The sequence below is a fragment of the Podarcis cretensis genome, assembly GCF_951804945.1.
Source record: "Podarcis cretensis genome assembly, chromosome: 6".
NCBI lineage: Eukaryota > Metazoa > Chordata > Lepidosauria > Squamata > Lacertidae > Podarcis > Podarcis cretensis.
Window position 1 is genome coordinate 5,630,483 of NC_137175.1, and position 286,980 is coordinate 5,917,462.

General features: G+C 45.6%; 6 protein-coding genes, 1 long non-coding RNA gene and 1 pseudogene across 20 annotated transcripts; 4 read left to right on the forward strand and 4 right to left on the reverse strand.

Moving 5' to 3' along the window:
* Positions 1 to 1,363: 1,363 nt before the first annotated feature.
* FNDC11 (fibronectin type III domain containing 11) lies at positions 1,364 to 7,323 on the forward strand (the record flags this gene model as incomplete). The annotated part of the gene is given in 3 exon segments (XM_079982539.1): positions 1,364 to 1,450; positions 1,452 to 1,486; positions 6,309 to 7,323. Coding segments are annotated over 3 exon segments (1,074 nt in total). The 3' UTR covers positions 7,261 to 7,323.
* A 4,383-nt stretch (positions 7,324 to 11,706) lies between these two features.
* HELZ2 (helicase with zinc finger 2) lies at positions 11,707 to 49,090 on the reverse strand. Its single transcript, XM_079978691.1, has 19 exons — positions 48,024 to 49,090; positions 46,364 to 46,547; positions 45,418 to 45,525; positions 43,763 to 44,289; positions 40,871 to 41,503; positions 38,066 to 38,852; positions 35,546 to 35,621; positions 31,364 to 34,880; positions 29,681 to 29,766; positions 28,536 to 28,670; positions 28,027 to 28,182; positions 26,090 to 26,234; positions 25,134 to 25,250; positions 22,351 to 22,546; positions 21,275 to 21,409; positions 18,848 to 19,069; positions 17,433 to 17,589; positions 16,088 to 16,255; positions 11,707 to 15,484 (listed from the first exon to the last, which is right to left on the reverse strand). The coding sequence occupies exons 1-19, from the start codon at positions 49,022 to 49,024 to the stop codon at positions 15,360 to 15,362; spliced, it is 8,475 nt and encodes a 2,824-aa protein (XP_079834817.1). The 5' UTR covers positions 49,025 to 49,090; the 3' UTR covers positions 11,707 to 15,359.
* Positions 49,091 to 76,275: 27,185 nt separating this feature from the next.
* GMEB2 (glucocorticoid modulatory element binding protein 2) lies at positions 76,276 to 98,003 on the reverse strand. 3 transcript variants are annotated; one of them, XM_079979453.1, is made up of 10 exons: positions 97,867 to 98,003; positions 95,343 to 95,544; positions 89,144 to 89,241; positions 86,501 to 86,628; positions 86,140 to 86,243; positions 85,669 to 85,826; positions 83,420 to 83,491; positions 82,377 to 82,514; positions 80,213 to 80,335; positions 76,276 to 78,063 (listed from the first exon to the last, which is right to left on the reverse strand). In XM_079979453.1, exons 2-10 carry the CDS (start codon positions 95,471 to 95,473, stop codon positions 77,417 to 77,419), a joined length of 1,599 nt encoding a protein of 532 aa, XP_079835579.1. In that variant the 5' UTR covers positions 95,474 to 95,544; positions 97,867 to 98,003; the 3' UTR covers positions 76,276 to 77,416. The 3 variants fall into 3 exon arrangements, with proteins under 3 accessions (XP_079835579.1, XP_079835580.1, XP_079835581.1); XM_079979454.1 differs by lacking the exon at positions 97,867 to 98,003 and having other exon boundaries at positions 95,343 to 95,778; XM_079979455.1 differs by lacking the exons at positions 95,343 to 95,544; positions 97,867 to 98,003 and having other exon boundaries at positions 86,501 to 86,623.
* LOC307218006 (ATPase inhibitor, mitochondrial pseudogene) lies at positions 87,768 to 88,274 on the reverse strand (annotated as a pseudogene). Its single transcript has one exon. The product of its transcript is annotated as an ATPase inhibitor, mitochondrial pseudogene (transcript).
* Positions 98,004 to 99,677: 1,674 nt separating the features above from the next.
* On the forward strand, positions 99,678 to 104,207 carry LOC307218160. Its single transcript, XR_013839837.1, has 2 exons — positions 99,678 to 99,707; positions 100,064 to 104,207. It is a non-coding gene; the product is annotated as an uncharacterized lncRNA (long non-coding RNA).
* A 7,800-nt stretch (positions 104,208 to 112,007) lies between these two features.
* On the reverse strand, positions 112,008 to 131,054 carry STMN3 (stathmin 3). The gene is made up of 5 exons (XM_079980073.1): positions 130,677 to 131,054; positions 117,908 to 118,003; positions 115,297 to 115,472; positions 113,281 to 113,472; positions 112,008 to 112,310 (listed from the first exon to the last, which is right to left on the reverse strand). The coding sequence occupies exons 1-5, from the start codon at positions 130,693 to 130,695 to the stop codon at positions 112,251 to 112,253; spliced, it is 543 nt and encodes a 180-aa protein (XP_079836199.1). The 5' UTR covers positions 130,696 to 131,054; the 3' UTR covers positions 112,008 to 112,250.
* A 12,506-nt stretch (positions 131,055 to 143,560) lies between these two features.
* Positions 143,561 to 222,532, forward strand: RTEL1 (regulator of telomere elongation helicase 1). Of its 8 annotated transcripts, none has more exons than XM_079978895.1 (36): positions 143,561 to 143,701; positions 147,335 to 147,466; positions 150,792 to 150,990; positions 152,802 to 152,895; positions 153,248 to 153,329; positions 154,252 to 154,312; positions 157,789 to 157,864; positions 160,101 to 160,185; positions 161,652 to 161,717; positions 162,011 to 162,164; positions 162,823 to 162,861; positions 163,689 to 163,767; positions 165,567 to 165,664; positions 166,472 to 166,527; positions 170,388 to 170,462; positions 171,532 to 171,613; positions 175,161 to 175,293; positions 179,779 to 179,892; positions 181,619 to 181,659; positions 182,188 to 182,273; positions 183,438 to 183,515; positions 188,321 to 188,398; positions 190,888 to 191,034; positions 191,791 to 191,906; positions 194,964 to 195,087; positions 201,358 to 201,508; positions 203,710 to 203,918; positions 205,542 to 205,637; positions 206,646 to 206,856; positions 208,722 to 208,859; positions 211,569 to 211,682; positions 212,907 to 213,152; positions 214,142 to 214,339; positions 216,238 to 216,381; positions 217,730 to 217,833; positions 221,527 to 222,532. In XM_079978895.1, the coding sequence occupies exons 2-36, from the start codon at positions 147,365 to 147,367 to the stop codon at positions 221,605 to 221,607; spliced, it is 3,957 nt and encodes a 1,318-aa protein (XP_079835021.1). In that variant the 5' UTR covers positions 143,561 to 143,701; positions 147,335 to 147,364; the 3' UTR covers positions 221,608 to 222,532. The 8 variants fall into 8 exon arrangements, with proteins under 8 accessions (XP_079835021.1, XP_079835020.1, XP_079835023.1 ...); XM_079978894.1 differs by lacking the exon at positions 143,561 to 143,701 and adding an exon at positions 143,708 to 143,960; XM_079978897.1 differs by lacking the exon at positions 143,561 to 143,701 and adding an exon at positions 143,708 to 143,960 and having other exon boundaries at positions 206,649 to 206,856.
* A 40,954-nt stretch (positions 222,533 to 263,486) lies between these two features.
* Positions 263,487 to 278,685, forward strand: TNFRSF6B (TNF receptor superfamily member 6b). Of its 4 annotated transcripts, none has more exons than XM_079979879.1 (5): positions 263,487 to 263,620; positions 268,314 to 268,473; positions 271,481 to 271,856; positions 274,908 to 275,120; positions 276,846 to 278,685. In XM_079979879.1, exons 2-5 carry the CDS (start codon positions 268,429 to 268,431, stop codon positions 277,130 to 277,132), a joined length of 921 nt encoding a protein of 306 aa, XP_079836005.1. In that variant the 5' UTR covers positions 263,487 to 263,620; positions 268,314 to 268,428; the 3' UTR covers positions 277,133 to 278,685. The 4 variants fall into 4 exon arrangements, with proteins under 4 accessions (XP_079836005.1, XP_079836004.1, XP_079836007.1 ...); XM_079979878.1 differs by lacking the exon at positions 263,487 to 263,620 and adding an exon at positions 263,667 to 263,838; XM_079979881.1 differs by lacking the exon at positions 263,487 to 263,620 and adding an exon at positions 263,913 to 263,934.
* The last annotated feature ends 8,295 nt before the right edge of the window (positions 278,686 to 286,980 follow it).

Sequence of the window (286,980 nt, forward strand, 5' to 3'; positions counted from 1 at the left end):
AATAATAATAATAATAATAATAACTGAGTTTTCCAGTGAGGCACAAGTCAAGCGACCTGCATAATAATAATAATAACAACAACAACAACTGAGTTTTCCAGTGGGTCGCAAGTCAAGCAACCTGCACAACAACAACAACAACGTTGATCTATAAGGTGCTACAGGACAGCATCACATCATGGAAAGCACCACAGTGAGCTGCATGCTGCTTCAGTGTATCTGAAGAAGTGTGCATGCACACAAAAGCTTATACCAGAACAAACATAGCTGGTCTGTAAGGTGCTACTGGACAATTTTTAATTCTTTTTATTTTTAATAATGTTAATAATAATAATAAGAGTTTTCCAGTGAGTCGCAAGCCAAGCGACCTGCATAATAATAATAATAATAATAACTGATTTTCCAGTGAGTCGCAAGCCAAGCGACCTGCATAATAATAATAATAACTGATTTTCCAGTGAGTTGCAAGTCAAGCGACCTGCATAATAATAATAATAATAATAATAACTGATTTTCTAGTGAGTCACAAGTCAAGCGACCTGCATAATAATAATAATAATAACTGATTTTCCAGTGAGTCGCAAGTCAAGCGACCTGCATAATAATAATAATAATAATAACAACTGATTTTCCAGTGAGTTGCAAGTCAAGCGACCTGCATAATAATAATAATAATAATAACTGATTTTCCAGTGAGTCGCAAGTCAAGCGACCTGCATAATAATAATAATAATAATAATAACTGATTTTCCAGTGAGTCGCAAGTCAAGCGACCCGCATAATCATAATAATAATAATAACTGATTTTCCAGTGAGTCGCAAGTCAAGCGACCTGCATAATAATAATAATAATAACTGATTTTCCAGTGAGTCGCAAGTCAAGCGACCCGCATAATAATAATAATAATAATAACTGATTTTCCAGTGAGTCGCAAGTCAAGCGACCCGCATAATAATAATAATAATAACTGATTTTCCAGTGAGTTGCAAGTCAAGCGACCCGCATAATCATAATAATAATAATAACTGATTTTCCAGTGAGTCGCAAGTCAAGGGACCTGCATAATAATAATAATAATAATAATAATAATAATAATAATAACAACAACAACTGAGTTTTCCAGTGAGTCGCAAGTCAAGGGACCTGCATAATAATAATAATAATAATAATAATAATAATAACAACAACTGAGTTTTCCAGTGAGTTGCAAGTCAAGGGCGCTGCAACGACACAGACTGAGGGACCCCTTCCTCATCTCGCCCCCTCTGAAGCCCCCCGCCGGCCCCGGGTTCAAGCGCGGGCCTCCCTCCTGGGCGCGGCCTCGCGAGGCCTGCGGGCTCCAGAACGCGGCCGCGCGGAACAATGGGTTGCCATGGCGACGGGCGAGGCCTGCGCGCAGCCCCGAGCCTGGCTCCGGCCCCGGGCCCGGCAGATGGGGGGTGTCGGGTGAGCGGCTGCCCCGGGAGCAACCATGCTAAGCCACAGGTAAGGCTCCCGGGGGGGGAGGGACCCGGAGGGGGGGCTGCATAGGTGGAAGGGAGGGGAAAGGGGCGCCTCCCCCCCCCACCCTCATCCCTGGGGCATTGGCCATAGGGGAGGTTGCTCCGTGGCTTCCCCAACGTGGGTCTCCAGCTGTGGTTTTGGCCTACGACTCCCATCATCCCTAGCTAGCAGGACCAGTGGTCAGGGACTATGGGAATTGTAGTCCCAAAACAACAGCTGGAGACCCAGGTTTGGGAAACACTGCTTTATGGGGGTGGGTGGGAGCCTTTGCAGGTGTCCCACCTCAAAAAATTATTATTATTATTATTATTATTATTATTATTATCATATTATTATTATTATTATCATCATCATATTATTATTATCATATTATCACATCATCATCATCATTATATTATTATTATCATTATATTATTATTATTATTATTATTATAATCATCATCATATTATTATTATTATTATCATCATATTATTATTATCATATTATATCATCATCATCATTATTATATTATTATTATCATTATATTATTATTATTATTATTATCATCATTATATTATTATTATTATCATTATATTATTATTATTATTATCATATTATTATTATTATTATCATCATCATCATCATCATATTATTATCATCATATTATTATTATCATCATATTATCACATCATCATCATTATTATATTATTATTATCATATTATTATTATTATTATTATCATCATCATCATTATATTATTATTATTATTATCATCATTATATTATTATTATTATTATTATCATATTATTATTATTATTATTATTATTATCATTATCATCATCATCATCATCATATTATTATTATTATTATTATTATTATTATTATTATTATTAATACCCGCGCCCATCCGGCTGGGTTTCCCCAGCCACTCTAGGTGGCTTGCATTACAGCAAAATATTAAAATACAATAATTCAGCAGATATTAAAAGCTTCCCTAAACACGGCTCCGGGCGACAGAAGTGGAAGTAAGGCCGCCTTTTGCAGAAAGGAACTCACCTGTCTCACAGGTAGGGAAGGAGTCAGCTGAGGGAGAATATCTCTTGCCACCTCCACCCAAATCCATCGAGGGGTTCAGGGGGTGCAAAGTGAGGTACCCACTGAGCCGAAAGCACAGCGGGGCTACAGAAAATGAGGATGAGCCCCAGGCTGAAATGTTTTGTTCGTTTAATTTCATAAATTGATATGCCGCTTGGTTGTACTGGAGGGGCAGACGGCGGACCTCAAAGCGGTTTGTTAAGAAAGAGGAAGCTTCTTTTTTTTTTTTTAATCACCCACACAAAAATTGCAAGCATAATTTAAAATGTACCAAAAGGTTAAAGCCACAAATGGCACGGACTAAAACAAATTAAAACTCATGCATGGAATGGTAGATAGAGCTGGAAGAGGAATCCCAGGGTCCTTTAGTACAACATTGCAGGAACTGTAATTACCGTATTTTTTGCTCTATAAGACTCACTTTTTCCCTCCTAAAAAGTAAGGGGAAATGTGTGTGCGTCTTATGGAGCGAATGCAGGCTGCGCCGCTATCCCAGAAGCCAGAACAGCAAGAGGGATTGCTGCTTTCACTGCGCAACGATCCCTCTTGCTGTTCTGGCTTCTGAGATTCAGAATATTTTTTTTTCTTGTTTTCCTCCTCCAAAATCTAGGTGCGTCTTGTGATCTGGTGCGTCTTATAGAGCGAAAAATGCGGTAAATCATGCATGACACCTGGGCAGGCTTGTCTAAATGAGAAGGCCTTCAGCCCATGCCAAAAATATATATTGAAGGTGACTGCCTATTATCAATAGGCAGGGAGTTCCAAAGTGTCCATGCTGCCACGCTAACAATACCACACACCAATATACGGGTAAAAGGAGGGAGGCTCAGGTCCTAGGAGCTGGTTCATGCAGTCATTTTGCCCGCTGTACTCATACAAACACCTTGCATCCATTCTTAATGGGGAAATGTGCCGTGTGAACAAGGTGTGCAGCAGACAGCGGCAGCGAGTACACCTTGGGTATGATTTTCACATTTCACAGTTTTGCCAAGGTTTGGCTGCCGGGCAACCAGCTGTCCAGTTGTGCTTTTGCACACTACAGTACTTTCTCCCCCTATGGCTGTGGTTTTGATGCACAGAGGAGCCAGGCTGAGAAAGTTCAAGGGTAAAAAAAAAAAGACTGCAGGCAGGCCCTGGGCGCTCTCTGGTTAAATGGCCATTGATAAACCAGCAGGTTCCAGTCTGGTTGTTGCAACAGATCACAAGCTGAAGTGTTTGTGAGCATCTTTAATTGGCCTCCTCCCCTTGCCCTGAAGGTTGAGGAATGAGAATATGGGACATCCTGGGGGATGAGAAGAAGGGGTTCATAGAAGTCCAAGGAACAGGAAGGTTCATGGTTAAGTCAGCTTTCAAGTTCTTAGGATTTTAAAGGCTCAGGATATAGCCAAAGGCAAATACAGCATTGAAATTAAAGTTATTTTGGGGGACCCTCAAGCTGCCTACTATATGTCCCCTTGGCTTTCGCAGCTCTTTATTAGTGCTGTATAGTTGGCACTGGACACATTTAGCCTTAATTTATCTCTTAAGGCAGATGATATTTTAAGTAGGTTTTGGGATCCTTAGCTAAGGAGCTGAGCTATTTACCATTCGAGTTTTACTGAATGGTGGTAGTCATTGCATATGCCATCTTACAAAAAAAAATTACTGCCTTTGATTTTATTTTTTTAAAGGAAATACAGTATGTCTCTAGAGATCATGGCTGTGGAGATGAGTAAAAAGCTGAAAATAGTGAGAATTGAGAAGGCCTGAAAGAAAGTCACAGAGTGCCCATGCAGATGATCCTTGTTGATCTCCCTAGGCTAGCTGTTCTCTACATACCCAGACTTCATCATCTTGTTTATTTATATGCCACTTTCCTGCACAATTGTGCCCAAAGTGGCTTACAAAATATCAAATGAACAATAGCAATTCAAATACATGAATAAGTTAATGCAAAAGAAAACCCCACATGCAGCGTTCCATAAAACAATCTAAATAACTTAACCTAATTTATTTGCACAGTTTAGCCTTTAAGAGAGAGCACTTTCCACAGGCCCAGGTAAACAGCTGCCACAGAACGCCTCTAGCTTCAAGGACATGGTACATCTTTGCATGATATGCTCATATTATTGGAAAACCTGCAGAGTGTTTCATTCAGGGTCATGACATCTGTCAGGCTTGCAGAAAACTACTAGTGCCTGTGTTTCAACTGAGCTAAGTGCTTAAGTGTGTGTGCCCCTAGCACTGCCAAGAGAAGGAAACATGCTGTCACAAGAAGGTACATTAGAAACATCTTGCAGCCATTCAGGGATGTCTCATGGCAGGGCTCCCTGTCCTTACGCACGCTTCAGATTTTCTGAGAGTTCTGCTGTACAACAAAAACACGAGTCCATCCACCATTTTCAGGCTTTGGGTCACACTGACATATGCCCACTCCCAAGCACCTATGTGTTTGCCTTGATATTGCACTCCCTGACAGGCACTCAGAAAGGCCAACATAAGTGGATTCCGCCCCCGCCCCGAAAATGGAATAATATAAAGAGGAGATGTCATAAGCATAACCCCTGCTTGGTAAAGGTAAAAGGACCCCTGACTATTAGGTCCAGTCGTGACCGACTCTGGGGTTGCGGCGCTCATCTTGCTTTATTGGCCGAGAGAGCCAGTGTACAGCGTCCGGGTCGTGTGGCCAGCATGATTAAGCCGCTTCTGGCGAACCAGTGCAGCACACGGAAACGCCGTTTACCTTCCTGCCAGAGAGGTACCTATTTATCTACTTGCACTTTGACGTGCTTTCGAACTGCTAGGTTGGCAGGAGCAGGGACCGAGCAACGGGAGCTCACTCCGTCGTGGGGATTCGAACCGCCGACCTTCTGATCAGCAAGTCCTAGGCTCTGTGGTTTAACCCGCAGCGCCACCCGCATCCCAGCTTAGCCATACCTTTTAAATAAAGCAGAGTATAGCGCCACAAAAGTGTGCCAGGGAAATACCTTGTTCCAGGATGAGCAGCAGACATTATTGTAGCCTTGAAGGATTGTTGCATCTTGTCTTTCCTCCTGCTGCTTTCCACACATACACTATAAATGCACTAAGGGATTGTCTGATGGTGGTAAAGTAGCCTCCGGGAGGAATTAGCTTAGTTGCCTACTGGTCACTGCAGAGCTACATAGCCAGAAGGCCTCTAGCTCCCATTGGTGCAGATTCTCTGTTTCCTAAGCATGTCTGGCTGGACTATCGACTGGAAGTATGCATTGGCAGAACTGCTCAGATCCTAGAACAAGGCATGTGTGGCTTTCCATGTATATTGTTTTACTCTGGCTCCCATCAACCACAGCCAGGATGGCTCAGTGGTCAGAGATTATGGGAACGGCAGTCCAACAACCTGTGGACAGCCACAGGCTCCCTATCCCTGCCCTAGGCGTATAGACTAAGCAAGAGCCCTGGAAAGGAGAGCAGCAGCCAGCCAAGGAACCCAGAGGCGTCTAGGAAAGTAGGGTTCCCATAGGGAGTGATCCAGATGAATAAAAAGGTCAGTGGGAGGAGTTTGAGAGGCAGAGGGAAACCAGGAGAGGAATGGCAAAGGGTCCAGGAGCTTCAGAACAGAGGAAGACCCTTATCACATTTGTAACTGGACAAACTTTGGGTTACAAGCCTCTGAGAACCAAAATTAAGAGGGGTTCAGAAGCCACCGCGATGGCAGTCTTTCAGCTGACCTGCTCTTCCTTTGTGTGCCTGTTTTGTTCTTGTGTTCCAGCCCAGGCATGATGAACATTGGAACTATTGATGTCTATTTGAACAAGTTAGGGGCCAACCTCCAGACGGTGGTGTACAGCGAAGAGGAGCAGGAGAATGAAGCCTGGAGGATGTACATGGAGAGGAAGAATGTCGTGCTGGAGTTCCTGCACTCAGACCTCAGCCTCCACCTGCTCAAGCGCCATCACAAGAGGATTGAGCTTCTGAAAAAGTGCTCCTACTACATTGAAATCCTGCCTAAGCACTTGGCACTGGGAGATCAGAACCACCTGATGCTCCCCACCACCATGTTCCAACTGATAGACCCCTGGAGGTTCCAGAGGATGAAGAAAGTGGGGACCATCCAAACCAAAATCCAGCTGCTGCTCCTGTCTGACCTGTTGGAAGAGCTGGAGAAAGGTCGGGAGGAGCTGGTCCACTTCCTGGAGACCTACGACATGATGACTTTCCTCTCCAGATGGGACGCTGTCAAACCAAGGCTGTCGAGTCTCTCTGAGCAGATGGATTATTTCCTTGCTATGCTGGTACCTGGGAGGTTGTACGTCAAGCACCGCCTGGTATCGGACGTCGGGATTACCAAGATCCCTCACATCAGGCTTGTCCTGAGCACAAAGATGCCCGTGATGTTTGACCGGAGGGAGTCGGTGGCTCACGCGGACTGGGTGAGTCTCAAGTGGTTTGTTACCAGCCAGCAGCCGCAGCTCGAACAGTACGAACTCAGCTTTAAGCTGCTGGAGCCCAGAACTCCCCAAGAGCGAGTCCACTGCGGAATCATGCCGGTCACGTCGCACACCTGCGAAATCCACAACCTGTTGCCCGACCGTTTGTACAGGTTCACTGTCAAAAGGGCAGAGACTTACACACTTGTCTATGAACAGTGGCACGATTCCATCCTGCTTAAGACAAAACCGTACCTTGAGGAAGAAATGGAGACTTCTATGTCTGAACCCTGACTTTCCCATCATAGCAATTCACAAGGAATGTAAAATAAGTCAAATTAAAAACTTATTTTTAAAGGTTTTGCATCAAACCACCAGCTTTTTCTGGTCATGGGTGGAAATTTGGCAAGCCTTCAGCTGCCAAAACAGTAGTCTGTAGACCACTGAGGTGCCCACAGCAGTGGGGGAGAATGTCACCCAGTCCAGATTTACCGCCAGACCCACATCCAAACACCAGCCACCCACAGGCAAGAAAGGAGTCACTAACAGTGCGCCTATGAAGGTAATTTTTGGTAATCTCATGGTGCTGACTGGTGATTCTTAAGGTTTTAAGGGGGACAGAGAGAAATGAAATGAACTTCTGACATTTCCCCAAAACTTTCAAAACTTTACTTTCAGTTTAGGTCCAGATATCATCCTCATTTCTATTAGGAACTGGCAAAGATGTAATTGGCAAAAACAAGCTTCACGGTGCATTTCTAACATTTCCTTCTGGACTTCCTGAAATTGTACCAATTCACTTTTTTCTTTTTTTTACTAGAACATGTAGATAGCAGGGAAGACCTGGTTTTGGCTTCTCCAGTTGGATGGTTGGCCAAGGAAATGCTATCCAAAGGGCTTTCAAGTTAGGGTCCTATAGATTGGGTTGGGGGGAAAGAGTTGATAGTAGCCCTGGTGGATTTCACTTGTGGGCCATATGAAGACATGCAGCTCTTGGTCACATAAAGAGATATTCTTGGTCTCACCTAGTGTAAACGGAACTCAGCAAAAGCCAGTGTCTTTTGTTCTGCGAACCCACCACTGCCCCCAAGATACAGCAGTGGTCTTTAAGGTGGCTACTAGTGGTTAGTTTGATGCTCAGAGGCAAAAAGCCACTGAAACGACAGATGAGGAGGCTTATTGTTTTCACAACCCATTCTGAGACTTTCCACAGACATCTCAGTTCTTGGCAACCATGACATTTTTTAGCCATGAGGGTATTTGATTGTTTTCAATTTATTTTAAAAATATTTTGTTTGGTGACACCTTGGGCTCCTTTGGGCAAAAGGGCTGAATAAAAATCCAAACAAATCAATAATCTAGTTTGCCATAGTGAGAAACGGACTTGATCTAAACCATCAAGGCTCATCTTGGGCCACTGCAAGCCTCCTTTAAACTAGCGGCCCAGTGTTTCTCAGAGAGATGCTGGAACTCAAACTGATAGCCTGGCTTGCCTCAGGGCCACTGCTCTTTTCTCCCAGGCATGGGGAACATCCTCCTGACATGCTGTAATGCAGGGATGGGAGAGCTGTGGACCCTCTGATGTTATTGGAGTCCAGCTCATCACACCAGCCGACATTGCTTATGGTCTGATGATGGCAGCGACATCTGCCTTTTCCTTGCTGTCCAGGAAACATGATGATGGCTTGTGTTCCCTCTGTCAGCCATATTTAGACACGTGGTTCTGTTTATTCTGCCTTCTCTTGGGTCTCCTCCAAAATTCGCGCCAGCTTTATATGCAACTATAATTTGGAGCCTGGACAGCTCAGTTGGTTAAAGTATTGTGCTGATAATGCTAAGGATGAAGGTTCGCTTCCCGTATGGGACAGCTGCATATTCCTGCATCATGGGGTTGGACTGATGATCCTTCCAACTGCAGTTCTATGATTGTTGGGTCCTTCCACCCACTGTGGAGTGTCAGGCGTTTCTTTTATTTCTGAGCTTCTCTAGGCTCCAGACTGCAGCAAAAGAGGAAAGTTTTACTTGAAACACCTCTCTCTTTCACTGGCTTCCTACAAATCACTCTTGTTGTTGTTACTACCCCGAAGAGCAGGCAGGTCACTAGTTCTAAATAAAAGGTAAAGGTAAAGGTACCCCTGCCCGTACGGGCCAGTCTTGACAGACTCTGGGGTTGTGCGCCCATCTCACTTAAGAGGCCAGGGGCCAGCGCTGTCCGGAGACACTTCCGGGTCACGTGGCCAGCGTGACATCGCTGCTCTGGCCAGAGCCAGAGCCAGAGCCGCACACGGAAACGCCGTTTACCTTCCCGCTGGTAAGCGGTCCCTATTTATCTACTTGCACCCGGAGGTGCTTTCGAACTGCTAGGTTGGCAGGCGCTGGGACCGAGCAGCGGGAGCGCACCCCGCCACAGGGATTCGAACCGCCGACCTTTCGATCGGCAAGCCCTAGGCGCTGAGGCTTTAACCCACAGCGCCACCTGCGTCCCTTGCACCACCTGCGTTATAAATACTGAGAGCCAAATTCTTAATACAGATCTGGTTATATCTCCAGTCCCCAAAAGCCTCCATGGGGCTACAGGGGTTAAGTAATTCCGTTCCAACTAAACACCAGGAAGAACTTGCTGGCAGTAAGAGCTGTTTGACACCCCCCACGAAACCCACACCGTGTTTCTATTGTTCATGATTTTGCTGTCAAATCACTTGGCAATGTTTCATGGGAAGGTAAATGAATAAGAAAGAGCTGTTTCACAGTGGAATGGACTCCCTCAGGAGGTGGACGACTGTCTCCTTCACTGGAGGTTTTTAAGCAGAGGTTGGATGGCTGGCTGTCATGGATGCTTTAGCTGAGATTCCTGCAATGCGGGGGGGGGGGGTCCCTTACAACTGTAGGATAGGATTATTATTATTATTATTATTATTATTATTATTATTATTATAAAAATTATTTATACCCTGCCCTCCCTGGCCAGAGCCAGGCTCAGGGTGGCTAACACCAGTAAAATTACAGTAAAAACTTAATGGGGGGGGACCCCAATTTAAAATACAGGTTAAAATGCAATTTAAAATGCAGCCTCATTTTAAAAGTAGCCCATAGATCAAAACCATAAGGGGAGGGAAAATGTAAGCGTCAGACTGAGTCCAAACCAAAGGCCAGGCAGAACAGCTCTGTCTTGCATGCCCTGTGGAAAGATGTCAAGTCTCTTGTGACAGAGCGTTCCACCAAGTCGGGGCCAGTACTGAAAAGGCCCTGGCCTTAGTCGAGACCAAGCTAACCTCCTTGTGACCTGGGACCTCCAAAATGTTGTCATTTGTGGACCTTAAGGTCCTCCGCAGGGCATATCAGGAGAGACGGTCCCTCTAGAGACTAGAGGAGGGGGAGATCAGCCCTTTCACCCAGCATCATTTTGCCCCTGAAGATGCTCATAATTGTATGTGTAAATTTCCCCTAACTGGGCCAACAGCAGTTTGGGCGACAAGGGGATCACTGGGAATATGGTGGGAGGGATTCTCTCATCCTCCCCCAGGGCCATAGTCCCAGTCCACATGCCCCAGTCTAGCTGCTTTTTGCAAACATCCAGGGAGGGCAAAGCTATCATAAGGCTATGCCCTCCATCCATCCATTATGCTTCTGAATCACAAGTGGGCAAAGTGCATGCCCAGCTTGCAGGCTTCCCTCGGGCATCAGGTTGGTCACTGCGAGAACAAGATGCTGGACTAGATGCCCAATGGCCGGATCCAGCAGGCTCATGTTCTTGACATGTACAAGAGCTCCCAAAACCCAATCACAAATATCTATTGTATTGTGGGGCTCTTGTGTAGTTGTCTGTCGATGAACAAATAAGCCTGTGTGTGCTAAGGGCATAAATTCCGTAGCTTGGAGTTCTATAGTTTAACTATGAACTTTGTAAAGAAGTATTCTTTTATCCTGGTTCTTCCAACATTCAGTATCATTGGATGCCCATGAATTCTAATTTTACTTTCTCTGCTCCATGCATGATTTTATAGACTAGTGTCACGTTCTCTCTTACTTGCCTTTTCTCTAAACTAAAAAATTTCCCCAAAAGCTGCAGTTTTTCCTCATAAGGGAGTTGCTCCACCCCTTGGATTATTTTTGTTGCTGTTTTCTGAACCTTTTCCAACTGCAATACCCTTTGATGCTTTTGAATGTTGCTGGAGGAGACTCTTGAGAGTCCCATGGACTGCAAGAAGATCAAACCTCTCCATTCTGAAGGAAATCAGCCCTGAGTGCTCACTAAACAACAACAACAACAAATACCCTTTTAGAGGTGGGGCAACCATTAGCTTTCACCTTGTGGGGGTTTATTTAGTTGGGAGCATTTTTTAAAAAATGTGATCCCTCAAGTGAGGGGGCCATAACTCAGAGGTAGAGAGAACGCTCCTACCTTTGTATAAGGAAGGTCTCAGGTTCAGTCTCTCAGCTCTCCAGAGTTTGCTGGGAAGGACTCCTCTAAAACACCCCCCCAAAATAATTCATCACCCCAATCAGAATTCAGAAAAGTTTTATTTCGCATAATACAATCAGCATCATTTAAAATGTTAAGGTTCATATAAACATCACAGAAATATTTTAATCAGCCTGTAAATTGAAACAAAACAAAACAAAATAGTATAAGGAGCCATAATTTATAGACATTAAAGCTTCAAATCTATTAAACTTAATTTCAGGCCCTCAAAAAGGGTGCTTAAGAAATTGTAAATGCAAATCCAGTTTTTTTAAAAAAAAAAATTACAGTGCATCCTAAAAATGGAATCCAACAGATACAATCAAAACCAACAAGTAAAGATAGCAGTATATGTATAAAAACAGCGTGTAACTTGGTTCCTGTATTTCAGGGCGTTGGGCTAGTGACCCTTTGGGTCTCTTCCAACGCTTACAATCCTGATTCTATGGTTACGGCTCATCTGTCTTTCAGTCCATTTCACAGAAAAGCAACATTTCATGCGTTGGAAACTCATTCAGCTGGAAACTCATGAAATGCATGGGGGCTGTGCAAGAGCTAGGCCCCGCTCAGTTCATTAGTGGGGCAGGGCTGAACCGTGCACTTCATTTGTGTTTAAACGACATTATTGCACTAAGTTTTTTGTTTTGTTTTCAAATTGCCTCTGCATTTATACTGATTGTCTTAAGTAGAAATGTATTGGGACGATACACGGCACAAACCTCTAAATACTTTAAAAAAATACTCAGTGTTGAACATTTTCTTGAAGCCACATACGTTGCAGCTATTTGAAGATAAAATTCTACTGACGAAAAGCAAGTGGATCACTTGCAGTCGCTGAATGCTGAGGCTAGGACGCAGCCAATTACTGCAGCGTTCGCTCCTCATGATAGACTCCAGGAGGAGGTTCTCCTTCGCGAGCCCCACTGAAATGAATCAGACTTGGAATCACAGAAATGTGGAGTTGGAAGGGACCCTGATGGTCATCTAGTCCAACCCGCTGCAATGCGGACCTGTGCACAGGTCCACTTGCATACATCCCATTCATTTCAGCAAGTATGTGTAGTAGAAGAGCCCAGGGGTTTGCGCCTAGCAGTACCTCTCCAACAATCACCAAACACAGCCACGTAGAACTGTAAAAGGTCCCGACTACAGACTTCCAGCAGGGGAACAAAGATTTTACCTTGTATTTCCTTGCTATAACCTAGCTTGTGCCCTCTGGAGAAATATATTGGTCAGATAGGGGAAAGCGGGAGTCAACAGCTTGCTAACCTAGCAGAAGGGTGAGGGAAAGGTGAGGCAATTGTGGTTCGGGAAGGAGCAACAGTGCAGGTTGCAGATTTCTGCCAGGTATGCAGCAGCTACTGTATAAGGCACAAAGTTGGAAGTGGAAGAAAGGAACAGAGTTGGCCAGGAGCAGAGTAGCTAATGTAGAATGGGCAGAAAGAACACAACCTGGTGTCTCCCATAAGAACAGCCCTGCTGGATCAGGCCAATGGCCGATTTAGTCCAGTATCCTGTTCTCACAGTGGTCAAACAGATACCTTTGGGAAATCCAGAAGCAGGATTCGAAAACAAGAGCCCTCTCCTTTCCTGTGGGTTACAGCAACCAATCTTACTGCCTTCCCAAGAACTCCACCTTTGGGGCCGCAACTCTCATTGGCCATGTTGGCCAGAGTTGCCAAAGCACAAGATTGTGGAAGGGAGACAGGATGTGGGCGGGGAAGATATCAAGTCAGGGCACAGAGGTGGGAGAGCTTAAAATGAAAATGTAAACAGCCATATGCCTAGTCACCTGTGGCGAGTAAGGATCGCCCTCTGGGTAGACTGCAATGGAAGCTTTATTATTCTATGTAATAAAATGTGGAGCTTATTTTCTTTTTATGCCACTTGCTACCCATGTAGTAAGCATGAAGGCTAGTGAAAATGGGCTGGCAGCTTTAATTTCCAAGGCTGGCTTAAAAGCTTCCATCACCGTTGCACAAAGAAAGGGCGAGTGAGTGCCAGGATATGATTATGTCTGTATACTGACTTGCTCTTTCTTTATACATCCGCTGCTGTTATTATAAGATCAGCACTCCTGTCCAAAACTTCCTTCCCGTTCCAGAGCAAAGTGATTCACGAAGCTGCATTTGCACTAACAAAGTTCAAACATTCACATTTAAAACAGTCGAGGTAGAACTAAGGGGAAAAGAGGTCCCCCCCCTTTTTTTTATTGCTATTAAGACTCCTGACAATAAGTAAACATTTCTAGAGGGGAAACCCTCATGCTAAGAGAAAGGGGATTCCAAAGGTTTGCACAATAATTAGGTTTGCTGCTTGCAGAATTCTAAGACCCTCATCCCACCACACCTGCTGTTAAAAAGCAGCCCCATATATACATCACGACAATATAAAGACAGTGGAGAGGTGCCGGAACAGAAAAACAGTCCCCACAACCCTCATTATTAAAGAAAAAGTAGTCTAGCTTCAGCAAATTACTACAAACACGGCTCAGTTCACCTCCATGGGTTTTGCAGAGCTGGATGAGGCCAGGCCAGAACAGCTGAGTCCAGCAAAAGCTGGCTGGCAACTCATTTTGAGAATCAAGGTCCCTGTGCATCAAGCCTCATGCAGACTTTCTGTTTTAAGGCAGGCACTTAATGGAATGATAAAAGGTAAGCCTTATCTCCTCTCTGGTGCAGTGCACACAACTCGTGTGGAAACAGTGCAATGCACACGGATCTGCTGAACTAGGTTCTCAAAGCCATGCGATATTGGGAGACGGTACCCAGCAAAGCTGGGCAGCTACATTCAGTTATCCTTGCCTGACCAGGCACTGGATTGGAAACAACATCATCAAGGCCCATACAGAGATCGTGGGCGGTGTCTATGTGTCGAGAAAAAGCTACTTTGCAACACCTGGTCATTCTTGGCTCGCCAGGTTATTTTCTGGAGACTTGCACTGCATGTCCAGAACTGCTGATGGATCGAAAAGCACAAAGCGTCACAGGGTTTGCGGTTCTGCAGTAGGTGCAACTTTTAAAAAGCAAGCTACAAAAAGTATACATTATATTCTTGCCAGGAGGAAACACTTTTCAAGTAAAAAATTTAAAATGGCCACTTTAAAAACATTTGTACAAAAAAGTTCCCCAGGAGAGAGGCCACCTTGAGTAAGCGATTTGGGTTTAATGGCTGCGATGGCCTCATTATTAAAAAAACAAAAACTTAACTTGGGCTTGGTCCTCTGTATGTTGCGGTGTCTCTCTTCCCCAAATGCACTAAGCTGGTCTGCTCGTTTTGAGCAAGGAATTGGTGCGGCAATTGCAGCTTGGTTGGTGCAGTTTCCTTTGGCAGGATCCTGAACATTGCGTTTTGGATCTCCTTTTGGTTTTCTACAGCATCCATTTGGACCCCAAAGCAAAAAGCTAAGATGCACATCCCAAACTGTCCACAGAGCCACCCAACATTTTGCCCACCCCCATTCTAAGAGATTCTCTACACATATACACAAAATCAAAAGGAATGCATTCAGAAAACAGCACAGTGTGGCAAGTGGTGCCATCTAGAGAAGTCCAGCTTCTAAGACAGCACCACTCACGCAGTCCCCGTGTCCCTTGGTTTACGAGAAGGCAGCATGGCAGAGTCAGGCCCTCCCAGGCACATCACAAGCTCATGCTGCCTGAGCCATGCGGTGCTGTGCTGGCCACAGTCTAGTGCAATCACCAAAATAAAGTTGGAGGTCGTTTGTTGTGCTTTCTTCCTGGCTGAATGGCCTTGCATATCAGCACAGAGGCGTGTTCTTTACACAGTAGCTTCTGAGTAGCTATTCCCATGAGCTAGGCAGGCCGCTGGTTCTGCCTCCGGCCAGCAATTATCGTGTCTGTTAAAAAGGCGCCTGCGAAACAGGTGCCTTAAAAACGCAGAGGGGTTCTCCCCCAAAAGCCGTTGGTTCTCATCGGCGAATTGCCTGCACCTTCATGACCTGGATCTCAGTGGCATCCGTGAAGCATCTGCGGCTCCTGTAGTGTTCGAGGAGTCTACGCCACAAAGGGTTGCTCTCCAGGAGGTAACGGTTTCCTGTAAGCAAAGCCAGGGGGGGTTGGGGGAAAGAGAGAAGAGTTAAGCAACAATGAAAAGCAGTCCATCCCTCTCCTCGCAGCTTCCTTCTCTGAAGAAGGCATTTTTTCCAGCAAGAACGAGGCTCCACAGCAACGGACTTGCCCACCTCTCACTGTTTCCCTTAAGCCACGTACCTTTAATAATAATAACAATAAATTTTATTTATACCCCACCCTCCCCAGCCAAGGCCAGGCTTAGGGCGGCTAACAAACAATAATAAAAACAAGTTGAATGAATACAACTTAAAAACAAGATTAAAATACAACATTAAAAAGCAGCCTCATCAACAGGAGGAGAACGGAAAAAGAAAGAGGGGAAGGGAATCAAATTGACTCCAAGCCAAAGGCCAGGCGGAACAACTGTCTTACAGGCCCTGCTGAAAGAAATCAGATCCCGCAGGGTCCTGGTCTCATGAGACAGAGCGTTCCACCAGGCCAGAGCCAGTGTTGAAAAGGCCCTGGCTCTGGTTGAAGCTAATCTAACTTCCTTAGGGCCCAGGACCTCTAGGGTGTTGCTATTTATGGACCTTAAGGTCCTCCGTGGGGCATATAGGTCACCTACCTATAATGCAGAGGCCTTCCTGCGCCCGAGTGATGCAGACGTTGATCTGGTTCGGGTCGGTCACGAAACCCAGGTGTTTCTTCTGCCAGCTTTTGGTAGGCTTCCGGTCGACCTCGGAACGGGAGCAAGACCGCACGGTGGACACAAGGACATACTTCCATTCACTTCCTGGAGGCCAGAAATTGCAACACGGTTAGCCCTGCTCCACCCAGGAACCTTGTAGGAACACGAGAAGAAAAGCCCTCTCAAGATTCAGACCAAAGTGCCTTCTAGCCCAGCATCCTGGTCTTTCAGTGGCCAAGCAGGTGCACATTATGGGGAGTGCATATGAGTGCAACAGCATCCTCCTCACTTGTGGTTCACTTGGTATTCAGAGGAGAACGGATGTTAGGTTTCTGTTTGTGCCACTGTGCGATGCTTGGAGTCACAAGACTCTGTTTACATTCCAGAGATTCCAGACTGTTGGAAGTCTCACAGGAGATCATAGAATCATAGAGTTGGAAGAGACCACAAGGGCCATCGAGTCCAACCCCCTGCCAAGCAGGAAACACCATCAGAGCACTCCTGACATATGGTTGTCAAGCCTCTGCTTAAAGACCTCCAAAGAAGGAGACTCCACCACACTCCTTGGCAGCAAATTCCACTGTCAAACAGCTCTTACTGTCAGGAAGTTCGTCCTAATGTTTAGGTGGAATCTTCTTTCTTGTGTGGCCCAGTATACCTGAAGGAGCGTCTCCACCCCCATCGTTCTGCCCGGATGCTGAAGTCCAGCGCCGAGGGCCTTCTGGCGGTTCCCTCATTGCTAGAAGCAAAGCTACAGGGAACCAGGCAGAGGGCCTTCTCGGTAGTGGCGCCCGCCCTGTGGAACGCCCTCCCATCAGACGTCAAAGCGATAAATAACTACCTGACATTCAGAAGACATCTTAAGGCAGCCCTGTTCAGGGAAGCTTTTAATCTGTGATGTTTTAGTGTATTTTTGGTTTCTATGGAAGCCGCCCAGAGTGGCTGGGGAAACCCAGCCAGATGGGCGGGGTACAAATAATAAATTATTATTATTATTATTATTACTTGTGCGAAACCTGCAAGCAGAACCTAAGCACAAGAGCCCTCTCTCCCCTCCTGTGGCTTCCAGAAACTGGTATTAATAAGTATTGCTGCCTCCAACAGTCATCACGGCTAGTTGAATTTGTCTAATCCTCTTTGAAAGCCACCTAGGCTAGTGGCCATTGCTGCTTCCTGTGTCAGAGAGTTCCACAGTTAACTCTGCACTGCGTGAAGGCCACCAACGCCCGGCAGGTCATGCTGGCTAAAACGCTGCGCCCTGTGTCACACGGGTGGGACTTACCTTGGCTTTTCATGATGGTGCAAACGGTGACATCTCGCAGCCCTGCCTGGAGAAGAAGTTTCTTGATTTCGACCACCTGAGCATTGTAAGGAGTCAGGATGGCAATCTCGGCAGGTTTGGTGGTTCTGTCGAGTGTCAGCTGCTTTGCTATCCTCACCTGAAAGGCAGCGAAAAGACAGCATCTTTGTTTATTTCACCCACAGTAGCGTGACTCAGAAACAGAACCCAAGATGCACCGGGCAGATGGAGTCTCCAATTTAGGGCTGGCTCTCCAGATGATGTTGGGACTACAAAGCCCATCATCCCTGACTGCTGACTAGGGTTGATAGGCAATGCAAGTCCATCAACATCTGGTTGCCCCTGCAAAGCTATCCCAAAGCTCACTTTATTTTTATTCATTTATTTTGACAGCTTATATACTGGCTAATTGTAATACTCTCTAAGTGGTGTACAAGGAACTTGATGAAGATAAAAATGAGTCAAAACTGTAACAGTGGAGAGCCTGCTGCAACAACAAAAATCAAATCACGCAAAGAAATAAACTGTGATCTTAAAAATCTGGGTTCTAGCTGTAACTAGCTTTTTCTTTGCAGGCTGAAAAGGGTTTATGGTGGTATATACTTCTTTGGTTCTTCTATTTTAATATCTTATTTCTTGTGAGTCACAGAAATAGCATGTTACTAGACGACCTGTATAAATACAGTGGTACCTCGGTTTAAGAACAGCCCTGTTTACGAACGATTCGGTTTAAGAACTCCGCAAAACCAGAAGCAGTGTCCCAGTTTTCAAACTTTACCTTGGAATCTAAGAATGGAATCTGAACAGTGGAAGGGCACTGGTGGCGGGAGACCTCATTAGGGAAAGTGCGCCTCAGTTTAAGAATGGTTTCGGTTTAAGAACGGACTTCCGGAATGGATTAAGTTTGTAAACCAAGGTACCACGGTATTAATAACTGCTGGATGGCGGATAGATGCTGGCATTCAAAGGTGCAGTCAAACCGCTGGAGAATCACAGCGCCTGCTGTGGCTGTAGAGGAAGGTAACTTGTAACTGCCGCCTTCTGTGCTGTTTTTGCTGCAATTGGCAGCACCAAGGATACCTCCCTGGGGTGCAAGGTCCTAGGCTGTCCAGATAACAAGACCTCCCTTCTCAGCCTGGCTGATGGGGTCCAAAGGAAAGCAGAGCAAGACGTTTGGCACCAGCTTGGCTGCAGGAGTTGCTGGAAGGAGGCGGACAAGACGCCATCCAACCACCTTAGGGACTTCACTCCGGATCTGTGCAGGGTTTATTCCTTAGCCTTATCTTCTCCCGAAGATGTCCCATAAGGGAGGGTAGATTCCCCCCCCCGGGGTTTACTCTCAGTGCGTTCCTCACGAGGGGCAACTGAAGGGAGCCAAACCTTTACTCCTTACTCACCACTTGCTCCGCTTCTTCCAAGTTGGCCCGAGAGTTCTCATTGCCGTCCTCTGTGGAGACCACAAGACTCTTCTCTCTCCCCTCTATGTGGCCAAAGACGATGGCGCAGCAGCCGGCCCTGTCCTTGTGGAAGAGGGTGCTGTGGCCGCGGGCAGGGTTGGCACAGGTCTTTAGCCTCCTGTTGTAAAACTCCTCCGAGGGGAACTGGCAGATGTCCTGGTGCTGATGGGGTGAAAAAAGGGAGGCATTTGTTGTTACAGTGGTGCCCCGCAAGACGAACGCCTCGCAAGACGGAAAACCCGCTAGACGAAAGGGTTTTCCGTTTTGGAGGTGCTTCGCAAAACGAATTTCCTATGGGCTTGCTTCGCAAGACGAAAATGTCTTGCGAGTTCCTGCGGGTTTTTTTCCCTTTTCCCCCCCTTTTTCTAAGCCGCTAAGCCGCTGAACAGCTGATCCGCTAAGCCGCTTATCAGTATTGCGAGTTCCTGCGGGGTTTTTTTCCTCCCCCCCTTTTTCTAAGCCGCTAAGCCGCTTATCAGCTGATCCGCTAAGCCGCTTATCAGTATTGCGAGTTCCTGCGGGGTTTTTTTCCTCCCCCCCTTTTTCTAAGCCGCTAAGCCGCTTATCAGCTGATCCGCTAAGCCCCTAAGCCCTAATAGCGCTAAGCCGCTAAGCCGCTAATGGGCTTGCTTCGCAAGACGAAAAAACCGCAAGACGAAGAGACTTGCGGAACGGATTCTTTTCGTCTTGCGAGGCACCACTGTAGTAACAACAGCAGCAGCAAATTTATAAACCGCTTGTGTGCCAAAATGGCTTCTAAGCAGTTTACAAGTCTAAAAATCAGTTATAAAATATCCACATTGTAAAACAAGCATGTTGGGGGGGAAACAAACACACATAACCACCAGTACAGTTAAAGGAACAATTAAAAGTATTATGTGGGAAAATCCGGTGTAGATTTACCACAGGCCTGTATAAAGGCATCAGTACTTTTATTTCCAAGCTCTTTCCTGAGGATCCCAACATGGAACCTGCCCTTTCCACAATGCCGAGCATCTCTTAGCCATGACTGCTAAATGGAACTGCTATATATAGTGGCATTCTACCTCTGAATACCAAATGTTGGGGAGAGTGGTAGCAAAGGACTGCAATAATTCATTTACCGTATTCGCCCAAATATAAGCCGCACCCGCAAATAAGCCGCACCTTTAAAATTCAGCAGCTTGGGGGAGGTTTGGGAGTAGTGGGCAAGCTAGGTGCCATTGCCCCGCGCTCCCAGGCTGCTTCGGGGGGGGGGGCAGAGCCATATTGCTTTGCCAGCAGCATAAGGTTGAGAACATAAGCCGTACTTTAACTTTTCACAATCAGAATTTGGGGGGGGGGGAGTGTGGTGTGGAGGACTCCCTGATCCTGAATGGGGCAACTGTGCCCCTGAAGGATCAGGTGCGCAGCCTGGGAGTCATTTTGGACTCACAGCTGTCTATGGAGGCGCAACTCAATTCTGTGTCCAGGGCAGCTGTTTATCAGCTCCATCTGGTACGCGGGATAAGACGCTACCTGCCCACGGACTGTCTCGCCAGAGTGGTGCATGCTCTGGTTATCTCCCGCTTGGACTATTGCAATGGGCTCTATGTGGAGCTACCTTTGAAGGTGACCTGGAAACTACAACTAATCCAGAATGCGGCAGCTAGACTGGTGACTGGGAGCAGCCGCCGAGACCACATAGCACCAGTCTTGAAAGACCTACATTGGCTCCCAGTACGTTTCTGAGCACAATTCAAAGTGTTGGTGCTGACCTTTAAAGCCCTAAACAGCCTCGGCCCAGTATACCTGAAGGAGTGTCTCCACCCCCATCCTTCTGCCCAGACACTGAGGTCCAGCTCCGAGGGCCTTCTGGCGGTTCCCTCATTGCGAGAAGCAAAGCTACAGGGAACCAGGCAGAGGGCCTTCTTGGTAGTGGCGCCTGCCCTGTGGAACACCCTCCCATCAGATGTCAAAGAGAACAACAACTACCAGACATTCAGAAGACATATTCAGGGAAATTTTTAAATTATTATTATTATATTATTATATTCGGGCCAATGTGGTATTTACTGGTGTTCACCTGCCTCCCCCCCCCAAAAAAAAAAAATGTGCCCAGGGCAGCTATCAGCACTAAAACTCATGCAGAATAAAGAACCATATTGGAGATAATGTGAAAAACAGATTTAAAAAAAAAAAAAAACCCACACCAATGATCTAGCACAGTATCCCGCAATAAACCAGCACAAGGGGGACAGATCCAGCAGGAAACAAAAGGCAGAACAGGTGAACAAACTATTGTGTATCCTGCTGCAATTCCTCCTTTCCTCCAAAGAACTCAGGAGGCGGCACGCCATGTTTTGCCAGCCTCGCCTCAACTTCGCAACAAGCAGCTGTGTTCCTTACCATGCGGTACTGGATATCCAGCATCAAAGCCCAGTCTTTGTAGCGTTCAAAGAGCGATGTCTCCATCCCAAGGGTCTTGCAGAAGTCATTGTGGACCACGGGTCTCAGCTGCTTATGATCCCCCAGTAGGACCACCTAGAAGGAAATAATTGTGGTGATGACCGCAAAGCTGAGGAGGAGCAACCGGGTCAGCTGCAAAGCGGGCGAAACTTATTGGTGTGATGTGAATGGTTTTTGGACTAGGGGGGAGGTTGAGGTTTTGTTAGTGAGCCAGAGTATCGCTTTGTTTATTATTTGAGTGCTGCTAATGTTGTTCGTTACTATTTATATAGCTGCTATGGGGTCGTCCCCCCGCCATGGAGTTATGTGAAAATGGATTATATATAAATTCTATTAATAATAATAATAATAATAATTCCCTTCAACATGTCCCAGCACAAAACTGGCCCGTGCGAGTCACGTGAACCATTTCGGAGCCCCGTTCGCATCCTGAAGCGAACGCAACCCACGTCTGCATGTGTGCAGGTCACGATTCGCCACTTCTGCGCATGACGTCATTTTGACCCTCTGCGCATGCGCGAGCGGCGAAACCTAGAAGTAACATGTTCCTTTACTTCCGGGTCGCCATGGAGCGCAACCCGAAAATGTTCAACCTGAAAAAAATTCAACCTGAGGTATGACATGGATCCCTGTGGTCTGCAGACCACCAACTGAGGACCACTGTATTATATGATTCCCTCCCCGTCGTATTATGTATTGTGCCTTTTTATTTGCTGAAAGTCAGCTGGATACCTTTGGGTGACAAGTTTAATAAATTGAACAAATGAATGAGTAAATAAATTGGCGGTTGGCAGCGTGCCGCCCGTGCCCCCCCCCCCCAATTCTGCTGGACTCCAACTCCCAAGCAGCCTGGTCAGTAGTCAGTTGCAGGAGCTGCAGTCCAGCACCAATCTACAGGGGACGCTGGCAGCAACCTCATGAAATAAAACAGGAACCCGTCTGGGCGTTGAGGGATATCTAAATAAACGAGCCATCAGCATAACCACCATGGCTGTAATCGCAAGCGGCCGGCTCACCTTCTCCATCTTCTTGTAGCTCACCAGGGGGATGAGGGTCTCTGGCTCGGTGGACATGGCGCACTCGTCAATCAGCACCTGCTTCACCTGCAGGTGGTCGATCAGGGATGCGGCGGAGGCAGTGGTGCATGTGCACAGGATGACGTCGTGGCGCTGCAGCTCATGCGACCGGGCTTTGGTTAGCAACTGCTTATAACTGCAAGACCGCAATGGAGACAGCTCAGTACCTTGATGTCAGGGAACTGACATCAGAGCGAGAGGCGGAGGCAGGGCTCCAGAGCGATGCCAGAGAGGGGACCAGCAGGGGGGAAGGAATTCAGCGTAACACCAGTAGAGAAGAGAGGGAGATGGAGGAAGTGGAGACAGCTCTCCAAGACCCTTCACCAGAGACTAGTGGAGAGAGCGCTGACACGCCCCTGCCTTCCCTGTACTTGCGCAGACGAGTTCCGCGCAGGGAAAGTAGGAGGAGACTAGGCGTCAAACAGCTCTTATGCTGGAAGAGGTTCAAGAAACGCCCACTGACGGATTCTGCAAGTGACTGACCGGTCACGGAGTTTGAGCTGTCAGCCAAAGCATGGTTGGCCAGGCAATATAACTAAAACTGAAGGCAACTTACGCACAAGTAACCCCCTTACAACCATTACACTTGACATGACCCAAAACCTTACAGGGAGGCAGAAGCCTCTACATCCCCTTTAAATCCATTAATAAATGGTAATAGTAATACAATTCTGCACTCTGGCAGTCTAGCTTCCCCTACCCCAAAAACCTCTCATAACTGATTCCGCTCATTTTGACCATCTTGCCCAACTTTTTCTAGACTGGTGACTGGAAGTGGCTGCTGGGACCATATAAACACCGGTCCTGAAAGACCTGCATTGGCTCCCAGTACGTTTCCGAGGAGTGTTGGTGCTGACCTTTAAAGCCCTAAACAGCCTCGGCCCAGTATACCTGAAGGAGCATCTCCAGCCCCATCGTTCAGCCTGAGGTCCAGCTCCGAGGGCCTTCTGCTGGTTCCCTCACTGCGATAAGCGAAGATACAGGGAACCAGGCAGAGGGCCTTCTCGGTAGTGGCACCCGCCCTGTGGAACGCCCTCCCACCAGATGTCAAGGAAATAAACAACTATCCGACTTTCAGAAGACATCTGAAGTCAGCCCTGTTTAGGGAAGTTTTCAATGTTTGGTTTTATTCTATTTTTAGTGTTCTGATGGAAGCCGCCCAGAGTGGCTGGGGAAACCCAGCCAGATGGGTGGGTTATAAATAATAAATTTATTGTTATTGTTATTTTTCTGGCCAATGGGGCTTCAGCAGGCTTCACTCACACACTTTGAAGCCTATCTTCGTAAGGCTTAGAGACTTGAATTTAAAAAGGGGGAGGGGAGAGATCCAGAAAGTGGGAAAAGGGAAGCTGAGAATCTCAAGAGTAGGATTCTGCATCTAGACCCTGCTTTAGCTTTGCAAATGTGCTAGCAGTTTTATTGCTGCGCCACTAGGAGGGGAGCAAAGTCTGCACATTTTGTACTTTGGCATGTTTCTGCCAGATGGGAGCATAGGTACTGTTTGGAGAGCAGATTAAGAGCCCAGCTCCATGAGAATGCACTTAGCTTTCCTTACAGCTGCCCACTGCATGAGAGCCCTGGAAGGAAGCAGGTGAAGTAATATGTTACGTCACCAAGATACAAGGCCACCATGTTTGTGGGAAAGGGAGTATATTTTTGACTGTGGCAAGCCACAGATAAGCGGCTGCTGGTTCACGTATTATTTCTTTTATGAGGTTGTAGCAACAGGCCCCGTCCAATAGTGGAATTTTGAACATATGAACCAGGGGTACGGAGAGGCTGAACAGAATGAGGTCCCCAAATCCAAACCCCCATAAAATCCAGCCTGGTGTGCCATTTCCTCTCTGAGACTTCAGCAAACTAAGCGTCAGAGCCTTTCCTGTACCTCTTGAGGGTTTTAAAAAGTTTGACGTTTTTGAAAGAAAATGAAAACTCAGGGGACTTCATCATAGTCAGCTGAGAGCAACTTAAGAATCCCGTTGAATTACACCAAAGTCCATCTAGCCCAGGGGTCACCAACCTAAGGCCCATGGGCCGGAAGCAGCTCGCAGAGGTCGTTTGACCGGCCCATGAGCCGCCCCCCAACTGAGAAGCCCACTCGCACGCTGCGCTAAACTGGTGCAGCACAGCGCTTGGACTTGGTTTCGCGGGTGCGCATGCACAGACGCTGAAAGTCCAGCCCACAGAGAGATCTCCGCAGGACCAATCCGGCCCAGGCAAGATCAAACTTGCCGACCCCTGATCTAGCCCATTATCCTGCTTTCCCACAGGACCACAGTTCTTTGTGATGTGCATGCTTGGGAAATGGTGGTTTGTTGAAACTGGTTAGTGAGAACAAACCAGAATCAAACCGAGGTTTAATAACCTGGCTTGTTCTCTAACCACAGTTCAAGCAAACCATAGTTCAAGCAAACTGTACTTCTCCGAGTGAAGACATCACAGGCTACTGTGGTTTGTTACAAATCAAAAGCAGGAGCTTTCAATCTCCTATTCTGACACATATTAGAAAGGGAGCCAGGAGGGTGCAAGGCCCCCAGGGCTCGTTCACATACCATTTACCATTTTTACCATTACATTTGAACTGGGCCCATGAGACTGCCTATCACCAAAGGACTGTCTGAAGGACTGATTCTGAAATCTCAGAATGCAAATCAAAGCAGTAATAAGATAAAAGGTTTCTCCATCGAAGGTTTGGCAGAAAACTAGATCTGTACTGCACTCACTCGTTAATTTCATCCTCTGTTATCTCCTCTCCTCTGTTCACACGTGCATCGAATTCACAGATTTGTCTCGCAAAAGGGTTCGATGGACGACGGATCACGTAGTGTAGAGTTATATCCCTGTGCAGAAAGTATTACCTTTTAAGTTAAAGACTAAACACAATGCACAAGCAATAAGTTTTCTCCCAAATCATTTGAAGTTACTAGGGCTACAGGCTTTAAGATCATTTAATCACTCAATTAAAGCTTTAGTCAATCAACAGGACCGTTTTATTGACAAAACTGAGAATTCAGGCTCCCTTTTCATTTTGTTTAGAGCCGTTTTGGATTCTGATGTGTTGCTGCTAGACAAAATGGAAAGATATATGAAGAGGTCCATTGCCTGTAAGACGTTGGGAGCTTGGGCTCATTAAGTTTCCTCCAACCCACTTCTCAAAAAGCACCTCCATTTACCTTTGCTAAAATGTCAACACTCTCTTTCCATGCTCCCCTCTCTCTTCCCCACCCAATGTTCTTTGTTTCCTTGGCTCCTTCCTCGTTTGCACCAAAGTAGTTTGCCACAACATCCAGATCTGCAGACTATTGTTTGGGCTTGCTGCATCAAACCAACTTCAAATTGCAGTTGCAATCCTAGGTTTCAGGGTAGGCACACACAAACCAGAGTTTGTCTCTTCAGACGCAATGGGAAACCATGGTTTGCCAGAAACCAGGAAGGAACTAATTCAACACAGGGCTAAGGAAAAGAAAAGGGGAAGTGCACAAGCCAAATATTGCATCCAGGATTATCCTTGTAGCACCAAACTATGGTTTGGTATCCCATCTGTTTTATATATATTATTCCCACTAGAAAAGAAACAACATTCAGCTGTATCAAATCATATAAATAAGCAGGTTTAACTTTATGCACTGTTAGAAAAATGTCTACATATCTGATTGTGTGAAGAAATTGAAGTTCGAACCTGATCTCCGGCTTGGATTTCGCGTCCCGCTGGGATTTCCGGGACACATGTAGGCTGCTTCCTGGATAGGGGAAATCCATGGTCTCTATAGTTTCTCCATACACCCTCAAGGGCCTCAGAGAATTCTTCATCTTCAACAGCATCTCTGCAGAGGCAGCAAAACAGCTAGGCTGAAAAATGAACTCTGCGGCCTATTAATAGCGACCCAAAACTTAAGATGCTACAGACACTAGGCTGTTCCTATGCAACAAATTAAACTCGGCTGTCAATTGAGAGGCCCTGCCCGTACAATTTGCTACGAAGTCACGGAATATTCACAAACATTCCAACAGTGCAGTCCAAACCCACCAGCATGAGAGTGTTGGGAATTGGTGGATCTTGGGCTGTTGGGGATAAACTGGGGCCCAGCCAGGGCTACATTAGCACAAGTCCCTCATTCCAGCTCCGTCAGGGAAATACCTGTATACCTCCCTCAACCTGGCTCAGGCATAGCTTTGCTGGCTCAGCTGGTGCTACTAAAGTGGGCTAAATTTAAGTCACTATAAATTCTGGCAGCTTCTTATACTGAGGATTGCTCTGCCTGTGTTGGAGGAGGTGGGGAAGAGTCATGGGAAGTTGATAGCCAGCTTACTGTTGCAGGAAAACCAGAAGGCTGGCTTGACTGAGGAGTGGGGATCCATTTAGGGCATAGGGTTAATTTCATTGTACACAGGTTGTACATATTGTTATTATTAGGAGCAGGACAGGGGGCAAACTACTGCTCCACCCCGGAGTTCAGGGAGTGTGTCTTATGCAGAGCGGACACCAGACAATTTTTTTAAGGAATCTCCCTCCTTGCTGTCTTTCTGCTGGCAGGTGAAGATTGTAGTTTTAAGGAATCTCCTTTTAACAGTGCTCTGCCGTTTTTATTGTTTCTATTATCTGTAACCTAATAGATTTGCTTTTAAATGTTTTTATTTTATTACAGTTTAATAATTTTTTAATGATTCTCTTTTATTTGTTTTTGGCTTATTGTATTTTATCTGTATTGTTCGAAGTTGTGTAAGCCCCTTTTGAGTCTCAGCGGGACCTATTATTGTTAACAACAACAATCCAAGTTTATTAAACTTCGCATTATTTGTTTTAAACACTTTTTTCTTTCTTTTTGCTATTCCCTGCTTGTTCAATAACGTTTATTTGGGATTGACTATCGGGTCAACACTCTTCAAGAAGTTCCATCTCACCGCAGGTCACATCCTGAAAAGTGACGTTTCAGACAGGTAGAGAGAATTATAGGGGATTTAAAGGCATTCAGGAAGTAGCAGAAGGGTGTCAGTTAGTACAGAAAGTACTGATCTGATGTGAAGAGATCTTTCCAATTCTATTTAATTCAAGAGGGTTCTGGAAGCTTCTATGTGTGAAAGAAACAAGCAGAAGATTCATGATGTTTGGGTTATTCCTTCAGAGAAGCTGAGTATAGCTGGTGTAAAATGATTCTGTTATCTCTTCTGTCAATAAGAGATGACTATAATAATGCTGACTATAGTAAGAGGCCAGAAGGAGCCTGGGTTTCTCTTTCTCTTTCTTTCTGTCTCTCTTCCTTCTGGTGTGGTGTTCTGTATATAGTGTTAAGGTTTAGTCTTATTATAAGTTATTTTAAGTTCAAGTCTGCTGCAACTGGATTTCTTATGGACAGTGCCAATCCTGAATGTATTGGATTTGTGACCATTATGCTCATTTACCTTCAGTAACAGCAAAGCTACTCTGCTAACTATACATTGGAATCTACCCTGGATCAATTTTGAGTAGACTTTCAATGACAGAGGAGTCTTAGCAGAGGGGTGGAGCACAGCTGTGATGGAAACAGCCCAACCAATTTTACACCCCAGACAATCTCCACTTTGACTGCTTCTCCATGATGTAGGAATGGATCCTCTGCACTCAACAAAGACAATTACCAGCAACAACATCGACGGATTTGTTTGATGGCCCACAGTACATGATGTGGCTCATTGCTTTTCCAGCATCCATAGTTGGATCCTTCTCTTTTTCTTCCAGATTCAGCTGATGGAACCAGTAGACGATATGGACACCAACCACGGTCTTGCCAGTCCCTGGACAAGGATGAGGGGAAATAGCAGTGAGGGGACTGCCGTTACAGAATCATAGAGTTGGAAGGGAAAACAAGGGTCATCTAGTCTAACCTCCTGCAATGATGAAATCTTTTGCCCAACATGGAGCTGGAACGCACCACTCTTTCAGATGAAGAGTCTCACGCTTTACCGACTGAGCTACCAGCGCAGATATCCCTGACTTGGCACTGGTTTTACTGAACTTCCAATGGGATTTTTAATGAGATATGTATAAATAAAGTCATGGAACAGTTGGGGCAGATTTAATATCAGCGACACCCCAACCCCCATCCCACCAAGAATCAACTACGCACCCCCCCATGCTGTCAACTCACCTGGCGGGCCTTGGATGAGTGTGAAAGGCTTTCTCAAGGCCTCTGAAATGGCACGGTTCTGGCTCGGGTTGAGTTTCCGGACGCTTCCAGGAAGATCAAAGCTTTTGAGTGCCCAGAACTTAGACTGCCTCACTGCTGTGTATTTTTAAAACAACAACAACAAAAATGTAAAACACACATCCAATCACCAAAACATCAATTGCATCATTTTCGCCTGTGCTCAGTCATATATCTGCTAAACCCTGCTTTTCGTTTTCTGATTTTTAAAATGTGTGAAAATTTCACATTTAAATGGTATTACTCCTCCCTAAAATATCACTCAACACTAAAGTTTGCATCTAGAGGATTTTGCATGTTATTCAATGCATTATTACATTATATTACAACAGCCCCCACTGTTTAAGGTGGTGGAAGGGGTTAACTGCAAAAAGTCACCAAGTAGGCATAGAGCAGGGATTCCCAAACTTGGCCCTCCTGCTGTTTTTGGACTACAGCTCCCATCATCCCTAGTTAGCAGGACCAGTGGTCTGTGATGGTGGGAATTGTAGTCCAAAAACAGCGGGAGACCCTGGTATAGAGCTGGAGTGGGCTCTTCAGACCCTCTGGACTTTGTCCTGTAATGCGTTACTGAATAAAGTCTGACCAGCTGAGAAATGGGTGTAAGCCTCTGTACTTGAATCCCCAGGAAAAATTTCTCCCACGCTGAGCAAATTTGTCCCCCACCCCTAGTTCCGAGTTGGTGTCTCAAATTGACAGCAAAATCCTGATCAGCGTGCATGCAATTGCACCTTGAATCTTGCAAGCCCTAACAAAAACGTTAAAGATTATTATTATTTTGAGTATCTCAAAATAACAACCAATATGAAGGTTCTGGTGATATGCAAACTCATTTGTGTAGATAATCAACTGGTCAATCGGTTAAAAGGCACGTGACTCAATCAACCCTAGTTAATTATTGGAAAATATAGACAGTGACAATATTGGATTAGATTTCTTATGCAAACTTCAACATAAAAATCCCAGGGCAGGTTAGAAGAATGTAAATATACAATGTTGAAATAATGTACAATCCAAATCATGGTTGCTTTTGGAGCATCAGAACCTGTTATGGTTATTACTAAACACTACAGTTTGCTTCCACTTACGTTTTTCAGAGATTTCCTTGCCGAGGGCAATTTGCTGAGCAAGCTCAGTCGCGTGCTCCAGTTTCCAAATGGCGGTCTCCTTCCGGCTGCAGGAAAAGGAATAAATGTTGTGTGAGGTTGAAGCCAATGAGAAGCAGGATGGAAGAAAAAAAGGAAGGGGAGAGCCTGGAGAGGTTCAGAATGTGCTGATTTCTCGGTTTCTCATTTTTCTAATCTTGTACTGTATTTGGTTCCTCGCATTCCCTGAGTCAGTGTGTGATTTTAAAAGAGCTCTTCGTGAAAATTCACCAGCAATTTAGTGTGAATTTCTTCAGATATACACATTTGTGTGTGCAATTTTTGCATAAAAGGCACCTTTCTGCAAACTTATTTTCTCTAAGAGCATGTATTCGAGAATGCTACCTTCACCAATGTATGGCCTTTTCATGCATGCGCTACTTTGCTGGACAACAGCATTGCACAATTAGGAGAAGTGCAAATTTTGAAAGTTGGCAGTACTCAAATTGTTTTGGAAACTGCTGATTTGTTAGGTCTGGCTTTAAGTGCCAATAAAACGGAGATCCTCCCTTGTGCCAAACTCTCCCTGTGTTAAAATAGCCATAGAATGGCCTTGGAAGTAAAGCAGGAGAGGGCCAATGTTGCTTTTGCATAAAGAGAAAGAAGGAACAATCACCATATGTGGTGGAAATGTCTCAAAAGTGGAGAGATTTTGCTTCATGGTCATTGGTGCCCACTCCTGATATGTGAGGTGGGGCCCTGCTGTTCTGCTGGACTCCCAGCTGTGACAGCACCACGGCTCACCATGGCAGTGAAGGCAAGGGAGCGCCACCATGGAAACTGCACTCTCCCAACTTTGCTGCAAACCAGTTGTGCCCTGTACTGGCAAGTTGTACCCTTTGCTGGCCTGGTGCCCACCCCACATTTTGGACTACAACTCCCATCAGCTTGGCTGGGGCTGACAGGAGTTGTAAACAACTGGACGGCACCAGGTTAGCAAAGACTGCTGCAGCGAGGCTCCTCACGGGGTCTCTGCCATGGCAGCATATTCACCCAGTGCTTTTCCAGCTGCACTGACTCCCAGTGGAGTACAGGGTCAGATTTAAGGTGCTGGTTTTGACCTTTAAAGCCCTTCACGGCCTAGGACCCTCGTACCTAGGGGACCGCCTCTCCCGGTATGCCCTGCGGAGGACCATAAATAGCAACACCCTAGAGGTCCCGGGCCCTAAGGAAGTTAGATTAGCCTCAACCAGAGCCAGGGCCTTTTCAACACTGGCTCCGGCCTGGTGGAACGCTCTGCCTCATGAGACCAGGGCCCTGTAGGATCTGATTTCTTTCCGCAGGGCCTGTAAGACAGAGCTATTCCGCCTGGCCTTTGGCTTGGAATCAATTTGATTCCCTCCCCCTCTTTCTTCTGTCCTTTCTCCTCCTGTGATGAGGCTGCATTTTAATGTTTTAATGTTGTATTTTAATCTTGTTTTTTAAGTTGTATTTCAATCAACTTGTTTTTATTATTGATTGTTAGCTGCCCTGTGCCCGGTCTTGGCTGGGGAGGGTGGGGTATAATTTTTATTTTATTATTATTATTGCTTTGTGAACTGTTGCCTATCCATATGATCCGCAATGATAAAAGTTCTTGAAACTCAACCGTAGAACAACCAAAATGGTTCAGAGCAATGCACTTACATATCAGGCAGCAACTTTGGAATCAGCTCCACGGTGAACCTTGACGTCTCCTGGGTGACCTCCACGGGGATCTTTTCCATGGACATAAAGTGGATGCTGAAACGCACCATCGTTGCACCTCGCTGGTCAGATTTCTCGTTGTCATCAAACTCATTGGTCCGCCCGTGGGCCACCCAGGTGTACGTAGCAGGGTCGATCGTGAATTTGCCAGCTTCGGCGCTTCCCTTAGTCAAGCTGAGCTGCTGGAGGCCACGGCTGAGGGCTTCTGCGTCATCCTGGACCCCATCAGCTTTCAGGCCCGAGAGGCGGAGGCAGAGGTAGCATTGGCTCAGGTGCACTTCAATGGCACACTCCTTCATGAACTCCTTCGTCAAGGAGAACGTCCCCAGGAGGTGTCCTTTCTTTGACCTCTGCTTATCCCAGGAGATCTTGACGTCGTGCAAGACGATGGAGTCGTTTTCTGCCACGGCGCACGAGGCGGCTTCCATGTCGGAGATGGGCAGCCACACCTTGCGATAATCGGAGGCATCCTTGTATATCTCCTTGGATGCCAGGGTGGCGTATTTGGAGAAGCAGTCGATGGGCCTCTCGGAGTGCTGCAGACATACGTCAAAGCCTGGGGCCACAGTCCACAGTTGCAAAGACGGCACCAGGAAGCCCCGCTGGACATCTGTGGTGAGCTGGAGGCACAAAACATCTCCGGCGCTGAGCTCCAGGGACAGTTCTACGTAGTGTGAGCACTTGCTTCTCTCCATCCGGCCCATAGTCCTCAGCTGCGTGCTGTGGCCCTTCTCAACAAGGGAGATCATCTCCTCATAATCTTTGCTCCTGACAGCTGCGAGGATGTTGCGCCAGGCCTGCAGGTTGAAGAGGGAGACACTCTTGTCCCACAGCACTGGTGACTTTGGAGTGCACTCCTTTGAGGTCACCACGGAGTAGATCCTCTTCTTCCACATCAGCCTCACGCTGCCCCGTTCTTCAATGAAGGCCGGTTGCGCCACCAGCTGAAGAGCTCTGTAGTTGACGAGTTGAGGGTCTCGAAGGGTCTCCTTGTTCAGAGGAAACATGATTCTGAAGTTCTTGCCCATCCCTTCCACACACATCACAAAGGAAACCTTCTGTTGGGCTTGTTGCTTTAACTGAGTTGCCATCTCCAACGAGTGGGCCTTCTTCTCATAGGCATTCGCCATGCTGTTTTTCCTGTTGAAATCGTGGCAGAGGAACTCGATGTCCTCTGAGGAGTACTGCACTGGCTTCTTTAAAATCACAGACAGGATGTGACGCTGGAGGATCAGGTCCATGTAGCGTCGGATGGGGGAAGTTGCCCAGGTGTAAGAGTCCACGTGCAAGGAATAGTGGCCCGCTTTGGACTGAGGAGACGAATTGGAGCGAAGGAAATAGGAGCGGGACAGAAGCTTACGGAACTCCATGTTCGCCGGGGCCAGCTTGGGATGGATGTCGTCCGTTGTAATAAGGTCGAGCATCTTGGGGACATCGCAAGCATCGGCAGCTGACTTGAGGTGGTCCCACAATGAGGTCAGGAGGGTAAACTTCCCGCTGGTCCCCACGTGGACCCCTGTGGCTGCAGCTCCCAGATGATGGGAGAGGTGGGTGGACAGAGGAATTATATCACAGTATTTGTCCCTCATGTGAGCCATCTGTTGTGGGTTGGGCTCCACCTGGCAGCGCAGAGGGGTTCGATCTCTGGTGGAAGCCTTGTTGGTGAGGAACTCGCCCACGGAACTGTTGAACATGATCATGAACTCCTCAACCATCTGGTGGGAGCACCTCTGGCCCAGAGGGCATTCCTCGTCCAATTGATCATAATAACAGTCTTCATGAAGCCGGGACAGCCGATGTACGCGGGAGAAGTGGTACGCAACCGCAACACAATCCTCCAGGGTATCAAAGCGTAGGGATGGCGCCTCCGCCTTGTAGCAGTTCTTGATGATACCCTCTGCCTCCTCATAGGTCAGCTGCCGGTCTGAGCAGATTGTGGACACAGCAAAGGAGACATTCGCCATCTGGTCCGTCTTCTTATCCACCGTGACGAAGAGAGAGATCACAGGCCTATCTTTCTGCGGTAGGAGACTACAGAGGTCTTGGCTTAGCTGAGGCGGGAGCATGCAAACCGGCTCCTTTCCGGGAGCATAATAGGTGGCTCCCCGGTTCTTCGCTTCCGTATCGAGAGCGCAGCCTTTGGGGATCACAGAAGCAACGTCAGCAATGTGGACCCCTATCTCATATTTGTCACCCAGGTCTCGGACACTGATGGCATCGTCCAGATCCCTTGCACCTGGGGGGTCAACGGTGAAGGTGAGGTAAGCCCGAAGGTCTTTCCGGTTACCCTTTGTAAGAGAGAGCTTGCTAGAGGAGAATGTGGCCACCTCTTTGTCCACTGAGGGTGGGTGTTTGCTCCTGAGGCAGTATTCTGTGTCAAGGATACGCAACCCTTCCTCTAGGGTCTTGGCCAGAGGAAGAACCTCCGTAATAATCCCTAAGGGGAAGTAAAAGCCGTTCCGCCAATTCAGGACTTGGACCACAAAGAGGCAGTTCCTCCTCAGTTCTTGGGTTATCTTCTTGCAGGTCTTCAGCTTGATCTTGCCCCCTTGATCCACCCTGCGGATGGGAATGACATTGGGCTCATCTCTCAACCCCGGGACGAAGATTTTGGTGACGGTCTGGTCAATGGGGACCATGACGCGGGGATCGAACTCGTCCATCATGCAGGTGAAGATGCGGTCCCGGTCAGCCTTCTTCAGAACCCCCACCACTTTCCCACGGAGACTTCCCTCGCCCGTGGCCTTCCCTGGGCCGGGCTGTAGGATCTCCACCAAGACCTGGTCCCCAGTGAAGCCCATCCCACAGTGAACCCGGCCTTTGATGTGGATGTTCAAGGGAGGGACGTCGTCCAGAGTGAAGGCAGACGCTCGGTCGTATTTCTCCTTGATGAGCTCGCATCGCTTGTACATGTTCGGGTTCATGCGCAGACACTCCTTCATGGTTTGCAGGTGGAAGCTGACGTACTCCTGCCTGCTGCTTTGGACGGTAGCCACCTCAGACTTCACGTTCATCAGTCCTTCGTCGGAGACCGTCACCACCATGTCTTTGCTCTCATCCAGGAGCTCCTGCAGTATGGGGTCGTCGACGTTCAAGCTCTCTGCATCCGACAGCCAGGATTCGGTGTCGCTGCCCTCTTCCTCGAGCTGGGGGCTCCCCCTGTTCCAGCTGGCCCGGTCGCACACTGCCTGCCTTATCTCCTCCAGCGTCAAGGTCTCAGGAGTCACAGTCTTCTTGTCAATGCACTCCTTGAGAAAGCCTTTCCAGACTTTGCTGCACTGCCCAAAGGAACACAAAGCCACTGCGTCCCCCACGACAACGACCTGGGACTGGGCCCTCGTCATGATGGTGTTCAGCACCCGAGCATCGCTGAAGAACTCCAGGTTGGAGCAGTTGACGTGGCAAAGGCTCTCCCTGGTGTGAACGGTGCTGATGATGATAACACGGAACTCCCTCCCTGTTTTAAAAACAAGACAGAATTGCAAGGAAATGGAAAGGGGTGCGGCTTCCAAATGGAGACCATGAAGCAGAGGTAGATACAGTCAAGAGTCCCTCAAACGGGATCCAGATTTTCCACAATCTGATCATGGAGGGAAAGGCTAAAGGTGGGAACTGAGAGGTGGTCTGAAACATATAATTCGATCCAACCAAGTCCAATGCAACCTAGACTTGTATCGCAAGTAAGCCCTACTCACAGGATTTCCATTGATTTCAGCAGGACTTAGCTGGATCGAGAACATTGGGTTCACATAGCTCAGTGATGCCTACTCTGACTGGCAGTGGCTCTCCAGGGTTTCTGGCGGGGGACGGAAGCTGCTCCAGCCCTACTTGAAGGCACCAACCAGGGTTTTAATCTGGGACATGCAAAATGGGATGCTCTGTAACCAAGCTAAGACCTAGGAGAACAGGAAGTTGCCTTAGACCAAGTCAGGTCAATGGTCCATTTAGCTGAGCATTGTCTACACTGACAGGCAGTGGTGAAAGGGTGCTCTGTCACTGAGCTCTGGCCCTGTGACAGGGAGTGGCTGCTTGGAAAGGGTTATGGGATAGCATCCTTATTTCTCATAAGCTGTGGTTCCTTCTTTGGCTTCAAGCACACCTGGCAGCTGGGCAAGTACCAACCTGGCAGATTCTCGTAGCCCTCCACCATCACTTCCCCCAGGCGCTTCTTCCTCAGCTCCTGCCTTATTGCTTTCACCTGGTGAAAATAAAGAAGAGCTGGTCAGTTCACCAACAGGCAGGCGGCTTTAACAAGGCTGGTTGCTTCCTTCTGCAGCAAGGCTCCCTTGCTGTATGTTTTTTGCCATTACGGGTCCTGCTGCATTTCTGCTTCTCATGTAGCTGCTGGAAGCATGCGAATCGTGTCAGAGTGGGGAGTTGGCAATGTTTGCTACTGATTTACTGCTTCAAAGGAGTTCTAAACTGATCGCACAGTAAAATATCAGAGCAGTGCACAGGGAACCAAAAATAAACATGCAACACTGAACATAATCACAGTTAAAATAACAGGACAGTGCTCAAAGAGGATCAGTGGGCATTAATTAAAAATGTTGTTGAGAACAGTAAAGGTACCCCTGAAGTTAGGTCTAGTCATGGACAACTCTGGGGTTGCAGCATTCATCTCGCTTTACTGGCCGAGGGAGCTGGAGTTTGTCCGCAGACAGCTTCCGGGTCATGTGACCAGCATGACTAAGCCACTTCTGGCGAACCAGAGCAGCGTACAGAAACACCGTTTACCTTCCCGCTGGAGTGGTACCTATTTATCTACTTGCACTTTGACGTTCTTTCGAACTGCTAGGTTGGCAGAAGCTGGGACCGAGCAATGGGAGCTCACCCCGCCGCGGGGATTCAAACCGCCAACCTTTTGATCAGCAAGTCCTAGGCTCTGTGGTTTAACCCACAACGCCACCCGCGTCTGTTGTTGAGAATAGACCTGGGCAAATAAAAAGGTCTTAACAGTAGCATTTGTAATTAGCAGTCTCCATATCGATACACAAAGCCATTTGTTTGGGATAGTTATCCTCATCTTGCTGGCTACTGTTGGGTAGGATGGAACTTTGCTCTCACCTGCAATATTTTCCCAATTTATTTTGCATGTGGTTATTTTGCATGCTTGCAAGATTTGGCTTTGAAGAGCTCTAGCTTTGGTCTTGCTGCATACAAACCTCCTGGCTTATAAAGCAAGCATTTTTTAAATGTCTTGGTGACCAGGCAATAAAGTTTCCATAAAATGGAGAACATTATACCTTGCAGGTGGGAAAAGATTAACAATGGAATCCTTGGAGGGAAGTCCAAGGAAGTTCAGGGAATCCTACATTTCTATGATTTTGATGATGATTTATGTACGAGTGTAAATCAAGCATCCCCAGCCTTCGGCCCTCCAGATGTTTTGGACTACAATTCCCATCATCCCTGACCACTGGTCCTCATAGCTAGGGATCATGGGAGTTGTAGGCCAAAACATCTGGAGGGCCAAAGGCTGGGATGTCTGGTGTAAATAGTTAAATGTAAAACTAAATAAAAAAATTATAATAATAAAAAATGTCGCCCCTCCTGTCACTGAGCACACAAAAATGTTGCCCCTCCTTTCACTGAGCACATAATAAATAATAATAATAATAATACTGTCAATGTACAACCTGTGTACAATGAGGTCCAGCTCCAAGGGTCTTCTGGTGGTTTCCTCGCTGTGAGAAGCCAAATTACATGGAATCAGGCAGAGGGCCTTCTCGGTAGTGGCGCCCTCCCTGTGGAACACCCTCCCAACAGATGTCAAGGAGAACAACAACTACCAGACTTTTAGAAGACATCTGAAGTCAGCCCTGTTTAGGGAAGCTGTTAATGTTTAATAGGTTATTGTATTTTAGTGTTCTCTTGGAAGCTGCCCAGAGTGGCTGGGGTATAAATTATTATTATTATTATTATTATTATTATTATTATTATTATTATTATTATACCATTATTTAATTATTTAATTATTTAATTAACTAATTAAACTAATTAATTAATTAACACTGATATGAGATCCACACCATGCAGCTCTTTCAATAGGTAAAGTCTAAAGGGCTGTCTAAAGGGACGCGGGTGGCGCTGTGGGTAAAAGCCTCAGCGCCTAGGGCTTGCCGATCGAAAGGTCGGCGGTTTGAATCCCTGCGGCGGGGTGCGCTCCCGCTGCTCGGTCCCAGCGCCTGCCAACCTAGCAGTTCGAAAGCACCTCCGGGTGCAAGTAGATAAATAGGGACCGCTTACCAGCGGGAAGGTAAACGGCGTTTCCGTGTGCGGCTCTGGCTCGCCAGAGCAGCGATGTCACGCTGGCCACGTGACCCGGAAGTGTCTCCGGACAGCGCTGGCCCCTGGCCTCTTAAGTGAGATGGGCGCACAACCCCAGAGTCTGTCAAGACTGGCCCCTACGGGCAGGGGTACCTTTACCTTTACCTAACCAAGCCTCCCTCCACCCCCCAAACACTCAATCTCATTGCACTCTGGGTGCTTGTTGCACAACACGCCAACCCTGAAAGTCAGTTGCACTATATTATTTTCCGTTCAGCAGCCTAACAGCCCACGGATAGAAACTGTTTTTTAGCCTGTTGGTACGACTGATTACGCACAGTCCCAACCGCACAGTAACCCTCTCTGACGCACCTGGATCCCATAAGAGACCACGCATATCCTCCTGAAGTCCCGCTCTCCCCATTGATCCGGCCACCTCTGGGCCATCTCCTCCACCTTCTCCACCACCTGCCCGATCTCTGAGGCGTTGCGCCAGGAGCTGCTGGCGGCATCCCACTCGGCGGAACCGGCGACATGGCAGAACATGAGCGGGTGGAACTCGGGGTGCGGAGGGATGTTCCCCATGGCGCGGATGGCGTCCCCTTTCCCAACGTAGAAGTGCCTGGAGACGAAGTCAATGATGCTCGCCGCGGAGCGGTAGTTCTCGTTGAAGATGATCCTGCTCTTCAAGGCCACCTCATGCTTCTCCTTCTGGTAGTACTGGAAGAGGCGGTTCAGCAGTGTGTGGTCAGCCGACTGCTCCCCGACCTGCAGGCAGAACAGCTTGGGGGTCGTCTGCATGTGGTCCCCCGCGAGGATGATGCGGGTCTCAAAGGTGGCCAGGGAGAGGGGGACCAGGGCCTCGCACTCCAGCATCTGGGCAGCTTCATCGATCAGGATGTGGCTGAAATAGCCAGGGGTCAGCCCAAGCTCCCGGGACTGCATGGCCGTGGTGATGAGAATCCTGTGCCGACCCAGTTCTTCCTTTGTGGGGAGGCGGAAGGAGTCTCGGTTCTGGGAGAAGCAGCAGTAGAGCATCACGGTGGGGTCTATCCAATTGATATTACGTTTGATGTACACGGCCCTTAACGGGACGGCCTCGGGGTGCCCGGATGTCACGTAATCGTGGAAATACTCGCGGATGTATATATCGGCGGCACTGGGAAAATAAGATGGGTTTACTGCAACCATTTAAAAACACAGAGCTTGTAACAAATCAGACCGTTGGTCCATGCAGCTCCATGCTGTCTACACGGACTGGCAGCAGCACTGCAGGATTTCGAGCAGGAGTAACTCCTCACGGAGATGCCAGCAGGGACTGAACCTTTTGCTTCCAAGGCAGACACTCTCCATGTGACAGCCCTTTAGGTAAAGGTAAAGGGACCCCTGACCATTAGGTCCAGTTGTGGCCGACTCTGGGGTTGTGGCGCTCATCTCGCTTTATTGGCTGAGGGAGCCAGCATACAGCTTCCGGGTCATGTGGCCAGCATGACTAAGCCGCTTCTGGCGAAACAGAGCAGCACACGGAAACGCCGTTTACCTTCCCGCCGGAGCGGTACCTATTTATCTACTTGCACTTTGATGTGCTTTCGATCTGCTAGGTTGGCAGGAGCAGGGACCGAGCAATGGGAGCTCACCCTGTTGTGGGGATTCAAACTGCCAACCTTTTGATCAGCAAGTCCTAGGCTCTGTGGTTTAACCCACAGCGCCACCCACGTCCCTTTAGACAGCACTTTAGACTTTACCTATTGAAAGGGCTGCATGGTGTGGATCTCATATCAGTGTTACGAGAGTGTAAGCAACACATTTCTCTCTCCCCTTTCTCCACACCATGCAGAACTGCAATGGTAACCAGGAGGATGGAGTTTGGAGCCCAGCCAGGGCTGGCTGTGGGCAGGATGCTTGCATTGTTGGGGGTTTGACTAGATGACCCTTGGGATCCCTTCCATCTCTGCCATGCTATGATTATATCAAGCAGCTAAAGGAACAAAAAAATGCTTCTGAAACATTGTCACATGGAGGATGGAGAAAGCTTGTTTTCTCCTGCTCCAGAGGCCCTTAGGGCCTGAAGCAGTGACTCCCCTTCCTTGGACGTTTTTAAGCAGGGCTTGGATGGCCATCGGCCATGGATCATCTAGTTGAGATTCCTGCACTGCAGAGGGTTGGACTAGATGACCCTCAGGGTCCCTTCCAACTCTACAATTCTATGATGCTATGTTTTAAAGAGCTTCCAATGTGCCTTTAAAGCACATTAAAAAGTAAAGGGGCCCATGACCGTTAGGTCCAGTCGCAAACGACTCTGGGGTTGCGGCGCTCATCTCGCTTTACAGGCCGAGAAAGCCTGCGTACAGCTTCTGGGTCATGTGGCCAGCGTGACTAAGCCGCTTCTGGCGAACCAGACCACAGCGCCACCCGCATCCCCTTAAAGCACACTACTTCTTCCAAAATGATTCGTGCCATTGTGGCAGATACGACACACACCCCTGGGAAAATTTTCCTGTGCAAAAATCTCACTTGTGTTGTGGCAGAACAAAAACTTTCCTGTAAAAAGGTTTTGCCCAAGAGGTATGATACACAGGAATTCATTAAGGGGGAGGTGTGTGAGGGCTGTTCTATGCAATAAAGTTCCAGAGATTTTTAGCAGATTATTCAAAACACTGCACTGTTTCCAAAGTGCTTCTGCAGGGGTGAGAGTAAAAAAAAACATGTTTACAAAGCAACACCACACTGTATGAAAGTTGTGTATAAAAACTACTTAACGGTACGCAAAAAAGCAAGTGAAAATGTCAGTTTTGTGAAACATTAGTGCGGCATTTTGGTGGGAGTGTAAAAGTTGTACACATTTTCAAACGCACAAAAATCCCTTCTGAGCTGTGTAGTGGCCCTACTGAAACGGCAGCTGACTGCGGAACACCAGGCCAACATTAAAACTGCCATTTTATTTATTTTCATACTTTTTTTTTATTGATTTTCATTTCCTCAAACTACAGAAATGATTGGGTCTTCTGGTTGTTCTCTGTGAATTATTGATAAGTGAACTGCTTGGTAAGAACTTTTATCGTTTCCCTGATTCTGGGCTGCCACCAGGGGAGGGATTTGATTCCCTGAATTCTCCTGTGGTTTCCACCCCCTGGTGTTCAGAAGCAGAGCCCTCTCCTCTCCAAGGACCCAACTCACCTGTTGGTGTGGGTGCAAATCAGGACACGGGTCTTTGGCTGTTTGATGATCTCCAAGGTGGCCATGGCTAAGGTGTAGGTCTTCCCGGTCCCAAACGGCCCGTAGATCAAGAGAGGCGGCACCTGCCGTACTCCAGCCGCCTGCCCAGTGATGAAGGAGATGGCTTGGCTCTGTTTCTTGTTGGCCCTCTGCAGGAGAACCTGACCGAGGGGTCTTGGGATGGAGCAGGCCGCAACGTCGGGGAAGACAAGCTTCTCGTCCTTCAGCTGATCCACGGCCCAGTGCCACTGTCGGAACTGGAACTGGTCGATCTGGAACTGGACCTCCACCTTGAGGGACATGTCCGCACGGAGACCCAGCTCGACGCAGCAGCGCTTGGGCAGGAGAAGCCAGATGCTCTTCTCGGCCTTCATCTCGACAGAGACCTCAAAGACGCGGTTGTTGGCCGGAGGGTCTGGGGCCAGGAAGGCAGTTTTGACCAAGCGGTAGAGGAGGTAGCCTTCGTCGGAGTCCGGGGTCAGGGAGTAAGGGGTGGGGAGGTGGGCAAATAGCTCCCCTGGGGGTGCACACTTCATCCCCATGGAAAGGGTCTCCATCATCTGCTGAATGGAGATGGTCACTTGGAAGTTGAGCCTGTATATCAGAACAAGAGGGGGGGTCAAAGAGTAGGGAAAGAGGTTGGGAAGAAGGGGAGGAGGCAAGATGGGCAAAGAGGCATGAATTTAAAATCTTGAATGATCAAAGCTAAATGCATGCTAAATAGTAATAATAATAAACAGATAGACTGCGATCGACAGGTTGACCCCCGGTTTTCAGAAGTCGATCACAGGCTCATTTTTGTCCACGGGTAAAACGGGACACGGGTGGCGCTGTGGGTTAAACCACAGAGCCTAGGGGACTTCCTGTTTCCGGTGGTGGAAAATGGCTGATCCCACACAATTGGACCTCAGCCGTTCCGATAATTCAGGGCTGATATGGGGGTAATTAGCCCTGGCAGCCTCCCCAGGGCAGGGGAGGACTGTCTCAACGACCCGCAGTCTGCCCCAGATTGCCAATGTGGCAGACGGCAGGGGCACTGGGTCACGGAGCTAGGGACGGCTGACACTCCTGCGACGCCACCCCATAGCCGGATGCATCTGTTTGGGAAAATATAAAGATTTGGAAAACAAACAGACACACTCTGAATTGAAGAAGCTGGAAAAAACCTGCAGTATGTACAGTCTCTGGTGCAAAAGATCGAACTTCAAAGAGATCCTAATCATGACGTTTGGAATCTGGAGGGGCTTGGTATGTAAAAAAACATTCTTTTATCCTTAAAATCAACAATCCGTAATGCATGCCAAGCCTCATTAAGAACTTAAATTGCTCTTCAAAAAGTGAGTTCAGATGGACTTTCATATATAATTGGGATCTACTCACAGCCACTTCTCTTCTAAGACCAGAAATGTCTGTTAAAGACGAAAACAAAGGAGGACAAAATGGCTTCTACCACCACGTCGTTATTGAATATCTGAAATACTTCCCTGATTAAGAGAAACAGGAGCCAACGGATGGTTGGTTATAAAGATTGGAAACAATATTACATATACAACTGTTTGCAAAAAGATGTTTTTTTGATTACGAGCGAGAGAGAGGGCTAAATGGATGTCTGGCAGCCCCCATCTAGGGCCCGGAGGGGGGACTGGGAAGATTCCAAAGGCCAATTGCTAACTGTCTGATATATGGCTACACTGCAAACAGTCCGTTTAAGATAAATCAACAAGGAGGTTACAGAAGGAAATTTCTCTCTGTTTCTTTGATAACACCTGGACGGGAAAGATTAACGATCTGGGAGCTGCCAAAATAACAACTCTCAAAGAGCTGGACAGAACTTTGAAATTGGATGCAACTAAATGAAGCGGTGCGATGAAAAAACAGCTGAAGGAGTACAATATACGGACAAATCTGCACTCCATAGGGAAAAAAAAGTATCTGTTTTCTGACATGAATGAGGATCGTAGAACCAGAGTCAAAATGTGGAAGGGAAAAATCGGACATGGAATTATGAATAACATTGAGGATGATGAGAGGCAGGACTATGATGTTGAATGCGCTTCGAAATTCAGACCGTGAGAAGTCAAAACAAAATTATTACAATTTGGAAGACAATTGGACCTTTTTTATTTTAGTTTTTTATTTTTATTGGATTTGATTTGATATGTTAATTGGATGTTTTTATTGGAAAATTAATAAACGCTTAAAAAAAAACAAACCACAGAGCCTAGGGCTTGCCAATCAGAAGGTTGGCGGTTCGAATCCCCACGACGGGGTGAGCTCCCGTTCCTCGGTCCCTGCTCCTGCCAACCTAGCAGTTCGAAAGCACGTCAAAGTGCAAGTAGATAAATAGGTACTGCTCCGGCGGGAAGGTAAACGGCATTTCCGTGTGCTGCTCTGGTTCGCCAGGAGCGGCTTAGTCATGCTGGCCACATGACCCAGAATCTGTACGCCGGCTCCCTCGGCCAGTAAAACGAGATGAGCGCCGCAACCCCAGAGCTGGTCACGACTGGACCTAATGGTCAGGGGTCCCTTTACCTTTACCTAAAAAAGAGCCTTTGAACCCCCCCTTTCCTTTATCTGCGTACAATTTGAAGAGCGGAAGACGGAGTCTGCACTGGTGGGATGACTTATTATTTATCTATTTCCTCCCCACACACACCCCCGCAAAAAAATGGGTAGATCACTCCCACTTTTTTTATTCTTTGAGTAGATCACAGTCTCTTGGGAGTTGGACATCCCTGTATTACATTATCTCCTAGAGACAACAACCCTGTATTATTACCCCCATAATGCAGAAGGGAAAGCTGAGGCTAAAAAAGCAAGCCGCATGCCTCAGGCCACCTTGGCCTCACTCACTTGGTGATCAGCGCCTCCTGCGCCTCTTCCTCCTTGTACAGGAAGTTGTGCATCTGCTCGCGGTAGTTGAGGCGGGCGATGGGCTTGCCCTGGGCGCCACGCTGGAAGTCCAGGGAGAGCGACGGGGCCTTGTACTTGGCAAACAGCTCCAGCTCCTGTCCGGTTCGCTCCACGCTGGGCACCACCACCCGGTTGCCACTGTGCCACCGCTCAAAGTCCACGAAGCGGCTGCTCTGCCCCGCGGACGACGGGTCCACTTGCCAGGGGGCGTCCTTCTGCCCCACCCGGGCCTGCAGCTTCCGGAGCAGGACCGGGCGCGCGCCAAAGTCGAACACCAGCCACTGCTCGTAGACGCCGAAGGTCTGGCACTCCAGGCACACCTCCACCTCCGTCGCTGGTGGAGACGCCCGTACGGCCTTGAATCTTTCTCCCGAGGCGTACGTGAGACCTCGCTTGAGCCCGCCCCCTGCCAGGTAGAAGGCAGCGCCAGGAACGCGCTTCAGCAGGGCCACATGCACCAGCGGCTTCTGAAATTGGAAGACGGCCATGTTATCTCACGTCACATAATAATAATAATAATAATAATAATAATAATAATAATAATAATTTCTACCCCGCCCATATGGCCGGGCCTCCCCAGCCACTCTGGGCTGCTTCCAACCAAATATTAAAATACAGTAATACATCAAACATTAAAAGCTTCCCTAAACAGGGCTGCCTTCAGATGTCTTCTAAAAGTCAGATAGTTGTTTATTTCCTTGACATCTGATGGGAGGGCGTTCCACAGGGTGGGTGTCACCACCGAGAAGGCCCTCTGCCTGGTTCCCTGTAACTTGGCTTTTCGTAGTGAGGGAACCACCAGAAGGCCCTCGGCACTGGATCTCAGTGTCCGGGCAGAACGATGGGGGTGGAGACGCTCCTTCAGGTATACTGGACTGAGGCTGTTTAGGGCTTTCAAGGTCAGCACCAACACTTTGAATTGTGCTTGGAAATGTACTGGGAGCCAGTGTAGGTTTTTCAAGACCGGTGTTATGCAGTCTCAGTGGCCTCTCCCAGTCACCAGTCTAGCTGCCACATTCTGGATTAGTTGTAGTTTCTGGGTCACCTTCAAAGGTAGCCCCACGTAGAGCGCATTGCAGTAGTCCAAGTGGGAGATAACCAGAACATGCACCACTGTATGCCTGGCCTTTAATTTGAATTCAGCCTGATCTTTTATTTCCTTTCTCTTCCCTTCCCCTCCCCTTTTTATGAAGCTCACTCTCTCCGAGACCCCACAGCTAATTCTCCCCTGGCCTCCTCGCTGGCCCAAGTAGGACCAATTCAGCCAGCTAGCCCCTTGGGATTATCTAATGCTTATTTCCCCTAAATTGATTTCTGAATTTTGAATTTTATTGTTATTCATGCTTTTACATTGTATTTCATGCTGCTTTTACAATTAAGTGTTTTAAATTTGTTGTTAGCCTCCCTGCGCCTGGTATTTGAACCGGGAAGGGCGCAGTATAAATAAAAATATTATTATTATTATTATTATTATTATTATTATTATTATTATTATCACTCTGGCACTGACTCCCACCTGCAGAATGGGGTGGTTTAATCCAGCCCTATCTTCCTAAAATAAATCTCTAGGATTTATTTTGCCTTCTCAAGCTTACCTTGGAATGAACAGTGAAAACCCATCGATAGCGCATCTTCTTGTCCTCCGACTGCACGCGCAGAGGTTGCGGACAGGTGACCTTAACGCTGTCAACCTCCTCAGAAATCTGGTGAGAGAGGTAACCAGATAAGCCAAGCAGCCAGTAGCCAACGACCTGGCCAGGGGAGATGGGAGCCTTCCCCCTTTTGTCAGCGTTCAGAAAGAAGATCCCTCTGGGACTACTTATAGAAATTTATTAAAACAAGAGGCAGGAGAGCATGAATTAAAAGAATTTAAGGAATTATCAGGGAAATAAACAACACGGTTACAATATCATCATTTGAACGAGGTATTTAAGAAAGGTAGGATATGAGGGTTTGGGGAACCAATATCTCAACTGGAGAGAGAACTGTTGGAATGTAATGTAAAAGTGCTGTCTAAAATGTATAAAATATTACTGGAACGGGAGACAAAGGATGAGCAAGTAAAATCCTCAGTGATACATTGGGCAAAAGATATTGGTCACAATATAGACATGGAGGCATGGGAGCGATTGTGGATTACGGATATATAAAATTTACAGCATGTTATCGTCTAAGAGACAATGATATGAAAATAATATATCGTTGGTATCTAACACCAAGTAAACTGGCAAAAAATGTATAAATCTAAATCAAATAAGTGTTGAAAATGTAAAGAGAAAGGAGGTTCTTTTTATCATATGTGGTGGTCTTGTAGTAAGGTTAAAGCTTACTGGGAAATGAATTAAAAGGATGTTTAAAATAACCTTTGCAAAAAACAAACAAACCCAGAAGCTTTTCTTTTGGGAATTATAGGGACAGAACTACCTAAATTGGACTCCAGCGGCAAGAATGTTACTTGCTCAAAAATGGAAAAGCAGAAGTCCCAGCAAAGGAGGAAAGGATACCAAAACTTATGGAATATGCAGAAATGGTGAAACTTACGATTAAGACTTCGTTGTGGCTTTCCTGGTATTCAGCAAGAAGCCGGTCCTGATACGAAAGGAGGCCATACTGCTTGGCGGTCCGCTTGTTCTTCTCAGAGACCTTTGCCCGCTGAATCCATTCTTCTAGCTCCTGGGCAGAATGGGCGTAGATGCAGTCTTCCCCATATTCACAGACATCAACTCTGCAGGAAGACACCAACCCAGAGTTGACTTATGTAGGATAAAAGAATCAAGACAGGTGCTTTTGGCACAGCCATGCCCTTCAATTTGTATAGCCACACCCAGGGGCACCAAAAAATCATAGGTGGCTGGGTCACCTTTTGAGTGATGCAAAGAACTAATCTGCACTGTTCTGGGTAATCTGAGTTAAATCCATCATTCAGTCCGGACGCTGAGGTCCAGCTCTGAGGGCCTTCTGGTAGTTCCCTCCCTGCGAGAAGTGAGGTTACAGGGAACCAGGCAGAGGGCCTTCTCAGTGGTGGCACCCTCCCTGTGGAACTCCCTCCCATCAGATGTCAAGGAAATAAACAACTATCTGACCTTTAGAAGAAGGCAGCCCTGCTTAGGGAAGTTTTTAAAGTCTGAAGTTTTATTCTGTTTTTAGTGTTCTGTTGGGAGATGCCCAGAGTGGCTGGGTGTAGTATAAATAAATTATTATTAGTATTATTATTAGTAGTATTATTATTATTATTTACACTCTGGCTTTTTCCCTCACAGAGCATCAAGGTGGTTTACAGTTAAAATACAGTGGTGCCCCGCAAGACGAATGCCTCGCAAGACGGAAAACCCGCTAGACGAAAGCGTTTTCCGTTTTGGAGGTGCTTCGCAAAACGAATTTCCTATGGGCTTGCTTCGCAAGACGAAAATGTCTTGCGAGTTCCTGCGGTTTTTTCCCCTCCCCCCCTTTTTCTAAGCCGCTTATCAGCTGATCCGCTAAGCCGCTTATCAGCTGATCCGCTAAGCCGCTTATCAGCTGATCCGCTAAGCCGCTTATCAGCTGATCCGCTAAGCCGCTTATCAGCTGATCCGCTAAGCCGCTTATCAGCTGATCCGCTAAGCCGCTTATCAGCTGATCCGCTAAGCCGCTTATCAGCTGATCCGCTAAGCCGCTAATAGCGCTAAGCCGCTAATGGGCTTGCTTCGCAAGACGAAAAAAACGCAAGACGAAGAGATTCGCGGAACGGATTCTTTTCGTCTTGCGAGGCACCACTGTAATTACCACTAAAAACAAAAAACCCATCATTAATAAACAATTAAATATGTATGCATGCTGAGATTCCTGCATTACAGGGGCTTGGACTATATAAGGACCCTTGGGGTCCTCTCCAGCTCAACAATTCTATGGTTCTACGCATGTCATACATATAAGTGCAATAACACCAGTCATTTTATTAAAAGCAGTCAGACCCCCCCCCAAGCCGCTTAGAACAAGAAAGTTATCACCTGCCATCGGAAGGACAAGGAGGGAGCCAGTCTGGTTTCTCAGGGTGGGAGGAGTTCCAAAGTTTGGGAGCAGCCACTGAGAAGGCCCTGTCCTCCATCTCCACCAAACATGCCTTATTGCAGTAATCTAATTGGGGTGTAACTTTTAACCACGCAAATGCACTCCTGGCCGCCAGAGAGACCCGGGCCCAGGAAAGAATAACTGCAGCGCTTACCTTTTGCAAAGGGCGAAAGCCGTCAGGCCGTAGGGAGGGGCGCGGTGAGCCCACTCAGTCACGGGGTCCGTGGCAATCAGCTGGGTGTGCTCCACAGAGGAGCAGTGGTTCTCAAAGGACTCCTGGGAGCTGCAAGTCACCAGGCAGACCCTGCAGTAGAACTGCACGCTGGGTTGCAAGACCTCCTCGCCCGGCTTGCTCTCCACCCCTGGCAGATGGAGGAGATCTCTGCGCACCAAGCCTCGGTTCGCCTCCGCCTCCCAGATGGCCCGCTCCACGTCGCTGTGGCAGTAGTTGCACCGGTGAACAGTGTGGCGGCAAGGTTTGCCAGCGGAGACGTATCTGCAGTAGCTGAACTTCTTCAAGCCTCCTGGGCAGGGGCGGACCTCCGTGTACTGCTCCTTCTTCTTGCCATCAGAGATCACGTGGACCAAAAGGGTTCCCCAGTGCCCCTGGCAAGCTGGCGCCGAGTCCTTAACCGAGATCCTCTGTGGGGTCTGGTAAAAGCAGACCCTGCAGATCTCCTGGAAACGGCCCCCAAACTCGCTCTGGATTTCCTCTGAGATGCTGAGAGCCGGAGGTCTGGAAAGGCCGTTGGCAGAGCTGCCGACCTGTGCCTGCTGCACCAGCCTCTTCAGGGCCCGCCTTTCCATGTTGTTGGCACGCTCAAACGTCCACACTAACACCTCCTCCCAGCTCCAAGCAAAGGTACAGCGGTTGCGGTGCTTGGTGCAACCCAAGCCGGCGATGTAATACCTGCAGACGTCGTAGTGCGTGGGGTTTGGGAAGCTGGGCCGCCTGTTTACCTTTCGCCACAGCTTCCCCCGTTTGCCTCTGCGCCTGCCCAGGAGAATCTCCATCATGCAGCGGTGCGCCACCTCCTTCAACCTGTAGGTGCTCTCGTTCTCCTGCTGGGCACATTTTGAGCAGGCCAGGTGCAAGGTCAGTTGCTGCTGGAGACCGTCCAGGGGTGTCGCAACCGCCCCGTTCAACAGGGGCATCTTTTGAAAAGGTCCTATGAGCTCAGTCAGCAGAGAACAATCAGCGCCGTGAGATGTCGATCCAAGGCAGCTCCCGTCGCAGCTCTCAAAACTCCTAAGAATTAACAACAAGAAGAGAATAAGGAATCTGCCTTGCAAGTCAGCCCTTCTTTTTAATAAGCAATTAGTGTTTTATTCAGAACTGTTTTTAAAAGTCCACACTTTTAAGAAGTCCTAAACAGACTCAGGGATAGAGCGTCTCCACCCCCATTGTTCAGCCCGGACACTGAGGTCCAGCTCCAAGGGCCTTCTGGCAATTCTCTCACTGGGGAAGTGAAGCTACAGGGAACCAGGCAGAGGGCCTTCTCAGTGGTGGCACCTGCCCTGAGTAATGCTCTCCTGTCAGATGTCAAGGAAATAAACAATCAGATGGGTGGGGTATAAGTATGTTGTTGTTCATAGAATCATAGAACGGTAGAGCTGGAAGGAACCCTGGGGGACCACCTCTCCTGGTCTGCCCCGCAGAGGACCTTAAGGTCCATGAGTAACCATAGTTTAGAGGTTCCGGGCCCTAAGGAAGTCAGACTATCCTCCACCAGGGCCAGGGCCTTCTCAGTGATGGCTCCAACCTGGTGGAATGCTCTGTCCCAGGAGATTAGGGCCCTTCAAGATTTAACCTCCTTCCGTTGGGCCTGTAAGACAGAGCTATTCTGCCTGGCCTTTAATTTGAATTCAGCCTGATCTTTTATTTCCTTTCTCTTCCCTCCCCCTCCCCTTTTTATGAAGATCACTCTCTCTGAGACCCCACAGCTAATTCTCCCCTGGCCTCCTCGCTGGCCCAAGTAGGACCAATTCAGCCAGCTAGCCCTGGGGATTACCTAATGCTTATTAGAGGGATTTCCCCTAAATTGATTTCTGAACTTTGAATTTTATTGTTATTCATGTTTTTATACTGCTTTTACAATTAAGTGTTTAATTTGTTGTTAGCTGCCCCGAGCCTGGTTTTTGAACCGGGAAGGGCAGGGTATAAATAAAAAATTATTATTATTATCCAGTCCTACCCCCTTCAATGCAGGAATCTCAACAAAAGCATCCATGGCAGATCCACCCTCTGCTTAAAAGCTTCCAAGGAGAGTCCACCACCTCTCAAGGAAGTCCATTCCACTGTCAAACAGCTCTTACTGTCAAAAAGTTCTTCCTGGTCTTCAGTCAGAATCTCTTTTGTTGTTACTTGAAGCCATCGGTTCGAGTCCCCCAGAGGAGGAGAACAGAAGGCCAGACAAGATGGGCTGTCTTTGGCCTAATCCAGAAGTCAGGCCTTTATGCCCTTATCTGTTCTCCTTCTGTTTTGCAAGCAACTTTAATTTCCCTAGATAGCAAAGCAGGGTAGCAGTCCTTGAAATATAGTGGACGCTCAGGTTGCGAACATGATCCGTGTGGGATGCACGTTCGCAACCCATATCTGCACACGCTGCGATTCGGTGCTTCTGCGCATGCACAAAGCACAATTTAGTGTTTCTGCTCATGCGCAACCGCCGAAACCCAGAAGTAACCCGTTCCAGTACTTCCAGGTTTCAGTGGTCCGTAACCCAAAAAAAACACAACCTGAAGCAGCTGTAACCTGAGGTATGACTGTATTTTAATGGATGTACTGAGAATGGCCAGCAGTGGATTGGAGGGGTAGAATTTAACAAACCTTGTTTATGGACTACAAATTCATCCAGAGGCACCTTTAAGGGGTAGGCAGCACACAATACGACGCAGTACCTTCTCTCTCTCTCTCTCTCTCTCTCTCTCGTCTTGCCAAGTACAATATCGGGATCACTGCTGTGACCGAAAATCCTCTCCTAAACCTTCCTTGCCCCCAAACCTGGCTGACTTCCATGGGCTTCTCAGAACCTTGCTCCACCAGGCACTGGTTTCTCTGCCAACTGCGTTGCACCAGCTCATCAGAGCCATGTTCTGCTTGCAGCAAAACAGGAAGCAGCTCTCTTCCTCCCTATACATCGCCCTAAGCCAGCAATGTAGATTTGCTCCATTGTGCTAACAGACTAGTGTTAGAAGCTCAGATATAGAAACCGGGTGCCAAATGGCTCCTTAAACCAAGGTTACAGTCGCCAAAACAGAATGTCTAGTGGCCATTTTGGGGCACGGTGGCGCTAAAAGTCTTATTTTTCAAAGGATGGACTGGCTGTGAATGATTATCAGTTAAACATCTGGCTAGTTCAGGTGACAACCGTGAGCCATCTTAAGAACTTTGAGAACTCAAAGAAGAAAGGGCATTTGATCCAGGGATAGTCCACATGTATATCGGCCTATTCCGACCTCTTTTCCTTAATGGTGGCCTGTTCCTGCTCAGGCTGAACAGAAAAGACATTTTGGTACCTGAAATTCAACAGGATGGGGTCTTGGTGTATGAAACCAGTCCAGATCTAATGATCCCCAGATGGTGGAGATGTCAGGCACAATCCTGGCGCCAGGCATCTTCACTTGGTGGCAAGTGCTTGACGGCTAGATGCAAAATGGGCCTGGCGCCCGGCTAATTTCGAATACTGCAACGGAGATATTTGCGCTGGAGGGACCAAGGACTTCATTTGGACTTTCTGCGTGCCAAACACATGGTTCTGCCCTCTCCAGATGTTACAGACTACAGCTCTCATGAGCCTCAGCCAGCACAGCTAAATAAACTTTCCACTTCTCCTCCAGCAAACCATGGGATGTAAGGCAAGAACAAGCCATGATCCCCAATTCAGACATAACGCTAAGCTCTGCCAGGGAAAGCAAAATGTCACTTAGAGAAATATCTGAGATATTTTCCTTGAAGGTTGGATATGTTTTCTTTGATGTTTCAAACCGCTTTGAGGTTTTCTCTTTAAAATCTAAAACAGTATAGAAACAACAACAACAAACAACAACTTATGAGGGGAACGGCACCTAAAAACTCTTGTTGTAGCGACCGTAACTTGGCTTAAGGTGCCATTTGGCAATTCGCTTATACAGTGGACGTTCGGGTTGCGAACATGATCCATGCGGGATGCACGCGGATTGCAATTCGGCACTTCTGTGCATGTGCAAAGCGCGATTTAGCGCTTCTGCACATGCGCAACCACTGAAACCCGGAAGTAACCCGTTCCCGTACTTCTGGGTTTCGGCGGTCCGTAACCTGAAAAAACGCAACCTGATGTGTCTTTAACCTGAGGTCTGACTGTACAGTAATACCTCCAGAACGTCCGCCTTGTCTAGCGTCCATTCCGGCAAACGTCCGTGGCAAACCCGGAAATACCAGAACGGGTTACTTCAGGGATTGCTGCTTACGCATGCGCAGAAGTGAGAACCGTTCCATGTGCGGAGACGGCGCTTTGCTCTACGTCTGTTTCAGCTAGTGGCCAGGGCTCCGGAACGGATCCCGGTCGCAAAACAAGGTACGACTATATACCCGAGTTTCTAACACCGTTTGCACTCAAAGTAACTAGAATAGGACTAACATCGTACGCAGCCCTGAGAGTGGCTGGCATTCCCCTTGGCCCAGCCCCAGGGAGAAGGATGGCTGGTTGGGGAGAAGGAGGAACGAAGTCAAGGAGACCAAGCAGCGTGGGTGTCAGTGCTGCATCAGCAGATGTGAGCCTGAAGCAATGACTATCCGTCGAGTCATTCTCAAAACCGAAAGGGAAATGTCTCCAGCAAACAAAACAAAACAATTTAAACAAATAGGGAGTCCCAAGAGAAGCCCTCCAAAGTTAAAATGCAAGATCTGTGAGTCACTGGCAGCTTGACCCAGAAACTGGGTGGGGCAAGACCACAACATCATTTGTTTGCAGAGATACGGTGCCGATGCGAGATGAGATTTGCTCTCCAGCTGGGCAAACAGTCACTCCCAGCATCGCTCTGACAAATGCAAAGCACTCTTTTGAGGGCCTCTGAGAACTGCACAAAAACTAAAAACAAAGGTGGACATCCGCATCTGCTTGGCACTGGGCCACCCCCAATGCAAAGGAAACACACACACACACCATGCTAGAACCACAAAACCATGGATTGCCAACGTGGCACTGGTGGCTGTTCATGCGCTTTCACGGGCAGTGCTAGAAACTCAGATAAAAGGTAATTGCCAAATGGCACCTTATAATAATTGTTTTTCGGTTCATTTCTATACCGCTTTATATTTTAAAGAGGGGGGGGTCTCAAAGTGGTTTGCAACACATTAAAACATCACATAAAACAATCCAGAATAACACAAATTCAAGGAAAATATTTCAGATCTTTCTCTAAGTGACATTTTGCTTTCCCCATGTTTATTTACCTACTCAGTTTATAGAGTTGCCCCTTATCAGGAGTACTCTAGCAGTGTGGTTAGGGTGTTGGACTAGGGCCTGGGAGATCTGGATTCAAATCCCCACTCATTTAGGAAGCTGACTGCGTGACCTTGGAGTCTGATGCAGCCCCTTAACCTATCACACAAGGTCGTTGCTGCTGTAGTACAAAACATCTCCAGGGCACCTGGTTGGGGGAAGGCAGGTTTAGTGCCTCGGTGGTTCTGGTCTGTATACTGGGCACAATACAGAAAGACCTAGCCTCTGCAACTCTGAAAATGTGGGCTTCTTTGTTTTTCATAGACTGAAGGGGCCTAATCGTGCACTAAAAGAGAGCAGCCAATGTAAACTGAATCCTGGTTGATAAGTATCGGGCAGTGACATTTCAACCCAAAATGTCACAGTTCACCAGGCAAGCTGCCCTTTTGGAAAGCAGCCTTTTACCAAGTCAACTCTGCCAGTTTAAACTAGTTTAAGGGACACCTCTTTCCCCGCCAAGTCCAAAGGAACCACCAGCTTGCCCTTCGCCACTTTCAGAATACATGCAGGGACTGTCATTTTTTTACAGAAAGACTCGTTCTTGCTGGTATAATCTTAACATTTACAACCAGATGAAGGTTTCGTTTTTGGAATAATAAATTTTCAGAGTAATTTTTACAATTATATCAAAAATTACTGATTTGGTTCTACTATTAGAAATACATAGACAGATAACGATGAAATTATTGTGAGGTTTATTAAGTTAACTGTTTATGTTTGGACAACGTTTCTGATGTACCTTATTGGAAGGAGAAAAAGAATAATATCCTTAATAACAATTTATTTAACTAAAACAGTAATATTATAGCATATGTATCCATGTTTGTTAATGTGGTTAAACGATTAAAAAAAACCCTTAAGACAGTTTTAGCACACATGAAAAACTTAAAACAAATCCTTATTTCCTGATGAATAGCCTTTCTAAGTCAAAATATGTGGACTCCTAATTATGGTGCTGGAGGAGACTCTTGAGAGTCCCATGGACTGCAAGAAGATCTACCTCTCCATTCTGAAGGAAATCAGCCCTGAGTGCTCACTGGAAGGACAGATCCTGAAGCCGAGGCTCCAATACTTTGGCCACCTCATGAGAAGAGAAGACTCCCTGGAAAAGACCCTGCTGTTGGGAAAGATGGAGGGCACAAGGAGAAGGGGACGACAGAGGACGAGGTGGTTGGACAGTGTTCTTGAAGCTACTAACATGAGTTTGACCAAACTGCGGGAGGGAGTGGAAGACAGGAGTGCCTGGCCTGCTCTGGTCCATGGGGTCACAAAGAGTCGGACACGACTAAACGACAACAACAACAAGGTAGCAGCTGGTACGCGGGTGGCACTGTGGTCTAAACCACAGAGCCTAGGACTTGCCGATCAGAAGGTTGGCAGTTCGAATCCCCGCAACGGGGTGAGCTCCCGTTGCTCGGTCCCTGCTCCTGCCAACCTAGCAGTTCAAAAGCACATCAGAGTGCAAGTAGATAAATAGGTACCACTCCGGCGGAAAGGTAAACGGCGTTTCCGTGCGCTGCTCTGGTTCGCCAGAAGCGGCTTAGTTATGCTGGCCACCCGACCTGGAAACTGTCTGCGGACAAATGCCGGCTTCCTCGGCCTATAGAGCCCTGCTTGGCAGGGGGTTGGACTTGATGGCCCTTGTGGTCTCTTCCAACTCTATGATTCTATGAGATGAGCGCCGCAACCCCAGAGTTGTTCACGAGTGGACCTAACCGTCAGGGGTACCTTTACCTTTAAGGTAGCAGCTGCAGAAAGAATCTCACCAGTTGCACTGTGCTCTCTATGGACCCTTTTGCTACATTCACATCTTCCCCTGTGCCACTCAGATTCCACCTGGAGCACTGCTGCCCAGACACAAGCACTCCTCTCATCTCACAAGGTGATAAATGCCACTTAATTTTCACTTCCTGATTCTGAGTGCTTTGCCTGGGAGCAGCCAAAGATGCAAATCGTTTTTTGTGTGATTGTCAGAGGGGAGGGGACAAGCACTAATAAACGCTCTTTTGTTTCCAAGGCAAACTTGGATAATAAACCACAGCAAACCTGCGGTAACATAGCAGAGAGAAGCAGCAGGCGGCATTTGAGGACACTTGAGGAGGTGTCTTATGGACTGTAAGCAAGGTGTTGCCGAAATCCCAACTCCCATCAGTCCTAAAGCCACGCTGGCTGAGGCTGATGGGAACTGGAGTCCTTCAACATCTGGAAGGGCAAAGTTCCCCAGCGTTGCTTTACAACAAACCTGTAATGCCAGACAACATTTTTAACCTTATCTTGCAGAATGCGGGCAGATTGCTTAAGGTCACATTCTGAGCTCACAGCACAAGCAAGATCTGAAACAGAGACTTCCCGATTCAGAGCTTACACACTTTTGCCGCTATTTCACATGAGGTTCCATCCCACCTTTGTCACAAGACCAAGGACAAATATACGAAGCCACGCCTCTGTGCAATGGTGCAATAACGGAGCCTGGGCAAAGACCCACAAAGAGCCACAGCATGCAAGCTAGGAATAAAATGCTGCCTGGTTTGCAAATATTAACAGCTCCTGTTGCATCAGGGAGAGCACACCTGGAACTGAGCTGGCAGTCGCTGTGTTTCCAAAGAACCCTGCCCTCCGAGTTGCCAACACATGCCTCTCCCCCAGTTCCATCCCACCTCACTCACCCTCTCCCTTCAAAGCTGCTTTGACTGTTATCAGTCCTGCACCAGGACAGGGTTTGAGGATGGCTGTCACATAGTCTGAACAGATGCAGGGGAACAGATCTGAGTGGCTTCTGTTTGTCAAGGCAAGAGGTGCCTGGAACCTGGACTAAATCATAGAATTGGACAGCTGGCAGGGACCCTGAGGGTCATCTAGTCCAACCCCCTGCAAATCAGAAATGTGCAGCTGTTCCTTACAGGGATTGAACCTTATCTGTCCACAAGCATCAGTCAGACACAAAGCTTTGTCTTCATCACTGATGATTCTATCCAGTGTTGGAAATTAGCCAGGCACCAGGCATGTTTTACAGCTGGCGCAGGTCCAACTGCAATCACGCGGAGATCCCTGGATGCCTGGTTGGCAACAGACATCTCCATCTGGCTGGCCCCTCCAGCTTTCTTAAGCAGCAAAGCAGATGAAGAAGAAGAAGAAGAAGAAGGAGAAGAAGAAGAAGAAGAAGAAGAAGAAGAAGAAGAAGAAGAAGAAGAAGAAGAGGAGGAGGAGGAGGAGGAGGAGGAGGAGGAGGAGGAGGAGGAGGAGTTTGGATTTGATATCCCACCTTTCACTCCCTTTAAGGAGTCTCAAAGCGGCTAACATTCTCCTTTTCCCTTCCTCTCCCACAACAAACCCTCTGTGAGGTGAGTGGGGCTGAGAGACTTCAGAGAAGTGTGACTAGCCCAAGGTCACCCAGCAGCTGCATGTGGAGGAGCAGGGAAGCAAACCCGGTTCCCCAGATTACAAGACTACCGCTCTTAACCACTACACCATAGGGAAATAATAATAATAATAATTTTTTATTTATACCCCGCCCTTCCTGGTTCAAAAACCGGGCTCAGGGCGGCTAACAACATTGCATTCATATCCCACCTTTTCCTCCAAAGAATACAGTGGTACCTTGGGTTAAGAACTTAATTCGTTCCGGAGGTCCATTCTTAACCTGAAACTGTTCTTAACCTGAAGCACCACTTTAGCTAATGGGGCCTCCTGCTGCCGCCGCACCGCCGGAGCACGATTTCTGTTCTTATCCTGAAGCAAAGTTCTTAATCCGAGGTACTACTTCTGGGTTAGCGGAGTCTGTAACCTGAAGCATCTGTAACCCAAGATACCACTGTACATGCTTCACCTCCCATCTTCAGTTAATCCCTACGACGACCCTGTGAGGTAGGTTAAGAAGCTGTGACTGACACCAAGGTCACCCAGTGAGCTTCATGACTCGAGTGGGGAGCCATGCAATCTCCTGGCTCCTAGTCCGGTGCTCTAACCACTATACCACACTGTTTGCCTAGAGTAATTTGGCCATGGGGCAGCTCTATAAATTAAGTAGGTAAATAAATACAGGGGATGCAAAATGCCACTTTCAAGAAGGATCTGAAATATTTTCCTGGAAGCTTGAATTTCTTTTATTCTAGATCGTTTTTATTTGATGCTTTTACGTGCTGTAAACTGCATTGAGATTTTATCTTTAAAATATGAAGCAGTATAGAAATGACATGAATAATAATAATAATAATAATAATAATAATAATACAGTGGTACCTCGGGTTACAGACGCTTCAGACTACAGATGCTTCAGGTTACAGACTCCGCTAACCCAGAAGTAGTACCTCAGGTTAAGAACTTTACCTCAGGATGAGAACAGAAATTGTGCGGTGGCGGCATGGCGGCAGCAGGAGGCCCCATTAGCTAAAGTGGTGCTTCAGGTTAAGAACAGTTTCAGGTTAAGAACGGACCTCCGGAACGAATTAAGTTCTTAACCCGAGGTGCCACTGTAACTCTACGATTCTATCTTAGTTTCTAACACTTCTTCCCTCCCCTATGGTCTCTGAATTCAAATCGTTGTCTAAGTGGCTTCTCTTTGCTACGATACGGAGGATTCCCAGCGCCTCCTTCCTAACTTATCACCCTCTGGCACTCACATTTGTGCTGCTGAGCCCCGCTGGGCCCAAGAGTGGTGCATAAATAATCAATAAGAAGTAGCTTATAATAAAATCTCTGCAACACTCTTCACTCTCCCCAGGGTGTCTCTCTGTCCAGCACACAGAGAACGGCTCCTTTAGCTCTGGAGAGCAGATAACAGAAATATTGGGTGTGGAAACACAACCGTATTTAGGGAGCTGGCTTTGAGCATGAAATATCAGGATACAATTTCTTAGCTCCTGGTCATCTAGCGGAAGTAACTTAAGGAACAATGGGTGTTGTGCAGGAGGGGGAATAATAGGATCCTGAACCTTATCTTCTGGAGCTTTGAAACTTAATTGCGCACTGATAACTGGTAGGTGTGAACAAGCGCTCACTGTTTGGGACACCCCAAAGCAGAACTTATCAGCACAACCACAACTCTTCCCAAAGCCGCAGCTGGGCATCCCAAAAACAGAAGCTGCAATTTTGCACAGGTTCCCACGTTACACGATGTCAACATTCAGAGCCATGAGTGACACCTTTTGCTCCGCTCGCCTTTGCCTCTGGCACTGCCTACCCCTGGGATTTGCCCTTAGGGCTGAAATAGTTTCCCACACCCTGGTCTAGCGAGCCCCTCATTCTGGCATTCCCCACCCCCAGGCTAAATGCCCCCCCTCTCCACACACTCAAAGGCCTGCACATGGAATGCAAACAGCCGAAAAAAATGAACACCCTACATCCTAGTAATGCAAGGCAGGAAAATGCCCAGGGCTTCATTTTTCTGCAGAACGTTTTCCCGTTCCTTAACTTCACCAGTCAGCGATACTGAGGATCGGATAATAATAATAATAATAATAATAATAATAATAATAATAATTTATTATTTGTACCCCGCCCATCTGGCTGGGTTTCCCCAGCCACTCTGGGCGGCTTCCAACAAAGATGAAAAATACACTAAAATGTCACATATTAAAAACTTCCCTGAACAGGGCTGCCTTCAGATGTCTTCTGAATGTCAGGTAGTTGTTTATCGCTTTGACATCTGATGGGAGGGCGTTCCACAGGGCGGGCGACACTACCGAGAATGGCTTTGCAAACTGCAAATACAGCGTTGTGCAATCCTAAGCAGTCTCCGGGTTATTAGCTTCACTTGGGGGAAGACAAAGTAAAATAAACATGCTGTCATTTTCTGATGCAACCGTCTGTCTTTGAAACGGGGGAAAGAGGAGCAAAATGGCAGGGAAAGTCACTGCTGCGCGATTGCACCAGCGGAAGCATATATTCTACCTTAGATCAAAATCTATAAATTAGCTTTGTTGGGTTTCCATATTGCTATCTGTATCTCTCTCCCCCCCCCATGATTGTGGGGGGGGGGTTTCCTCCCCCCCCCTTGCATCCACAAGCAAAACCAGGACTAAGTTCATAGTGAAGTTACAGCTTACGTGTCTTGTTAGTTCTCATGCAATTTTTGTTTAATTGAAAAACCTCCGCTGCTGGTGGGGTTAGGTGGACAAAGGCACTCGATTCCTGCAATGCAGAGGGTTGGACTAGATGATCCTCAGGTATCCCTTCCAATTCTACAATTCCATGATTCCCCACTGAATCACTACTACTGCCAGCAGTTCAGCCTCCCTCCTGCTTCAACACATCTGTCTGCGCATTACATGCGAGTAATGCACACACAGAAATTATTGTGTGGAGTGGGGGGGTACGTTTGCAATTAATTTCAGACGCTTCAACCTGCTTTGCAAACAGCTTTTGAGCTTTGTTCAAATACAAGCAGTATTAAAAAAACCAACAACTTTCCGCATAGTGTTTAAAAATAGGATGAGCCCTTTTGTGATCACTGTCTAGCAACCACGTCAACTGGCAACTCAAAAGTCTGAAAACTAAGAAATTCATTGTGGATTTCAGGAAAGGGGGAAGAGTCAAGGGGTTGTGGGGCAATTACTATTGTGCTTTCCAGCCCTCCAGACCCACGGCGGAAATGTTGAAAATAAAGTTTTTGTCTGTTCCAGCAAAGCTAACAACTGGACACCACAGTAAATATATAAACCTGTTGCCTTCATGATTTCTTATGGCAGCTTGAAGACTGATATAATTATTGTGGCATCTGGGTCTGTGGACTAAAAAGCCCACTTTGCCAGATGAAAGGAGAGAGAGACAGGATGGCTTCGCAGCTGGCATGCCGGTCTAGACTTGGGAAGACCCCGATTCGAATTCCCACCTTCCTGAAAAGCTCCTTAGAAACAGCCTAACCTACCTCTCAGGGCTGTTTCTAAGAATAAAATGCAGAGGGGAGTGAAGAGGATGACCCAAAGTCACAAAGCTGAGTGACCTACCTCACAGGGATGCTGTGAAGGTAACACAGACAAGGGAAGAACCATGAATGCTACCCTAAAATCCTTGAAAGAAAAGGAGATTGCAAATATATTCATATTATTGGGGGGGAAGCATGCTTTTACACAATTTTGTGAGAGGCAGTGTTGTGTAGTGGTTAGAGCAGCGCTTTCCAAACTTGGTTCTCCAGCTGTTGTTGTGTTTTTTTTTGGACTACAACTCCCATCATCCCTGACCATTGGCCCTGGTAGATAGGGATGATGGGAGTTGTAGTCCCAAAACAGCTGGAGATCCCAATTTGGAAATGGCTGGGTTAGAGTGCCAGGACTATGACCTGGGGGACCAGGGTTCAAATCTGCACTCGCCCATGAAGCTGGCTGGGCAACCTTGAGCCTGTCACTCCCTCTCCACCTAACCTACCTCACAGGGCTGTTGTGCGGATAAATGGGATGGAGGAGAATTACGTAAGCCACTTTGTGCTCCTTAGAGGAGAGGTGGGGTAGAAATGTAACAAAACCACAAACCAAAAAAATAAGCTCAGGCAGCAGTTGGGTGGGTGGGGAATACATGAAAACCCTTCCTGCCGCAATGTGCAAGCTTTCGGGTGCCACAGAAGTCCTTGTTGCTGATGCAGCAGCAGCCCAGCCAGACTCTGCTACGTCACCCTGTTGTTGTTCAGCCTTCAGAATAAACACTGAGCCTTGGGAGGAAGGACAGCCCTGAACAGACGCGGGCAAGTCTTGCCTGGCAACCTGAGCCACCTTGAAACCTGGAGGCAGGCGAAGTTCCAGAGGGGGGGGGGAGCAAAAACAAACCCACAGATTGGGGGAGGAGGGGGGGAGTGACCTTGCAAGGCTCAGAATGGATGGGGCTGGAGCGATTTCCTCAGCTGCACGCAGAGAAGACCAATGTCTGGCAAAGTCCACAGGGGCAGAAGCACACCTGGCAGGTTTACAGCCCCCCTGCCCCCCCCAGCTGCTCTGGACTCTGCCCTCCAGATGTTTGGGCCATGCCCTGGGGGCGACTGGGGGGAGTTGTGTTCCAAAACATCTGGAGGGTGCCAGCTTGGGGGAGGCTGCAGGTCGCAGGAACATGTATCTACATGAATAGAGACCAGTATACATCTTTTCTATCTTATTTTTTTTTAAAAAAAAATTAAGGACGGCAAAAGGTGAAGGGAAGAGAGAGACAGTGCTGAGAAACACCTCTCCCTCCGCGGAAAGATGAGAGAGAGGCTGTCTCGGGGAGTTCCGCCGGCTAATCTCATCACCCGCACGGAGACTAACACAGAGACGCGATGGGAGCTCTGCGCGCCCCGAGGGCGCACCAGCCTCCCTTCCTCCGCGCCATCCTCGGGATTGGATCGGCGCAAGCAAACCCGCTTTGCCGGATCGCGCCTGGCGCTCTCAACTCTCCCTTCCTTTGTCTCTCCTTTTCTCTCTTGTGAAGAGGCAGGGAAGGGAAGCAGAGACGCGGCGGATCCCCGATCCCTGGCGTGGGGATGGAGAGCGCATCCCGGCACCAGGCTAGAAGCGCACCGTCCATTCCCACGTTAATGCCTTCTCTCTCTGCGTCCGCAGCAAGCCCGTCCCAGCCTGCGCTCGCCACGTGGGGAGTCCCGACTTTCCCCCTCCCCATCCCCGAAACAAAAGCTCCCCGATCCGCAACCCCGGCTCCGAGTAGCCTTCCGATCCGCGTTCCAAGCTCCCCACGGGAGGGTTGGATTCAGACGATCGGCGGACACGGGTCGTGCCGCCGCTCCGGTTCCCACGCGAGATCCAAGCTCCCTAGGGGCAGGAGGGTGGCGGGGGAGAGATAGGGGCGGCCGAGATCATGCCCCCCCCCTTGAAAACGCCGGCGGAGGAAGCGCCCGCTCAACCTGCCCCGCGCAGAACCTTACCGTGGGAACGCGTTCGAATCGCGATGCGCGTCCGATGCCCGCGACCAGCCGTGGGATGAAGTTGAGGGCGGACGGAAAGATGCGCCGGTGGAGGGGGAGGCAGCCGGAGAGTTATTTAAAGCCCGGCCACGGTTTCGTTTTCTGGGGCCTCGCCGCCGCCAAACCTATGGCAGCGCTTCTCGGAAATTACATCAGGCGGTGCTCCGGCCCCGGGGCGGGGCAGCCCGGCAAGCCGCGCCCGCCCCTGCTCGGCCCCGACGGCGGCGCATCCAGATCCGCGCAGCCGGCTGCCTCTGCGCGCGCCTCCGCCTTTCGGGAGCAAGTCGGGGCATTGCGCGGACGCGATGGCTTCCCGGCGCCAGGGTGACCCGGGAGGCCTTGCATCGTGCTTGGCGCGGGGCCCTTGCCTCTCCATCCTATGTCTTCTTTTAAATGGATAGATAGCAAATTTGCAGTGCAATAATAAGAAGTTAATAATAAGAAGTTGCAGGTCTTCCTGAAGAAGTGTGCAAGCACACGAAAGCTCATACCAATAACAAACTTAGTTGGTCTCTAAGGTGGCGCTGTGGGTTAAAGCCTCATACCAATAACAAACTTAGTTGGTCTCTAAGGTGGCGCTGTGGGTTAAAGCCTCAGCGCCTAGGGCTTGCCGATCGAAAGGTCGGCGGTTCGAATCCCTGCGGCGGGGTGCGCTCCCGCTGCTCGGTCCCAGCGCCTGCCAACCTAGCAGTTCGAAAGCACCTCCGGGTGCAAGTAGATAAATAGGGACCGCTTACCAGCGGGAAGGTAAACGGCGTTTCCGTGTGCGACTCTGGCTCGCCAGAGCAGCGATGTCACGCTGGCCACGTGACCCGGAAGTGTCTCCGGACAGCGCTGGCCCCTGGCCTCTTAAGTGAGATGGGCGCACAACCCCAGAGTCTGTCAAGACTGGCCCGTACGGGCAGGGGTACCTTTTCCTTTACCTTTTTAAGGTGCTACTGGAAGGAATTTTTTTTACAGTGGTTCCTCAGGTTACATACGCTTCAGGTTACAGACTCCCCTAACCCAGAAATAGTGCTTCAGATTAAGAACTTTGCTTCAGGATGAGAACAGAAATCGTGCTCCGGCGACGCAACAACAGTGGGAGACCCCATTAGCTAAAGTGGTGCTTCAGGTTAAGAACAGTTTCAGGTTAAGAACGGACCTCCGGAACGAATTAAGTACTTAACCCAAGGTACCACTGTATTTTGTTTCGACTACGGCAGACCAACACGGCTGCCTACCTGTAACTAGGTCTCTCCTGGGTCATTGTTCCAGTATAGGGTGAGGTGGGGTAGGGGGAATGATCAGCATTAAAATCAAATAAGGAATAAGCAAAATGACCACATGATATGTTCACAGTGGCCATAAGAGCCAACTCCTAGGGGCTGAGGTCCCTTCGCCCCCCCCATAAAATATTTGAGGGAAAGTTGATGGGCATTGCCATTCAAATAGCATGTGCGCATTGCATCATGTGATCAATTGTGCGGGGGGGGGATATTTTATTCAAGTTGGCTCCCCACATTGGGAAAAAGATTCCTACAATACAGGGGTTGGACTAGATGACTCAAGAGATTCCCTTCCAACTCTTGTTTAGTCGTTTAGTCGTGTCCGACTCTTCGTGACCCCATGGACCAGAACACGCCAGGCACTCCTGTCTTCCACTGCCTCCCGCAGTTTGGTCAAACTCATGCTGGTAGCTTTGAGAACACTGTCCCACCATCCCGTCCTCTGTCGTCCCCTTCTCCTTGTGCCCTCCATCTTTCCCAACATCAGAGTCTTTTCCAGGGAGTCTTCTCTTCTCATGAGGTGGCCAAAGTCTTGGAGCCTCAGCTTCAGGATCTGTCCTTCCAGTGAGCACTCAGGGCTGATTTCCTTCAGAATGGAGAGGTTGGATCTTCTTGCAGTCCATGGGACTCTCAAGAGTCTCCTCCAACACCACAATTCAAAAGCATCAATTCTTCGGCGATCAGCCTTCTTTATGGTCCTGCTCTCACTTCCATACATCACTACTGGGAAAACCATAGCTTTAACTATACGGACCTTTGTTGGCAAGGTGATGTCTCTGCCTTTTAAGATGCTGAGGAAAGGCATAAGCAGGGGCAAAAGCCAGTGTGGGGTAGTGCTTAGAGTGTTGAACTAGGGCCTGGGAGAAAGTGACCCATAGCGAACTGTAAGTGGGTTTGCTGCTATTTTCCACATTAGAATGGAGGTGATAGGCAGAGCCAATTAATTCTGCTCTTGTTCCCATTCCAAGTTCTCTCCCTACTGAGCTCTACAAGGGCAACACTGTCTCTAAAGGGTATCATAGAATCATAGAACTGCAGAGTTGGGAGGGACCCTGGGAGTCATCCCGTCCAACGCCCTGCAATGCAAGAATCTCAACTAGATCATACATGACAGATGACCATCCAACCTCTGCTTAAAAACCTCCAAGGAAGGATGGCCCATGTTCAATACAGTGTTACCTCTGGATGCGAACGGGATCTGTTTCGGAGCCCTGTTCACATCCTGAGTAGAACGTAACACGCGATTGTGCGTCTGCGCATACGCGGGTCACGATTCACCACTTCTGCACATGCGCATGACGTCATTTTGAGCATCTGCACATGTGCAAGCGGTGAAACCCGAAAGTAACGTGTTCCGTTACTTCTGGGTCGCTGCGGAGTGTATCCTGAAAACGCTCAACCTGAAGCATATTTAACCCGAGGTATGACTGTACCAAGAAGGCAGATCGCCGAAGAATTGATTCCTTTGAATTATGGTGCTGGAGGAGACTCTTGAGAGTCCCATGGACTGCAAGAAGATCAAACCTCTCCATTCTGAAGGAAATCAGCCCTGAGTGCTCACTGGAAGGACAGATCGTGAAGCTGAGGCTCCAAGACTTTGGCCACCTCATGAGAAGAGGAGACTCCCTGGAAAAGACCCTGATGTTGGGAAAGATGGAGGGCACAAGGAGAAGGGGACGACAGAGGATGGGATGGTTGGATAGTGTCTTCGAAGCTACCAGCACGAAGAGTCGGACACGACTAAACGACTAAACAACAACAACAACAACATGACTGTACCACAATGGGGAATAGCTCAGAATACTATGTGCATCTATCGGGGCAACAAGAATGGCTTAGTTTAGTGAAAAGTCCTTTCGCTTGAGAGAATTGGCAAGATAATTATAACCACGGTTAAATACACACACACACAACATACGTTGAAGAGCAATCACGCAAGGCGTAAGAGAGGAAGGGTGAGCCTATGACACAGGAGGCAAAGTGGGTTTTCCGAAGGGAAGCCCCCTCACCTCTTCTCTGAGCTGACATTGCAGGCCAGGCCTCAGTCAGTCATGCATGGCTGGCATAATAAACTCAGCGGAAAGCTGAGTTTCAGGAAGACCAGAATGCTTGTCTAGTAACAGGTTCAAAATCCTGCAACCACTCTCAAAGATAGGAAACCAAAAACTGTATGTAAAGCGCAGCCACACACAGTTAAAAATAGGAAGAGGGAGCAAGACGTGAAACCTACAATTAGTAGGAAATCACCTCCAGTAAGTTGAAATGTGTGGGTCAGGTGGGCAGCAATAGCGGCAAGGAAAGGAGGAGGGAAAGGAGCCCTGAGAAGAACTTTGTGAAGGAAGCAGGAACAGGCAGAGAGCCCTGGAAGGGACTGTAGCAAGGATCTCTGCTTCACTGGGCAGGTACCCAGAGAGGCAGGAAGACGATGAAGGCAAAACAGGAGAAATAATGGAGTCAGGACCCTCAATAGCTGGATAGCTGATAATGCCAAGGTTGCAAGTTTGATCCCCGTATGGGACAGCTGTGTATTGCTGCATTGCGGGGCGTGGGGGTGGACTGGATGATCCTGAGGGACCCTTCACTCTGTGATTCGATGATTCTAATTGTGTTCTCAAACTTCAGGCAGCAAAGCAATTCTCAGCAAGGAATGCTTCAGCCGAGCAAATGGTATCGCAGTCAGAATGGGGATGGGCTTCAAAGAATAGAAGCATTGCATTGTATAAATATAAGTTTGTAGGGAGGTAAAAAGAAATTATATAAGAAATATGTAACTGTGCGGTATAAAGTAATAGATGGACAAAGTACAGTGAGATTAATTGGAAGTCAGTTTTAAATTTCTTTTCTATAAATTTTATAATTGTGTTCAATACCAGGAGTATATATGATGATAATTATATTAATCTTTTTATATCTTATAGTGTGGTGGTTTGTTTGATTCTTCTGTTATTTGTTTGTTTGATTGTATGTTCGTTTACTTGTATGTACGTCTGTTTTTCATAAACGTATTTATTTTAAATTAATAGATATATATTTAAAAAAAAGAATAGAAGCATTGGTACCCATTTCCCACCCCACTTCACCATTCCCCCCCCTTTTCTTCCTAGCCTAACATTGTATGCAACACTAATGTCTTGCAACAAATGAAACTGATCTGTAGAAAACGCAGCTTGAAAAGAGAGACAACACATGTATTTTTGTAAACTAAGAAATCTTTAATAATTTTTTTAGAAATCCATGCCCTTCCTTTAGGCTAGCATCCTTTGGCAGAATGGAGAGCCTCTCCCCTCCCCTTGGTTGGGCTACTCTTTTGTTTCTTTATGGAGATGAGTGGTCTTAACAATCCTTTCCCCAGTGTGATTGAATTTCGGCTCTAGGTTAATGGGCCCATCACTGGGAGGGGCACCCTATTGTTATGTTGGCTTGATGGGATTACCTTTGAACCAAGGTGACCTGGAATGGCCACATCAACTTCCATTTAACTATATCTATCTCTCTCGGGACTTGTTTCCTCCCTGCTTTGACTGTAGATTGGAAGCCAAACCAAAGCCCTTTAAACTAGTATCTGGATGGAGTTTCCCCCCAGGCTCTTGTAGCCAGCAACCAGCCAATAATCTGCATCGCAGCAAATAAATAAATAAAAAGGGAATAAAAAGCATGCTGTTTTTAAAAGCTAGTTTGCCTTGCTTTGCTTCAAAGGAAGAAATGCAGTGGGGGGCACCTTGTGATGGTCAGCTGCTTATTGATAGGGTGGGGGTACAACCAGGGATACCGCATGTGAGGATCAAGAAGGTGATCCTGCAGAAATAAACTGTTGCCTTTACAAGGAAAAAGGAGGAGAGATAAGCAGTTGAAAGAGAAACACCACCCAAAAGAAGTTTGGGAGTTGCATCTACTGAAGGCACCCACACCTAGTTGGATAGAATCATAGAATCCTAGAGTTGGAAGAGACCACAAGGGCCATCGAGTCCAACCCCCTGCCAAGCAGGAAACACCATCAGAGCACTCCTGAGATATGGTTGTCAAGCCTCTGCTTAAAGACCTCCAAAGAAGGAGACTCCACCACACTCCTTGGCAGCAAATTCCACTATCAAACAGCTCTTACTGTCAGGAAGTTCTTCCTAATGTTTAGGTGGAATCTTCTTTCTTGTAGTTTGGATCCATTGCTCCGTGTCCGCTTCTCTGGAGCAGCAGAAAACAACCTTTCTCCCTCCTCTATGTGACATTCTTTTATATATTTGAACATGGCTATCATATCACCCCTTAACCTCCTCTTCTCCAGGCTAAACATGCCCAGCTCCCTTAGCCGTTCCTCATAAGGCATCGTTTCCAGGCCTTTGACCATTTTGGTTGCCTTCCTCTGGACACGTTCCAGTTTGTCAGTGTCCTTCTTGAACTGTGGTGCCCAGAACTGGACACAGTACTCCAGGTGAGGTCTGACCAGAGCAGAATACAGTGGCACTATTACTTCTCTTGATCTAGATGCTATACTCCTATTGATGCAGCCTATTGATGTGAGAATTTTTATGCCGTTATTTTTTACGCTTGAACATCAAAACCGCCAAGTACTTTACATAAAATATAAAACATTAAAATTATCCTGCTCAGTAGTTTGGGGCTGTGATCCTCACTGACCTAGGACTGAGCCCCATTCAAATCTACAGGACTCCTGAGTGGACACAATCAGAATTAAAATGTGGTATCATCTGAAGGGTGGCAAAACAAGAAGGGTTATTTTCTGCAATGACTCCCCGTTTGTAGAATTCTCTCCTTCATTACATATCTTCAGTTACATTACATATCTTCCTCTATAACCAGGCCTTTGGCTAATTAAACAATCAATGACCTTTTAAATTGGGGGTGGGGTTCTTTTTTGTTGTGTATTTTTCTGTTTTTATACTGTAAACCGCCCTGCGATCTAAATTTAATAATAATGTATTTAGTTCATTCCGATCTTTAGTTGCATTACTTTGCTTTACTCTGATTTTATAATTTCCGTAAGCCGCTTAGGGATTCTTGCTGAAACTGTTAAGCACAATTAAAATTCTGAATTAATAACTGAAATATAACATGAACAGTGTTCCAAGTCATTGTATCTAGTATAACCCCCCCCCAAAAAAAAAAAATAGCTCACAGTCCGCATTAGATGAAAGAAAAGTGGGGGAGTGAGGGGGTTTGCAAATGAATAATAGAATTGTAGAATTGTAGAAATCTTTTGCCTAATGTGGGGCTCAAACCCCTGACCTTGTGGTTAAGAGCCTCCTGTTCTACTGACTGAGCTACCCCTTGGATTGTCATTCTGAATGTTTATTATTCAATTATTCTGAATTGTGTTTCTGTTTAGGGAAGCTTTTGATGCTGTATTGTTTTTAACACTTGATTGAAAGCCGCCCAGCGTGGCCGGGGAGACTCAACCAGATGGGCGGGGTATAAATAAATTATTATCATCATCATCATCACAACATTTGCGTGGATCTGAGTGGTCACTTGGGTCCTAGATGCTGAGATGCAGTTGTTGTTGTTATTTATTCCGGTTCACGGAATAAAATACAGGATAAAAACAAGTAAATGAGTAAAAGGAAACAGCAAAACAATACCCCTTCCCTTTCCACACATTTAAAAGACTGTAGAATATTAGTCAGCCAAGTCATCATTGACACATCCAAACTGCTTTAATCCATTCCTTTTCTTCCTGCAGGGCTGAGTTCTATTTTCCCTTTCCATTTAGTAAGGCAAACCACTACAGCCCTAGTCCATTTCGCTTTGTAATTGTCCTGAACATTCCTTTCTCCCAGGCATTTTCAAACTGTTGCAAGGAATTTCCCGCAGAGGAAAATGTCTGATGCAAGAAACCTTGAAAGTGAATTGAAGACGCTCAAAAGAAAAGCAAAAACAATCCAGTCCTGTAACGTGCAAATTTATTTTATGCCCATTTCGTTTTATGCCCAACATCGTTCTTCCTTTCCCCTTCTATCCTGAAAAGGGCTGTGTACACACTCTCACTGATGTTTTGGGAAGCAGGGAGACCATATGGCCAATGCTAGCTGCCCTCTGCGTAGTAGCAGAAGGAAACAGATGTTCAACCTGTTACGTTACCTGGGAGTAAGCCCCGTTGGATTCAGTGGGCTTGCATTCTTGAGTTTGCAAAAAAGAACAGATACACAAAATGTCCACGACTCACTCCTCCCCGGAGGAATGGGGAAGGGAGGGGAATAAGCTTTTCTGTGAAAAGGATCCTTTCTCAGGTATGATCTTAACAGAGGAACCCAGGTGAAAACGGCACCTTTGATAAGGCTCAAGAGGCACTCTGCACATGTTCAAAGCAACTTAAGATTCCTGCATCGCAAATCTACAATTCTATGAACTCTGCATCAATGGTTATTCCTGGCTGAGTCTTGGCATTTAAGAGAGATTTTGGATGAACCCCAGCTCTCAAGCGAAGCTCCATCCTTATCCCCCCCCCTTTTTATCTTGCCTCCTCCTTCTCCAGGTGTACTGATAAAGTCCCCCTGGATAGCCACTGCCAGGTGATACTGGTCTGGAGAGATGGACAGAGTTTCACCCTGTAATTATCTGGCACCCTGCAGTGTTTTTGCAATAACGAGCCCGTCCTTCTGAATGGGATAGCTGCTCCTATGGGAGGGAGCCAGGATCGATGTGCAGAGGAGCAAAGGGCACTAGGACTTTAAGCTAGACGTAGCTGTAAAGCAGTTAAGTTTCGGTTTCCATTTCCCCTTTGTGGTTCTGCCTGTCACGGGTTTCCAGTGACGTCTCTCCGCCTTGCAGCTCCGAGTAATGACACGCAGGCTCCTTGCTTTAGCTTTCCTGCCTGTCTGTTGCAACCAATTGCAAGAGAGAGAGAAACAAGCTGTACAGTATACTGTTATTTCGGACGAGAAACGATTTCCTGCTTACCACAGTTTCAGAGCGATTAAAGAAATACATGCCAAAAGCAGAGGATTTGGGTGAAAGATGCTGGCTTTTTGTAGAGCAGGGGTCTTCAAATTTTCAAACCCAAGACCTGCTTCTTATAACCCATTTCGAGACCCCTTTCTTCATCTTTTGCCATATATTTGCATGCTGGTAGTGCTCCTGTTGTGTGACCCGCCTCGGATCAGGTCAGGATCCACCAGCTGAAGACCAGTGTTTCTGGCAGAGCTCCTGCAGGACAGGCAGAAAGCCAAAAGGAAAAGCTTCCCCAACCTGTACATAAGGAGAAATTTCACCTGTTGGATTTCAGATTACTGCACCTGTTGGATTTCAAGAGTGATGCATTGTGGAAAAACATCAACCACCCATCCTTTTTTCCTTTCTTTTCATTTTTGCGTGGTAAGGCACAACTCAGCACATACAGTGGTACCTCGAGTTACAGACGCTTCAGGTTACATACACTTCAGGTTACAGACTCCACTAACCCAGAAATAGTACCTCGGGTTAAGAACTTTGCTTCAGGATGAGAACAGAAATTGTGCTCCGGCTGTGCAGCGGCAGCAGGAGGCCCCATTAGCTAAAGTGGTACCTCAGGTTAAGAACAGTTACAGGTTAAGAACGGACCTCCAGAACGAATTAAGTTCTTAACCTGATGTACCACTGTAATTTCTGTAGAGGGAAGCTGATGGACAGCTGAGGCAGAAAACAATGCATTTCCACCCCATCTTTCCTCTGATAACCCCAACGTGGAATACATCATGGGAGTAGCTGGGGGGGCAGGGAGGGGCAGCTGCCCCCCCCCCAAATAAATAAAAATATATAGCAAACTGATGTCCTGTCCCCCTCCCCAACAAAAGCCCTGCCCCCACCCACAAAAATCCTGGCTACGCACATGGAGCACATTGTTTCCCCGCTTCTGTATTTTCCTCATAGCAACCCTGTGAAGTAGGTCAGCTTGGGAGATGGTGCCTGGCCCAAGTGACCATCTCCCAGTGAGAGTCATGGTGGGGTTGCATTGCAGGCTGAGTGAGAAGCTGAAATCAGATCTCATTTCACAAGCAACACAACAAACGCATCTTAATTCTGAAAGTGTATTACGGTACATTTCTGTGCTGAATTTCCTCCCAGGAAGTTCATGGGCCAATTCACTGGCTCTCTTCAGAGGGCAGCTCCATTAGGCTCATCTGAAATATACTCGAAGTCGAGTGTGGATTTCATGCTCTTTATTCAGCTCATAGTAGTGAGGAATGTCAGTTCCCCCTGCTTTATATACATTATTTAAACAATGGGCCCCACGTGATTGGCTAATTCTGGGATTCTTCTGTAGGGCCAATCAGGTTGCGGATTCACTTCCACCTGGAGCTGGATTGGGTGGCTCCTGCAGACCAACAGACTGCTGCATTTTGGTTCCTATTGTTCTAGGACCAATCAGACTGCTGCATTTTGGATCCTATTCAACTCAGTACATAACATCATCCATCCAGAAGCCAACAGCAGCCATTCCATCAGGCTGCAGTAGAGAGAAGACAGAAGCAGGGCCACTCCATCGCCCAGCAACTTTCAGTTCACCCTCTCCTTGGGCTGTTTCCAGCCTTGCTGGTTGTTCTAAGAAGTAGCGGCCGTGTTTGTCCCCTCTCCCAATCACTTCTATTTCATTTTGCATAATGGTTTTTAGATTATAATCTTGAAGACACAGGGACTGCCTTTTTTATTGATCCTTGCAAACCACTCTGGGAGCCCTTTTGGCGGATGAGCAGGGCAAAAATGCTCTAAATAAATATGCTTAGGTTTGCAACCCAAGCAGGGATTAGTTACCCTTTAACAACCCAACCGCAGTCTGACTCGCAATGTTTGGACAGCGGTCAAGGGTCAGCTATAACACCATTTTGTTTGTGGCCCGGAGAGGTCATTCTAATCCAATTCGTTGGTTGCATTCCTTTTGAGAAAAGGACCATCTTTTGACTTTACCAGAGAGTACACAAGGTAGCTCAGAGTATCGGATCCAGCTCAGACATATCACTTTACCTGCATTGATCAAGAGAATTTGATTTGGAGCTGTTCACCAGACAACTTGCCCTGAACACACCAAGCTATCCTGAGGACATAAGATGCTGTCTCCTTGCCAGGGTTAAAGTAAGATCCAAGTACTTGTTCACTTGGCACCTGTACGTTAAATGGTGGTAAGGTGGCATCATCCTGTCCTCTGGGCACCTGGGCAGGCCCTAATTAGTAAAATAGCCCAATGCTATATACTACTGTGAAGGGACATGGGTGGCGCTGTGGGTTAAACCACAGAGCCTAGGACTTGCCGATCAGGTCGGCGGTTTGAATCCCCATGACGGGGTGAGCTTCCGTTGCTCGGTCCCTGCTCCTGCCAACCTAGCAGTTTGAAAGCACGTCAAAGTGCAAGTAGATAAATAGGTACCGCTCTGGCGGGAAGGTAAACGGCGTTTCTGTGCACTGCTCTGGTTCGCCAGAAGCGGCTTAGTCATGCTGGCCACATGACCCAGAAGCTGTACGCCGGTTCCCTCGGCAAATAAAGCAAGATGAGTGCCGCAACCCCAGAGTCGGCCACGACTGGACCTAATGGTCAGGGGTCCCTTTACCTTTATATATTACCATAGGAAACACCCTCTAGCAATTGCTAGCCCTGAGTGCTCACTGGAAGGACAGATCCTGAAACTGAGGCTCCAATACTTTGGCCACCTCATGAGAAGAGAAGACTCCCTGGAAAAGACCCTGATGTTGGGAAAGATGGAGGGCACAAGGAGAAGTGGACGACAGAGGACGAGATGGTTGGACAGTGTTCTCGAAGCTACCAACATGAGTTTGACCAAACTGTGGGAGGCAGTGGAAGACAGGAGTGCCTGGCGTGCTCTGGTCCAGGGGGTCACGAAGAGTCAGACACGACTAAACAACAACAACATGTTTATATTTCACTTTTCCTCCCAAGATCTCTAGGTGTCATATTAGGATCTCTCCCCCCCCCCCCTTCCCATTTTATTCTCACAACAATCCTGCTTAGGCTGAGAGGCAGCGACTGATCCAAGTTCACCAAGCCATTAATAAAGGAATATCAGGTTCTGGGCAACACACCTAAAATTAAAATGGATATTGTGTTAGTAATTTCTCAATCAGGAGAGAAGCCTCCTTTGGAGGGGTAGAACCAGTATGAGCATCAACTGCTCACTTCTCTGTATCCCGTGTCATCTTTCCACAGGGGAAAAGTATTATTTGAGGGCATAATTTCTGTTTAAAATCAGCAGACAACATAGTAACATCAGGGCAGGGAATTACTCTGTGTTCAGTTCTGTCAAACAGAAAAAGAAATTAACAACCATTTTAACATTTTCAGTTTCTGAAAGGTAGTGGGGAAAATGAAACCTTTGTCGTCGTCCCCTGTCCCCTCAGTGAACTCCGATCTTGAGATGAATCAGCCTCCCAAGTTATTCAGCCAAGGTGAGTTTCCCCCAGGGTTGAATCAGGATTGATGCTGAAACTTGTGGTCAATGCACACCCCTGATAGTTATGGCATTGCATCAGAAAAAAATGCAAGCGTCATAGTAGTCTGTGTTGTTGGGTATTAATGTTTGTGCTCCAGCCATTATCTCTTTCCTTGTTTCGCTTAGCAGTGATCTGAAGTATTGTTTTGGGAGAACTCGAAAGCTTGCTCTTTAAACATCCGTCCTACTGAAAAACAAAACCCTCCCTAATTTTAAGATTCATTCTGAATCTACTTTTAGTTCTTTTTGCCAAAAAGCTTCTCTCCAGCTACACCCAGTGGCTGCAAAAGAAAGAGTTTCTCTTTCAAATCAAGTCTCTTACACATCAACTTGGGACATGTCTACACAATGTATGCCCCCTCTCCTAGTCTACATGACTTTTTTTCAGATTTCAGAGCATGTTGCTTTATGGATCTTTCTTTTTTTTTAAAAAAAAAAAAGGCCTTTGATTTTGCATTGCAAACCACCGCGGGTATTCTAAAAAATAAGCATAGGATATTCCCAAAAAAATGGAAGACAGACACAGAAATCTGGAGAAAGCTGGCAAAGATGTCTGCAGAAGACCGCAGAGCCTGGAGACAAGGCAGTCAAGTTGTGCATCCACAGCAATGACCAGAGGAGAAATGACCGCTGGGAGATGCGCAGGGAGAAGAAAGCAGCAGAACCAGACACCTTCACCTGTCCCAGCTGTAACAAAACATGTCTCTCTCGTATAGGTCTCTACAGCCATGGCAGGCGCTGTAACCTTCCAAAAGTTTGACTTCATCCCTAAAGGCGCACTCCTCTATTTGTCTCCTGAGACAGATGGATGCCAACCAACCGATGGCTTGCTCACAGAAACAGGGCATGCCACAAGAAATTGTCTTTAATTATACTGACTAGCCAAGGAAACCAGACAGCCCATCTCCACTTTTTATTTGTGTTACTGTCACCTACTTTCAGCTCAGTTCATAAGTTTATTGTTCTACCCAACAGCCATGACAGACTTGTAGCAATAATATTAATAAAATAATACTGAACATCCTTAATATAAATGATAAGAGAGAAGAGATACCATGATAAGAGAGAAGAGATACCAGAGATGCCAGTCTAGCTTAATTTCAGATTAATTGACTTAAAGTGATTTTATTCAACTCCCTTTTCTTTACCTCCTTTTTTAAAAATTGCAGCCAGGGCATATAGGGCCACTTTGTGTGTTATGAAGCTATTACTCAAACGAAACTGAACCATTTCTGCTGGGATGCACCTGCTTTCTTGAGAGAACAATGGTTTCAGAAAGCAATCTCTTGGGTCTCTACATAAGGAGCAGGTTAACAGACAGAGTGACGTTTTCCATCTTGGGTTGACCAAAAATACAAAGTCTGCGTATTGTTATAGCAGTGGGCATCTCTGCAGCTCTCTGAGGACATTTCTTAAGGAAACTGGAATAGGTTTGATCAGGTAACTAGCTCTAAAACGCTGTTTTCAGGAGTGGGTTCCAAGGGGGAAGGTACGAAGGTGGGGCTGTGATCTAAACCATGGAGCCGATTCGAATCTGCGTAACGGAGTGAGCTCTCGTTGCTCTGTCCCAGCTCCTGCCAACCTGGCAGTTTGAAAGCATATTCGTGCAAGTAGATAAATAGGTACCGATGTGGTGGAAAGGTAAACGGCGTTTCCGTGCACTCTGGCTTCTGTCAGTGTCCAGTTGCACCAGAAGCGGTTTAGACATGCTGGCCACATGACCTGGAAAGCTGTCTGTGGACAAACGCCAGCTCCCTCGGCCTTAAAGTGAGATGAGTGCTGCAACCCCATAGACACCTTTGATTGGACTTAACCGTTCAGGGGTCCTTTACCTTTTTCCCTTTACCTACCAAAGGGGGAAACTGGTGGTCGTCTCCTACTTCCTGTGGTGTCAAACCACCAGCTACCTTACATGGCAAACGTGAGTAACCAGAGTCCGAACGCACATGAAGGACGCAGTTCCTGCAGCATCTCCTTTGTTCTGATCTGCAGGGTAAAACGTCTCATGCCCAATAGCAAGTGATGGAAAACCAGCTTTCAAACAATATTGAGTGATCCTTGTTCCTTACAAGTCTGAGATTTCTTTTAAAGACTTGCCTAGGCTAGCTAGAGCTTTGAGCTGCTTTACTGCTCACCTTTTATTTTACTGTTGACTTCATTTGCCTGCAATGAAGATTAAAGCCTTGGAATAATCTAACTGGTTTCACACACACAAAAACCCTCTTGCCTGACTTTATAAACGGAGCAAAAATCTGACAACTTGCTCTCAAGCCCATTTGCAGGAACCGGCAAGGCTTCCTTCCAGATGCAGGTGTAAGACAAAGACAGCCAATAAACCACAGGGTATGCTTTCAAAAATATTTAATAGGTTATTCAAGAACTCTGCATTTGCTGCTCTCAACAAAGCCTCAGTACAAGAACCCATTACCTTGGCAGCAGCATGTCTCCCTCACAAGCACTTCTTTGCTGGTTCTTTTTTAAAAATACTGCCTTGTTATCAGTCCCTCAAGCCAGTTGGAGCAATCCAAAGCTGGCTCAGGAGCTAAACATTTTTGTTCTCCTTTCCCGCTGCACACCCTTTTGGCTAAAATGCCCTTTTCAAGGACGATACAGCGGCCTGAGGTGCTTGTGCACAGGGGATAAGGCTCACTGGAAGCAGCAGCCGGCAGGGCAAGTGGACATGGAATCAGCCCTCCGCTGACATGGAAGCAGCTCAGGCATTCAACATTCAGCAGAATGACAGCCCCTGTGCACCTGCCTCATAGCAGGAAGGACTGGAAGGTGTGGTGTTCGAATGAAGTATACAAAGAGGCCCATACGCCTTGGAGGTTGTGGGCTTTCCTATGCAAATGGATTTCTGCCGGCTCTGCATGCAAACCCTCCTGCTGAATACCCCAGGTCCTGAGGCTCACCTTGCAATTTTATCCCAACCAGTAATATGGGCAGATCAGGGCTGTGCCCGCCACTGCATTTAGAAATGAGCAAATGCAAGCAAGCCCGAGTCCACCTGCCAGAGCCCTGGTCTTCTCAGCCGCTCTCCCCCACATGACAGAGAAGCAGCCAGTCACGAGCATGACGCAACACACAGCCCAGCCTGAACCCAGAAAAGGTCCTTCTGGCTGCGTGCCCTGTAATTTCTGGAAAGCTTTCCTCCTCCTTGTCTCGCCTACCTCCATCTCTCTGAACATGCTCCTTGTTCCAGCTGGGGGTGGCCAGATATGGTACAGCGCTAACAAGCCGAGGATGGAAGGGCTGTAGCTTTTAATGGTTCCCGTGGAACAGTGATCTCTCTCTCGCCTGGTGTCCACCCATCCACACCTCTCTTTGTTCTAGGATCCCAACCTCACTATCCTCCCATTAGCCGATCTTGCCTCCGTTTCTCTACGCCCAGTGCCCCCTTCCCTTCATCCTCCTCCTCCTCCTCCTCAGAGGGACAGCCGTGTGAGCCCAGAGCACACCTCGGAAGGTGGGTCAAAGTCTCCACTTCATTTCTGCTCAGGCTCCTCCCCCACTGTGGTGACCTCGATGGTTGTGTGGTCTTCATTGGCTGTGGTGCCCTCAACAATGCTGGATGGCACAGTCATGATGGTGCTCCCGCTGGGAGACATTTGCGTAACGTTCTGAATGGCCGTGCCCAGTCCTGGCAGGGTGAGCAGCTGGAAGGGGCTCACCACCTTCAACACAGTGCTGCCATCCTGTATGGCCGCGGTGCTCAGGACCGTGAGGTTGGAAGCATCTGGGTGTATTTCAACGGCGTTGGGAAAAGTCGAGCCCGCAGAGGCCAGGACAGTGTATCCGCCCAGCAGTGGAGAAGCCGGGGAGCCAGCAGAGGTCACCTGTGCCGTGGTCTTCCCAAGAGCAGATGCTGGGAGGGCGGAGACCACTTTGCCTATGGGCAGGTTCGCCAGTTGCGTGACCGGCATCCCTGGCGCAAGGGCGATCTGTGCCGACTGAGTCAGGAGCTGGGAGGTGATGGCGGGAGGCCCCGAGGTGGCTCGGGTCAGTCTGGGGCGTTTCAGAGGGGACGGGATGGAGACTGGCGTCAGGGTCATCAGCACGTTGTTGAGGTGCTGCGATTTGTGCTTCAGCTCCTTCGCTCTCTTCCGATGCTCATCGCACTGCTGCTCCAAAGCTGGAGGAAGAGAGAGAGAGAGAGAGAGAGAGAGAGAGAGAGAAAGGGCAGCAGATAAGCAAGGGCACCCACCAAGTCCAAACAGCCAGGAACAGAGGCTGGCCTCTTCTTCTTAAATGACACAGCAACTGTGGTATGGCATGGCAAGGATTGCTTTAAAATACAGTGGTACCTTGGGTTACAGACGCTTCAGGTTACAGACTCCGCTAACCCAGAAATAGTACCTCGGGTTAAGAACTTTGCTTCAAGATGAGAACAGAAATCGTGTGGTGGCAGCGGGAGGCCCCATTAGCTAAAGTGGTGCTTCAGGTTAAGAACGGACCTCTGGAACGAATTAAGTTCTTAACCTGAGGTACCACTGTACAGTGTACAGTGGTACCTCTGGTTGCGAACGGGATCCATTCCAGAGGCCCGTTTGCAACATGAAAAGAATGCAACCCACAGCGGCGTGCCTGCGCGGGTTGTGATTTGCCACTTCTGCGCATGTGTGTGACGTCATTTTGCGCTACTGCGCATGCGTGAGTGGCGAAACCTGGAAGTAACCCTTTCCAGCACTTCCAGGTCGCTGCTGGACGTAACCTGAAAGAACGTAACCTGAAGCAGACGTAACATGAGGCATGACTGTAAGGTGGCTTTGATGTGAAAAATGTTTTAAGCAGAACATGCTGCAGCAGCACCTATGGTGAAGTATACCCCCCCTCCACCCCGATCTACAGCTGCCAGTTCAAGAACTAGAAAGCTGAAGTGTTTTCTCTTCAAGTTGGGGTAAAAAAGTATTGCTGAACAAATGTGGTGCCTAAACTAGAGTCACACTTGTCTCAACGCTCTGAGTTTTCTACAGGCTTATCCAAGCAATTTATGAATTAACTGCCATTGTTTTTCAACACCCCTCCATTAATATGCAGTTGTATTTCACCGTTCCTCCTCCATCCTCTTCTCCAGTTTATCCTCATAACAACCATATGAGGCAGGACAGGCAGAATGCATGTGAATGGCCCAGTGAGCTTCACTGCTGAGAGGGGATTTGAACCTGGAACTCCATGGTCTGAATTGAACCATAATAATTTATTATTATTTATACCCTGCCCATCTGGCTGGGCCTCCCCATCTCACCACAACCCAGCCGTACCTGAAACACACAGGCCACACTAAATGGAAAACAGAAGGGAAGGTAGCCCTGCCGTGGGAAGAAATAGCTGTGTTGCTATTTCTCTCTCTATCCTTGCAATCATCATTGTTTTAGGAGGGGTGATGTGTGCTTCAGCTCAGGAGACAAAATGGACAAGTCTCCAGGTAAGGTCTAGAGAAGCCCCTGCTTAGTGAGTCAAGCTGAGGTTAACAGGAAAAACCTGAATTGAAGAATTCCCCTGCAAGAGTCCTCTCTGCAGGCCAAGTACTGGTGTGATAATTGCAACAGGGTACAGCAGTGGAGGGGAAACGGAGCCGACTTTTCACCAATGACATCACAGGCACCCGGTAAGCTAGCGACACATGTGCATTCTAGGTAACACTTAAGGAGGGGCACATCTGGAGCCTGCACAACAAACCAGTGACAACTGTATGTTTGTTGTGCCATCATCGGGCTGTGCAGGAGGAGATTCCTAGGTGACCAACAAACACGTTCTGAAGGGCAACTGGCATTCAGGGCTGTGCTTTTTTTTTTAACCTTGCTGTTCAAAAGGGGCCGAGACGTTAGTACAGGTCACACTAGATTGAGCTGTGAAATACCGCAGTGGGGGACATGTGCAGAAGAGAAAGTATCACATCCATGCATTTCAGACAAGATGAAAGGGAATGCTTTTCTGCGCAATGGGACTGCCTCTACGACAAGGAAATGGCAATAGCCAGTTTATAGCATTTCTCAGGACATGAGTGCTACTTTCCCCTCAGTTCCTACAAGCCATGTGGAACCTGTGCATAACCCCAAGGAGGACGTGGCTGCCGCTCTTCCCATGTAGATGGCAGATGTAGGGAATCAGATGCTGACACAACTTATGGATGCCGATGCTGGCATGTGCAAACCCTCAATACCATGTTGTCTTTTCACTAGTACTGTACTACATTCCACGATTCTGGCAACAGAAAGTCCTGTGGCGGTTTCAATAGAGTTGATAATGGAACTGCAGCATCTGGGACTAAGGAACTGTACCTGCCAAATCTCGCGTATACTGCTCTCGGGAACGGTCCATTTGGCACTTGTGACTGGCTAAAACTTTCTTCACCAGGTCCAGCATACCAAAGTTCTGGACTGTATTGTTGAGCAAGACAGCATCTGAAAAAAAAAAAAAAGCTACAGGTTAAAAACATCATGGCTGATGACACTGGAGAAAAGCACATTAATGGGTTTTTTTTTAAAAGAAACCCATTGTTTTTCTTATTGTAGAGATGGGAGAGGGAAGGAAGAAGTGGATCACAATGCTGGAATTTTTATTTATCAAGATTTAAACTCCCATTTCCTCAACCCATTGAAGACTAAGTAATTGTCACTCCATTTGCCTTTAAGTTGCAAGCTCTATGGAGCAGGGACCCGAATCATTTTCTTCTGCTTATGATGTTCTATAAAGTGTCATACACACTCATTATTATTGTTAATTGTGTTTCTCATTCATCCTTCATGTAAAGGTCCCAGGGTGAGCAGCAACATATTAAAACTCAATTAGGTAAAGGTAAAGGGACCCCTGATGGTTAGGTCCAGTTGTGGATGACTCTGGGGTTGCAGCGCTCATCTCGCTTTATTGGCCGAGGGAGCCAGCGTACAGCTTCCGGGTCATGTGGTCAGCATGAGTAAGCCGCTGGCGAAACCACAGCAGCGCATGGAAATGCTGTTTACCTTCCCGCCGGAGGGGTACGTATTTATCTACTTGCTCTCTGACGTGCTTTCATACTGCTAGGTTGGCAGGAGCAGGGACTGAGCAACGGGAGCTCACCCCGTTGCAGGGATTCGAACCGCAGCCCTTCTGATCAGCAAGTCCTAGGCTCTGTGGTTTAGACCACAGCGCCACCCGCGTTCCAATAAAACTCAATTAAAACAGCATAAAACAGCAACCCCAGCCCACCCATAATTCCCAGATCCCTAATGGCATGATATAATACTTTCCAGTGGTGCTTATGTTATTTAAAGCTATTTCCTCCAGTATCAGCAATGAATGTTTAGTAAAGTAAAAGGAGGTACGATTTTTATGATGCACCTCCATCTGGTGATATATACAGCTGTTTGTACTCTGCCACCAAACCATGCAAATTCTGAGCTTTGCACACAGAGTAAGTTGCACTAACTGCATTGATACATCACCATCATCATGATACATTTTGCATCCCAGAATCAGGTTACGAACGAATTTGGAATACTGTAGTTTTGGTTATTGACTAAGGAGGCAGGAAATTGCAGCAAAAGGCATGGACTGGTGGGAAAATAATAGCAATTACTGTATAGAAAAAAGAACAAGACACAGGGCAGGTCACTAAAGCTCTGTATCCCACCTACCTGGAGCCATATGCAAGACGCCCCTGTTATTTCAATTTATAGAAGATATCGTTCTTTGGAACCATGAGAACTAGTAGATTTATTGTTAAGTGAAAGCTGAGAAAAATCAGCATGCCAAATCCTGCACCACTCACCAGCTACAGAAGCAGGTAACACACAAACCCTTAAACGCTGTGAGTAGAATCTTCTTCCATCAACTTCCTAATACCTGTATTATTAAGTCAGAAAGTGCATAGCAAATGCTAAAATAAAAAAGAAACACCTCAAAGCCCAAAACGCTGGTTACAAACCAAGCTTCCCAATACTGCCAGCACTACCTTTAACTCCCTGCGCTCCTTAGATGTGCTAGCAATGCAAGTGATCTATAAACAAGGAGACTTAAAAAGACAAAACCATTTATTTGCAAGCCAGTGAAAGCTGGACCATAAAGAAGGCTGATCGCCGAAGAATTGATGCTTTTGAATTATGGTGCTGAAGGAGACTCTTGAGAGTCCCATGGACTGCAAGAAGATCAAACCTCTCCATTCTGAAGGAAATCAGCCCTGAGTGCTCACTGGAAGGACAGATAGTGAAGCTGAGGCTCCAAGACTTTGGCCACCTCATGAGAAGAGAAGACTCCCTGGAAAAGACCCTGATGTTGGGAAAGATGGAGGGCACAAGGAGAAGGGGACGACAGAGGACGAGGTGGTTGGATAGTGTTCTCGAAGCTACCAGCATGAGTTTGACCAAACTGCGGGAAGCAGTGGAAGACAGAAGTGCCTGGCGTGCTCTGGTCCGGGGGGTCATGAAGAGGCGGACACGACTAAACGACTAAACAACAACAACTTACCGCTGAGTTGCAAGGGGGGCTCCTGAATCCTCTGCTGCAGGCCCTTCATGGTCTCCATGAGCTCCGCGTGGAACTCGGTAATCACCTCTTCCAAAAGACCAGCTTCCTTTAGACCTCGCCAAAATGTAAATGTATCATCTGGAAGAAAGTGAGAGAATCCTGAAAAACCTGCAAAGCGGCAGGGGAAATGAAGCTGACTGACTGTTTGATAGACTCACCCGGGAACATAACATTTGCCAAAGAGCAGCCTTGCAGTGATACCACACAAGCAAGAGGTCACATAGTAAAACAGTTCTTGGAGTCTACCACTTCAGATTAAAGGAGGAGTGTCATGTTTTAATTCCTCTCCCCATTCCCTACGAATAGAAAACTTGCATGCCAAACAGAACTCTTCTTTCTGAGTTCTGCAGGTGTTATTTCACATGCAGGGAAGTTTTAAATTATGCAACTGCTCACCTGCGGTCTGAAGTGGTAGATTCCAAGAACAGTTTTTACAGCAGAATCTGCTACAAAAACAAGCTGCCATTAATGCAGGACAGGTAATGTGGTAACTCTGACTGAGCCAACGTCGAACGGTTTAAGAATACGCAAGTTCCCAAGTTATGCAGCCTCTTTCATCGGCAAAAGTTGGACCAGTAAAACAAGTTATTCCTAAGTATGTTACTACCAGCACGCCAAAGGCAAGACAGTGTTACACGAATAGATGAATGGAATCACGGATAAAGCATCAGAATCAGTGGCTTACACTGAATCAGACCACTGCCCCAGTTGCAGTCTAGAGTTTCAGACAGGGGTCTTTTCCAACCCTGTCTGGAGATGCCAGGGACAGAATCTGGGGCCTTTTGTGCGCGAGGTGTGTGCTCTGCCACTGAGGCATGGCCTTATGCATAGAGATGGCAGTGCCACACAGCTGGCAACCTACATGCAACTTCCTTCGCACAAGCCTTTCAGATTTAGGCAGCCAATACGGAACAGAAGTGGTGGCACAGAAGATGTAGTGGGCTGAGGCCAGGCCACAGGAACGCTCTGCATGTGAAAATCACCTCCAATAGCAGTGGTCCAGTCCATGGAGTCATCACACGTTTCTATGGTGATTGTGGCAGGAGACCCATTTACTGTGATTGAAACAAAATCAACATTCAGAAATCATCAACAAAACCACTTTTTGGTCGGCATGCTGGCAAAACAAGTCAAGACGTGCCCTTCCAAGATACAGCCATTTTTCTATTGCTTTATCTTGGTTTGTAGTTGTGTTAGGTTTTTCTACAAATTCGGTACAATTGCCAGACAAAACCAAAGAGACATCTCTCCTGCATTTCTAAACCTAGCACAAATTTCAAACAAAATTCTCAAGATCTTAGCATTCTGTTTGTAGGGGCTGGATTTTTATTATTGCTATTGTTATTTATTAATTCATATGCCATCTAATGCCAAATAGGCTTCAAAGTTGTTTATTTGATAAACCACCCTGGAATCACAAATCACGACGAGATTCCATTTTTTCATCATGACAACCCCAAGCTAGGGAACCATGACTAGCATCAGATCAGTCAGCAAGTTTCAAGGCTGGGCACCATGGAGTTGGGTCCCAATATTGGTGTTTTTGTTGTTCAATAGAGCTTGGTTGATCCCCATACTTAGAATCAGAAATAAACTATCAACATAGGAAGACACCCTTTGGAGCTTCACCAAGTGTCTGGTGGCTGTTTATACTTCTATGGAAGTATTAAAATTAAACACACATACATGTGTACACAGGCAAATTCACATAACTGCTTGTACTCAGCCCAGAGGTCCACCTGCTACTCTATTACAATGAGTTCACCAAGGTCTCGGGCAGAAATCTTTCCCAGCACTCATGCCAGGGATGGAAACTTGGACCTCACGTATTCAAAGCATGTGTTCTACAGAGCTATGGCCCCACTGGTGTAGGAAAATACGGAACTGCCTTATACCAGGTCAGACCATTGGTTCATTTAGCCTAGAACTGGTTACTTCAGCTGGCACACCTCCTTGAATGGAGGGGTTGGTGAATTGAACCCACATGCAAAGCATGTATACTGCCAGCTTCCAAGTGAGTACCAACCTGCCCCTAGGAAGACTGGCTACCAATGCCAAGGTCTTTCTGGCTTTCCCCATACAATCATACCTCAGAAGTCGAATGGAATCTGTTCCGGACGTCCGTTTGACTTCTGAAATGTTCAGAAACCAAAGAACGGCTTCTGATTGGCTGCAGGAAGCGCCTGCAGTCAATCGGAAGCCCCATTGGACGTTCGGCTTCCAAAAGAATGTTTGAAAACTGGAACACTCACTTCCAGTTTTCGATTGTTTGGGAGCCGGAATGTTCTGACTCCCAAGGTGTTCGGGAGCCGAAGTATGACTGTACTCCCTTGGCTGAGTTGAAAGCCAGTGTGATGTAGTGGGGTAGCATGCAACACTCGAATAAAGGAGACCTGGGTTCAACAGCTTGCTCTGCAGGGAGGCTTACTAAGTGGTCTTGGGAAAGTTACTGTCTCTCAGCCTAACAAACCTGTAGGGTGTTCAAAGAGGGATACCGTATTTTTCGCTCTATAAGACGCAGCAGACCATAAGATGCACTTTATCCCCTGAAGAGCCGCACACACGCACCACACGGCTCTTTAAAGGGAGCGCTGAGCAGAGCCTCCCGCCTGCATTCGCTCCATAAGACGCACACTCATCCCCCCTTACTTTTTAGGAGGGGGAAAGTGCGTCTTATAGAGCAAAAAATACGGTATATTCTTTGGGAGATAGGATAGGACACACACACACACACACACACAAATGAGTAATGATCAGAGATGTTTGCTCTGCAGGCAGCCTTCTGTGAAACATCTGTCCTCTTAAGTATGATATCCCAGAAGCTGAAAAGCATGGGTTGCTCAGCAGGGACAATGGAATGAATGGGTTGCTGACTGTATTGATGACCACAGAAATATTTGAGTCTCTTCCAGTTCTAGTAGAAGATTGCAACCAAGAACCAGCCGGTTAATTCAAAACAGCACAGGGAAACAGCCTCATCACCCACCCTCTACTGGGCTGTTATTGCTCCCCCCCCCCAGCAAGGCTGGCAAGATCACAACAGTGCAACCGTGACAAAAGGAGACACAACAAGGATATTCCTCTTCTGTATCATTCTAACATAGGTACAGCAAGCCTTATCAGGGTCTCAATTGGTGGACCACCAGATGCTCCCAGACAACAACCCCCATCAGCTCCAGCCAACATAACCAGTGGTAGAATTTGTGGCCTAGTGGAATGCAGTTCACATTACCATCTGCAGAGGCTGGCGTGAGAGGTATGTATTCTGTTGACGTCTGGCTTGTTAGGGGCACTCTGGCTCCGGTCAGGTCGATTTTAGTGCTTCGGCAGGTATTGGAACAAACTTTCGTATGCTCGTAAAAATCCAGCTTCCCTGAATCCATGATCTTCCTAAAACACACAAAACCAACGTGAACGTCCATCTCAGCTTTATTATTATTTAAAACACCCTGAAAACTCACAACAGTTGCATGTTCGTGCTTCATAGCTGTACCGAAATGCATTTCAATAAAGCCAACCTAGGAGACACACCCAATGGACACCTCATTTAGATACCAGATGGCATAGGTTAGGGCCTTGTGAATTCTGCCTCCCTAAGGCAAGAGGCGGTGGAACACACACATGCCCCAAAGATACGTTTCAGTTCTGCGTCTGCAGGCAGGCACACACACACACACACAGGCACTCTCACAAACAGGCTAACCTTAGCATGATCCCATTCATCCGGATTGCCCTCTTCCAGTCCTTCAAAGTGGACTTGCCAGCCAAATGGACAAATTCCTTGGGACTTATCAAATGGTTGTCATACTGGAGGGAAGAGAGACATGTTGTGGTATAGGTTAATTATTCTAAAGGTATTTTGCTGTAATTCCTTTTATAAACCTTTTTGTGCCACCTAGACACGTGCAATCTTTTTCTTCTCCCAATTTCTCTTCCCTTCCCATCTCATTTTTTAAAAATTTAGATGATGTTACCACGTGGCTGGGATCTGTGTGCTTTTACAAGAAATACGTAAGATTAGAGAAAGGAAATCTTACACATTACAGGATATAAAACCATCTCACCTGGACACATTTCACGTTGATACCGGGGCAAACAAACTTCCTCCATATTAGATTGGCTTTGCTATCTCCACAGGTGATGGGATAAACGATCTCAGCTTCCACACAATCATCACCTTCAGCCATCTTCACTTCAGGGAGAGGGATCATGAAAGATAAAATTTTTGAAAAGGTTACAACCACGGATTGCTGGTTGGCAAATGAAGTTTGGAATACAGTTGAAAGGAAAACTGAAAACAGGATGAAAAAGTATTTATTACTGAGCACCAGCCTGATTAACTGCTTCTGTAAATGAGATACATTACAATTATCAAGTTATTTACATAGAATCATAGGGTACAACCAATGAACGTGGAGATACTTTTCTATGTCCTGAGCAGCTAACAATCTAAATTTCACCAGTGGTGAAAGTAGTAATTGTAAAGACATAGATAGGTAAAAAGGTAAAGGTACCCCTGCCCGTACGGGCCAGTCTTGCCAGACTCTGGGGTTGTGCGCCCATCTCACTCAAGAGGCCAGGGGCCAGCGCTGTCCGGAGACACTTCCGGGTCACGTGGCCAGCGTGACATCGCTGCTCTGGCCAGAGCCAGAGCCGCACACGGAAACGCCGTTTACCTTCCCGCTGGTAAGCGGTCCCTATTTATCTACTTGTACCCGGAGGTGCTTTCGAACTGCTAGGTTGGCAGGCGCTGGGACCGAGCAGCGGGAGCGCACCCCGCCGCAGGGATTCGAACCGCCGACCTTTCGATCGGCAAGTCCTAGGCGCTGAGGCTTTAACCCACAGCGCCACATAGATACCTGAATTAAAAACACACACACACACACACTGCTTTTTTCCTAATAGGCCTCTCTATTTTTAGCATTCTACCTGTCCTGCAACAGGAAAAGTGGTAACTCTGACTGAGCCAACTTTGATTGGTTTAAGAATACGCAAGCTCTCAAGCCAGAGAGATATGGGGCATAAACCTCTGAGGCGGCAAGGGGGTCAAAGGGTGGCATTCAACCACTGCACTCCATCAGCACAGGGATTTCCACTTGCATGATGGGACATCATTGCCATTGCTGCCACCGTGGCCTCCCCAAACCTGATGGAGAGGGTTGGGGGAACCCCTACTGTTTAGGGGTTTGCATGGGGCACCTGGGAAAAAGTTGGACCATTCTGCACTTTTGCAGAATAAAGGAGTAGTGAGGGAAAACAGGCAGTGAGGTGTAACAATATAAGAGGAGGAAGGGAGCCGTGGAATAGGAAGGAAAACTACTGGTGAATATCTTTTTTTTTTTTTTGAGAGTGAGTTGTTTATTTCACACTGTGATAAGAGCAAGACCTTGGATGTCGGCAGACACCATTTTTAAAGCAATGCCAGATACATCTCACACCAATAAGGACGGAATTTACTTAATCATCATCAGTAAGCTTCTTGAGCTTGTACTTATGACGTTCAATTTCCTTCTGCAGGCGCTCTATTTCTTTCTTCTGATGTTGTATTTCATCTTCATGATGTTTTTTCAATTCTGCCAATTGTTCTCTCTCTTTCTCCCTGAAGTAGTGCTCCTCCATGGCGGCTTCCCGCTTCCCAAAGGCCCCGCCAGCTTCACGGACGGCGCCGCCTCCGCCGCCGCCCTTCCCAGCACCTTTGCCCAGCTCGCCCAGCTGGTCGGCGCCAGAGCTCCAGGCCCGCTCTTGCTGGGGCAACGCCAGGGCTCCTCGAAAACCGCACCTCAGGACGGAACCCACCGCAGCCATCTCAAGTCTGCCCTTGTCCTACTGGTGAATATCTTGAGCCAGGGTTGCTGGTCTTCAGCACCTGGACACAACACTGGCTCCTTAATTCCCCCCTCCCCCTGAATGCATACCTATAAAATAGGCAAATGGTGACAGACAGTGGCCAGGAACAAAGTTACTGCCTCCATCAAGGCTGGGGAGATCCCTCTAGATGTTGTTAGGCTACAGTTCCCATCATCCCTGAATATGCTGGCTGGAGCTGATGGGATCTGGAGTCCAAGATCTGGGGAGCCACAGGCTCCCTGTCCTGTTCTTGACCTATGTGACTTTCCCATACATTAAAGGTAAAGGGACCCCTGACCATTAGGTCCAGTCGTGGCCGACTCTGGAGTTGCGGCGCTCTTCTCGCTTTATTGGCCGAGGGAGCCGGTGTACAGCTTCCGGGTCAGGTGGCCGGCATAACTAAGCCGCTTCTGGCAAACCAGAGCAGCGCACGTAACCGCTGTTTACCTTCCCGCCAGAGTGGTACCTATTTATCTACTTGCACTTTGACGTGCTTTCGAACTGCTAGGTTGGCAGGAGCTGGGACCAGGCAATGGGAACTCATCCCGTCACGGGGATTCGAACCGCCGACCTTCCAATCGGCAAGTCCTAGGCTCTGTGGTTTAGCCCACAGCACCACCCGCGTCCCTCCCATACATTAGTGGTCTTCTATTTAAGAACACTGAAGCCCACTGTCCTTCGGGAAAGGACAGATTCCCAGCAGTTTCCCCAACCTCAGAATGCTCATTCTAGGAGCTGGAAACAAGAGCTGGAAACCCCTCAGCCTAAGTGCTCTTGAGCCTTTCCCCTGGCAATGCTACCTGCTAATGCAAGTGTCTGTGATACAAAAGAGGCAAGCCTCTGTTACTCACCCCACTTACCTAACAAGGCTTCTTTCAAATGTGCAGAGGCTGTAAAAGCAGCAGCGGCTGCAGAGGCTGCATTTTCCGTCTCCAGGGTGTCTTCATTTAGGTCATTGCTAGCAAGAAATAAAGACACAAACAGTTAAAAAGAAATGGGGAAGCTGCCCGTGCTATGGTAAGGTTTGCTCTGGAGAATGACTCCAGAGCAATTCCAGCTGTAATACACAAAAATGCAGCTCTTCCCCTTAAGTAGGAAGTTGTTTTCCCCTGGAAAAACAAAGTTGTACACAGTGCAGCAATTTCAAGACTGCAACCCACTGATTCATATGGTTAAAACTGTCAGAATTCAGGCTCGGTCAGAGGTATGTGCCTATCTCTCGAGGCACCGGCTGAATTCTTTTGACCTCCCTCCGGCGACTCCCGGCAGTAAAAACACACGAGGTCCGTTCCGGCGATTTTTCTCAGGCTGTGAGAAAAACACACCAACTGCTTCTCTTCTCCCTGCTCCCTGCATATCCCCAGGGAGGGGAATCAGACTCAGACAGAAATGAATCTACATTGTCTTTATTCCTGTCTTTCACTTCAGTACAGAGAAAACATGTCTGCTCTGTTCAACAAACAGAGAGAAACTCCAAACTCCACCCATGTACATCCTGTACAGGTCATATGACACACACACTGAGCTAACATCCGGTGCTCAGTACAGAATGGACTGCCCCTTTGTTTCCATGGCAACAGTCACATACTTCCTGTTTGGCTTTGCAGCCACAAGCAGCTGTCTGAGCTGCTGTAGCCTTTGCTTGCTGCAGCATTGCTGCTTTAGAATAACATACTCCCCCTAAAGTATCAATGCGTGCTGCGAGCAAAGCGTCATCCAGAGAAGAAAACAAACAGTTGTTATACTTATAACACTCCCCTGTTGTTTCAGTTCCATCCTTGGAACTACCCGCCACTGGTTTTACCAATGTACCTCTCTGGTTGTGTGACTTCCAAGGAATGAGTGCTTCTGCATTACCTTGGTTAACAACTCTCTGTTGTGCCTTTGTCTCTGACTCAGACACAGCTTCAATTTGACCTTGGTCGTTTACAACAGCAACACATGCAATAGCTTGGTTGGCAAACTCCTTTGAATACCTCTTGGGTGGTACACCCTTCGTTGCTCTCTCAGACCTACGTAAGAGGTGCTGCTCTCCCTTGCTTTCTGGTTCAGCCTCTGAACTCTCTGAAGAACCAGTACTAAGCTTAATCAGTGGTTCATCCTCCTCTTCTGAGGGTCTAGTCATTGTGTGAGATTTCTTCTCAATGACTGTGACAACTGAGCTGTCTGAGCTATCGCTGTCATCATCAGTACTACTGAACTCAATAAGATCAAACTCATCATCATCATCATCATCATCAGAATCATCATCATCACCTGTGGGAAATGTGTGAACAATCACTCGCTCCTGTTCAGGAGCACTCTCTAGAAATTTTGTGAGAATCACCTTACCAGATTCAGACAAAATTACTCTGTAGAGACCCTTTTCATAACCCACAAAAATGCCTCTGGCATTCTTTACTCCACCTGGAGCTTCTGTCCTCACATGAGACCCAAAAACCTTGAAATGGGCAACAGAAGGTTTTCTGTGGAACAGTTTCTCAAAAGGAGAACATCCCAAGTCTTTTGAAACCTTTCTCAACCACGTGTAACAATATGACATTAGCGACTCAGCCCAGTACTCATGTGGCAGATGTGAACTAAGCAATTGCGCTTCCATTCCCTTTTGCAATTCTTTGTTCACTCTAACACAGACACATCTGTTCCAAGCTTCTTCGGAAGCTGCAATTTTGTGTCTTATCCCTTTCTTCTTCAGGAACCTCTGGAAATCCTGTAAAAGAAAAATTGGCTTCTCATCTGTGCAAAGACAATCTATGTCAGCATCATGCATATTTTTAACCTTGTCACAAAACTCTTTAAACCTTTCTAAGGCTTCTTTCGGTCTCTCCAAAAGATAAATCCAGACAAAACCTGTAAAAGAATCAACACATATTAGGTAATACTTTGCATTGCCTCTAGATGGTGCTAAAGGACCAATCACATCAGCATACACCCGCTGAAACGCCCTGTCGACCCTTGAGGTGACCTGCTTGGCGTTCTTTTCAGCTACACCTGCAAAAGAAATCATGTTAGAATCACAAGAATTACATTCCATGTAATCACTTTGATCAAAAGTCAACAAATACAGTCCATCTTTCTCTTTGGCAGAAAGATACAACTCTCCATCTTTGTAGATCTCGCAGTGTTGATCATCATAGGACAGTTTTAGTCCCTTCTTGGCAATCTGCGAAACGCTGAGCAGATTGTACTTCAACTCTGGAACCAAATAAACATTGTTTATAGTCAAGTTCAGACTTTTAAGATACACAGTCCCAATTCCGGTGGCTTCCAGCTCTTGACCGTTGGCTTGTTGTACAACGAAGCTTTGCTTCTTAAATGACGAAAACAAATCCCTGCGATGGGTCATGTGAACCGTCGCTCCCGTGTCTAAAACGAAGGAATTCCCCACTTGTGGTGTGGCTTTTAGGGACATCAAAGCCTTTGCAGGCTTCGCCTGTGACTTGGCATGACTTCTGCCTGACGCCTCAGACTTCGTGGAGCTTCCCTTGGCTCCTTTGTTCTGACGTGGCTTCCTGCAGTACCGCTGAGGATGCCCAGTCTGTCCACAATTGTGGCATCGGACAACGTTCAAAGCTACGGCGTCTCCTCCAGTAGCTACAGCAGTGGGGGTGTTAGAACTCCGTTCTTCCCTCCCCCTGTCCTTGACTTCCAGGGCGGCAAGTCTGTCATGTTCGTTCAGAACCACGGCAAAGACCCTGTCCGACGTTAGATCTTGCGCTGGGAGGGACCCCAGCTGACTGGCAACCGTTTTGTAAGTCCGATTCAGGCTGTTGATCACCATGAAGCAAAACACTTCCTCCTGCAGATGGAAATTGCGTTCCACCATCTGCTGACGCAGAAATTTCATTTCCGTCAGGTGCGCTTGAACATCTCCATCAGGCGCAAGCCTCAGGTTAGTCAGCTTTTCAAAATACAGCAACGCTGAAGAACCTGCATCTCTCTGATGTGTCCTTCTCAGCGTGTCCCAAACATCTTTCGCGTGCGGTAAAACTTGTATATGAATAAGCTGAGAGTCTGACACGCACAGAATCATAGCGGTTCTGGCCTTCACATCCTGTGACTCCCAAGCACGCGTTGGTGCTGCAGGGATGGGGTTCTCAATCACCCTAAACAGTCTCTGATTCTGCAGCAAGGCCTTCATCTTAATAGACCAAGATGCATAATTGTCACTGGTCAAAAGGGGTGGAGAAGGCAGGCCTTCCTTCTTGACATCCATTTTGAGTCCTTGCATTGACTCTCAAACACAAGCCTCTAAAATCCAATAGCTGGCTTGTTTACACTCTGTGCACCTGGCAGCAATAACACTGGCGGCTTGGAAAGTCCCTTTTCACAATTCCTTTGTAAGGGCTAGTCAAAACACGAGCTGTTTGTGCCTATCTGGGCATAGCCTGACTTCCAGCCCTTATCTTGCGTTGCTAAGCAACCACATTCCTTTCCTTGGACAGGAAAAACCACAGGAATGTTTGGAATGCAGACTCTTCTCTCTCGGAGCTGTTTTTCCCAAACGTTGCTCCCATGAAGCAGAGAATTAATCCATCTGCATTCACACTCTTAAGCCCGAAAATCTCATACCTGGGCTCCGTAGCTTGGCTTTCAGCTTCTTCTGGTCAGCTTCTAGCTGCAGAGAATCAGCATCCATCTCAGGCTTCCATGGAGAGGGATGAATACAGTCTCCTTGATGCAGACTCCCATGGATCGTAGCAACCATCCTCTGCTACCAATGTCAGAATTCAGGCTCGGTCAGAGGTATGTGCCTATCTCTCGAGGCACCGGCTGAATTCTTTTGACCTCCCTCCGGCGACTCCCGGCAGTAAAAACACACGAGGTCCGTTCCGGCGATTTTTCTCAGGCTGTGAGAAAAACACACCAACTGCTTCTCTTCTCCCTGCTCCCTGCATATCCCCAGGGAGGGGAATCAGACTCAGACAGAAATGAATCTACATTGTCTTTATTCCTGTCTTTCACTTCAGTACAGAGAAAACATGTCTGCTCTGTTCAACAAACAGAGAGAAACTCCAAACTCCACCCATGTACATCCTGTACAGGTCATATGACACACACACTGAGCTAACATCCGGTGCTCAGTACAGAATGGACTGCCCCTTTGTTTCCATGGCAACAGTCACATACTTCCTGTTTGGCTTTGCAGCCACAAGCAGCTGTCTGAGCTGCTGTAGCCTTTGCTTGCTGCAGCATTGCTGCTTTAGAATAACAAAAACAATATTAAGCACAAAGGAAAAGCAGTTGTAAGGGATTAAAGCACTCCTGCAAAGCTTAGAAATGCAGAACTGGAAGTAGCTTCTGAAACCTGAGGACCCAATCTTTAAGTATTTAACAACAATTTCATAGTTGTCACCTTTTTAAAAGATGTGTGTTCTGTTTCTGCTAAACATCCTAGAATCTAGAGGCATCTCAGTAGAGTTTATAGATCCAGGCAGAGGAACGGATCTTAATTCATTTAGCACATCTCAAGCTCTCCACATGACACCCAATAATATCATTTCTTCTAGCATAGGCAGTGCTGCTCTGTTCTTCCAGGGAGTTGGCAATTACTCAGGCAGATCCACCTAATCCTACCATCAAAAAACTGTTTGCACAGCTGGTTTCCATGACAAAACTCGTGGGTGGAAGCACTGCTCAGATTTTTTTTGCATGGGAGTCATGCTCCAAAAGTTTCCCCCCACAGGAGGTTTCATCAAGCAGGCAGGATGATGGAAACAAGCACCACGGAAGCAGCAGGCTTGCCTCCACTCCTGAAATTACTTTTACTGATCACTAGAAACGTTTCTTTCCCAAGCAAAGGACAACATAGAAGGAATTACAGTAAGAACTACAGGTTAAATGGTATGTAGCCTAGTAAACTACTGTGGCTTCAGAGCCCTCCTCAAACAGAAAGGAAAAACGGTGTACAGCATTAGTTCCTGTGATTGGCAGGCAGGATGAAGCCTTTGGATTAACCAAGCCTGATCTAAGGACTAGTAGCCTGACTAACAGAGCAGACCCTTCTTCTACTTGTTTCACTTTCACTACCAAGAGGTGTGGGGTTGGAGAACACAAACCCTCCACTCTTGGATTTGGGTATAGCTGTCATCAGCCTTAACTTGACATATATTGCTGACCTCAAGAGTGTTCCTTCCCATTTCACAATGGTAAATTCAGCACGCTAGAAATGGCCATGGTTGACCATGGCCATGGTTCAATTTCTTTCCGTTTTCAAACATTAGATGCACATGCCTGCTAAAAGCCTTCTCTAAAGCGAGGGTGGGGAACTTCCAGTCCATGGAGGAGGCCACTTCAGGCAAGTCACCCCCACATGCCCTTTGACCTCAGGTGTGGGGCAGGTAAAAGACCTGGCTCAGCAGAAAGAGTGCTTCAAGCACCGTCAATCAGCAGTGCCTGCAAAAACCCCTTGCAAAGTGCTCCGCAAGACCCGTTCAGGCACCTGAGAGCATGAGACTCCGAATCTCACGAGTTGTGGGTTCAAGCCCCACATTGGGTGAAAGATTCCTGCACTGCAGGGAGTTGGACCAGATGGCCCTTGTGGTCCTTCCAACTCTACAATTCTATGCTTTTAAGTCACTGTGACATCGGGTAATCACAGGTTGGAGGCAGAGGGAGTGAAGGAAACTGTCCAGCTCTCTAGCCAGATTAGGTGCCACACCCTGATGCTAGAGGTTTCATGAAGAGGTTCTCCTTGCTCCCTTTAGTAACAAAAATCAATTCACTGTGATATGTACAGCATGCAGAGATCTATCCACCCCCCCCCCAATTTTATGTTGTTGGGTGATTTTTGTGAATGAACTATATTTGTTTAGTTTTAATGCGTTTTTATTACATGTTGTTGTCCCTATAAATTGCTTTCGAACTCCTTTTTTGTGAAGCTGTACATAAACTGAGCAAATCTTATCTGAGGCTGCTTTGGGTTTCCTTTAAATGCAGTTATACGTTCTGAACTGTGTTTCCTCCATCCAAACTGTAGTGAAATGAACAGGGTGTGTGCAGCAGCTTACAACGCTAACGTTAGCCATCCCAGAGGCTAAATAATGACCGTTTGCTTACCTGTGCTGGGAGAGATTGGTGGTAACTAGCACCGTTTTCACCTCCTCCATGTTACTGCTGTCAGCCATGTTGTCTGGAGTTGTTACCACCACCACCTCCTCCATGTGAACACTCACATCTGGGGTTGCCATCCGCAGGAAGACACGTATGGCAAGCAAGCACCAACAATGCGGGGAAAGCCCCTCCTGGAATCTTCACTCTGCTGTTACAGAACCAAAGAGTGAAGAGGTTATTGCTCTGCCGATCTGGCCAGCGGAATATTTGGTTTTCTACATCTGAATGTAAAAGGAATCAGAAGCGCACACACATACTACACACTTGGAAACGAGATCCAGTGCAATTTCAGAAGGACAGGGTACTTAAGAGGAAGATGGCTCAACAGAACAAGCACATAGTGGCTCTTTCTGTGAAAGCCCACATCTTAGATGAGTTCCATCTGCTTGGGATCCAGTTCTCCGGCATTTAACTGAACGGTCTAAAACTCCATTCCCTGGAGTAGATATTAACATACCCCAGGCAACGCACAGAAAAGCTCTGCTGGATAGCTACTGAAGGATGCAATGGAGGCAGAGAAGCAAGGTACACTGGTTGTCGGATGAGTTAAGACATTGAAGCTGAATACATGAAACTATCCTACACCAAGTCAGAGCCTCGGTCTGAACTATGTAGTTCAGTACTGCCTACTTTGGCAGTGACTCTCCAAAGCCCTTTTAATCCTTTAATGCAGGAATGGAGAACTCCAGATGTTGTAGACTGTAACTTCTGTCATCCCTGACCATTGGCTATACACACAGACACCATGGCTCCTGCTACTAACCAACATCCAGTTTCAGGCCCTTACACAATCCTGGATTTTTCATAGACCATGCACATCCCCATATAGTTTTGGCAAGCACTTTTAGGAAATTAATTTGATTCACTGTTTGTCATTTGCTCTGCTCTACAATATTTTAATGACTTTATTATACACCGCTTACTTTTTAAATGAGACAGCATTTTAGAAATCCTCTTACAATAAACCACTATATAGCCATGTATCCGGCAATGTTTGTGTGTCCATGTGAGATTTATATGCAAGGCTGAAATAAAGCAAAACGAGTAAACTGTAAGCGGCCAATGAACAAAGTTGAAAATCAGCAATGTGTTCCCAAGTCATAAGAGGTTCTTGTCCCCTGTAAAAGTAAGGAGGATGTTTTCTTTTTTAAAAAATATTTTTTATTAAAGATTTTTTGGGGGTACTAAAAGCCACAATTGCAGCACTATAGCACTGAGCCAAGATGGGGTGCATTTGAAGACGGGAAAGAGACTGTATACAACATTTAGATATGCTGCAGACTCACCATATCATGCTATGAGGCTATAAGCAGAAGAAGGAAAAAAAGAAGGAGGAAAAACAGTACCAACAGTTTCCTCATTTTTTTTCCCTTAATTTTTTTCTCAAAACAATTATTACAAAACAATTAACATATAACACAAACAGGACAAAAAACCCATACAAACACAGACAATAACAACATATCATTAACTTCTGATTCACCTCACTGTACTTTTTACAGCTTATTAATCTATATGCACTTTATTATTATTATTATTCTTTTCTGTTACTTATCAAAAGAAATTTTACTTTGATAGTTTCCTTCTACTTCAAGATTCAATCTAAATCTGTCAGGAGATCTGCATTATCATAATACTTTCTAGGGTATTCTTTAAATATTATCCAATCTTTCCCGCGTTTCTCCCCCCCCCCCCAGGCCTTCCCATCTCTACTCCTGACACAGCTGAGTGCCAGCAACAGGCTACTGTATCACTGTTGCAAACCAACCACATTGAGAGGACCATGAAGCGGCATACAAATTCCGTTAAAGAAATAATTGCCATTGAGAAAAGCGCGGTATAAGTTTTCTGGTTGGTTTGTTTTAAAGAAAGAAAAGCGTAAACAAAAAAGAACTTATATTTGGGCTCCAGGCAAGTAAGCAAAAAAAAAAAAAAAAAGAGGCGAGCCTCCCGCGCACCACGCGCGCATATGCAAACCGTGCACGCGCGTGTATATATATGCAACAGCGCGCGCGCGCGCACGAGCCTCCCTCGAGCCTTCCCCCTGGAGTGAGGAGAAACTCGAAGCCCTCCTCCTCCTCCTCTTTCCGCGGAAGGCTCCGCGACGACGAAACCCTCCCCGTCCAGCCCTTCAATGCCGGCTCGCGACGCCGACTGCAGGCACGCGCGCGGGACCGCGTGTTTCCTCCCCGCCCCCCCTCCTCTCTCTCTCTCTCTCTCTCTCTCTCTGCGCAGCGCGAGAGGCGCGTGGGGGGGGGGGCGCCGCCGCCGCCGAGCGCGAGGAGGAGGAGGGCGGCCGGCGCGCGCGCGCGCGCTTGGCGCCACTGGCTGCGCGAGGGAAATGCGGGGCGGATAAGGGGGGGGGGAGGGTGACGGCCGAGCGTTCCTGCCGCCGCCGCCGCCGTCACGTCCTGACGCTCCGCAGGGACCTGACGGACTGGACGGAAGGCGGGGGTCGGGGCTGCCTTACCTCAGCCGCTTGCCGTCCGACGCCCGGCCTCGGGTTCCGTCCGAGCGGGTGAGGAGAAGGAGGAGGTGGGTTTTGTTTGTTTTTCCCCGGGGGGGGGGTTGTCTGAAGGGAAATGGCTGCCTTGGCTTGTCTATATATATATATATCTCTCTCTCTGAGGGAAGCTTGGGCTGCGGCGCGCGCGCAGGGCGCCTCGGGTCCCTTCTGCGCAGGCGCAGGCCTCCTTCCCCCCCCCCTCCTCCTCCAGCTACCTAGCCGAGACTTATTTGACACGGCGAGGGCGGGGGTGGGTTTGGGAGGCCGCCGCTGCTCTCGCCGGGGTGAAATAAGTCCCGCGGGGAGCGTACCGCGCCTGCGCGAGATGGAACGCGGAGAAGGAGAGAGCTGGCTTCCCGCGCGTTGGCGAGAGAGAGAGAGATCGAAAGCGCACTTGTGTTTCGGGAGCGCGCCCTGTGAATACTCGGGGCGGCGTGCTTTTGCTTTGCTTTGCTTTGCTTTATTGCCAACAGTGTGACGCGGCAGCTAAAAAAGCCAATGCAATTCTGGGCTGCATCAATAGGAGTATAGCATCTAGATCAAGGGAAGTAATAGTGCCACTGTATTCTGCTCTGGTCAGACCTCACCTGGAGGACTGTGTCCAGTTCTGGGCACCACAGTTCAAGAAGGACACTGACAAACTGGAACGTGTCCAGAGGAGGGCAACCAAAATGGTCAAAGGCCTGGAAACGATGCCTTATGAGGAACGGCTAAGGGAGCTGGGCATGTTTAGCCTGGAGAAGAGGAGGTTAAGGGGTGATATGATAGCCATGTTCAAATATATAAAAGGATGTCACATAGAGGAGGGAGAAAGGTTGTTTTCTGCTGCTCCAGAGAAGCGGACACGGAGCAATGGTTCCAAACTACAAGAAAGAAGATTCCACCTAAACATTAGGAAGAACTTCCTGACAGTAAGAGCTGTTCAACAGTGGAATTTGCTGCCCAGGAGTGTGGTGGAGTCTCCTTCTTTGGAGGTCTTTAAGCAGAGGCTTGACAACCATATGTCAGGAGTGCTCTGATGGTGTTTCCTGCTTGGCAGGGGGTTGGACTCGATGGCCCTTGTGGTCTCTTCCAACTCTATGATTTCTTTAGGCGGGTTTCTGCGCTGCCCAATGAGCAGCGTCCTCCGCCTCTGGGGATTCACGATTCAAAAGCAAATTTGATACGCAAGTGCATGTTTTGTAAATAACGTCGAGCGCGGCTTCCGCAGGGTGCGCGTTGCAAAAAAATTATATATGGAAAAAAGCTAGTAAGGAATTGGTTTATTTATTTAGGGTATTTACACATTATGCAATTTTTCCCTCAGTGTTATTACAGGGTTCGGCCACCAGTTCCCGCCCTCCCTCCTCAAAGGTTTAGGGTAGGTAGCAAAGGGGGGGGGGGGGAACCCACGTGAAGCACAACAAATGCTCGATTAAAATGTGGGGAATGAGAAAAATTAAAAACTGCACATCTTGTGTAACTTAAACACCAAGCCAAACAGGAAATAATTTTTATATTCACATATGTATTCAAATGAAATCAAGGTGTAGTGTTCCATGAGCTATGCATTACTTAATCCAGCTGTTAAAGGCTTTACCAAAGGTGTCATGGGCTTTGAAGACACTCGAACTCAGGATGCAAGGGAGAAACTGCTAAAAGGAAGGCACTCTTGGCAAATCCATACCGTGATCAACTCCCGTCTGGTAACCAATGTCCCTACTGTGGAAGGACGCACGGATCCAGAATTGGACTCATTGTTAAAACCGTGTTTATGGAAGGTAATCGCCAAAGAAAGATTACTTAATCCAGATATGGTCAAGCATGTTACAAAGTACAGTGGTACCTCGCAAGACGAATGCCTCGAAAGACGAAAAACTCGCAAAACGAAAGAGTTTTTCATTTTTTGAGTTGCTTCGCAAGACGGATTTCCCTATGGGCTTGCTTCGCAAGACGGAAACGTCTTGCAAGTTTGTTTCCTTTGTCTTGCAAGTTTGTTTCCTTTTTCTTAAAACCGTGCATTCACTTTGAGGAGCAACTCATAGCACGTGGTGTGGTAGCCTTTTTTGAGGTTTTTGAAGACTTTGGTGATTTTTGAAGCTTTCCCAAAGTCCGTGCTTCACAAGACGAAAAAATTGCAAGACGAAAAAACTCGTGGAACGAATTAATTTCGTCTTGCGAGGCACCACTGTAATCATGGTATTGCTGCTTTTGTTGATGATTTCAAAGCCTTAACACCTCAGGCAAGGCTTTAAATCTTGGTGATGCAGCAGGTAATAATGATAATCTTGGTGGGTGATGAATCACCCATGTATTTCAGTCCTCTTCTTGAGAAAAAACATCCTCTCATGCTGCCCTGTTATTGCCAAGGACAAGGGTTCTGAAACAGCTGTGTTTTCTGTTCCAAATTGTGAAAAAACACAAGAACAAGAAATGAAAATTAATCTGTCATGAAATAGAATTTCACAGGGATTGTGAAGGCCTATGTGAAAATTCCAGAGGCTGAAGCCATGTTTACAAGAATCGGTGGCAATGTTATCCTATCATAGGCTGTCAGTAGTGGAAGCAAACTGAACAGCTTCAGCTCAGGTGCCATGCAACCTAGTTGAAAAAGAGAAAATACTATGAGTGTGAGATCAGGGTGGTTCATTTGGAAACATCTTTTTATTGGAGAGCACCCTTCAATCCTTGTGTAATGAATCTGTTAATTCACAGTCTCCCACGAATTTTGCCTTTTCTGATTGTGAATATGTTACTATTACTAATACATTATTTAAGTAAAAAAAAAATCAAGTGGAGCTCAGAAGAAGCAAGCCTTCAGGGCAGTTGAATTGGTGTTCTGAGTGACAGTAGTACTCTGTTTATGCCTATGTTGGAGTGACTGTGGGCTAATAAACATTTGTTTGCATCTCCCTTGAATAGTGTATAGCAATGGCACACTGGGTATGTAATACAGAAGAATGTGGACTTTTCAAGATACTGGTAGGTAAATTTTCGGCAAGTGTTCCATGAATGTAGTTTTGCTGCAGAGAAAAACATCATGTGCAATGACATAACAAACACAGAGATACTCTCTTTTTCAGATAGCATGCCTTTGGCAGTGTTCTTCAGGGACAGGCTGCTTCAGGATTACTGAAGTCATTTTTATCCTTATTGTTACAGGACCTGATCCAAGGAGAACAAAAAACTAGGATACATAAAGGTCAGGGGGCTGGTGATATACAGTATCCTTAGTACTCAGCTCAGTATCATAACCCACAGTGATTTTGAGGAGTCAGGTCCTTTTGGGTTTTTGTAGCTTGTTGGACTCATGTCTTCTTTGATGGAAAGAGTGACATATGCCATTCCCTGCCTTTCCTATAGAGTTTGTATTCCAGAAATCAGTGCCTCACTGGTTTCCCTCCATGTTATTTTTGAAATGTAGGGACTGCACCTGGTATCTTCTGCATGCAAAATATATGCTCTACCACTTGCCCAGGCAGAGGAGCTGGGCTCTATTAGGCAACAATTTTAATCCAGGCTACATTGAATTTACTGGATTTATTACATCTTAATAGGCATGCACAGGATCACACTGTTGGGGCAGCATTTGTCATGAACCAGCAGTGCACAGAGGAGTTGCGGGAGGCACTAGCTGGAGAATCCTCGTGAGAAGACGTCTCAGAGCCAGGGGATTAGTAATGGGATGATGATGAGTTAAAGAGGGAACAGACTGGGAGAAGGGCGAGTTGGAAGCTGAAGAGGTAACAGGCTTCATGAGCAGGAAGAGTGTGACAGAGAGCAGTAGAGACTCAGAGCAGAAGAGGAGGCTGGAGAGGAGGAGGGGCCAAGATGCAATGATGTCAGGCTGCTGAAGAAGCCAAGGGCTCTCCACCTTCTGCTGCAACAAGCTCCCCTCCCCCTTAGTCTCCCAGAACCTGAAGAGGGTGGAGCAAAGACAGGTAAGATGAAGGAGCCTCCAGATTGTTTTGGTAGGACCCAGGGAGGAGGAGACTTAGGGAGCTGTGGGAAGGCCGCTCAAATATGCCTCATTGGAGCAAGATCTACTGGGAGGAGTTGCTGTGCTCATTAGGCCTGGCCTCCTGCGCGGTATTGTTTCTTTGCATAAAGAGAGTTAACTTCACTGACGCACTGAGTTACTGTTGATCTACTCCCGACATCCATTCTGACAGTGTTCTAGGCTGTCTAGCAAAAGCTTTGACCTGTATGGGGATGTGGTTGCAACTTCTTAGTGTGAGATTTTTTCCATAAGCTGATTAAGGAGTTTGGTTAATATTTCTTCAAACCTGCATATGTCAGTTGCTGCTATTTTTGGATGTACAGTGGGGCTTTGCTGTCACTACAGTGAGCAGAGGACATGCTCGAATAGGAGAAAATTGATAATTGTGCTGTCTTGCAAGGCAGCTGAAGAGCTTCCCAGAAAGAACTGCTGTGCTGGAAAACTAATTGTATTAAATGAATTAATAAAAACAGAGAGTTGTGGTTTCATACCAAGTTTATTTCTTTTTTTTCCTCATTAATCACTTCTTTGCACAACAACAACCTCAATTTGACAATGAAATGCACGTGGTAGATTTAAAGGAATCGGACGAGGCTTATCTTAAGAGTGAGAAAAGTCCATTCATGGCACTATTACACATTCTTTTTTCCTGTCTATTTGGAAAGGACAAAGACAGCACATGCTGCATCCTAAGAAGTGAATCTTGTGCAAGGCCAACAACATTCAAACAGACTATCAGGAGGGAATAGGAGGGCAGTTCTGGGGGGGGGGTACAGGAACTGAAACACCATCTAATTTTGGACAGCTACCTAGGTGTTTTGAAGTCCGCTTTTGTAGACTGAGCCTCCTTTTGCATGAACAGGAGCCTACTTTTAGGGTCATATTTTTACATAATGCTTATCAAACAGCAACCTTTACAGTTCACTTGTGAAGGTGTCTCCATTTTATATATGAAAGGTGCTCACCAGCCTTTTAGCTCAGTCATAACCATGTTTGCCCAGGTAGTAAGCTTGTTTGGTTTGACTGGACTTCCTTCCAAGGAAGTGTAGCCATAATACCGGTAGTTGTAGAGAAAGTTGATCCACTCATCTGCTAACTAGAATAAGAAATCCAGCAAGCTTGCATCCTTTCTTCACACATCTTACGCACCTCTAGCATCCAGTGGTCACTACTCTCTTTCCATTACAGTAAGCTTATGGATTGTAGAAACCCAAATGCTGAGATGTGCCTATGTTGTCATTGCTCAAGAGAGACAAGACCACAGAAATAGCTTTATTAGTGATCCTTAATATGAAATCTGCTATACAGTAACATCAACAGGGCCATAAACAGTCATTCCTTGCCACTTACTTCCAACTGTCTCTTGTATCTGTGTTTGTGTGTGAATTTTGCCACGTGCGTTTAGTGATGTAGTACTTGCTGGCTATAAGTGTACCTGAATGGAGCCATTTGAGCCAGGCAATCAATAAAATACCTAGAGCTACTATAAGGATGTTCATGGAGCAGCAGGAAACTTCCTTTATGCTGTGATTGCAGTTCTTGGGCAATAACCACTTTGCAAGAGGACATTTAGGGAAGTGGTTCCCAATTAGCTAAGTACTGCAGGACACTCACCCCCCCACCCCCGTTTTTCAAAAGCCAAGTCACGGACCACCTACTTTTGAATTTTTTCTTAATAATAATAGTACCCCACCCATCTGACTGGGTTGTCCCAGCCACTGGGTGCATTTTATTATGTGAATGGTGCCACAGACCCCCCTGGGCGGGTGATGCAGACGACCAATTAGGAACCACTGATTTAGAGTAAGTCTCCCCCAACAAGAACACTGGCTTTGTTCAACAACACAGCAACCAAATAGTGCTTGAAATGAAGATTTCCTAAGTATGCATGTACAAAGACCATTAAGTCCTTACAACCCCTCTCTCCCCCTTTAAAGGCAGGTCTGTGGCTCTCTTAAAATAAGTGGAATATTTAGTGCTTGGAATATGATACAGAACTGTTGTAGCCCTTCTTTGGATTTACTAATGATAAATTGCAAAATTTATCTTCTCTTGCACTGAGCAGGGTCCACCAATATGCATATGGAAATGTGGCAACTCAGCTTTGAAAAATGTGTAAAGCCACTCTGGGACTCCTAAGCATTGCTTAGTTCCTCTCAGCTGATTCCCTCCCTCCCCCAGCCTTAATTTTAGTTGCTGTGGCAGTTAATTTGGTTCATAATCTCTCAAAGCAGCATGCATTTCAGTAGCACACCTAAATGTTATTAAGACTGAACTGTATCTAGGCACGGATACATAATGAAGAATTTCCAGTTCCATTATAAAAGTAGGATCTGCAACAAAATGCAGTGTAGAACACTCCTGTTCAGGATACTTTTCCATGCACATGCTGGTCTTTGGTCCCCTCAACTGTTAGCCGGTGTTCTACAAGCACTGAGCATGCCAAGTCCTCATTGCAGACTGTTTTTAGGATTTTTTGCTTACTCCTTTAGAATCTCCCAATTTCTTTTTTTTGGGGTTCTAGGAATCAAACAGACATGAATTTAATTTGTGGATATATGCACCACAGTTAAGAATTCTCCACAATCAATTCAAGTGGGTACCTGCCCATTTTATTAGCCCCCTCCTGATTTGTTTGCACCATGAGTAAAATATCCTTATAAGCACCCATTGTAATTCAAGTTATATCCAGTTCTATAGAAAAAGTACTTTCTTGGATGCATCGATTGACACTGGATAAACTCATCCCCTGGCTTTCCTGATACATCCAAATGTAGAGATCCTGATACATTTGATATCATTTTCTTTTCACAACATAATGCATCTGTGCTGATAACACCTGATGCAAATTTCCACCTGACAACATGCCTGATAACATCAGCGTACCCTTGGATATGCAGGCTATATCTCAAGGCACTGAAAGAGTTAAAAGTGAGGGAAATAAAGATCCCATTCTTCATATCTAAGTGAGCACTACGGGCAGAATTCATTGACTGCCTAAGGCAGCCTTCCCTGGTCTGGTGCCCCCCCCAGATGTCTGGAAGACACAAGGTTGGGAAAGCCTGGCCCTAAGGGCTAAGCTCTTTTGTGTGTGTGCATTGGCCATTTGGATCTAATACCGCAGAACTTCCAGAGACAGCCTTCCAGATATTAGATTCTCACTTCCATCAGCCCTGGCCAAGTCAGGGATGATGGGAGCTGTAGTCCTACAACAGCTGGAGAGCACCAGACTGGCTGTCCCTGGTATAGTGGATGCACACATTTGTAAATCAACCCTAAGACTTCCAATGATTGCACATATTAAGAGTCTCCAGAACACAAGTTATTCTTCAAGAACAGCATCACAAAATTAGGGCTGGTTGTGCATCATTTGCTATGTAGATCTGAAATGGTGAATGGGACCCAAGGAGCAGCCACAGAACACACTGAGCTCCGTGACTGTAGGGTCAGAAAGTGGAAGGAAGCACCTACAGAGAATATGACACCTCTGTCTAGTTGAAAGTTGCCTTTACCTGAAAAGGTAGGCTGGGTCATTTCGACCTCAACAGACGAAAACTAAAGTGGACCCAGACCTTTCAGAATGTCAAGACTTCATTGAATTGGCAGGGGGTTGGACTCGATGGCCCTCGTGGTCTCTTCCAACTCTATGATTCTACGATTCTACGATTCTATGAATTTCCCCCCACTCTGCCCTTTTCCTCCTACCAACTTCAGAACAGTTTATTCCAGTACCTGCTCAACTTACTATTGAATTCTCACACTTTCCCCCCTTGTTTTGATCTGTGTTTCTTTCCCAAATCTATAGATTTCTTCATATGTGAAACAGCCCATCTGTTCCAGTAAGCAAAAAAGACTGCGCTGATATTAACTCTTCCTGCTATTACTCTAGCCTAGTTCTCACCAAGGCAGTAAGCTGCACAACTTCAGACTGTAGGTTGGACTTCATGATGGAATGCTCAGACGTTCTTTACTATAAAAATACCCCTGCACATACAAATCTAGGTATCAGAGAAGAGCTTTAACCTCCCTTTATTCCTTAAATGATAGCTTTCCATATTCATCAGATTCTGTTTTTATAGGGAGGAGCATTCAATCATGTGAGCCCCCAATTGCAGCCTGAAGTGGTACAGCTCAGGTAGAGGTTGTTGTCCAGTGACAAACTAGGTTCCATGCTTGACTCTAAATGCTTTTGATGCAAAATGGATAACTACCAGAGTGAATGCTGCTTTTGAGCTTGTGCTCATGACTATGACATTTCTAGTTGTTGTCACCATTATTATCAATATCAGCCATCATAACCATAGTACTAAAAACAGTATTTACAGCAAGTCAGAAGTACACACCAAGCAAACACCCAGCACCACAGCAAATAAGACATCGTTAACATCTTGCAGACATTTTCCCAGGTCCCACCAGAGGACATGGGCACTGAGGACTGCAACCACTTCTTACACACAAACTCTATTTTTCCTTAAAATTTATTTAACATTTTAAACTATCATCACTATAGCATGGATGAGATGATTCTGCATTATACGCAGGTGCTTTTCTAGGATGGCTGCTATTTGGAAACTGATGCAATAGCTCAGACATTCAAGCCCAATTCTTTCCTGGCTCCAAGCACCTGTCTTGCCACCCCTGGGATGATGCTTCTATTTTCTTTCTGAGCCTCTGAACAGACATTTCATTGTGACATGGCCCCTTTCTTTGGAAACAAAGCTTTTATGCTAATGCCCTGGTACTCCCAAGTGGAAGGCAGGATGTATGCTGGGGAAGGGGCACAGCTCCACCTGACTTCCAGCCAATTTTTGTCTGTGCCTTGACTGGATCAGTTGGTCTGAATGCTCACCTGCCCCGACCCAACATATGGCTTCCCTAATGGTTCCATGGACCTTGGGGGTCTATCCAGTCTAGATTTTTCTTCTAATGAATCTAGGAGGCACACAGTAGTCATGCTTGAGAACTATGGCTCCAATATGGCTGTAAAGGCCTTTTCTACTAGAATAGAAATTGTCTTACCCCATTTCTGAATTTCAAAGAGAAGCAGTTCCCATAAGAACCCTTACCACCAAAGACAACCTAGACAAGAGAGACACTGGGAGGAGGGGGAAGCATCTACAACATGATGTCACTGACAACATTGGTGCCCCCAAAGTGGCACATGGGTCATCAAACCACTTACCTGATGTCTGAAAAGGCACAACTGAGTTCTGACCAGAAACCACAAAGAATGGAATCATTGCAGATCCAGGAAAACAAAAAGAAAGGAATAGTCAGAGGGAGAGATACTAGGCTAGTATGTAGCAATACCTACTCAAGGACAAAATACTTATTTGTCACTGTTGGGGCTGGCATTGGAGTAAGTTTTGGTGCTCCACAATTCAGGCCCTACGACTTGGATGATGGACTCAAGGGCATCCTGATCAAATTTGCAGATGACACCAAACTGGGAGGGGTGGCTAACACCCCAGAGGACAGGATCACACTTCAAAACGACCTTGACAGATTAGAGAACTGGGCCAAAACAAACAAGATGAATTTTAACAGGGAGAAATGTAAAGTATTGCACTTGGGCAAAAAAAATGAGAGGCACAAATACAAGATGGGGGACACCTGGCTTGAGAGCAGTACATGTGAAAAGGATCTAGGAGTCTTGGTTGACCACAAACTTGACATGAGCCAACAGTGTGACGCGGCAGCTAAAAAAGCCAATGCAATTCTGGGCTGCATCAATAGGAGTATAGCATCTAGATCAAGGGAAGTAATAGTGCCACTGTATTCTGCTCTGGTCAGACCTCACCTGGAGTACTGTGTCCAGTTCTGGGCACCACAGTTCAAGAAGGACACTGACAAACTGGAACGTGTCCAGAGGAGGGCAAACAAAATGGTCAAAGGCCTGGAAATGATACCTTATGAGGAACGGCTAAGGGAGCTGGGCATGTTTAGCCTGGAGAAGAGGAGGTTAAGGGGTGATATGATAGCCATGTTCAAATATATAAAAGGATGTCACATAGAGGCGGGAGAAAGGTTTTTTTCTGCTGCTCCGGAGAAGCGGACACGAAGCAATGGCTCCAAACTACAAGAAAGAAGATTCCACCTAAACATTAGGAAGAACTTCCTGACAGTAAGAGCTGTTTGACAGTGGAATTTGCTGCCCAGGAGTGTGGTGGAGTCTCCTTCTTTGGAGGTCTTTAAGCAGAGGCTTGACAACCATATGTCAGGAGTGCTCTGATGGTGTTTCCTGCTTGGCAGGGGGTTGGACTCGATGGCCCTTGTGGTCTCTTCCAACTCTATGATTCTATGATTCTATGATTCAGTGGGAACTCTTTAAGATTTTGGAACCAATGTGGATCTATGGCCAATGCAGGTTGAACTTAGTTTGATGTAGGCTGAATTGTATGTTTGATTGTGGACAGTCATTGTCTCTCAGCCTTAGTTTTCATCTTAAAAACTGGAATAAGGATTAATTTTTTACAGGGCGCAAAAAATTGCATTGCAATGCCCTTTGTACTAAAAGTGCTATCTAAGAAGTACTTAAGAGTAGCCAAAGAAACAGCCTTGCATACAGGTAGGATCATTCTAGCCCACACAGTAACTACTTAAATAACTGGAGTGTCATGAGATTAACTAGGGTGACTCTGCTGGAACTGGCAGGAGGCAGATCCTCAATCTGAACTAGATTATATTACTTAAAGAGATTAAAGGCCTACCCCCACTTTCCATGCTTCTGGTGCACTGAAGAGGACTGTCTTAGTGGTTAACAAAGCACCTTTTGGCTTATGGGACATGAAGGATTCATCATGTGACAGATGAACAACTCCCAAGCTACCAAATGGTCTCAGTGACATATCAATAGGTTAGAAAGAGTTGTTAGAAAGGGAATGTTGATAATCCTAGTATTTTGAAATACCACTTGTATTTGTAAACAGTTTTCTTCTGCAGGCTTCCCAAGTCTGTTTTAGAATTAAAATCCGTCTAGCACATCCTGATTCCTTTGCACTACTCTCTAGTTTTGGTCCCATCTTTTCCCTGTATGCATGCACTATACAATATGCCAGAAATGTATAATGGAGAGCTCTCTAGATGTAACAGCAGATTGACATCATACTCTGCCCCAAATTGTGCCAATTCCTTTCCTTCCTACAGAGCACTGCCTCCCTACACTGTTCCTTTTGATCTCATCTGTGAAAACTCACTCCACAGGACGTACTTTTGAAGGAACAGACTTGGGCGCCGGCTTACCCCCAAAAAATGCTTTAAAAACACAACATGTTTAGCTGTGGGCACTGCAACCTTTTGCACACAAAACTAAGATACAATCCTCATGGAACTCAGTAGGCCTTGCTTTTGAGCAAATATGTATACAGCTGGCCCTACCTTAAAGCTCTGCCTACAATAAATCTCTTCCTGTCAGACCAGATGTTGCATTAGAACCAGCATTCATCCAACCATGTCTGTGATGGGCCACAGGGCCTTCTTAGACCTTTGCCAGCACTTTAAGAAGGACCCAGTCCCCACCACCAAGCGCCAACCGTGCAATGGCTGCTGAGGAGGCAATAGTTGGACATTGCCAGGAGGTTCCACCTGTGCTGGAAGGAGCTAGGCAAGGCTCTTAATCATCTGCTTGAGGGAGGCAAAGCAGTGCAGCTGTTTGGCCTCAGCTGGAATGAAAGGCGGGGGAATCTGGAGGATATTTAAAAGCCTCAGAGATGGGGAAGTGGGGCAGTGGAAGTTCAGCAGACAGACTGCCCTTGTTTCCTTGCCGGTGGCCATCTTCAGACTTTCCTTAAGCCCCATTGAGTGAATCCAAAGAGGGAATAGTTTACCTGGCCTCCCTTCCTCTACACGAACACATTGAAGTCCTGGGCTTAAGTCTGCCAAGGCCAACAGCATAGAAGCCAGGCACCCAAGGAGAGGAGGTCTACAGAAGGGCTGCACTTGCTGTTGAGAGCAACCTGGGGCATGGCAGAGGCTGGCCTGCTGAAGGAGAAGACCTGAAATAAAGTCATTCTTGCAGCAGACTAGAGGGGAGTCAGTGCCTTCTTTGACCCCTTAGCTATGGGTCCAGGGGAAATAGGGAGCACCCCCCTTCCCTGGGGTATGGCACAATGTGCCAAGAGGCACATCATTTCTATAGTGGTTGACTTTTTCTTAACCCTCACAGCAACCAAGTGGCATTCTTTAGGCTGAGAGACAATAACCTGAAAAGGCCACCCACTGAACTGCAGAGTGGGAGGTTGACTACACATACCTCACCCCCAAGCCAATGCCATGTCCAGCCTAATGGGTGAGGCATGCTTTATTTTTTAAATTCCACTATAAAAAAGAAAAGTTATCTGGATTTAAATGTCAAAACACATGCACTTGGAATGGCATATGCATATTTGAATGGCTGGCTTTCCCTGAAATTAATATAAAAGCAAAAGCTAGGAATTTATAAAACTGCCTTATACTAAGTCAAACCATTGACCCATTGAGCTTAGTATTCTGGAAACAGACTGGCAGCTGCTCTCCAGGAGTTCAGACAAGGCAAAGGGATGCCAGGGATTGAACCTGGGACCTTCTGCATGCAAAGCAGATGCTCTAAACACTGAGTGACTGCCCTTTCCTTACACCTTTTCTCAATTGTGGCGGCTTCTGTTTTATTGAGAAAGGGGGCTGGATCCAGCTATTTAAACATGCATGTGCTATAAAACCTTTATTTTAAATTTATTTACTCTTTTAACTTTTGAAAAAGGCAGGATAGAGCCCTTTTCTCCCATCAGGCATTTGGTTTTTGGTTTTTCTGGTTGCTGTTTTTTTGAATTTCATTACAAGTTTGAAAGCATAACACTGCCTTAATTTCTGCATCTTGATTGTTTTAATACCATGAGCAAGAAGGAGGGTTATCAATTAAGTGAATAATATTGACAACTGATGGTGCCAAGCATCTATTTTGCTGTTTAAAGTTGGGTAGTTTTTGGACCCAATTGTTTTAGGGAAATGTGTATATTGGCTCCAACAGACCTTTGAACTGCTGATGATTGTATTTGAACATTTCTACTAGCTATGCAGAATCATACACTCTACTTTTGGTGGGGAGGCACTATTGAAATAAAAATATTCAGTTGCTTTCACGTTTGTATCTCTGAAACGTCACAATTAATACAGATGCACATGTTCTACTATACCTCCCTGTTACTTTTCCTAGGCAGTCTCCCCTCCTTACTTATAGGAAGTTACAACGATCAGAGATGGTGACAGAGGGTTTTATGTCCTTTACAATATAGTACCTGAAAAAAACAAAGGTGTGTGATCTGTACTCCAGTTCTGCCTCCTGTAATGCTAATGACAAGATGCTTCCATCCTTAGGGGGAGGTGTGGCTTACTACCATATTTAGCTAAAGTCTTGCACATTGTATCTTTTCTGATGATGTGAATAGTCAACGTGAAATACTGGTATCCGAAATACTCCAGATTTCAAGATACATCTTGTTTACCACAGAACTTTTGATCATTCAGTGGCCTTGCCTAGCCAGTTTCTTTGCCCTGAAGAGAAATCTTGTGAAAATAAAAGCATAGTTCAGTTCATAGGCATGATTAGGTCAGAGACTAAACAGGCTCTGAACTACTAAGTTAATTTACCAACAGCTCCAAATCAGACAACAGAAAGCAAGGAATAAGCTGCAAGAGGCTCTTTCTAACCAAATCCCTCAATCATCCAGTTCCTGCTTCAGCCACACAGAAAGCTAAGGGCTTAGTAGGTCCTTTTCACACATTGCAGAGTGACAGACACATATTGCCACTGAAGCAATGCCCAGCAAGAAGCCATAGCCAATACTGGTTCAACTGTGTTGTCCTCACTTTACATTTCAAGTGTACTTTTAAAAGCTAGATTTATGTCTTTAAAAAACGCTGTAACATGTGAAATTGCCCATTACCCTACTTGTCAAGGACAGGCTTCTCTTTGTCCAACTGCACACTGTTGCTTCACTTGAGACAACTACCAAGAGCAGCCCATGCTTCATAGAGAACAGTCCTCACCTTCACAACATTGCCAAATATGTTCAGCGTGTCATCTTAATTTTTGTGCATTAGTTTAAGGTTTATCCTTTTTTTCCTGAAGAAAAGCCCAAAGAGAAGCTGGTTTATGGATTCTATATTTAATGTTTGTGGACTAGTTGCTATTCTGCTGAGAGGCCCCTATGAACCCCCACGAGGATACAGAGAGGAGAGAGATATGAAGCTTGGTACACCAGAGGGAAGGGTGGGTGGGGGGAGGGAAATGGAAATGGAGAAATCAGATGTTGCCTCATCTAGACAAAAAAAAAGTGTTGAGTTTTGTTTGTTAGTTATTAGGAAGCAGGTGCTAGTTGTGTAGAAAAGCCCTTTATCCAGAAATCTCTTCCCGCTGCTCCTTGTTTCTGCGCACCTCAGCTGCGTGCAATTCCTGAAAGAGACAGAAATGAGATGCGGTATGAAAAGTATCCATGACAGCTGACGCTTCCTTGCTGGTCTCAAGCAAATTTCAGTGGGACAAACTTGCTAGTCCGCTGCAGAAGAAACAGGGGTCTTTAGGCATCTTAAAGACTAAGGGTTATCTCCAACTAAGACCTGCTCAGAGTAGACACACTGAAATCAATGGATTCCAGTAACTTGAGTCCTTTGACTTTAATGAGTCTACTCTGAGTAAGACTGGCGATCACACTAAAGACCAAACTAGATCTTCTAGTGTGTGCTGTGATCAGTTCTCCTTTGGTTTTTAAAAAGGCGAATGCACTGGGAAATGGGGTGGTGGATCAGGGCGGTGGTACTAAGGGAAATGGGCTTGACCCTTTCTCATGTGTATTTTCCCCATCAAAATCACTCATTGTCAAGGAGCTGCTCTGTGTTCCATCATAGTACCTGAATATTTTTCTCCATGGGAAGCAGCTTGGGGGATGGGGGTGGTCTGTGTATTTGGATCAGGGAAATGGGGCTGGGGGTTGTAGCCTGGGAAAAGGACACAAGGGAGGCCCATCTACATCTAACCATTCCGTCATAGTACTGTAGTTGCATTTGCCCTTTAAACCTCCCCAGATCATTTATTTCATTTGTTTTGATTTCCCAAAGTTTATATATGATTTGATTATAATATAACCTCAGAGTGGTCATGGGTCTCTAGCTGTCTCATTCTACTTGCACCCTCAATCTAATGTATGAAACTATTTAATTTTTTCTCAACATGCAACAGCTGCAGCAAAAAGTAGAGTTCATTTTGTTAACTCTTTGAGTCTTTGAGTGGAACAAAGGGGCCCCACAGAGGAGGCTCATGGTCCCTGGAATCACCTGTGATATGAAATGAGCTGAAGCATGTTCTTCATATCAGAAATGATGCTGGGAAGTGTGGGATTTGTTTGGTGTGAGCCTCTGGCACTTACCTTCTCACGGAGCCGCTCCCTCAAGGCAGCTAGATGAGCTTCACGGATCTCCTTGCTCAGCTCCATCTTGTAGTTGAGCTTCTCCTCAGCCAGCCGGCTGAAGTTGTTGTTCTCTTCTAAGGCCTTGTGCAGCACCTCCCTCTCATGCTCCCGCTTTTCCGCCAGCTGCTTCAGGACTTGAGCCTCCTGGCTCTACAACACAACCAGCAAACCAGATTAGATGAAAAGGCTCCTGAATAGCCAACTGTTGGTCAATGTGCCTGTGCATCATCTTTTTGGATGGAGCTTATCACAATGCCTGGCTACCCCATAGCAGATAATATTGTACATGGCATCTATTACACATGTTCTTATTGAGGGGTAGCTTAACCCCCAGAGGCTGCGTTAACAACTGTGCGTGTGACCACCACCACTGTGTACAAGACACACGAGTCCTGCTCCTCTGCTGATCTGTGTAGATCAGCTAAGGAGAGGGGATTATCACCCCTTCTCTACACATTAAATGATGGTTCTGATCTCTAGGAAGGGGGGAAATTGCACCCCCATGAAGGTGCTGGGTTGAGTGGAGACTTTCAATCCTTTCTGCCTTGTCTACTTTACTGTGTTCCTTTTCCCCACTGCTGCAAAAGTTGGTGGGGTCCTGATAGAGGTAGGGAATTAGAGTGGCTAACCTCCAAGTAGAGGTTAGCCACTCTGCCCTGTCAGTTCCTCTGTTACTTTCCCCTCCCCTCAGCTCCCTTGCATGTGTGGTGGAGCCTTATATGTTTATCCTGTTTCTCTAATAGCCTTTAAATAAAAAAAATTCCTTCCAGTAGCACCTTAAAGACCAACTAAGTTAGTTCTTGGTATGAGCTTTCGTGTGCATGCACACTTCTTCAGATACACTGAAACAGAAGTTTCCAGACCCTTCTATATAGTGAGAAGGTGGGGAGGGGTATTACTCAGAAGGGTGGTGGGAATGGGTGATTGGCAGATAGCTGTGATGAGCCTGTTGACGACTCTTAACGACTGTAGCACCTTAAAGACCAACTAAGTTAGTTCTTGGTATGAGCTTTCGTGTGCATGCACACTTCTTCAGATACACTGAAACAGAAGTTTCCAGACCCTTCTATATGGCAGACCAACACGGCTACCTATCTGTAGCCTTTAAATAGTTTAAAACAGGGGTCAGTAAGGTTTATCTTGCCTGGGCCGGAGCAGTCCTGCGGAGATCCATCTGTGGGCCGGAATGTGTGCGCGCAAGTGCACGCACCCACAATTTCTGGCATCTGTGCATGAGCAGACGGGGTTTTTGGAGCCGGGAAAACGAGTCCCTGCACCATGCTGCACAGGTTTAGTGCAGTGCACGAGCCGGCAACTCAGTTCAGGGGTGGCTCTTGGGCCAGTCAAACAACCATCACGGGCAGCTTCCAGCCCATGGGCCTTAGGTTGCTGACCCCTGGTTTAAAACATCGGGTGTTTCAGTGCCCATAAGATCTGCATTTACAATGCTGCATTAGCCAAATTTACACTTGCAAACCAGGTGGGTAGTGTTTGGAAATAAAACAGGTATCCGGATCTTTGCTCTTTATCCACTGAATTTATTTATATTACCATCTAGGGTTTGTCTGTTTCTTTAACATTACTAAGTTTTTTTTTAATTCCTTCTGGGTCAGCTAATCTTCCAGCTTATTTCTTTGCACTAGATGTAATTTTACTCATGACCAGAGTGGAAATGAGAAAGGGATTGGGGTATGAATATTCAGTAACGATCCTGCCCATAAGGTGCAGCATTCACTAGGTAAAACACTTCAGTCACATAAGCCCTTAATGTCATTGCACTAGTATTATTTATGACTTGGTTAGTCTCCTTCAAGAGAGAGGGATAGATCTTCATTTCTCCTCTGCCCACATACAACATTCTGAACCACAGAATTGCAAGGGTTTTCATAAGCCCTCACCAGCACAGGATTTTAGCTCTAGTCAAAGCATTCTCTCGGGCTCACTTCAATGGCAATTCCTTGACAATCCCATTACCTTCCTCCTCTCTTCCGCAGCCTCCAGCCTCTTCTGCAGCTCTTCCAGGGACAGGTCCCTCTTCTTGGGGGGAGAAGAGAGGACTGGGCTCTCAGGGGACAAATCAGAAGGTGACTTCAGAATCACTTCAAAGCTCTGGCCAGAAGCCCTCTTGTCCAGCTGCTTGACCTCCATATCTGAGCAAGAAGAAGACAGGTACCAAAAGGATGAAGTTGTGTGAACTGTAGTGTCAAATAAGGTCCTAGCAGCTTAGGCTCTGACTATCTGAAAGACTGCCTCCTCCTTCTTTGCAGATCCTCTCAGGTTTCAAGATCAGCAGAGGGAGCCATCTTGATATCTGAGGGTTGCGGCCCAGGAAAGAGCATTCTGTGTGCCAGCTCTTAAGCTGTGGCATTTCCTCTTCAGAGGTGCATCTGGCACCGTCATTGCATAGCTTTTGTCATGCTGAAAATGCACCTCTTTACCCTAGACTTTGACACATGAGATATGCAGATATATTTTAGAATCCACCCTAGTCTTTGGGCTGTAAATTGTTTTAACTGACTTCAATATTGCACTTTAACTTATTGTAACCCACCCTGGAACCTTATGGAGAAAGGCAGGTAAGAAATCAAATCAAATCAATAAATAGATCAATAAATAATAGTTCTGTGTCATAACTTTTTCTTCATTGTAGCTGGAGCAGTTCTAATGGTCTCTCAAATACTCTTTCCATATGTATGAATCTTAAGGATTTATGTAAGTGCAGAGTCCTTAAGTATTAAGGCTGGTTGCAACTAATCCTGCATAGCTGATTCAGTTCTGAATGCTAATGGAACATATGCTGTACAACCAGTGAAAGTTATCAGCTAATGTGAGTGTTGTGCAGCAGCTGTGGCTTCAGACTATGCCACCAATGCCAATCATGATATATCACCCTCTGCAGTGGGCTGGCAACGCTTGGGGAATGGCCGAAACCCTGCATTGCTTGCAGGTGTCAGGCATGCCTGCAGGTGAAGGAAAGAAAGCAGGGCAGCAAGAGAGGAGACTTCCGAGGTGCAGTAGGAATTTGAAGTTCATAGAATCATAGAATCATAGAGTTGGAAGAGACCACAAGGGCCATCGAGTCCAACCCCCTGCCAAGCAGGAAACACCATCAGAGCACTCCTGACATATGGTTGTCAAGCCTCTGCTTAAAGACCTCCAAAGAAGGAGACTCCACCACACTCCTTGGCAGCAAATTCCACTGTCAAACAGCTCTTACTGTCAGGAAGAACTGATTCAATCTCTTCAAAAGATAGCTTGTGAGCTTCTGAGACTTACTGATAGAAATGTCATGGATCAATATATTGTTCTTAGTGCACCCTTGAGGTCTCCTTCCCTTTTTCCTATCACAAAACAGGCTGCCTGACACTAAAAAAAACCTTGCAATATGATTCTATGGAATTTCGAATACAGTAATAAAATAGCACACCTCCACAGTATACAAAGGCTGCATTCTTGAGCACAGTTGGGACACTAAATTCCCACCAGCTTTAGTAGGATTTAAGCAGACAAATGCTTGAATCACATGTGTATGTACATCACTGGATTACTCACTGCTTGATGACTTGCAACTGAATGTGCGAAATGACGTGCTTTGTTTAGTTATTCTATTTATATCACATCTTTCTCAACAGAAAAACTTAAACAAAAATCAAAAGAATGTAGAAGGAAAAGTGGGTCAAAGTAGGCTTGTGAAAGGAGCTTGGTTTCCCCTCTCCCTCTCTGTTTGCTACACTTCAGAATGGCGGCCTTCTAATGGAATTGGAGCGGAGTGGGAACTTGTGGGCAGTTGTCCGGCAGGCCCCTGGAACTGCCTTGCTATCCCTTTATCTCCTGCAGAATGACCAGCCATGTCTTAATTTAACACACATACTCCATATTACGGGAAGCGGGTGGTGCTGTGGGTTAAACCACAGAGCTTAGGGCTTGCCGATCAGAAGGTCGGACGTTCGAATCCCCGTGACGGGGTGAGCTCCCGTTGCTCAGTCCCTGCTCATGCCAACCTAGCAGTTCGAAAGCACGTCAAAGTGCAAGTAGATAAATAGATAAATAGATAAAGCTGGTGGGAAGGTAAACGCCGTTTCCGTGCGCTGCTCTGGTTCGCCAGAAGCGGCTTTGTCATGCTGGCCACATGACCCAGAAGCTGTACGCCGGCGCCCTTGGCCAATAAATCGAGATGAGCGACGCAACCCCAGAGTCGGTCACGACTGGACCTAATGGTCAGGGGTCCCTTTACCTTTACTCCATATTACATGCCCATTCAACCACTTCCGAGTGCAGAACTGGCACTTTTATGAGTAGTGCTCATTCTGCACTTGTAAGGAATTGATCTTTTAGTGTGGCAGCAGCTACCCTCTGGAACTCCCAGGTCACTGACATTAGGCAGGCACCTTCGCAGTACAGCTTTCAGCATCTGTAAGCCTACCCAGATATGAAAAGTTGGACATCTATTTAAATACATAATTTTATTTTATAACCTACACCTTTAACTGCTGATTCTATTTGTTTTTGTTTTGTTTTTTTAGGTTAACTTGTTTTAAACCCTGACTTTTAGTGATCAGTCAGGTCAGCAGTATGAGATACTTACCTCCATATTGGTATATGGTATTTGGGTGTGGCTGGGTGTGGAAACAGGAACAGATCAATGAAAGCAGAGAGAGTTCCTTCATTTTCTCTTTGTACGCTAGAAAGACAAACAAAAACAAACCAGTGAGCAAAGTTCTAATGGCAGCCATTTGCTATTTTCAGAGGACATGGAGTAAAATGTTGACCCACGCCACAAACCTGGGTTATTCTTTAGAGCTATTTCCAGAATCTCAAAAGGGGGAAACCAAGAGTGTTTGGACATTTCCACCATAAAGCAAAATGGTAAAACTAGCTTTCTTAGGTAAGAAGTGAGTGATCATTTGAAAGCCTCACATGCATCTTTGAGCAGAGTTTTCAAATAGCTACATTCCCTCGTGCCTACAAGAAAATACCTTGTAGTTAGAAAAACGGATGGGTTGTATCCAACTAACTTTTACTCAGTGCTGACCCACTGAAATGAAGAGATCAAAGATAGTCATGTCTATTCATTTTGGATGCAACCCAATGACTCTTCTATTCATTTCCATGGGGCATCTGCATAGGAAATTCATTGTGGATTGTGCCTCTGGGTATTCATCTCCTTGCTCAGGTAGGCTGTCTTTCTCTTTACTAGAAACAGCTTTCTTTCTGTCCATTTAAAAAAAACTGTTGTCCTATCCAGTGCAATCCACTCCTCCCCTCTCCCATTTTCTGATTCCTCAGACAAATCTCATTGCAATTAAAGGTGCACTGTGGAACATAAACATGAAGCAGATACGCAGGCCATTGAGAAACATCTGGCTGACGTAACAGGGTGAGTTTTCTGCTTCATCAACTCAGACCCAGGGATCAGGGCAGCATCACAGTCAGCCACTTGCCAGGTTGAATAGTATTTCTTCCTGGGTGAGTAGCTTACCAAAGTCTTCAAACAAACTGCTATCTGACCCATGCAGTGGGATTTCTCTGGTACTTCTCTCCAGCATTAGGCTAGTGGTCTGTTGTTTACCCTTCCTCATAACACAAAAACAAGGAAGAGTAAAATGGAAAGAAATGGGCACCAGAAAGAGAACAGCCAAAATGAGCTAGTCAATGGACAGACAGTTGAATTATGAATTGGTTCTAAATTGCTTTTGCTGAGTGCATGTCTGGGTCCTATACTACTCTTATAACATCTGTTGAAGAGGAGTCCTAATTGGGCAACTTTCCACTTTGCTCCTGACTTAGTGTTTAGTGACACTGCCAGTTGCCAACCCTTTCACATTGGCATTAGTGTAACAACATGAGGTTCAGCCGTATGGAAGCGGCTCCTGTATCCTTGAGGTAATACAAAAAAAAAAAAAAAGTTTGAGGTCCAGGGGAGCAGGCCCAAGTCTGTCCCAAGTCATTGTTTGGTTCTGGACAAGTTACTTTCCATTCTGTAAAATGGGAATGTCAATGATTTACTTTGTGCGGACAGGGAGGGGATTTGCAAGTTTAAGATTGCTTTATCTTTGCAAAAGAAGCAAAGTTATAAAACAATAAGCAAAAGGATATTTTCAGACAGAAAACTGCAACATATAGAGTTCAATGTCATAGAGTATGAATGGCAATCTTATGAATGGAGTTTATAACAGGGATTCTACATAACCATAATTAGTGGTGAATAGTCTCTTTAGTCAAAACAAAATAAAAAAATTCCTTCCAGTAGCACCTTAAAGACCAACTAAGTTAGTTCTTGGTATGAGCTTTTGTGTGCATGCACACTTCTTCAGATACACTGAAACAGAAGTCACCAGACCCTTCTATATAGTGAGAAGGTGGGGAGGGGTATTACTCAGAAGGGTGGTGGGATTGGGTGATTGGCAGATAGCTGTGATGAGCCTGTTGACGACTCTTAACGACTGCAATAGGTCTTACAGGAAAAAGCAAGGGGTGAGAAGGTGAAAAATGGCTTTGTCATGTATAATGAGATAAGAATCCAATGTCTTTGTTCAGACTATGGCAGACCAACACGGCTAACCAATCTGTAACAGTCTCTTTAGTAATCAAGTAGCAAGATAATCTGGGGATCTCATGTCTCTCAGCCTCTATCTACCAAAAGTTGTAAGTAAACCAGAGCACCTGCTGACTGCATCTCACTGTATTAACAGAAGTAAGATAACTATAGTGAGATGCTGGCAGCCAGCGCTCTGGTTGCTAAGTCTCATGGATAATACACTCTGGATAAGTTAATTAACCTAAATAATATATATTCTGTATTCTGAAATCTTGTTCTGAATTGCTTAAAAATTATCAAGGGGAGCCCCCATGAGAAGTCAGGAAGTTGCAAATTTAACAAGATATTCAAATATATGTACTTGTATGATAAATTTAGGAAACATACAAAATCCAAAATTTGCTTTTAATGTTTGACTCATCTCTAAAGAGCATTCTTGGCTGGACAGAGCACTGCCATATGTGACCAGTGAACCAATTCCATCAGTTTCCCTGCTTCATTTGTTTATTTTTGTGTAAGACACTAAGAAGAGCAAGTGAGGCAGTTTAACATGTATGTGTGTGTCACATGTGAATGTACATAAATTCAGGAAAGAATTCAAAAAAGAACCAAATGAACCTTATTGCCAAGGTAGGTTTTAGGGGCCAACTTAACTCATCTGATTTAAGCTTCACGTGTGAAAAACAACTCAGCTGTCTGCCAGTTTACTTTTATGGCAGGCACAAGCAATGCATATCAAACCTGCATCTGCAGCTGGAGGCAACATATGAATAATGGATTTTTTAAAAAGCTGGGCTGAGCAACTGTCCCTGCCCCCTACAATCTCCATTTGGGTCTTGTATTTTAAAGGTCCTGCCAAATACTGCATAATCTCAGCTGCTGTGTCTTCTTGCCTGCAAGCTCAATGCTGGGCATCTTTCCGTCTCAGCCCCAGCCTGTCCCCAATTTTGTCTTTTGTACTCTCCTCCTGTCATGTAGTGAAGCCCCCTTCCCCTTCATCAATTAAGATAAAAGTGGGAGGAAGACAAATGCATCCCAGCTGCTGTCAGCAGCCTAATGAGATGAGGAAAGCAGGATGTGTACATCTCCTGGCATTTCAGGCTCTCTAACTCCATCTTGGCGCCAGCGATCAGCAGCAATTAGCCGATTCCAGTCAACACAAATTGAGGGAGGGGAGGAGCTGTTCTCTTGGCTTTGGATATACTGGAGAATCAGGGAGAAGCCACAGGGGAAGAAAATTGGAGGAGCTTTTGCTCCGAACTCAACCCCTTGCAATTAAATGAAGTTTTAGCTGAGTCTTCCAGCTGGAGCCATGTTTTGTCACAAAGCAGCTTTGGGAAACAGGGATGCAAAGAGAGAGGCCGTCCTTGCTCAGGGCTGCTTTCCCAGAGCCACCTGGCCTTCCCCCATCTCTGTAGGCACAGAGTCCCTGCACAAAACCTCTTTGGTCTGCCATCCACTTCCCTTCTGATTCGCAAGCAGAGCTCAAGGCTGAAGGTGAAGGAGCTGTTCTTCCAGCACCACTTCTGGCTGAGTCAGCTGCCACACAAGCCCGACAAAGGGCCACACTTAATGAGTTTCTACCACAGATGGGAATAATTTCCATGTAAGAAACGTCAAATCACTTGCATATGCATTGTTATGTGTGTTTATTTTGCAGCTTGTACTGTCTGGATTCACTCAGTGTTAACTTTGGCTGAAATTTAGCTTACTTTGGCTTTAATGAGTTTGTATGCCACATTAACAACAGTCACACACAAGGCACAAACAGCAAGAGAGCCTCTCAATGGCCATGAAGGTCCACTGGAGCTTCATATGAGAAAACACCTCTTCTCTTTAGCCTTGATTTAGCACTTATCCACTCAACAATATTTTTTTCTCACATTTGATAACACTCTGCCTTTTAACAGCTCTGTGGAAGTTTAGAGTATTGTACTCTTTAGCCACCTTGTTCAGGAAAACAGTAAATAAAGTGTTTCAATGAGAAACTCATCGTATCAAGAGATCTTGTGAATGGTCACTGGGACAAAATATTATTCAAAAGGGTAATTTTGTGACAAGATCTGTAGTCACCTCTTAAGGGACAGTCTGACCTGTACTTTAGAAGCTGCACTGAGTGGCTGAGGTAACCCAGTCAGATGGGTGGGGTGTGTGTGTGTGTGTGTGTGTGTGTGTATAGTTGTTGTTTTGTTGTTACTATTACTGTTATTACTATTACTATACAGTGGTAACTTGGTTTATTAACAACTTGGATTAAGAACACTGCAAACCCGGAAGTAGGTGTTTTGGTTTGTGAACTTTGTCTTGGAAGCAGAACATGTTGAGTGTGTTCCATTTGTAAATTGAGTCCCCTGCTGCTATGGGAAAGCACGCTTTGGTTTAAGAACGCTCTGGTTTAAGAACCGACTTCCGGAACGGATTAATTTCATAAACCAAGGTACCACTGTAATTATTATTATTATTATTATTATTAGGCAATCCAAGCCAGGCCAAGTTGCTTTGGAGCTTGTTAGGACCTAAATCCATTGACAAGCTGGTTTGGAGCCTTGCTCCCTTCCGAATCTACAATTCTATGATCACAATTCCCTAAATAACATTGATCTTCACAATCGTCCTCTAATGCAAGCCAATATTAGTACCATTTTACAGAGGTACAAACTGAGGCTATTTGCAACTTGCTCAAAGCCACCCAGGGAAGCTAAATCTGAGCTGGCATCAGGGTCCAGTTCTCCGGGCTCTGGGCAAGACCTTGTTCAACAAGCTACCTTTGCTCTTGCCTTCCTTTGTAGAAGCGGGGTGATTGGAATGCTGTGAACAGGCTATGCTTGCCCCAGGGATGATAAAAGTCAACATATGTGTGGGGAAGTACATAGGAGCCTGATGGAAAACTTAGTGTGCTGATTCTTTGAATGATGTAGCCATCCCCAGGATTTGCAGCACTGCAAGGTCAGCTGCCTAAGTTCTGATAATCCTCTGGGGGCATAACTGAAGGCAACAAAGCTCCAGTTCAGAAGCACTTATAGATTTATAGATCAAAAAGTCAATAATGCATAAATGGGGGTGGGGGCGAGAGGACAGGAACAAGGGAGGAACGTGAGCATATGAATAGTGATCCCCAAGGGAAAACATACACATTGCTTTGGAGTCCTTGTATGATCAAGGTAGAACAACGTAAGAACTATGCTGGCTCTATAATGGGAAATGCATTAATCGTTACTTGAAGAGATCTATCAAAGTCATCTCAAGGGGGAACTAGTCAATAGTTCACTTTTCCTTTAGACAGATGGACACAGTAAAGGCCATTCAGGAAGCTTCTCTGACCTTGCTATTGATTTTCTTTGTAAACCACACAGCTTTGCTGCCTCACTAAGATGCCAATGGGGCAAACTGCTGCAAATGCCTGATTGGTGCAAACTAGCAAAGTGTTCCATGTGCATAGATGCAGAAGATGTGTTGCTTGGTCCTTCAAGATGCTGGGCAATGTACTTGCTCATTTTCCAGCTGTTTCAGTCCAAAGAGGCCTCCTTCATATTTCTTCAGGGTCCTATATATTGCTCCTGCAGCTACTGATGCATTATGAAAACACAGATAATGGATCAGGATCATTTAGCAAACTGTGTAATAAGTAGTAGCCCAAACAAGGTGCTGGATAGACTACTTGGGGAACCTGTACTTCACCCACATTATTGGGACCCATACGACTGGGGAAGAAGGTCCTATTGGCATAAAGGCCCATCCAAACATTTTATATTTTAATTATGAGCAGCTGCCAAACTCCTTCAGATGTAGAGCCCAGACAGCTGCATGGGTTGCCTGCACAAAAGGTCATGTGTATTTTGTGAATATATGAAACTGATCCATGAACTCTAACTCTGATGAAATTATAGCTTTCTGAGAACCACGACTATCACATTGAAAAATAAAACAAGTTTCTGGCTATGATTACTACAGAGAAAACCTGGATGGTGTGTGAACAATGCCTGGTAAAATGTCAAAACTTAGAAGGGGTCTGGAACAGCCTCCCAGCGCTGGCACAGCACACTTTTCTGTCCCCACAGCTTCTGTTCCTTAGTTCCTGCCGTCCATCTGGCTCAGTCGCCATGCCTCCTCATCCTTCCATTTCTTCAGTCATTGTCAAGCCTTTCAAGGGCCTTTGGTAACTTGGATATTATAAACAGGATTATGCAAAACAAGCAAACAAACACATAATTTCATTCTGTCACAGAACAGAGAATGCCTATTTTTGTCTGTACCAAAAGACCCTTCTGGTTTATCAAAAAGACATACTGAGGTTCCAAGCTGATAGAGATGACTTAGTTCATGGAATTGTAGAGTTGGAAGGGACCATGAGAGTCATCTAGTCCAAACCCTTTTTGCTCCACATGGGGCTCGAATCCATGACCCTAGGATTAAGATTTTCATGTTCTACCAACTGAGCTATCCCTTCACTCTCAGCCTTTATGTGGCCTTGGTAGAACACCTCCATCTGTGTGCTTTTGTTTCTGTATTATTCCACTTTAAACAATCTATTTAAATTCTTCTAATTCTTTTAGTTCAATAACTACTGAGGTTTTTTTTTAGCATTAGGAACAGACTACGTACATGCCAGCTGGGGCTGACAGATCAAGGTGCGTACAAGGAAGTTGAACAAACCTTGCAGGGGGAAGTGTCTTTGCAAAGTCCAGTGAAAAATGTGCTTCTTCAAAGAAAGAGAATGTCAGCAATGAGTAATAGAAGAATGATTCTCATTTGAAATTTAAGCCAAAGGCTATATTGAATTTGCTCAGAACAAAGATAACTATTTGTAACTAAATCCACTGACAAAAACCAAAGCATAAACTCAGAATACAGGGGCAAAGATGCTCCAGACTTTCAGTTAAGGTAAAAAAAGAGTTCCAGTTCAACAAAACTGTAGTGTTTAGTAGACAGTACAGACATGTTCAGTCTTCTTCCACAGTTTCCTTTTGTGTGAGATTGTTATAATAAGCCTGTAATGATCAATGGCTCTTTTAGCCAAAGCCATGCTTAAAACATTTCACCTGTAGAATATTATGGTAGCTCTCTAATAAGGACACATTGGCCATGATCGTGTGACTTATCTTTATCAGCTACAATCTAGGTCAGGTTATTTGGAAACTGAATGATCTGGATTTTTTATTGCCAGGATTGTACTAAGAACTGGAAATTTGAATGATTCTCCCAAGAAATCTTATCGCAAAAGAAACTCAGCTTATGTGGAATCAAATGCAGGGTCCCCATCTTAATGGGTGAGGAGCACCCCAATATACAGAAACACCTCCCAGGCCATATTCTGCTCTTCAACAGACAGGACAGGCACAGATCCAACTGTTCTCCAATATCACTGCTGAAGAGATGGTGCCAATGGACAGCAACACATTCCCAGGACTGCCTTATATAGTAGGAGTGGTCCAAGTTGTCCACTCAATGCATGGTCAAACCTCACTGCAGAAAGCGTATGGATTTCATACAGTAATCAGTACATTTCTGAGGATGTCTTTGCTTGTCAAGGAGTGTTCCAAAAATCTCTGGGGACAAAAGGCAACATTGAAAGGTGGTATGCGTTGAAGGCTCATGCATACTAACTAGGGCCTTGAGCTGTATTGCTCACCCCCTGCTGAAACACAAAGCTAAACAGAACCATAGTCGTGCAGGAGTGGGGTAAGATGAAAATATAGAGTTGGGTGAGTTTATCAAAAAAAGAAAAAAGGAAATTAAAAAGAAGAGAAATGACACCACCATTTAACTGATAGATACACAGCACGTCCCAAGTGAGCTTGCAAAATAACTAGATATAAAGGAGGGCAGTATTCTTGCACTTTGAATAGTTATGAAGAAAGAGAACTTTTAGCAAGCACAGCTTGTCATACAGGGTGAGAAATCTGCACCTTCCAGATTCTAAAAACAGACCCATCCTAATGCTTGAGAGCCTTTAAGTTTAAATTGTGATTTTCTACACAGAAAACATTTATTTTAACATGTGTACAGTTTACAGGCCACCCTACAACCAAAGTTCTCTGGCTAGCTTAAATGGATTAAAACCAGCAAGTTCAATAAAACAACAGATACAGCTAATACACAACATAAAATTATTTTAAAACACTGAACTTTGCAGCGGTGTATCAATTCAAAACTGAGGGTGGGGGAATAAAATCCTAGAACAGTATTAAATTATAACTTGGTATAAAAGACCTGGGGGAAAGTAAAAAGGTATTTGTCCGCTGCCAGCAGGATATTGAAATAGGTGCCAGGTGAACCAGGGATGGGGAGGGCCTTTCACTATAGAAAAGGCCCATTCTCTCATAGCCACCTGATATACCTTGTGTTGTCCCAAAGGGCCTGAGATGACAACATAGGACCATGCAGGGCTTTAAAGATAAAAAAAACCACTTTGAATTAAACAAGTAAGCAGTGAAGCTGCAAAATGCCCCTCCCAGTTAGTATTTGACTAGCCATGTTTTGCATCACGTGAAGTTTCCGGAACATTTGCAGAGATACCCATGTGCAATGCGTTGCAGTAATCCAAACAGGAATTTATCAAAGCATCCATGATATCTCTGCCCAGTTTTTGTAAGGGTGGACACACTACAACTAAGGTGGGCACACTGAGACTAAGGAAGGCACTAAAAATATTATTTCCTAACCAGAAGATCAGTGCCTAAAGAATATGGGATTTAAATCAAAGGACATGGGTAGGATCTACTTGGGAGAACATATGAACACCTTGTCAGATCAGGCCAAAGGCCCATCTAGACCAGCATCCTGTTTTAACAGAAGTCAAATGATAAAATGTGTGCAAGCAGGACCTGAGCACAACATTACTTCCCTACCAGCAATTTCAAGCAGGTTTCATAATCTTTTAAAGTCATGCAAGCTGGCAGTCATCGCTACCTCTTTTAGGAGTTAATTTCATAGTTTAGCTATGCACTGTGTGAATAAGAACTTCCTTTTATATGTCCTGAATCTTCCAACATTCAGCTTCATTAGATTTACATGGATTTTAGCATTATAAAACAGGGAGGAAAACTCTGTATTTACTTTCTTCACATTGTGCATAAACTTATACAGCTCTATTATATGTCCCCCTTTTCCACTTGTGATTTTTCTAACTTAAAAAGCCATATTGTAACCTTTCCTTATAGGGGTGTCTTTCCATCCCCTTGATAATTTTGGCTGCCCCCCCCTTTTTTTTACCTTTTCCAGCTCTACAATATTCTTTTTTAGGCAAAACAAACAGAACTGTATAAAGTACTTCAAGTGTGGTTGCATCATAGATACCCAGATATGGAAAGGAACAGAAATAAATCATTATCTGGAACTCATTTGTCAGGGATTAAGATGCAGGGAGGACTGAAGAATTCCAGTGGTTTCTGAAAAAAATCTTTCAGCATGATTCTGAAAGTACTTGTTAAGAATCGCATGTCAGAGGCAAAATCACAGCCAGTCAGTGCAGGGTATGTGCAGACTATTTGTTATTTAAGTCCTGAATAATAATTCAATGCAGTACAGTGGTACCTTGGGTTACATAGGCTTCAGGTTACATACGCTTCAGGTTACAGACTCTGCTAACCCAGAAATAGTGCTTCAGGTTAAGAACAGAAATCGTGCTCCGGCGGCAGCAGGAGGCCCCATTAGCTAAAGTGGTGCTTCAGGTTCAGAACAGTTTCAGGTTAAGAACAGACCTCTGGAACGAATTAAGTACTTAACCCGAGGTACCACTGTATAAACAAATACCTGGCTGTTATAAACAATAGGTTGAACCGAGGTATTCATCACACACACACACACACACACACACACACACACACACACACACAGAGTGCCTGATATGCCATGTCCATTATGGCTCCTCCTAGTCTCTCCTACCTTCTGAATCTAACCAGAGAAGCACTCTCTTTACACATTAGCACAGCAATTACTCATTAGGGAGCCAAGATGGTACTCTACAGATGTTGCTGGATTCCAGCTTGCGTTATCCCTGACTGCTGACCATGCTGTCTGGGACTGACGGAGTCCAACAACAGCATTTGGAAGGAACCACTTTGGCTGCCCTGGTTTAAATATATTAAGAAATCAATGCTCCTTGGGGCTCCTTGGGGTACAGGAAGGAGCCCAATCTAACGGTTCCCTTTTCCTTCCTTCTCAACCTCTCCAACAACAGTTTTTCATTCTACATTCAACATTGGCTCTAATTAACAGAAAAGTGTCATCCTTAAGTTTGGAAACACATAAGATAGTGAACCAGCTCCCCTTATATTGTGTTCCAATGAGGAATGGCAAAGAAAAACTTATACAACTGAGGGTATTTATTTGGGGTCGTTGTCCCCCTTCTCCACACAGCATATATCGTGGCCAAAAAGCTTATTCATCCTCTCTGTATAAAAACTCAGCATTTACTTGCATTAGGGTTGCCATACTTCAAAAAGTAAAAACCAGGACACCCTAACTTGGCAGCCCTAACTTGCATGGACCTGTCTCTTGAATTCCTCAACCAGCTGCTGGTCTGTAGCCACAGGAAGGGGACCAGCGACTGCTAAACATACTATGTATTCCATGGATGGGCTGACCAGAACAAGAGGCATGCATTCACTACACAATAAAAGTCCCATGGGTTTTTCAACATATGGTACCAAATTAATTGATAATTCTCAGAGAAGGTCACAGCTATTAATTCCCATCCAAGTACTGAGGGGATCTGCGTGTACCATAGGTGAACATAGTGTTGTGTGGCTTTCTGCTTTCAGTTGGGGGAGAATGTTCAAGAAGCCATGGCCTTGTTGAGCCAAGGGACTGTCTGGGACTAAATGCAAGATGTTTGCCTGAGCAGAATCCTTTGGCACAGCTCAGCCGCCACTGCAGCTGAGCCTGCACTGAGCATGTGCTGTTGCTTCCCCTGCTTGCTAAGTAGAAGTGATACTATTCTGGTGAATGGAATATACTTGGGAAGCAAGAGGGACCAAGGCACAGAGAACCCGCTCCTCTTCCAGCTGTGGAAAAGGATATACAGAAATCTCTTGAGGCACACATAAAAATACAGCTGCCCTCCTTATCTTTCTTCAAGTGTGTTCTGCTTTTAAGAAACAGGGTGGAGCAACCAGGCAAGATGAAAAGAGAGGGGACAGGCAGTGATAAAATCTCACCTCTCAGCTTTATGGTTTGCATGTCTGCAAACAGGGATAACAAGCTGCCTCAAGTTCTGGTCCACCCTTCTCTTTGTCTTCTGCAAACACCTTTCATCTCCTTGTTTTGATCACACTCCTGTCACCCCAGAACCTCTGTTCTTTGACATCAGTCTTATGCCAAACCTAATCAAATTGGAACGGGAAAAGGATCGGAAACAGACCTCCGAGGAAAACTGCTCAGCTTTAAAAGCTGCGTCCCACTGTCAGGAAATTAAAATGTATGGTTGGGGTGGGAGGAAAAGGGAGAAAGTACCATATTGTTTCAGAGCACCATATGGGAAGGCACCTGGTAGCCAGAGATGTCATTCCCCCTCCCAACTCCTTCACAGCAGGGTTCTTTCAGCCTCCTTTGAGAACCCTGACCAACCCTGAGGTTGTCATTTATTTAATTTGCACTGATTCTGCCAGAAAATAATAGGAGAGGAAAACACTTATCTCCAATAAAAAACATTCCTAGTTTTACCTTTGCTTTTGCTACCTCTGTCTCTCCCATTCAAACACAATGCATTCCCTCCCCGCCCCCCAGCACAGATCAAACATATTCTTTGCAAAAGGTTTCTGGCAAATTTCTTATCTCATGCAAAGCTGGCTCTGCACATCCTCTGACAGGGGGACCCATCACATATACCTCCCCTTGTATTTTAAAAGGAAGCAGCTCAGAAAAGGAACCGCAGGCAACACAGGGATGGGCAAACCCAGCGAGTATAGCAGGCAAGACTGAGCTTCTCCACAGCTAGTCTAGTTTTTTGTGTTTACGAAAGTATGTACATACATTCCCCCCCCTTTCTCCCCCTCTATAATGGCTTTCCTTCATTTTCATTTTTTAAAAATTCAGTAAATAAACACGACCTGTGCCCCAATTTATAAAAGGTTTAAAGACCAGTAGTGAGTGGACATCACAAGTCATCTATTGTCTATGTAAAGAGACAACACGCTTCTTCCCAGCCAAATTCCATACGCTTAGCCCCAGCCTTTTAAAAGAAAAAAAGGAGAAGATACATGTTTAGGAACTAGAAAGCAGGTGGATGCACACACAAGTGATGGATACACTGTGAGCAAAGCTGTTCCTTCACCTCACCTACCAGGCCTTGTAACCTGGGAGGGCAACAGGGTGCAGCTATGCAGTGGTGTCACAGCCCCTGCAGGAAAGGATTGTCTAACAGCATTGGGTTTCATTCAGTGCCACTCCCTCTACAGCAGCTGCTGGCTAAACAACCTGCCCTGATTCTACTAACCCAGATGTACAATTATTATTATTTAAATGTTTTTGCCTCTTTGTTCTTTTTATACCCTTCCTTTCTGCCACTGCCAATCTACTTTTACAGAAACTGGGTTTAAAAAATTAGGCAAAACACAACCACTCAGGTAAATGGATTTTTAACCGTATGCATCAGAGAAAAAGAGATGATTTGAAAACATGTATCAAAGCCTGGAAATACACAATTCTGAAAGCAAGAGAAGACAATGATGCCTGCCCAGCTGCCATCTGTATAGCGTTGCAGACAAGCCCCACCTTGAAAAGAAGAATGGAGAATAACACTGATCATTGCAGATGGGTTCCTTCTCAATGATGCAGCTGCATATAAAGAAGGGGAGAAAACCCTTGCTTGTTTTACCTGAGACGGTGCTGGCCATGATGGTGAGATGGGTAGTGGAGAGGATGCTGCAAGGGAAGATGCAGAGGCAGAGAGGCAGGAGACTGGCTTTTCTGCTGAAGTGCTGCAATGCTGTGGAAGAGAGGAAGGTCTGACTCAGCTCTAGGGGGCTGTGGCTATCCAAGAAGGGAGGAGAGAAAGAGAAGGAGAGGGGGAGAGGGAGAGAGGCGAAAGAAAGAAAGAAAAGGAGAAAGGGCTTGAAATACAGAAAATGAGTTCCCAGTTCAGAATATCAATGGGCCGCGGAGGGTAGCTTTTGATGCCCAATTCTTTTACAATGTCAGGAGTCTGAGAAGAAACGCAGAGCCTGTTAGCAAAGGGGATAGTTAGCAGACACGCCCAAACTGGAGATTTACCTCCTCCCTTCTCTTGTCTGACATGTATAGTCTAGAAATCAGCTGTTTCGTTTTATGTTAGGGAGTTGGAAACAAAATGTGAAAATGCACAGAGTGAACCGAATTTAAGAGATAAAAAGCTTTGGGAAGCACAGCCATTCACAATTTCGCAGACCTATTTGAAGGATGTGTTTGGAATTCAAGTTAACCCAGCACGAAAATACCAGCTCCTATTCTCACCTAGGGTTGCCATTTCACAAGCCTAGTACTCCAGTTCACAACCTAGTTAAGCTACAGTACCTGAATTTAACCCCACTGGCATCACATGATATGTTTCTTTACATTTATCACTGCTACATTTAAAACTACGTCCATAGCAGGATTGAAAGCCAAAAGCCATATCAAGGAGTACTGTTTTTAAAATTAATACCTACTTTGCATATTCTCAGATATGCAAATAAACATATTATCTTTCCCACCTTTCATAAGTCAAACATTTGGAAACATGCCATACACACACACACACACACATACATATATCACTATATATCTAATCTCCATATATATATATCCCTTTCTTCAAGGAGGTACAGTGGGGCATGAGGATTTTTTTAATAAGTCATGGCAGATCACCATCTTTTTAATTCCATCAAATGTATTAATTCTCCTCTATCATCCCATTAATCACCATGTTTTGATCAGCATTGCTTTCTGATAAGCCTAAGAATCAGGACAGCTGTATTAGTAGTCCCAATTGTCAGCATCAGCCCCATTGCACCTGTGCTGAGGGAACTGCACTATTTGTTGATCACCTATCAGGCTATGTGCAAGGCCTTGTTACTAACATATAAAGTGCTGAACAACTTGAGACCAGGTTACCTAAAAGACTGCCAGCCCCTGTATAGACCGGTTAGATTACTCAGGTAAATTTTACTCATAACACTGCACCTTAAAGAACATCACAGGGCAGTGATCGAAAACCCATTTTCCCAAAACCCATTTTCTACTATTGACCCTACACTATGAAATACCTTCCCATCCCCTGCCATACATAGAACATAATATATTAACTGCTTCAGCCATCTTGAGAAGAAGACAACATATCTTGGGAAGAAGACAACATTATCTTTTTGCCTGGGATTTCTCTGACCCAATAAGATTGGACTCTTACTATTGCTGAATTCCTGTTTATACCTGTTGCTCTTTTCAATCAATTTTATTTACTGGTTTTATGATACATGGTTTTAGTGTTAATATTTACAAATCTTTAAGTGGTATAGGAAGTGATTTAGAAATGCTTAAAAATAAATAAATATAATAATCAGCACCCTTCATATTTTCTGAGGTTCAAAGCACATCACCACATGCATTGTCTCGGCCATTTTTACAATCGCGCTGTAAGGCAGGTCCATATTATCGCTATCACCATGTTGCAGAGTTGGGATTAAGTTTGAGACTTGCCTTAGGCCACTTTGGGAATTTACAGTTGATGTGATGTCTTCCTGACAGGCAACTCATGCTCTAACCATGCCCCAGCTTTCAAAAACGAATTGGCCCTCATGTTTGAATATGCCTGAAACCTACATCAGGCTTGACTGGTGATACAATAATTTAGGATTCTGACGAGCCAACAGACTGGAAATTAGTATCTCTATATTGCTGAGGTGATGTAGTCTGCATATATGGTATTATTTAATGGGCATACTTTCCGTAAGGAGAAAACTTCATGCCAAATAAACTGTTTGGCTTAGATGGAGTCATTATATATAAAACTGAGAAGCTGAAGGGCTATTGAAAACTTAGTCTGAATACTTGAAAGTCAGATAGTTCTGCAAAATCCCCAACCAACAGTACAAAACATGAAGTATTAGTATTATGATTATTATTGTCCTGCCCCATCTGGCTGAAATGAGTCTTCAATAAAATTGTCCTCAACGGAATTTCATAGAACCTTCAAACTCTCACATGGGTTCCAAGCACATAATCAGTAGAATGGAAATGTGGAAAGAGACCCACCAAAAATTAACCAACAAACACAGAGTATTCTAAGAATGCACCTGAAGAACCAAAAACATTTTCCAAAGGTGACTCAATGCCAAGTAGAAAGCTGATTCATAAAAGTTACTTGCTCAAAGGTACTTAGCAGACCAAAATTGGAATGAAAGTATAGCTATACGTCCTGACTCAATTGGTTGAAACTCAGAACAGGGTCATTTCACTTGTTACCAGCACTGGCATTATCGGCATTGCAGAGCTCTGTAAAGACTTCCTGAGAGAGCCAGTGTGGTGTAGTGGTTAAGAGCGGTGGACTCGTAATCTGGTGAACCGGGTTCGCGTCTCCGCTTCTCCACATGCAGCTGCTGGGTGACCTTGGGCCAGTCACACTTCGCTGAAGTCTCTCAGCCCCACTCACCTCACAGAGTGTTTGTTGTGGGGGAAGAAGGGAAAGGAGAATGTTAGCCGCTTTGAGACTCCTTAAAGGGAGTGAAAGGCGGGATATCAAATCCAAACTCTGAATGTTGCAGAGAAGTTAAAAAACAAAATATCCCCCTACCCTCAGGTTCGCAGTCTAAAAGGCATAATACAAAAGGAAAAAAGAATGGAAAGGAAAGCAGCTATGGCAGGTTTGAATCTCTGGTCTGCTGTGAGGCATACTGTGTGACCTTGGGTCAGTTACAATTTCTCAGACTAACCTTTCTCCAAGAGTTGGTGTAAGAATAAAGGGGGGGGGGGTGAGGTGACATCAGGTGCACCATCTTGTCTTTTGTGGAGGAAAGGAAGGACATAAATGCAATAAATCAGATAAATAATACATAAATACCAGCAAGAAGAAGAAGAGTTTGGATTTGATATCCCGCTTTATCACTACCTGAAGGAGTCTCAAAGCAGCTAACATTCTCCTTTCCCTTCCTCCCCCACAACAAACACTACACCACACTGGTTAAAATGTGTTGTAGAAATTAATGGCTTTGTAGCATCTTCCAACTCTACCAGTTCAATAAAAGCCAGCTACACTGAGTGGAGGGTTCTTTCCCATCTTGAAGGATTAATGCAACTCGTCACTACACATGGAGCATACAGTTTACACAGAGATGCAATGCGTGCAATTGAGCCAAATCTACTCTCTGCTTCTTTTGAGCCAGTGTAGTGGTTAAGAGCGGTAGACTCGTAATCTGGTGAACCAGGTTTGCTCCTCCACATGCAGCTGCTGGGTGACCTTGGGCTGGGTGACCTTCTCTGAAGTCTCTCAGCCTCACTCACCTCACAGAGTGTTTGTTGTGGGGGAGGAAGGGAAAGGAAAATGTTAGCTGCTTTGAGACTCCTTCACGTAGTGATAAAGCGGGATATCAAAGCCAAACTCCTCCTCTTCTTCTTCTTCTTTTTCTTTTGCACTTTGCTTTCTTTCTTGAGCTGTGCCTGGCAAAAGAGAATGTGTTCTCTTCCTGCTGCAGGGAAATGGACTTGGTTTCCCTGAAGGTAAGCCAGCTATGAAGGGATAGGCCAGAAATCTAGACTGCCCAGCTGCTTCCCTCTCTGCACAGTACGACCCTGCTGACAGGGATCTTGCAATGAATGAGCCACATAAAACATGGGAAGACACAAGAAGGAATGGATGCAGCATTTCGTGGACTTGACAAAACCCTACAGTTTCCAGTTCTTTCCATAGCCTTGTTATTTTAAAGGAACAATCTGGGCTTAAATGTAAGTATTTGATGCATTCAAAACCTCCCTTTTTATTCAGGTAACTATCCCATGCTTCGGATGATTCTCCCTATTGAAGGTTGCAATCCTAAATGCAGAGAGACTTATTCGGATAGGATTGACCTGCAAATATTATTGTGAAGGACATCTTAAGGGAAAACAATGCAAAGCAGCATGCAGAATTTGGGGGGCTCTTGAGGAAGTGATTTAGAGAAAAACCTGTGATACTGCTATGCTAGAGTTGCAGTATTGGTAAACTAGGGCAAAGATACAATCCAATGGGAAGACAGAGAAGCATTCAGCCAGAGCTGAGTCACATCAGAATCGATCTATAAAAATAAAGCAGTTCCTGACTCATTGTATTTGCTACTTGCATTTGGGAGCTGTCCAGGATTCCCTTTCCCTCACAGAATATGCTTTCTTGATAATTACTGTAGAACTCACCCATGCTTGATATAATGAAATTCCCTGAAAGATGCAATAAGATAAAAGGAACAAATATGAGCAATACGTCCTGGAAGTATCACTATAGCATGCTATATGGCAGGTGAGAAAGAGGCTTGGAAGCTTTTGAAACTGGCACCTCAGTTCTGCAGATACATGTATCTGGGATGCAGAATGACTTGATAGGGCTGCAGTGTAGTCAAGCAGATAAAAGGTTTGCTCTAGAAGATGTGCCTTACGACCTTCTTTTCCCATTGAGTGACCATGATGGCTTGGAAAATTGATAAGCCTGCTATCAGTAACTCTATGATTGTATGCCTTTCTGTTGCTTTTAAAAGGGACTGGAGCACTATATTTTGTTTTGCTGCACAAGATGACAACAAATTTCAAATAAGCCCGCAGACACCCCTGCTGAAAATCGGTTCCCACTTCTCTCCCACCACTAGTCCTCAAACAGCTCCCTCATTCTAATCTTGCCCCACCCCTTGCCTCTGACTTCCCTTCTTCCCACATTCCTGATGCACCTGGTGCTGGCAGAGGCTCCTCATGCTAAAGGCTGACTTGAGCAGAAATAAATGACCATGACTATGCTCTCTCCCCTCCCGCCAACAACCTCCACTGCCGCTGCTTGTCTCAGCCCCAGGGATTGGCTAGAGGGTTGCTGATCCCTGGCTCCAGACATGCTTGAGTGCAGGAGCATACGCCCTCGTATCTGCTTGCAAAAGTGCCTGCATGCTGCTTGCTGCCAGGAATACAGTGGTGCCTCGCAAGACGAAAAGAATCCGTTCCGCGATTCTCTTCGTCTAGCAGTTCTTTCGTCTTGCGAAGCAAGCCCATTGACGGCTTAGCGGATTAGCACTATTAGCGGCTTAGCGGATAAGCGGCTTAGAAAAAGGGGGGGGGAAGGAAAAAAACCCCGCAGAAACTCGCAAGACATTTTCATCTTGCGAAGCAAGCCCATAGGAAATTCGTTTTGCGAAGCGCCTCCAAAACGGAAAACTCTTTCGTCTAGCGAGTTTTCCGTCTTGCGAGGCATTCGTCTTGCGGGGCACCACTGTATTCCCTGCTGTCATCATGGAAGCTAGGCAGTGGGAAGCAGAGAAGAATCTGCCCCCTGTTGTTTTCTCTTGCCACTGTGGAAGGTTGCTCTTCTTGAGACTCTTTTCCATCTTGCTGCTGACACAGACATTCATCTTAGTATAGAGTGGGAAGAGACCCCAAGGGCCAGCTAGTCTTACCCACTACAATTCAGGTACCACATAGAATCTCTGATAGATGGCCGTCCAATGTAATGAGGAGGCATAGTTCAGGCTAAACATACCCAACGACCACAACCGCTTCCCATAAAGTTTGGTTTCCAAACCATTGATCATCTTGGTCACCCTCCTTTGAATATGTTCCAGCTTGCCAATATCTTTCTTAAATTGTGGACACAGAATTCCAGGTGTGGTCTAATCAAGGCAGAATAAAGCGGTAATATGATTCCTCTTGACTGGGACACTATATTTCTGTTGATGCGGCTGAGAATAGCATCTACTTTTTTTGCTGCTGCATTACACTGTTGACTCATGTTCAACTTGTGGTCTACGTAAGACCCCTAGCTCCTTTTCACATGTACTACTGGCAGGCAGGGACGCAGGTGGCGCTGTGGGTTAAAGCCTCAGCGCCTAGGACTTGCCGATCGAAAGGTCGGCGGTTCGAATCCCTGCGGCGGGGTGCGCTCCCGCTGCTCGGTCCCAGCGCCTGCCAACCTAGCAGTTCGAAAGCACCTCCGGGTGCAAGTAGATAAATAGGGACCGCTTACCAGCGGGAAGGTAAACGGCGTTTCCGTGTGCGGCTCTGGCTCGCCAGAGCAGCGATGTCACGCTGGCCACGTGACCCGGAAGTGTCTCCGGACAGCGCTGGCCCCTGGCCTCTTAAGTGAGATGGGCGCACAACCCCAGAGTCTGTCAAGACTGGCCCGTATGGGCAGGGGTACCTTTACCTTTACCTTTACTGGCAGGCCAGGTGTCCCCCATCTTATATTTGTGTAGCTGGTTCATCCTGCCTAAGTGTTGTTGTTGGCATCTGTCTGTCTCAGGAGACAATGGAAGAGTGAGGGGGGTGGGACGGGGCACGGGAGAGAGGGACTGGGTGGCAAAGCTTAAGTTCTTTTATTTAGTGTATGCTTGGGGGTTTTCTGTCAGCGTCACTTGGGGAAGTTCTTTCTATTTGCTTGTTATGTTTCCTTGGTGGTGAGACAGGTTGGGGTGGCCTAGGGTGTGGCTGATCATCTTTGGCTGGCTGCAGTGGGATTTGTGCGTGGGTGAGGTGGGTTGTCGGGTTAAGTTAGCCATATTGAATCGTATGCTGTCAGTGGGTTATGAGCTCTTTCTAGTGTGAGTGGGCATTGTTATCTTGGAAGATGTTCAGTAGGGCCAGTTCTGGGATGACTTCTAGTACCTGTTTAGTTATTTTGCTTATTTCTGGTTTGACTGTGCACACTCCTTTTCTGACTGGGTCCACGATTACTTGGTTTGGTGGGATCTGCTGGTTCAGACACAGCATATATCTGAGAAGGCCCCACGAGGGATCACGGGGAGGAGGTGTGAGGAAAAAACTGTCGTGACATTGATTTCTTGGGCAACTTGGAAGGGCTGTGGTGGGATCCAGAAACGGCAACTTCCAACTGCTCTCTTCTCCATCAGCTTGGGAGCTTTTTCTGAGATGCTTGCAGGGTACGATAGCATCCTTTGTTGTTTGAGCATCTTTATCAAGATGCTAACAGGTCTGCCTGCCTTTGATCAGTTGTGCTTCAAGGGAAGCTCACCAGTCCTCTGATTCTTTAATATTTTCCAGCCCAGATAGATGTTAACCAAAGGATCTCACAATAGTCATCTCCTTGCAGGAGCAAGGAAGCACAGGAGAATGAGATGCACCACAAGAGCATCTTGGATGGGATGGCTTTCAAAGAGGGTTAGACAATTGCAAGGAGGAGAGGCCTATCAAAGGCAACTACCCATGTTGGCTATGCGCAGCCTCCCCTGTTGGAGGGAGCAATGCTTCTGAAAAACACTTGCTGGAAGCCACAGACTCCCCAAACGTGTTTCACCAGGACCCCTTCCTTCCCTCTGCCCCAGTACCTGAGGGTCGTCACATCTCTCCAGGGATTTGGCCAGAACAAAATATATATTGGGAAAAGGCTCCCTCCCTGCAAAGAATATGGAGGAATCAGCAGGCGCCTGGCTACCAGCCATGCTAGCACCAGTCTGGCGCATGAGGGTGGGGGACACGGGAAGGAAGCATTCCTATAGTTTAGGGCACTCAATTGGCATTTCCACCTACCTGAACTCTGAGTCTCCCCCCCCCCCCTTGTTCTGGACTGCCTCTCTCTTAAGGAAGATGCAAGTTCTTGCTGCTGAAAGCCACTGCTGGGGAGAGTGTTCCTATGATTCCCAAATGTTTCAGAAGCATCTTTTTGTTCCTTTAGCTGCTTGATATAATCATAGCATGGCAGAGATGGAAGGGATCCAAAGGGTCATCTAGTCAAACCGCCAGCAATGCTAGGATCCTGCCCACAGCCACACCTGGCTGGGCTCCAAACTCCATCCTCCTGGTTACCATTGCAGTTCTGCATGGTGTGGAGAAAGGGGAGAGAGAAATGTGTTGCTTACACTCTCATAACACTGATATGAGATCCACAACATGCAGCCCTTTCAATAAGTAAAGTCTAAAGGGCTGTCACATGGAGGATGGAGAAAGCTTGTTTTCTCCTGGTCCAGAGGCCCTTAGGGCCTGAAGCAGTGACTCTCCTTCCTTGGAGGTTTTTAAGCAGCGCTTGGATGGCCATCGGCCATGGATCATCTAGTTGAGATTCCTGCATTGTAGGGTTGGACTAGATGACCCTCAGGGTCCCTTCCAACTCTACAATTCTATGATGCTATGTTTTAAAGAGCTTCCAATGTGCCTTTAAAGCACATTAAAAAGGTAAAGGTAAAGGGACCCCTGACCATTAGGTCTAGTTGTGGACTACTCTGGGGTTGCGGTGCTCATCTCACTTTACTGGCTGAGGGAGCCGGAGTATAGCTTCCGTCATGTGGCCAGCATGACTAAGCCACTTTTGGCAAACCAGACCACAGCGCCACCCGCGTCTCCTTAAAGCACATTACTTCTTCCGAAATGATTCATGCCATTGTGGCTTCCCTCTCAAGGACCCATAATCCCCAGAACCCCTAACAGACTACAATTCCCAGGATCATTTGGGGGAAGACACCCAGTTTAGAGAACAGTTTTTAGAACAGGGATGGAGAACCTGCAGGTTGCTCACCCGCATTTCCTGGAAACCAGGAATGGGAAGCTCAAGTGCTTCTAACAGTATGATTATAGGGAGAAGCATGTATAAAATATTGAATGTAATAGGGTTATTAAGGTAATTGTATCAGAATTATTATGGGAATGTTAAGGAGGGAGGGGAAAAGAGAGATTGTGGAATTCTGGTGATGAGTGATGATTGGATGAGGATTTGAAAGGGAGTTTAAATGCAAGGCATTTGAGAGTCACTTGAGAGCAGTGGGTTCTGGAGGGGGTGGTTGGGCAACTAACTATTCAGTTTAGGATCAGTAGTCTAGTCGTCATTTTTGTAGTAAAGCAGCATATAAGAGAATTTGAGGCCATAAACTCAGGTACACACATCATCATTTAGTGAATCATTCATACAATCTTCTTTAGTGAGGGTGTAGTACCTAGATTCTGAACCAAACATTGATATTTTTTGCTTTTTATAGGAAGGATGTGGGTGGGGAGAATTCTGGGTTTCATCTCCACAGAAGCATTCCCAACCAGGGTGGACATTTGGGCTCTCAAAATTAAAGGGTGCCCTGTGCAATGCTAAAATTCAGCACCCCTCCCTCTTGTTCTTCAGCATTGTTTTGGCACCCTCTGCAGCATGATGCCCAGTGTAAGCACACCAGTCGTGCCATCCTAAAACTGCCCAGGCCCAAACTTGGGATGTGGTGTTGGCATGGGAGAAGTCCTTGTCCTGTCCAGGTGGACCACAGATAAACACTTCCCGTAAAACTATAGGAATATCGAAATCAGGCCTCCTCCAGCTGGCAAGATGACTGGGAAACACTTCCCCTGCCACAGGTCACAGCAAACCTGCAAATTCTGGGTTTTCCCATAGCACCACTGGGCTGCTGCTGCTGCTGTTTGGCCGGAGCCTTTCCCAAACCATGGCCCTGTGAAGAAAGGACACTGTATACTCCTGGCATAGGCATCAGCTCTAGGGGACAGGGGTCCTGTGGGCCCTTCCCAGTACTTTTCTTCTGGGGCACAGCCCCCTCAATATTCTCTCTCTCCCCCCCCCTCATCTGCCTTCCCAGCTCCCTCCCTTCCTTAGTCTGCTGCCTCCCCCCCCCCGCCACATCCCTCCTTCTCCTGTGTGGCACAGAGCAGCTCAGAAGTAGCACAGGGGAAAGCGAGCCAGCAGAGGCAGGGCCCTCCTGCAGTGGGGACATAGGCCCTGGGGGCCCAGCCCCCAAACTACTGCAAGAACAGCCTGAGCACCAGCAAGGGTGCCTGACCAGCAGACTAAGGAAGGAGGCAGAACAAGCAGCCCTGCTATGCTGCCCATGCCCACGTCACCACTGGCTGCCAACGCTCGCTGCTCTTGCCTGGGCACACAACGGCTTGGAAGTAGTGGGACGAGGAGTTGGGGCGAAACGGGCCTACTCCCCACCCCAGCCCTGTTTTGCTCAGGTTGGTGCCACGACCTCCTGGTACATATGGGGAACGAATGGGGAATGGATTCCCCATGGAATTAACATACCACGACTTCCAAGTTGCAGTTTTTATACATGGCAGCTTCCCCTTCTTTCATTTGCTCATGAAGCCACAATAGCCTTTGAGGCCTTTTCTCGCAAGTATCTCACCATCATCTGATAGGTATCCCTCTTGCAGGGCGTTATAAGGCTTGCTTGCAAAGCAGCACTTTGTGACATCAGCTGGCAAACAGGGGCCAGGCTGCTGGGTTGCCAGGCAGCTGAATTAATAGGAAAAAAGGGGGTGGATGGGTCAAAGCGGGATGAGGCCACCATGGGTCAGGCCAGAGTGTGCTGTTGGGGTGTGGTTGTGCCTCCCCTTGTTCTCCACCTTGCTCCCCCGCCCGTTCCTTTAGCTGCTCGATAGAATTATAGCATGGTAGAGTTGGAAGGGATCCCAAGGGTCATCTAGTCCAACCCCCAACAATGCCAGGATCCTGCCCACAGCCAGCCCTGGCTGGGTTCCAAACTCCGACCAACTTCTTACCAGCCAGATGCACAGACCCCTTGCAATTCTGCATGGGATGGAGAAAGGGGAGAAACGTTTTGCGCTCTGTCTCAGGACATTGATATGAGCATGCCTTTGGGGGGTAAAGCCAAACAGTTGGAGAGTGAGTCCCTATTGAAATTCGTGTTGTTACAGGTCTCCAGGCTGTTATGGTTAGAAGGTTAGGAAAGGCCTCATCCTGAAACCTTAGGGGAACGCCTGTCAGCTGATTAAGACCAAGGCTTGGCAGAAGGCAGTCCACTGGTTCCTATCTAATAGTTGCTGGAGTTTTAACAATGAGCACAGGACTGGGCGGACTTTGAATGTCGGAGGCAGCAGTGTTTCTGAATATCAGCTGCTGGAAACCGCACAAGTGCTCCTCTGCTCAAATCCTGCTTACAAGTTCCCTGCAGGCATCTGGTCGGTCACGGTGAGAACAGGTTGCTGGACTAGATGGGCCACTGGCCAGATCGAGCCGATGTTCTTCTTATGTTCTTAACAAAGCACATTCATTGTGTCGAAGCAAACTGAGTGACCCCAGGTGCCAACTTCAGCCGTCAGACCTGCCTCCCTCACGGGGCTGTTGTGCAAGGATGGAAAGGAAGAGCCTTCTGGGGAGGGAGCCCCGAACTCTGTGGCATGTTGTTGTGGTTATACATCTGTCTGGGGAGACAATGGAAGAGGGTGCCTAATTCAAGGCAAACTTATGTGTTACTGTTTTTGTTCCTCTGAAACGTGCTCATGAATAATCCATTGGGAAAACACCGTCCTGCCTTGCGGGGCTGCTGTAAGGATAATGGAGAAGTGCTTTAAGCCCCCCTCAAAGCGCTATAATAGGGGAGGGCAATGCTTTTCTTTAATTCCTCCTCACTTTCTGTCATCAAGGTTGTGTCATCTGCATATTGTTATTTCTTCCGGCAATCTTAATTCCGGCTAGGGATTCATGCAGCCCAGCCTTTCACATGATGAATTCTGCATATAAGTTAAATAAGCAGGGAGACAATATCTGAAGAAGTGTGCATGCACACGAAAGCTCATACCTAGAACTAACTTAGTTGGTCTTTAAGGTGCTACTGGAAGGAATTTTTTTTCTTTTATTTTGTTTTGACCAGGGAGACAATATACAGCCTTGTCGTACTCCTTTCCCAATTTTGAACCAATCAGTTGTTCCATATCCAGTTCTAACTGTAGCTTCTTGTCCCACATAGAGGTTTCTCAGGAGACAGAGGTGATCAGGTACTCAGCAGTCACGAAATTAAAAGACACCTGGTTCTTGGGAGGAAAGCAATGACAAACCTAGACAGCATCTTAAAAAGTAGAGACATCACCTTGCCAACAAAGGTACGTATAGTAAAAGCTATGGTTTTCCCAGTAGTGATGTATGGAAGCGAGAGCTGGACCATAAAGAAGGCTGATCGCTGAAGAATTGATGCTTTTGAATTATGGTGCTGGAGGAGACTCTTGAGAGTCCCATGGACTGCAAGAAGATCAGACCTATTCATTCTGAAGGAAATCAGCCCTGAGTGCTCCCTGGAAGGACAGATCCTGAAGCTGAGACTCCAAGACTTTGGCCACCTCATGAGAAGAGATGATTCCCTGGAAAAGACCCTGATGTTGGGAAAGATGGAGGGCACAAGGAGAAGGGGACAACAGAGGACGAGATGATGGGACAGTGTTCTCAAAGCTGCCAACATGAGTTTGACCAAACTGCGGGAGGCAGTGGAAGACAGGAGTGCCTGGTGTGCTCTGGTCCAGGGGGTCATGAAGAGTCGGACACGAATAATGCTTTTCTTTGGGGTGGGGGGCGCTGAGAGGGGGTCGGGTCCCTCCCCCTCCTCTCCATTTCTGACTGAGGCGGCTGAAGGGGTAAAAGCAGACCGCCGACCGCGGAAAATCCGAAGCCCCTTCGACTTCCATGGCAACGACGCTAGGCCTCTTCGCCTCCCCTCAAGCCGAGAAAAGAGGCAGAGAGGGAGGGAGAAAGAGAGAAAAAACGGCTGAGGGGAGAAGCAGCCGCAGCCAGGCCTTCCTCCTGCCGTTGCCGGGGCAACGCCTCAAGGAAGTCTCGCGAGATCATGGGAAGCCGGCGACACTCTCTCCCTCTCTCGTGAGCGGGAACAGGAGGTAGAGCCGCTTGGCGAATGGGGTTGCGGAGGAGGCGTCACGTGGCGCGGCGCGCGCGCGCGGGCTCCCAGGAAAAGGGGAGGGGCTGACTCGGAGGTGCGTGAGGGGATTTTGTTACCGGCGGGTGGCGGGAGGCTTTTGAGGCCTACTCGGGTCCGCCTCACCTCAGCGGGCCGCCTTCCCCGTGCCCTCCGGTCCTTTGCCTGAGGAGCGGCGAAGGGAGCCCGGAGGCGGAGGGAAATAGCCCCGTCCCTAGATAGTTGGGAGGAGGAGGAGGCGGCGGTGGGTGTGTTGTAGGCCCAGGGGTGGCCCCCTCAGGATGTGAAATCCAGTCAGCGCGCCCAATTGGAGCTTTGTAGGTCGTAGCCCAAGGTGGGACGCAGGTGGCGCTGTGGGTTAAAGCCTCAGCGCCTAGGACTTGCCGATCGAAAGGTCGGCGGTTCGAATCCCTGCGGCGGGGTGCGCTCCCGCTGCTCGGTCCCAGCGCCTGCCAACCTAGCAGTTCGAAAGCACCTCCGGGTGCAAGTAGATAAATAGGGACCGCTTACCAGCGGGAAGGTAAACGGCGTTTCCGTGTGCGGCTCTGGCTCGCCAGAGCAGCGATGTCACGCTGGCCACGTGACCCGGAAGTGTCTCCGGACAGCGCTGGCCCCTGGCCTCTTAAGTGAGATGGGCGCACAACCCCAGAGTCTGTCAAGACTGGCCCGTACAGGCAGGGGTACCTTTACCTTTACCTTTACCTTTTAGGTCGTAGCCCAGCGGCGTGTGAAGGGCCGCCAGTTTTCGCATTGTAGGGGGTTGGACTAGATGACCCTTGGGGGTCCCGCCCAGCTCCATGGTTCTGAGATCCCTCCTGCCGCCGTCACCTGCAGTCCTGGCGGGGATGGCTGGGCTTTGCTTCTGAATATTAAGTAATTCATTCTAAATGCCACCCTTCGAGGTCCGCAGGGCTGTTTGCAGGACACCAGGAAGGGGAGCGTGCTGCCCCGAGAGTCAAACTCGGGCTCAGACTCTTCGGTTCTGCTGAGAGATCAGAGCCCAAATACCGTGTTTCCATCTAGCCCCGTGTTCCTCAACCTGTGGATCCCACGATGTTTTAGGACTACAACTCCCGTCATCCCTGACCACTGGTCATGCTGGCTAGGAATGATGGGAGTTGTAGTCCAACAACATCTGGCCTACTCTGACTCAGTAGATGCCTTTCCCAGCCTTACTAAGTGAGATGCCAAGGAAGGACACAGGAACCTTTTATGTGATGAGTGTGTGTTCTACCACTGAGCTGTGCTTCCTGTTTAAATGTAAGCTCATGAAGCTTCCTCATATTTCATCAAACCCATCAGTTCATCTAGCACAATTGCTCCAACTAGGTCTTGCTGATTAAAATCCTGTTATCTGGAAATGTCAGGGATTACACGTGGGTGGTGCTCTGCCACGGTGCTGTGATCAGACTCTGCATTTACTGAACACGTATAGAACAGCCTTGCCAAAGTTAAGCAAGGCTGGGACTGAAGATCCAGGGGGCAGCAACACGAGAATGGGCCTTTTTTGTAGTGGCTACCTGCTGGTGGAATGCTCTCCCCAGGGAGGCTTGCCTGGTACCTTCACTACAAATCTTTAGGCACCAGGCAAAGACATTCTCTTCTTGCAGGCCTTTGGCTAATTAAACAATTTATGGCAATTTAAATTTGTGGTTTTTATATTGTAAACTTCCCTGTGATCCTTGGCTGAAAGGCGGCATAGGAGCCGACTCCTAGGGCTTGAGGTCTCTTCAGCTCCCCCCTCCCGTAGTGTGCACATAGCAGGCAGGGGCGGGGCTGGCATGTGTCGGGGGGGGGCAGGGCGCATTTCCTGGGGCGGGGGGGGGCAGTCATGATGGCACCCTGCTGGGGACGTGTTGCCGGGGGGGGGCAGGGCGCTACCCCCTCCCGCACTCCTCTTCCTCCACCAGTGCCCCCCCCCAAAAAACATTTGAGGAGGCCGGGTATTGCTATTCAAATGGAGTGTGTGTGCTGTGTCTTGTGATTGTTAATGTGAGGCGGGGCTTACCTGCCCCCCCCCATATTTTATTCAAGTTGGCACCCCTGAGGGGCTGTATAGAAATATAATAAACAATAATAATGTCTGGGCAGCTGCATTCGTAAGTTCCATGGAGGCAAGATGAAATATAAATAAAATAAAATTGACCAGATTTACACACCTTCAGGCAATACTGTAGCATTAAGTGGGCCCAGACCATTCATTTGGCATAGTGATATATTTTGAATATTAAGAAGTCACAGTTTTTCAAAGTTAAATCTTGCCAGTTGTTTCTGGAATGTTCAGAATAACCAGCTGCTATGCATAAAGAGATATGCTTTAAAGGTGAAGCGACAGGCTGCAATTCAAACCTCTTCTGCACTGGGTGGATTGGGCAATGAAGAACTCATCATTCTGCCCACTAAACATGCGGATCGATAAGTAGTATTGCCAGTGGAATCCCCACAGCAGCCTGTGGAAAGCCTCAGAATTGGCAGTTCTGGGGAACTGGGAGGAGCTGGTCTGGGATCCACTGGATCCTGAGCCAGCCCCTCTGCTGTATTGCTTGATAGCATTGGCAACATGTCCAGTGCAGGACTTTCTGCCCTGGTTGGTGTGAGTGGCAGGGGCAAAGATGGCAGGGCCTGATTGGGATTGGGATTGCAGTGATACACCACAATTCTATATTCTCTATTTAAAAGCGTCATCATTGAGTTCTCTGGAGCTTGTTCCCAGGGAAACGTCCAGAAGGTTGCCGACTTTGGGCCATAATCCTGTGCATGCTTATTTGGGAGTAAATCCCATTGGATTCAGTGGTACCTTTGAATGATTGTGCATAGAATTGAACTATGCCAAGACTAAATTGCACCTAGTCAGTTGACAACATTATTTGACCATTGTCAAATACAGTCGTACCTTGGTTTTCGAACAGCTTAGTGCACAAACAACTTGGAACTCGAATGCCGCAAACCCAGAGGTAGGTGTTCTGGTTTGCGAACTTTGCCTTGGAAGCTGAACGTCCAGTGGTGTGGCTTCCACAGCTTCCAGTTGACTGCAGGATGCTCTTGCAGCCAATCGGATGCCACACCTTGGTTTCCGAATGTTTCTGAAGTCGAACGGACTTCCGGAATGCATTCTATTCGAAAGCCAAGATACAACTGTACTGCAAAGTGCTCCAGAAACAATACTTTGTAAATGGCAGGTGATCTTTTTGTTTCATGATTTTGCTGTTTATTAGCAAGTCTAGCTTGTGTTATTCCAGACTACGGTAAATGGGTAGACTGCAAAGCAAAGTGTTTGGTCTTTTATCATTTGGAGAAGGGAGGTTCTAAAGTAAGCCTAAGAAACTAATTTTATCCCATTATGTTGCTGACTGGCTGGGATTAGGTTTGTGAAGGTGTCCCAGTGCAAAGACCATCACCACACCTGCAGAGAGCTTGGTGGACAAAAAACTGCTGCTCCCGCCAATATTCCCACAATTAATATCAAGCAAAAGGTCACAAAATGGACTGTTGCAGGGGCAGAGGCAGAAGCAACTGTGGGTTTGCCGGATCCAAACTGGTTCTGTTCCTCGAGGGGCTTAGATTTACATGATTTCTCTGCCCGCCTCCAAAATAGGAATTGGGAGGGCGAGTTTGAAAACACTGTCCTTGTTAATACTGTATTTTAGCAAAATGACACCTTTAACTTAAGGAAGTGTGCTGTTGATTTCAGACTCTGAGATCCTGACATGTCTGATGAAATATGCCCCAAATAAAATTAAATGGCATCACTGTGGACTTCCCATTTCAACCCTACAAATGTCAGGAAGAATACATGTCTAAAGTGCTGGAATGCCTGCAAAAGGTAAGTAATCTGAGAAATCCCAGCCAGAGACCTCTGCAGGGCACTTCTTAAACAATGTTTAATAATGTGTGTCAAGAGCAGGAAATTTAGATACTAGTCATGCTAACATCTCTGAAATAATGTAAGGTCCAGCATTTGGGATGTTTTGTTGGGAAAGAATAGATTTCTCCTGGTTACCATTAGTTTGCTCTCAGACATAGTTGCAGTATTACACAATACATAATATATACAGGGGGGAAATGTGCATATATTATGCATAACACCATGAGATTGCTGACCAAGCCATTGTTTTATAAGTTTTGAATGTTTCAAATAGATGCAAAAGTACACTGGTTCAAAATGTCTTCTTGAAGTGAGTTTTATTATTTATATGTGTTCAGTTTTGGCTCCCATCGAATGAAATGCAGTCTTGGCATGGTGAATGACACAGTTGTTTGTTTTATAAGTATCTTTGGGAGGATTCTCGGGACGCAGGTGGCGCTGTGGGTTAAAGCCTCAGCGCCTAGGGCTTGCCGATCGAAAGGTCGGCGGTTCGAATCCCTGCGGCGGGGTGCGCTCCCGCTGCTCGGTCCCAGCGCCTGCCAACCTAGCAGTTCGAAAGCACCTCCGGGTGCAAGTAGATAAATAGGGACCGCTTACCAGCGGGAAGGTAAACGGCGTTTCCGTGTGCGGCTCTGGCTGGCCAGAGCAGCGATGTCACGCTGGCCACGTGACCCGGAAGTGTCTCCGGACAGCGCTGGCCCCTGGCCTCTTAAGTGAGATGGGCGCACAACCCCAGAGTCTGTCAAGACTGGCCCGTACGTGCAGGGGTACCTTTACCTTTACCTTTACCTTGGGAGGATTCAAAGACAGCAGAGCATATATACTTGTGGCCTGCTTGACTGTGAATATCATGGACAAATTTTTTATTTTTAATTGGATAAACTATTTTGGGATTTTCATGTTATATTGCATTTTTGAACTAAATTTGTTCATTCTACAAAATTATCTGCCTAATATTCACAGTTGTAAATGGTAGTATAATGTTCTGATTAAGTAAATGAAGTATCGTGAGCTTGGAAGTAACTGGGTCATTTCTCAACTCACTCATGAAAAGGGACAGTGCAGTATAATGCTAAAAAAATTGCCATGTTGTAAAGATTACTGTTGTTATAGAATATGAAGTGCTGAGAGCATTCAGGAGAAATGCTATTTAAATAATAAGAGTGCAATAATTTAGACTGCTAATAATTTAGACTGCAATCCTTTTCGTGCTTACTCCAGTGCAAACTGCTGAACCTAGTAGTACCTACTTTCAAGTAAATTTGCATGAAACTGTTGATTTAGTTGATTTATTTAATTTTCATAAATCTGCAAGGGATAGAAACCAATAGTTCCAAAAGAAAAAAAAATCATATTCTTGATTTTAGATGCACACATGTCACAGTAAGCATCTTAGAGGATGCTTCTATCTGCAATTATAAAATTTCAGGATGGTGTCACTCACGATGCTGCTATTAATCAAGAAACTGCAATGCTTGCTATTTAGAAGTAAGTCCTAAGGCAGCAAATCATATACTCATATACTGTTGTCAGTTTCCTGGGAGTAAGTGCCATGGAACTCTGTGGAACTGAATTTTGGATTAGGATTATGTTTAGGATTGTATCTAAAGCTATGTTCCCATGCAAGTGGAATGAAGTCTGCTTGTGCCACAGGGTCTTGCCTTCCCCCACCCCCTTACATGCTCTCAAAATAATTTTCTGGCGGGTAGGTGAACCCTCTGGAGCACCTTCTAGGGATATGTGAAAGTTTGTAGTGGGGAGGAAATGAAATTGAAGTTCCAGTGCACAAGGAGAAATATACTTGTGTAATGTTCAGTTTCACTCCCAAATAAGTATTCTTTGTAACTTAAAATCTTGCATAAATTCCCGTTAGTTGAAATTGGCTAAATTCAAGACATTGACTTCCATTTCTTGTTTTTGAGATATATTTTTATATTGTTCAGAACAGATGCATCTTGAACATATGAAACCTGCTCAACACTTCCTGAAAAGAGGCTATTTTGCAAACCCTTCTCTTGTTAGTGCCAGACGTATTGCATTAGATCTGTTTGTAGAGAAGTGGGTAGGTGGGATTTCTCTTACACTTGCAGATGAGGGGAAAGAAGCAAATAAGTAGACCTTATGTTCATACAATCTGTTCTTAAGGCTTGAGAACTGAGACCATGCATTCCATTATCTTTTTTGTACGTCTGCAAGAAAATCTCTTAAGGAACCATTGTGCTCAGAGGCCATTTTGTAAATCTTTATTATTATCACTGTCCTACACAAGTGCTCTAACAGCTGTTGTAGAAGCAAGGGGATCTGTTTACAAAGTGACATGCAGGCCTTGCCATTGCTGTAATGCTGTACATGAGTTTCAGGGACACTGCTCTGTAAAAAGTGTGCATAATTTCAAATGCAATTCAGCAGCAGAGGTTTTTTTCCCTCTCCAAGAGTTCCAAATCACAGAGTTCCTGTTGTCAGACTTGGAACAATCGTTTAACTCTGCCTCAACACCAGTTTGAAGTGCCAACTAATTTAAACAGATCAAGTAAAACTTGTGATCATAATATTAGTGCGTAAGAACTTTGGCATGTTTGCCCTAAAACTAAGTCTGTCAATGACCCTCTCACTGTCACCAACAATGCCTGTTCCTTTCTTAAGTATTTCAGTCAGAGATGACTCTAGATTAGAATAACCTTTGGAGCTCTATCTGTCTTGCTACATTTTCCTTTCCCAGTCTGGTAAAACAACAAGCCAGAAAGAGAGCTTTGGTTGAAGTTTCTAACGTCATAGAATCAGAGTTGGACGATACTTCTAGAACAGGCTGCTCACAGCAGGGTATTAAATTACTGTGGACATATAAATTCTCCAGTAAATGCTGAGTCAAATGATTTATGCAGATTAAGCTATACAGTGACAGCTAGAGAGAACATTGTTCTTGGTCAATTTAACTAAAACATACAGTCCAGATGATATGTGTGCATCATCCTGTTTAGAGTGGTAACTTCCAGAGAAGACCAGGTGGTCAGCTGTAATCCCCATTACTAGTTTGGTTCTCTCCTTAAGAGTTAGGTTCTAACTGAGCAGCTAAAGGAAGCTGCCCTAGCTTTCCTAGTTATAGCTCACCCTGCCTAATCTGCTACCTAGCAACCTGTCTTCCATCCAGGCTGCCAGCATTTGTCAGCCACTTACTTGTTTCTGTACAGACTCATGGGGAAAATCCTTGGCAATTAGCTGGCAGTTAAAGTGAAAGTCCAGTTTTCTAATGATTTCTTTTCTCTACCTGTTACCATTATTCAAGCAAGTGAATGGGATTTTAGAGAGTCCCACAGGCACGGGGAAGACACTATGCCTCCTTTGTGCATCTCTGGCTTGGCGGGACCACTTCAAAGATGCCATCTCTGCACAGAAGATCGCCCAGCGACTGAATGGAGCAGAACTCTTCACTGACCGGCCAATGTCATCTTGGGGCAGCGCTACCACAGGTGCTGATATCCCAGGTAGGTCCTGGGTCTTGTGGTTCTGTAAGCAATGTCATGTTCATTTGGAAGCTACAAGGTGATATTACTAGGGTTCTTAGACTGGACTGTTTGACCTTATAGAAGAAGTAGAAAATGAGATGTGACAAGCTGGCAAACATTGCAGTTGCCCAGCCTCAATAGAGTCCCACACTCTAGTTGTGGAAATTCAGGTGCATGGAAGGTGGGGAACATGTGAACCTATGCAAACATTGCTGAGTGTTATGGTTAGTTTCTTTTCTTTATCAGAAGCAAGAGAAAAACTTGGGGACTCTGTTAATTTGATTATTTCATCAATGTTGGAATTTGCTCATTAGCAACCCAGTGGGACAAAGAATAAAGCATAATCAGTGATAAAAGACCACAGACTCAAGATCGTCTTTGAAATAAATCAGTTTATTGATGTACAGCGCTTCATTCAAATCGTATTATTTTCATATGGAAGTTAATGATATTCTAAACTTTGAATTATAACATAAAAATAAAGTAATGTAAGAGAGCAAGTTAACACTTAGAAAATAATATAGAGTAAGAATAGGTTAAGATTATCATTGTAATTACATTGATAAAGGAGCCAATCAGAGTTTGTTTTTTCCTATTCTAACTGAAATTTTGGCCTTCTAACATCCTCCAGCTCATGTAGTTGCTAAAGTTTCATATAATATCTGTATTTCTAGGTTTTCTACCACACTTAACATTTTGGAATAAAAGTCCTAGTTACTCAACCAGTTCAGGGAGGGAACATATAAAAAAGAGTGGGAAAGGCGGCGGCAGCAAGGAAAGAAGGAAGAGAGTGAGAATCAATTCTCTGAACACTTTTTATAGGGATTAGAAACTGGGCCAGGAAGATAAGACTTCCCATCTTTTGTGTCAATTTGATTACTTGCATAGGTGATCCCACATAAGATGTAGACCAGGGGTTGTCAACCTGGTCCCTACCGCCCACTAGTGGGCGTTTCAGGATTCTAGGTGGGTGGGAGGGGGTTCTACGTCACAAGCTGAATCCTTCCATCGATGGTAAGGAAATTTTACCATCGAGAAAGATGCATTAGTGGGCGGTAGGTATAAAAAGGTTGACTACCCCTGATGTAGACTCTGGATATCCATAATCTATGGGTGAACATTTTTTCACCAAGGTCAGGTGCACCCTTGACACATTCCAGCAATTCCTTTCAAACATTCTAGCAGTATCTATAATTCCACATCAGGAGCAATCCCATTCCTCCTCTCTTTAGGGTCTTATTATACTGGTGGTGTAATGTTGTATTTAACATTATCATTAGGTTTTCGTCACCCAAGATGCCATGGTCTCACATGACTGTTTCTGAAATTCAGTAAAAAAATTTCAAGGAGCCTTCACAAAGTGGCACAGTGTTGAAATCCATTTCATCCATGTTGATCCATCATGGTTGCTCTGCTGTAGCTGTTCACTCTTCAGGTCTGGCAGGGCCCAGATTTGCACTCTTCCTAACATTTTGATATTTTGGGGGCCTCTTTTGCTTACTAACTTCAATCTGTATAAATCAGGGCATTAGTTTTCATGTGCAGATGCTTATCCTACAGGTGCTTCATAGAACGACTCTTAGCTAAAGTGATTAAAAATATGCACTCTTGTTCCTTATAGGTGAGTGGTTGAGTTGCAAAATCCGCCACTGCCTCCGCAGGCTGAGTTGTTACCATAGCACCAGAAGGGGAAAAGCAGACTGATGATATATTTAGCACTAAACAAGAACTAATTTTTTCCCTTTCTGCTTCCTCCCCCCAATCCCCTTCTCGCCTTCCCCACTTGACAGCTTATTACACTGACGTTCCTAAAATAATTTATGCCTCCAGAACTCATTCTCAGCTTACTCAGGCCATCAATGAATTAAAGAACACAGTTTACAGGTAAAGAAACTTAAGATATTGATGCTCACTCCAGGTGTGAAACAACTTGGGATATATGTGTCTGGCAGTTTTTGTTTTAGCTGTATTATTGTTGATAGAAATGTTTTTGAAAACACTGGTTATATAAGCTGTCGCTGAGACATTTTGCAGCCATAGTAAAGGCGCTCCCCTCAACACAGAGGGAATATAGCTTTTGCAAAATATACTGCCCGTTAATGCTGGAAAGCTTATGCATTATGCCCTGCTTCATTTCCATGTTTGAAATACTTGCCACAACCCAACCATGTATATCTTCAGTGTCTTGTCTTGATTAAAATGTCAGTGCTTGTGTCGTCCCTCCCCTATTTAATAGGCCAGAGGTATGTGTATTGGGTTCCAGAGAGCAGCTCTGCATCCACCCTGAAGTTAAAAGACAGGAAAATAACCATACACAGGTAAGAGCATAAAAGTAAAACCGCACTGACTCTTGTTCATCCAGTGAGAGTTGTGGGCAGTGGGAATTTAAATCCAGGTCTCCCTCACTAATACTTTACCGACTTCATCCAGCCCATTTCTGGGCCCATTCCAAAGTTCTGGTTGACTTTTCAAGCCCTCCACTTCTTAGGTAGATGGCCTTTTCTGGGTGTTCACCTGTGGCATCTCTGTGGTGGCACCCCAATTATTGAATGATCTCACCTGAAAGGTCTACATGAAAGAGAGGTCCTCCTGAAACCTACTTTGTCATTTTGGTGCCAGACAAAGACCTTTGTATGTTCTCGGGCCTTTCAGTCATAAGTTTAAATCCTGCTGATTGTTTTTGTTTTGCAACCTTTAAACTCTTTTTCTTATGGTGACTCTTTGGACATTTTGGTAAAGTAAACCAAAATCCATATTTCTTTGGGGGAGGGGGCAAAAGCAGGTTGCAGTTGGAGAATCAATAATAGATATGAAATAGATCACTATGGAGCAGTCAAGTTACATGGCTTTTGTTATATGAATTCTAGCATACTCTCTGCTGCTTAGTAGGGACGGATGTTTTTCCCTGTTCATTGTCCAGCAAAGCTTTTCTGGAAATTGCCAAGTAACAGCACTTTCTGCTTGAACATTGTAGGAGAGCTTGCAGAACCATTTTTCTCAAATCCAGTTATCATATGTTGCCCTCTATTGAGAGCTACTTGTGGTAGTAATTTATATTGTGCCAGTAATGTACATGGTATTTTAAAGAGCTGCATAAATTAAGTAGATGGGTCCCTGCTGCAAGGAACTTACAATCTAAATTCCAAGGGAAATAAGGGGTGAATAGGAGCAAGTGCAATTATACACTTATTTGGGCTTCATTATGTTATGCACTGAACTGGAATTTATATTGTTTTGCAGATCCACATGTGCCGTATGAAGATAACAACTCGCACATGTCATTTCTATAACAATGTGGAAGGTATGAATAAACGTTTGTGAAAGTAATTCTCAGTTTGGGAGTCTGGTAATTGATGTTGGGCTGGTTTTATATCAGTCTTTCTGTTGACCACTTGCATGTAACTGTTTCTTCCGTGCAAAACTGCCAGCCTCTACTGTTCATTTTTTTAGGTTTGTAAGCATCATTAACTAGTTTAGATTGTACAACCCATACTTGTCTGTGCGCTTGTGCTGTGCTTTGCTTTCAGGTAGATATTGGCTAATTTAGTTCTCAAATTGCTGGCTGTGGAAACTGGATTCCCACCTAGGAAATTGACCTAAGAGTTTCAGATGTGGCAATTCCCTGTGTTCAGTGGGCTACATTCCAGCTAGGCAAAATGTAAAGGTTTCTAAATATACCCCCATGCACACTTCTCCATTACCCATTTAGGCAGACAATAGGTATAATTGTAGCCAGGTAAAAGCACACAGGGAGGGTGCAGACCAGATGAGTGAATTAACCTGGTGAGGACATGTGGGAAAAGACCCAAGGGTGAATAGAAGCACTTACAGAAGGCTGCATTTTGGCCCTGGGCCTGAGGTTCCCCATCCCTTACATTGTGGAAGGAACACTACTGAAAAGCACTCCACCATGCCACCATTGCGCTAGTCCACATGAATTCAGTTATAAGTGCAGATGTTGCAGTATCTAAAGTGAGACTTCTCAGACATAGTGCTGTTTTAATATAGGATGCAGAAGTGCTGAAGCTCAGTGGGAAAGTACATTATTTACATGCAGAAGGTCTGAGGTTTAATCCCTAGCAATCCCAAGGAGATGGGGCTGGGAAAGTCTCCTCTGAAACCCTGCAAGCCATTGCAAGTCAGTGTGGATGATGCTGAAATAGATGAACCAAAGACCTGACTCCGTATAAGACAGCTTGCTAGATTGCTAAAAAGTAGCTAGGCAATGAGGTACCATTATCCCAAAGATTTTTGAAGTTCTGATCCTGTCAGAAAGTCTCACTTATATTGAATTCTTATCGGGGAGAGTATTGCACCCTGAGGCACACCACACACCAAGGAGTGGCGGGATGACAATTCCCCCCCAAGCGCCACCCTCTGTCCCCGACCAGAGAGAAACGAGCGCAGCCATTGAAGGACTGTGCCCTGGATCCCCACGTCGGCTGCGGCTCCAACCTGGTGGAACGCTCTGTCACAAGAGACAAGGGCCCTGCAGGACTTGACATCTTTCCGCAGGGCCTGCAAGACAGAGCTGTTCCACCTGGCATTTGGTCAGGGCGCAGCCTGACCCCCTCCTCTGGCAATCTTTACAAAACTTTAGTTTATGGTTGCCATCGATTTTGATTTTAATTCATTTTTATAATGTTTTATAATGTCATACTGTTTTAGTGTTGTTAGCCGCCCTGAGCCCGGCTTCGGCTGGGGAGGGCTGGGGAGGGTGGGATATAAATAAATAAAATTTATTATTATTATTATTATTATTATTATTATTATTATTATTCATTATATAAACTTCACTTGGAAGATAGCTTCCAAGATGTAAAGCTGGGGGAACCAGGCAAAGGGCCTTCTTGGTGGTGGCGCCCATCTCCCATCAGATATCAAGGAGATGAGTAACTATATTACGTTCATGAGACGTCTGAAGGCAGCCCTGTATAGGGAAGCTTTTTAAGATTTATGTTTTCATGTATGCTGGAAGCTGCCCAGAGCGGCTGGGGCAACCCAGTCAGCTGGGCAGGGTACAAATAATAAATGATCATCATCATCAACATCATCATCATTTTAACAGTGTTGAAGTTCAAGCTTATGCCTCTAGGTAGTCAGCTGGTTTTAGAAAGCCACTGACTATTATACCATGCGCATTCAGCAATCGTTGGCATTATGTGAAGTGACCTGCTTGCACATTCAGAGACAATAAGGCCTAGGAAGGTAAACGGCTGCCTCCCTGTACAAGGAATACTAGGAGCCCAGAATTTGGGGACCATAGAAAGTGGCACTGATCAATAATTTCAGGTTAAAATAAATTCTCTCTCTCTCTCTCTCTCTCTCTCTCACACACACACACACACAGACACATACATGATGGGGGTGGGTTGAGATGGTGCCATCCACGAGCATAGCTTGCAGAGTGTGTCATCTGCATATAATGTGGTATCTTATGAGAAACATAATTAAGAACTAAATCAACAGATGTTCAGATATTTTTGGAACCTTTCCTGGAATGTGGAAGCAGCAGGCTCTTATGTTCCTATAATCATGTAAGTTAAAGATAGAAGGAGCAATCCATCAAGTGCTGTTGATGCGCAACCTGCATTAATTTTAAATGTGATTTGTGCAGGAAATGGGCAGAGGTTGCCTAGCAGCAGTGTTGGGTGGTTGCACCCAGAAAATGATAATTAAGGGTGCACATGAAAGTATATAATTTAAGCAGCAGGGTCATCGTGGAATCGTACTCACTACATTTTGTTCACAAGTAGAGTTCAAGGGAAATGCTTCTGCTTTCTGCTAGGTTGCAACAGAAGCCAGCTGTTCACTACACAAATTACCTGGTGCCTCTGATGTCATGAATCCATGTCTTGCCCCATCGCAGGCAGGGTTTTTTTTTAATTAAGAGGGGAGAAAGGACTTGCAGGTTTGCTTGTTTTAGGGCTGCAGTTTTAATTGATTCATCAAATGAATAAATTAAAATGGTAGAACTCAATTAAAATTTTAGGCCTGATTAATTGGGCATTGCTGCTATATCATCCAATCTTCTATTAAACCCCTAAGGGCATCACCCTTTCTCTTCTGCTCAGCTAGGCACTGCTTCTAGTGGAAAATAAGATATCATCCCAGGGCCCGCTATGATGATGAAGGGGCCTCCTGGATGACATAGCATTCCTCACTGAGAAGAGTGTTTGGTGTAGGATGAGTCTTCTCTCCTCCAGTCTAAATATGCCCAGTTCTTTCAAACTTTCTTGATAGGACCTGCTTTCCATAACCCTGACCACCTAAGGCAGGGGTCGGCAAGGTTTATCTTGCCTGGGCTGATCCCTCCGTGGGCCAGATTGTGAGCATGTGTGAACGCGCACAGCCACGATTTTCGGCGTATGCACGTCCACAATTTTCAGCATCTGCACAGACACGATTTCCGACACCATGGAAGTGAGTCCCTGCACCGTGCCAGTTTAGCACAAGTGGGCAACTTGGTTCGTGGGCGGCTCGTGCGCCGGTCAAACGACCTCCGCGGGCCGCTTCTGGCCCATGGGCCTTAGGTTGGTGACCCCTGACCTAAGGCTACAATCTGGGGAATTTGGATTGGACAGAGGTGTCCTTTGCCCAGCCCTTCTGGCCACCCAGCTGTGGAGTGATGCCAACATTTCTCTGCTAGTGTGGAACCCGGCATTCTGCCTGCTGAATGGGTGGGCAGGCCCAAGATGGGATGTTCAAGGAGCCGGGAATAGATGAGCCAGCCTGGGATCTGCTGGAATATGCTAACTCCTCTTTTCTTTTCTACAGAGAAGAGCACTGAAAAAGATCTGATCAGCTCCATCTTGGATATTGAAGACTTGGTTAAAAATGGGAACAAGCACAGGTCACAATTCCTCTTCACTTTTCTCTTTCTTTATGCCTCTCCCCATATGAACGGAACGAATTAAGTACTTAACCCGAGGTACCACTGTAGTAAAATATAGGAAACTTTTCTAGTATATTAGGAAAATGCTCTTTAAATATGAAGTGCTCAAACAATTTCATACATTCTTTGTTGGTAATCCATACATCAAACCTGTGAACATGTGGATAGGCTTAGACTCAGATGTAGTGGTTTTATTTAATAACGTCCAATGAGTTCATGACTAGGCTGAAATTTGAAGTGGTGATATTGTCATTTGTCGCTCACACCTACAACCACCATACCATGCAAGTTGTTGTATGATCTTTCTATGAATAGAAAGCGCTAGCTGCATTTACTTACATCTACATACTTGACTCTCTATTGCACAAAGAGTCAACCCAAATGTTTTATTTGTTGGTTAAATTTACCATATTTTTCGCCCCATAGGGCACACCGGCCCATAGGGCGCACCTAGTTTTTTTGGGGGGGAAATAAAGGAATTTTTTTTTATTTCCCCCCCAGGGGCGGGGCGGGGGAAGACCGAGCTTCCCCTGACCCCAGCCCCCAGAACAGGCTGCTATCTGCAAGCCGTGGGAGAGCGCGCCCCAAGCTTCTGGGTGCAGGCAAGTGACTTCGCGCAGCTCTCCCACGGTTAGCGGAGAGCTGCGCGAAGCACCGACCCCCCTCGCTATCCAGGCTTCAACGAAAGCCTGCATTCGCCACATAGGATGCACACACATTTCCCCTTCATTTTGGGAGGGGAAAAGGTGCGTCCTATAGGGCGAAAAATACAGTATATCTTGCCCTTCCTTCCAAAGGAGCATTAATCAATCATAAATAAAATCTGTATTGCAGAATTTAGAAATTCATTAAAGAATGGCATGGGGGGGAATTGACTGTTATATGATAATAATAATAATAATAATAATAATAATAATAATAATAATAATAATAATAATAATTATTTATTTGTACCCCGCCCATCTGGCTGGGTTTCCCCAGCCACTCTGGGCGGCTTCCGTAGAAACCAAAAATACACTAAAGGTACCAGAAGTGGGGTACCTTCCTGCTTCATGTAGTCATAGAAAGATTAGAGACTGAATTGCATTCCTTTGGCTAGGGAATTCAAAATCTCCAGTGCAAGTCTGTGTAAATACCAAGACATCTATGACTAATTATCAAACAAGTGCTGTTGGATCTATACCACTGTAGCTGATGTTCATACAGTGATAAGCTCATCAGGTGGGAGATAATTCCAAATCTCCCTTTTCTATACTTTCTAAATCATGAACAATCCATCTTTGTAAGCATAAGCCCCGTGACACATCTAATTAAGTAAACAGATATTTGCTTAGTGGGCTATAAAGCTGTGATTGAAAAATGACTACATGATAAGCACCCCCCCCCTTTGTGTAATGCTTTATCAAGGTTCCTTCTCTCTTTTACAGTTTATTTTCTTGGTTGAAACACTGGGTTTTTTAAAATATTATTATTATTATTATTATTATTATTATTATTATTATTATTATTATACCCCAGCCACTCTGGGTGGCTCCCAACAGAATTAAGAGTACAATAAAACATCCAACATTAAAAACCTCTCCGAACATGGCTGCCTTCAAATGGTTTCTAAAAGCCAGATAGTTGTTTATTTCCTTGACATCTGATGAGAGTGTATTCCACAGGGCGGGCACCACTACTGAGAAGTTCCTCTGCTGGTTCCCTGTAACCTCCCTTCTCGCAGGAAGGGGAACTGCCAGAAGGCTGTCAAAGCTGGACTATGTCAGTGAAAAAGTTGAATGCCTTAAATCAAGCATAGGCAAACACTGCCCTCCAGCTGTTTCAGGACTACAACTCCCATCATCCCTAGCTAACAGGGCCAGGGGTCAGGGATGATGGGAATTGTAGTCCCAAAACATCTGGAGGGCCGAGTTTGCCTATGCCTGCCTTAAATGCTAAGCTTCCTAGCAGCCTCTGCACCACCACCTTCTTTTATCTCGCTGCACTTGCAGGGTCAAGGATTTATTGCCAGCATTCTCTTTTATCAAATGAGAGAGGAGACGGGCCCATGTAAACCCACCAGACCATCTGCCTTTAAGACTAGCCCATTAAGAAGCTGACAAGAAACCCCTGAGAATCTTAATAAATGACTGTGGAAAGCACGTTGGTTGTCTTGTAGCGCTGTGTACATTTCCCTCCCTCTCTCTTTAAACAGAGTTTGCCCTTACTATCTTTCTCGGAGTTTGAAGCAGCAGGCAGACATCATTTTTATGCCTTATAACTATTTACTGGACCCAAAGGTATGTGGGGTATTACTTTAAAATTCAAGTCAGTTTTGCTGAATATTTTAAGAGGATTTTGGTGGATATGCCAGTAAATTGCTTAATTAACTCATTACAGGAAACATTACAGATGCTAAATGCTTATCACAGAAGGCAGAGATTGTGTGTGTGCGCGTGTGTGTGCGCGTGCGCGTTTCTTTTATTTTAACATATTTCCTTCTCAGAAAGCGAGATAGTTTTGTTCACTAGTTTTTTTTGTTGGAAGTCATCCTTCCAAATATGCTGAAAATTGTTTGGTTTGTTGAGCTTTCCTGATGGGCTAGGCATACAAGGGAGAACTTTACAGTTGCTTCTCTTTGTTTTCATCATAGAAGCTTTCCCAGCTAAATTTCTCCCTTCTGTATAACTAATTCAAATCACAGGAGTCTCTGCATATCTCCCTGTGCTGACTAACAAGGCTAGTTTAGTGGCAGTGCTATAGGAAAGCTAGAGCTATGTGGTCCTTGATCCACCTTGAATATGGTGCTATCTACTGAGTATTAGAAGCCTCTTTGAGTTCTGCTTTTAGAAAAAACTGCTTGTGTAGTTTTTATTCTCCCCTACTCCCTTCTTTTGAAGGCTAAAAATCTTTTCTTTAATCATTATTGCAGGTTACCAGGATTCGAGTGACCTGTACTGGGATCTCATGGTGAAGTGTGGATAATAATGAAATCCGAGTACTGGTCACCATTTTGGGATTGTAGCAATGCAGATTTATGGGTTATTTTCTAGTTATGAGGTTGATTGAATAATAGCGGTTTCTGATGTGCTGACAAAGCTGTTTCACTGTTTTTCTTTGTGAAATGTGCACTGAAGAAGCAAAATGACATGTTCGCTTTGGTTTATTGGCATTAATTGTTCCTCAAACGTGTGTGCGACAGATAACGCCCACATGCAACTTCCTGCTTGTTGTGGGATTTTAAAGGATATTTTTATGGATTGCCTTACTGTATGTTACTAGTTTTGATTGTACTTGCTGTAATTTTTTTTATTTATTAGTGTGCACCACCTTTAGATGTCTGCAAAACAGGCAGCATATAAAATACCGTATTTTTTGCACCACAACACTCACTTTTTTCCTCCTCAAAAGTAAGGGAAGTAAGGGAAAATGTCTGTGCGTGTTATGGAGGGAATGCCTACAGGTGGCATGCCTACGGATTTTCCTCCTCTAAAAACTACGTGCGTGTTATGGTCGGGTGCGTGTTATAGAGTGAAAAATACGGTATTTAATAAATAATAGGTTCGCAAGGAGCACCTGTGTGAGTGCCATTGAAATGGACGTTGAGAGGACCATGTTGCACTTCTTTCATTGGGCCATGTGCAGCTGCCATACCTTGATAGACTGTGATGGCCGACGCTTAAGGGTGGTTGCAAATAGTTGTAAACAAGTTGTCCCTGCCATCCTGCCTCACATATCTCCCTCTTTTTTTTAAAAAAAAAAATAGAGTCGAAGAGCTCACAACTTGGACTTGAAGGGGGCTGTAGTGATACTTGATGAAGCTCACAATGTGGTAAGAAAAGATGCATCTGGCTTCTCTCCATTTTTAACAGGCAAAGAGCCTTGTAGGTATGTTTTCATATAAGAATTCAAGTAATCTGTGACTATTTGTTCCCTCAATAAGTATTGAGCAACTGAGATGATAGGTCACTGGTGTTATTTTTAAAAGAATACTCTCTTCATTTGGTCTTTTGATAATGTTGTCTTCCTAGAGCAGGAATTTGTCCTGACAGACACAAAGTGTGTGCATAGCTGATGTGGTTAATAGTGTACACTACAGGTGTAACTTTTTGTCTACACCCCTAGGAAAAGATATGTGAAGAGTTGGCATCGTTTGACTTGACACCCTATGACTTAGCTTCAGCTGTGGATGCCATTAACATAGTTCTGGAAGAACAAGTGAAAAATGTTCAGCAGAATGAAATCAACTCTGAATTCAATGTGGAGCCTGCCAATTCAGGTAGATTGCCTGTATAGTGTAGTGATTTCTTGAATGCAACAAGAGCTTCATTGGGCTGCATGCATTTAGAAATTACCCCTGAGTTCTGCAAAATCAGTCTTCAGAATGTGGAGTTTGGTTGCTAGGCAGTGGATGTATTAGGATTATTGCTGGCAACTCTTCTGTGAAAACCCCAATGAAAGAAAGATACTTGTGCAAGAACATGAAAATCTTTTGTGCAGCTGTGTATTAATGCCAGTGAGGCTTCGTGCAAGCGTTTTTTCAGTGCATTCATTGAGCTTGTTTAAGGGGGGGGGGAGTTTTCCATGCCAAGGCAAATCCAGTGTAAATTAGGTACTTAAAAGCAAATTGTTTAAATGGTGCTTTTGATATTTGTGCTTTGGATTTCTGGATTTTGGTTTAGAGAATTGGTCAAGGAAGGAAATGAAGAGCACATACTTTGCAGCCTTCCTGGCCTCCTCTCTTCCACTCATCCACAATCATTGATCTGGAACAAAGTCCAATAAGCATTCAACAGGCAGTGCATGTACATTGCACTTGGAAAGGTACATTAGTGTACAATCTAAATATTGAGATTTATACAGGATGGGCTGGGGGAAGAGACATTGATACAGTATTGCACTGGAAACTGCCTGAATAAGAATTCTTTCTGAAACAGGATTAAACATGGAGCTTGAAGACATCGCAAAGATAAAGCGTAAGTACAATTATTAGATTTATATTTTGTCTATAGAGAAGTTTTTTTAAAAAATGTTTTGGCAATGGGTGGCTCTCAGTTTAGCCAAGAGGATCATGTAGCTGATTACTCTATTGCACAGATATTCCAAATTGTGTACTTTATGCAGAACTTTGGAGCAGTAAATTAAAGATCTGTCAACGTAGGTAGTATGTGAAAAACTGAATGCCTTGAAAGAGACCGGAGGAACATTTATTAAGGGTTGTGTGCATGAGGGGAATGCACAGTATCCCTTGTGGAAGCAAATTCCTAATCACTTTGGTTTGAGAGAAACATACATGGTAGATGAGAAATGCTAGCTAATTTACTGACAACTTGTTGAATACTGAAAGATATTTCATGTTTATGCATTTGGCTGGCAAGCTACTACTCATTTGCATATTTTAATTGCCTGTAAACAATGTAATTTGCCTGTCATTTTTATGATATTGGCATATGGCAGATCATTGGTTGACTGGATTCTACTTATCTTACTCAGAAGGTATTACCCCCAAATGTGAAAATCTTGAATCAGCCCTAGAAAAAGTCCTTTGCTTTAGTTCTTTAGTTCTTTTTAAAAGTTATGTCCTTCTTTTCAGTAACAAGCCCACTGAGGTGGCCTGTTGTGTAAATTGGCAATGCAACCTCCCCACCCTAAGGGAGTGTGTCACTTAGAAGGAGCCCTTTTCTTGTTGGCAAGGCAGTGAGAGAGTGCCTGTGTTGCAGTTTCGTCTGAGGAGAAAGAGCAGGATAATTTGGTTATATGCCAGCTGCATAACATTCCTCCTCTTCCTTTGTTTGCCTTCAAGAGATTCTTCTTCAGCTAGAAAACGTTATAGATGCTGTCGAGCTGCCACCAAGTGGAAGTGGACTCACTAAGGATGGAAGGTATGTTTCAGGAGATACAAAGCATGTGCCCAGTTGGCATTTCTTGTTTTTGTGTGCCTGCCCATAGACTCATAAAATTGCTTTGTTGCTTGTTTTATGGTGTAGGGTGTTTCCTTGAGAATCTTGGGCCTGAGTCACCCAGGTTTTCTGGAGCTCAGTTGTTGCTGCTGGAAATTGTAGCTGCAAAGAGGTTGCTTGATGAAGCAGAACGAAGGGTCAGACTGGGACACTCAGTTCAAACCCTTGCTTGACTGTGAAGCTCACTGGGTGTCCCATCAGGTCAAGTAGTACATATAATGTTTAGACTAGTAAGCAGTGAAGCTCATTTGGAGGCCTTGGGGTACCTCTCTGCTTAACATATTCTACAAGGTTGTTATAGGGAATGAACAAGCCATTTATGCCACCTTGAATGATAGGTGGGATATAAATATAATAAATTAATGAAATACAGTGGTGCCTTGCAAGACGAAAAGAATCCGTTCCGCGATTCTCTTCGTCTAGCGGTTTTTTCGTCTTGCGAAGCAAGCCCATTGACGGCTTAGCGGATTAGCGCTATTAGCGGCTTTTAGTGGCTTTTAGCGGCTTATCAGCTTAGCGGATCAGCTGATAAGCGGCTTAGTGGCTTAGAAAAAGGGGGGGGAGGGGAAAAAAGTTGGAAAAACTCGCAAGACATTTCGTCTTGCAAGGCAAGCCCATAGGGAAATTCGTTTTGCGAAGCGCCTCCAAAACGGAAAACCCTTTTGTCTAGCGGGTTTTCCGTCTTGCGAGGCGTTTGTCTTGCGGGGCACCACTGTATAGCTTAGCCTGCCCTATCTTGCAGGTTGGTTTGGGAGGATAAAATGTCCAGAGGATACGCTATTGGGGGAAGGGTTGATTACAAATACCAAATAAAACAAATCACTTGACATTCATCAAGCCACTGCAGTTCACATTTTCAAAAACAGAAACTATTTTTTAAAAGGAGCTTTCTAGCCCTCATGTTTATGGAGGCTCATCAAGCTTTGGTAGGAGGTGGCGGATGGTATTCAACTCAGGTTAAAGGTGAAGGTACCCCTGACCGTTAGGTGCAGTCGCGGACGACTCTGGGGTTGCGGCGCTCATCTCGCTCTGTAGGCCGAGGGAGCCGATGTTTGTCCGTAGACAGCTTCCAGGTCATGTGGTCAGCATGACTAAGCCACTTCTGGCAAAACCAGAGCAGCGCACGGAAACATTTACCTTCCCGCCGGAGTGGTACCTATTTATCTATTTGCACTTGACGTACTTTCGAACTCCATTGCGGGGATTCAAATTACATATTTGATTACCGCTCTCTGTTACGGAATAGGTTCTCCATACTTACAGGGAGGAATTCAACATGGCATTAAGCAAATTGCTCTTTCAGTGCAAGCTTTTCTGCTTGTCTGATGGAATGATTGCCTTTTCCTTTTCCCCCACCTGCTGTCCTGGGGGTTCTCCCACTCTCCCCAGAGCTTGTACTGTCAGGGCTCATTAGCTGAATCTCATCCACATTATTTTAGCACATCCTTTGTAATAATTCTTCTTCTAGCTGTTCCTTTTTGTTGATTCAGATCTAGGATTAAATATTCTTTAGGCTTAATCCTAGTTCCTTTAGAATTTATCTGAAATCCGGGGTTGATTCTGAGTAGTTCTTCTCACTCTATATACATAATGTTCATATGTGCTGAGAACCCTAGAACACCTTAGTGAGAAATGGAACGAGACTGTTTTGTATTTTGTCCTTTGGTTAGCTACTAGGATAAGACTCAGTATTTTGTTTATGTTTCTTCTTGAAATTACAGCTATATATTTGACCTGTTTGAAAAGGTCCAAATCACATCCCAAACCCAAGCATCTCTCCTTGAGTCACTGGAACAAATCTTACAGTATTTAGCAGGCCGTAAGTGTGCACATTATACTTTGGGCAAATAGGGGGTGGGGAGAAAGTTTGAAAGTAGAGTATAATATTGTGAGAGTGCACAGCATTGCATGAGCCCAAGAAACAGACCTGAAAATAGTTAAGGTACAACTAGAGAAAATGAAACAAGGTGGGAGACAACTAGAATACAGGTGAGAGATTCATGGTGAATATGATTGAACACAAGAACTCATTATGAAACCTATTCTGTATGGTGGGGGTGGTGAATAAGCAACAGAGGTCCATGGGGAGAGATCCTAGAATCTTCAGAGGCATCTTATGATAAGTTTGCTAAACATTTTGAGTATACAATTTTTTTGTCAATTGTTTTGAGTTTACTTTTGTGAAAAAGAAGAGAAGTGACTAATAAATGTAATAAATAAGAATATGTAATAAAACTGCTTATATCTTCTCTGACCTTGATGCCTCATTTGTAACAGTGTTTGGGGCTATTACCAGAATGCCATCAGGGCCAAGTTCGTGGGATGAGTTTCAGTTGATGTGTCTTGAGGTTGTAGACGGGGTACTCTGTGGCTGATCTTTTGTGTCCTTCCCCCTTGCCCATGATGGCTAATTATTTCTAGTAAAAGGAGTTTGAGTCCAGGAAGTAATTAATGCCTGATTTGCCCCATTGGAATTCATTTTGTTAGTTTTCACCAGGGCACTGTAGCAGATGCCAGAATCTTTGCCCAGTGCCTCCATGCATACAACACAGTGTTCATAAATGGATTTTTGATGATTGTGAGAAAAGTCATGTAAAAATGTTACAATATTCTCCCCTGCCTTTAGGTACTGGCATATTCATCAATACAGCTGGGTTGCATAAATTTACAGACATAATTCAGGTAAATATATGTTGCCTCCTCTTTTGTAGTTTCAAAGACTGAAAGGCACCACGGAGAGAGTTATAAATTCAGTAATAGCATTCCAAGTGAGCTTTTCATGTCATTCTGTGAATATCTTCATAATGCATATTATGTAAAGCTGGGGCAAGTTGGTAATTGGAGAACAGGATGGTTAAAATCACTTTACAGAATTCTGCTGCACTCTCATGTTCAACCTGCTCAGGTCCGAAGCTGTGATAAGGTAGGGTGGTTGGTTGTGTTTGTGTAAGTTTATTATGGCGAAGGAAAAAGAAATTTTGCTTGATGGTGGCAGCAATCAAGGCTGTGGTCATTTCCACTTGGTATTCTTTGTCTTTGAAGAGAGGCTTTGAATGCCAATTTACTGTGCACAATGGAATGAGAGTTCTAAGGGATGTGGTCTGCATTTTTCAGTTTAGAAACTGTAGCATATTTGTGATTCACTGGAACATAACTGGGAGAGATTTAAGGAGACCAGATTGAGCTGGTGCAGTGTAAACCGGGCATAGACCACTGGTCATTTTAGCTAGGGATGATGGAAGTTGTAGTCCCAAAACATATGGAGGGCCGAGTTTTCCTGTGCCTGGTGTAAACCTTTCCTGCAGATCAAGAACAAATCCTACGGGAATCCTATCCGTTAGACACAGTAACCTCTATGTTTGCTTTGAGCACTGGATGGGTCTTGGCAGGAAATGCTGGTGAGGGTGACCAGGATGATGATAGAGTCTGGGGAAAAAAGAGCAGTAGAAAAATCTGGGTATGTTTAGGCTGGAGATGAGGAGGAGGATGACCAGGAAATTGACAGTGTCTAAAACCAAGAGGTTAGGTATGTTTAGTCTGCAGAAGAAAAAATTAAAGGGAGATGCATTTGCTTGTGGTATTTCCACATAGGTTTTCATTTCAAATCTTCTAGATTCGAGACAAGTCATTATCCATTGCAATTATAGGAAATAAATGAACTAAGACCTATTTAACTTCTTCATAAACTTAATGCAAATGAGTTAATTTTTTTGTACATGGATTAAGTTTTGATAGCCTTAATTTCGCTCTTTCTACAGTGCCATGAAGTATATTTAAGAGTACTGAGAAACCTTTTGCTCCTCAGGGTACCATCCTTTCAGATTGCTTAAACTTGCTTCATGTTAATACCTTATAATATAGGAAATGTAAATCTATCCAAACTGTTTTATCCAGAATATTAGCAGTGATTTTTGGCCATTTCCCCTACCACAAAACATCCAACAGCATCTCCTGACCAGCTACCAGTAATTATGAAATAAACTGTTTTTTTAGAAATAGAATTGTAGGCCATTCATTTTTATTAACTTATTGAGCTCTCTGATGTAGTTCTTTTAACTTCCACTAGGGGGCGATCACTCTCCAAGCTATAATATATACTGTACTTTTCTGTGTATAAGACTAGGTTTTTTTACTTTTAAAAAGGGTTAAAAATCTGGGGGCATCTTATACGCGAATAGTGCATATGCCCATTTTCTAAATTTGGGGTCCCTAAAAGTAGGGTGCGTCTTATACATTGGGGCACAGAAAAATACAGTACTTTTTAAAGATATTCGGATAGTAGGGCAGCTATAGTTATTCTAATAAAACACATCATATTGTCATTGTATCTCTTTATATGTGCATTGGTGTTTACACATTTGTAAAGTACATTTATTGATGAATTAGGCATGATTATATGCCAGTAACGGGACGCAGGTAGCGCTGCGGGTTAAAGCCTCAGCGCCTAGGACTTGCCGATCGAAAGGTTGGCGGTTCGAATCCCTGCGGCGGGGTGCGCTCCCGCTGCTCGGTCCCAGCGCCTGCCAACCTAGCAGTTCGAAAGCACCTCCGGGTGCAAGTAGATAAATAGGGACCGCTTACCAGCGGGAAGGTAAACGGCGTTTCCGTGTGCGGCTCTGGCTCGCCAGAGCAGCGATGTCACGCTGGCCACGTGACCCGGAAGTGTCTCAGGACAGTGCTGGCCCCTGGCCTCTTAAGTGAGATGGGCGCACAACCCCAGAGTCTGTCAAGACTGGCCCGTACAGGCAGGGGTACCTTTACCTTTTTATATGCCAGTAAAATTATATATGAGTGAGGCGGTTTGGCAAGCTCGGGCAGGGCAGAGTGAGTTGGGGGAGGGCCGTGCCCCCCCCCCCGTAATACTAAAGTAAAGGTAAAGGTACCCCCGACCGTTAGGTCAGTTGCGGATGACTCTGGGGTTGCGGTGCTCATATCTCTTTACTGGCCGAGGGAGCCGGTGTTTGTCCGCAGACAGCTTCCGGGTCATGTGGCCAGCATGACTAAGCTGCTTCTGGCAGCGCACGCAAACGCCGTTTACCTTCCTGCCGGAGCGGTACCTATTTATCTACTTGCACTTTGACGTGCTTTCAAACTGCTAGGTGGGCAGGAGCAGGGACTGAACAACAGGAGCTCACCCCGTCGCGGCAATTCAAACTGCCGACCTTCTGATTGGCAAGCCCTAGGCTCTGTGGCTTAGACCACAGGGCCACCCATGCTAGTAATACTATAAGAAGGTAAAAAGAGCCTGGCTGCTGGATCAGGCCAATGGCGCATCTAATCCAGCATCCTGTTTTCTCAGTGGCCAACCAGATGCCTTAATGGGAAAGCAGAAGCAGGACCCAAGCACAAGAGCACTCTCACCCCTTGTGGTTTCCAGTCACTGATATTCAGAAGCATTAAGCCTCCAGCCGTAGAGACAGAGCACAGCCACCATGGCTGGAAACCACTGATAGCCTTCTCCATGAATTTGTCTAATTCTCTCTTAAAACCAACTAAGTTGATGGCCATCAATGCCTGCTGTGGGAGCAAGTTACAGTGGTGCCCCGCAAGACGAACGCCTCGCAAGACGGAAAACCCGCTAGACGAAAGGGTTTTCCGTTTTGGAGGCGCTTCGCAAAACGAATTTCCCTATGGGCTTGCTTTGCAAGACGAAAATTTCTTGCGAGTTTTTCCGACTCCCCCCCCCTTTTTCTAAGCCGCTAATCTGCTTATCAGCTGATCCGCTAAGCCGCTAAAAGCCGCTAAGCCGCTAATAGCGCTAAGCCATCAATGGGCTTGCTTCGCAAGATGAAAAAACCGCTAGACGAAGAGAATCGCGGTACGGATTCTTTTCGTCTTGCGAGGCACCACTGTACATGGTTTTTACTATGTACTGCATGAATGTCCTTCTTTTTGTCCAGAGCGCTGTATAAGATACACCATCCATCTCTGATACACCAATATCTTGTTCCCCCTTAGCCGCCTTTTTTCCTAAACTGAAAAGTGGCTATTTATGTCTACTCAGAAGTAACCCTGTGGAACCCTAGGAGTAATCGTTGGCAAAATGAGAACTAAAACGCCCACAAATTGCCCTTCTGCACACTGTTACCCTTTACAGTGGTACCTCTGGATGCGAACGGGATCTGTTCTGCAGCCCTGCTCGCATCCTGAAGTGAACGCAACCCACGTCTGCGCGGGTTGCAACTCGCCGCATCTGCGCATGTGCGTGACGTCATTTTGAGCGTCTGCGCATGTGCGAGCAGCGAGACTCGGAAGTAACACATTCCATTACTTCCAGGTCGCCGTGGAGCGTAACCTGAAAACGCTCAACCTGAAGCATATTTAACCCAAGGTATGACTGTTCTGTGCTTTCAGCCTGGTGATAGAGTTGGAAGCCTTGCAAAGGTGTTGCGGATAACCAGCAGAAATCCTTTTTTATTTTGAAATTATTTTGTTTTTATGATGAAGCCATTCAGAAGCATGCTGAATCTTATTTACCTTGCTTGAAAGGCATGGTGGGTTTTCCCTCCCCATCTTACATTTTCTCCCATCTTGTTTCCTAGACTGTTTTTAATTTCCGTCCATCAGAAGGCACGTCCAGTTCCATCCTGGGCTGCTCAGTCTCAAAGTATTATAAGGTATGTTGTGCTGTTCTGAGGCTGATTTCCTACTTTAGCTTGTCTGTGGTGCTGAAAATAGGGACACGGGTGGCACTGTGGTCTAAACCACAGAGCCTAGGGCTTGCCAATCAGAAGGTCGGCGGTTCGAATCCCCGCAACGGGGTGAGCTCCCATTGCTCGGTCCCTGCTCCTGCCAACCTAGCAGTTCAAAAGCACATCAAAGTGCAAGTAGATAAATAGGTACCGCTTCAGCGGGAAGGTAAACGGCATTTCCGTGCGCTGCTCTGGCTCGTCAGAAGTGGCTTAGTCATGCTGGCCCATGACCCAGAAGCTGTACGCCGGCTCCCTCGCCCTGTAAAGCGAGATGAACGCCACAACCCCAGAGTCGTCCGCAACTGGATCTAACGGTCAGGGGTCACTTTACCTTTACCTTTATGGTGCTGAAAAGTCAAAAGATTTTAGTTTTTTATAGGCTTAGCAATAAATGGTTGAATTAAGTTTGAGGAAAAAGAGGGCTGCATGAGTTTACCATAGTACAATTAGTGACTTTATACCTTTTCAGTTGTAAGATACTGCAGAAGAGTAAGTTAATACCTTTTCAGAATTTAATCAGTTCCTTGTTCAAACCGCATAGGCCCACTTACAACATGTTGCCTGCTAGTAGAAGCTGGTTCTGTTCATTGCTCCCTTACATACTTCATTGTGGTGATGCAAGTACAGTGGTGCCTCGCAAGACGAAAAGAATCCATACCGCGATTCTCTTCGTCTAGCGGTTTTTTCGTCTTGTGAAGCAAGCCCATTGACGGCTTAGCGGATTAGCGCTATTAGCGGTTTAGCGGCTTTTAGCGGATAAGCGGCTTAGCAGCTTAGAAAGGGGGGGGGAGGGAAAAAACCCCGCAGGAACTCGCAAGACATTTTCGTCTTGCGAAGCAAGCCCATAGGAAATTCGTTTTGCGAAGCACCTCCAAAACGGAAAACTCTTTCGTCTAGCGAGTTTTCCGTCTTGCGAGGCATTCGTCTTGCGGGGCACCACTGTAGCATAGATGTCCTATTCTTGTACTTCATATTTATTGATTATGCCTCTTAGGTCCACATCCATCTAGATGCAAGTAATCATAAAAAGAAGCAGAGGACAGACCTGTGGAACTCGTCAGCAAGTAAAAAACAAGGTGACAATGATGATACGTTGCTTTGATCATGTAAATCTTTCAGCCCAGGTTTCTTCAACTTAAATGAGAACTGGAGGCAGCTGTGTGTGCCATGACAGCAATCTATAATCTCATTTGGCCAGGACATTTTCTAGCCAGTTTTTGTGAAACCATTGCGTAGTTTTGTCATTGCGCTGTGTAATTGTGCTTCCAAAATTTAATGTTGTGTTTGAAGGTATTGATGCTGTGCTGTTGATTTTGGGAAGAACTGAGGGGGCAAAGATAGGCAAAAGCAGGGCAAACAGTGGCATTGTTGCGTTCTCAAAGTAAAGGAAGGATTGAACTCTGATTAATAAGAATACACAAAGAGACCTGAACCAGCAAGACTCTGGGAAGGGTGCGTATAATCGTGTCTCTCTGTGCCTGTCCGTCAGATCTCCACAGCCCCTGAGCCAGGCCGTTTTATTCACAAAAGAACTTTTTACAGAGTGTTCGTAAGAACCAATCATTTCCTCTGAGCATTTAAACAAACCCACGTGGGGGCAAGTTAAACTACTAAAACTAATTAAGCACAAATATTTCTGGGGTATGTTGGGTTGAAATAAACGACAGACGAATGACAAGTGTCATATGGGAGGCATCTCCCGAGCATGTCTCGGGGAGTCCCTTTTATTGAATATTACAGCATTGCCACATATGTGCTTGTTGCTGATTGGTTAACACAAATACAATGCAAGGGTTGCATATAGGCATTAATCATCAATAGATTAAAGGTTGGGAAAGGGAACACAGAATTGGACAGGTATGAAAACCTCCTTATTAAACTATTACTAGTGATTGATATAGCATGACTTAAAAGAACATAACTATCGCATTCCGTAAATGTGGTTAACCATGCATTGAGAACAGGTCAGGGTATGATGTTTCATGAACTCAATGTGAACTAAACATTCTAGGGTGGGTGAGGAAGGAACGCTTCAGCTTAGGGCGGTTTGCCAGAGTCATGTGCAGAAGCAAAACTTCCCATCAGGGGTAAACAAAGAACAGAACTACAAAGAAGAGCATCTGGCAACCCCGGAGGCAATAAACAAGCAATACACATGATAAGGAGGATGGCCAGGAGGACAGTGACCATTATCCCCTTAATGTGAGATCTGTTTCCTGGCCCTAAGATTAACATCCTAAGATTAATACCAGAAAACTACAAAGATGAAACTGCCCAGTCTTTGAGGACACAGGACTCCTGCCTGGCTAAGTGTGTACGTGATTTGTGAAGAGCAAGGAGAAATGGGCAGCAAAGGCAAAAGGGCATCAAAAGGGCATCTTATGGGATTTAATCAGAAATTATCGTCAATATATCAAACCCAGTCAACACAATGTCTTCATTGTGGACACGATGGCTTGATGTATATTCTATAATTCCTCATGGTAATCCCATCTGATCCCTACAGGCATGACCATGTAGGTTAGGTAATCAAGGACTGGGAGTCTTAGACATAGGAAGGAAGCTAGGAGGACCAGTATCTTCCATTTTCATTCCCCAGATGATATGCATCAGCCTTTTGACGGCACACACGGACTCCTTACCTCCCTCTATGCCACAAGTTGTCATTAAATCAGGAAACCTAAATTTAAACAGATGTCCCTGTTTTGCTGCTATCTTTGGAATAAGCTGACTTCAAACTGTGGCTTAATATTCTGGCTTGTTCAGAAGTTTGCAACCATGGTTCCCCTGCTTTGAACAAAATGGGAATCAATGCTTAATTTAGAGCAGGGGTGGGAAACCTGTGGCCCTCCAGATGTTGCTGGACTACAGATCCCATCATCCTTGGTCAGTGGCCATATCAGCAAGGGATGATGGGGGTTGGAGTCCAACAGCATCTGAAAGGTTACATATTTCCCATCCCTAAATTAGAATTAAGTACTGATTTGTTTGCAGCTTGAATGAAAGGAGGTGTACAGAAGCAAAGAGTGTGTGTATATCTCACATTATTACAATAGCCAAACTTTGTGTGTTCTAAAGAGCAAAAATGAATTCATTTGACCTTTAGCCTCTAATGATGCTGATGCAATTACAATGGTATGTTCCCATATAAATATTTCACCCCCCACAGTTGTTGTCGTAAGTAATTTGATAAATTATATTTATTTTACACATACCAATTCTAAGTGGGGAAAACTCTTGTTTAGGTTTACTTCAAGTACTTCCTACTGTTCATAGCATGTCCTTGTACTTTAGTTCCAGAAACTCTTTAGTTCCAGAAACTCAGTCTAGGCAGTACACATTTTCCTTGTTCAGAAATGTGGTGAATAATACAGAAAACAAAGAAACTGGAGTGTTGATAAGAGAACCTTGAGAATTGAAGTAACAATGGCATTGCCTACAGATACAAATCTCGCAATTCCTTTGCTTGTTCCATGCTCTGCCTCTACTTTCTTTTGTGCCAGAAATGTGATACCGAGTGAAGTGCCAACTTAAATGGTTGCCTTCCCAAACTTGATATCCCCTCCTCCCTTCCATGTAAATACAGAGTCAATCCATGTCATACAGAGCAAAGTGAAAGAGGTTCTCTGAGTATACTCTCATGATTTTCACCCCTGCCAGGCAACTGTGCCGTGCATAAAATCTGTAGGTTTGGTGAATTCATCTCTCAGAGCCCATCATTCAACCATCTCAGCATTTCTCTATCTTCTCATGTCCTACAGCTAAGCACTTTTTGAAAGTGCTACCTGCCAGTGATAGAATACATAGCTGCATTGAATTTTTTATTTTGTCCCAAGTTAGCCAGTGGCTACTTCTAGTCAATGTGTTCATCCTTCAGAACGGGTTTTCTAGAGGCGATATGGTGAGCTGTCTGCACTCAGATCTGACTCTCCTTGTATCTATGCAGTTCTGATACTGCTTTCCTTCCTAAGATAGAATTGTTTTATATCAGTCAAGAACTTGCTCTACCTAGCTTCTTCTCTTCTCCATCAGAAGGGAAACCAGTTCTGCACAAGACATTAAAATAAAGTTGCCTTTCTACTTGGAAACATTTTCCAAGGCTCTAGGGGCATTTATCAGATACTGCTCCGTACAAATAACCACTCAAAGGATCCTTTTAATAGTGTTTACATGTTTTAGGGCATTTAAAATAAATAATAACTTCTGTAAAAGTGTTTTGGAACTCACAGTTTCTTAATGCTGTGCATTAAGAGAAGATGGTAATTAGTTCAAGGCCCGTGGTTGCTTGCAAGTGGCCCGCTATATCTGCTTGCAGTAAAAACAAAAAAAATTCCTTCCAGTAGCACCTTAAAGACCAACTAAGTTAGTTCTTGGTATGAGCTTTCGTGTGCATGCACACTTCTTCAGATACTATCTGAAGAAGTGTGCATGCACACGAAAGCTCATACCAAGAACTAACTTAGTTGGTCTTTAAGGTGCTACTGGAAGGAATTTTTTTTGTTTTGACTATGGCAGACCAACACGGCTACCTATCTGCTTGCAGTAACTTATGGGTCGGTGCTCTTTGCTCCAGCCACAGTGAATACCTCCTAACGTTTTGCCTTGGTGTTTTGTTTGATACAGGAAAGGTCTTGAGCTATTGGTGTTTCAGTCCTGGATACAGTATGCACGAGTTAGTTCGTCAGGAAGTCCGAACAATCATTCTCACTAGCGGAACACTCTCTCCACTATCGTCTTTTACTATGGAAATGCAGATGTGAGTCTCTTTCTGTTGCTCCTATGACAAAAGGCAGCTTGAGTTGGGTCATATCCTGTCCTGGGTTTCAATGAAAGTCACTGAGGAACGAGTACAGGATTTTCAGGTTCAAGGTTTATTTCTTACGTGTGGGATGCTTTTGACAAGGTATTTGAAGAAACATCATCACACATTTCCTGTGATGCAAAGTGAGCCCTGAGCACACCAGTGATTGGCTGTTCTTGGAGGTCAGTTTCGGTACATGGGGAAGTGCCATGGGAAAAGTCCTCCCTCTAAATCATTTGGAAATTGGCACCGGTTTAAACCTGCCTCTTGAATTTACTAATTTGCCATTTAATTGTGATCTGAGGATGAGGATGGTGATAATTGATTGCTCGCTCTTCACCCTATTGTCCCAGGGCAGGTTACAGCAAGTAAAACACAGTGTTAAAACAAGCTTAAAACAACCTACAATCACAGAAATAAAGTGGGTCCTGAAAGTATATGTGGCAGAGAGATGCCCAAAAAAATTACTGAAGAGATAGATTTTTTTCCTCTTTTTAGTTTACTTGTTGTTGTTGTTGTTTAGTCGTTTAGTCGTGTCCGACTCTTCGTGACCCCATGGACCAGAGAACACCAGGCACTCCTGTCTTCCACTGCCCCCCGCAGCTTGGTCAGACTCATGCTGGTAACCTTGAAAACACTATCCAACCATCTCGTCCTCTGTCGCCCCCTTCTCCTTGTGCCCTCCATCTTTCCCAACATCAGGGTCTTCTCCAGGGAGTCTTCTCTTCTCATGAGGTGGCCAAAGTACTGGAGCCTCAGCTTCACAATCTGTCCTTCCAGTGAGCACTCAGGGCTGATTTCCTTCAGAATGGAGAGGTTTGATCTTCTTGCAGTCCATGGGACTCTCAAGAGTCTCCTCCAGCACCATAATTCAAAAGCATCAATTCTTCGGCGATCAGCCTTCTTTATGGTCCAGCTCTCACTTCCATACATCACTACTGGGAAAACCATGGCTTTAACTATACGGACCTTTGTTGGCAAGGTGATGTCTCTGCTTTTTAAGATGCTGTCTAGGTTTGTCATTGCTTTTCTCCCAAGAAGCAGGCGTCTTTTAATTTCGTGGCTGCTGTCACCATCTGCAGTGATCATGGAGCCCAAGAAAGTAAAATCTCTCACTGCCTCCATTTCTTCCCCTTCTATTTGCCAGGCGGTGATGGGACCAGTAGCCATGATCTTCGTTTTTTTGATGTTGAGCTTCAGACCATATTTTGCACTCTCCTCTTTCACCCTCAATAAAAGGTTCTTTAATTCCTCCTCACTTTCTGCCATCAAGGTTGTGTCATCTGCATATCTGAGGTTGTTGATATTTCTTCCGGCAATCTTAATTCCGGCTAGGGATTCATCCAGCCCAGCCTTTCGCATGATGAATTCTGCATATAAGTTAAATAAGCAGGGAGACAAAATGCAGCCTTGTCGTACTCCTTTCCCAATTTTGAACCAATCAGTTGTTCCATATCCAGTTCTAACTGTAGCTTCTTGTCCCACATAGAGATTTCTCAGGAGACAGATGAGGTGATCAGGCACTCCCATTTCTTTAAGAACTTGCCATAGTTTGCCATGGTCGACACAGTCAAAGGCTTTTGCATAGTCAATGAAGCAGAATTTAGTTTACTTACTTTGAGGCAATTATTAATTACATACTGGATCACTATTTATGTTCATATTAACAGATGTTCAGTTTTAAATGCTGTTGTGCGATAGATTAGTCCACAGTGACCAACCAGATTGTAGAATCTAAGAGCCGGAAGGGACCCTGACAGTTTTTTTGCTTCTTTCATATTCTCCTGCCCACAGCTCAAACCACCAACCTTCTGGTTAACAGCCAGGCACACTGGCCCATTGCGCCGCCTGAGGTACTCAGGTGCCTGAGGCTAGAGGACTCCTTCTTTAAATTTCTGCCTATTTGCTAAATGCGCCTTTTAGCTTGTGCTTGCCTCTTCAGTGTTGTGTATTTTATGTGCACATACTCTACCTCATTATTTTGGGGCATCCCTGTTTCTATGTCATTCCATACCACTTGGGCCAGTAACTTGTTTTAGCTGACCGGACTACTTTTTTCAAAGGACCTATACAGTTAGGAAGGCTTAAAAATATCCTCCGGCTTGCTGACATGTGACGCATCCGCATGAAGGGTTCATTTGCCCAGGCCACACAGGGATCATGTGACTTTGATGATCAACATAACAACCTCTCTCCAGTTTTTTGTCCCTGCCTCTACCCATCCAGTTTGTGTATAACCTCTCTCTATTCCTGGATTGTGCCTTGTTTCTTCCGCTTCCATTTTCAACTCCACTTCTTACTCAGTTTCTTGCTCCTTGACCGTTCTCTACATATTTTTATATGTGTGAAAAAAATCCTTACCTTTCCCCCATTAGGTCTCTTCCATCGTTGTGTCTGGACACTGAGGTCCAGTGCCGAGGGCCTTCTGGCAGTTCCCTCGCTGCGAGAAGCCAAGTTACAGGGAACCAGGCAGAGGGCCTTCTCGGTAGTGGCACCTGCCCTGTGGAACGCCCTCCCATCAGATGTCAAAGAGAACAACAACTACCAGACTTTTAGAAGACATCTGAAGGCAGCCCTGTTTAGGGAAGCTTTTAATGTTTAATAATGTTTAATTGTATTTTAATATTCTGTTGGAGGCCGCCCAGAGTGGCTGGGGAAACCCAGCCAGATGGGTGGGGTATAAATAATAAATTATTAATATTGTTATTATTAGTTAGTTAGTTATATCCCCTCTTCTTTGTAGCCAGACTGGCAAAAGCAGGACCCAGTGAGGCCCCTACTTGGTGAAAGGTTACGATTCAGTCACCCAGTCAGAACACCTCACCCATGGGGTCTGTGCCAGGGCTGGGATTGCAGCAGGCAGCGTTGGAAGACCCAAGTGCTTCCAGCCATGAATTCTCCCCATGTGGAATCTCTCTTGGCCACCAGGCTTGGGGTTTAGAAGAGCATAGGAGGCTGCATGACGATTTGGCAGCCAGGAGGCCCCTCACTTCACAGGCCTCCCCTGAAGTCCACTGCTCAAACCCCAGCACCCTTTCCCCCACCTCTGCAGTTGGAGCAGCAGCCATATTCACTAGAGCACCAGTCTTCAGCTGCTGGATCAGAACCCTCTGTCAAGCCCCAGCCTGATCTAAGGCAGGTCACAACAGCAGCATTGCTGCCATAAAATACATGGTAAAGACATGGGTCCCCAAATGCATGTTTAAGTTAAAGTTGGGTCCCGTCTCTGAAAAAGTGTGGTGACTACTGATCTCAAACAGTTAGGCTGCAGTGTTTTCTTTGACCACCAGAGGCCATCAAAGGACACGATAAGTTTAGTACAGGGGTAGACAACCTAAGGTCTGGGGGCCCGATGCGGCCCAATTGCCTTCTAAATCTGGACTGCGGACAGTCCGGGAATCAGCCTGTTTTTACATGAGTAGAATGTGTCCTTTTATTTAAAATGCATCTCTGGGTTATTTGTGGGGCCTGCCTAGTGTTTTTGCATGAGTAGAATGTGTGCTTTAATTTAAAATGCATCTCTGGGTTATTTGTGGGGCATAGGAATTCGTTCATCCCCACCCCCAATATAGTGCAGCCCACCACATGGTCTGAGGGACGGTGGACCGGCCCACGACTGAAAAAGGTTGCTGACCCCTGGTTTAGTGCCTTCTCTTCTATTTCAGCTAATAGGGGAACTATCCTTTCTAAATGGCAGCAGATAAGCCCAGTAGGCTTATCACAGCTTTACATTTCCTCTTCAAGAGGCTTTGCTGAGTTTTCTTCATTCTTTTGTCTTTCCTATTATCATCTCTCAGATTTTAGAGCTTTATCACAGACCAAAACAAAAGAAAAGAAGAGAAACTCGAGGGAGGTTGTTATACTAATAATCAAAGTCACATGATCCCTGGGGAAATCAGAACATAAAACTCCTCATACAAGTTCATTATACAAGTTCATTATACCAGCCTAGAAGGTCTATGCATGGTAAATGACCTAATGTTCCTTTCTGGCTTCACTGCTGTGATCCCAGAACACTGGAGGTAGAATGCACACATATATCTAGATATCTATCATATAACTTTTAAAAGAAACTGCAGATCGCTAAGAGCATCATTCTCTTTAAAAAATGTTTTTTATTATTATTGATTTTCCAATATTTCCCCAAAAACAGCCTCATTATAATAGCGGAATCGGGGGCAGCCACGGCAGCCAGAGTGCTCTGTGCACCCAGTCCCTTTGCCTGCCCTTGCATTCCATGGGGAAACTGAGTGCCAGAACGCCAGGCAAACTTTGGATGGGAGCCTGGTTCCTCTTCCAACCGAAGAGGAATGCAGATAATGGAATTCCCCCATCAATTTCTGATTAACTCCATCTGTCTCTCTCAGGATTAAGCTAAACTATAAAGTCTATAGAACTGACAGGTTGGTGAAGTCTGACTGACTTTCTGTTTTCCTTTAGTCCCTTCCCAGTTTGTTTGGAAAACCCACACGTTATCGATAAGCACCAGATTTGGGTGGGGATAATCCCTAAAGGACCTGATGGTGGTTTGCTGAGTTCCACCTATGAAAAAAGGTAATAGGGTTCCTTCCTTCCAGTTTCATAATCTTGTTGCAGACTTGGGTACTGCATCAATTTACTGCACATGGGCTCAGCACAAATTCTCTGCAGAAAAATAGTATTTGTGATTTTTGGGACTACAGAGCCCAAATTCATACATAACAGAAAATGCTTTATGAGACTGTGTTATAATGAGACTTGAATTTGACCCCTCTCTCTCTTCATTAACAACTACCTGACATTCAGAAGACATCTTAAGGCAGCACTGTTCAGGGAAGTTTTTAACGTGTGATATTTTATTGTATTTTTGCTTTCTATGGAAGCCGCCCAGAGTGGCTGGGGAGGCCCAGCCAGATGGGCGGGGTATAAATAATAAATTATTATTATTATTATTATTATTATTATTATTATTATTCACTCCTTCACATGCAAAGGAAAAACAGTTAATATTTTCATTTTCTGTTGTGGAACAAACCCCAGCTTTCTGTTACTCTAAAATACATTTTTTTTAGGTCCAGCAACTAGACCTGTGCAATGTGTTCCAAGTGTGACTGCACCAGTTTTGTACAATGGCATAATGATAGTGGTGCCCCGCAAGACGAACGCCTCGCAAGAAGGAAAACCCGCTAGACGAAAGGGTTTTCCGTTTTGGAGGCGCTTCGCAAAACGAATTTCCCTATGGGCTTGCTTCGCAAGACGAAAATGTCTTGCGAGTTCATGCGGGTTTTTTCCCCTCCCCCCCTTTTCCTAAGCCGCTAAGCCGCTTATCAGCTGATCCGCTGATAAGCCGCTTAACAGCTGATCGCTAAAAGCCGCTAAACCGCTAATAGCGCTAATCCGCTAAGCTGTCAATGGGCTTGCTTCGCAAGACGAAAAAACCGCTATACGAAGAGCCTCACGGAATGGATTAATTTCGTCTTGCGAGGCACCACTGTACTGGGAGTTTTTGTTTCAATCTCCTTCCTAATAACCCCTAATAACGGGATTCACATTTTTCACAGCTGCAACACACTGGGTCAATATTTTCATCAAGATACCCACAATGAGCCCAATATCTCTCTTTCTGGATCAGTCACCTCTAATTCAGAGAGGAAGTTGCGGGAGGCAAACACAAAAGAGCCAGAAAGTAAAGGAAACTTGAGAAGTTTCTGTTTCAGAGTTAGAACTTCACCATATGACTCTCTGTGGCCAGAGATAAGAGTCCACTCCACGTAGGACAATAAGCATGATTTCTGAGGAAGGCACTGCACTCATTTCAACCCCACCTACCCCTTTTTGTTAGTTTAATGACCATGGGCGGCATGGGGGTGGGCAGGGAAGGCAAAGCCCCCTTCCTCAAACAAGGAGATTCCTTCCCCCCCATTTGCTGGACTTCCATTAACATATCCTGTTAATTTTTTTCCAGTGATCTTAGCACGCTCACCTAGAAATATACTTTGCCTCTTCTGTCCCCCACCCATTGTTTTCTAGTGTTGACACTGTTAATGACTCAGCTATTTAAACTTTTATAACTTCTGTAGATGATTCTTTGGATCATATGACTAGATACATTCTAATAAATTACAGGGACCTGTTTTTTCGGTGAATCAGTCAATAGGGGAAAGAAGAGAGTGATAGTCATGTCTTAAGGGTGACAAACGGTTCATTGTATTCCTTTGGTGATGACTGTGGGGGCACCAGGCATTCTTTACTTTCCAACATGTAGAAGCTGGATGCTGACGGGTAGTTGTTGTTTTTGCAGATTTTCATCAGAGTGTCTGTCATCTCTTGGGAGAACAATAGGTAAGACCGAGAAGACCTTCTGCTCCAACATGACTGAAATCCACACAGATTTAAATCAACACTGTGCACTTAGCCAAGCAATGCAGCTGCTACACCATGGGTAGGCAACCTAAGCCCCGAGGGCCAGATGCGGCCCAATCGCCTTCTAAGTCTGGCCCGTGGACGGTCTGGGAATCAGCGTGTTTTTACATGAGTAGAATGTGTGCTTTTATTTAAAATGCGTCTCTGGGTTATTTGTGGGGCATAGGAATTCGTTCATTTATATATATATATATATTTTGGTCAAAATATAGTCTGGCCCCCCACAAGGTCTGAGGGACAGTGGACCGGCCCCCTGCTGCAAAAGTTTGTTGGTCTCCCACCAACTGAGGCAGGCGCTAAATACTGTTGGGGGGTGGAAATGTGTCCTTGACTCCACCCTTGAAGAGCTGCTGCCAATCAAATAAAATGCAAATAAAAAAAGTAATTTAAAAAAAAGATACTGAAATCAGGGTGAACTTGGTCTTAATATTTGTTTCGTTTTGGCAGGTAATCTTGTTCGAATCACACCACATGGGCTGCTTGTTTTCTTCCCTTCATATCCTGTCATGGATAAAAGCCTGGAATATTGGAGAGTAGGTTTCCATGGCCTTTTCTGTCCTATAAAGCGACATTAAGCAATATGCATTGTTCACGCTGCTATTCATTAACGAGAACCTATACAAACAATATTGGTGTTTGAGTTGAGTGGATTTGTGCACAGTTTTGACAGATGGTAAGGGACGCAGGTGGCGCTGTGGGTTAAAGCCTCAGCGCCTAGGGCTTGCCGTTCGAAAGGTCGGCGGTTCGAATCCCTGCGGCGGGGTGCGCTCCCGCTGCTCGGTCCCAGCGCCTGCCAACCTAGCAGTTCGAAAGCACCTCCGGGTGCAAGTAGATAAATAGGGACCGCTTACCAGCGGGAAGGTAAACGGCGTTTCCGTGTGCGGCTCTGGCTCGCCAGAGCAGCGATGTCACGCTGGCCACGTGACCTGGAAGTGTCTCCGGACAGCGCTGGCCCCTGGACTCTTAAGTGAGATGGGCGCCCAACCCCAGAGTCTGTCAAGACTGGCCCGTACGGGCAGGGGTACCTTTACCTTTACCTTTAAGGAAATAATAAGATTGTTCCACACAGTCTTCAGCTCATTCCTCATTAACTGCTTTCACTGCATTGTTGCCAAAAAGGAGTTGAATGGTGACATGGCTTAAAGCTGTAACTATTGGCAGCCTGAGCATCTTCCCCATCTGATCTGAAGCGATACGATCAGATTCTATACAATGAGGAGTTAGGCAAAGTAACTTGTTCACCAGAGGGCATAAAACACAATTGAGATGGCATTAGCTTACAGGTTCCAACAGCTATCGCCTCCCTTTCATGTTCTGGCTTGATTCAAATTAGTGCAATGATTTGCAATAATTTTAATTTAAAACTTTCTGGCTTGTGGCATTGGAATAAAGCAAGAGACTATATTTCTTGTTTACTTTAGGAAACCTTGAGTTTCAAAAATACTCACATGTTGGAAACATGCCCCAGGGTTCTTGCTTGCTTATCCAAAGAATCAGAGCTTGTTGTCTGGTGCTAACAGGCATGAAACCTTTGTCCAGTTTTGGTGTGGAGGCGGGGGGTGTCTTAGGTGACTGCACACCTGCTTGTATTACATCTATCAAGCAGGCAGGAAAATCCCACACCTTGTTTGAAGTAGTTGATTCACTTGCTTGAGTCACTTGTATCAGTCCCTCTCTTTCTCTCTGTTTTCTCACAGGAGCATGATCTTGCTGGAAGAATTGAAGCAGTTAAACCAATGTTTGTGGAACCAAGAAACAAAGGAACCTTCACAGAGGTTGGCAAGACTTTACACTGTTATGCTGCATAGTAACTTGGTTCCTGGCTGCTTAGTCAGACTGCTACTGAGCAACCTTGAGCCTCGTCCCAGGGAAAAGAGAATCTGGTTGCTAGTGATGTCCGATATACAGCTTGAGATTGTTGTTGTTTAGTCGTGTCTGACTCGTCGTGACCCCCTGGACCAGAGCACGCCAGGCACTCCTGTCCTCCACTCCCTCCCGCAGTTTGGTCAAACTCATGCTGGTAGCTTCAAGAACCCTGTCCAACCCTCTCGTCCTCTGTCGTCCCCTTCTCCTTGTGCCCTCCATCTTTCCCAACATCAGGGTCTTTTCCAGGGAGTCTCCTCTTCTCATGAGGTGGCCAAAGTCTTGGAGCCTCAGCTTCAGGATCTGTCCTTCCAGTGAGCACTCAGGGCTGATTTCCTTCAGAATGGATAGGTTTGATCTTCTTGCAGTCCATGGGACTCTCAAGAGTCTCCTCCAGCACCATAATTCAAAAGCATCAATTCTTCGGCGATCAGCTTTCTTTATGGTCCAGCTCTCACTTCCACACATCACTACTGGGAAAACCATGGCTTTAACTATACGGACCTTTGTTGGCAAGGTGATGTCTCTGTTTTTTAAGATGCTGTCTAGGTTTGTCATTGCTTTTCTCCCAAGAAGCAGGCGTCTTTCAATTTCGTGACTGCTGTCACGAAGTTAGGTAGGCCAACAGGAATAGTGGCAGTTTCCTCCTAGCAGTTTTATTGGTTTTATCCTGCTCACATAGCACTCCATGCACCAGAAGGTATCTGTTTTTTCTATTAGTGTTTTCCTGAAGCTTGAGCCTTAATCAAAATTCTGGCATTTGGGTTATACGCAGTAGTGGTTGGTAAAGCAGAGTTGCTCACCTGGCTTGCCAGTGCCGAGCATCACTTCCAGTTACCGAAAGGGAGATGGGTAGAGGTGAGGTGGCAGGAAGCTTGCCACAGGGTGCCGCAGCAGTGTAACCAATCAGATGCTTCACCCATGATGCCAAGTTCCACCCCTCATCTTCCTCTTCCTCTTTTCAGTAATTGATAGTGATAGGGTTTGGAAACCAGGTGAGCAGTGCCACTGTGCCAGATATATGACATATCACAAGTACACATTCATCACTTTGGCCTTGAAACACCATATAACTCTTAATAAAAATGTGCGATGAACAGCAAGTTAACATTTAAAAAATCATTCAGAAAGCTCAAGTCAGTTAAAAGGAAGTTGAACATTGGACATATTTCTGACTCCTGGCAATTTTAGATTTCCCTTGCTTCCTTTAGATTTTTATAGACTTTTAATTCTTTTTAGTTTTTGAAATAGTTTTTCGGATTTTAAATAACTGTAAACCTCCCCCCCCCCCGCCCCAAGCTGGCCTATGACTGTAATAAAGATTTGATTTGATTTGACCTCTGACAGAAGCACTTTGGAAACAGTGCAGTGTTTTGAATAATCTGCTAAAAATCTCTGGAATTTTATTGCATAGAACAGCCCTCGCACACACACCATCTTAATGAATTCCTCTTGGGCAAAACCTTTTTACAGGAAAAAAAAATTCTGAAAAAGCAGCATGTACCCTGCAGATAGGGCTTCCTTCCTTCATCATTGCTTTTTCTTCTTGGAGGAACGGCACATTCAACTCTTCTTATCAAACGGTTAGTCATGCTTGAATTCCACTGAAAACAAAGTGCAGTGGTGGTTTTTTAAAATAACTTTGTTTATGAACTTTCATTTAAAAATCTCAGATCGATCCATAAGTAAACCCACCATTCTCCTAACCTTGAAATTTCTCTGCCGGGTTATCCTAATTTTCCGAACATTTATGTGCATATAAAATGCTATATATTTCCTGTTTGTCTTGTCTTGAACATAATTTGCGGGAAGATAAGGAGCGGGAATTCTTTGTGTTGTGTTCCATGGAAGCTGCTGTCTCACATGGCCTGATATGAGATTTGCAGGTTTCTTGTAATGAAGGGTGGCTCATTCATGGAACTAAACATCTGCCCGATTGAGCAAAGTTACCAAGATACCGGGATCCTGGATCCTGTATATTTCAGTGGAAGTTGGAAAGCTGTTACGTTCCAGAGGATGGGGCCACAATCACAGAAGCTGTAAGCTTCTATGTAATGACAGGACTGCAGATACAGTACGTTCCAAGGAAACCAGGAATCAGTTGAAGGCCAAACATGATGCAAAGACAAAGTTAGGCAACAGTCTAAGCTCACAGGGTGTCCAAGCATGGTACAGTGGAGCAAGGCAGAGTGACTAGATCTGGGACCCAGATGTTTCCAGCAAGTGGAAGGCTCAAGAGGGAGGCCTCCTAAAGCAGATGGTAGCCTCAGCTGCTGGCTGTGATGGAGTAGCATGGATTCCTTACTCACGAGAAGCCCCCTTACGAGTAGAGTGACAACTTTGGGTCCATAGATGCATAATGTTCCATTCCTCTTCAGCCCAGAAATGAAAGCTTTTGGTGCTGGCACTCTTGAAAACAGGGAGCTGCGAGGAGCCTGCTTCACCTCCTCCTCTGACAGTTTTATTTGTTTTATTTATTTCACAACATTTATATACATCATAGAATCATAGAGTTGGAAGAGACCACAAGGGCCATCGAGTCCAACCCCCTGCCAAGCAGGAAACACCATCAGAGCACTCCTGACCTATGGTTGTCAAGCCTCTGCTTAAAGACCTCCAAAGAAGGAGACTCCACCACACTCCTTGGCAGCAAATTCCACTGTCAAACAGCTCTTACTGTCAGGAAGTTCTTCCTAATGTTTAGGTGGAATCTTTTTTCTTGTAGTTTGGAGCCATTGCTCCGTTTCCGCTTTTCTGGAGCAGCAGAAAACAACCTTTCTCCCTCCTCTATGTGACATCCTTTTATATATTTGAACATGGCTATCATATCACCCCTTAACCTCCTCTTCTCCAGGCTAAACATGCCCAGCTCCCTTAGCCGTTCTTCATAAGGCATCGTTTCCAGGCCTTTGACCATTTTGGTTGCCGCCCTCTGGACACATTCCAGTTTGTCAGTGTCCTTCTTGAACTGTGGTGCCCAGAACTGGACACAGTACTCCAGGTGAGGTCTGACCAGAGCAGAATACAGTGGCACTATTACTTCCCTTGATCTAGATGCTATACTCCTATTGATGCAGCCCAGAATTGCATTGGCTTTTTTAGCTGCCGCGTCACACTGTTGGCTCATGTCAAGTTTGTGGTCAACCAAGACTCCTAGATCCTTTTCACATGTACTGTTCTCAAGCCAGGTGTCACCCATCTTGTATTTGTGCCTCTCATTTTTTTTGCCCAAGTGCAATACTTTACATTTCTCCCTGTTAAAATTCATCTTGTTTGTTTTGGCCCAGTTCTCTAATCTGTCAAGGTCGTTTTGAAGTTTGATCCTGTCCTCTGGGGTGTTAGCCACCCCTCCCAGTTTGGTGTCATCTGCAAATTTGATCAGGATACCCTAGAGTCCATCATCCAAGTCGTTGATAAAGATGTTACACTTGACTGTAATAAAACCTCAGAGCAGTTTACAAAAAGAATAAAGCAATAAAACTACCTGTTAAAAACCCAGTTAAAAAGACTCAGTTTAAAACCCAGTTTAGAACGTTCAAAAGATAATTAAAACCAGCAATAAACCAAAAGCAGATTAAAACACACGATAGCTTCTACATGTCTTGTTAGGTTTGCTTAAACAAGAATGTTTTTAAAGGTAAAGGGACCCCTAACCATTAGGTCCAGTCGTGGCCGACTCTGGGGTTGCGGCACTCATCTCACTTTATTGACTGAGGGATCTGGCGTACAGCTTCTGGGTCATGTGGCCAGCATGACTAAGCCGCTTCTGTTGAACCAGAGCAGCGCACGAAAATGCTGTTTACCTTCCCGCCTGAGTGGTACCTATTTATCTACTTGCACTTTGACGTGCTTTCGAACTGCTAGGTTGGCAGGAGCAGGGACCGGGCAACGGGAGCTCACCCCGTCGCAGGGATTCGAACTGCCGACCTTCTGATCGGCAAGTCCTAGGCTCTGTGGATTAACCCACAGCACCACCCGCGTCCGAAGAATGTTTTTAGCAGGTGCCAAAAAAAGCATTTTTACTTATTTACTTACTTACCATCCTATACCCGGAGGTCTCAGGGCGGGACAGTGAAAGCACCTGGCCAGTGTCAATAAACAGGGAGTTCCAAAGTGTAGGTGCTACATGGGGTAATGCAATCACAGAAGTTTCTGGGTTCCAAGCTCTGAAAGGTGTTATATACCGATAGCAGCACGTTTAACTTGGTGCAGTAGCAGATCTGCAGTCAGTGCAGGTCTCTGAGCAGAGGTGTCATATGCTGACGGGGTTTTAGTCCTGTCAACAGTTGTGCTGCAGCATCCATCATCAAAAGGGCCCCTCAATGGGATCCTAAGCATCGGATTCAGGGGACCGTGCCTGCTCCTCAAGGTCCTGTGGAGTGTCTTGAGCCAGTGTGGTGTAGTGGTTAAGAGCGATGGACTCGTAATCTGGTGAACCAGGTTCGCGTCTCCGCTTCTCCACATGCAGCTGCTGGGTGACTTTGGGCCAGTCAAACTTCTTTGAAGTCTCTCAGCCCCACTCACTTCACAGAGTGTTTGTTGTGGGGAGGAAGGGAAAGGAGAATGTTAGCTGCTTTGAGACTCCTTAAAGGGAGTGAAAGGCGGGATATCAAATCCAAACTTTCTTCTTTCTCTGTCTGGTACCAAGCCAGAGCTAGGCACAACACAAGTTTGTCCTTAAATTTTCATTTACATTTTTTTTTCCTCTCTCTCCTAGGTCATAAATGCCTATTACGAGAAGATTGTCTGCCCCAAGTCTAATGGTGCTGTTTTCTTGGCTGTGTGCAGGGGGAAGGTATGTGTAACAGATTGCAGGTGTCTGAAAGTTAGACTCTCTGCAGAAGCCAACTTGTGCAGAGCAACAGTGGGAATTTATTTATGTAAGAATCATAAGAACTGGGGAAGAGTCGGATTCAGATCCCCTCTCAGCTATGAAGCTCACTGGGAACTTTATGCTTGAAATCTCTTGGCCTAACCTATTTTACAGGGTTGTTGTAATAATAGAAATCAATTAACAGAATCTGAGTAGTTGTGTTAAATAGTTGAAATATACTGCAACATTTTGTTGCAGTCCTGCTTCTGTGAGTTGTTATTATTAGTTACATTTTTATACCAACTCTCTCCAAGTTCGCTCAGGGTGGTGTATATGGTTCTCACCTGGTCATTTTTATCTCTGCAACAGCCCTATGAGACAGTTTCGGCTGAGAGAGAGTGATCGAGAGGGTCACCAGTGAGCTTCATCACTAAGTGAGGATTTGAATCCCCGCATTTCCTGTGCTAGCTGGATGCTCTAACCACTGCACCACACTGCTTCTGAATTTCCATTACACACATGGAAATAATACAAGATTTGTTGGCTGTTACTATACCATTTCCTCGCTGGTTTTCATCAGTAAGATGGAGAAACTCAAACTCATTTCCTACTATCTGTTCTTGTCTTTCACAACCCTAAAGTTTCTACTTTCATAGGAACTTTAACACACCAGCTTGTGTGTCAAATACCCCATGCATGGGTACCATGAAGCTTGTTTGTGTGGTGTTGCTGGACTGTGGCAACTTCTAGTCTGCATTTCCTCTGGGCCATGAGCTTGTTCAGTTGTCTTGTGTGAACTAAGATAATGTCCTGCAGCGTTTCCCAGCTGATGTCTCTTCTAAGGAAAGATTGGTAGGAGTGGGCCTTTCAAGGAAGCTAGTCCGTCATTCCATATCTTTCTGCTGAGAAACTCGTGATAAGCTTCCAAGAAACCTCAGGATATCCTGGAACTATTTGAAAATGATGTAACTAGCACAACCTTAACTTTTGAAGCAGCAGCATTGAAGCCAAAATAAAAATAAATGAAGCATGTTATCAGCATGCTTTGAGACAAAGAGACATAATAAAGCTGGCTTCCTGTATTTACGGTTGGGGTTTTTGTTTTGTCTTTTGCTTCTTATGGAAAGTGAAAGTGAAAATGTTAGGCATGTTTCTTGACCATTGTAATACTCAGGTTACATTACAGACCTTATTTGGCAGCCACTGGGAACTTCCCGGTAACAAGGCTCTACACAGAAGAACAGTAACTTGTTACCTTTTCTTTTTTTATTTGTGTATCCATTTATTCATTCCTTCATTTACCATATTTGATCTTTTTTTAAAAAAATCATATTCTCCCCCCCCCCCAACGGTGGATCTAAGCTGCAAGATAAAACATAAACATGTACTTAAGCTACAACATATTGCAGTGGCAAGTTTAAAAGGTCTAGATAAATAAAATGCTGTTGGTGAAAATAAAAAAAAGATGAGAGGGAAACTTCTCTGGAAAGGGTGTTCCATAAATAGGGTGCTATAGCTTCAAAATGCCAGTTTTTTATTGCCACCCTCCTTACTTTACCTGGAACTCTTAGTGTGTGTCCTTGTCCAGCCTTGGAGGGCTCTCTCCATATCCCAGGAGGTCATGTGACTCCTTCATGGAATGCTGCTTGAACTTCTTGATGTGTAGATTGAATGGGCTACTAAGAGCCAACTAGTGTGTTCAAAGCATAAATGAGATTCTAACTCAGTGCTTCCTAACCAGCAGCTTACTTTCATCGCTCCTACATTGCACTAGAGGGATGCGGGTGGCGCTGTGGGTTAAACCACAGAGCCTAGGACTTGCCGATCAGAAGGTTGGCGGTTCGAATCCCTGCGACGGGGTGAGCTCCTGTTGCTTGGTCCCTGCTCCTGCCCACCTAGCAGTTAGAAAGCACATCAAAGTGCAAGTAGATCAATAGGTACCACTCTGGCGGGAAGGTCTGGTACTGCTCTGGTTCGCCAGAAGCGGCTTAGTCATGCTGGCCGCATGACCCGGAAGCTGTACGCCAGGTCCCTTGGCGAATAAAGCGAGATGAGCGCCGCAACCCAGAGTCGGCCACGACTGGACCGAATGGTCAGGGGTCCCTTTACCTTTACCTTACATTGCACTAGTATAGTCATGAAGTGGCCTTTAGACTGAGGCATCCAGAGAATTATATCATAGGCCTTGGCACCATCAAGCGGAGAGACACAGCTCAGATCTTAAGCACCCCCTGTTTGCAACCTTAAATTCCGGCAAGTAAGCACAGCAGCCTTGCAGCGCTGTTCTTGAGCTCATGCCCCTGCCAAGTAGCTCCCCTTCCAGAGATGATCTGGAGCCCCCCAAAACTCAGGAACCAACCCAGAACAACAGCTGAAGTGCGTTCAGGACCCTCAGGGAAGACTGGAGAAGCTGGAAGCGGAGCAGGAATTTGTCTCTGCCTCTTTTAGTGACAGACATCATCTGTTTTCAGGCCAGCGAAGGGTTGGACTTCACGGACAGGAATGGTCGAGGGGTCATCATTACAGGCCTTCCTTTCCCCCCTCGCATGGACCCAAAGGTCATTTTAAAGATGCAGTTCTTGGATGAGATGAGGTCAAAAGGTGCTGCTGGTGGACAGGTAAGAAGGGAGCCCTCCCATTGATATTATGGATATTTGTAATCAAGGAGGGCCTTGCCATTAGGCAGAGTGAGGCAGCCACCTCAGGCTGAAGGTTCTAGGGGGCAGGTAGCTGTGTGGGGGGGAGCTGAACTGTGTGTGCTACATGGCATGCCCTGCTGCACCCCTTAACCTAGCTTGCTGCTCCTGGGTCTGATCCATCACCAATGTTGAAATAAAGACAAACAATAACAGTCCAGTTGGCATCAAGTCCTTAGCCTCAGTCCTTGCTGCCTCAGGCAGCAAAAATTCTTGGTCTGACCCTGTTTGTCTCTGTTCTCTCATTGCAACTTTTCTCTATGGATATCAGTCCCAATTCCTTGGGCCACAGGAATATTTGCTGAAGGCTTCTAAAACTGGCTTGGTTATTTATGAGAGAATTCTCCATTGGCTGTAGACAGCAAGTGGCAGAGTTAACCTTGTATGAATGCATATCTGTCATCTATCGAAAAGGAATGTTGCAAACGTCTGAAGCACAATGCACAGTGTTATTCATCCAGATAAATCTTCGTGGCAGGTAGGGGCCAGCTGGCTGGGCCAGTGGGGTGACCAGTTCCTCTTTCAGAAAAGAAGTGGTCCTAAGCTACAGAAAGTGGGGAAGGGGAGAACCAAGGGACAGGCAGAAGGGCATTCTTTGCAGATGCGTTTTCAGGGCATCTCCTTAAAGGGTGGTATTAATTTTGGTTTGGTGTTTGATGCATTTTCTTTGACATTTAGTATTTATCCGGGAACAGCTGGTATAAACAACAGGCATCTCGTGCAGTGAACCAGGCCATTGGTAGAGTCATCCGGCATCGACAGGATTACGGCGCCATCTTCCTCTGTGACCACAGGTGACCTTCCTTCTTGCTTGGGTAGAGTTCTCATCTCCGTCTACTTGAATTCTGGACCATCTGTGCCATCTCCTTGCTTTGCTACTGTGGAATAAGCCTTCAGAAAGTAGGAGAAAATGGAGGAATGTAGAAAGTGGAATCGCCCAAAGTTTCATATTGGGATCTGTGTTTTTAAATTAGTTCATAAACAAGCTAGAGTTAGGGGAGTGTGGTTAGGTGGCCATGTTTTCTGATGATACTAAATTGCTCGGGGTAGTTAGAACAAAAAGATTGTGATGAGCTCCAGAAGGACTCTCCAAACGGAGTGAACGGGCAGCAAATTGGCTCAATTAGTGCACCTCACTGATTTCCTTGCTTGCCTTGTTACCGTGTAATTCCTATGTAATGGGCCACCATTGTGACCACCCTTGTGACTTCTTCTGAGCATGCTTGGTTCCCATTTTCAATCTGAGCTTGGATGGAAGAATGCAGGATGGCTGTGCTGTTCAGATTTATTTGTTTCTAAGGTGTCTGTTCTTGGGGAAGGGTTGGGTGTGTTCAGTTCTTTGGTTAATGTTTTTGTTTTTTCTATTCTAGGTTTTGTGTGGATTTTTGTGTTCATATATTTTTTTTAAAATAGATGTTTAAATTACAGTAATAATACAAAACAGCAGAATAAAAATATATACTTAAAAAAATTGTTACAGCAAAAAATAGTCTCGAGGCACCTCAAAGACTAACAAACATGGCAGAAGCCTTTTCTTTATTTTCGAGAAAAGGCAAGTCAGAGGTGACATGATACTGTAGAAGTGTGTAAAATTATGCACTGCATGCAAAAAGCGGATAGAAAAACGTTTTTCTCCTTTCATGTTACTAGAACTTGTGAACATTCAACAAAGCTGAATGTTGGACGATTCAGGAGGGACAAATGAAAGTACTTCTTCATGCAGTGCATAGTTCAACTATGGAATTTGTTCCAACAGGAGGCAGTGATGGCCACCAACTTGGATGGCTTTGAAAGACAAACCTGTGGAGGTAAAGGCTACCTGGGGCCACAATGGCTATTCTCTGCCTCCACAGTCAGAGGCAGTGTGCTCCTGAATACCAGTTGCTGAAAACTGCAGGAAGGGGAAATGGTCTTACGCTCTGGTCCTGCTTTTGGACTTGCCTCAGGGCATCTGGTTGGCCACTGTGAGAACAAGATGCTGGACTGGATGAGCCGCAGGCCTGATTCAGCGGCCTCTTACTTTCTTAAGTGATATTTAAAAATAATAATGTGCAACCACAAGCCAGCAGGATGCAGCTGTGCCTGTGACTAGAACTAGGCAAATTAATGGGAGCAGCTATTCAGAGAAAGCTCTGAGTTGTTATTCTGGCCAGTGGAAAGGAAAACTGTTTACCCATGTATCCCTTGGTTCAAAACCAAAATAAAGAAAGAAATATGATCTAACCAAAATATTTCTCATGTGTTGCTAGACTGGGTTTCTAAATCCACATCAGTAGTCTTAGAATAATAATCCAAGTTAAACGTATTCTTTCGGGAGAAATTGCATCATCTTTTCGCGGCTTTCTTTGAAAACAGGAATGCTCTGACTGAGAACTGGGGGATTCTATCTCACCGCTTGCCACCATATGTGCAGAGTGTGGGTTTTGTCCCACTGCAGTGACATCAAATGTGAAGAAAGTCACTAAACTGGAGTACAGTGGTGCCTCGCAAGACGAAAAGAATCCGTTCTGCGAGTCTCTTCGTCTTGCGGTTTTTTCGTCTTGCGAAGCAAGCCCATTAGCGGATTAGCGCTATTAGCGGCTTAGCGGATCAGCTGTTTAGCGGCTTAGCGGCTTAGCAGATCAGCTGTTAAGCGGCTTAGCGGATCAGCTGATAAGCAGCTTAGCGGCTTAGAAAAAGGGGGGGAGGGGGAAAAAACGCAGGAACTCGCAAGACATTTTCGTCTTGCGAAGCAAGCCCATAGGAAATTCGTTTTGCGAAGCACCTCCAAAACGGAAAACCCTTTCGTCTAGCGGGTTTTCCGTCTTGCGAGGCATTCGTCTTGCGGGGCACCACTGTATGTGGTCCTTATAATTGCACTCCTATCATAAACAGACAAATAAATTTATCTCTGTAGTACACCATCTAAAATGGGGTATTAGGTTATTGGCATGGGATGCAAATAGATGGAGAATGGTTTATTCAAGACTTACTCATGCTGCATATTAATATCTATTCCTATATGGTGTCTAAGGGACACCTCCCAAGTTTAGAGGGGATGCCCACAAGCCTGGAGTTTCTGCTTGAGGGCCTAGGGAAGGCTTTCAACACTAAACCCTTAAAAGTCAGGTTGTAGTATTCTCTGCTGTGGGAGAGTTGAATCTGTTTCAGGCCACTCCCATGTCTGCAGGGTGGTTCTAAGTAATCCTCTGGGAACGCACTATTTTTTTAAATGGAACCTGTAACTGGAAACGGAACGATTCTAAATGAGCTATTATCTGCAACTCGTGCTCTATTCCTAGGAAAGGAATGGTTTATGAAACCAATCTATTCGTAACAGCAGTGGCGAATTAAAAAGCAGATCTCATAAGCTGTATAGTTCAGTCAATCAATTAGACTCTTCGTAGGACTTGCAAAGGAGGCTGGCCTGATCCAGACATTGTGGAGGGGAGTCTGGTTATGACTGCTTTATCTCCCACAGGTGGCAACCCCGCAAAAGGGGTTTTGGAGCTCTTAGCTAATTCATGTGTGATTTCTGGCCAGCACTTCAGTTGACTCCCTTATCCAGCACTTGCAATCCCACAGTGTTTTGCAACTTACCATTTAACCTTTTGCTGTATGGAAGAATGAGACAAGTGTAAATGTAAGGATACTGTTTATCCTCTTCTGTTATTTTTGTGATGGGGATAAAATTATTATGGGGTGCTATATCCAAAGGTGTTTTCTTTTACCAATGGTATCAGATCAGTTAGGCATCCAATTCCATCTTTCTTCTGGGTTGTTTTGGTGGGAAAGTGTTACAAACATTTCTAGGCATGTCCCGAAACTGTTTTTGTCAGAGCTTACTAGTGTTCTTTCCCACTTTCCAACAGGTTCATGAATACAGATGCAATAGCCCAATTGCCTTCCTGGGTCCGTCCTTACATCAAGATTTATGAAAAATTTGGGCATGCCGTCAGAGATGTGTCACAGTTCTTCCGTTTTGCCCAGGAAACTGTAAGTTCCAAGCAATTGTAGGCGAAAGCTATTAGTCTGCAAAATGTCTGAGAGTTACCTTATGACTAGCATTCCAGAGGCATAAGGCTGCCCAGCCAGTTGTTCACAGACTGCTTTGGGATCTGATACACTTTGGTTTTTTTTTTAATATATATATATATAGAGAGAGAGTGTGTGTGTGTGTGTGTGTGTGCGTGTTTTTAACATATCATTTTCAACAATAATTGAACATACTTTTACATCTTATACAGTTTTTTGACTTCCATCAATCACATCTGAAAATTTTCCAATCTATTCACTTAATAATACATTTCTTACTTTCACTATTACCTTTAAATCTCCTAACTACTATCTCTATTCTTTCTCTACTTTGCAATATTTCATATATTTCTCCTTACAAAATGTCTTGTAGTCCTACTGGCATAATTTGTTGGTTGCAATTGCTCTTCAAATAGTTCGTATATTTCTTCCAATCTTCTGTAAATCTCTGGTTCCGCAGGTTTCGAATCCTTCCTGTCATTTTATCTAATTCTGCGTAGTCCATTAATTTTGTCTGCCATTCTTCTTTCGTCAGAATTTCTTCTTGCTTCCATTTCTGGGCTAACAATACTCTTGCCGGTATTGTTGCATATAAGAACAATTTAACATCTTGTCTATTAATATCATCACTTATAATACCAAGTAAAAATGCTTCTGGTTTTTTTAAGAATGTATATTTCAACATCTTTTTCATCTCATAATATATCATTTCCCAGAAGTTTTTTACTTTCTTAACATTCCCACCACATATGATAAAATTTTCCTTCTTTTTATTTACAACATTTATTATTTGTCTTACACATTTTAGTTAATTTCACAGGTGTAATATACCATCTATACATCATTTTCACCATATTCTCTTTCAAAGCATTACAAGCTGTAAATTTTATTCTATCTTTCAACAACCTCTCTCATTCTTTAAGCTGTATGTTATATCCAAAATCTTTTGCCCAGTGCATCATCACCAATTTCACTTCCTCGTCTTTCAGGTGCCATTCCAACAGTATTTTATACATTTTATACATTATTTTACCTTCATTGTTTAATAGTTCTGTTTCAAATTTTGATTTTTTATCATCAAATCCTTTCTCCTTTAAATCCTCTTTATACATTTCGTTGACTTGGCCATAGTTCATCTGGGATCTGATACACTTTGGCTTAGCAGCATGCTGTTCATGCAGTCGGAAGAGGTCATAGAATCATAGAATCATAGAGTTGGAAGAGACCACAAGGGCCATCGAGTCCAACCCCCTGCCAAGCAGGAAACACCATCAGAGCACTCCTGACATATGGTTGTCAAGCCTCTGCTTAAAGACCTCCAAAGAAGGAGACTCCACCACACACCTTGGCAGCAAATTCCACTGTCGAACAACTCTTACTGTCAGGAAGTTCTTCCTAATGTTTAGGTGGAATCTTTTTTCTTGTAGTTTGGAGCCATTGCTCCGTTTCCGCTTTTCTGGAGCAGCAGAAAACAACCTTTCTCCCTCCTCTATGTGACATCCTTTTATATATTTGAACATGGCTATCATATCACCCCTTAACCTCCTCTTCTCCAGGCTAAACATGCCCAGCTCCCTTAGCCGTTCTTCATAAGGCATCGTTTCCAGGCCTTTGACCATTTTGGTTGCCCTCCTCTGGACACGTTCCAGTTTGTCAGTGTCCTTCTTGAACTGTGGTGCCCAGAACTGGACACAGTACTCCAGGTGAGGTCTGACCAGAGCAGAATACAGTGGCACTATTACTTCCCTTGATCTAGATGCAATACTCCTATTGATGCAGCAAATTGTACAGTTCCAAATATAGTGTGAACCTTGGACTGAATAAATATTGCATGCATCTGCAGAAATCTCTTGCTTCTTGAACTTTACATATATAAAGTGGCTTAAGATCCTAATCTCTCACCGATTTCTCACCATGTGAGAAAGATCACAGTTATTTCTATTTTACAGATGAAAATACAGCACAAAGGGAGTTTCCAACAGCATCTCTTTGCTGCTCAGCTGTTTTGATCAGGTGCGGTGTGGGGGGGGAGACCTGTTAGCAAATACAGCTATAGGATACATCATGTAGTTTTCTCTTTATTAGTTATTCTCTTTAGTCACTAGTTGTTGGTTGTTTCTTTCATTTAGTTATTCTGGCATAGCAGCTCTGTTATCAAATGGATCATACACTTTGATTTTAGTGCACTCCAAACGACATACCCCTCCCCATAGGTTTTAACTGTTCTATGGTGTTCATGCCTATCATGGCATATTAATTCAAGCCATCTGGCTTCTCATTTCACCAATACAGAATGTTTTATTTATTTCATTTATATCCTCACCTTTTCCTGAAAAACCCCAAGTTGACATTTGTGGTTATCTTCTTCACCCCACCCTGAGAAACAATTTCTTCACAACGGCCCTGTGAGATAGGTCAGGCTGAGAGAGAGTGTCAGTGAATTCCATGGCTGAGCAGTGATTTGAAATTGGGTTTTGCCAGTCCTAGCCTAGAACCACTACAGCACATGGACGTTCAGCACCAGCAGCCCTTCCTATGAGCAGTCCTAATCTGGCTGCTTAGGGCCAAGCTTGACACAATGGCATGCACACCTTTTCTATTCAGGCACCTCTCCTTTTCTCATCTAAATTGGGGATGTGTCTATATTTTACATCAGATAAAACAGCCTTCATCAATCTCGTGCCCTCTGAATGCTTTGAACTACAACTTGCACCACAGTTCTGCCTTCTTGCTAGGATTCAAGCTCACCCTTTTCTCTCTTTTCCATCCTACTGCTTTGTCTTGGCACCGGTCCAGAGCCCTCACGGCCTTTCCTGATCCAAATAGCATGAGGAGAACTGGATGTCATTGACATGCTGGTGGCACCTTCTCCCCAAAGTTCTAATGACCGTTCCCAGTGGCTTCATAGGAAACAGCATTGGGGAGTGAGGAGTGCCCTGCAGCAGCTCATAGCATAACTGCCAGGAAGCCCAAAAGCACTCTCCCAGTTCTACTTTTAGGACTCAGGCCCGTAGCTAGGACCAGAACCGCTGTAACACAGTGACCTCGCTTCCCATTCAACAGAACCATTCCAGGAGGATGCCATGGGCAATGGAATCAAAGGTTGCATAGCGCTCGAGAAGCAGGAGCAAGGTTGCACTCTCCCGGTCTCGCTCTCTGCAAAAATCTTCCATCAGTGCAACCAAGGATATTTCAGACCCATGGTCAGGTTATGAACCCAGATTGTGATAGATCTAAAACAATCCCCTTCTGCACCGCTTGTACTTTATCCCAATCTGGCTCACGGCCATTATTGGGGGTGGGGGGAAGCAAGGGGAGTTCCAACTCCCCTCCTATGCTTCTCCTTTTGATGGAAACAACACACACCCATCCACCCACTTTAGAGATGAACAGCCCAGCAGGCACCTGGCTAAACAAACACATTTGCCATTATTATGACTAGTTTCATCCTAATTCTCTGGGGTGCAACTGGGATTCATTAGCTATAAAACTTGTCTCAGGCATGAAGCACATAGTTCTGTAAATCTGTTCAGACAGCAGTTTTTAATTACAGCTAAAGTGAGGGGTACTAAGCAACTGTAGATGGACCTGTGGTCTGAGCTGATAGAAGGCAGCTTCTTATTCTCTTCCAACCAGATTCTGAGATGGCTATCACCATCTTGCCCTGCCCTTGGCTTTCAGCATTCATTTGATTACTGTTGGCAAGAGAATGATGTAATGGGTAGATCTTGGAGTAACCTTTTCAGGATCGGAACGGCCAGGTTGTTAATTATATTAACTATCCTGTTTTACATAATTTCACGCTGTGGTCAGATGAGACGTGGTTCTTTGCTAAGGGTGTGTGTCTCCTAGACTAACCTTAGACTTTCTTACCAGTATAATTAGATGGGCCTCATCTCATCTTGGATGGGCCACATATGACTTGTGTCATGCCAGAGGCTCATCTATACCATGTGTCTTGACAGAGTCGTACAATCAACCCGTGCCACCTCATTACTGGTATCCCTTCTAGGCATTATCATAGTCCCACAGATGTATAGCCCATTTTCCACCTAAATCTAATATATTAACCATGTCATTTCTCAACACACTTCTCCATATTATGCTGTTGTGTCTTAACCTTCACTATTTTTACCATGTTTAAATTAAAGTATGGTTTAACATGAACGAGCAATTTGCTATTCTTGTACACTGCTCTAAAGTCCCACAGTGTTTCTACCAGACTCCTTTCTTCAGCATCTTGGGAAGAAACAAATCAGAGGCTGGCTTGTTACATGCAAACCTGTGCTCATGGTTTCTTCGTTTGCTCACAGACCCATGATGGTTACTCAACATCCTTGGCTTACCTCCATGGTTTGTAAAGAGGCAGACACATAATGGCAAACCAACCTCTCGTTTGTTTACTCCTTGGCGAAGTGATGAAGTAAGAAGTGTTGCTCATTCATATTAAACCATAGTTTAATTTAAAAGAAGGCTTTAAGCAGGGCTTGTGAGCACAGTGCCCATGGGTGGGATGGTGCTCCCTGGTGCCCACAAAGCCTCTGAGCGCCACTCACCCACTCATTGTCCCCCTGGTCATGAGGTGTGAGGGCTCTTGCCTTTTTCTCCCTTGAAAAGTACATAGAGCTGGAGGAGGAAGTTGGAAGAGTGATGGTCTTTCTCACTTCCTCTTTCAGGTCTATGGCTCAGATTTTTTTTTTTTTTACATATAATTTTTTATTAATTAACATCAAAAAACAAAACAAAACAAAATATATTAATTTCACATCGTTTTTCACAACTTATTTCTTTTTTGGACTTCCCTCAGCTGTTCCGTAAATCACCCATAGTTATAATTTTAATTACGCATTTCTCAGATTTATATTGACATTATTTATCTCTTTTTTCCTATTCCCTTTAGACAATACTTCTTACTTTTTCACAGTGCTTCTTTAAATCCCTTTAGCGTCATCTGTCCCTCACTTATATGTTCCAGATATTCCACAAATTTCCCCCAGTCCTCGATGAACTTTTGGTCTCTTAAATATCTAATCTTCCCTGTCAGTTTATCTAGCTCTGCGTAGTCTAACAGTTTCATTCTCCAGTCTTCCACAGTCGGTATTTCTTGTTGTTTCCATTTCTGGGCCAGTAACACTCTTGCTGCTGTTACTGCATATTGAAAAAATTTACAGTCTTTTCTTTTTATCTCATTTCCTACTATTCCTAACAGAAAGACTTCTGGTTTCTTTGTGAATGTATATTTTAAGATCTTCTTCAGTTCGTTGTATATCTTTTCCCAGAAGTCTTTTACTTTCTTACATTCCCACCACATGTGATAAAAAGTACCTTCTTTATCTTTACATTTCCAACACTTATTGCATGTCTTATACATTTTTGCTAATTTTGCCGGTGTCATATACCATCTATAGAACATTTTCATCACATTCTCTTTTAACGTCATACAAGCAGTAAATTTTAAACCTTCCTTCCATAATTTTTCTCAATCCTCGAATTGTATATTATAACCCACATCTCTGGCCCAACGAGTCATTACCGATTTAACTTCTTCATCCTTTAAATTCCATTCTAACAACAGTTTATACATTTTAGATAGATTTTTACCATCATTATCTATGATTTCACTCTGAAATTTAGAATCCTTGTCCGCAAAACCTCGTTCTTTACCATCTTTCCTAAACATCTCATTTGTTTGGAAGTAATGCAGCCAATCATATACATGTTCTTTAACCTGCTCATAAGGTTTTATCTTCCATTTTTCTCCTTCTTTAAATAGCAATTGACCATATGTTATCCACTTACTTCTCATATTGATTTTCTTTACACTCATAACTTCTAGAGGTGATAGCCAGCGTGGCATTCTAGGTTCTAATAGGTTTTTATACCTATCCCATACCTCAATTAAAGGACCTCGGAAGATGTGGTTCTCAGGTCTATGGCTCAGATTAATTCCACTGGGTATGATTTTTACCCAGATCCCTTGGAAAAGCAAAGGTTTTTTGTGTGCACTTTCTGTCTCCTGCGGACGAAGGAGGGAGGGGAGAAGGGAACAAAGTGGGTGGTGCCTACAGCACTTGCTCAAAAATGCAAAGGCCTAAAAAGGTTGGTGACTCCAGTTTTAAAGTGACGTAGAGGCTGTAGAGTTCAAGTCATAATATTTAGGCAGGTTCTTAAGATGTTGGAAGTTGAGCGTTTTACATTTTTTCTTGCGTAATGCTTCCAATTTCTGTGCAGGTGCCTCCTCCCCCACTTCGAGACCCCTCTTGCACCACCACTGGAGAAGAAGGCAGCCCTACAACTTCAGCTTCATGTGAGAAGCTCCTTTCAGTGACCAAAGCCAGCAACACGGACAACCATGTTCCTAGTTTGAAAAGGAAGAGGATTGGTAAGTGGTTGCCTTTTCCTGTTGTGCAAAATAGGCACTGGAATAATCTCACCTCAGAATCTTAAAAAGGCAAGGTGTGCTGAGGTCATAAAATGTCAGCCAAACGAGCTAGGGAAAGTTGAAACACCGAATATTTGTCTGAAGGCAGTTCTGGCATGGGGGAGGGCAAACAAGCCAAAGCTTGCAAATTGCTGCTGTTAGATAAGACTTCTCATGTAGATAGAAGCTTGTAGCATGTATGGGTATTTTCCAGGACTTGGTATTATTTATGGAACTGCAGGTGACATCAGTGGCTAGGAGCACCTCTTCCCATCTTCATTTTGTTCAGCAGCAGTGTTTAGAGAAAACAGACGTGGCCTGAATTACACATGCCTTGGTTGCATCTTGGGTAGATTACAGCAACACACTTTCATTGGACTGCCTCTAAAGACAGTATTTATATCTCACCTTTTAGACTAAAACCCTCACAAGGCAGCTTACAGCAGCCACAGCAATTAATAATAGTATGACAGACAATAAAACACAGAAAACAAAATCAGTGCATCAAAAATTAAAGTAGCAACAACTAAAACATGAAGCCAGATAAGGGCATCATTGAAAAGCAAAGTGGAATTAGAAAGTTAATTAAGGAACCTTCTTTAATGTCACCAATGAAGGGCCCATAAATAACTCCTAGCGGAGGGAATTCCACAAAAGTAGGGCCACCACTGAAAAGACCCTATCCCTTGTATGTGATAAACTGATGCTATTTAGTGATAGGCTAGAAAGAAGGGCCTTTGAGGCCAATATCAAGACCCAGTCAGGTGTAATATGGGCACAGATTTTCCTTCAGGTAGTCCTATGCCAAATTAAAACAATGTAATTAAAAACAAATCAGAAGTAAATGAGGTATCTAGAGCCAAACATATAGGAACAGACCATACCAAAATAAAACATAATAAATTAATATCACAAAGTATTAATATCCAAGTAACACAAATGGATTTACATACTTCTGTACTTTATTAGCATTTGAGATCAGTTCCAGCTTAATTATTACTTCCCCCGCAGCTGTGGTTTCCTTAAAGGAAGTCAGTATGAACCCATAAAAAATGTTAATCACTTGTGTTCTCACAAAAGGTGGTTTCCATGTATTTAAGACCAGCATCAGCATTTAGTCAAATATACCAAATGCACCAGAATGATTTGAATGGGGAGAGCCTCTAGATTTACCATATTTAACAATGCTCAAAAGTCCTCTATGCAGTCATATATTATTCAGCTGTCTCTTTTGAAAACTTCTGCAGGAACATAATCTTTACCATAATAACAAAACTTTCCCTAAAACTTAATATATACATGCTTTGCTTTTAGTCCCAGATTTTTGTTTCATTTCCTTATCCATGGATGGAGAGGGCATCTTTCTGACACTTTAGTGGACTGAATCTTGCTGCCAAGTCCTTCAAACTTCTGCTTTATTGTTTGTTGAACTTTCAGACTGCCCTTCATCCTGAAGGATCCCAGGGTGGTGCACAAATAAATGCACATTAAAAATAATGATGATAAACACTTTTAAATACCCCTTATCTGCCCAGTTGATCACTGCACTCTGAAAGTGAGGACTTCCTGAATTACCATCTTATCAGGTTTCCTTATCAGGAAATCCCTTCTGCACAATTTGGGAATCTGCTCATTAGTGTTATGGCATCTGCACTTTGGAATTCCTTCCCTATTATTATTTCAACTTATACACCGCCCTATACCCGAAGGTCTCAGGGAGGTTCACAAGAAGACCACAACTTATAAAATCAAACCAAAAGCAGTAACCCAATAACTCCCCCTCCAAAAAAATCCACATTCTAAAAGGTTGTTGGATGAATATTAGGCACCCTCTCTGTTGTTTTCAGTGTCTACTGAAAACCTTCCTCTTTCAACAAGTTTTTAAAGTGGGGATACTTCCTAGTCTGCAGCTGTATTAGAATTTTTTGTAAGATCTTTTTATTGTTTGCTTGTTGCTCACATGCTCAGAACATTTTGGCCGCAGCTGAATTTGAAGATAGACTTCTTGCTGGTCATGCTTTTAAAGTGGAGGATGCTTACCTTCCAGAGACAGAAATTGGTATAAATTTTAGGATTCTTCTCATTTTATTCTGAACATCTAAACTGGATATACTCTTCTTTTTACTTCTCCTCCTGTCTCAAACTGATCTAACCCTGAGCAGAGAAAAATGAGTTGGGACATTCAGAATCTAGTTACTTACAGGCTGTGTATCTTGTCTCAGATAATGGAATGGCCAACCTGTGTGTAGAGTATGACCAAAGGCCGTCCACCTCACAAAGACAACCTGGTAGCCTCTTGGCTGCACTGGAGTGCAATGAAAAGAACTGTGGAGAGGCAGGTGAGGAAGACAGCTTGCCAGGAGAGGAACAGGTATGAGAGCACAGTTTGAATTTCTAGTCCCTGATTTCTCCCCACCCTCTCCCCAAACAAGTAATAGACTAGTGTGCTTCTGTTAGGCAGAGATCTCGGGCTACAGAAGTGTCACTCAAGCACCACTTTTTACATGCTACAGTGAACACTACGAGTACACCTGGGTGTGCAGGTGTGTGCCTAAGATTCCCATGAGCCAGGGCTTCTCAGTTTTCTTCAGAGCCTGCATATTTCTTGTTTATTATCTCTTGACAAACAGTATCTGTTTTGTTTTACTGTCATAGACAGAGTCATATAACAGCACTATATTGTTGGAATGAGGTGTGTCTATTCAGTTTTCTCAGATTCTCAGGTCAAAGCCAGCTCTTCTAGACAAGGCCCTTGAGGTCCGTTTATTGGCTCTCCTGTCCCTTTAATTTGTAAAGGTAAAAAAAGCAGACGGGGAGATAATTCACAGCATAGTGCTGGAGGAAGGGCAGGGGTTAATCCTTTCCCCGTTCGCTGTTTTCCAGATAGAAATTGCCTGTGTGATTTGACCCACTGGGGAGAACTTAAGCATATCCATGTGTTTTCTCTAAAAGGGTGTTTTCCCACTCAATTAGTGGGGTGAGCAGGGTGTAAAAAAAAAACCCAAAACACTGGCTCGAGTGAATATCTGATGTTTCGTCCCTTTAATGGTCTTGATTTATGGGCTACTAGTAAAATGAGGCTGCATTTTAAGCTGTATTTTAATTAACTGTTTGTTTGTTTGTTTGTTTGTTTGTTTGTTGTTGCTGTTGTTTTTCAGTTACGTTTTACAGTGGTGCCCCGCAAGATGAACGCCTCGCAAGACGGAAAACCCGCTAGACGAAAGGGTTTTCCGTTTTGGAGGCGCTTCGCAAAACGAATTTCCTATGGGCTTGCTTCGCAAGACGAAAATGTCTTGCGACTTCCTGCGGGTTCCCCCCCTTTCCCCCCCTTTTCCTAAGCCGCTAAGCCGCTTATCAGCTGTTCCGCTGATAAGCCGCTTAAGAGCTGATCGCTAAAAGCCGCTAAACCGCTAATAGCGCTAATCCACTAAGCTGTCAATGGGCTTGCTACGCAAGACGAAAAAACCGCTATACGAAGAGCCTCACGGAACGGATTAATTTCGTCTTGCGAGGCACCACTGTATTCTAATTCATATTTGGTCTTATTATTAAATCACACTACTTGATAGTATTGGCTCTGAGTTGACCTGATTTTTTTCAAATGTTAGCAGCCTATTTTTTATTTCTGTCTCTGTTGAACTCCCACCCACCCACCCCCTGACCCACCTTGAATGTGAGGTTACTAGGAGATGCAGAAGAGATTGACCATAGCTTTGAAGTGCTAGCATTACTTTCCAGTCAGGGAAACTCCACATTTCTAAACGTTGGCTTGCTTTTCTGCTACATCTCCAGGACAATGATTTCCCTTTGTTCTCTCTCCATTAAGTGAGTGTCTTCCCAGAAAAATGAACATCCTTTCATGCACGACATACGCAGTCAAAGCAAAGATTGCTTTTGTGTTCTTGAGCATAGCTGGGAGGGCAAGCCAACCTTCAATGCGGAATTCTTCTGAAAGAGAGGGAGGAGATTGCATTAACCCTGTTAACATTTACAGGCAAAACGTTTGTCAACTCTTTCCCTTCGATACGAGAAGAAGCTCATGGATGAGCAGAAAGGAGGCAGGAAGAAAATCAAGATAGTCAGCAATCCGGTATGTTTCAAGAAGTCAGCGAGCTTTACGAGAAATCTGATAATAGGAGAAAGATGAGAGACCCCCTTGAAGCCAAATGCAGGTGTTATTGCTCAGTCCTCAAATGCTTCATTGTTCAAAAAGCACAGGTGGCCTCTTGAAAATGGTGATCTCTAAAAGCCAAAATGTAGATGAGTCACTTGGGGAAACCTTTGGCATAAAGGTTTCGGTTAGTAGTGGGAAACTATTTCCATCCCAAAAGCCACATTCTTCGGCAGCCTTTCAGGGGCCTCATGCCAGTGTTAGGTGGGGCCAAGTGCTAAACCAGGCACAGTCGTGCATGGAGCTGTTACCTTTGCATGGTAGGTTCCATTCCAGCCATGCAGAAGTCAGAGGTTTCCACACACACACACACACACACCCCTCTCCATCCTCCTTCCAGGCAAACGAGTCATTCCAGGCAGGCAGGTGGGCGAAGGCACTCAAGGAGGGCATGGCATGTGGGACCAGTGGGACCCACGGAGGGTCTTGGGCCACATTTGGTACCCAGGCTTGTAGTTTCTCAACCCTGGTTTATTTCCTGAAGCTCATCTCCTAAAACCTTTTGTTTCCACAAACCTTCCCAGGCATTTAATTATAACATGCAATGTACCATTGTTTTTAAATTGTCGCTCTTGTTTGTAATTTAAAAACTATACATGACCTTGTTTTTTAATCCTCCTTTTGTTGATATTTTTAATGAATTTGCTGGTGTTTTTAAACTGCAGGTATTTTTAATTACTATTTTAGATTTCCCTTTGTAGAACAAAGAAGAAAACTGCTTAGAGGTTTTCTATCAATTAAGTGGTATATACACTTTGTTAAATAAAATAAAACAATTCCATCTCCCCTTGGCTGCTTTGGAGAAGGGAGAACTCTTCTTCCCTAATCATTTGTTACAAGGAAGAAATTGGGTCTGGAGAAGTGTGTGCAAAAAAGAGCTTGCTTGTGGATCGTGCTTACTTAAATCTCTCTCTCTTTTTTTTTCAGCAGGCTGGCAAAGCCCAAAACCTCTCAGAGACTAAAACTGCCAGGGCTGCAGCTTTCATTGCAACGGTGAAGCAGTCTTTGAGCCAGCTGAATTTTAACACGTTCTCAAGGGCTCTGCAGCAGTACAAAACCACAAATGACTTCAGTACTATGTTGTGCCAGATGAGCTCACTTTTCGTGGAAGACCAGAAAAAACATGTCCTATTGCGAGGTATTGTGGGCTCTGGACATCTCTTGTGGGCACCTGCTGGTTTTCATGCACAAATTATTATGGTTAATGAAAGGTCTTCTGCAAAGCGCAATGCAGGAGACACTCACCCGTGTGCTGGTTGCACTTTTTAATTATCCTTTTATTGTTATTCCTTCTGCTGTGCAAACAGGTAATGTTGGCTGTTTTTATCGTCTCGCTGAAGAAATCCATTTGGATTTGCGATTGTGTATCTGTGATACTGGAAAAACAAGCAGTTTCCTCGCTTAACCCTGACTCTTTTAGGATGCAGATGCACATTCTTTCTGCTTGGTTATATAGGGGAGGGGGAAATAGTCCCAATAAGTTTTGTGATCTAAAGCAAACACAAGGAGACATCAGAAGCGGGGAAATGGAGGTATTGGGACAACGCGGGATAGACACCTTGGAATAATATCAATACAAATAAAATAATCAGGCCAGTGGCCTAACCCCTTTGTCCATGTGCTATTAGAAGATGTGATGGTGGCCACTGGCTTAGATGCTTTTAAAAGGCGATTGGACAAATTCATGGTTGGAGGAGGGTGGTCTTTCAAAAGCTAATAGTTGTGATAACTAGATGGAAGCTTAGATGCAGCATGCCTCCAGATACCAAAGCAGGGAGAGGAGGAACAATGAGGGAGCTGTTGCCTTTATGGGCTTCCCAGAAGCATCTGTCTGGCCACAGCTGGAAATGAAATGCAGGACAAGACAGAGTGACCCTTGGCTCTAATCCAGCAGGGCTTTCCTTTTGAAGATGGTTTTGAAAGAAATTTGGTATTAGCGGCAGTTTCCCATCACTTGTCAGAACTTGAATAGACTGTAACATGAGCTATGGAACGTTAATCTCAAGGTGGCAAGCCGCCTTTTGTCAGTGTGCTACTGTTGTTCCCTGAAAATACTTTGGAACAGGCAGGTGGGGGGTGACAAATTTCTAGGAACATATTTGTCAGAGCTGCCCCTAGGTCCCAGCTCACAGAGGACCAACGCTAGGCTGTAGTTATGTACAAAAGTCTTTATTGAGGTTCAGTTTCCATTTCAAAGCCGTAGCGCGCAGCTCTACGTCTTAAAGCCTAGACCGGCGAAGTACCGTCTGAGTCTCCTCCCCTATGACACCAGTTTAAGATCCTAGCCCGGCTCCACCTTTTACGCTGCTCTCTCCTCCTCTGGGTCCTCCTGCCCGCTGGGGCATTGCCCTTTCTGGACTCTTCCGACGCTGAGTCGCTTAGCTCCTCCCCCTCCCTCCGGCGGGCTTTAGGACCCGGTTCCCAATCCTCATTCTCTGCTGTCCCGCGCTCCTATACATTTGAACTTGCCTCTCGCGCCAACCCAGTGACCTTCCTCCTGACCGTTACACTACTTCTGTCACTGCTTCCCTCTTCCGGGACACTGGCCAGATCTGACCTCCCCTCCGTTGTCTGACTCTCCGATGGAGGTGTGGTCAGCCCTGCCTTATCTTCTCTCCTTGGTGGGGAATGCACTGGCCCCGATCCTTGGGACTCTTCCCCCCCACTCTGCTCTGGTGGGGAAGCTGGTCCTGATTTCCAACTACTGCTCTGGGAGTCCCTGCTGCCCCCTTGCTCCTGGGACGTTCCCCTTGGGAACCCCCTACCCCGGCCACTGGCGCCCCCTTCTGTGAATCTTCCGATTCGCTGGAGAGGCTCATGGAATCCCTCGGTTCACTGTCCTCTTCTCCTATGCTCCCCTCGGATTCTTCCCCTTCGCTCTCCATCTCCTCTCCTCCCTGTGCCTCTGCTCCTGAACCCCTGACAATATTGATGCCTTCCTGAATAAAGCATCTTTTCAGTGTTTGATTCTATGAACTTACCCTTCCTTCTTTTCTATGCAAGAATTTTACCAGTTTGTGCGGCCTCAGCACAAAAAGCAGTTTGACGAAGCTTGCTGTTCCCTGACGGGGGTCGGCTGTGGCTACAAACCTGAGCACAGCCTGAAGCTAGAGGAGAGGCTGCGGCTGTCCAAGGACCCAGGTGAGAACAGCCTTACTTCTGAGGAGCTGGCAGCCCTCTGAGAGTTCCTGCCTCTGTATGTTCTCAGTCAGGATCAGGGAGGGATTCTTGGCTTTAGAATGCGTGCATCATTGCTCTGTCATCCCGAGTTGCTGCCCACCTGATCATTAAGTCCTTAAAGATCCCTAGCTCAGTGTTCCCTGCACTGACTGCCAGCAGCTCTCCGGGGTTTCAGGAATTGAACCCGGGACCTTTTGCAAGCAAAGCATGTGCCCTGCCAACAAGCTAATTCAAATTCAAAAACCCTTTATTAGGCATAGCAAACCACACATTATCAAACAGACACTATATGCAAATTGTGCAAAATACGAGCTCAGCATAACAAGGTTTGTCCCAGTCAGATCTTTAACTCCAGAGGAAATCAGTTTGCATAAATAATACAATACAACACTACCACATCACTGATCAATTAAGAACCACTAAATCTCTTTATAATGGCCCAGTCTTTTTACATGGACAGCACTCAAAAATTCAGCCACTATTAAAGTAATTTGATCATTCCTGTCCAAAAGCAGGTCCTGAATCGTTGGTATCATAGAATTCAGCCTATTGACTTGTAAGGCCTCTAATAATTGTCTTCTGGCATAAATGCCAAAATCACAAGAAAAGAAAATATGCTCCAAAGTATCAGGTTTCTGTCGCAGAGAAGCTCTGATTCTGGGAGAGCTAAATATCTTCCTTTCACTGTCATTGAGGGAAACATATCAAACTGCCAAAAAGCTATGGCAGCTTCTTTGGAAGAAGTGCTAAAGACCCTCAGTGCCCGTGCCGTTGCTAGAAGAAGCTTATGCCTGCGTGGTTAGTGGATATGACGTAGGAACAACCTGGCAGCACCACCCTCCTTGAGTCCTAACCATTTTGTGGAAGCTGTCAATCAGGGACAGGTAACCTGTGATCCTCCAGATCTTGTTGGATTTCCAACTCCTAGCCAGCGTAGCCAGTAGTTTAACTCCTTCCTATAAGTCCTAGCCAAGGATAAAAGCCTTCTTAGTAATAACCCTGGGGTGCACCCTACATATTCCAATTTAGGGGCTGTATTCAGTTATTTCTAACCTGGTAGGACCTTGCATTGCATCATGGGTTTCTTAACTCTGTGAGAGTTTCTTCATTAACAAAGGACAGGTTTCTAGAGCAGCAAACACGGAAATCGTCACTCTCCACTTTCTCTGCGCCATGCATAACTTTAAAAAGCTTGATTATATCCTCCTTTGCTCGCCTTTTTTTCAAAACTAAAAATCCCCAGATGTTGTAACCTGGCCTTTTAAGGGAGTTGCTCCAGCTTGCAAGAGGAAGAAAATCACCCCGTGTCAATTTGACTTCGAATGTTTCCCTAAAAGTAATTAAAATGTTATATAAACCCATGGTCCCACTGGTTTCCTACCTGGACCCTGAACTGAACTTTCCAGTCTCTTACTAAAGCTCCATTTGGCTCATTAGACCAAATTTCCATTGAATTTCCATCCTAGAATATCATTCTCCGCCCAGAACTATCCTCTGCTGGGTGGATAGCACACTTGGTTAGACTAGAGCCTGGTGCTGATAACACCAAGGTTGCAGGTTCGATCCCCTTCAGGGACAGCTGCACATTCCTGCATTGCAGGGGCTTGGATTACATGATCCTCAGGGTCTCTTCCAGCTTCATGATTTACGGTATTTTGGATGTGTCCAAAATACCATAAATCAGTGACTAATATATGATATGTCAGTGACTAAGATGCTCTTGTGTTTCACTCCCTAATTTAGCTTTTCTGTGGTGAATTCAGTCTTTCATAGACCTCAAGACCTCTCCTTTGCACTGATAGGAAATACTCCCACAAAAAATCTGTTGCATACTCAATATTATACTGATATTATATTGGCTCTGCCAGACGATTTCAGCATACTACTTCTGTTTTTTGTTCTCTAAATAAGTATGTCTTGCTCAGACCTAATTGAGGAGGCTTACTGCAACCATGACCAAGTGCCATTTTGGAGCACTGCTACCTCAGCAGCCTTGTGGTTCTGAAAAGTACCTCAAAGGTCATCTAGTCCAGCCCCCTGCAATGCAGGAATCTCAACTAAAGCATCTATGACAGATGACCATCCAATTTCACCTAAAATCATCCAGTGAAGGAGAGTCCACCACCTTCCAAGGGAATCTATTCCACTGCTGAACAGCTCTTACCATCAGAAAGTTCTTCCTGATGTTTCATTGAAATCTTTCTTGTAACTTGAAGCCATGGGTTCAGGTCGTACCCTCGGGAGCAAGCAAGAACAATCGAAGATGGCTATCGAGTCTCCTCTTTTCCAGGCCAAACATACACAGTTCCCTCAACCCATTCCGATAGCCTTGCCATGCCACTGGAAAACTACCCTTCAGATAGGCACCAATTGTACTTCTTATTGTACACCACTTTGGTATTGTTTTAATGAGATACAGTATATATGGCATAGAAATATGTGGTATATTTTAAATAATGATGGTCAGAATTGGCCTCCCTTAGGAAGAAGTTGTTATTCTGTTCATTCTTCCTCTTGTTTGGGAAAGGGATTTTCCTGTCATTTTAGGAATAAGAATAAGGATACATTGCAATGATTTCGTTGGACTTTCTTTCCTTTGTTCTTAAAGTACTCTCAAGACTTCCCACCTTCATTCAAGCAATTTTTGTATCTCGTTCTCTTTGATATTAGAGAAGAAATGTGATGAGAAAACCACCTTTTCGGATGGTTCAACTGGGCAGCTGAACACTGAGCAGCATTTGAATAAAGGAGGTTCCCACCTAACTTTTGGGTCGGACGGTGCAGGTATGCTTCCTGTAAAGAAGAAATACATAAAGTATGTGTAATGGTTCTAGGGGGTTGCTCGTGCGTAAGTCGTCGCCACACCTGACTGAGTCACCTGGGTGAACCCTTTCTGTCCAGACAGCCACCCATCCGTGGCTGTCTCAATCGCTGGCAGAATCCGTCAGTGGGCGTTTCTTGAACTTCTTCCAGCAAAGAAGTTCTTTGACGCCCAGTCGCCTCCTACTCTCCCTGCGCGGAAGTCTTCTGCGCAGGGAGGGTGTGGGCAGCGGAGGACCCGTGCTCTCCCCGCTGGTCTCCGGTGAGGAGTCCAGGAGCCTTCTCTCCGATTCCCCCATCTGCCCCCCTTCTCCACTGGTGCTACGCTGATTTCCTTCCCCACCAGATGGGCTGCCTCTCTCCCTACTGGGACCCTCTCCGGCATCCCTCTGGAGCCTTCCCTCCGCCTCTGGCTCCGATGGCAGTATGTTAATGGCAGGAGCAATAAAACTTGGTTTTAGTTCCTGTATGTCAATGAAAGTAAAGAAAGAAAAGTGGTCCCTTGAGTCAAACCTTCACACGTTCATTGGGCTGATATTAAGATCACGAGATTGCACACAAACTCCCCGCCCCCCATCGAACAACCCTATGTTTTTAATTTTATAATTGTAATGATTTTTTTTTATTTAGTTGTATTTTAATGGCTTCTAATGCAATCATGAGATGTTTGGGGTTTGTTGTGAAAGGCATCAAATAAATCTGGGATGGGGAACTTGTGGTCCTCCAGATATTGTAGTTCAGCAACTCCCAGCATCCCTGACCACTGGCCATGTTGGCAGGTTGGATGATAATTTGATTCCCACAACTTCTGGAGAACCAGAGGCTCACTAACCCCAATATCAGGGTTAAGATTAAATAAATCTGTGAGTCACTTTTGACTCATTGAGTTAGTTTTGACTCACACATGATTTGCGTACCCTGTACATGTTAAATTTCTTTTTTGTTATCATTTTTCAGCATTGCACATCCATCACTAAGGAGGAAACTTTTCCTATGGCTTACATCAGTGTGTATTAAGAGATGTTGGGCAGCATGCAAATAAATTGCTGTGCTAGCAAAGCAGGATCCCACCTCCTCCAAAAAGGGGGAAAACCCCAAAAACCCTAACAAGGAACATTTTTAACTTGGCTTCGTCTGTTTCAGACTGCCCTCCTGTCCTTATGTGACTTGCCTTGTGCTTTTTAACAGGAGGATACAGTGCCTGTGTGACTGCTGAGCCCTCCAAAAAAATGCCCAGCTCCCTAAAGGAGAGCCGTAACCAAATAATCCGATCAGCCTACCTGAGTGACCTCAAGGTGGCTCTGGACCAAAGCAGCTTCAGCAGTTTCTTTTCAGCCCTGTCAGCATACAAGAAGACTGATGACTACGATGCCATGGTGTCTGTGGTTGCAGCCCTCACCACAGAGAAGCCAGAACATTTCCATCTGCTACAAAGCAAGTATCTGCCTGATTGTTTTTCAGAGTGTCTTGCTGTCCGCATAACTCTGCTCTTTCCACCCACATGTTACTAAGCCCGTTCCTCAGTGTGGTGGGGCAGTGAGTTCAGTTGCCATCGCTGACAAGCTGCGCAACAGCCGTGGCTGAACTTCTTTATGGCACATCAGTATCAGATATGGGTGGGGGAGAAATTTGCATTTTGATCCGAATTTATTTCATTTGAAAAGGTTTGCGGATTGAAACACATCTAGGCTTTGAAATTCACCTTTCCAACCAGAAGCATGCTGGAAAATACATAGGTTAAGGGCAATAGTTCATATACAGCAAAGGCGCCTACTTTGATATCGGCAGGCAGGGGGTTCCAAAGTGTGGGTGCTGCCACACTAAATAATCGAGTTCTTACAAATGCAGGTATGGATTTGGATAGACAACAGTTCCGCTAATAAGCTCATCAGCCTCCACGGAGGTAAAAGATTAAGTGCCGTGCGGAAGAGGCACTCTGTCTTTTCATCTCACTAGATTACTTTAGAAGCACCTTTACACTCAGACAAGTTGACTCAACAGGCCAGCTCTGGATCTTGTATAGTCATCCTTGACACTAGACATATTTAACCAGAAAACTGCAAGGCTCCAGACTTGTCATAGTTGACCTCTGTAGGTCTAAGACAATCATGCAATATTCCTTACTGGTTCCCAAGAGGATTTCCCCAGCATGTGTTTTTCAGAGGGCAGACAAGAATGCAATCATTTTTGTTGCTCTTTGTGTGAATATGACATTCAAAGAGTCTTTCTGACTAGTAAAATGATTCCGCCGCAGTAGCTAGAAACCAGAACAGGCTGGATTTAGTGACCAGCCAAGAGGGGTTTTTTTGTTGTTCTTGGTCTTGATCATTTTGAAGTGTTTTCCCCATTCCCCTGGAATTCTCTGGTTTATAACAAGCTGGCTCCAACTGTGTGTGCATGTCATTATTTGTTTATGTTCACAGGGTTCTCCATGTTTGTGCGCCCCCATCACAAAAAACAGTTCAGACAGATGTGTAAAGAGCTGACTGGAATGAGTTGCCCTGAGGAGAGTGAGGAGGCTCTGTTACCAGCACAGGAGGAGGGCTCTCTTGGCTTGAGGGACTCAAACTGCACGGTGGAAGAGAGTAAAATTCAGGATAAAGCTGCCAGCCCAATCCCAGGTTTGAGTTGCTTATTTCAGTACAGTTTCCCCTCCTCCCCAAAGAAGTCTGCTCCAGGTTTTCTTCTTTCCATCCACCGATAAGGGAAATAAAAAGAAGCTGTAGGCTTCTCCTGTTCAATGAATCAGAGGAAGATTATCACAAGTTTAAGGATAAGATACAGCAGCCTGGATTTTTTTTTTTTTGCAGTGAAATTTGCTGCTTAATAGGAAAAATGCGGCACCCCCAACCCTGGCACAACCAGGAAAAATGAGGCAGCAAATGTGGCCTCTTTGTTTGCTCACCAGATAAAATTAAGTTACAGGTAGGTAGCCGTGTTGGTCTGCCGTAGTCTAAACAAACAAACAAACAAAACAATTCCTTCCAGTAGCACTTTAGAGACCAACTAAGTTTGTTATTGGTATGAGCTTTCGGGTTCATGCACACTTCTTCAGATAAACTTGTTCAGGTGTGTATCTGAAGAAGTGAGCATGCACACGAAAGCTCATGCCAATAACAAACTTAGTTGGTCTCTAAGGTGCTACTGGAAGGATTTTTTTATTTTTTTCTTTAGATAAAATTAAATATTGCTCGTCAGTACCTCTTTTGTGTTTACTCAGACAACTAAGGAAGAATGAATTAAGGATTAGCTGTAGCCACAAATCTCACCCAGATTTTTGGGTTGTGAGTATATTATTGTAAAACGGCCAGAGCAGGCTGACGAAGGCTGAAAGTGTCTGAAGCTGGCAGTTCACACTGCTCCTGATGTGTTACATATTTTTGTTGACTAATGGTGCAGGGCATTACTGCCATAATGGATAACTTACTTTCAATGACACATCTAGGCCGAAGTGTTCTTATCTACTGTCTCTCCCCCCCCCCCCCAAATACCGGTAGTTTCCTGATTACTCATCCAGAGAATACAGATGCTTTGGTGTTGCCCCACCTACCAGAAGGAGGCAGAGCAGTTTGTAAGTTTGACTCCTCCGTAAAGATGTTTTCATCTTCCCAGACCAGTCCTATTGCTCTCTTCTTTCACACTACAATATGATAACAGCTACAACAGCTACCTAAAGGCAGTTCACGGCCCCAGATCAGTCCTGTCTCATGGTACGAAACAGGTTCTGTGGTGGAACCTTTTCCTTTTCTTGGAAGCATATGGTGGGCATTCTATCCAACTTCTTCAGGTAGTATCAGTGTAAATTATATCATTTTGCTTATACAGTGGTACCTTGGTTTAAGAACAGCTTAGTTTATGAACAGCATGGATTAAGAACGCTGCAAACCCGAAAGTAGGTGTTTTGGTTTGTGAACTTTGCCTTGGAATAAGAACATGTTCCACTTCCTGTTGAGCGTGTTCCATTTGTAAATTGAGTCCCCCGCTGCTATGGGAAAGCACGCCTTGGTTTAAGAACGCTTTGGTTTAAGAACGGACTTCTGGAACGGATTAAGTTTGCAAACCATGGTACCACTGTAGTTGCTAATAACACTGGTTTTAGCTTGTTCTTTGAATTGTGCCCTGGGTTTAGTTGTGTTGGCTTTTGTCTTCAAGGAGAAACATGTTCCTGCTCTTCGTATTAGCATTTGTGTCCTCCTGTGTGTCTCCCAGCAGTGGTTATCCCATTGGACAGCCAAGATAGTTTCCATCCCAAATCCAAAACTGAAGCCCAGTTAAACTGGACCTATATAAATTTTTCATCTGAATTAAACTAGAGTCGATTGGCCATCCCTCTCTTGAGTGTCCAGGAAAGGAATGTTGGCCATCAGCCCTGTAGTTATTTAAATTGTGGAGCCAGTACCATGTGTCCTAATCCTGGAGGATGCGTGGTATAAATAAGCAATAAATAAATGGAAGAAAAAACTGCTCATACATAGTTGTGTGTGCTTTTTGAGATGTAACTGTATCATCTCCTCTGCAGATTCCTCCAAGAGCGAGATGCTAGAGAAGATCCTAAGTAATGCCACCCCTATAAGTAACTTGGAATCACAGAACTCCAAGGGAGGTCCAAGCAGTGTCCGCACACCCATGGATTCTGACAGTGTGCCCATCTCACCATTAAGGGGTATGTAAATATTGGTTCAAGGGACGCGGGTGGCGCTGTGGGTTAAACCACAGAGCCTAGGACTTGCCGATCAGAAGGTTGGCGGTTCGAATCCCCGCGACGGGGTGAGCTCCCGTTGCTCGGTCCCTGCTCCTGCCAACCTAGCAGTTCAAAAGCACATCAAAGTGCAAGTAGATAAATAGGTACCGCTTCAGCGGGAAGGTAAACGGCGTTTCCGTGCGCTGCTCTGGTTCGCCAGAAGCGGCTTAGTCATGCTGGCCACATGACCCGGAAGCTGTACACTGGCTCCTTCGGCCGATAAAGCGAGATGAGCGCCGCAACCCCAGAGTCAGCCACGACTGGACCTTTACCTTTACCTTTACCTTAAATATTGGATCAGGTAGAAGCCCTTCTTCCTTCAAAAGAAAGGATACCTCAACTGCATCAGAAATACAGTGTGAATGCAGTAGCTCAATGACAGGGCATATGCTTTACATGCACCAGATCTCAGTTTCAGTGTGCTGCACCATCAGCTAAAGGACCTCAGATTTTAAGGGTGGGAAATATTTGGTTACCTAAAGCCTTGGAGAATGTATGAGTCAAGAGTAAAGGTAAAGGTAAAGGTACCCCTGCCCGTACGGGCCAGTCTTGACAGACTCTGGGGTTGTGCGCCCATCTCACTTAAGAGGCCAGGGGCCAGCGCTGTCCGGAGACACTTCCGGGTCACGTGGCCAGCGTGACATCGCTGCTCTGGCCAGAGCCAGAGCCAGAGCCAGAGCCAGAGCCGCACACGGAAACGCCGTTTACCTTCCCGCTGGTAAGCGGTCCCTATTTATCTACTTGCACCCGGAGGTGCTTTCGAACTGCTAGGTTGGCAGGCGCTGGGACCGAGCAGCGGGAGCGCACCCCGCCGCAGGGATTCGAACCGCCGACCTTTCGATCGGCAAGCCCTAGGCGCTGAGGCTTTAACCCACAGCGCCACCTGCGTCCCAAGAGTAGACAGTAACAAATTGGATGGGTTAATGGCCTCATTAAGTAAATAGGAGCTTTATATATTCAGTTGTCTAAAGGCGTTCCAACCTTGCCACTAGCTGCTGTTGCCAAAATTTGAGAAGAAGACAATTCTATTAGTTAGTTCCTATCTGTGTTCATTCTGGCTTCTTCCCAGAAGAGGCTAGAGGTCAGAGTGTGTTTTCCTTCATCTCTGCAGTCCTCGGGGAGCTATAATATCAAACAGCAATAAATCTGACAGCTTCTGTTGTACGTATTTTATCTTTGCAAAAAAGGCCATTACTGTGTAGGGGGGCAGTACTTCAGCTGCCAAAAGGAATCCATTTCTTAACAGTCATACTCTTTTTCATTTTTCCAGAAGGGTTCCAGTGTGGAAAATGCGAATCTGAGCATAGTGTGCCTTTTAAATGCCAGCTGTGCGACTTCACTTGTTGCAAATTGTGCTGGGAGAGTCTCCTAAAGGTCGGTTTTGCTTGTCGAAGTTTTGCTTTCTCCTTTCCTCAAAACGACATTGTTTGATTGGTTTCCCTGTTCACTGGTAGAGCAGCTACTTTACAATACAGTGGTGCCCCGCAAGACGAATGCCTCGCAAGATGGAAAACCTGCTAGACGAAAGCGTTTTCCGTTTTGGAGGCGCTTCGCAAAACGAATTTCCCTATGGGCTTGCTTTGCAAGACGAAAATGTCTTGCGAGTTCCTGCGGTTTTTTTTTCCTTCCCTCCGCCCTTTTTCTAAGCCGATAAGCCGCTTATCAGCTGATCCGATAAGCCGCTAAAAGCCGCTAAGCTGCTAATAGCGCTAATCCGCTAAGCCATCAATGGGCTTTCTTAGCAAGACGAAAAAACCGCTAGACGAAGAGACTCGCGGAACGGATTAATTTCGTCTTGCGAGGCACCATCGTATTGTAATGGAGCTATTTTCCCAGTCATAGCTGGCAGGGTTAGTGCCAGATTGGCAGTGTCTTTGCAGCACCAGCATCACAGCTTTGTCCCTCCTCATAAGCCGTAGTAACAGTGTGATAGGAGGTCAGGTAAGCAGCTGCATCCTGCCCTGCTCACCACTACTGGCCATTACTTACTTTCCCTGCCTCCCAAGATGTGTGACTTGCACATTTTAAAATCTGTTTTCAACTGTGGAGTTGTTACAGTTTTCCGCTGCCAGAAAAAAATGGGGTTGTTCTTGTGGTCCATTGCAGCCACAGGCCTCCTCTCTCTCATGAGGCAGTGGCACAAACAGGCATGCACAGAGCTTTCAGAGCACCTGGTCACTCAGCTTGATTCAGGGAGTGTGCATTGCAGAGAAGGACAATATGTGGTTTTCCATGTTCGTTCTTTGGAGCACATGAGTCAGTCATCTGGTTACGCATTGAAATGGTATGGGTTGCAAGCTTTAATCTCTTGATCAGTTTAAATTGTGTGAAATTTAAACTTCCTTACTGTCAGAACTTCCTGACAGTAAGAGCTGTTCGACAGTGGAATTTGCTGCCAAGGAGTGTGGTGGAGTCTCCTTCTTTGGAGGTCTTTAAGCATAGGCTTGACAACCATATGTCAGGAGTGCTCTGATGGTGTTTCCTGCTTGGCAGGGGGTTGGACTCGATGGCCCTTGTGGTCTCTTCCAACTCTATGATTCTATGATTATATGAAATTACAGTTGAAAAAGGTTCCCTGTTTCATGGTAAGTATATGCAAATGCAATTCTTCTCTGAGCTATCACTGTTCCGGTTAAGCTGATTAATGCGAGAAGATAGGATGACTGAGGGAGCAGCAAGTACAGGGAGTTACTGTTAGAATTCCTGCTCCATGATTGCAGTCATGGCATTGTTGTCTATCACATGACGGTGTATATTTTGACTCCACAAAGAGGGAAGTGACAGAGACAGGATGTCTGTGTTACTGTGTTCCGTGAAGTGGGACTATTGTCCTTTGTTCTTTCTCTTTGCTGCCTGATGCTAGAGAGAGAGGGAGCCATGTTGCAGTGTTCCATGTGTGTTTATATGTAAATAAAGTAGATTAGCCAACATGCTGAGTTGCTGAGGTCTGTCACGCAAGTTGCGTAGACTCTGCTGATCCCTAAGTGTGCCGATGTCTGTTAGCATCGGTTGCTGTGATGTTCAGGCAGAAGAAAGCTTTTGAAGCTCCCGAACAAACGACCAGGAGAGAGAGAACATGCCAGTCAGGTATGTGTCTCTACCAGGGTCCTACTCGAGTGTAGGCTGAGCTCCTGACAGTTACCCCCCATTTAATCATGGAATTGCAACAGTTCCAGAGAAAGAAAACCACCAGAGTTGGCAGTGATCCTTTATGCTTATTTGAAACAGCTTGTTGAGTAGGGGCTCCTGCCAACCTCCCACCCCGTGTCCCATTACATCTCGCCCCAAACCCTCATCCCCTTACACAGCTTTTACATCCAATCCCCATCCCCTTCTACCTGCCACCTCCACCCCATTGCCAATCCCCATCCCTGCACAGCTCTTTCCAAACTCCCTGAAAGTTCACCCCAAACTCCTCCATGTGACACAGCTCACCCAAAACTTTTCTGCCCCTCAGAGTGTGAAGCCAACCCCCTTTCTTACAGGAGTAATGCGCCAGGCATGATTGGGTCTTGAACCAAGCAGCCCTGGCAGCCAAAACCTAGCTCTTCTTGTCTCACCAAGGCATGGTAGGTCATCAGGAAGTATCAAGCCAGCTCTCTGCCCCTTCTGGGCACCAACAGGGCAGTAAGAGAAAGCATCTAATCATCACAGTGAAATGAGGCCTATTTAGGTTACCAAATACAGTGAGCAGCATGTGGAATTATGCCTTCAGAAAGTTCTCCCTGACAAGTGACCTGTGAGTTGGGTCCTTGAAGCATTCATCTTCTTTCATGAAGTGCCAACAAAATAACATGCATGGTCAAGCAGCATGGCCAGTTTGCAAAAATCAGCTAATGTTTCCCCTGATGGGAAAGAACCTGACTCAGACATTATCAGGGGGTGTGGGAGGCAATGCCAGTGAAAACTGAGGTCAGCAACTGTTAACCAGAACCGCGGTGAGTTCACTTCTTTAACACCTTTGGAACGGTTTTGCTTCCTCCTTTCCTAGACTGGGATTGCATAAACGAAGCAGGAACTTAGAACTGAGCTCTAAAATCCAGAGTTGGGCAATGCCTTTTATTAGAACTAATCAAAATGTCACAAACGTGTGGCAGCCTTTTGAGTTCGTCCAAAAACATAGTGAAGGGGAAACGTGTGTCAACTTTATATTTTTATTAGAATAATAAATCATTGAATAACCTGTCGGATGAATAAATGCTTCATAAGACACCCAAAGTCTGGTGTGTAACCCCTATCTGTCCCAAACCTTAAATAAAATATGAAGGTTCATGAGATAAACGAAGAGCGGAAGATAATTAGAAATCAAACTGTTAACTAAAGTTAGATTATCTCCCTCAGTTGGCCAAGCATTCTGCAAGCTTTGCATTGCTTCTCTATTGTGGCTTATTGGTCTATGAAGTTCATTAAAAGAGTTTTTTCACCCTCTGGTAACCTTCAGTTGGAGAAGCCATTCTGCAATTCTTGGCTTTAAGGAAGCAAGTTTTTAGATTTGGCTTTTAAGTACATGACTGACCCTTGTGTGCTTTGCTTTTATTTAAGAAACTAGGTGCTGCTGCCCCTACCTGTTCTGCCACCAACTCTGCTCCCCCCCCCCACCTGACCAAACACCCCTCCCTTTACCCCTGACCTATCCTCTATCGCCAAACCCCTTTAAAGAAGGCGGGTGCTTTAGAGAGTCATTTGCAAAACTGCTCTCTGAAGTGCCTTCCTCACCTGTTAAACTTCTCTGGGGACGCATGTAACGGGGATGATGGGGAAGTGCTTCAGAGCAAACTGCTCTCTGAAGCATCTCTCCCCCTTCCCATTAAACCTTCCTTCCCCAGTCATACATCCTTACCAGATCTTGGAAGCAAAATGAGTGATATAATTTGGGTTAATCATGTGTGAGTCAGATGCCACAGATTGAGCACCGAAAGCTTACTTCTTGTTGTTCTTGGCCCTTTGTATGAGTTCTTGGCAGAATGGCAGAAGTCAAACATCTTGATTGTTCTTAGTGGAGTTGCTCATGTTGGGCAGTGTTCATTTTTTTTCTGTTTTCTGCTTCACCCCCACCTCACCCCTCAGGTTGCCAAGAAGTGCCCGGAATGCAAAGTTGATACCAAGACGAGACATTTATCTATGAATTATTGGCCAGATCCCCAGTGAGAGAGGTATGCATTGAGGCAAAAATAGCCCAGGACCATGGAAAGGAAGCAAAGTGTACATTTGTTTTAAGCAAGCTGCTCTTTGTTCTCTGAACTGATGTTGCCCCCTCTTGCCGCCACCCTCTTGCTGAAGTTCCTCCACCAGAAGAGATTTTCAACACACAGCAGACGTTTTGAGAATCAGCATGACCTTCACGATGAAGGTGAAAGGACAGAGTGATCTTTAGGATTACAGTTCCCCTGATACTCTCAAACATTCTAACACTTTTGCAGCTGTTGGGCTCTTAGAATGACGTTTTTACACAAAAGCATAAAATCATTTTTCTTATAAGAGTCTCTTCAGTGAGGCAAGATAATTATGGCTTGTCTCCCTGTGGACAGTTTGTGACTTCCATGCCTTCTTTGTAAAAGCAATCACTTTGTAGGTGCTAAACAAACTCTTTGAGGTGTTGGCATGCCTTGTGATCTATTGGCCAGCTGCCTGCCAAAAGAGTTCAGAGAAACTGACCAAATGAAAACCTCAAATTGAGGTGGATTATCTGCTCATTAGAAGGCTGTGCGTATTGATAGTCAGCTGTCAATTTTGATAGTTGATAGTCAGTGTAATTAAGTCCTAATTAAATAGAAAGCCTCTGAATTTCGCTACTTGTGCCTCGTGTCGGAAACTTCTGTTGATAAGAAGGGATTCTTCTCTACTCTGCTTTCTGATGCTTCAGAAGGATTTCTGCAACAACCAATTGGTTCTGTTGCAAAAAATAGAAAATAAATGGAACAATTTTAAAGTACATTAAGTGCTTTTATATTTTTATAAAGTGCAAGTATTTTTGTGAATTGAGAAATTGCCTCAGTTTTCAGAAGTGGGAAATAGTACGTGTTAAACTATGTCAATAAATAAAAATCGCATTCGCCGTGTGGCTTCAATATCAGCAGCATTCCAAACATTGTGGACAGCATCCAGTGATGGCCGCCCACTTGCACAATGGATATCCGCTTTTACAATCAGACTCCTGGTTTCTCTTTTCCCCACTCCAGCCCTCCACATAAGAAAATTAAGAGTTTTTTGCTTATGGTGTGTCACTTGGCAATAAAGCATGTGGGTTAGTGGCTTCAGAGGTAAAGCTAAACAAATGTGGTTGCATTCACTTACTGAAAATAATGCAGGGTTTTGTGGGAGATCATTGCATACGGAGGAGAAAAAATTGTGTATGGAGCAACTGAACTAATCCAGAATGCGGCAGCTAGACTGGTGACTGGGGGCGGCCGCCGAGACCGTATAACACTGGTCTTGAAAGACCTACATTGGCTCCCAGTACGTTTCCGAGCACAATTCAAAGTGTTGGTGCTGACCTTTGAAGCCCTAAACGGCCTCGGTCCAGTATACCTGAAGGAGCGTCTCCACCCCCGTCATTCACCCCTGAGGTCCAGCACCAAGGGCCTTCCGGTGGTTCCCTCACTGCGAGAAGCCAAGTTACAGGGAACCAGGCAGAGGGCCTTCTTGGTGGTGGCGCCCTCCCTGTGGAACGCCCTCCCACCAGATGTCAAAGAGAAAAACAACTACCAGACTTTTAGAAGACATCTGAAGGCAGCCCTGTTTAGGGAAAGCTTTTAATGTTCGATGTATTATAGTATTTTAATATTTTGTTGGAAGCTGCCCAGAGTGGCTGGGGAAGCCCAGCCCGATGGGCGGGGTATAAATTATTAAATTTTATTTATTTATTTATTTATTTATTTATTTATGACTACTGAATACTAGGGAAACAGTTATTTGAGGAGGGTGAGCAGAGCCTTCCAAGGTCTTAGGCATCTCTTACACTAAAATTTAGGACTCCTGGGCATCTGTTTAGTGGGCAGGGGACCAGTGCTGGCAGTTAAGGCTACAGTGAATGATAGTGGATGGGGAGCCAGTCTGTGCACCACCTCTGATTCAAAGACGTCTCTGTATGCAAATAACCATCCTTAACCATGAGAAAGACTAGAACAATTGTCCTGTGCTTTCTGGCTACAGACCATCTCCTCCACCTCTCCTGACCGAGAGCAGTAGGGTCAATTCTGTAGGGTGCTTCTTTGCAAGTGCTTTTCCTGTAGCGAAGTTGCTTAGAGAGGAGGAGCACCTTGCAGGATCAGTGCCTCCACTCAACAGACGTTGCACCATCAGGCTCCTCCCTTCTGGGAACATGCAGGTAACGGTCAGGCAAGTCTTGGCCTTTTCATTGAGTTTTCCCACCTCTTGCCTGCTTTGTGTCCCACTCCTTGACAGTCTCAGGTTGCTCTGGGCCACCCATCCCAACTCAGAGCAGTCCATAGAGGTCTCAGCCTGACTCTGCTGACAACAGAATCTCTTTATAGGCCCGGTTTGGCTCAGGCCCTAGCCAAATCCACTGCACAGTTCGAATAACTAACTTACAGAACACAAATACACCCACCTAATTTTGACCCTCTTGGAAATAAGTTCAGTTGCTTTCAGGGAAATGGGTGAATTCTAAGAATTTTCAGGGTGTGGTCTTAACCTTTGCAAAGTAGTAGAGGCTTTTTCTTTGATGCCATTTTGCAACAAAGAAAAATAAATTGCTTCCAAGCGGCAGGTTGGCTGCCCGCAGCAGCCTGGCCAGATTCCTGGTTCAGAATGCCTAGCGGGAACTATGCTGCACCATGACATTGCCCTGTTCCTGGGTGAATTCTTGGGTGGTTTTAGATGGGAACTGGATTAAATCGTGGAGGATAGGTCTAGCGGTGGCTATATTGTCCATGACAGCTAAATGGAACATCCGCATTCAGGGACAATATACTTCCAGTAGAAACTGGTTCATTAGGGCAAAGGGGGCAGTGCCTGACCAAACTCAATCTGCCCTCAGCCAGCCCCCTACTATGCCCAGTCCAGTGGGTGGCATTGGCTGTCAGCTTCTTCCTCCATAGACTCAGTGTTACACTTGTGCAACTCAGCAGCAGGGAGGATGGGAACGAAACCAGAATTTGTTGGCTCTGGCTCCATCTACTGTTGGTCTCCCTACATACTCCGTGCCTCCCAGGCTCCACTGTATATCTCTGAATACAAGTCGCCAGGGGCAAGCAACCGGTCCTGAGAGATCTTCATTGGCTCCCAGTACGTTTCCGAGCACAATTCAAAGTGTTGGTGCTGACCTTTAAATCCCTAAACGGCCTTGGTCCAGTATACCTGAAGGAGCATCTCCACCCCCATCGTTCAGCCCGGACACTGAGGTCCAGCGCCGAGGGCCTTCTGGCGGTTCCCTTGCTGTGAGAAGCCAAGTTACAGGGAACCAGGCAGAGGGCCTTCTCGGTGGTGGCACCCGCCCTGTGGAACGCCCTCCCACCAGATGTTAAAGAGAACAACTACCAGACTTTTAGAAGACATCTGAAGGCAGCCCTGTTTAGGGAAGCTTTTAATGTTTGATGAATTACTGTATTTTAATATTTTGTTGGAAGCTGCCCAGAGTGGGCGAGGTATAAATATTATTATTATTATTATTATTATTATTATTATTATTATTACTGGAGAAGACAACTCTCTTCATGCCCTGCTTGTGAGCTTTGCAGAATCACCTGGTTGTGGAAACAATTTTCTGGACCAAATGAACTGTTGGTTTGGTTCTGCAGGGCTGCCTTATGTTCTTATAGACTTAAAGGGTGCAGTTGAGGGGTTTGTATGCTCCTTGACTATCAAGCTGCCTGGCATCAGGGAGAAGCCCCAGGTTAGGACCAGTCTCCTCAACGTTCATTTTCCGTAAAGGCTGCATTCAATAATGTGATCCGATGATCTACGTTCTGAAGTGAAGCAGCCCTAGCAAAGTTTTGCATTATGCCTCTAAATGTGGGTCAGCTCTTAGAGAAGGTGAGAGCACAGAGAACAATGAAATACTTTTTAATATTTCTATTTAAATGGAAACCTTGCGAAAAATAATCACACCCTAAAAAATATTTCTCATTTATGCAGAGTGTTCCTCAAATAAACCTGGCTTGCTTCATAGAGTAGCAGCCCATGTTAAACAGAGTGGCAATATTTTTGGGTATGGCTATTGAGGGAGTGCAGAATCTGAGAACTGGCCCCAGAATTCCCTCCTACAGAGCACACTTCTCGGGTGATGTGGTTAGGTCAGCTTGGTCCAGAAAGCCTCTCTTAGAAGTGAGTTGTATGTCTTATGCCTTTTTCAAATGATAAACAAGCCCCACATCTCCGGCCAACTGCAGAGATCAGAAGGACCATTCTATTGCAAAAAAATAATGAAGATGTTGAGGGTTTAAAGCTGTTCATGATATGCATGTATTAGCAATGGGTGTGTGTGTCATTTTGTTCTTATTTAAAGGCCAAACTGCCCAATTCTCACTATTCAAACTTCTTTGAATTTTGTGATGCAGTTCGGCAACCAAGTAATTGTGCAAGGATCCATATGGTGGGATATAAAGTGTGCATAAACATTTGTATGTTAGTAAAAACAATGTTGCATTAAGGGAAATTGCTTTGCAAAAATGTGTATATTGGGCAAAAATGTAAATATTAGGAGAAATGTACACTACAGTGCTGACGGATTTTCAAACTGATGTGAAGAACTGAACTTTAGATTTTAAAAATGAACAATTCAGAAACCAAAACTCGCCTATTCATGCTTCCGTGGCACGCACACAACCCTCCAAATAAACATAGTCTAGTCTACTGAATGACTGACCAAAAGCAACTCTTCTATGAGGCAAGATTTTGGCGCTGAATAATTAGTAGTTTCTAGTAGTGTTTACTCATGGGAGATAGCGCCAATTTACGTAACAATAACTAACTTGCTAGGTAGCAGCTGCCCATTCCGTTGCGCTCAAGGCTGGAAGGATTCTTCTATGCACTCTTATTACAAACTTGATTTTCCAAAGCCTTATTTATTGCCACATCAGAGAAGTTCACCCACTAACTCAGGATTCATCGTCTGGTGGTTTTCATGTAGCGTATTTAACCACATGGCCACATGGGTTGCAAGTTCCATCCAACTATGATTTCATCCGGCACTTTTTTATTATATGAGTTTTTATTTGCTGTTTATGTCTTATCTTGGAAGGCTGCCATGTTGCCTCTTTTGCACATGTTTCTTTTAATATATTTAGTCTCCTTGACTCCTTGGTGTGTGGAGTGCCCCAGGGTGCGATACTCTCCCCGATGCTTTTTAACATCTTTATGTGCCCCCTCGCCCAGCTTGTCCAGAGTTTTGGGCTGGGTTGCCATCAGTGTGCTGATGACACCCAACTCTATTTGTTGATGGACGGCCATCCTGACTCGGCCCCAGACACACTGATCAGATGCTTGGAAGCTGCGGCTGGATGGTTACGTGGGAGCCGGTTGAAGTTAAATCCTCCGAAGACAGAGGTCCTGTGGCTGGGACGGGACGATATGGGATTGAGGGGGCAACTCCCATCTCTTGCAGGGGTGCAATTAGTGCCAGCACCGTCCATTAAGAGTTTGGGTGTAATCTTCGATACCTCCCTCTCCATGTAGGCGCAGATTGCAGCTATAACAAAGGCGGCATTTTTTCATCTCCACCAAGCTAAGCAGTTGGCTCCTTACCTCTCTCGCCCTGACCTAGCCACTGTGATCCACGTGACGGTCACCTCTAGCGTGGATTATTGTAACTCGCTCTACGTGGGGCTGCCCTTGAGACTGACCCAGAAACTCCAGCGGGTGCAGAATGCCGCAGCGAGACTCCTTACGGGGTCTTCGCTGCGATATCACATTCATCCGGTGCTATACCAGCTGCACTGGCTCCCGGTGGAGTACAGGATCAGGTTTAAGGTGCTGGTTTTAACCTTCAAAGCCCTATACGGCCTAGGACCCTCGTACCTACGGGACCGCCTCTCCTGGTATGCCCCACAGAGGAACTTACGGTCTTCAAATAAAAACATCTTGAAGGTCCCAGGCCACAGAGAGGTTAGGCTGGCCTCAACTAGAGCCAGGGCTTTTTCGGCTGCGGCTCCAACCTGGTGGAACGCTCTGTCACAAGAGACAAGGGCCCTGCAGGACTTGACATCTTTCCGCAGGGCCTGCAAGACAGAGCTGTTCCACCAGGTCTTTGGTCAGGGCGCAGCCTGACTCCCTCCTTTGGCAATCTTTACAAAACTTTAGTTTATGGTTGCCATCAATTTTGATTTTAATTAATTTTTATAATGTTGCACTGTTTTAGTGTTGTTAGCCGCCCTGAGCCCAGCTTCGGCTGGGGAGGGCGGGATATAAATAAAATTTATTATTATTATTTATTATTGACTTAGAACACAGTGGTTCCCAAAGGGGGCAGTAGCGCCCTCTGGGGGGGCTACCTGGGGGGTGCTAGGGGGCAAATGGGCAACAGGGGGCATTGGAGTTGGGCCCTTCCAAGCACGATGGTCACTTAATTGTGATTGACGAGGTAGAGCCTAGAACGAAACATCTCCCTTGCCTCACATTTAAAGTTCCACTGCTCTTACAGCTTTCAAAACAATTTTCTTAAGGTTACGGTTATTTATATTTATGATTCTGAGTTGTCACAAGATAGTCAAGTTACAAGACAGTTGGGGTAATGGAAGAAGAACTAATTGAGCTACAAATTGACACTGAAGCCAAAGTTTAAGAAATCCTGCCCAGAGTTCTGGTGACAAAAGGAAATTCCTCTTCACTATCTTGTGGTTAAGAAGCTCCTTGTCACCTTTCCAACTTCATATTTGATGGGACATGGTTTTAGATCCAACTTCTCTCCAACCTCTCTCCAGGAAATCAACTCCAGATCACTAAATGTACTGATTCAAGCCTCCTGCTAAGGGATTTTAAACCACATACTGGAAAACTAGAATGTCCTCAAGCCCATCTATGGCAATAATTTACTGAGCAATAGGTTACTAAATGTGGTATAGAAGACTCCTGTTATGAGACTAACAGACTTTGAGAGGCTGCTATAACTGGTTAAGTTCATCAATTTTGCTGAATTAACAGCTAAATATTTTAAATTGGATTTTGAATAAATGCACATCATTTTGAAAACGAATTGTGTTATTATCTTCCTTAGTGGGTCATGCAAACTGCTTTTCTCATTGCAGGTCTTCGTTCCTTCTTAGCTAGGAGGGTTTTGCAGTTGACTGAACCAGAAGGAGAAGGGTCTGTTACTGATTCTGCTCTCTCTGTGTTGAGCGTGCCCCAAAAGCTTTCCCTACGGCTGACTTTAAGCCTGTCATGGTCATGTCGATCACACCACACCACCATCTTGGGATACAGAGAAACATCACAATTCCTCGGGGAGAATGCCCCACCTGTTGGAGATAAACGCCATCAAACCAGTAGCTCGCTCAGAGAGCAAGTTGGGTCCCTTCACTTCTTTCCTTCATACCACAAAAGAACAGTGACATCAGGGCCATTTTCAGCTTGAAAGTGGGTTAAACAAAGGGGTCACCAAGAAGCACTTCAAAATACAAGATTTTGAGACGGTGGGTAGAGAAAAGCTTTTCTCTCCCTCTCAACGCTAGACCTCGACCTCCAATGAAGGTGAATGTTGGGAGATCCAGGACAGATGAAAGGACTTCTTCAAGCAGCACATAGTTAAACCATGGAACTTGCTCCCACAGAAGGCAGTGATGGCCACTGTGGCATTTGCCCTCCTATGTGTGTGACAACACACTAGGTTCATAGGGAAAGGGTTAACCAATTGTAAAATGACTAACCCATGGGAACCCAGGGGGCAGAGTTAACTGTGTATAAGGTTTAAGCACAGAGGTTTTTTAGAGGGTTAGAGTTAGAGTTGTTGAGAAGACAGTGTGGAGTTAGACTAGAGAGGGAAGATAAGTCTGTGGGTTGGGCTAGTCTGGTGTGAGAGAGGGAGAGAATTTGTTAAGAGGAGTGAGTCAAACAGTTGAGACAATCAGTCAGAAGGTATTAGGAAAGTATAGACCAGTAAAGAAACTAAAGTTAAGATACTGACAGGAATATTATCTGAGAAACCATAAACTTGTCAATGTTTGTAAAATAAACTTGTTTTTTTGGTTCACTTTTAACAACTGACTGGGCTCAGTGTTTTACCAGAGAGTAACTGGTTGGTGGCAGCGGGGAAGCGATCGCAGTGGTGGCACAGGGATCAATAGACCGTTAAACGTCCAGGGACCCTGTGTGATCGCCACAGCCACCAACTCGGATGGCTTTAAAAGAGGATGACAAAATTCATGGAGGAGACCGATGGCGGCTAGCTAGGATGGCTGTGCTCTGCCCTCCACAGTTGGAGGCAGCGATGCTTCTGAATGCCAGTTGAGAAGAGAGTGGTATTGTGCTCGAACTTTTCTTGCGGATTTTCTGCAGGCATCTGGCTGGCCACTGTGAGAACAGGACTAGATCCTGCTGGCTCTTCTTACGCTATTACAGGAGACCCTAACGTCCATAATCATGGTTAAAGGAAAGTGGCCGTGGGCACATCGAGCTCTGTATAGCCAGGGCTGTCTTAAGTATATCCAGTGCCGTGGTGCAAAGATCCCTCTGGTGCCGCCCTGCCCGAGTTGCTGACCTTTTTACAGTGCTGCCAGCAGCTTTGCGGGGCTAGAGGAGGCGGCCAGCAGCTGGAGGGCTGCTCTTCTGGTGGGGAAGAGGCGGAAGCTCCAGGCGTGGCATTGCTTCAGCAAGGCGGGCGAGGGCGGCACCATGCCCAGCCTCTGCCTCCTCCCTGGCGCCCGTGCTGAGGTGGCCACGGCAGACAGAGGCTCCTGGCGCGGCACTGCTTTGGCACGGCATGGCGGAGGCAGGCGAGGGCAGCAAGCTGATGCCAGGAGCCTCCGCCTCTTCCCTGGTGCTCTCCAGAACTTGGTGCCCTGGCGCCCCGCACCACTTGCCTCTATGGGCAAGGCGTCCCTGTGTATAGCTGAGCCATTGGTTTGTAGCTAACAATTCTGGGGCATCCTGGTTGACTCAGAGCCTCTACGCGCTTTCTGCTCATTGTGCACCAGAACAGTTAATGCCCTGCTCATCTGATGCTGGCTCATTAAAATACCATACTTGTTTTTCGGAATTTAATCCCCGCCCCCCGCCAGCTGTGTAATGGAAATAAACATGAGTGCAAAATGCCTCCTGAGCTAGGGACAGGCTAAAATTGGGGTTTTGCTCTATGTAATACTGGAAATCTGTTTCAGAGTAATGTGTTTCTGACTGGCTTCCTCTTTGTGTTGTCTTTCACAGAATCATAGAGTCATAGAGTGGTAGAGTTGGAAAGACCCCAAGGGGTATCTAGTCCAACTCCCTACAATGCAGGAATTTCAACTAAAGCATCCATGATAGGTGGCCATCCAGCTTCTCTGCTTAAAAACCTCCAAGGAAGGAGAGTCCACAACCTCCTGAAGTGCAGAGTTCACACAGATTGTATGGGCTACATGACTGCATGTTGTCGTTGTTACATTTATTTATATCCTGCCTTTTCCCTGTACGTCCCTGTTTTATGGGATTTTTTAAATAGGCTACATTCCTTAGTAAGAATGGACAAGAGAGAGAAAAAGTGGTGGTAGCTTCAAGAAACACTGTCCAACCATCTCGTCCTCTGTCGTCCCCTTCTCCTTGCGCCCTCCATCTTTCCCAACATCAGGGTCTTTCCCAGGGAGTCTTCTCTTCTCATGAGGGGGCCAAAGTATTGGAGCCTCAGCTTCCAGGATCTGTCCTTCCAGTGAGCGCTCAGGGCTGATTTCCTTCCGAATGGAGAGGTTTGATCTTCTTGCAGTCCATGGGACTCTCAAGAGTCTCCTCCAGCACCATAATTCAAAAGCATCAGTTCTCTGGTGATCAGTCTTCTTTATGGTCCAGCTCTCACTTCCATTATTCCATTATTATTATTATCCATACATCACTACTGGGAAAACCATAGCTTTAACTATACGGACCTTTGTTGGCAAGGTGATGTCTCTGCTTTTTAAGATGCTGTCTAGGTTTGTCATTGCTTTTCTCCCAAGAAGCAGACGTCTTTTAATTTTGTGGCTGCTGTCATCATCTGCAGTGATCATGGAGCCCAAGAAAGTAAAATCTCTCACCGTCTTCATTTCTTCCCCTACCATGAAATCTAAACAAACAATATTCATTTAGTTATACCTAATGAAAAATACCATGAAATAATTACCTGTTCTAGGGCAGATTATGACAAGGCACATGATGGTGATTAAGTACTTAACCCGAGGTACCACTGTATAATAAAATATTCTATCCCTAACCCTCTTGCTGAACCTGTGGGATGATCAGATGAAAACTTTTCATTCCAAAGAACTTTTGACATGGACGCTGGCTGTGACCAGGATTTCCATAACTCAACAATGGAAAATGCAACCATATCTTCATCTTTATTTATGGTGCAGAAAACCTGTGGACTTTGGCTGTTGCAGAAAAAGTAACATAGAAATTGCTGGTCTCTGGAGGGATGGGAGACCCAAAGTGGTTCTGCCATGTCAGGTGGGACATTAGTTCTTAGATTTTGGACTTAGGTGCACAACACTCACTAACTGCTCCATCTGAGGAAATATGACTGTCTTGAGCTATTGTAGCTAACTTTTCTATATGCCCTTCCCGGCTCTTGTAATTTCATTTAATTTCCCAGTATTTTTGATTTGCATTTGTTGCTATATTTCAATAAGTTGCCCCCCCCAAAAAAACACTGAGCCAGTCTACTTCCCTCCCACATGCCACATTAGTCAATCTTTTAATATCCAGTGTATACCTTTTAACTCTCTCTTTTTTTAATGTAGCTTGATCTCATTTTTATTTACTATAATAGTATTTGTTGTTGTTTAGTCGTTTAGTTGTGTCCGACTCTTCGTGATCCCATGGACCAGGGCACGCCGATAATAGTATTTTATATACCTCTAAATCACAAAACATGTCAATGTGGTTTACATTGAAAAGATGGAAACCATGCAATAAAAGCATTTTAAAAAACACTTTCAATGAAAAAAGAGAGAGAGAATTAAAAACAAGCATCAATAAGCCGTTTTTGGGAGATGTGCTCTTAATTGACTGCATAGGCCTGGCGGAATAAAAAAAGAAGAAGCTTTCAGCAGGCATTTAAAAGTTGGCATAGAAGGCCGCTGCTGAATTTCTATTGGCAGAGCCAATGTGGTGTAGTAGAGTGTCAGACTACGTCTTGGAAGACCAGGATTCAAATCCTCATTCAGCCATGACTCTGGGTCACCTTGGGCCAGTCACTCACTCTCAGCCTAACCACCTTACAGGGTTGTTCTGAGGATAAAATGAGAAAACTATGTGCACCACTTTGAGGTCCTTGGAGGAAAGGTGGGATATAAATGCAGTAAATGAGACTGTTATAAGAAAAAAAAAACCAGCTCCTTTTCCCTTATGGGGCACCCAAGAGCCCATATAGAGTCCTTTTGTAGGTTCTCTATCGGCAGGAGAAAATAACAGAGGCCAACCAGAGATTATTGAGAAGCAAAGCAGCTAGTAAGGCTGATCTTTATTAAACTGTTGCAACAGGGTCCCCACTCACCCCACGCAGGAGGGAGGAGAAACCCAGAACAATGGTGCGCAAGCCCTTATATAGACTTTTGAAATTGCGGCTTCGTCATGCTGGCACATGACCCGGAAGCTGTACGCCGGTTCCCTTGGCCAATAAAGCGAGATGAGCGCCGCAACCCCAGAGTCGGCCATGACTGGACCTAATGGTCAGGGATCCCTTTACTTTTACCTGTAGCCCAAGACCACCCTCCAATACATCATGCATACATCACTGAAGGGGCAGTCTACAGCAGAAATCCTGTCTGGCAGGAAACCTATTGATGGGTTTACCTGGAGAGCCTGGCCATTCTTTTGTGACGATAAATACTTAATTCCTGAATCCAGGTCACGGGCTCGCCCTATTCATGCACGGATAGGCCCTTAAGACAGGATTTGTGAACAAAGAGCCAATGAGGAGGTTTTCCCATTTCCTTTGTCCTTACAGAGAAACATTTGAGGTCAATTTGGGAGAGACAGAATGGTTTCAGGACTTTTTTCTGTACTCAGACATTCGATGTATGTATGTATGTATGTATGTATGTATGTATGTATGTGTTTGCCTGGTACATTTATTTTTTATATCTTAGACCTTATAATTCTCACAACAGAGATGAAATAAAATATTTCACAGGACTGGGCTGATGACACTAAAGGCTCAGGCTGACATCTAATTTCCCAGCTAATGCAGAACAGCTGGGTTTGTAAAAAGTCCCTTGCTATCAGCATTCTCAGCCACTTGACTTCCTCATCATCACCACCAGAGTTATATATCAGCTCTTTCGGATGACAAAGCGGTTTTTTAAAGGAAGTTGCATATAAGGGCCTCTAAATCATAACGTCTCAGTCATCTATTCTAAACGGAACGCCTATGAAACCAGTTAGAATCATTCTGACATGTGTGGCCCCTTTCAAGACAGCGTCTCTTTTTATTTTAGACCTCTGAAAGGATTGTCACGGTGGCCTAGTTCTCATGAAGTGGTAAATCTGTGTCGCCTTGCCTGCAATGCATCAGGTGGTTCACATGATTTAATGCTCCTCATTCTGATAATCTGAATGAAAATGATCTTTAAAAATAAAACATGCTTGCATGTAGAAAACCAGTGTGTCAGTGGGAGAAGACAAGCTAGACTAGAACCCTTCTCCTAGAAATCCTAATTTTCTTTGCAAAAGGACAGGGGCAATTATGGAAGAGCATTCCACCACACGCACCCTCACTACGATCTAACGTCGGAGAGCCCTGCCAACACAGGTTGATAGGAAGACCTAGGATTATGAAGGGGTTCCGTTCAGTCTTTCTCAACAGAAATCAATCGGTGTCATGGACTTCTTATGAGGAAGGAAGCAATAAGGCTGCAATCCAGCTGATGGCGGTAGCAAACCTGCAGCTGGGAATGGTGTCTGAGCAGGAGATGTGTTTATTCATTTTTGCAAATAACTTCAGAAGAGCAATTCAAATTGGGGGAAATTGCAAGTCAAGGGAAGCATGTGTTTGTGTGTGCGTGTACACGCTAAAATAAAAAAAGGCACTTCTGCCGTGATCCAGTTTGAGTCACCCCACATTTAACTAACAGTGGAAAACATCAGGAGACAGATCGATGTCACAGATCGATGGCATCTTACCATACTTTGCCCATCCTAATGGTTACACTATGGAAATAAAAAAATTCCTTCCAGTAGCACCTTAGAGACCAACTAAGTTTATTGGTATGAGATTTCGTGCCCATGCACACTTCTTCAGATAAACTGAAACAGAGGTCCTCAGACCCTTATATATAGTGAGAGGGTGGGGAGGGGTATTACTCAGAAGGGTGGTGGGAACCCAATCTTAAACAACTCCTCACCCACAATAATACAACAACCAGACATTACATGGACACTGGTACCAGAGCCTGCAGTAAACCCAGATGCCAACTTTGCTGCCACATACACCCGGAAAACACCATCACTGGCCCCAACAACATCAAACATACCATCTCAGGACTATTTAATTGCTCATCTTCTAACATTGTGCATGCCATCAAATGCCAACAGTGCCCTTCAGCTCTCTATATTGGACAAACAGGCCAAACCCTGCGCCAAAGGATAAATGGACATAAATCTGACATCAGGAATCACAAGACAGAGAAACCAGGAGGAGAACATTTCAGTCTCCCAGGACATTCTATACAAAATCTCAAAGTAGCTGTCATCTTACAAAAGAATTTCAGAAAAAGACTGGAAAGAGAAGTTGCTGAATTGCAACTTATTACCAAACTTAAAACCATGGAGAGACCTGGTCTGAATAGAGACATTGGATTCTTATCTCATTATACATGATAAAGCTATTTTTAGCCATCTCACCCCTTGCTTTTTCCTGTAAGACCAATTGCAGTTGTTAACAGTCGTCGACAGGTTTACTACACCTATCAGCCAATCACCCATTCCCACCAGCTTTCTGAGTAATACCCCTCCCCACCATCTCACTATATATAAGGGTCTGGAGACTTCTGTTTCAGTGTATCTGAAGAAGTGTGCATGCACATGAAAGCTCATACCAATAACAAACTTAGTTGGCCTCTAAGGTGCTACTGGAAGGAATTTTTTTATTTTGTTTTGACTATGGCAGACCAACATGACTACCTACCTGTAACTAGAACTATGGAAATACACGGCTTCGATTGTTACACTATTTCTATGCAATCGTTACTGAAATATACTCGGAGTCAAGTGTGAATTTCATGCTCTTTATTCAGCTCGTAGTAGCAATGAATGAAACTTTCCCCAAAACATCTAGCTATATATACATTGTTTACACAATAGGCCCCGTGTGATTGGCTAATTCAGGGCTGCTCCTATAGGCCAATCGGGTTGTGGATTCACTTCCTCCAGAAGCCTGATTGGCTGCTCCTGCAGACTAATCAGGTTGCTGATTCACTTCATCCAGGAGCCTGATTGGCTGCTCCTGCAGGCCAATCAGGTCGCTGATTCACTTCCACCTGGAGCTGGATTGGGTGGCTCCTGCGGACCAATCAGACTGCTGCATTCTGGATCCTATTGTTCTAGGATTCAGCTCAGTACATAACACCTACGCTGTGGAAATGTAAATGTTTCAGGGTGGAACAGTCTCTGCTTTCTAAAGAACCACCTTCCAGTAGACTGAAGGGGCTTCCAGTGACAATGGCTTGCCTTCAGCCCTGCCTAGCTAGGAGGCAGAAGGCTGCTGGCCAACTTCTGGAATCCCAGCTGTTGCAACACCGCTTGACCTTTAACTTCAGCAGTTGGTTTCTTTTTCAACAGAGGCGCTCTTTTGGACAACGACTTCATTCTGCCCCACCTCAGAGTCCGAGGGTCGCAGTGTTGTGGAGGATGACAGAGCATTCCTGCACAACCACTGCTCCCTTCCAAGATGGGAAAGCAGCCATCGAAACAAGAAGTATGTGGGCACTGGGCATGAATCTTCTAGCTGTGCACCATCCCCTCAAGGTGGGTAGGGAACTTTGTGGCAGGGCAGAGTTGGTCAGGTAAGAGGGTGGCATTAAGGCCTAGCCTTGGAGAAAGAACAAAATGGAGAGGGGTGGTAGCTTCTGGGCTAACCTCTCCTAAGCAGCTGTCTATCAACACTGTTCCGGGGGAAAGCTGTAGCCCTGTTGCCCAGAAGCTAAGGCAAATATTGGAAATGGACCTGCACTTAGATAAATTCAAGCATGTGGGCTTTAAAGGTAAAGGACCCCTAACAGTAAAGTCCAGTCACGAACGACTCTGGGGTTGCAGCGCTCATCTTGCTTTACTGGCCGTGGGAGCCAACGTTTGCCCACAGTTAGTTTTTCTGGGTCATGTGGCCAGCATGACTAAGCCACTTCTGGCGAAACCAGAGCAGCACACGGAAATGCCATTTACCTTCCCACCGGAGTGGTACCTATTTATCTACTTGCACTGGTGTGCTTTTGAACTGCTAGGTTGGCAGGAGCAGGGACCGTGCAACGGGAGCTCACCCCGTCGTGGGGATTCAAACTGCTGACCTTCTGATCGGCAAGCCCTAGGCTCAGTGGTTTAGACCACAGCTTCATGCAAAAAGGTTTCTCTGACTTTTCAGGGTTTTTTAAAAAAACTGTTTGTAGGGGATTTTTGCATGCAAATAAAGAGTGCGTTCCAATCAAAGTGTGGGCAGTTTATCCTTCTTCCTTGACATAGACCTTTCTTTTCATTAATTTACTGTAAACGGAGGACCAGTCAGAAGCCTGAAGAATTCATGAATTTTTAGACCAGATATAGGACTGGCAAGAAAGGAAAGCTGTCATGTAAAATCAAAACATTTGGGCTATTTGCCCTCAGAGAATTGGAAAATGACAAGCTCTCCAAATTCAGAAGTTATTCCAGATGAAACAAATTCCAGGGGTGCAGAGCCCTGCTTGCTTTTGAATCTACCCAAGGTGAGGGTTGAAAGTCTTCTCACCACTGAACTCTCAGTGACAATACTTCTGCCTGAATATACCTGTTCTTGGTAGAAGTTTACTTTCTTGGTTGTCACTGGGTTTTAAGCCAGAAAGAGTTCCCTCTTGCTTCCTGCTGCGTCTCCCACATTGAGAAAATGCTTCACTTTCTCTACTTTCTCTTCAAAGCCCTATACGGCCTAGGACCCTCGTACCTACGGGACTGCCTCTCCTGGTATGCCCCATAGAGAAACTTACGGTCTTCAAATAAAAACATCTTGAAGGTCCCAGGCCACAGAGAAGTTAGCCTGGCCTCAACTAGAGCCAGGGTTTTTTCAGCTGTGGCTCCGACCTGGTGGAACACTCTGTCACAAGAGACAAGGGCCCTGCAGGACTTGACATCTTTCCGCAGGGCCTGCAAGACAGAGCTGTTCCACCAGGCCTTTGGCCAGGGCACAGCCTGACTCCCTCCCTTGGCAATCTTCGCGGAGCTCTGCCCCAATGGTGGCCAGTGGCTTGAATTTAATTAATTTTATAATGAATGATTTTAGAGTGTTGTTTGTGCTGTACTTTTGTACTGTTTTATTGTTGTTAGCCGCCCTGAGCCCGGCTTCGGCTGGGGAGGGCGGGATATAAATAAAATTTATTATTATTATTATTATTATTATTACTTTTCACACCTATGCTGCTACTGTGGCTACTCTCTCCTCACAAACTTACCCTCTTCTTTGTAATTTGCAGAGGAAGTAAATGCATCCAACACAACTGTGAGGCTCAGCCAAAACAAAACAAAACAAAGAAAAACTTCTGAAAACCACCAGGGGTCAGCTAAGGATACAGTACATACCCAGATTTCTCCAGTAAAAAACCTGAGCGCACCAGGTTTTGTAGCATGAGGGTAGAATTGTCACAGAAAAGTACATTTTGGCCACTCACCCAAAATCAGTTCCTCAGACCAACCAGAAAGCCTTTTTTTGCGTTTGTGGTGGATTTCCAGAAAACCAGGAACATTCTTTGGTTCCAGCAATTCCAGCCCTAAGGTTCTGCTCACTTCAATCTAAATACTGTATCAGAGGCTGTCTGCAGCTGAGAAAGGTCAGAGGTTTGGCATAGCTAACCTTGTTTCTCTCAGCCTGATTAAATTCCGAGTTGCAAGGGCACACGTACTTAAAAAGAACCACATAATCCTGAAAAACCATTTCCCATCAATTTCCATCCTCAGGGTTTCCAGGGTAGATGCAGTCTTTCTGCTCATATTTTAAAAGTTGAAACCTGATATTCAGGGGTGCATGCCTGTGGCCTGTGGTTTGCCCTTTACCTGAAGATCATAGAATCATAGAATCATAGAGTTGGAAGTGACACTGAGGATCATCTAGTTGAACCCCCTGCAATGCAGGAATCTCAGCTAAAGCAGACATGGCAGATGGCCACCCAACCTCTGCTTAAAAACCTCCAAGGGAGGGAGGTCCACAACCTCCTGAAGGAGACCGTTCCACTGCCAAACAGCTCTTACTGTCAGAAAGTTTTGGTGATGGGTGATATTCCCCATGAGGATGACAGGAAGGAAGAGGCAGAGGTCCACTAAAGTCTTTGGCCACCTCTCCTGGAGGAGAACTGATCCCTCTCACTAGATCAACCCTACCTGTGGTTGGGGATGATTTGGTCCTTGTGTTCCTCTCATGCTAGTTTTCCCCAGTCCCAAATTTCCTTGGATTCCTTTGTCTTCTTCATCCATCTATGTATCCTGTAGACTGGTGGATCAGACCAATGGCCCATCTAACTCAGCATCCTCTTCTAACAGAGACCAACCAATGCCTGCAGACCCTCCAAGTGTCGCTATTTTCCAGGGACAGTCCTGGATTTACAGAGGCCGCCCTGGTTTCTGATTTGATCCTGGAATGTCCCAGTTTTCTTTTTTTCCCTGTCCTCCATGTCTCGGAGAACAAGGAGATTAGTAACTATACAACCTTTAGAAGACATCTGAAGGCAGCCCTGTAGAGGGAAGTTTCTTAATGTCTTATTATGTTTATATATATGTTGGAAGCCACCCAGAGTGTCTGGGACAACCCAGTCAGATGGTTGGGTATAAATAATAAAATAATAATAATGGAATATGTTATGTACTGAGTTGAATAGGATCCAAAATGCAGCAGTCTGATTGGTCCTAGGATTCAGAATGCAGCAGTCTGATTGGTCCTAGAACAATAGGATCCAGAATGCAGCCGTCTGACTGGTCCTAGGATTCAGAATGCAGCAGTCTGATTGGTCCTAGAACAATAGGATCCAGAATGCAGCCGTCTGATTGGTCCGCAGGAGCCACCCAATCCAGCTCTAGGTGGAAGTGAATCCGCAACCTGATTGGCCTACAGGAGAATCCCGGAATTAGCCAATCACATGCGGCCCATTGTGTAAATAATGTATATAAAGCAGACAGTTTGGGGGAACTTCCATTCCTCGCTACTGTGAGCTGAATAAAGAGCATGAGATCCACACTCGACTCCGAGTATATTTCAGAATAGGACATCCCTATTTTCATTGCATAAATGTTGGAGGGTATGGGCACAAGAGCACTCTCATCTTCTTTTGTCTTCTGGTATTCAGATGCGTTGCTACGTCTGACCATGGAGGTAGAACAGGACCATCATGGCTGGTAGCCATCGACAGCAGCATCCTCCATAAATTAGTCTAATCCTCTTTTAAAGCCATTCAAGTTCCATGGGAGGGAGTTCCATAATTTAACTACCGTATTTTTCGCTCTATAACACGCACCCGACCATAACACGCACGTAGTTTTTAGAGGAGGAAAATCCGTAGGCATGCCACCCGTAGGCATTCCCTCCATAACACGCACAGACATTTCCCCTTACTTTTTAGGAGGAAAAAAGTGAGTGTTGTGGTGCAAAAAATACGGTATGTGCCACTTGATGAAGTGCCTTCTTTTCTCTGCCCTGAACCTTCCCACACTCTGCTTCATGGGACGCCCATGTGTCCAGGAGCGCCGTTTTATTTATTGCCCATCCTCAAATGGCGCCAGCCTTTTGTTTCACACAGAAACTGGCGCTTGAGCACTTATCTCCCTAGGCCCTTATCTCCCCTTCCCTTCCCAGTTCAGAGGTGGTTTTAATTAGTGCTCAGCGCTTCTTACGTTACCTAACCCACTAAGAATGCAAGCATGTGGCGGTTGAGAGAAGTCCTGACAGAAGGGAGCTCCTGCTGTTTCCCGCTCTTTTTCACTGTGCAAGCTCCATTTTAACTTCATGGCTTCTTTGTCCATCACCGTTGCCTCTCACCAAGATGGCAGCCTTGAAGGGAAACTTGCTAGGTTCCCTGCCTATGGTTAGGATCAGGATGAGTTCATCTAGCTCTCTTTAGAGGCTTGCCTTTTGTTACCCTGAGGCATCTAATCATAGCCTGCATTTTTATTAAGGCTTGATCAGGGCCTGTATTTTAAAATGAGCTTAAAGATCTTCAAATGTTTCATGCCAGGCAGAAGAGCAGCTGCCTAAGAACCTTGGCAAGATGTTTATTCTCCTGGACAAGGGGGGCCCCCTGATTTATAGCAGAAAACAATTCTCAAAGTCAAAGGGAATTACAGGCTGACAGCCAAGGTTACACTGACCCTACATATTACAGAAGATAAAAAAGCAGAGAAAAACATAATTAAGAGTGGGTAAATAGTAAAATAAAACCATGTGCCTCCCATTCAACTTGAGCCATATTTTCCTAAGGTTGAAAGGTCAAGAGCAGTGAAAAAGGCAACTGGCTTGGCTGGAGAAGAGAGGTTTTTTTTCTATTTTATTTTGAGGCTGTAAAATGTTCCTTCCTTTTTTACTTTGAAAAGGTTTATTCTTCTAAAAAGCTATCTATGTTATGTATTAAATATATTGGCTTAAATGTAATTATGCAAAGGAATTAGAAGCTAAGAAATGTTAAATCCTTATGCTAGATTCTTATTTCATATAGTTGGAAGAGATCACAGGGGCCATCAGCCACCAGCCCAGCCCCCCTGCCAAGCAGGAAACCTCATTAGAGCACATATGGTTGTCAGGCCTTTGTTTAAAAGACCTTCAAGAGAAGGAGATCTTTCAATGATGATGTGAACTCAAGATCCTTGACATCTGTTTAAGATAAAAATTTGAGATTAAACCATTTGTTTTGGAGGGCAATAGGGCGAGGTGAGCTGGTAATTAAGGTTCCTTGTTGAGACACATGTAAGATATATTACTACTTATTTGTCATTTATAGATAGAAGAATATATATCTTTTTGTTTCCCATAAAAGGGCAAGAGGAAATGGGTGTATCTTTTGTGATTGGTTCTAGCAAACAGCCAATAGGAATTTCAACCAGGCTGATTGGACAGAGGCAGCCACAGGAGGAGCAAGGGGGCTGGATTAAGGAAATATAAGTGCTGGCCAGAATGGCAGGAGGCCAGGCCAGAGCTTGGTAACCATATACCACTGTGCCTCATATTTATTTGTCTGACAAATAAATTATTATTTTAATTTCTCTATTGCTGCGTTGAATATTTCATTCCAGCTAAGCGTTAACCACAAGCAGGGTGCTACAACCCCTCACATCCTCTTATTTGTGGGTCTGACCATTCTGACTCTGTGTTTTGAATTTCCTCACACACATTCTATGCCGCCATGTTTTTCTGCCTCTGTTTGTGTTCATCCTTTTTCTAGGAGGCTATTTGAATGCTTGCAGCTTCTCTTTCTTCAGGGTGTCTTTGAAAGTCACAGTTGAGGTGTGGAGCTTTGTCAGGTCCACTCAATACACTTGCTAAACAGGAATGCCATGGGCATAGCTGGGGGGGGGGCAGGGGGGCAATTGCCCCCCTAAATAAATTAAAATCAATACAAATCAATACAAATCCGAGGTTCTGCCCCCTAACGACAGCCTGTCCCCCTTCCCAACAAAAATCCTAGCTACACCCATGAGAAATGCCGTTTTTGCTTGGCCAGTGAGGCCCATGGCTCATAATACAAGTGTTTTCCTTCTGCCCCTGAGCTCCATTTTGCACTGGTGGGTCCAGCATGCCTGATCTCCCCTGCTCTGTGGCAAGAGCTTCAAGGAGGGACTGTTTGAGCAATGGAGGGTTTGTGCTGAATCTTACCAATAAATTGGCTCAGCAGGAGCATCATGTAACACCACCGCTGGTGTCTAGAGTTTTGCTCGAGTCAAGAGTGATCTTGCCTTCTCTGCTCCATTTATTTTGGCAAGTTCCACGCTAATAACCCTGCAGGATCACCTGTTTCCCCTCTCACTGTTGTGCGAGAGACACTTTCTAATGTGCCAGTCGCCCTCCTGGGAGAAGGTGATTTTCCTAAGTTTCTATTCTAGCTTGGAAGCTTCATTTCCCAGAAGGTTATTTCCTCCTCATTCATTTAAGTCTGGCAGGGGGAGATTTTCTATGCATAAGGCAAAAGGAAACTGAGATCCAAAAGGCACCAGAGTTCTTCAAGTTCTGTGGATTCTCTTCTTTTAATTTCCTCCAGGAGTTATCATATTTACGCGAATCTAATGCACGCCTCGGTTTTCAAAACTTTGAAACCCAAAAAGTATTTGCTATGTCAGCGGTGTTTTTCAACAATCGAAACTAACACGCTATCAAATCTAATGCACACCCTAGTTTTCATGACATAATTCAGCCAAAACAGGTGCGCATTACATTCAAGTAAATAAGGTATCTTCCAGTTTATGGGGAACCAACTAGCTAAGGCTGTTTGGACTGCTTCTGCTATGAGCTTACAGAGGAGCAGTTGGAATCTGCTCTTTCTCAAGGCAGACTTTCACCTTAGGTTTTTTCCTGGCTCTCTGGCAAAGGCCAGATGGATTTTGCAGCTGACAAACAGCCTGTGGCGTCTGAGCTCACATCATAATCCCTGGCTACACATCTAAAAGTTTCCCCCTTTTGCTCCCACCTACAGTGTTTTTCCCGCAAAACATCAGTAATGTTTTGGAAGGCTGAGTGGACTCTTTCCAACACGTCTGAGTGGTCTTGTTTTGCTTTGTTCTTGCCTTGATGGCTGATGTTAGGGGTTTTTGCTCAGAGTTTCTCTGCCAGGGCAAAGGGAGCCCACTGGCAGATTATGCATGAAGGATAATCATGAAGGATTAATATAAAGTCAGGATGCACTGACAAAGTGGCAAAGTATCCCCTTCCTCTTTGTTTTCCACCCTTCAGACACCAGGGGGACAGGTTCAAGGAGGGGGACTATGGATTTATGTGGAATAATTACTGAGGAAACGCCACATGCTATATGTTATATTGCGGCTATATGGATTTCCAGTGTGTTCTCTCTGTGTCAAGGGGTTCCAAGGAGATGCCCTGAAAACGTGTCAGCCTTTAAGTCAGGGATGCCCAAACTTTTTTTTCAAATTGATGAAGTGAACATGCGTGAGGGCTGAACAAAGTTGTGTTTTTTTTAGGTTTGAAGTTGTTGAGCTGTTTTTGCAACTTTACCTCAAAATTGTTGAGATTTTTTAAGGATTGAACTTGTTGAGCTCTTTCAAGGATTTGACCCCAATAAATAAACTGCCACGGGCCAGATAAAACCGGCCCTCAGAATGGACTTTGGACATGCCTGCTTTAAGTGATCTGTGTCGCTTATTGCCCTCCTCAGAAAGGCATAAGATGTTTGGTGAGGAATCTCCTTGAAGTGGCACTTCTGTGGGATCTCCTCTGGAGTGCCATGTTTATTTCTGCAGAGAAAAGTGAGATACCTTTCTCCTCAGAACAGACAAGGATGTGAGCAATCGTGTGGGCAGAGACATGGCAGTTGCCCTCCAGCTGAGGAGTTTCCCGCTCTTTTTCTCCCTGAAGGTGCCAGAATATAAGGATTAAATTGCCTCCCTTTAGAGATCCGACTCTCTTTCTTTCTCCCCACAAGTCCTGAAAGGGTCAGAGGAGCATTTCCTTTTTTTAAAAAAAATAATTTTTATTAACAGGCCAATCACATCACATTATTCAAATCACATTAGTTCCAAATTATACAGCCAAATTTTAAATTTTTTTTTGAGGGTACCCATACATCAACTCCGCACGAGTCCAAAATTCCATATAACTCCAGGCATCACATATTTTACTGCTTTAATTAGACAGTTCTATCCAGTTCGATCCGGATAGTCCTTTATTACTTTCTTTCTCATCTTGTTGTTATCATATATTCCTTTCTTTGCGATCTCTGATGATTCTCACAAGCAGACTGAAAACTGGCGTCTCTGTGTGGGTTTTGTACTCTTCACAAACTATCTCGTTCCAGGACAGCCTCTGTTCAACGCTTCCATAAACAAAGTTAACCTTCGGTCTGTCCTTTATTTTTTCTCAGGCTGGCCAAATAAATCAGACAAATCAGGGGGCTCTGTCAGGTCAAACTTGCATTCCAGCACTCCTTCTCTTTCGAACGATCCTGATTCTCCTCCCCCCTGTCCTTCTTTCTCCGGCAAGCCTGTCTTGGCGAGATGCCATTTTTTATCTGTGTCATAAGAATTTTCCTCTTTCTCACCGTTCACCAGTCTTCTCTCCTGTTGTAATCCTTCCCCACACAGTTCTTAAAATCCTGCTTATGATTAATAAAAACGCGACGATCTTGTTTCTTTCTGGGGTGAAGGGTTATTAATATCACATCGTGTAAAGAAAAAAAGGGTTTTTTCCTCCACCCCCCCCCTTCGTTCCAAACCTACAGTCTCTTAGTAGTGATTCATCAGAAGATTTACTTATCCGTCCGTCACTCAGAGGAGCATTTCCAAGGGTAATACTCCTCAGAAAGCCACAGTCCAACAGACAAACAGACAAATATTCCCTTAGGAATTCCCCCTGAGGATTCAAAAGGGCTTTGTTCTAAGGGAAGACCCCGTAATATATCAATGTGGAAGCATTTATAAAAGCAGTTAACTCTTCTACACAGCAGCAGTTTAAAATAAATTATAGAATTATGTCATGAGTCTGTGATGAGTTTGAAAACTTTCCCTTGAGGATGAGTTGAGTTACTGGGTGGATGAAACTGAAAGATGGGCTTATCCCTTTTCAATTTTCATGAGGCTTTGACCATAGCCTCTTAAGAAGACATATCTGCCTGTGTTTTATCAGGTTTTCAATTAATTGGCATAAGGAACTCCTGAATTATGCAGCTTCAGAAGAGTTTAGTTTTCTGTAGAAAAGTGTAACTTGGCTAAGGCTTGCAGATGGTGCTAGCCTGTTTTTCTGCCAACATCTCACCAGTCCAGAATTAAATTACATGTTTACTTGTAAGCAGCCCTGTGGTCTTTTGATGAAGGGTGGTATATAAATTTAACTAATAATAATAATAATAATAATAATAATTTCTACATTGCCTAATTAAAAGACACTCCCAAACCTTCTAGTAGTGCATTCTGTCCCCTTTTAAACATTAGTTTAAGTGTGAGGATGGCTGGAATATGTCTTACAATAAATTTCTGTTTACTGGGGATTATGGATGGCATTCTGACTAGCTCTCCTTTCAGCTTTGGGTTATGAAACTTATAAAAAGATTTGCATACATCCTCCTCCCCCCCGAAGGTAGAATCCAATGTGTTGACTTAGTATGATTCTGCGGGTCAAATACCAGAATTCAGTTAAGTTCCTGGTAGACCCATCAATAGTCCCTATACGTGACTTCTGATCAGGTAGATGTGTCTTGGTGCAATATGTTTTACTGGGAAGGCGTAGTCGGGCAGAGAAATATTGGAGCAGTTCTGCTTTGTGGCAGGAATGACAGCTGAATTTCCCCAGCCAAGTCCCTCAGGGAGGACTTTCACACACATCTTTTGGTCTTCTGAGGTTTGTGCATGGACAAAACCAAAGATTCTGGCATGGAAACTCCCAAGCTTAATGACTGTGATGGAGAACTAGAAGTCTTTGTCTTCCTCTTCTGCACCCCTGTTGACCCAAGTGGAACAAGAACAGGCGAAATAATAAATTCACCGAGTCTTGCTGGGAAATATACAAATGAACCAAACTGCCGGGAACTGACTAATTTCAAAAGCTGCACCCTTAATTTCTGCGGTGACCTCATTATGCTGCAAAGGCCTCGTACCTTAGTGGCAAATCAAATGTTTTGCATACAGTTCACGTCCCAGGTTCAACTCCAACATCTCCAATTAAATGGCTCTAAAGTAGCAAGGGTCAAAGAGACTCTTCTGCCCGAGAGCTGTAAGAAATAAAGCCAGTCGTAGGACTAGCAGGGCTAGGTGGGCTAATGGTTTGACTTGGTGGTCGGCTTGCAGAAGGCCTAGCTAGGTTCAGATCCTGACCTTTCTAGGTTGCACGGTTCTAGGGAACGGCTGTGAAAGACCACTCCCCTATACACCAGAGAGCTCCTTATAAGGGGCTCTGTATAGCGTGCTAAACAGCTTTCTACTGTGTGTCATTCCCATTTTGCAATACCCACCTTACAAAGGGATTAGAGTTCTTTACAATTCTGTGAGGTAGGGCTAATTTGAGAGTGACTCACAAGGAAAAGGAAGAATGCAGCAGTGGTTTAAATGAAAAAGAGTTTGGGTGAATCCCAAAACTTACTATTGTGCCTCTTTCATTTTTAAAGAACTTCCTACACCTGACAAGTCCCCGTTGCAATGTGCAGCTCTTTATCAGAAGAGATGACAGGCAGTATGTAAAAGAACGTTATTATAGGGCTATTTTTCTAGGAAAAGAGGTGCCAGAACTCTCCCAATGAAAGCCTCCCTTGTTCTCTTATAATGGCAATGGCGTCCACCTGAGAGGTGCTGGAACTGAGTTCCAGCTGGAAAAAAAACCCTGGTTATTACCGTATTTTTTTCTCTATAAGACTCACTTTTTCTCTCCTAAAAAGTAAGGGGAAATGTGTGTGCGTCTTATGGAGCGAATGCAGGCTGCGCAGCTATCCCAGAAGCCAGAACAGCAAGAGAGATTGCTGCTTTCACTGGCTTCTGAGATTCAGAATATTTTTTTTTTTGTTTTCCTCCTCCAAAAACCAGGTGCGTCTTGTGGTCTGGTGCTTCTTATTGAGCGAAAAATATGGTATTATGAAAACAATAACCATAAGATAACTGTGGAGCCTGGAGGCAATCAATTAGGTCACATATCCGGAGCAGTGACCAGAGAAGGGATGACCGCTGGGAGGAGTGCGGAGAGAAGAAAGGCCATGGTGCAGACATCTTCAGCTGCCCAGCAAAACATCTCTCCCTTGCATTTCTCTCTACAGTCACAGCAGACGCTGTAACTCTCCAACAGTTTGACTTCACCCCAAAGGCACATTGTCTTCCATTGTCCCCTGATACAGATGAATGCCAGCCAAACCTAAGATTAAGCCCCCTGGAGATCACCATATGCCACCTAGCTCTCAAGCAGCTTCGGAGGCAAGTCCTAGAAGTATCCCTTCTAAAGTCACCTGGCAACTGCCATTCTGCTCCTCCTTTCCATGACTATCAAAGTGGCACAGCTTTCTTCTGCACAGCCGCAGGAGTGAGACCAGTCATAGTCTGATCCAGCTTTGGAAGCTGGGACAAGTTATCCCTTCCAAAACGAAAGACAGGTTGTATTCATTTGCAGGCTCAAGTCAAGTGGCTGTTCCTCATTTTTAAAAGCTCTAAAGCAAGGGTTGTCAAACCTAGACAGCATCTTCAAAAGCAGAGAAGAAGAATTGATGCTTTTGAATTATGGTGCTGGAGGAGACTCTTGAGAGTCCCATGGCCTGTAAGAAGATCAAACCGATCCATTCTGAAGGAAATCAGCCCTGAGTGCTCACTGGAAGGAGAGATCCTGAAGCTGAGGCTCCAAGACTTTGGCCACCTCATGAGAAGAGATGATTCCCTGGAAAAGACCCTGATGTTGGGAAAGATGGAGGGCACAAGGAGAAGGGGACGACAGAGGACGAGATGGTGGCACAGTGTTCTCGAAGCTACCAACGAGTTTGACCAAAGTGCGGGAGGCAGTGGAAGACAGGAGTGCCTGGCGTGATCTGGTCCAGGGGGTCACGATGAGTCGGAAACGACTAAACGACTAAACAACAACAATCCCACTTGTCCTCCAAGGAGCCCAAGGAGGCTTACATAGTTCCCATTTCATCCTCACAACAACCTTGTGAAGTAGACTAGGCTGAGTAACTGATCCAAGGTTACCCAGTGAGCTTCGTGGCCGAGTGGGGGATTTGAACCCTAGTCTGACACTCTAACCACCACACTGCAGTGGCTCTCACAGGTTGTCACAAGAGTCCAAGGATTTCTAAAGGAGGTTGCCGCAAGGATTTGTGCTGTGTTTTTGTGTAAGAATCCTTCCCGATAAAGAGCTGGAGATTAGTGGCAGAGCGCCTGGTTTGCATGCAAATGGTCCCAAGGTTCAATTGCTCACATTTCTTAGAATCGTAGGATTGCAGAGTTGGAAGGGCAGGGACGCGGGTGGCGCTGTGGGTAAAACCTCAGCGCCTAGGGCTTGCCGATCGCATGGTCGGCGGTTTGAATCCCCGTGGCGGGGTGAGCTCCCGTCGTTCGGTCCCAGCTCCTGCCCACCTAGCAGTTCGAAAGCACCCTTAAGTGCAAGTAGATAAATAGGCACCGCTTTGTAGCGGGAAGGTAAACGGCGTTTCCGTGTGCTGTGCTGGTGCTGGCACGCCAGAGCAGCTTCGTCACACTGGCCACGTGACCCAGAAGTGTCTCCGGACAGCGCTGGCCCCCGGCCTCTTAAGTGAGATGGGCGCACAACCCTAGAGTCAGACACGACTGGCCCGTACGGGCAGGGGTACCTTTACCTTTACCTTTAGAGTTGGAAGGGACCCGGAGTGCTGGACAAGATCCACCTGAAACTGGGGAGTCACTTACCAGTTTCAGAAGCACCAAACTAGATGAACCAGTGACCCAACAATGTTCTAAGGCCTTTTCCAAGGAAGAGGAAGCTGGGTCAATGGCTGCGTGGCTCCCACTCACAAGGGCACGTACTGGGTTGCCTTAGAAGCGACAGCACAACCGGCCGGAAAGGAAGCACAGCACAGCACAGCACAGCACAGCACAAATTATTAATATCTGCATTGTGCTATTCTCACGTGTTCCCAATTGGGGTTCCGCTTCTCTTCCTTGTAAGGAAGAAAGCTATCACAGATAGTTTCCCGGTTCTGGTGGCAAAGTTCACTGATAGGCTATCCTGGTTTTGTAGAGAGAGATTTCTGGGGAAAGTATTTAAAGCGGGGGGTGGGGAGATAGATTGGCCCCTGGGTTTTTTTGTTTTTGTTTGTGGAGAGGCATAGAGTTCAAGCATTACTTGGTCCCAAGAGAGGCAGAACTGAGTTCTCAAGTCTTCCTTTGGATGGTAGCAAGTAATTTCTGATGGCGGAGAGCAGGGCCAGATTTAGGTTTGATGAGGTCCTAAGCTGCTGACGGTAAGGCACTATTACTTCAAGGGGAGTAATAGTGCCACTGTATTCTGCTCTGGTCAGACCTCACCTGGAGTACTGTGTCCAGTTCTGGGCACCACAGTTCAAGAAGGACACTGACAAACTGGAACGTGTCCAGAGGAGGGCAACCAAAATGGTCAAAGGCCTGGAAACGATGCCTTATGAGGAACGGCTAAGGGAGCTGGGCATGTTTAGCCTGGAGAAGAGGTGGTTAAGGGGTGATATGATAGCCATGTTCATATATATAAAAGGATGTCACATAGAGGAGGGAGAAAGGTTGTTTTCTGCTGCTCCAGAGAAGCGGACACGGAGCAATGGTTCCAAACTACAAGAAAAAAGATTCCACCTAAACATTAGGAAGAACTTCCTGACAGTAAGAGCTGTTCGACAGTGGAATTTGCTGCCAAGGAGTGTGGTGGAGTCTCCTTCTTTGGAGGTCTTTAAGCAGAGGCTTGACAACCATATGTCCGGAGTGCTCTGATGGTGTTTCCTGCTGGGCAGGGGGTTGGACTCGATGGCCCTTGTGGTCTCTTCCAACTCTATGATTCTATGATTCTATGATTCTAATGGGGCCCTTTATATGTCCAGCTGTCCTTTGTTCAAAACAAATTGTCGCTTTTTTGTGTGTTGAATATATGCTAAATGGTAATTTATGGACCTGATAGGTATCTAAAGCCTTTTGCCCATGCTGCCCTGCAACCAGTCCATGCAGAATGTAGGCGCCCTATATATAGAAATGAGCAAACCACGGATATTTTAGGGAGCAGGCTAGCAGGCGGGGCCCATTACTTACATCATAGGAGCCTACACAACACAAAACACTGTTGCTGTATGTAGGTTTTATTTATTTATTCAAGCATATATTTTTGAAAAGTACATCCAGGGGGCCCTAAACTATAGCTTGTTTAGCTTATACATAAATCTGGCACTGGTGGAGAGCCCAAGCTACTTAGTTACTGCTTTGATCGGCAGAATTGGCACTTTTGCACGTGCCACAGAATACCCGCACCACATCTGTAAGAATGTGATCATTTAGTGTGGTAGGACCGACACTTTGGAACTCCCCACCTCTTGACACCAGGCTGGCACCTTCACTGTATTCTTTTCGGCACCTGCTGAAGACATTCTTATTTAGACAAGCCTACCCACATGTTGGTGGGACGCAGGTGGCGCTGTGGGTTAAAGCCTCAGCGCCTAGGACTTGCCGATCGAAAGGTCGGCGGTTCGAATCCCTGCGGCGGGGTGCGCTCCCGCTGCTCAGTCCCAGCGCCTGCCAACCTAGCAGTTCGAAAGCACCTCCGGGTGCAAGTAGATAAATAGGGACCGCTTACCAGCGGGAAGGTAAACGGCGTTTCCGTGTGCGGCTCTGGCTCGCCAGAGCAGCGATGTCACGCTGGCCACGTGACCCGGAAGTGTCTCCGGACAGCGCTGGCCCCTGGCCTCTTAAGTGAGATGGGCGCACAACCCCAGAGTCTGTCAAGACTGGCCCGTACGGGCAGGGGTACCTTTACCTTTACTTTACCTTTACCCACATGTTAGGGACGTGGGTGGTGCTGTGGGTTAAACCACAGAGCCTAGGGCTTGCCGATCAGAAGGTCGTGGTTCAAATCCGCATGACGGGGTGAGCTCCCGTTGCTCGGTCCCTGCTCCTGCCAACCTAGCAGTTCGAAAGTACGTCAAAGTGCAAGTAGATAAATAGGTACCGCTCCAGCGGGAAGGTAAACGACGTTTCCGTGCGCTGCTCTGGTTCGCCAGAAGCGGCTTATTCATGCTGGCCACCTGACCTGGAAGCTGTACGCCGGCTCCCTTGGCCAGTAAAGCAAGATGAGCACCGCAACCCCAGAGTCGGCCACGACTGGACCTAATGGTCAGGGGTCCCTTTACCTTTTTACCCACATGTTTAGGATGCTTGAAGGAGTTTTAATTTGTTTTAGTCTGTTCTACTGTGGTTTTAACCTTCTGTATGATTCAAACTGCAGGTGTAATTTTTTTAGTGGTCATTTTATTGTTTTATTTTTTTTGTAAGCCACCTTGAGGTCCCCCCCCCCTATAACCAAGCAGTATATTCATTTAATGGAATGAATATAAATCAAGAAATAAAACTCACTTGAGCTTGATATTTGTCTATTGCCATCAGAGCAAATGTAAATTCCTTGCCCAGAGTATCTTACAACCTAAACTGGAAAATTTGAATAAAAGCTCAAAGTAAAGCAGGGGAGTGGGGAATCAATGATATAAATGAATGGATAAATTTTCAACAGTGCTATGAGCTGAAAAGGGACAGGAGATGCAAGGATTTCAGATGGAGAGAGGAAGGGATTAGCTGTAAGGGATGAGCGTGAACAAAACCTTGGATACTTGTCACAGGGGTTGGACTAGCTAAGAACACAAACTGAGGACTTCGGATAAAAGGGTTTTTGAATTTCAAACGAGAGTGCTCTGACGCTTTTGTGCATGCTTCAGGGCAGGCACAATGATTATAAAGTTGTGGTATGTTTCGTTCTCCAATCAAACTGAAACACCAGAACAAGACTGCAAACTAACAATATATTTAGCTCGATGTGTTCTTAATTTGCAGCCTCTGGGTGCAATTCTACGTCGCAATCTTCCAATTCTTTGGCCTGTGCAAGCATTTCAGCTTGCCAGATGGAAGGAGCCCCACTCCCGGCCAGGGGAGTGGTGGTCAGATACTGACGGGCAGTGGCGTAGCGTGGGGGGTGCCAGCCGCACCGGGCGCAACATTTGGGGGGGCGCGCTCGCAGCTCTCTGCCCCTACCTGGCTCACTCACTCTCTCTCACAGTGCTGGCTGTGCGAATCCGATCCGAGCTGCCGGGTCGCCGCCCACTGTGGAGGGGGAGGGTGCCAGGCGTGCGTTGCGGTGCGGAGCGGAGAGAGAGCGAGGGAGGGACTATCTGGGGGAGGGACAGTGCAGCGGCCGCCCAGCGCAGCGCTGAGCGCGAGAGAGAACCACATCCGACCAGCCCAGGCAGCAGCAAGAAGAAGCTGGCAGTGGCAGCAGGTTAGGGGTTAGGGGCGCAAATTACTTGCCTTGCCCCGGGTGCTGACAACCCACGCTACGCCGCTGCTGACGGGTAGGCACCTGGAGAAAGGAGGGTTGGAGACTTGACTTAGAAGAAGAAGCCAGTAATCTGGGGGAGCCTGTAACAGCTGGAGGAGAGACTCAGAGGCAAGAGAAGCTGCAGGATTGGAGTTTGAAGAACAGGTGCAGGAGGAAGGATAGGTCAGGCAGATGTTGAGTCAAGGGCTTCTACACCTCCTCCTTCAGTGCCCAACTCTCCTCCGCCACTGTCTCCCAGAACCAAGAGAGGATGGAAGAGGGAGGAGCAGAAACAGGTTTCACACAGGCATAGTCTTCACCTGCTTGCACACAGTTCAGGTGGGAGAGATAGATAGCTGCCTCATCAGGTGCTCACCTAGGACTAACTAAGTGTAACTGATGGACATGCCTTTCCCTAAGTATAAAGGTAAAGGTAAAAGGACCCCTGACAACTAAGTATAGTCGCGAACGACTCTGGGGTTGTGGCTCTCATCTTGCTTTTCAGGCTGAGGGAGCCGGCGTTTGTCCGCTTCCGCAGACAGTTTTTCCGGGTCATGTGGCAGCGAAACCAGAGCAGTACATGGAAACGTCGTTTACCTTTCCGCCAGAGAGGTACCTATTTATCTACTTGCACTTTGACGTGCTTTTGAACTGCTACGTTGGCAGGAGCTGGGACTGAACAACGGGAGCTCACCCCGTCACGGTGATTCGAACCACCGACCTTTCAATCGGCAGGCCCAAGTGGCACAGTGGTTTAATCCACAGCGCCACCCGTGTCCCTTCCCTAAGTATACTTTTGGCAATTAATACTTAATTCCTCACTCTGGACACTTTTTTGTATGACAGTGACATGGCACTCCCACTTTGCACTATTCTGGGGGTTCTGCCAGAGACACTTGTAAGGGGGGACAGGGAAAGGAAGTGGGGAAGAACCATTGTGTAAGCAGCAGTCCTTGTGCAGGGCATAAGAACATGAGAGCCCTGCTGCATCAGGCCAATGGTGCATGTAGGCCAGCATCCTGTTCTCACAGCGGCCAGCCAGATACCTCTGGGATACCCGCAAGCAGAATTCGAGCACAAGATCACTCTCCCTTCCTGCGATTTCTAGAAACTGGTACAATGGTACCTCAGGATGAGAACGGGATCCGTTCTGGAGCCCCGTTCGCATCCTGAAGCGAACGCAACCCACGACTGCACATCTGCACGTGCGTGGGTGACTATTCGCCGCTTCTGCGCATGTGCATGATGTCATTTTGAGCGTCTGCGCAAGCAGTGAAACCCGGAAGTAACATGCTCCATTACTTCCGGGTCGCTGCGGAGCGTAACCTGAAAACGCTCAACCTGAAGCACATTTAACTCAAGGTATGACTGTATTCTGAAGCAATAATGCCTCCAAACTGTGGTGGCAGAGCACAGCCGTCATGATTAATAGCCATTGATAGCCACCTCATCCATGAATTTGTCTAATCCTCTTTACAAGTCGTGCAAGTTGATGGCCTGGTTGATGGCGCTCCATAGATAAACCATGCACTCTGTGAATAAGCATCTGCCCTAAATCTTCCACCAATCAGCTTCACTGGCTGTCCAGGAGTTCTAGTATTCCAATGGAAAAGACTTTTCCCCATCCACTTTCTTCATGCTATGCATAATTTAATAAACTTCTATTGGTAATCCTCCTTTGGTAATCCTCACAGATTAATTTGATTTTGAACTGATTTTAAAATGAATTGATTTTAGAATGTTGTGTTACTTTTATTGCTGTTAGCCGCTCTGAGCCCGGCTTCGGCTGGGGAGGGAAACAAACAAACAAACAAACAAACAAACAAACAAACAAACAAACAAACAATCCATCCTACCTCTTACTCCCCTTTTCGCCAAAGCATCTCAAACGCTGCAACCATTCTTCACAGGGGAGTTGCTCCATTATTATTTTTTGAGGTGAGGCTGCCAGAACTGTACACAGTATTCCAAATACATAATACATAATGCAACAGCATTATGATATTGGTGGTTTTATTTGCAATTCTTTCTCTAATGCTGGTGGGGCTTCTTACGTGAATCCCAGCCTCTGCAGCTATAATTTGGCCAGGCTAGTAAAAACGAGTTAGCTAACTAAAGCTGTGAAACAACTGAAAGTTTTCAGGTGAGGTTAATTTGCATATTTTGCTTTTATATTACCAAATAAGACGGAGGATGTTTTATTTTTATTTTTTTAAAAATAATAATATTTATTACATTTAAAACTTACAAAAAAGAAAGAGAAGAAAAAAGAAAAAAAGAAAAAAAACCACAAGAAAGGGAAAAGTTTTAAGGGGAAACCACCATTATTTCAAATGATGATGATGATGATGATGATTGTGCGGGGGTGGGGGAACCGCTCAAATTCTCTAGCATCACAAAACAAAGAGTGGGGAAAAGAAATTCCACCCCGGGAAGAAAACGCTCCTACAGATTTCTGAATATATTTACACCCTTTCCCAACCCGCCTGCGCCCAAAGCTGACTCAATTTAATTACATGATGTGTCTCAAATACACTGCTGAGGGCAAGTAATTTGAACACTTTACAACCAAAGAATGTTCCCCGAAGTTCCCCCAATCCATCCCTCGCAATAAATGTAAGACCTGCCAGCATTTACACAACAACAAAAGGCACAGGATGTTCCATTGGATCTCCTCCAGGTGAGCAGGCAATGTTTCTTTTTTTAAAAAAAAAATATTTATTGGTATTTCAAAAAGTTACAAGAATAAAAAAGAAAGAAAAAGAAAAAACAGAAAATACAAAAGACAGAAAAAAATAAAAAACAAATCCATCTTTCCATATCTTATCTATCATTTGCTTGTTTCCTTGACCTCCTCACACCTCCATTTTTTGTAATCTAGTTCATTAGTTGTTTCAGCAAATCCTTTCCTTCTTTGTTTTTATCTTACTAATTTATCTTACTATATTGTAACTTTACATTCTGACCTGTTAACAATCCATTTTTACTTAATCCTTTATAACATTACTGCTAAAACCACATAGCTTCATTCCAGCATCCTTCTAACATTCCTTAATTTTACAATGTTTCTGTAGATAGACTTTAAATTTCTTCCAGTCTTCTTCTACTGACTCTTCTCCCTGGTCTCGGATTCTGCCAGTCATTTCCGCCAGTTCCATATAATCCATCACCTTCATCTGCCATTCTTCCCGGGTGGGTAGATCTTGTGTCTTCCAATACTTTGCAATAAGTATCCTTGCTGCTGTTATAGCATACATAAAAAAAAATCTATCCTTCTTTGGCACCAATTGGTCGACCATGCCCAGGAGAAAAGCCTCTGGTTTCTTCAGGAAGGCATATTTAAATACCTTTTTCATTTCATTATAGATCATCTCCCAGAAAGCCTTAATCTTTGGGCATGTCCACCAAAGGTGAAAGAATGTTCCTTCAGTCTCTTTACATTTCCAACATTTATTATCAGACAAATGATATATTTTAGCAAGCTTGACTGGTGTCATGTACCACCTGTATATCATTTTCATAATATTCTCTCTTAAGGCATTACATGCCGTGAACTTCATACCTGTCCATAACTGTTCCCAGTCAGCCAACATAATATTGTGTCCAACATCTTGAGCCCATTTAATCATACCAGATTTCACCGTTTCATCTTGGGTGTTCCATTTCAACAGCAAGTTATACATTCTTGACAAAATCTTAGTTTTGGGATCTAACAGTTCTGTTTCTAATTTTGATTTTTCCACCTGGAAGCCAATTTTCTTATCCAAATTATATGCCTCCATTATTTGATAATAATGAAGCCAATCTCGCACTTTGTTTTTTAGTTTTTCAAAGCTCTGCAATTTTAATTTATCTCCCTCTTGTTCCAAAATTTCCCAATATTTCGGCCATTTGGGCTCCATATTGAGCTTTTTCTGAGCCTTCGCTTCCATCGGTGACAGCCACCTTGGGGTTTTATTTTCAAGTAAGTCCTTATATCTTGTCCAAACATTAAACAATGTTTTCCTGACAATATGGTTCTTAAATGCTTTATGTGCTTTGACCTTATCATACCACAAATATGCATGCCACCCAAATACATTATTGAAACCTTCTAAATCCAAGATGTCTGTGTTTTCAAGAAGCAGCCATTCTTTCAGCCAACAAAATGCAGCTGATTCATAGTAAAGTTTAAGGTCTGGCAGGGCAAATCCACCTCTTTCTTTTGCATCAGTTAGTATTTTAAATTTTCTGGCTTCTTGCCCTGCCAGACAAATCTAGAAATATCTCTCTGCCACTTCTTGGAACAGTCCATTTTATCCAAAATTTGCAATGATTGAAACAAAAACAACGTTCTTGGCAATACATTCATTTTTATAGCAGCGATACGGCCTAGCAAAGAAAGCTTCAAGTTTGACCATATTTCTAAATCCTTTTTCACTTCTGTCCAGCATTTTTCATAATTATCTTTAAATAAATTCACATTCTTAGCAGTCATATTAACCCCCAGGTATTTTACTTTCTTAACCAATGTTAAACCTGTCTCCCTCTGAAACCTCTCTCTCTCGATCGGTGTTAGATTTTTCTCTAAAACCTTAGTTTTTAACTTATTCAACTTGAATCCTGCAACCTGACCAAATTCTTGAATCAGTTCCAATACTCTTTTAGTACTAGATTCTGGCTTCTGTAATGTCAATACTAGGTCATCTGCAAATGCTTTCAATTTGTACTGTTTAGCTCCGACTTGTATACCTTTAACCAATTGGTCCCTTCTAATCATATTTAAGAGAACCTCCAGGACCGAAATAAAAAGCAATGGGGAAATTGGGCAACCTTGTCGTGTCCCTTTCTCTATCTTAAACTCCTCCGTCACCACATTATTGACAATTAGTTTGGCCTTTTGTTCTGAATATATTGCACCTATACCATTTCCAAAACCTTGACCCCCATCCCCTGTAAATTCCTCTTCATAAAACTCCAAGAAATATTGTCAAAAGCTTTCTCCGCGTCTACAAATATGAGCAGGCAATGTTTCGAGATCAGTATGCTAACTTATGTGAAGGGACGCGGGTGGAGCTGTGGGTTAAACCACAGAGCCTAGGACTTGCTTATCAGAAGGTCGGTGGTTCAAATCCCTGCAACGGGGTGAGCGCCCGTTGCTCAGTCCCAGCTCCTGCCAACCTAGCAGTTCGAAAGCACGTCAAAGTGCAAGTAGATAAATAGGTACCGCTCCAGCGGGAAGGTAAACGACGTTTCTGTGCGCTGCTCTGGTTCGCCATGCTGGCCACATGACCCGGAAGCTGTATGCCGGCTTCCTTGGCCAATAAGGCAAGATGAGCGCCGCAACCCCAGAGTCGGCCATGACTGGACCTAATGGTCAGGGGTCCCTTTACCTTTACCTTATGCTAACTTAATGCTGATCTAGTAAATTTTCTACTTTCGTATTTCTCAATGGCACATTTTGGAGGTCCTGCGGTAAGGATCGGTGACCACGGAATGCCCCGTTATAAAAGTACTGTGTGATGTTATCTCTGGAGCAGCACTGGCCGTTCAGACATGGGGAAGTGAGCATTTCCTGTCATTGTCCTCTGAACAGTCACAATCGCATCGGATTTTAAAAAAACTATTATGTGCCTGAATTTACTCGGGTTTTCTGCTTCTCCAAAACGACCTTTCATTTTGTACGAGGAGCTGGGGTTGGGTGTTTTTTTCCAGCCCAAGGTCCATGTTCTCCTGTGGTCAACCTTCCAGAAGCCACATGTCGAGCCATGGGCAGGACCAGAGAGGAAAGTAGGCACTCTAAGGAAGGCGACCTTCTAACAAAACTCAAGCCAGAGGTTTCTGCAAACACACAGAGATGCAACATTCCCACCTGGGAAGCCAGAGATATTCTGACAGTTCAAGGACATGGTCAAGCCAGGCTAGCTGAAATATACTCGGAGTCGAGTGTGGATTTCATGCTCTTTATTCACTCATAGTAGTGAGGAATGAAGGTTCCCCCAAAATATCTGCTTTATATACATTATTTACACAATGGGCTGCACGTGATTGGCTAATTCTGGGATTCTCCTGTAGGCCAATCAGGTTGCGGATTCACTTCCACCTGAAGCTGGATTGGGTGGCTCCTGCGGACCAATCATACTGCTGCATTGTTCTAGGACCAATCAGACTGCTGCATTCTGGACCCTATTGTTCTAGGACCAATCAGACTGCTGCATTCTGAATCCTATTGTTCTAGGACCAATCAGACTGCTGCCTTTTGGATCCTATTCAACTCAGTACCTAACACTAGCGCACTCAAGGACAGCTCAGAAGAGGGCTGGCAATGGGGGGGGGGTGACCTGGGTAATGTACCCTGGACTGGACAGAGAGGCCTAGAAGACCACATTCAACACCTGGGTCTCAGGTTTCCCACACAAGAGATTGCACCACCTGAGCTGTCGCCCCCACTTCTCCTCTCTCTTTCTCCCCCAACTCCTGTCCACTTTCCCCTCTTTTGCTGCCAGTTCAGCAGTGGCAATAGTGCTGCATCCCGTCCGCCTCCCTACCTATTCTTAAAAAGGGCCAAGTGAGTCCCTTCCTCAGTTAGGTGATAAGGAGAGTGCCTGTACTGCCACAAGTAGAAATGTGTTTTCAACACTTTCACTCTATGTGCGGCAACCTTTGAAGGTGACCCGGAAACTACAACTAATCCAGAATGCGGCAGCTAGACTGGTGACTGGGAGCGGCCGTCAAGACCACACAACACCTGTCTTGAAAGACCTACATTGGCTCCCAGTACGTTTCAGAACACAATTCAAAGTGTTGGTGCTGACCTTGAAAGCCCTAAACAGCCTCGGCCCAGTATACCTGAAGGAGTGTCTCCACCCCCATCGTTCCACCTGGACACTGAGGTACAGCTCCGAGGACCTTCTGGTGGGTCCCTCTCTGCGAGATTGCAGGGAACCAGGCAGAAGGCTGTCTTGGTAGTGACACCCACCCTGTGGAACGCCCTCCCATCAGATGTCAAGGAAATAAACAACTATCTGACTTGTAGAAGACATCTGAAGGCAGCCCTGTTTAGGGAAGTTTTTAATGTTTGATGTTTTACTGTGTTTTTAATATTCTGTTGGGAGCCACCCAGAGTGGCTGGGGAAACCCAGCCAGATGGGCGGAATATAATTAATAAATTATTATTATTATTACATAGAAAAAAAGCTTAAAAGTAACAAGTAACAGGTGAGGTTGGTAACAGGTGAGCGGGTAGCAGAGGGCCTTGCTGGGTGTGCAGCTGGGAGCAGCAGCAGGAACAGGGCAAGGAGAAAATGAAGCAAGTAAACCAGAGTCCTGGGATGGTGGCATTGCCAATTTTCTGTTGCCTGAGGGAATATTCTCCACATGCTTCATGGAAGAGATGGTTCTGTTCTGGTATTACACTGAAAGCCTGCTTGGAAGTGCTGTATTGTTTAGTCTTTGCTCATAGCTGCCAGAAAACTTTAGAGACGCTTATTAAATGTACGTGCATTACAAAGAGCCAGTGTGACATTGTGGTTGGACAGTTGGACACGGGTTCCAGAAACCTGGCTCCAAGTTTTCACCCTTACGGAACACGCTTACTCAGAAGTTTCATTGGAAGTGAAGTAACCAGGTGTATAATGCTAATGTTGGAAGATCCAGCAATAGAAGTCATTTGACCCGGCTAAGCCATATGGAAGGACTGTCTCCTGCCTATTGTTAGCCAGTTCCGAGTAATTCCAAGGATCCTGTGAAACAGAGTTGGAAGGGACAGAAGTTTAGAAGATTTGGAGTAGTCATCAAAGATTATTTAATGGTGACTAACACTCCTGAGGCAAAACAGCTCACAGCTAAAGCATGATACATGTGTACACCTATTTCTTAGGGCAGGGGTCGGCAAACTAAAACCCGGGGGACCGGATCAGGCCCAATTGCCTTCAGGATGCAGCCCGTGGACTGTCTGTGTATCAGCGTGGGGATTCTGTTCGTTCGGGCTGCGCCATTTCTCCCCACACCATTCCATTTCCCCCCCTCTCCCTCACACACACCGTGGCAGCGCCTCCTCCCTCCCTCCTCCTGGTTTCTCCTTGCCCTGCCTAGAGGAGGAAGGGGGCTGGGCTGAGCTGGCTGAACGCCATTTTAAGCAGCCCCTCTCCGGAGCCAGCCCTTTCGCGCCGCTCATCTTCCCGCCACCGCCGCCCTCCTGGTGCTTCTGTGGGCCAGAGAGCGGAGAGGATGAGCTCACTCTGCCTACCCACAAGAAGCAGCAGCGGTGGTGGTGGTATGGTGGTGGCGGCAGCCCCTGGGGGGGGGTAAGCACAGCGGCTGGGGGGTGGGGAGGAGGACTACTTGCCACCCCTCGCATCTTCTTCCAGCTCCCCTCCCCCTGTGCTGCCACAAGGTTTGAGGGACAGTGGACCGGCCCGCAGCTAAAAAAAATTGCCGACCCTGGCTTAGGGGCACAGCATCCTGATGTCTCATCACACCCACACACACATGAACTGTTGTTGCTGTTTAGTCATTTAGTCGTGTCCGCCTCTTTGTGACCCCCTGGACCAGAGCACGCCAGGCACTCCTGTCTTCCACTGCCTCCCGCAGTTTGGTCAAACTCATGCTGGCAGCTTCGAGAACACTGTCCAACCATCTCGTCCTCTGTCATCTCCTTCTCCTTGTGCTCTCCATCTTTCCCAACATCAGGGTCTTTTCCAGTCTTCTCTTCTCACACACAAGAACTATCATGGATTAATCACCATACTGTCCAATATCTCAATACTCTTTCAGGAGTGACAGTGCACACATTTGGCTTGTAGTGGTGCAGCCCATACAAACCAAGCTTATGATACTTACTAATGGGAGCTGACTGAGTAAAGCAAAATCTCTGCAAAGTGCTTTAGGTAAAGCTGAAGATGGATTTCAGCACGAGAGAATTGAGGGCATGCCTAATTTGATGTGGGCATATTTATTTATGCATATTTATTTGGGAATATGTTCCACAGAGCACAGTTCTGAATGAACAGGCATAGCATTGAACTGCAACTCCTACGCCTGTTTAGTGACATATATGCAGGTTGTTATCCTGACCCTTTGAATTAGAGACGCTGCCACAGATTAAATCCTAGTACCTCGGTTTAAGAGCAGTCCTGTTTACGAATGATTTGATTTACGAACTCTGCAAAGCTGGAAGTAGTGTCTAAGAACGGAATCCGAATGGTGGAAGGGCACTGCCAGCGGCAGGCCTCATTAGGGAAAGTGTGCCTCGGTTTAAGAACAGTTTTGGTTTAAGAACAGACTTCCAGAATGGATTAAGCTCTTAAACTGAGGTACCACTGTACTATGTTCTATCTAGCATGAAACTTATACTCCCTCTTGTGGCTCTTTAGACAGCAAGAAACTGTTGTGGGTTGGAGCCAAATTCACCAGAAAGGAGTTCAATGTTTAATAGGCAGCCTGGCTGCAGGGGGAGTTGTTTTCTCAAGATCTCTACACAGTGCTCTCAAAGGATTCAGACATTGTCATCACAGTACATACAGTGATTCCACGACTTTCACAGACCATCTCAAAATTGCTGAGGGTTTTGGCAGATCACTTAATAGTTTTGTAGCTGTCGTAGCAATCATAAACTGCTGTGCTGCATTCAACAGAATTCAAAATTGGAAACACAATAAAAACACAATGTAAGAAATAAAAGCCACAATTTAAATGCAACATTGATATTTAATGTGACAGATGCACTGCTTCTCGTCTTCAATCAAGTATCCACAGATACACTGCGGAGCACTTAAACAAAGCGTTGGTGGTCCATAGACCAGTCTGGGAATCCCTGCCTTTGGTAAAAATCACCTTTGCAAAAGGAAATTGATATCTTTCTATCCATCCTATCCACCAACGCCACCTTCCGTGAATCATAACTGTGGTTAGTAACACTTAAGAGCCTAGCCTCATGAAATCAACCCCGTTGGTCCATCCAGGTCAGTACTGCCTACACTGATTGACAGCATCGCTCCAGGGTTTCAGCCAGGTGACATTCTCTGCTCCACCTGGAGGCGCTGGCAATAGAACCCAGGAACTTCTCAATGCAAGCTAGATGCTATACCACCCAGCTACAACCTTACGTTAGCACTTGCTGCCTCCCTGCGATTTATTATTTTTAAGGTGCTTGAGTAAAAGTTCAAAAATGCCTGCACACATGCCAGAATCGAGGCGGGGAGCAGAGAACCGGCGTTTTGGGAAGGGAGAATAAGCTCCATCCGGATGAATTTTGCGGACGGAGAGTGGCACCAGAGCCACGCAGATCTATGGCTTAAGAAACCGCAGAATGGGACCTGAACACACACGACCCTCTAGGGGCTGGGGTCGTCAGCTGCCCCTTGAACGATCGATCACCCAGTTGCCGCTGTTTCGAGCGGGTGGCTGCGCTTCGGATCCTCGAACCGAATCACAGCTGTCGACGTTTCCCTTTTTAAAAGGGAAATCCCCTTATTCCGAATAGGATTCCTCGCAAGGAAAGGGAAAAGTTGACAGCTATGAACCCAATCACCCCCCATTTGTCCTCATCGCTTTTCCAGGAAGCGCGCAAATTTGGAAACGCGTTTTGGGATTTCCCTTGGGGTGGAGCCACCTGGAAAGAAGCGGCGGGGAGCCACCATATAAGCGGCGGGGAGCAAAGGCCGCGCCAAGGCAAGCCCACCAACGAAACCGCAGCGAGCCGAGGTAAAGGGCAGGCAGGGGCGGAGCGCGGCGCCGGCCGAGTCGGCTCCGGCGGCGGAAGAGGCGCGCAAGGCTCGGCGGAGTCTGCCAGCCCGCGTGCGCCTCGGCGTGCGCCTTTACGCGCCGTGGCGAAGCGCTTCTGGCGTTGCCACGAATAGAAAGCCGGGTGCGCGCGTAGATGCGCCTTGCGAGGGAACGCGTGGTGATGAGTCGTGGCTCAGGTAGGGTCATCTGCGCTGCTTTCCTAGCGGAGATGACCGTTTCCTGAGGGTTGGCGTGGTCGCGCCGGCTGCATGTGGGTCTGTGTCTGGTGCGAGGTATGTGTGCAGATACAGGTATGGACATGATGCTGTCAGGAGCGGACTTTGGTAATACGGCGCCCTGAGCGAGGACAAAGTTCGGCGCCGCCCCTGAATATTTATTATTTCCACATTTTGGTACAGTTGCTTTTGAATGGCTCTTCTCAGTAGGTACCCTTATAAACATAGTTGGTTATCATCATCATCATCATCATCACCAGGTCTTCTCTGCGGTGGCGCCCTCCCATCAGATGTCAAGGTGATAAAGACCGACACAACCTTTAGAAGACATCTGAAGGCAGCCCTGTATCAGGAGGTTTTTAATGTCTGAAGTTTTGTTATGTTTTTAGATGTGCTGGAAGCCACCCAGAGTGGCTGGGGGAAACCCAGCCAGATGAGCAGGGCATAAATAATAAAATGATTATTATTATTGGCCACTTTGGCACGGTGCTTTGTGCTGATGTGCATTCCGAGGGACCGTAGGGGTCGTCAGTGCTGTTTTCCTGGCACAGATGACAATTTCCTGTGTGTTCATGTGCAACTGGTGCATGTGTGTCTACGTCTGGTGGGAGGTATGAGACGTACATGTGTCTGTGCTGGTGTACATGTGATGCTGTCATGAGGACATGAAGCTTTTGTCAGGTGCGTGCATGTGTGTTTGTGTGTACAGATGTGCATATGAGGCTGTCGTTAAATGTTCATCAGGTGTACAAAAGAGACTGTTCTTTGTTGAGCAGAATTCTTCCATTATATTATAGGGTTTATTTAAAGTGCTATAATACTGCAAATACCGGGACACGGGTGGCGCTGTGGGTAAAAGCCTCAGCGCCTAGGGCTTGCTGATCGAAAGGTTGGCGGTTCGAATCCCCGCGGTGGGGTGCGCTCCCGTTGCTCGGTCCCAGCGCCTGCCAACCTAGCAGTTCGAAAGCACCCTCGGGTGCAAGTAGATAAATAGGGACCGCTTACTGGCGGGAAGGTAAATGGCGTTTCCGTGTGCTGCGCTGGCTCACCAGATGCAGCTTTGTCACGCTGGCCACGTGACCCGGAAGTGTCTCCGGACAGCGCTGGCCCTCGGCCTCTTAAGTGAGATGGGTGCACAACCCTAGAGTCTGTCAAGACTGGCCCGTACGGGCAGGGGTACCTTTACCTTTTAATACTGCAAATCCACATACATTCTAAAGCACATTCAACACATGGTTTTCCCCAAAGAATTCTGGGAACTGTAGTTAAGGGTGCTGGCATTGTAGCTCTGTGATGGGAGGTTACAGTTTCCAGGATCCTTTGAGAGAAGTGCTTTAAATTTGCGTTCAATGCGTGCTGTGGATCTGCCCAAAGTGGCTGATTCGACCCACTTCATGAAGTCTCTTTTTCAAAAGAATCCTGTCTTACAGATATAAATGCCTTTCTGTCTAAGCTACCCACCCAAATTAATCATGTAACTTTATACATTTAAATTGGGAAGTCTATAAGCTAGGGAGAAAAGCAGTGTCTCTGTGTGCATAGCCGTGTTAGAAATTCCCCAGGCACATTTTGCAACCATGTGGAGATGTCTTGATGCCAGATTGGCGACTGACATCTCCGTCTGGTTGGGACCTCCAGTAGATAAGGAGAAGAGCTTATTTATTGCATTCATATCTCAACTTTTTCCCCAAGGAGTAGATGGTTCACCGCCTACCACTCCGCAGTTAATCCTTACAATGACCCACAGTGAGCTTCACAACTGAGTGCAGATTTGAACCCTGATCTCCCTGGTCCTGGTACGACTCTCTAACCACTACACCACACTGGCTTCCTAGAGCACTTCTGCTGTGGGGCAGCTCTATAAATTAAGTGGGGGTGGGGAGCAAAATGTCACTTAGAGAAAGGATCTGAAATATTTCCCTTGAAGCTTGAATTTGTTTTCTTCTGGATTGTTTTATTTGATGTGTTAATGTGTTGTAAACTGCTTTGAGATTTTTTTCTTTAAAATATTAAGTGGTATAATAATAATAATAATAATAATAATAATAATAATTCACTGCAAAAGGTGCCTTGGTATTCCATTGCGGCGACTATGTTCTTTTCGCTCAAAAGGAGTGAGGATTTCTTCATTCTCTTAAGCCAGCCTTCCGCATTATGCAACCCTGCTCTGGTTTTATATCTCTTACTAACCCTGTGCTGGCTGGGGCTGTTGAGAGTCGTAACCCAAAACATCTGGAGGGTGTCTGAGATGACTTCAGTTGGGCTACTGTGGTTAATTCTTTTGGTCCTAGCAGAGATGTCTGGGATCCACACAGAGTTTATTTAAGTAATAAACTTTTATTGGGTAAAGATTTATTCTTAATTGAAAAGATTTGTGTGGCTGGATGCTTCCCAGATCCTTGCGCTATTAGGATATGAGGTCTGTGTCTTGTTTCACATCAGCATAACACACACTTTTCACCTTATTTCTTGCTTGGCTTAGCATGTGTTTGGAGAAGGGCTGTGTCTCAGGGGCAAATCATGCCAGATCCTTGGGATCTCTAGGTAGGACATGGAAAGACTGCCTGGCGAAGAGCCTGGAGAGCCACTGGCAGTCAGTGTAGACATTATTGAGGGTGTTGAACTGTTCTTACTGTCAGAATCTTCTTCCTGAAGTTTAATTGGAACCTCATTTCTTGTCATTTGAAGCCATTGGTTTGGGTCCCTTGATAGACAGATGGCTGGTTCCTATTTAACATTGTGTACGAGTCGTATGTCAGCTCCAGTCTCTTTGTGCATCTTCTACTTAATGCACTGGTCTTCAAAGAAACCTAATTCTAAGAAAAGCAATTTGGCTATGATCCAAGGCTAGGTGGTATAATCCTTAGGTAGCATACTGTCTAGTAGCATAAATCAACAGTTTAAGAGTATTGGGAGTACAGAATGTGAAAATAAAAAAGGACTATTTTATCCTTGCCAGATGCTCATGAGCCTGGACTACCCTGCTTTTCCTGTCCAACATGCAAAAGCTGGTTTATGTGCCTTAAATGTAAAATAAAGAAAAAGCCTAAAGTGGAACAAGAGGGCTAGGACATAGAGGGATAGGAGGTCTGGGAGCATGAGATAGAGGCTATCTTAGACCCTTATTCTCATACCAGGAAAGAAGAAGAAGAAGAAGAAAGATTAAAATAAATAAAATTAACTTCCGGTTATTCTCGTTGTACTATTTCTCATTTTGTTATTTTACACGCAGTGCCATATTATTATTTTTCCTTTCCCAGTTCTTATCAAGAGTACTTTATTATTATCACCTTAATTTTGCAAGAATCATTCAAGGTCTGCCAGGAGATTTCTTTGGTTACAATAATTTTTCAGATAGTCTTTAAATATTCTCCATTCTTTATGTACCTTTTTCTAATTGCAAAGCCTATGATCAGATCCTCAAAACTAACATTACGTAATGCATCTGCTTCTATTCTTACTCGAGGTAAGGCACCCAGCCTGCCTTGTTACATCATTGTTCTGTTGGGATTTTTAATATACTTCAGCTGAGAAATGAATGCTCAACTGAGCAATTTATGTGGTGCCCCCTCCTTCCCCTGATGCCCTAAGCACACACTTATTTTGCTTAATAGTTAATCCAGCCCTGACACTAATTACATTGTGGATGGATGGATGCATGGGATGCTGCTAGGCCTGAGATAAGGACTCTAAGATAAAAAGGTAAAGGTAAAGGTACCCCTGCCCGTACGGGCCAGTCTTGACAGACTCTGGGGTTGTGCGCCCATCTCACTTAAGAGGCCAGGGGCCAGCGCTGTCCGGAGACACTTCCGGGTCACGTGGCCAGCGTGACATTGCTGCTCTGGCGAGCCAGAGCCGCACACGGAAACGCCGTTTACCTTCCCGCTGGTAAGCGGTCCCTATTTATCTACTTGCACCCGGAGGTGCTTTCGAACTGCTAGGTTGGCAGGCGCTGGGACCGAGCAGCGGGAGCGCACCCCGCCGCAGGGATTCGAACCGCCGACCTTTCGATCGGCAAGTCCTAGGCGCTGAGGCTTTAACCCACAGCGCCACCTGCGTCCCGACTCTAAGATAGTCAGGCTTCAATTTCCTTAAATGAGGGAGTAACGTTCCCAGGGGCTCAGCTCACCCTCCCAGACCACACAACCCTCCAGGTACTCAACACAAGACATGGATAGCATCTCTTCACATGACTCCCCACTTGTCTAATCCTGACACCTGTCTGTGGTTTTGAGGAAGGGTCAGGGCAGCTCTGAAAACTAGCCCCCTGTCCTGTATATTCCTCCCCCCCCAAAGGGAAACAGCCAATCTCAGACAAATTAAGAGGGTTCATTCTACTCTCCAAAGAACAGAAGATTCCGTCCTTCCGCACACCTGCACATTGTTTTCTTTACGGTCTCTTAACACTCTGTTTCCTTTCACTTTTTCTTTCCCAGAACTACAACATCTGCAAACACAAGAGAAGGGCTGAGTCTGTGCTGCAGCAGACCCCACCTGATTCCAAGAGATTCCAAGTGAGTGAGCAGGACTGTCAAAACCCTCGGAAGTAGTATGCAACTCTACAGCAAGCGGAACGCTTTCAGGACACTCTCAGAGGTAGAGTTCCCGGCTCCCTTTTGCTTTCGGAGGTCTAGGCTTGCAAGCATAAATACACTTGAACAGGGTAGAGCTGGAGGGTCCAACATGGGAATTGTAGTCACCTGGAAGGCATCATGTTGACTACTCTTGGTGTAGAGCAGGGTTTGCCAAACGTGGGTCTCCAGCTGTCATTGGACTACAACTCCCATCATCCCTGACCACTGGTCCTGCTAGCTAGGGATGATGGGAGTTGTAGTCCAACGACAGCCGGAGACCCAAGTTTGGGAAACTCTGGTGCAGAGAGAATGGAAGAACTCTCTCTCTCTCTCTCTCTCTCTCTCTCTCTCTCTCTCTCATGACTCTAGGGCTTGGCCGGGGGCAGGAGCATCAAGGCCTATTAGCCATGGCAGCATATGTTCAGAAGCAGCCTGCCTTTGACTGCTGGGGAGGGTGCAGGGGGTTGTGAAGTGCAAGAAAGGAGGGCTGTCTTCCTACTCATCGTATGGACTTCTTGGAAGCAGTTGAACTGGGATGTTGCCAAGTCAAGCAGAGTTCTGCATATGTTAAAGAGAAACAAGGAACACAGGTGGCAGAGGGCAGGTGACTCAATATTCGAAGTGAGGGTTGCTTTCATTGCTTTAGGGAAAGGCAGCCTGTTCCCAAGTCTCAGGGCTGTTGTCTCTGCAGGGGAAGAAGGACTTGGAGCCTGCGTTGGCTTTTTGGTCACAGAGGAGGGGATGAACAGTAGAAGAAGACTTTTGTGCTTATGCCACACTTGTGGGTTTCCCAGAGGCATGTGGAAAAGAGGGTGGTGGACTGGCCTTCTTATGCTAATAATAATAATAATAATAATAATAATAATAATAATAATAATAAATAATAATTTTATTATTTATACCCCGTCCATCTGGCTGGGTTTCCCCAGCCACTCTGGGCGGCTTCCAACAAAATATTAAAATACAGTTGTCAGAGCTGCCTCTAGGTCCCAGCTCACAGAGGACCAACGCTAGGCTGTAGTAATGTACAAAAGTCTTTATTGAAGTTCAGTTTCCATTTCAAAGCCACAGCGTGCAGCCCTACGTCTTAAACCCTAGATAGGCGAAGTCCCGTCTGAGTCTCCTCCCCTATGACACCAGTTTAAGATCCTAGCACTGCTCCACCTTTTACGCTGCTCTCTCCTCCTCTGGGTCCTCCTGCCCGCTGGGGCATTGCCCTTTCTGGACTCTTCCGACGCTGAGTCGCTTAGCTCCTCCCCCTCCCTCCGGCGGGCTTTAGGACCCGGTTCCCAATCCTCATTCTCTGCTGTCCCGCGCTCCTGTACATTTGAACTTGCCTCTCGCGCCAGCCCAGTGACCTTTCTCCTAACCGTTACAGTACTTCGGTCACTGCTTCCCTCTTCCGGGACACTGGCCGGATCTGACCTCTCCTCCATTGTCCGACTTTCTGATCGAGGCGTGGTCAGCCCTGCCTTATCTTCTCTCCCTGGTGGGGAATGCACTGGCCCCGATCCTTGGGACTCTTCCCCCCCACTCTGCTCTGGTGGGGAAGCTGGTCCTGATTTCCAGCTACTGCTCTGGGAGTCCCTGCTGCCCCCTTGCTCCTGGGGCATTCCCCTTGGGAACCCCCTACCCCTGGCCACTGGCGCCCCCTTCTGTGAATCTTCCGATTCGCTGGAGAGGCTCATGGAATCCCTCGGTCCACTGTCCTCTTCTCCTCTTCTCCTACGCTCCCCTCCCCTTCGCTCTCCATCTCCTCTCTTCCCTGTGCCTCTGCTCCTGAGCCCCTGACAACAGTAGTCTGTTAAACATTAAAAGCTACCCTTTAAAGGAACCTAAGAGTGGGTCTAAACCACAGAGCCTAGGGCTTGCCAATCGGAAGGTTGGCAGTTCGAATCCCCGCGGCGGGGTGAGCTCCTGTTGATCAGTCCCGGCTCCTGCCAACCTAGCAGTTCGAAAGCACACCAGTGCAAGTAGATAAATAGGTACCCCTCCGACAGGAAGGTAAACGATGTTTCCATGCGCTGCTTTGGTTTTGCCAGAAGCGGCTTAGTCATGCTGGCCACATGAACTGGAAAAAATGTCTGCAGACAAACGTCGGCTCCTTGGCCAGTAAGGCGAGATGAGCACCACAACCCCAGAGTTGTTCGCGACTGGACTTAACTGTCAGGGGTCCTTTACCTTTACCTTTTTTCAGAAGAGACTGGTGGGTCAGGCCAGTGGCCCATCTAATCCTGCAACCCATTCTCACAGTGGCCAACCAGATGCTTGGGAGAAAATAATAATAATAATAATAATAATAATAATAATAATAATAATAATAATAATTTATTATTTATACCCTGCCCATCTGGCCGGGCCTCCCCAGCCACTCTGGGCGGCTTACATAAAAACCAAAAATACAGTAAAATATCACACGTTAAAAACTTCCCTGAACAGGGCTGCCTTCAGATGTCTTCTGAATGTCAGGTAGTTGTTTATCACTTTGACATCTGCTGGAAGGGCGTTCCACAGGGCGGGTGCCACTACCGAGAAGGCCCTCTGCCTGGTTCCCTGTAGCTTTGCTTCTCGCAATGAGGGAACCGCCAGAAGGCCCTTGGCGCTGGACCTCAGCGTCCGGGCAGAATGATGGGGGTGGAGACGCTCCTTCAGGTATACTGGACCGAGGCCGTTTAGGGCTTTAAAGGTCAGCACCAACACTTTGAATTGTGCTTGGAAACATACTGGGAGCCAATGTAGGTCTTTCAAGACCGGTGTTATATGGTCTCGGCGGCTGCTCCCAGTCACCAGTCTAGCTGCCGCATTCTGGATTAGTTGTAGTTTCCGAGTCACCTTCAAAGGTAGCCCCACGTAGAGTGCATTGCAGTAGTCCAAGCGGGAGATAACCAGAGCAGGATCTGACCACAAGGATACTAGCAAAATGTTAGAAATGTCACCCAATGGCAGAATCCTTTGCCAAGGACAGTTACTGGGAAAGGAACACGGTTGCTGTATCCAGCTCACCTGCGCTCTCTCCCTTTGCCTTCTAGTGGGTGGTGCTCTACATCCTGCTCTTGGGCCCCCCATGTTCCGGCAGCTACCCTACCTACAGCAGGCGAGATCGCCGGACCAATGAGGTGTTTGTGTGCAAGCAGTGCCCGCCGGGGACGTATGTGGCTGAAGAGTGCACCAATGATAAGGACACCGTTTGCCAACCCTGCCCCGCTCTCCACTACACGCAATACTGGAACTACCTTAAGAAGTGCCTGTACTGCAACATCTTCTGCAACAGCCTGGAAGAAGAGGTGCGGCCGTGCAATGGCACACACAACCGGGCGTGCCAGTGCAAGGCGGGCTACCACTCGGATTTGGATTTCTGCATAAAGCACTCCAGCTGCCCCTTGGGAACCGGAGTTGCTCAGCTTGGTACGTATTGCAAGCAGCACCCTCACTCTCGATCCCAACAGGCACCGCTCTACTGGGGTCAGGCCTTGGTTTGGGCTGGCCGTCCCTGGTAAATCACAGAGGTTAGAATCCTAGAACTGTAGAGTTGGGGCTCACCAGGGTCATCTAGACCAGCCATAGGCAAACTCGACCCTCCAGATGTTCTGGGACTACAGTTCCCATCATCCCTGACCACTGGTCCTGTTAGCTATGGATGATGGGAGTTGTAGTCCAAAAACATCTGGAGGGCCGAGTTTGCCTATGCCTGATCTAGTCCCACCCCCTGGAAATGCAGGGAACTCAGCTAAAGCATCCAGGGATGGCCATCCAACCTCTGCTCAGGGAAAGTCCACCACCTTCTGAGTGAGTCCATTCCGCTGTCAGCAGAGCCCTTCTCACCAGAAAGTTCTTCCTGATGCTTAGTCGGAATCTCCTTTCTTGTCATTTGAGTCCATTGGTTAGAGTCCTACTCTCCGGATCAGTGGAAAACAAGCTTGCTCCCCCTTCCATGTGACAGACATCTGACATCCCTCTTCAGACATCTGAAGATGACTATCTCCTCTCAGTCTGCTCTTTTCCAGACTAAACATACCCAGCTCCTTCAACTCTTCCTCTGTTTCCAGAGCCTTGATCATCCTGGTTCCCTGCCTCTGCACACATGCCAGCTTGTCAATACCTTTCATATACAGTGGTACCTCGGGTTACAGACGCTTCAGGTTACAGACTCCGCTAACCCAGAAATAGTACCTCGGGTTAAGAACTTTGCTTCAGGATGAGAACAGAAATTGCACGGCGGTGGCAGCGGGAGGCCCCATTAGCTAAAGTGGTACCTCAGGTTAAGAACAGTTTCAGGTTAAGAATGGACCTCCAGAACAAATTAAGTTCTTAACCCGAGGTCCCACTGTATTGTGGCACCCAGATGTCTGGGAATCCAACACTGGGCTGCTGTGAAGAACGGGCTTCTTCTGAGACGTGAATGCTGTGAAATCTCTCTCTGTTGAAAGCTTCCAATTTTAATATGTGTAAATACATCATATTTACATATATATAAAGCTTGGTTTCCAGCTTAGTTTTGCATTTTGATGTTATAACATTCTTAAACTTGCATCTCTTCCGGAGGAGCCTGTACAACTTGTTGGCGTTGCCATTTCCTTCAGGGTGCAGCTGTAGAACCACCTTTGCCAACCTGGTTGGCTCAGCCTGTCCTGTCACCCTCTAACGAGGCTCGTTTTGAGCCGTGGTGCTCAAATCGTAGGATGATGCTGGGATTCCCCTCCTAGCATAAAGAGCTAGAGGGCTCTTGTGGTCAGATCCTGCTTTTGGACTTCCCATAAGGAGCATCCGGTTGAGAACAAGATGCTGGACTAGATGGGCCATTGGCCTGATCCAGCAAGCTATTCTTATGTTCTTACATGTGGTGCGATTACTCTGTAGGGAGGGAGAAACGTGAGTGTGCCCAAAGTCCCCTCTTCCAGCTGCTTTTGGTTTTGCAGGGCTAAGCCTCTGCGTTCCCATCCCAGGCGGAGCTCTCTGCATTCCTAACAGCAAGTGCCCCGGCCATGATCTAAGTGGTGTCTGAGGTCATCTCTGTCCCCGGATCACCAAGTGACTTGGCAGGAGACCAGCGCTCTTCCACTTTCTCTTTTCTTTCTTAGCCAGGGGGATTCCCTGGCATCATATTTCAGTGAAGGCGAAAGTTGCATATCTTGGAAAAGCAGCCTGGCTTTCATAAACGCAGGGGCTGAGCTCAGCTTTCACGGACAGCTCATCTCTCCTCATCCTTGGTTCCCACTGAAATGGCTTTGCAGGGGAGATTACCACTGATAAAATGTGACGCTCTGTACTCCATGAACAATGGGGAATTCTGGCAAGGTTCTGCAAAATAGACAGTTGCCATCAGGGCTTTGCATGGGTTTGAAACCAGGTGTGTGCCACCTGTTTAGGGAAGCTTTTAAAGTTTGATGGACTACTGTATTTTAATATTTTGTTGGAAGCCACCCAGAGTCTCTGGGGAAGCCCATCCAGATGGGCGGGGTATAAATAATAAATTATTATTATTATTATGGAGGTGCAGAATCATAGAATCATAGAATCATAGAGTTGGAAGAGACCACAAGGGCCATCGAGTCCAACCCCCTGCCAAGCAGGAAACACCATCAGAGCACTCTTGACATATGGTTGTCAAGCCTCTGCTTAAAGACCTCCAAAGAAGGAGACTCCACCACACTCCACCACACTGCCTCCCACTGCCTCCCGCAGTTTGGTCAAACTCAGGCTGGTAGCTTCGAGAACACTGTCCAACCATCTCATCCTCTGTTGTCCCCTTCTCCTTGTGCCCTCCATCTTTCCCAACATCAGGGTCTTTTCCAGGGAGTCTTCTCTTCTCATGAGGTGGCCAAAATTTTGGAGCCTCAGCTTCAGGATCTGTCCTTCCACTGAGCACTCAGGGCTGATTTCCTTCAGAATGGATAGGTTTGATCTTCTTGCAGTCCATGGGACTCTCAAGAATCTCCTCCAGCACCATAATTCAAAAGCATCCATTCTTCGGCGATCAGCCTTCTTTATGGTCCAGCTCTCACTTCCATACATCACTACTGGGAAAACCATAGCTTTAACTATATGGACCTTTGTTGGCAAAGTGATTTCTCTGCTTTTTAAGATGCTGTCTAGGTTTGTCATTGCTTTTCTCCCAAGAAGCAGGCGTCTTTTAATTTCGTGACTGCTGTCACCATCCGCAGTGATCATATTCTGCAAATAATAGATATACTGATACTATGCTATACTACACTGAAATGTTTAAATGTTTTATTGTCCTTGAATCTTCCCAATACACTTGCCATCCTCTCCTGCCACACCCTTAGAGAGCCCCAGTACCAAGTGGTCCTCCAAGACCCTCAGCAATTTTTAAAGTGCTACATGGGGGGTAAAACATTTGGGAGCCGCTGTTCTTAGACAGTGCCCAGCTCCATTCGGAATTTGCATGCAGTGTTTGCTCACAGCTTCTTCTTCTTTTGCCATGGCTGCATCTTACAGGCAACCCGCAGGAGGACACTACATGTATCCCGTGTCCTCAGGGGACCTTTTCCGACTCTGTGTCCAGCACTGAGGTTTGCCAACCCCACCGGGACTGTTCTAAGCAAGGCCTGGTGGTCAACGTCCCTGGGAACCAGTTCCATGACACCTTCTGCACTGCTTGCAAGATGAGCAAAGCCAACAGCACCAAAGACAAAACAGATGAAGCACCAGGTGAGAAGCTGCATGGAGGCACAGGTATCCCCTTGCCCATTTCAAATGGGCATCAAGCACTTGTGACTTGTTGTTGTTTAGTTGTTTAGTCGTGTCCGACTCTTCGTGACCCCCTGGACCAGAGCACACCAGGCACTCCTGTCTTCCACCGCCTCCCGCAGTTTGGTCAGACTCATGCTGGTAGCTTCGGGAACACTGTCCAACCATCTCGTCCTCTGTCGTCCCCTTCTCCTTGTGCCCTCCATCTTTCCCAGCATCAGGGTCATCCATGGGACTCTCAAGAGTCTCCTCCAGCACCAGAATTCAAAAGCACACTTGTGACTTACCTTCAGCAAAATCCTGGGCCCTGTAATTTAGGAGTTCTTTTGTGCCCTTTCCAGAACGCCCACTCTTGCCGGCTTATGGTCCACCCACCCCATGCTTTTAGAGCACCCTTATTCCACTTAAATAACCGTTGAGAATCCTGGGAACCATAGTTTGCTAAGGGTGCTGAGAACTGTAGCTCTGTGAGGTCAGCACCCTTAACAAACTGCAGTTCCCAGAATACTCCATGACTGTTGTAATGTATGGTGTGTGGCAGCCCCGTTCTTGGTCTGCTGTAGTTTCTGAGCACATAGAGCACATTGCAGCATAGCTGTCAACCTTCCCTTTTTTGCGGGAAATTCCCTTATTCCAGCGCCGTTTCCCGCTGCTTCCCTGGATTGTTAGATATCCCATAGACTGTCCCCCAGGACAGGTGAGGCTGCTGATCCCTTATTTCTGAGGCTGCTGATCCCTTATTTTCAAATCTGAAAGTTGACAGCTATGCATTGCAATAGTCATGGCAAGTTTCATACGCAACACTTTAAAGCTGGGTCAGAGAGCCTGGGAATTTCAAAAACATCACTCTAATGCTGGTCTGTTGAGTTGCCAGTGGATTCTATTTTCTCCCCCTTGTAACCTACTCCACATATCCCTTTTGGGATTGAAGCATGGCTTATCAGGTGCCTAAAAACAACATGTAGAAGTCTTTGTTGTTGTTGTTTAGTCGTTTAGTCGTGTCCGACTCTTCGTGACCCCATGGACCAGAGAACGCCAGGCACTCCTGTCCTCCACTGCCCCCCGCAGCTTGGTCAGACTCATGCTGGTAACCTCGAAAACACTATCCAACCATCTCGTTCTCTGTCGCCCCCTTCTCCTTGTGCCTTCCATCTTTCCCAACATCAGGGTCTTCTCCAGGGAGTCTTCTCTTCTCATGAGGTGGCCAAAGTACTGGAGCCTCGGCTTCACAATCTGTCCTTCCAGTGAGCACTCAGGGTAAAGGGACCCCTGACCATTAGGTCCAGTCATGGCCGACTCTGGGGTTGCGGCGCTCATCTCGCTTTATGGGCCAAGGGAGCCAGTGTACAGCTTCCGGGTCATGTGGCCAGCATGACTAAGCCGCTTCTGGAGAACCAGAACAGCGCATGGAAACGCAGTTTACCTTCCCACCAGAGCGGTACCTATTTATCTACTTGCACTTTGACGTGCTTTTGAACTGCTAGGTTGGCAGGAGCAGGGACCGAGCAACGGGAGCTCACCCCGTCGTGGGGATTCGAACCGCCGACCTTCAGATCGGCAAGTCCTAGGCTCTGTGGTTTAGACCACAGTGCCACCCACCCACTATAATATGAGCCTGGCACTAGAGGCCTTATTCACACCACCTAATACCGAGACCTGTTTTGTTCCCCACCCTGCCTTCTTCAGGAATCGGGAGTGATTGTCAAGACGCCATAATAGACTTTGTGCCATACCAAGTCGGGTCACAGAGACGGCTGGAGAGACTGCTGCACAGAATCAACGGAAGTGCACCCGCCGCAGGTTGTGATGAGAAGAGCCCATTAGTGCTCCAGGTGGAACTCCATGCTTTCCTCATCCAGCTCAAGGACACTCTGGGGAAACAGGTCGTGGTGCAGAAGCTCTGGAAAGCCCTGGATCACATGAAATTGCAGAACATACAAAAGAAGATCCAAAAGCATTTCTTGAGTTCATGAGATTGGACTTGGGTTAAGTTATAAAAAGGATATGCACAAGCGCCTCTGAGAAAAATAACCAGTACCATTTGGGTCTGCAACTGGGACTTTATCTAAGAGGACATTGCCTTCCCTTGGGCTTTGTGTATTAAAAAAAAAAATTCCCCTCTTTGAAAAGAAGCAAAAATTAAGAGACACAATTTTTTACGAATCTGATTTTCCCTCAAGCGGGTAGAGTTGAGCCCACGTTGCATTGTATTCCCTGATGAAATTGTTCACCTTGGGGGTCCTGAACTTCCAAGGAATTGGTTTTTTAAAAGCATTTAACTCAGTATTAGGTTTTTTTTTAAAAAATGTGCTACTTATTCTCCCCTGCCACCCAAATAGAACACGCAAAACAGCATAAATATATCAATGAGAACTGATTTATCCTTGCTACAGTCCTATCACTGCGGCCTATTTGTTTCAGGGGAAGAGTTGGTTTATGTTGGATTAGTTACACTTGCATATTGTTTTTTTTATATTTTAATTTATCTTGCCATTCATAACTCTGGTTTTCTTAGTTGTTAGCGTTTTTATACTGCCCCAACAAACAAAAGGTTGGTGAGCAAACAGGATTATCAAGAGGCTAAATCTGTTTGGAAGGCCAGTGCGTGCATTTAAGTTTCTAAAATATATAAGCCTAATATTGCCAGATATATCAACAGCATGTTCCACATGAAGGAAACATGGGGAAGGGAGAAACAAAGAACAGTCTATGCAGACAAACTTTCACCAGTCAAAATTAGTTGAAAGTTTTACCCTGGCATGGGGCCCAGGAATTGTTCCCACCCAGGGTAAGAGCCCAAAGTGCTGGAAGCTGGTTCTTCAAACAACAGCTGAAATTCTCAGGAATTTCAACATGACCTTGGGATGAGAGTAGATCCAACATATTTTAAAATCTAGCATCGTTTTCCGAAGCTTTATTCCATTTGCTGGAAACCACAGACAGGGAGAGGGCTCTCGTGTTCGAATCCTGCTTGTGGATCTGGGGTGGGGGCGCCATGAGAGTAGAATGTTGGACTAGATGGGTCACTGATCCAGCAGATCCTCTTCTTAATATTCTTAACACCGTAATTTTAATCTTTTTTTTTTTTTTTAAATCCATTGTAATTTCATTTCAACTGGTTGAAAAGGCTCTGGAGACCTGGGTCCAGATTGACAGCCAGTGTGGCGTAGCGGATAGAGTGCCGGACTAAGACCTGGGAGACTAGGGTTCAAATCCCCACTCTGATATTAAGCTCACTGAGTGACCTTCGACCAGTCCCTGTCTCTCCGCCTAACCTACTTCACAGGGTTGTTGTGAAGATAAGATGGGAAGGCGAGAACAATGTACACCACCTTGAGCTTCTTGGTATATAAAGGTGATGAATGCTTGAATGAATCGTGGAGGTAAGGATCCCCTTGAATGGTCTTGGGTTGGTGCTTCCGGGTCCAGCCTGCCCCAGGTAGTGGCTCTCGGATCTGAATGCTTGCCTTGTGTCACACCAATCTGTTAGCTGTAACCAATAAAAGTTGTGGACATTTTTATCCCACCCCGCATGTTGTTCGATTCTTGCTTTTCTGCTCTGCTCCATTGCGGAGCCTCAGTCGTAGTTTCTGGATTAAATGTGACCGATGAAAGTAGCATATTGAGCCAAGCGATTTGCAAAAGTAGAACAGTGATTTCCACGTGGCATTGTTTGGAATTTACTGCAGGGAATGCCTGCCTGGTTGTGGAAATTCTAAGCTTTTCTTAGCACATGGGCTGGTAAGGCAAGTTAAGAGAAGGAAACAGGAACTTCCCTTGAGAGTAAAGTTTGCTGTCTTGGATAATAATTACAGTATTATTGATTTATTAATTCCTCCTAGATAAAGGTCTCAACACAATGTATGACAGAGACAATTAAAAACATAAAAGGGCTAATACATTGAAAACCAAACTAAAATCCTAAGAAGTGGACACTCATCACAATGACCCACTTCACCAGCTGGGAAAGCCCATTGGAGCAAAAATGCCTCTTGTTGTTTCTGGAAAATGCAGATAGTGGACTCCTGTCGTATCCCAGCATAGCAAGGGCCGCCACACAAATGCAATCTCCATTGTTTATAAACCACAGGACACAAAATGAATTGTGTGCATTTCCTCCTTTTGACCGGTGCAGGAGATTCCAGATAGACTGGAATCTCAGACTGTTAAAAGTCTCGGTGAGTTAAAAGAATGGCGTTCTTGCTGGTCCCAGCATGGAAAGTGCCAATGATTTTATGCCAAGGCACATTTCGCTACCTCTTCATAGAGCTTGTAGTGCCCCAGATTCCTCCCTCAGATGGGCCAGTTTCAAAGTCTTTGTGTTTTCTTTGCTGGACAGAAATAGCAGCAGGAAAGGAGATGTGCATCTTCTCCTCTTTTGCAGCAGCATAGCAAGCAAGCATAGGAATTGTTAGAAAAGACCAAGAAAAATAAAATGACATCCTGTGGATTAAAAAAAACAAAATAAAATTTTACTGTGCATAGCTGTCAACTTACAGATTTGAAAATATGGGACCAGCAGCCTTGAAAATAAGGGATCAGCAGCCAAAATAAGGGACCTGCAGCCTCACCTGTTCCAGGCACTCCAGTCTTCCTGTCCTCCTGCAGTCTGGTCAAACTCATGCTGGTGGTGCATGAATCACATGCACCACAAGGCCTATGCAGCCTCAACTTAAGATGGCTCCCCGGCCTGGCTTTGCACTGCAAAGTTTGCAGCAGCACGTGCAACAAAATGGCGCCCAGCATTCAAAACCCCCCTCAGCTTGCATTAACTAGCCACACACACACAGCCTCCCCCCCTCGCCACAAGATCACCAGCCACCCACCATTTTAGTCAACCAGCTCCTTTCTTTCCCCCCATAAGTCAATTGAAGGAGCCTCCAAAACAAATTCAAAAGCCCCCCTCCCACGAGATCTCCTTTCCTTTTCCCTCACCATGTGCCCCTGCTCCAGACAGACCTTTTCGCTGGCAAGGCTGAGTGGGCCGTCGATGACGTATCCATCCAATTCTGATCCGAGCACTCAGCACAGATATGTTCAACTTCTGAGCCCCTCTGAGCCAAAGGCAGAAAGCCCAGCCAGCAGCCAAACGAAGCCTCAAGGAAAACCACCGTCACCTCTCCGCTGGGAAGCGCTGAGCAAAGGTGAGTCCCCAGGGAACGCAGCTGATTTGATCAGCACAAGGCATGCAAGCTCCACCCCCCAGTCGTTCTTAGACTTCTTATTGGGTGAGCAACACAGCCAAGCAACACAGTTGGAGCCTCCCTCCTCCCTGGCCGGCAGGGAGGGAGGGAGAGGAGCTGCTTCCTTTGAAATTTAAGGGACATCATTTAAGGGACATTTAAGGGACATCCATCAATAAGGGACAGCAGCGGGACATGGCGCTGGAATAAGGGACTGTCCCTTCAAATAAGGGACGCTTGACAGCTATGTTACTGTGTCCATGCTTATACTAAGACTGCAAAAAGGAGCGCAAGACAAGAAGGGTTGCAATTCACAAACCTGTGGGCAAAAACAGAATAGCAAATCTGGAGCAAGCATTCACATTTGTCCCTTTGCAAAACTTTGCAAAAAAAAATCCTAGAGTTTGACAGCCGCCTACTGCAGTGTTTTTGACTTCCTGCTGGTGCCTCAAGGTGGTGAAGTGACAGGATGGGCAGTGGCTTTCCAAGCTTTACCTGGGGATATTGTCGACTTTCTGCATGCACAGTAGAGGTACACACACACACACACACACACACACACACACACACACTTTCCTGACTCCACCTCTTTGAAAATTCACCATGGATTTCTGAGATTCAGCCAGGGCTTATGCGCCATTGGCATCGGAAGCCTTGCTGCACCAGCACCCTTGGCTGAAAGATGATGTCTCCAAAGGTCAAACTACACCTGATGGGTATTAAATGTCTTTGCATCTAACTGGCAGGTTTGTTTACGTGCAGGTTGGATCAGCTACGGAGAAGGTGGGGATTGATTGTGAAGGAGATCAGACCAGGCATGGAGAGGGGATTTGATCCTTACCTACTGCATATCTTGGGGGAAATCCTTCCTTTGAAGCTACTATTTGCGTTAAGAAAAGTCCTCCACTGGTACCACTAGGAGGGTTTTATTCCAAAGCAAGTGGACTATGTTGGCGTTGCAGCTGAAATGTGCCTTTAGGTGAACTCGCCCCAGAGCACAGTCCAAACACAAAGTCTGCATGTGCAAGATTTGTTTTCTTTGCAAAGTCTCCTCTTTATGCATTCTCCTGCTAAATATACACATGCTACTGTTCCGTTAATTGGAGCCTGTTATTAAAGGTGTTTTGCATTTTTAGACTTAATCATTCAAGCATTGCAACCCTATGGGTTTTTGAAAAAATATTGATAATATTAAATCCAGTTGTAGCATTTCTGGATCAGTTCAAAGTTAAAATGTACTGCTCAGAAATATACTGTTCAATCAACATAAGTTTCTAAGCGGTTCACATTTAACAATATAACATATCCATTCAAAGCACCAACAATATCAAACATTAGATGCGTGCAAATTTGTCAAGGCATAAATAAAACCAGCACTTTATGAACAAATATGCATAATAAAACTGCATGTTTGTTAAAATTATTTGTCAGGGTCGATTTACCAGAGCAATTTTTTTAAAACCAAAAACAATTCAGCGAAGAACCTGAATGAGCAGGAAGTTGCAGAGAGTAGGCTCTGCTCACTGAAGGACTGATTATTTGCAAGGAGGGTGCGGTTTTATGGGATTATTTCCAAATGCATGTAGCACATTGTTCTGCCGGCATTTTGGTATCAAATTGCTACGTCGTTTGCTGGCTGGGTTTCCAGGCAATGCGCCCACAGAAACACATGCTTTGGGATCTTGCTTCACACATCTCCATCCGAACTGCCTTTGTATACATTTCAGTCTCAGACTGAAGCACTCTGGGCAGTTATGCTGAATCACTTGGAAGCTAGAGTTGGCAGCTGCAAGCAGGCGCATGACGAGAGGATCCCCAGTCGCAGTGAGCGCATGACGAGACCACTCAGACATTAATGCCTCTCACTGCCATCAGCAGGTGCGTCAAGTACCTGCCACAGCGAGCAAACAAACGGGCTTAAATTAGAAAGCAAAATATCAGTTATGGGGATACGTTGCCACAGAATGTCTCTCTCACTTGGAAAGAATTCTACCGTATCCCTGCCCGGAGATGACGGCAATGAACTTTTCACATCGGACGGCGGGGATTCCACAAGCTCTGTACAAGGGCTTGCTTCAGAACTTCGCTGTACAGAAATTAGCCAGCCAGTGTGCATTTGCTTTCCAAAAGAAAAAATAGAAGTGAATATGTCCAGTCTGGGTTATTTCCACCCCCCACCCACCAATTGTTATCAAACAAATTGTTGTCATGTACAGTGGTACCTCGGGTTACATACGCTTCAGGTTACATACGCTTCAGGTTACACACTCCGCTAACCCAGAAATAGTGCTTCAGGTTAAGAACTTTGCTTCAGGATAAGAAATCGGGCTCTGGCGGCGCGGCGGCAGCAGGAGGCCCCATTAGCTAAAGTGGTGCTTCAGGTTAAGAACAGTTTCAGGTTAAGAACGAACCTCCGGAATTTATTAAGTACCACTGTACTAGCCAAGCTCATGCGTGGAATGGCCCTTAGCTGCCAGTTTTCTGTTTCAATAATAATAATAATAATAATAATAATAATAATAATAATAATTTATTATTTGTACCCCGCCCATCTGGCTGGGTTTCCCCAGCCACTCTGGGCAGTTTCCAACAAATACCAAAAATACACTGAAATGTCACACATTAAAAACTTCCCTGAACAGGGCTGCCTTCAGATGTCTTCTAAATGCCAGGTAGTTGTTTATCTCTTTGACATCTGGTGGGAGGGCGTTCCACAGGGCGGGTGCCACTACCAACAAGGCCCTCTGCCTGGTTCCCTGTAGCTTTGCTTCTTGCAATGAAGGAACCGCCAGAAGGCCCTTGGTGCTAGACCTCAGTGTCCGGCCTGAACGATGGGGTTGGAGACGCTCCTTCAGATATACTGGGCCAAGGCCATTTAGGGCTTTAAAGGTCAACACCAGCACTTTGAATTGTGCTTGGAAACGTACTGGGAGCCAATGTAGGTCTTTCAAGATCGGTGTTATGTGGTGTCGGCAGCCGCCCCCAGTCACCAGTCTAGCTGCTGCATTCTGGATTAGTTGTAGTTTCTGGGTCACCTTCAAAGGTAGCCCCACGCAGAGCGCATTGCAGTAGTCCAAGCAGGAGATAACCAGAGCATGCACCACTCTGGCGAGACAGTCTGCAGGCAGGTAGGGTCTCAGCCTGTGTACCAGGTGGAGCTGGTAGACAGCTACCCTGGGCACAGAATTGACCTGAGCCTCCATGGACAGCTGCGAGTCCAAAATGATTCCCAGGCCGCGCACCTGGTCCTTCAGGGGCACAGTTTCCCCATTCAGGACCAGGGAGTCCTCCACACCAGACTCCCAGCCCCTCTAGGCGGTCCAGAAGGATGTTATGGTTGAATGTATCAAAGGCCGCTGAGAGATCCAGCAGAACTAGGAAACAGCTCGAATTTCAAGGGAGATTCCTCTCCTCATTCACAGCACATGGGATGAAATCCCCTATCTCATGATCCTATCTGGTTGGGGATGGTTGATAAAAGTGCCTTCAGTGCCGGCACACAAAGGCTGCCACAGGCCGAAAGAAAGAGGCAGGGGTAAAAGGTGTGGGGTGTAACCCATTGGAGCAGTCAAATACAACATTCCTTGTTTGCCTAGAGTGGACACAGACAGGGGGGTGTTGATCCAGCCAGTTGAACTTCCTGTTACACCTGGTCTGGAGCATCCTTCCCCTCCATGTGACCAGTTAGTGGCCGTGATCCTTGCAGACCCCACAAAAGGTCCAGTCACGCAGCCACCTTCCTCTTTTGATGCCTTTTCTTCTCTTGGACTGCACTGCTGGCTCTCTGCCAGCAGCACATGGGCACATCCTTATAAAGATGTAAGCCACACTGTAGCTGTAACTACAGTACGAGCTAAAGCCTGCCTTCAGGGATCCAGCCGTGAACTGAATGTGAGTAAACTTCTCATTACTTTTAAAAGAAGCTTCTTGTGTCTTTATTCTTTTTAGGAGGGATAAAAGGGCTCTTACCAGGAATAGGGACGCAGGTGGCGCTGTGGGTAAAAGCCTCAGTGCCTAGGGCTTGCCGATCGATAGGTCGGCGGTTCGAATCCCTGCGGCGGGGTGCGCTCCCGTCGTTCGGTCCCAGCGCCTGCCAACCTAGCAGTTCGAAAGCACCTCCGGGTGCAAGTAGATAAATAGGGACCGCTTACCAGCGGGAAGGTAAACGGCGTTTCCGTGTGCGGCTCTGGCTCGCCAGAGCAGCGATGTCACGCTGGCCACGTGACCCGGAAGTGTCTCCGGACAGCGCTGGCCCCCGGCCTCTTGAGTGAGATGGGCGCACCAACCCCAGAGTCTGGCAAGACTGGCCCTTACGGGCAGGGGTACCTTTACCTTTACCTTTACCAGGAATATGCTCCAATCTGAAGAAAGCCAGATTGGATTGCTTAAGTAAAGAGATTCAAACTAATCTATCAGCTAGCTTCCTGCTATATATTGGGGAATATTGCTCTGCTGCTGACTCACAAGCGTGAGTTAGGAAGGATACTATTAAATCAATATATCCACTCCTAGTATCTGCAACCCTCCCACAAAAGTGAGTAACATCACACACACGAAAAGTATAATAGTCCTCATGAAAACACCAAGTCCACTCCACTGTGCCATATTTTGGTAAGCCAATTGACACATGTCATTAAACCCGCCCAGTTGACAAGTGACAGCGCTTGACTTCTTTGATGGCTGTCCAAGGTGGAAATTCATTCTCTACACAATCTATGCAGGCAACAGACAATACTGGGAATTATCTCATACCCAGGGCTTGTGCTATTTAACAGGAGGGTGGGAATGGAAGTGAGACATAATTACATGCCAGTGAAATTCCCCTCTTTGGTTTCTTTCTAGATTAGTCAAGTTGTGGTTTGTTTATTGTTTCAGTCTTCCCTCCTCCCTCGAGAAACCTGAGTGATTTTGCAGGCAGTATTGTAATTCCAGAGTCATAAGATTGCTCCCTTACTCATAATGAAAGACGTGAACCTTTTGAAGCTGGGTTTCTAAAGCAACACAGTGTGTGCTTCCTGTCGCAAGCAAAACATAGGTGGGCTACATCGTTTCATGTAACCACATACGGCTTTCCTGAAATATCCCAAATCTCTCTCTCTCCCCTTCCCTTCCTTTTCCCTCATCAAGTTCTTCCCCTTCTCCCCCAACCTCTAAAGTGGTAGGGGGGTTATTTTTGTTTTTGTTTTATTATGTATTCTTTATTCTTGTTTTGCATTTTTGTGTTGTGAACTGCCCTGGGACCGTCGGGTAAAGGGCGATTTACAATTTTTAATTTTTATTTTTATTGTATTTCAAGAACCATCTTGGCAAGCTGGTGGAAGACATCCTGGGGGAGAGACACAGAGATCATAGAATCATTGAACTGTAATGTTGGAAGGGACCCTGAGGGTCATCTAGTCCAACCCCTTGCAATGCGGGAATCTCAAGTATCCAAGACCGATGGCCATCCAACCTCTCAATCTTCCTCTCTCCCATGCGAAACATACTCAGCTCCCATTGCCATTCCTCAATAGCCTTGGTTTCCAAACCCTTGATCATCTTGGTCACCCTCCTCTGCATATGTTTCAGCGTGTCAACATCCTTCTTACATTCTGGCGGCCTGATGTCTGGGAATCCAGTGTCGAACTGCCGTGAAGAACAGACTCCTCCTGAGATGTGGATGCTGTGAAATCAATCTACACCGAAAGCTTCTGGTGTAAATACAGTGGTACCTCGGGTTAAGAACTTAATTCGTTCTGGAGGTCCGTTCTTAACCTGAAACTGTTCTTAACCTGAGGTACCACTTTAGCTAATGGGACCTCCTGCTGCCGCCACAAGATTTGTGTTCTCATCCTGAAGCAAAGTTCTTAACCTGAGGTACTATTTCTGGGTTAGCGGAGTCTGTAACCTGAAGCGTCTGTAACCCGAGGTACCACTGTATATGAAAGGTATTGACATGCTGGCATGTGTGCAGAGGCGGGCAACCAGGATGATCAAGGCTCTGGAAACCAGGCCTTATGAGGAACAGTTGAAGGAGCTGGGTATGTTTAGCCTGGAAAGAGCAGACTGAGAGGAGATAGTCATCTTCAGATGTCTGAAGAGGGATGTCAGATGTCTGTCACATGGAAGGGGGAGCAAGCTTGTTTTCCCCTGCTCTGGAGAGTAGGACTCTAACCAATGGACTCAAATGACAAGAAAGTAGATTCCGACTAAGCATCAGGAAGAACTTTCTGATGAGAGGGACTCTTCAACAGTAGAACGGACTCACTCAGAAGGGGGTGAACTCTCCCTGAGCAGAGGTTGGATGGCCTTCTGCCATGGATGCTTTAGCTGAGTTTCCTGCATTTCCAGGGGGTTGTACCACTGTATGTGAAATATATCACATTTCAAAGACACTGCAGACTCTGCTACACCATTTTTTCACTTGGTTGAGTGCCTAGGCCCCTTGGAATCTCGTCAGAGATTGGGGTGGCCAGTAGCAATATTTATCTGGCATTTGGAGGTTTAGGACAGGCATAGACAAACTCGGCCCACCAGATGTTTTGGGCCTACAACTCCCATGATCCCTAGCCAGCAGGACCAGTGGTCAGGGATGGTGGGAACTGTAGTCCCAAAACATCTGGAGGGCTGAGTTTGCCTATGCCTGGATTAGGAGAACC

Coding starts and splice junctions, on each gene's coding strand:
- HELZ2 (XM_079978691.1), bottom strand. CDS start 49,024: ATGCCCCTGTTGAACGGGGCGGTTGCGACACCCCTGGACGGTCTCCAG. Junction 34,881..35,545: donor GGGCTACGAGAATCTGCCAG/GTTGGTACTTGC, acceptor TTTTTAAAACAG/GGAGGGAGTTCCGTGTTATC. Junction 22,547..25,133: donor ACAGAGGATGAAATTAACGA/GTGAGTGCAGTA, acceptor GCGGTCTTGCAG/TTATAAGCAGTTGCTAACCA.
- GMEB2 (XM_079979453.1), bottom strand. CDS start 95,473: ATGGCAACCCCAGATGTGAGTGTTCACATGGAGGAGGTGGTGGTGGTA. Junction 89,242..95,342: donor ACCAATCTCTCCCAGCACAG/GTAAGCAAACGG, acceptor ATTTCTTGCTAG/CAATGACCTAAATGAAGACA. Junction 86,629..89,143: donor TTTGAAAGAAGCCTTGTTAG/GTAAGTGGGGTG, acceptor CTCTCCCTGAAG/TGAAGATGGCTGAAGGTGAT.
- STMN3 (XM_079980073.1), bottom strand. Junction 113,473..115,296: donor CTGCGGAAGAGAGGAGGAAG/GTAATGGGATTG, acceptor GTTGTGTTGTAG/AGCCAGGAGGCTCAAGTCCT. Junction 112,311..113,280: donor GGGAGCGGCTCCGTGAGAAG/GTAAGTGCCAGA, acceptor TGTCTCTTTCAG/GAATTGCACGCAGCTGAGGT.
- RTEL1 (XM_079978895.1), top strand. CDS start 147,365: ATGCCCCAAATAAAATTAAATGGCATCACTGTGGACTTCCCATTTCAA. Junction 166,528..170,387: donor AATTTACAGACATAATTCAG/GTAAATATATGT, acceptor CTTGTTTCCTAG/ACTGTTTTTAATTTCCGTCC. Junction 214,340..216,237: donor AGCTGCCAGCCCAATCCCAG/GTTTGAGTTGCT, acceptor TCTCCTCTGCAG/ATTCCTCCAAGAGCGAGATG.
- TNFRSF6B (XM_079979879.1), top strand. CDS start 268,429: ATGCAACTCTACAGCAAGCGGAACGCTTTCAGGACACTCTCAGAG. Junction 268,474..271,480: donor CTTTCAGGACACTCTCAGAG/GTAGAGTTCCCG, acceptor TTTGCCTTCTAG/TGGGTGGTGCTCTACATCCT. Junction 275,121..276,845: donor CAAAACAGATGAAGCACCAG/GTGAGAAGCTGC, acceptor TGCCTTCTTCAG/GAATCGGGAGTGATTGTCAA.